This window comes from Molothrus ater, chromosome 4 (genome assembly GCF_012460135.2).
Source record: "Molothrus ater isolate BHLD 08-10-18 breed brown headed cowbird chromosome 4, BPBGC_Mater_1.1, whole genome shotgun sequence".
Taxonomy (NCBI): Eukaryota; Metazoa; Chordata; class Aves; order Passeriformes; family Icteridae; genus Molothrus; species Molothrus ater.
The window spans coordinates 5,973,025-6,261,382 of record NC_050481.2 but is presented as its reverse complement, the minus strand read 5'-3'; the positions used below and the strand labels follow the sequence as shown (position 1 = coordinate 6,261,382).

The 288,358-nt window shown below is 41.8% G+C and overlaps 4 protein-coding genes across 7 annotated transcripts; all 4 read right to left on the bottom strand.

The window, feature by feature from the left end:
• Nucleotides 1-72,532: 72,532 nt before the first annotated feature.
• Nucleotides 72,533-130,822, bottom strand: PRDM5 (PR/SET domain 5). The gene is given in 16 exon segments (XM_036382607.1): nucleotides 72,533-72,698; nucleotides 77,292-77,396; nucleotides 86,569-86,654; nucleotides 98,235-98,328; nucleotides 99,777-99,937; nucleotides 100,970-101,063; nucleotides 105,933-106,090; nucleotides 107,326-107,410; nucleotides 110,714-110,793; nucleotides 112,527-112,648; nucleotides 113,744-113,918; nucleotides 114,649-114,769; nucleotides 114,771-114,833; nucleotides 119,500-119,622; nucleotides 126,477-126,560; nucleotides 130,730-130,822. Coding segments are annotated over 16 exon segments (1,809 nt in total). The 3' UTR covers nucleotide 72,533.
• An 18,097-nt stretch (nucleotides 130,823-148,919) lies between these two features.
• Nucleotides 148,920-171,370, bottom strand: NDNF (neuron derived neurotrophic factor). Of its 2 annotated transcripts, none has more exons than XM_036383097.2 (4): nucleotides 171,156-171,370; nucleotides 152,923-153,126; nucleotides 151,847-151,971; nucleotides 148,920-150,973 (listed from the first exon to the last, which is right to left on the bottom strand). In XM_036383097.2, exons 1-4 carry the CDS (start codon nucleotides 171,170-171,172, stop codon nucleotides 149,583-149,585), a joined length of 1,737 nt encoding a protein of 578 aa, XP_036238990.1. In that variant the 5' UTR covers nucleotides 171,173-171,370; the 3' UTR covers nucleotides 148,920-149,582. The 2 variants fall into 2 exon arrangements, with proteins under 2 accessions (XP_036238990.1, XP_036238991.1); XM_036383098.2 differs by lacking the exon at nucleotides 171,156-171,370 and adding an exon at nucleotides 169,526-169,669.
• A 14,541-nt stretch (nucleotides 171,371-185,911) lies between these two features.
• On the bottom strand, nucleotides 185,912-226,722 carry TNIP3 (TNFAIP3 interacting protein 3). Its single transcript, XM_054514597.1, has 13 exons — nucleotides 226,660-226,722; nucleotides 218,019-218,104; nucleotides 211,118-211,250; nucleotides 205,273-205,359; nucleotides 203,737-203,826; nucleotides 203,099-203,164; nucleotides 202,086-202,214; nucleotides 199,863-199,991; nucleotides 197,561-197,677; nucleotides 195,060-195,185; nucleotides 193,497-193,655; nucleotides 190,888-190,948; nucleotides 185,912-186,014 (listed from the first exon to the last, which is right to left on the bottom strand). Exons 1-13 carry the CDS (start codon nucleotides 226,720-226,722, stop codon nucleotides 185,983-185,985), a joined length of 1,278 nt encoding a protein of 425 aa, XP_054370572.1. The 3' UTR covers nucleotides 185,912-185,982.
• Nucleotides 226,723-240,656: 13,934 nt separating this feature from the next.
• On the bottom strand, nucleotides 240,657-254,414 carry QRFPR (pyroglutamylated RFamide peptide receptor). Of its 3 annotated transcripts, XR_004980223.2 has the most exons (7): nucleotides 253,909-254,414; nucleotides 245,874-246,032; nucleotides 245,232-245,293; nucleotides 244,247-244,482; nucleotides 243,813-243,910; nucleotides 241,957-242,894; nucleotides 240,657-241,860 (listed from the first exon to the last, which is right to left on the bottom strand). XR_004980223.2 is itself a non-coding variant. In XM_036383089.2 (6 exons), the coding sequence occupies exons 1-6, from the start codon at nucleotides 254,246-254,248 to the stop codon at nucleotides 242,494-242,496; spliced, it is 1,296 nt and encodes a 431-aa protein (XP_036238982.1). In that variant the 5' UTR covers nucleotides 254,249-254,414; the 3' UTR covers nucleotides 240,657-242,493. The 3 variants fall into 3 exon arrangements, 2 of the variants coding, with proteins under 2 accessions (XP_036238982.1, XP_036238983.1); XM_036383089.2 differs by having other exon boundaries at nucleotides 240,657-242,894; XM_036383090.2 differs by lacking the exon at nucleotides 240,657-241,860 and having other exon boundaries at nucleotides 242,782-242,894; nucleotides 243,813-243,857.
• Between the last annotated feature and the right edge of the window lie 33,944 nt (nucleotides 254,415-288,358).

Genomic DNA, 288,358 nt, shown 5'->3' with positions numbered 1-288,358 from the left:
AAGAGATTCCAATACTGCCCAAGAGAGGCTGATGATCAATAGCTATTCTGCTGCTCTCCCTGCATGACAGCCAAGAGCATAAACAATAATGAGTCTGAAAAGCTCCCCGGTGTCTCTGCATGGGCAGGAGCTGCTCTGAGTGCAACAGGAACTTCTCGTGTGTGGCACATCTTAACCACAAAATTGATACCTACGGACAGAGTCTGGTGTCATCAACATCCAGCTCACAGCTGAAACTATTTTGGAGTTTTGTTAAGAATGACAAGATTTGATGAATGGAGATTAATGATTAAAATGGTTCAGCCTTTCTAAGTCCTCACACAATGTGATGGCAAATAAGTCTTCAAAGAGATTTATTTTTGTTCCTAGCAGCTGGATATCTAGAGCCTGCCATTCCTGAGGGAGTCCCAGAGACCCACTTGATGATGGGAGTGTTTCACAGCTGTAAGAGACTTGGATTGTTAAACAATGACTCGAGCTGGAACATATTTTAGTGACTAGACTCTGCAAACCCTGAGGTCCCTAATTGCCTGCAGGCAGCCTGCTTATCACTGCAAACCTGGAGCTCCCATCTTGTAACATGAGGCACTGAAAGCCTGTCTTGAACGTGGAATTCAATTACAAGGAAATTATTCCAGGGAAAAAGCCCAACAAGAACACAACTTCCCACCTCATTTTTCTGCTGTCAGAGGGGCGGGTGGGCTGGGGGCTCGCTGAATCAGGGAGATGGATCCTTATTTACACTTCCACAGGAAAGCTGCTGTGAAAATTAATTGTTTTCCTTACCTACAGACAACACTTATTTACTTAATTACACTTAATTACTCCATTACAAACACTTCCATTTGGAGTTTGAATGGAAATTAAACTTGGACAATGCCAGAGGAATATTTGGGAAGTCACAATGACAGAAGCAAAGCTTTTGTAAAGCACATTATAAGCCACATTTAAAAATCACTTTGAAACACTCATCAAAGATTTAATTACGGGCTCTGTAGTGATCTGTGTTACCAGGCCTTGATTATTTCTGCAAAATATGCTACATTAACTTACACATGATGGAAATGTAGATTTAAATAACTTTAAAGTATGATAATTAAAATTAAATCACCATAAACAAAATTAATGAATAACATTTTCTGGTTCACAGCCCTAGTTTTTAGTGAATTTGCTCACTAGCTGATTAGAATGCCAAAAGTGGTCATTTTCTATCATGTAATCAAAATCTAACTATGCAAAATCCCAGTACAGCCTTGAAATAAAAAAAAAATAAATCTTACAATCTATTTTACTTGGATAGAAGATAAATACATCAACATCGATTTTTAGGAGGCAACAAAAATCCTCATTAAATCTGGCATCTTTCTAAAATTTCTAAAAATTACCTAAGACAGTTTCCTAGATTTCTTGTTTAATTTGGTTGTAATTCTGTAGCAAGATATTCTGGGGGATATTGTTCATCTTAAATGCATTTGCCTTAAAAAACTTAATTTTATTCCTGTTTCAGACAGTGACAAAAGTACGATGAATCTACAAAAGAAACAGCTACAATTCCCCTTGAAAATTCATCTTTTTTATAACATCACATCTAATTGCCACATGATAAAACCTGGTGTGACACTTTGGGTCAAGGTGAAACAGCATTTTGTATGATAATAATGAATTATTATTCCCCTGTTTTGACACGTTTTAGTGATATGCATGTTTTCTGTTAGTTATTTCTGTCTTGCCTCAGTCCCATGGAGCAATTTGACACAAAACAATTTAAGTTCTACTTTGACTCTTTTGCTTCCTCAGAAATACAGATTTGGGATGTCTGACTGACTGTACAAAGAACAATTCGCTTGCACAGTGCCAGTAATTTCCAAGCACCCATAACATTTTAAAGGAATAATAAATATAAAGAAATATTCAATGGTTTTGGATTTAAAAAATGGCAATAGTGAAAATGTTGAAGCCATTAGGTCTGTATCACCTAGACAGAAATCAGACTGCTGTATCTGATTCAGTGTGCTTGTTCACAGGGGAAGAGCGACTGAGGGAATATGGAGAAACTTCAGCTCTGACGGCAGGTGAGATCAATGTGTTAAGAATTACCTGAGCAAATAGCAGAGAATAAAAAAGTTTTTCCTATGAAAGGGTTTCAAATGAAACCCACTAATTAAAAATGCTACTGCTATTTCCATGGAATAAGTGGAATCCCTCATAGCACTCCGTGCACTTTAAACATATTTACAATGAAGGGATATGCCAGGAGAGAAAATGACTGGTCCCATTTCTCCAGGGACGATGCTGAATCAAGGTTTCTCCCTAAAAATATCTTAAATTCCTCAGGAAAAATATCACACTCACGTCTTTTCTGCAGTAATCTGACACAGTTCTTTCCTGTCAATTTCTTGATAGAGCAGTCAGGGAACCTCTCTTCCTAGCTGGGAGTGAAGCTGTCACCTTCTCAAGAGACTGACACATAAGGCTGCTCAAAATGATCCTCTCTCCTCTGCAAGGCCTTGACTTCCATAAGAATGAAAACCAAGAAAAACCTCACCCATATGAGGATGGAGAAACGGGGGAGCTTTTTTCCCCGCGGTGGGTGACTCATTACTGCAAGCTCCAGTGACTGCTGGCCTTCAGGTGGCTTTTCCCCTCAAGTGTTTAAGTAGAAATAGATGTAGATAATGATGGATTTAATTACCACCTGAAGCTCTTACCGGATCAGGTCTAGAGGGAAGTAGATTCCAGTGTGTCCTCAGCTGTGGAATGAGAGACAGGTGCAGGCTAAAAACAAAAAAAGGCCTGTTCTAATCACTCCTCTTCAATGCAGCTGGTTTAACAAGAGCACAGAGGTTTTTTGGGACCATGCTTGGAAAATGGGAATTTTCATCTCTTTGCTCTTAACGTACTGTGCAGAAAGGTCACTTGTTCTGGCAGTGGCTAATGTGTGACATCTGAGCAGCTCCTTAGCAGGGTAAATTGCTGCAGTTCAGAGGTATAAATAGCCCCAGCAGCACTCACCAGCCAAGGAGCCGCTCAAAAACGCTCCTGATTAATTTCCTGTTAGCGGGATGGTCTTCCAAAGCCTCTAGAGAACTTCCTGGCAGCGCGGTGAAACCCCATTTGCAGAGTGGCATTTCCACAGTCTTGCCTTTGACTGCCAAGCCAACACTTGATGCCTCCTATTGATCCCATTCCCCCACCTCTGCCGGCGGCCTTGGCAGGGAGCCGCCTCAGGAACCTTCCTGGTGCAATCTGGACCGGCCCCATGCACATGAGCTGTGGTTTTCAGGCCTCCTGTCCACTGTCTGCTCATTTCTCCCCCTGTGTCCGTCCATCCGTGGAGTCCTCTTCACGTGTGGAAGGATTTTGTGCCCTTCCTCCTCTGGCACCTAGGGCTGCAGGATATCAACATCCTTCCCTTCCGAGTGTACACGTGTGGCTCTTAACTCTCAAAGAATTTCTTGTTCAGCATCATCTGAGTGACCAACAAGCACTGATTAAAATCCCCTGCTCAAGTGGAGCGCTTTTTTGGTAATTTGGCTTTAATACTGTTGTAGCACACGTGGCATTTACTGTCACAAGATTCATTCACTAAAAGCAGTTGCAGAAAGAGGTATTTGAGCAGCAGAACCCACAATTCACACAGCAAACCTTGGAGTAGGGTATTTTTTCTACAAGGTTGTAATATCAAAGTTACGAACTCCATTTTTCTGACACCCACATGAGTTCTGATGAAGTTTCTAAACTCACTGAAGCTCCTGATGGAGAGTTCCTGCTGTCCTCAGGACAGGCCAGTTCCAGCAAGTGATGTATCCATGTGTACAGCTGAGACTTACTTCAAGCTATGGAAAGCTATGGAAAATGGAAGCAGCTGGAAGGCAGAGGGACAGAAGATTCTTTCAGGGCTCCTCTCCTGAGCCCCAGTGACCAGCCCCAGGCTGGCCAATGGAGGTGGGCCAGGAGCAAGACCCTCAGTCAGTGGTTTAGGCACAGTCCTTGCCACCCCTCTGCTTCCTGGCTGTTTGTTCAGCATCAGTGCACAGAAAAGCAAATGGCAGAGACATGGGTAAGAGGCCAAAAAGGAGAAGACAGCATTTTATGTCCAATTTTGGGCCACAAAGTGATAGTGTGGAGATGGAAAAGCGTTCACGTCCCAACCTGCCTGTACTCCATCTGTTTGCAACAAGATACTCAGTCCCTGTGTAAAGCAGAGGGAAAAGGGATGGGTTTGTTTTTTTCTTACAAACTCATGTAGATTTTGAAAGGAGGAAACCAAGCAAGCCAAAATTAAATATAATTTTCTCCTTTTCCCCATAGACTCAGTCTGGATGGATGCCAAACCACATTTTGGAGGGGTGAGAAAGGCCCAACATCTGCTTCTGGTGTAACTGTTTGTATCTTCACTCTAAGAAAATTAGGTTTGAAATAATCTCAAATTGTCTGACACCTGTATCCTATTAGAAGTGACACATGGAAACACCTTCAGCGTACTGAATTTAGCACCATGTCAACAGTTTAAAGTGAACAGGAAAAAAAAAATGGTAAAAGTCATTGCTTCCCAGTTTCTGCTGGAGCAGACCTTGTGTCATTGCACAGGATCCTACTGCAAGCTGGATCCATAAGTGTAATGGGGTTTGAAGCAGCAATTATAATCTGGTTTGTATCCCTGGCTGTAGCTGGAATTAAATTCAGCAAGGCACCTCAAGGTGACTGGGAAGGATTTGGAGCTCAGTGCAGGCACACCTGTAGGCTGGGTGCCAGCCAGCACGTAGGACATGGACACACAGCAATTCCAGGGACATTTTTTCCTGCAGCTCACAAGATTAGCAAGTAGAGACGGATTTTTAACTCTCTTCCCAAGCCTATGTAACCTCCCACTTGCCAATTCCTCGCTTTTCGGAACAGATCTCGTGACCTTTTCCCAGATAACACACTGACAGTAAGATCCAAGTTATTCTGAGAAGGACATTTGTTAAAATTCATACAACTTTATGACTGCTATAAAATTTATACTACCTAAAAATACACTATCCATTACAAAGACAAATGTCTTGTCATTTATTTTTAAACACGTTCCTTGGAGAACTTTGAATCGATTTGTTTTGAGAGACTGTTTTTCATGTTAGTCTGGGAGAAAAGGAAACTGTTTACTTTTTAAATAGTACTGTTTCTCAGCAAATCTGCATCCTCAAGGAGCAATATCTAGAGTCAAGAACACTGGACATACTGCATTTCAACATGACTTATGGCATGCTAATAAAAAACATGTTAAAAGTAGAAAAATGGCAATAATGGAAAGACAGACAAATAACATTGAACCATTTCCTAAGAGCAAAGTGTGCGTACAAGACCCTGTAACAGGAAAAGTGTGAAGTACAATTTAGGCTCATTTTTTTGCCCCAGGACAAGCCAAATGCACTTTCTGGATGGTGTGGAACTGCTGACACTAAACAAAGGATAATATGCAATATTTTACATGCACCCATAGCTGAAAAAGGAGAGGTTAAATTTATTCTAAGGGCACTTCACAGAAATTTCAAGCCTACTTAGATTTGTTAATAATAGGAGCTGAGTCACTTCTAATTTATTGGTTTAACATGACATACACTGTTAAGGTCAAAGTCTCCTAAAATGCTTTAAGATCTGTTATTGACCATTTTCTTACCTCATACATGAAAGCTGCCTTATAGCTTCCTTCATAGATGGTCCCAACACATGGAAACACAACCATCAACACTTTCTGATTTATGTAAATGTTATTCAGTTCATCTTCCTAAAAATTCATTGGCCTGGAAAAATAAAAGGGTTGTTCACTTAATATTTTCAGTGGAAAATGTTTATGACAATATGATTACGGAGAAAAATGCAAGCAGACCAAACTATAATAATATATAAATGGACATTTTCAATGCTATTGATATGGGGGTTTTTTATCTGATTTGCTTTCAGGAAGGCTCAAATGAAAGCAACCAATCCTATTCACTAACTCAGTAAACTTGGGTCGCTCAGAGGAATGCAAGCTTGAATTCCAATTGAGCTGGAATTTCAAGAGTGGTTCCTGGAGTTCCTTTGGAGAATAATCATGTCTGAGTAGGGCTGTGCTCTGCCAGCCAAGCTTATGCTTGGTTTCCACAGAATAAATTCAGTGTACATTTATCTGGCAGAAGTTACTCAGCCATTTTGAGCAACTCGACCGCAATGTGTTATCACCAACAGAGATTTTTCTCCACTGAACATGCAAATGCAACTTTTTTTCTGAGAAAATGTGGTTTTGTTGCTCTCAGACACAATTTGAGGAAGGATCACTCATATGCTGACAATATGGCTAAACACTGACGTTGGAGTTATTTGGATAGCAGTCCCATAACATACTGCATCTATCAAACAATTACCTTGTCACTAGCTCTTTAAAGTCCAGAAATATGGAAGTGCACAAGCATTTGTTGATCCATGTCATTCCCCACACCAATAACTTGCAGCTGGAAACCAACAGCTTAATTTCTACCTTGTTGGGCCACAAGACCTTCTGAGAATTCACTGTGCACAGGAAATCTAGACTCCTGAAAGTGTTTCTTGGCTGATTCTCTGGGCTTCCGGGAGATTTTTATTGCACTCTAACCCAGGGATTGCATCCCTTAACCTGTAATGCTGGAGTTACTCTGAATTTGGTTATTGATTTCTGCTGAAATGGGACTGAACTTCAGCATTTATTTTTCCTCACAGAGAATGGCTGGTTTTATACTATGGTTACATACAAAGTCTTCATCATTCTCACCGCAATAAATTAATTAAAGAGATGAGAAAGAGAAATCCATTGATGACATGGAACTCATTTCTTCACTTCTATTCTTTCCTTTTTAAAATGGCAACTGTTTGGAACTAGGATCCTGTTCCTCAGTAACCTAAAAGCAGCCAGTGTTAACTTGTCATTCTAGCAGGAACAGTTACAGCCAACATATCAGAAACCACATAAAGTCATTTGCTCTATTATGACGTGTTTGGATAGGAACTGTGAAGTTGCCATTTTTCACAGCTTTTCAGGATTTATGAAGAAAACCCCCACAATTTTACTGTTTTCATTACCACACCATTTTTCAAGTGACTTGCCCAGATTTGCTAACAGAAATAACAAGACCCCCTGAAGTCTGCCATCTTATTTTTCCAAGAGTGCAAAGGAACACGGACAGGGGGCTGTGTCAGCCCTAACAACACCAGCAGTCTCAAGCACTGCAGACATCTCACTAAATTGAATTTAGACACGCTCTCAAACGCCACCAGTGACAAACTGCTCCAGGGCCATCCCTGCCTGCAGCAGCCTGTTGGATCATACCTGGAGATAAGGGATGGACATTGTCAGTGGCTTGGCCAGGTGCTGCTGGCGCAGTGCTCAAGGTCACTGCCAAGCCCACCTCTGCACGTGCTGGGTGATGAACGGCTGCGCTCAGCCGTGCTGATGGGCCCATCCTTCTCGCAGGCAGTGACCAACGCTGAGCAGCTGGCAGCAAGGCTGCTTCATCTTCCCTCTGCTCAGGGGGGAAAAGAAAAGAAAAGAAAAAGCCCACTATTAGAAAAAGATTTATCAGCAAACGTAGCAGAGCCATGCTTGACCTCCATATCTTCTCTTGTTTCCCAAAAGCAGCACATGTAAGATATTTCCTGTCTTTCATGTTCCTGGCTGGAATGCATCACGAAGTCCAAATTTGCAACCTGCTGTCTGTTTTAGTCATTAGGCATGACTTTCTTTGTCTCTTGATATGAACTGCAGCCAACTGTTCACTGTTGTAATAATGCATAATTTCTTCAGTATTCCCCCTTCTCCTTGACAAATAAACAAAAAACCCAGCCAGGCTAAAAGCTGCAGTTCAGTCATCGGCCGAGGCTGCTGTGCCTTACAGTACCTTATTCCCACATCAGTACACTAGACTCTGCTCTAGCTCACCAAAACATTAGTCACAGCAGCCTCCACCTGTTATTCAGGGGCCAAAATTCACAAGTTAACGAACAACAATTAAAAGAAGCTATTAAACTTCAAACAAGCTTATCTGACATCATGAAAGATGGAGTTTACGGGCTGCAGGTTGGTTCTACATTCACTCATCTGTCCATAACATCCAAGCATTGTGAACTATCTATTATTTTTTAAAATTATATCCACTCTGCAGAGACATACCCCAGGTTATTAAACTACTGTATTATCTTTGCCAGCTGTGTATCTTGGAATAATGTTTTCAAAACAGTTACTCAGTATTTCAACCTCTGAACACCTTCAAAATCAACTGAAGAAATTTTTAAGGACATTAAAATATACATTGCCTGTAAAAGGCAGGTCTGGTTATGCTTTGATGGCCACAAGTGATACACAAGTACTGGTTATGTCTTTGCTCCACTAATTTTATATATACATATATTTAGTAAATGTGTTCAAAATGAAAGGAACTCCTGACTGTATCTATAACAAGCCTTCTACAGGACAGAAAAGAAGACCTAAAATAGGTGCACATGACAAACTAATACCTGATCTGAAAACCAGATGTGAGGGATCTCACCCTCACAAAAAGTGACCTGTGGGGCTGCTCTGCCACTCCAACAATAAAAGTTTACTCCATGAGGAGTAAAATCAGTAGAACTTGATTTCCTGCTGATTTGTGTCCCCCTAAGTCTCCTTCCAGTGCCCTAAGCCATCTGCTCTCCATGGGAATGAGTGGATGCCTGCAGCGGTCAGTGTGAAGCTGGAGCCATGGGCTGGCCCAGCAGCTGCTGTCACACCCATAAGGTAACTGATGGGTTCTGCTGGTGTGTCAGCATGGGCACCAACAGAATCCTTTCCTTCCATCCAGCTCCCAGCGCTCCTAGCCATCACAGGCAATTAAGGTGATTAAATCCCATCTCAGTTGAAATTGCTGAGCCCTTTCCAGGGTTATGAAGGGGACACTGCCCAGCAGAGTGAGGTCAGACCACAGCAGGCTGCCCTGGTAGGTTATGAGTGCCCATTCCTCTCATTCAGCACAAATACTAAACCTCACAATGAGAAATAAGTAAAACAGCCTTTGCCTGCGTTTCACAAACAGTTCTGCAGCTGCTTTTTAAATTGTAAGACAATTCAATGGGTTTTTTGTATAATAATTTCATATCACTGCAAGCAAGTTGAAAAGACCTGAAGGCCAACTCATACGTTCATCTCCAAATGCAATCGAGCTATTTATCCATGTCCCTCCTCTGAGTGAAAACTCAGGAGCCGGCTTTCTTGTTCTCAATCATTTGGAATTTCAAGACAGAAAACTGATAGACTCTCTGCCATTTTTCTCCTTGTTCAGTTAAAAATGTTGGTCTGAAGGGAGGGAAAACACTAAATTCAGTTCTTCTACAACGGCAGCTTCACTCTTTCCCTTTTAGGAAAAGCTGCAGGATCCCAGACGTGAGTCACCTCTTTGGAAGAAAAGGATGGAATATTACAAATATGTTTGCTAAGGGGCTTCACCAAGAGGTAGGAGACTCTAATGAAAAGTGTCTGGCCATGCCATGCATCTCCCAGCTCACTATTTCCAGTCTTTGCCTGACCATACCCATTTACTTTGGAAGCTGTGACTTCTGGAGGAGTAGGCACGCTCAGGCAATTTGTACCTTTGTGTTCCCAGATGCAAACCACACTGTGCAGTTCAGACCCTCAGCTCTAGATCACAGGCTGATAGCCTAAATAATTAAGTCAGGAGTTACTTTCCTTATAGCTTGAAGTAATTAGATGACTCTCATTACCTGTTTTAGTTCTGGATGTTCCCATTAAACAGATCCTAAAAAGATCACTTTGGGGAAGCTTTCATAGTGAGAATTACAAATAGCTTTCAAGCAGGAAGATCTTTGCTAGGAGGCATTTTCCTTTAGTTCAGTCCATTAAATATGTCTGAATGCAGCCAGCAGAAGAATAAGATCTGCCTGACTGACACACAAGCTAGGCCATCTCATTACCAAAAATTATTTACCTACGTCATGGCTCATGGAAACCTGTGCTCCTACCAGTCACAGGAGTTAGTTTTACAGCTTTATGTGTGGTTAATAAAACCCAAAGAACGCCCAGATCTTCAGACCACGTGACAAACCATTGTCAAAGACAGAGATGCAACTACACACTTATGTATTTTGGAGCCAAAGTAATGCCTATCTTCCATCAATTGCATAACTCATACCAATTACTCAGTGCCCACAGATCACAGCCAATTTGATAAAGGAAAAAGTACTTTCTGTTTTCATCACTGAGAGAAATACAGTTGGGCTGAGGGGCAAACCAGACTGGCGCATGAAAAATCCCTGTTAGGAAAAGCACTGCTGGACTGACTGCACCTCCCATGGGATTCAGTCAACTGCCTGTAACCATGAGATTGGCACTGCTTAAATTCACAGCTTTCCAGAAGGATGAAGCTCGCTCCCTATTCATCTTTGCCACCATCTAAAGAATTAAGAGAGTGGCTGGTGATGAAGAGCACATCAATCATGTTTATTGTGACAACCATGACTGTTATAAAACAGACACTTCTACAGCACATGCTAACCTCCCCCATGCTTTTTTTCTTTCTTTATTAAAAACTTGTTGAACACTCAGTTCAGGTCTCCTGGGACAGATGCCTAGAAAAGTGCTGACTGCAGGAACAAACCCATTTCAGGAGCTGCCCACAACACACTATTTGCAGGTATGGATCTAGGTGTAGTGCTGTTCTCACTGCTGCACTCAGGCAGTTATTTCTTAAAGACTGGCTTTGAACAGTCTTCAGGAAACACCAGCTGTTAGAAAAACAGCTAACAGAGAGATATATCTTTGATTTAACTCAATATTTGGTTCATCTGAATCTTCATCCTTTATGATGGGATGGCTAAGCAGAGGGAGCAATGGGAAATTTCTGAACCAAGGTCAACTCAAGCACAGTCAATAAGAAATTACTGTCAAAGCTTATATTCAAAGTTTTCAAATGGGCTAAGCAAAGAACCCAGAAGAAATGCCTGTGGGATGAAAAAAATGAGAAGGCTTCAAACAAGGTAGCTTGAACTGACACACAAACTCTTTTCCTGAAAACACCTCTTCCTGGACACTGTGAGGTGTTAACAAACTTTGTTCAAGCAGACAACAGTGGAAGAATGGCTGTGGATGCTCCTTACCTTTCCTGGCTAAAAATGTACCCTGGCTTGATTTGTTTTCTATGCTCAAAAGCTGCACTGGGAAAGAACAGGACAATCTTGCTAAAAAGTTCAAATAAAAATATAGTTTTCATGAAGTCTTCATGAAAAAAAAATTCTTCATGAAACAAGGACTCACCAGTAAACATTTTAGATGCACCTTGCCACTGAGGAAACTGGAGAGGACTCTGTTTGACAGATCATGAGAAGAAATGAAGAAACGAAGAAAAATGAGTCTCTAGACATTACACCCATGTTATTCTCCCTTGTGTAGAGGCAGAGAATCAGAGGTCTAAAGTAAATATTTGAGTCATCTGATCCACATGCTATAGCCACAACTCATTAGATATCTGCTAATTACAGCTTTGAAAGATGCCATGGAGTGACACAAGGCAGCCCTAGATGTATTTAGTTAGTTTTACAACTGAGGAGTGTAACAAACCCTTGGGTTCTTTCCTACAGTCAACAGCTCCAACAATGAGCTCTCCATTAATTGCAACCACATCTTGTCTATTTTTATGTATGAGAAACACTACAGTCCTTATAAAAACCATAAAACAGCCATTGTCATTTAGGGATGCTATTACTCAAGGCCTTCTCAAGTGCTTCCCCTTCTCAGCTCCCTTGCCTAGCTCTCAGCCCCTGGTTTTTAACTAAAAGCAGCCTGGCCATGTGCAGCCCTTGCAGAAAGCTCAGGATTTTGATTTCAGTGCAGGAAACACTCAGCTGTGATCCCTCCTGCAAAGGGGAGGCTCTGAAGTGTTTGCAGGCATTCCCAGCAATGTTAATGACAAAAAGAATCAATCTGGCAAAAAGAATTGAAAAATTCTTTGTACCTACTGTGTTCTGAAAGTACCTTTTATACCTTACTTCCACTTCTGGAAAATCAGTGCAGCAAGCAGAAGAGAAGCTGAATTCTTTTGGCACTGTCCCAAACAGGTTATTTCTGGGATCCTGGAATACTTAGACTCCAGATTAAGAAAAGCTTTCCAAGGGTTAAGGTTAAGGGTGCCTAATGAAGCTGAAGGGCTGTCACTATGTAATGACAATTTAGATAAGCCTCTGTTAGGAATATTAGTGTAAAGATTCTTCTTTGGGGCAGAAGCACAGATTAAACGATACCCTAAGATGTTCTGGCTGTTTCTGGATGCTCTACAACTCAGAAGCACCCCCCTTCCAAGCTGCCACCCTGTATTTTAACAGCCTTCTGTACAATTTTTAAACTCCTTTACAATTCTCCCAGGAGCTCTGCACAGGCATACTTGCAAGCCCTGAAGAAGTCTGAAAACTCAGTTACTTAGTTATAACAAAAGCAAGAAGAAAATAAAAAACCCAAACGGGATTGTTATCTCATCAAGAAGTAAAAATTGAGGCAGAAGACACAATGATAAAAGAAGATACCAGAGCCCCAGCAGTAAAAATTACGAGTTATGAGAGCGATATAAATCCTGTTAGCAGGTTGGCAGAAACCTGACATTTCCAATTCTCCATAAAGCTGTTATACACACTACTGAACTACAAAATTAAGACTAGTTCTGCCAGTTTGAGTCATGGCCAATTCAGGCAAGTTGCAAAGCTGACCTCTCTTTGAGTCCATGTTAGACACCTTCACTCTACAGCAGCTTATTTAGTGCTGCAATAGATAAGCTTTGAAGAATTACTCTGAAGCATTTCTCAAGGTGTCTAGAAAACAGTTAAGTGTTGCAGGATAACTTTGGAGCGCCTTAACTTCTTTTCTTCCCCCTCTTGACAAATAAAATAGGAACTTCTTAGATTCACTGCTTCAGGCTTGTAGTTTGAGATGTGCTTCTGAGAATTATCATTGCAGCCTGTAGCCAGGTCACCAGTTATCAGAAACACAGAGCAGAGAGCCACAAGGGACCCTGGATAGTCCTTTCCCCTGCCCAAAAGATCCAGCACACAGGAAGAGGATGGCTGAGTAGGGCAAGCCAGCAATAGCATGGTTCATCCATGTGGTTTTATGGGGCAGTTAACTTTTATTACCTGGTAATTACTGAGGAAGGCTTCAGACAAGCTGACTCTACAGCCCACATGGCAGCAGACTTGTGTGGGCAGCCAGCTCACAAAAATCATGCTGCAAGACTAATGTTTCAGAGGGAAAAGTCAGTCCATTAGGAAAGCCAAGTTCAAGAAGACAAGTTTAGCCATATTTCAATAGTACTAGAAAAGAATTCTAAATACCAGCTCTTAAAACAGAAAAGGAAGAAAGAAATTGGAAAAGGTAGCTGAAGAAAAGGAAGAAGTTACAAGGTACAACAACAAAAGGTATGAAATATCTTAAAAATAAAAAAGGCTGGCAGGTAGGGATCAGATGACAAAAAAGTGTTTGTGAACAGAGAGGCAAAGTGTTTTAAAGTTGAAGGGGGCAGGCTAAGCTCCATGCTGCAGAGCAGACACTTGTTTATGGCATCACCCCTCAAGTGGGTTACAAGGAGGAGTGAAGAAGAGGGAAGAGAAGGCTTTAGGAGAGGTAAAATAATAAATACTGAACATGCTCATTTTTCAAAGAAGAAGCACCCCAATCCAGGGGTACAATGGCTGTACCATTTCCTCCTCCTTGACTGTTCCCTGCTGTGGTACTTTTCTTCACACAGTTAGCATGGGTGAGCAGAGCACATCAATACTTGTAAAATCAGTGCATTCTTCTCTGTAGAAGAGAAGAATGAAGAAGAGTGCCTCTGTAGAGGCACTGAATGTTTGTGAAATGAGCATTCTGGTGAACCTCAGGCTGCTTTTTCTGAGCTAATACCAGTTAACAGGTTTTGATCCTCTGTACCTGTTTTAAACTTTATTTAAATCTTAAACCCAAAAAGATATCAAACAATCCTGAACCACGTGATAAACATATGCCAAAGTCATATAATTTCCAATCTCTTCTGTTCATTCTTTGCAATAAAAAGCAAAAATTACAGTTGATTTACTGTGCAGTCAAACATTGGGAGAATACAGGAACATGTGGGATCAGTTTAGGTCAGGATCAAAACCCCATAATTTAGTTGAGAGCAACTTCCAAACTAAGCTCATATTTTTTCAGACTATATTTATAGTGCAGTTACTATGTGCCAGTACATCATTAAATGTCCTAAGAACTAAACCCACCCTATTCTTTATGGGGAGAGTTTTTCCCCTTAAGTCAGAAATACCCATTTCAGTGGAATTCTGAAGGAACCAGCAGCACTCACAGCATTCTGCCCCCATCCATTTCCAGTCCTGATGGCTGCTAAGCTGTCTGCAGCCTTTTCTTGTTGCTGGTAAAAGCTCACAGTCTCCTGTTCTCACTTCCTAACATGCACCTTGGCCTGGTTAGAATCACTGCTCCCCTGGCCAGTTTGAATTGGGAAGTAGAGCTGGCAAAAAAGCAAAAGAGATTTGGATGAATATGAGTGTCTGGTCCTACCAGCAGCACATCAGCCTCGAGGATGCTGTAGAGAAGAGGGAGGGATAAGTTACAAAGGCAGAAAAAAATACAAAAGAAACCTAAAAATAGAAAACCAAAAAACCCAGAAGCTGAACAATGCAGCTCTGAACATTCATGCTGTTGTCCAGTCCACTGCTCAGAATTCTGGATGGGGAGAGAGAGGACTGACTCCCATTTCCACCACTCCATTTGTGATACAGAGCTCTCTGGTGGGCTGCTCTGCCTGCATGGCACAGATAATGATGCAATTGTCAAACCTTCTGCTTCCTGCTCTGTGTGCCCAGCCACACAGTCCAGGTTCAAAGCCTGATTATTTCAATCCTGCTGCATTAAAGCTGCAAACTGAGAGGAACATTGTGCAGGAGTCAAATTGGCCATGCATCAGAGATCTCAGTTTAATGCTCTTACTAGAGGAATGGTGGGTTTTGATGAATGTTCAGAGCTGAAAACTTTGCCTTATCACACAGGAGTTGCTGTCTGCAGGGAGAGGCAGCGGGAGAGTAATGCTGCCTGGAAAAGCAGCCAGCTGACTCTGTATCTCTCCCAAACAACACTGGGACATGCTGAGCTCAGGAAGCAGTGTGAGAAGAGGAAAATCATGTCTCAGACTAAACCAAGAGTCACTTCACTTTGCAGAGTCCACAGCTGTTGCAACATCCACAAACACAAAACACCAGCTGAAAATGAACTATTGCAAGACTTTCTTTTCTTTTTTTTTTCCCCTTTTTTCTTTCTTTTCTTTTCTCACTTGAATGTGTGCAGAAGATACAGTCTGAGTATTAAATGTTCTAAGAAGAAAATGACAGCCCTAGCAATAAATACTCTGGGATTTATGGAGCCAGTGCCCACACAGTGACAGGAAATTTTGACAGGTTGCTGTAAGCATTCATGAAATGGTGTCAAATGTCTGACTGGAAAGCATTGCAATATTCAGAGGGATGGACTGAAAGGCAGCCACCATGGCAAACATCCTGGGTGTTTCTATGCCAATAGAAACCTTTTATCAAACTTTAACCAGTGATGTCAAAATATTTTTGGCTTGTAGTCATGGAGTGGCCATAAACAGACAAGTTTGCTACTTCACACTAACACGTTTGATCTTAAGAGGTTAAGCACTCATCTGTTTTCAAATCATGTTTAAAATTAAAAAAAATATAACCCCAAACCAAGACAACACAACAACAAACACCCCCCAAAAAACCCTCATAACCTTTTCATATCTGTCCATGCTGTTGAAACATGTCAGCTTGCACATAAATTATGGTTTTTCAGGACTTCTTATCTCTGATATTTCTCGTGACATAATGCCTCCAGCGTAGACCTGCAAGGTAAAACACAGTTTTAAGCATGAATAACGAAACTAAACCTTCCATCAACATGGATTTGTTGACAGGAGGAAGAAGGCTTGGACACAGATAATATTTGGGCTGAAAACAAGTTCAGATTGGTGTTGACACAGATAGCAAGGGGACAGCAATATTTTGGCTTTACAGAAACGAAAGAGAAATAAGGACTAGATTTTTAGCTTCACTTTCAAACTCTGACTTCTGAACCAATTAAAAAATGATTTAAATTATTTTGTGAAGACAACCAAACCTAAAGTCAAGCACAATCCTCTCAGCTAACACTGATTAAAAGGGGCTGTACAGCTCTTCTGATAGCCCAGTCTTAGTGACATTCATGATGTCAGCAGGTACTTTTGTGATGTGGCTTTTCAACTTTTGCATTGAGAACACCAATAAATTAAATAAACTAAGTCTGCCAGTGATCCTATAGAACCTTCTTTTTCTTTTTATTAAAGCAGTCACAAAGGCCAAAAAAAAAAAAATCAAACCCACAAATCTTCTACCATTTCACTACTGAACTATAATATATTAAATCACAGATATGAGTCAACAACATCATGCTGCTGGGAAAAATGGAAAACCATTGTGGGAAGAAGAACCAAGTGTCATCTGTAGAACACATGGAGCAACACTCGCTCTCGGCTCGCTGGGGGGAAGCGCAGGGCTCAGCTGTGGGCACCACCATCCCAGGAGGATGTGGGCAGAACACAAAAATCCTGGAGAACAGGGACAAGGACAATGAGGGGCCTATTAGAGAGGACTTAGGGCTGCTTGTGTTGAGGAGCAGAAGCCTAACCTCAATCCCCTTTGTGGCAGTCCTGGGACACGTGAGGAGCAGCTGGGAGGAAGGAAGGGTTTTCCTTCACACTCCCAGCCCCTGGACAGCATTAAGCCCTCTGAAGAGCAGGAGTGTCAGAGACAAGGACCCCTGCTGTGACTTTCAGTGTAGCAGGGATTATAAATTTGAGCAATACAATTTGGCCAATTTCTGAGAAGTTCATCATGATCTTGCTGTGTGTGCTTGCTCTAAGTTTTCTTACCCCACTGCCAGCTCTTCCTCCTGTGTCCACCTGGGCCTTCCTTCCAAGCTGCTCCACTTGGCTCTTCCTCCTTTCTGTTTACTCTTACTGGCTCATCAGTGGTTTGCCTGTCTTTCTCCTGAGCCTTTCCTCCTGGAAGCTGGAAAATGTGCTGGGTTCCCTTTGCTGACTCAGAAACACTTCCCTTAAAGCAGATAAAGAAACAGTAACAGCAGATAAAATAACCCGGCAGTTTCCACAGACTGACCAGATTGCACAGAAGATGTGCTACAAATTAAACAAACAATTCAGTTAAAATAAGTGGTAGTAACTGAAAAGGGCTTGAAAGGACAGCAGTGCTATTTTAAAATAATTGTTTCTTTAATTTTTTAAGTAACAGCTTTGTACAGTAACAGTGAAATGCAAAGTTAAAATGCTTCCAAGCACCACTATTCATTTGAGGCAGCAGCATTCCCATTATAAATTTTAAGCAGAGGGAGTGGGTATGGAGAGAAGAGAAAAGTCTTTTTCAGAATTATGTGTTGATAAATCCAAAAATAGAAACATTTTCCAAACAAATTTTCTACGTGCAAGTATCCCAGTTTCCCAGCAACTCTGTCAGTGACTTAACGGTAACTTTGTGGGAAAGCAGCTCTGGACAAGAAGCTAAGAGCTTTTTGGAGTCTATTCATAACCCTGCATTTGCATTTGATAAATTGCTTCATTGTTATAACAACTCCCCTTCAACATGATGATTAATTCTTCTTGTTTTACACAAAAAAACATTTGATTTAAAATGCTAATCTTTCAGCATTTTCTCTACCGTTACATCAGAAGTTCTGTCAAAATGTTTCAAAACTTCCAGAAAGTTGTTTAAGGTATTTTCCTCAACTAAAACTTGCATGGGCTAAGTTTCCCTACATTTTATATAAAACTGTCTCTAATTTTCATAGCATGGTCTCAATAGGTTTAAAACAAGATGCATAATTATCTAGATAATTATTTAAAGCTAAAAGAGAGAGAATTGTAACACTGTGGTAGCCATAACAAGAAATACAAAATTTTGTCTGCTGTTTTCAATTAATATTCGAGATATTTGTCAATTCCCCAACTGCATTCACAATTTCTTGAAAGAATGGCACAGGATCCAAGTTTCTTCTAATTTATGCAGTCGTAATTTTTTTAATATAATTGAGTTATTCATACCAACATGAACAGGACCACACTCTGAGCAAGCTGGATCTTAAAAGTATTTCAACCCAGCTAATGCCAAGGTGAGGGTTTCTTTAGAACTTTTCCACAGAAATTCATCCAGGCAATTCCTCTTCCACAGTTTCAGCAGCAGCAAAGAGTTCCCCCAGCACACTCTGAGCTACCCAGGCAAGCAAAGTGAGCAATCAAGGGCAGATCTGGTTTCTGTCAGCATCCAACAAGAGTTTTTACCATGGCACTCCTGGCGACGGGCACAACAGAGCCCAGCCCCAGGGTATCTAACAAAGAGTGGCCTCCTGTCCCCTCCTGGGCAAACCCACCCCAGCAGCACCTTGGGAACTGGGTACACAGCAAGGACCCCCACCTGCAGCTTGACAAACACCCAGCCCACACGTGCTTCAGATCCTCTACTTTCATTTCTACTTAAAATTCAGCTTTTCCCCAAGTAGTCTGTAAAATTTTTCTCCACTTAACCTCAAAATGCCTTTCTCCCCGGCTCATAACTTGAGCTGAAATGAATAAAAAAAACCCAAACTTGGCTTGTCCTGGAGTGTCAAGAAGTAAAACCAGCTTCGAAACAACTGCAAAACGGCAGAAGTGGGTTTCAGTGGGACCTCTAATGTGCTGTGAATTACACTGGTGCTTAATTAAATTACCTTGCTGAGCCTGGGCCTAAATTAATGTGAGACACACTCCTCAGTGTTTATTTGGCTTGGGTAATTAAAGGAAGTAACAAAATGAGGGTTTAGGCTAATGTAAATGAAAGTTTCAGTAATTAAGTCTTTCTTCACTCAGGCACCTGGCACAGCCTGCCTGGTGTATACAGTGAACAGAGAAATAGGTGAACAAAATTGTTCTGCTGCAATCCTCTGCTACACAAACCAAATGGGGCAATTCTTAAGAACCAATCCTACCTCACCCTCATTCATTTTGTAAACTATTTCCTTTCAAGCCATTAAATGATTTTCTGTGTCTCTTTTGTACCCCCTGGTTCTGGGTTCCATTGGAAGCCATCAAGTGGGAGCAGGAGCTATTTACTTATTTACTTTAAGCCTGGAAAAATGAGGGAGACTTTGAAAAGGCTGGTGTCTTCTAGAGAAGTGGATGAAATTTCACCCTGGTTCTTACTGAAACCAATTCACATATTCCAGGCCTTTCCTCTCCCTACCCCATCTCTCCCCTACCAACATAATTTGCCCATTTATGCTTTAGATCTGGTATAATAACTCCCAACTCCCTAAAGACCCTGAACCCATTTCCACTCTGTAACACGAGGGCAACTCCCCCTGGGGCTGTGAAATGGCATTAGGGTAGTGGAGAATATGCTTTGCAGTATTAACATGAATTAAACTGGAATTGAACATAAAGACCCCTGAACAGAGTTTCTTTTTGGAGCACTAATAAAATCTGCATTCTTGGCAGCAGCACCCAAAATCTGGCTGGTGCACTGAAAACAGAAACCCTTCCTCTGGCTGGTGTCGCCCCTTTCCTTCCCAGGGCTGCCAAGAACCACAGGTCGCTGCTGGAGGGGAACACCCATCAAGGTCTCTCTTAGTTTGGGGTCCCACCAGAATGAATATTAGCTCAGGGATACCAATTCATCTGCCAATGTCCTCAGCTGATGGAAGAAATGGATTTGAACAGGAATGAGGGAATGGGGGGGAAAAAATCCTCATAAAGTTTTGAAGTTGTCAAAGGTTTTGTTTCGATGTGGAGTTCAAGGTTCCAATAAACCTTTCTGCAAGTTTAAATGAAACTGAAAATGTGATAAGCTAGACTCTGTGCTTTGCTGGAATAACCAAAATCTATGGACCACACTCATTTTTACTGAAGGAGACAGTCAGTGCAGTAGCTTTCTTACACCAAGTTCTTTTGAGGTTTCTTTGTTGTCACCTGCATTTATCATCCACTGTATACATGTAATTCTGAAATCCATCTTTTTTCAATGGCATCTCTTATGTTATTCTAGTGAGACACCTGTGAGGAATCCTGTAATGACCAGCTACATCCAGCAGCTCTTGTCTCCCACAGGACACAAATAAGCCATTCAAAGGGAGTCTTGAAACTCTGCAGCAGCAAGTCCTGAGAGGGCAAAAAGTACCTGATGATTTGAAGGGCTTCTCTTAAGTTTCCTGCAACATAGCATCAGCCTTCAGATAATCTGCTGGGAGCTCATCAGGCCCCCATGTGCATCATTACTCACAGTACTACACTGTTATGGTCTTCCTACAGCCAGCACAGGCAATGCCAGTAAATAAACTATGGAAGCCAAATCAGTATTCCTTCAAGATCTAGGAAAAAATATTACCACAGAGGGATCATTGTCTACTGCACCTCACCATTACAAAAGTTTCACTGGAAAAAAACATAGATATTGAAGAGAAAGTTAAAAACAAAAAAAGGGGACTCCAGGGCTGTTTCATCTGGATTGCTGTTTCTGGTATTCTGCTGTCAAGTCTCCTGTCACTATCTGGAAACTTTTTTGAATCGTTAGAGTGATCTAACACCTTCTGCTAAACTTGAACTCTCTTCAGCCTGCAAACAAACTCTGTACAGCCAGACCTGCCTTATTCCTTCCTGTCCCAAGGAACACTTACTGAATACTCGGCCTTTCAATCGCATGGATATCCCCAGTGTGCATGCATTATCCCTTAGTCTCCCAGCCTAGCAAGTGGATACACTCAGGAGTAAACCCACCCAGCTGAGTGGTCCCTTTTTAACTCCTTTGTTCAGGTGACATAACCAGGTTAGCAATCAGTCACTAAATGACAAATATCTGTGCAAATATCATTTTCTAAAATAAATAAACAAATATCATCAAATATCAAATAAAATAAATAAACAAATATCATCATTTGTTTATCAAAAATAAAGAAATATCATTTTCTAAATGACAAATATCCTGTGCTACAGTCAGGGAAAGTGCATCATCTCTTACATCAGTGGATTTTAAGCCCAGCCCTTTCAATCTCCCTTTTCAAGACATCAGCCCATTAACTGACACAGAACACTTCAGAACAACCAGACCAGCCTCCAGTCAGAAGAATGCTTTTGTTGCAAATAATGTCAGAGATTTCTGTAAACAAAACATTGCAAAGGACCACCCATGGGTGTGATCAACTACTTCATTCTACCAAGTACTTTATCAGTGGCTGTCCAGATCCCTCCCAAGGGATCTCCAGCTATTGCCATTCTCAGCTGCACACTGAGAAATGAGTGCAGGAAATGGACTTAGCTGAGGCCACAAAACATTTATCTTAATACTAGTCTGCTAGATTACCATGTTTATTTAAAGTGGCATAATAGCCTACAGTTGGGGAAAAAAAACCCCAAGTGTAGGGATTTCCCAGTGCTTTTCAGTTCTCAGTGCTTTCCCTTAGTGATCTAGATTTCTCATCAGCAAATAAAAAGATGAAACACTGTTCCCTGTGGTACTCTCTTCAGTGCCAAAATGTGTGCAGTGTACTGGAGGGTTAACTCACACCACCTACTTCCCTTGGAAAATTAGTAGGCTGACCAATAATCCTTACTCTTTGGAGGTTTTAGGAATGTATAAATGGCATTATTTGCAAATGTCTGTTTAGCTCATGCAGCTTTTGAGATATTTTTATATTTGCTACCCACTTCAGACATGTGAGTTATTCTCATACTTCAATCAGGAAGCAGCTGGTCTGATCAATATACAAGCTTTTGTCCCACAGCTACTGGAGAAAACATGTTCCTGTCCAAGAAATTAAGGTCAGGATCACAGAATTGTGTCCAGCAATCATTACCTGAACCCAAGAACACTAAACTTGACTACTTGCTGCTATGAGATGCTGAGTTTTACAAATTAATGTGGGTCATGATCTGCCAAAGCCTTAATAAACTCCATTTATATACATTATAAATTTCTTTCAGAGTCTTGTGGAAAAAATTACTTTTCCTGTAGAAAAAAAAAAATCTCTAAAATACAAACTTGTAGTGAATCATACTTGCCAGCTGTATGAAAGCCCACCAAGGATATTACTCTAACCACAGAAATCACACTTTTGAAGATCAATACCCTAACAAATCTCACATGAGAAAAATAAACCAATCCACCTAAAACTCATGGATTTTGCTTTGAAATCCATTCCCCTGATCTGCCATGTGCATTTCTCTGAATGAGCTTCAGTGTGAATGCAGCTTTTTTGCAAGTCAGAGAAAAATGGCACAGCCATACAGAAAAATGTTCCCCAAAGGCTCCCTTGTTGTGTGTAGGACATTAACACTGAGTTATCTCTACTGGTGGCATTTCAACATGGGGATTTTTGCTTTGTTTTTATAGCCAGATCACCTCTCTGTATCACCACAATATTGGTCAATCACATGCAGAAAAAAAAGAAAAATCATCTTTTTCTCCACTGTTACAGCATGCAGCATAGTGGAGGGATAATTAACTCACAACTCTCCCTATTTCCCTTGGAAAATTATTATGCTGGCTAATAAACCTTACAGTTATGAGGCTTTTATGAACTTACAAACCCTGCAGTAATTTCAAGTGCATATGTGGTTTGTTCAGCTGTTTGAACACTTCTCACCTCAGTCACCCTTTCTCCCTGTGAACTCACACCCCAGAAATGCTTTGCATCAATGAAAAAGAACTGTGTGATTGAAAGTGTATGAGATGCCTGCACATTCACTCCTTCCATTACTAATTAGAGGGTTTGGGGATTTTTTTTTTTTCCTTTTCTAAGTGGAGCTATGCTGCCAGAGGCTGAGAACTGGGAAGTTTGGTGCTTAACACACTCTGGATTTATTATCTGATCTTCAGGTGAACCACTTAAACCTCTAGTGGTCTAATTTTACCAACTGTAAAACACAAGTAACAGTCATCACCTACCTTAAGGTGCCTTTGGACATTCCAGGGAAAACACCATCTCAAGCCCATGGGGATGTGCCAAACTTGTACTGTGGGATCAACTTCTTCCTCCAGCTCTCCACAGAAGTTCTTGCCATTAAGAAAGCAGAGAATGCAGAACATGCAGAAAATCCTACCTTCTTTCTTCCCATTAAAAAGGCCCAAAAGATAAATACACTACATATAGTATTTTCCAGAACACGGCATGAATTTCACTAAAGATCACTTAGAACAGTAAAAAATGAGTAAGTTGGAATAAATATTTCTGAATAAAGAAAGAAGTGTTCCATACAACAGCTTGTGCCAGTTTATCTCTCCAACTGAAAATACCTGAGAAAACGGATGGAGATCACGGGTATCCTCAGAACAGGTGAGAGCTGCAAGGCATCATCCTGTGATTTTTCTGAACAGCATTTCCCTCTTGGGCTGCTGATGGGATGGGATCCTCTTGGACACACAGTCAATAAATGTCCTAGAAAATATGTTTTCACTTAATGAATGATTTCTTTAACCAGTGTGAATGTGATACTTGGCTCTTTCAGTACTGCGAGTAGCTGAGAAAAACGCATCTTCAACAAAGCAGGAATGACATGAAATTCATTTTCGCTGACACATGGGTATTCCTGAATGTCAGAACACACACCAGTCACCAGTACATTTGGGGACTTGAAAACTTCTGTAATGTCAGCTGAACAAGTCCAGCTGCATCACTTACCTGGTATTTAATGCACAGAAACACACTGTGCCATGTCTCTTCCCTGGTAGTTACTCCAGGCAAGACATTTTTGTTCTTTATTTTTCATATCAGAATTAAAAAAAAAAAAAGAGCCAAAAAAGAAGAACCTTAAAACAGTACCTCTCCAGTAGACAGTCACCACGATGGTTCCTTTTTGAATAAGGAGATGTGACTTCACTTTGGCAAAACATTTTAAGAGATTCTAAGTCATTGCAAGCACCAATCACAGGAAGGAAACGAAGCTCTGTTCAGCTTTGCACATCTATAGTCTAGTGCATACAAAAATCACAGAGCACACCTCAATATATTTTCAGAAAACTTGGCAGCAATGCATTAAATATAATCATGGCTGCATGTTGGCTCTTTGTTCCTATACTCAGAGGTGGAAGATTATGAAGTGGTGTCTTTCATCTCCTGGAGTTTGTAGACTTTCTTTACTTTAAGTAGACACATTACAAGGCTTGCAGAGGGTAAAGTCAACAAACTATGCCCAGCAGCTGGAACCCAGAGCAGAGGAACCAGTTTCTGTTGGGGCTGAGCCTCCAGCTCCAGATTAGTCACCAGAACGCTGAGCCCTCAGACAGAGGTGCTTTGTTCTCATCCCAGAAAATCCCAGTGCACCCAGGGAACCTCAGCTCACAGAGGCCTCATTGCTGAGTTTTGCAGTTGTGTTCAGGGCTCAGTTTAAAGCTGGGAAATTCACAATGACCTCAAGTGCTATGTGCCAGCATTCTGCTCTCAGTGCTCAGCTGGGCTGTCTCTCAATGCTCAGAGCAGTCCAGGCTGCTGAGATTTAGAGGCCTGGGACACAACTTTATTTACAGCGCACATCAGACAAGAGCTTGTGTTGATCATCATCCCTATAAAAGCTTTTTATATGCATATAAAATAGATTAACTCCCCACACTATGGGTTGCCTTGAACATTTCCTGATCTATATTTACATTTCTTTGGCCTGCTGAGGGGAAAGTCAGCACAACATAGAAAGGTCCTTATTTATACCCCACAAAACATGTACCTTTGGGAGAAGGGATACTAAAGTTCACATACCTACTTAAGGAGAAAAGTTTTGGTGACAAGCTGGTATTGCTGCTCCCAGGTCTGCTTTTTAACTGGTTTTCATTTAGAGCAAGACTATCATGTCAGCTTAAAACATTACAGTCAATGAAAATCATCCCCTTGACTAGAAGAAAAAGAAGACATCCAAATTAATTAAGGAGACAAAAGAAAAATTTTATATCAGACTATTTAGAAATTCACACCATGAGAAACAGTTTAATTTACTGCTCTCAAATGTGTAAAATTGAAAGATCTGACTTGAAAAAAAAAGTTTATGCATTCTTCACACTGCACAAGCATGGCTGAATTTGCTTTATCTGACACGTTACAGAAAGGATGATAACATTCTCTGCTCCAGACAGAAAGATGTCACCTTCATAGCAGACTAACACACTTGAAGATCTCCAGTCCATCACTGGGACTCAGTCCTGATCAAGCAGTTAACTTAAGCAAACTTGTCACCCTGGAAGGCAGGGCCATAGCACAGTCCAGTCCCTTACACACCAACTGTCTTTTCTTCAGCTCCCTGCCTCATTTGAGGTCCAACCTGAACAGTGCATGAAGGCTGAGCTTTCAGAGCCAGGAGGAAGCAATTAAAAGATGTATCCAGCACATGAATGCTTCCAGGGAAAAAATGAATGCTCTGTAGCAATCCCTCACCTCTTTAAGAAAAAGAATTAGGGTTTGCCCAACAATTCAAGTTTAATGGCAGTTATTTTACACAGTGTCAGAGTGAGCCCCACACTGATCATCTGCTGGACTGAAATTCAAGACATTTAGATGCTCACCACTGACCTGCAAGACACAGGCCAAAGCCATACCTGGAACAACACCTTGCTACGAGGGTTTTATGAGGGCTATGCAGCAGAGCAATGCACAGCATGAATGCTTTTCAGGGAGGCTGGGAAGCTTTGCAACCCAAAAGCTCCTAGTGACCCTAAATGGGATCAACTTACAACACTACAGACCTCACAGTCAGCAGGAGCTGTGCAAGCCCTACAAGAGAGCTCAAGGCAGATTTCAGTGCTTGCTACAGACCATCCTCTCTGTACCAGCACAACACAAACACACCAAAGCAGAGCTGGGTGGCCCCAGAACAGCACCTGGGCAAGATCAGAGGATGCCAGTGGATGTGCTGCTCCTGCAGTCCCAGCAGAAGGCTGTGCCAGGGGCAGTCAGTGTGTGGGAAGCAATGCCTGCAGCAAAGGGGCTTCCAGCCACAGCACCTTGGCTGTGCTGCAACAGAGTCATTTGGTACTTTCCCACATGGTCAGCCAGCTCTCCTGGCTAGCAAGACAGAGATGCAGCAGAAATATCTTCCTTTCAAAGGATTACTCCTGGCTCTGGAGAGGTTTGTAATTTTTGGCAGTCTCAGGATGGGCTGTGCAAGGGGAAAGGAACTTCTCTGCTCTCTCTCCCACACTGCAGCCACACAAGGCCCAGCCATAATGTAGCTCTTAATAAAAAAGCACAGATGTGCCCTGTAGGCACTTAAAAGACTAAAAGAAAAAAAAAAGAAACAAAATGTTCCTGTGTGTTTCATAAATCGGTATATAAGCATAATGCAACCTACTATCCTAGATAGAAAATGAAATATCTTCAAAAGTATTGAATCCTTGGTGAATTTCCTCAGTGGATCGGCATGAAGCTATTTAGCCCAGATGTTTCCATAATTCTGATGCATTAGGAGCTGCACAGCATCGTGGCCAAGTGTTAACACAGTGAACTGTAATGTAAAACATGTAAAGATCCTGGCTTCCAGAGTTATTGGAAGTTTTCACTCTAACCACTCTGCTTCCTTAAGCAGCTCTATTTTCTTTACAATATGCACTTATATTTTAATGCACATGGAAGAAGAACTAAAGCATTCCCCTCTCCCTGATCAAAACCTAATTCTGTGTGTTCTCTGGAAGAACACAGAGAAGCCAACGAGAGATTGACACGGAGTCTTTCAGAAATGGCCATCTCACCTCTGAACAGCAAATCTCACACTCCAGGCAAAAGCAGGGCCAGCAAGGCACAGCTGGGTACCACATGAGCAGGTGAAGAAGTGATGGTGAGATTTCTGATTACAACCTGGTGTCCAAAAGACAGACTGTCTCACTGCGAGGCTCTCGTTTGCATCTGTAATGGATTTAGGGATTTGTAGAGGTAGTTTCAAAGATATTCAAGCAGGTGCAATGTGTATGTTGGAATGGCCTGACTGAGTGTAGGAGCAATACTGGGAATATGAAGCAGCACAAAGAAAGGTAACAGCATGTGCTTAGCAGAACGTGAGATAAAGAGTGCAAGAAATAAACTGGCAGTCTCTACAGAAGAACAATGCAATGAATACCTGCATTGACAGTTCATTTGGAAAAATCTTTGTCACTATACTTAATTATTCAGAAGAGTTTAAAACAGTTCAGGGATTATTTTTTCATGATCTACCTGCCAGGATGGGAGTTGAGAGTTTTGCAATTCTTCAAGACCTTGTTATCTTAAAAGCACAAAACACAGTGCCAAATTAATGAAAATTAGCTCCTGCTACAGCCCTGAACCTGTAGTCAAAATTCTGATTTCTTGTGAGTACTTGCTGGAATAGACCTCACACTCGGACAGAAAACCAGGTGTGAGAGGTGGAGTAACTTCCATTTCTTGGAACAAAAATGCCAAAATTTCATTTAGGCCGGGTGTTTCTCATGCCTTTTTAAGACAAACAAATGTTACTGGGTTTTAGGCTCTACAGAGCACACTGGAGCAATCCACCATGGACTATCGCCCTGACTATTAACACGCTGATTACCCTCCAGAACAAAGTAGGCCATAGAGGCCTTGTTTCACTTCCACACAGTTTTAAAAGTTTAGTAACCAAATTTTCTGTATGCTACTATCAACTGTTCTGCCTTTTCTTCCCCACCCCATGGCTGCACAGCAACTTGTCCTTCAACTGTATTTCCCAGCATAACCACTTCAATTCACATTACTGGCTGCTACTTTGATTTAAAAATATTACAGGACTTGCAGTTAGTGAGAAGAGAAACCTGTAATTCAAAAATGGAGTTCTTAAAGCTGTGGCAGGTGGCAGAATTTTTGTTCTTCTCTGTAACAGAGCTTAATCCCAAACCTTCTCTTATTCCTGTCTGATTTAAACCATTGTTCTTTTCAGTTGGATACAGTCCTTGATAGCTGTTGGACAAAAGCTGATGACATCCATAACTGCCAGATAGCTCTCCTCTCTTTAATAGCCACAGAATTATCATCTAGGCATGGAAAAAGTCAAACCTCAGCTTGTATGAGATTGTTCTACATTGTTTCTAAATTAGTGCTCTGCAATTTAAAAGCTAATTCTCCCATCATCCATTTCATCTTTATCTGTTTGCCAGCTCAGAGGTTAAGTGAAGCAAATATCATGTTACATTCCTTTAAATTTGGAAAAGGAAAACATATGGGGTAGTGAAAAAAAGAGTTGTAGTCTTCAGATATCTTAAACTATGAAAATATTGTAAAATAACCACTATTGTCATGTTAAAATAAATATTCTAACACAAAAATCCCAGATAACTAATGACCAGAATATTGTAACAATTACTTCTGTTCTAAAACATTTTTTGAAAACTGTGACGAAAAATTCAGACTAAAGAAAGCACTAATAATCATTTGCACATTTGCCTTGGGTCTAACTCACTTCCTTCTCTATCACTCTTACTGTCTGAGCTTTAAGAAAGAAAAGCATTTTTTTCTCCATTCCAATACAATCCTGAATAGCAAATTAACAGCTTAAATATTGCAATTTTTACTTACTGAGATTGTGCAAATGCTGGTGTCTCCATTCTCTTTTTCCATGGGATCACTAACAAGCCTATTACCTGTCTCTCTCCAAATAACAGACAGTAAGGACCCCATAAAAAATGATCAATTGGATTATCCAGTTTTAACACTTCATTTTGTAGAATTACTCCCTTCCTGTATAATTTTCAGTGATGTTTAACCGGCTCCCAAATGGCTCACAGTGTCCACTTCGCTTAACTAGCTTCAATTTTTTCCCAAAATCTAATTGTTCCAGCAAAATTTTCCTAACATATAACTCAAACCTCTCTTTTTCTGGGTGTTTCTATATGAAATGGGAGGCCAGCAGTTCATTTCTGAGTAAACACAGTGACAAAAACACCTGCAGAGGAGAGACAAGAGCTCCAACAGCTGAGCTGAGAGAAGCTACTTCACTAATTGCTAATAGAATGTGTCACCCAAAAGCACTGGGAAAGAAATAATTCATCACAACTCCTATACTCAGGCCATAATCAGGACCAAAATCTTCAATACTTTCTCATAAAAATACTGTGACTCAAACATATCTACATTATCTGTAGGCTTTAAAGCTCCTGTTTTGTTGATCAGCAAGCCCATGGATTGGCTAGTCCCTAAATTCTTATATTTATTTTCACTCTTTAAACACAGCATATACCTGGGTTTGGTGCTTTCTGAAAGAAATTTTCCCTTTACTTGGTTGTAAGAGCAGAAATATTCAAGTGAGTTGTCCATTTTTGTTTATGGTATTTCTTGCTTTGCTCACGAAAAACAAAGTAAGGAGTAATTTTGTTACGAAGGAAAGACTCCCCAGAGCACAGGCATGGCAATGTCATTTATTACTGTAAAAACACAGGGAACAATTCCATGTCCCCAGTTTCAGTGCCTGTGCAGAGGTTTAGGTACAGTTGGTCCTGTCTCAAGTGGGATCACTCTTGTTCTATTTTTAATGATTCCATTGTACTTCTTTAACTACATTTACCTATTTTTGACATGGGCACTGCAGCACTGATATCCAGAGATGAAGACTGGAGTCCATAGATGTTGCTGGGGGTATCTTTTCACAAACTATCCATCTGTTTTTGCCACTGTGAGGACTTAGAGTATCACTTCCTATTTGGCAAGACAACACTAGCATTCATTATATCCATTTACACCAGCAACTGCCATTTTTGAGAGACTTCAGGATCAGTTTCTGATGGATTAGCTGTAATATTAGATCAGATGCAGAATGTTTCAAGTTTAAAAGCATTATTCCAATTTGCTCTTGCAATACATTGTCAAGAATACATTGTTGCAATAATTCCTCCCAAGTTCCATTAGGGCTGTGGGTTATAAAATATTTGTAATTAGAAGTGGGGCTATATGTCAGAGGTGCTCTCTTTCTCTCAGACAGAGCAGCAGAGAAGGCTGATTTCATACACCAGGCTCCACTCCTGACAAATCCGTGCCTGTCACGGAGGTTTTGTGCAGTGATGGACGGACTCACACAACGATGCAGCCAAACACCAAGTTATGACTCTACATATTTGACATGCCTTCATTTCCTCCTCCTTAGCCCTGCACCCTCAGGGATTCTGCAGATTTCTATTCCAGGAGATTTCTCACCTGGAATAGAAAACCCAGGGCCTCCACCTACAAACTCTGTTTATTGGCTGCACTTCTGTAAAACTTCTGGGGGTGGCTGCTTGCATTCCACCCTCACCCCTAATCTCTTCTTCACACCCTTACTCAGTCCTAGCTATGTGTCACAGCTTTTCCCAGCTTCCAAAATGCCTTTCTTGCAGTGCCACAAAAACATGTGAGATGTAACAAGAACAACCTGCTTTCCTTGCTCAGCATTTGATTGTGTCCCTTCCCCACTCAAATCCACCTGCCAGATGCTCATCTGCTACCACATAAAATTTGTCCTTTGTCAAAACTTCTTTTCCCTACCATTCATCCCAACTGTCAAGCTCTGCACTGGCCTATCCCTCCCAATCCATCACCCTGTCCATCTGTTTGTCACACTGCTCTACAGCCAGCCCATGTGTCTTTCCCCACACAAAGCTCATGCCAGACACACACACAAGTGTTTTTTAAAGACACTTTCAAAGCCCTGTGACAAACAATGACTAAAATGGGCTCGTACCCATCCTAGAAAGCTCTTTTTATTAATTAAGGGACAGAACACACTTCAAGATGTGCAACTGCTCTCCATGTGGAAGCCATTCCTTTAGATACCACTCTCCTGGCAGGAAAGCACTGAAGCCCAGACTCTTTGCAGCTTTTCCAGGCAGCAAAGAGGCACCTAGGTCACCAAAAGGATGCACAAGGCAAAGGTCCAGAACAGATACAAACCAGGTTATTTCCCATTCAATAAATGTCAATATTGTACTTCTTAGAGCAGCCTCTCATACCTTCTGAAGAAAAAAATCTAAACCAAACAAAACCCCAAACACTGCATTAACTGATATGAAAATATCTGCTATAAGACACTCCTTTGTTCTTGATTAGGGTTTTCTGAGCTACAAACTGGGCTGCCCCTCCCAAGCCCCTCATCATGCTGTGCATGGTGTGCCTGCTGCAGCAGGCTGTCATTCTGCTAGAAAGAAATTCATTCCCGCTGGTCATGCACACAATCAACGTTCTAAAAGGTGACACACTTAGTTCCTCACGCAAAATAAAGCAACAAGACAATTATGACCTCACTTGGCCCAGGGTATAAAATGTGAAGACTGGAGAATAGGCTTTCTAGCTCTAGCCTCCAAGACTAGAAAGATTTTGCTCTGTGACCTCTCCAGGTTTTTACCCATTTAAAGCATGTCCTTGAATTTCCTGGAACACAGCAGATCTGAAACAACAATAAAACACGTTTTCTCCTTATCACAAACACGCCTGAAGTAATAACCAGTGGAAGTAAACTATCCCTACTGAACCATTTTTGAATGCACATAGCTCAAATGTAGCCTTTAGCACACTGAGAATTACACAACTGAAAATTCTAGAGTCAGTTTTTAAAGGAATAAATGATGTGGAGTTAACAACAGTCAGCAAACAAAACAGAAAATGCAGAACAAGCTACTGTACTGAAGCTGTTGCTTTCATAGTACATAAAAGACTCTTTTTTTCTAATGTAAACACCACTGGCACAAAACATCTATGTTGTAGTGCCAGAGAAATACAAAATTCAGTGGCCTGTCTACAAAACCAACCTTGTCATTAAAGTTGTCCTTGACAGTGGGGTCAAACAAAAATGTAGTTCTTCAGCTCATTGTGAGGACTGAGGCAACAAAGGTGGAAAAAAAAAAAACCAAAGCTGTTTTTTTTTTTACAGAGTTCCTTTGTATTGTGCAGCAAGTGCTGCCTGTGATGAAGAAGGTGACACTGAGCCAGATGAACAGCTGCTACAGGCTGTGACCAAGACTGCAAATCCCAGAAATCAGTAGAGGTTACAGGTGTGCAGCATCCTGACAAAAACTACGGTTTTCAAGCCATCAAGCACAAGGAAGTTCCCAAAGCATCCCAGTAGCTCCAAGCACATGAAAGCAAACTGTGTCATACATGTTTTACTCTGCAGGAAAGCTTGTATTTGAAACAATGGACTCCTGGGGATCCCCTGTAAGAGCTTCCTAAGGGGAGATCCACAGTCTGCTACATGACTAAAAGCAACACAATCAGCTATCCCCAAGGCTGATATAACACTGGTCATCTCTTTTGACTCAAGTGCTCATATCTTTCAAATATATGCAGATTATACTCATATACAACTGTATGGGAAATAGTTGCTAGAAACAAACTGTTTTCATAAATCAGTTTGCTCAGTCTCTACATAATTTTTGGTGTTGTCCCCAAAATTGCAGAACTGCAGAGAATTTCAAAGCAGTTCTGAAAAATGTCAAATGCTTAAGAAACAGACATTACCTTTCACCTAGGGGGAGCCCAAATACACGGAGTAGCTATCCTTTTGTGGCATAAAGCCTGACTTGCAGCTCCTCTACAGCAATTACACCTGAAAAGCGCAACACAGGATGTGGCACAGCTATAAACAAAAGGGTTAATTCCATCTGCAAGTCATTAGGTACTCTGGTTTTCAAACAAAATGAATTTTATCAAGAAACCAGCCATTCCACTGCAAGAGCCGCCAAACACCCATTATTAATTGCACAGAATTGTATCATCAAGGCCTTGTTTAAAGCTGACCCCAGTCCAGCCAGTGCAATGTTCTGCTTTGCCCCCACCATGTCTGCAAATCTGCTCTAAGCCTCGTCTCACAAGCTCCATGAGTCCGTGCCCAAAGCAAACAATAAACTTTGTATCTGTTTATAAAGCATAATAATCCAGAAAACAATTTGCTACTCACTCCTTAACAAACAATAACCCTTTCTGTCCTAACTATGCTGACACCACTTTATAAACACCCCTTTCTTTTTGAGGGCAACCAAAATCAATGCCCTGAAGGCCCAGAGATAATGCCAGGGAAAAGAGGTGGATAATGGGAAGACTTTCTCCTGTACCATTTCTACCACATCCTTTGTGAGGCTTTTTTGAATTAATCAGATATGTTTGACTAGAGTAACAAGATATCAACTCAACTAATGTTAAGTCCCTGGTTGAACTCATTTCATGTGTTTCCTTCTTGCCATAAAAGATTTTAATGTGACACCATTCAGTTTAATTTCTAAGATGTCTTCATTCAGTATCTTTTGCCAATCAAACCCTAGGGGCTCCCAACACTAAATTTTTACAACATTTCAGGACAGCTGTGGTTGTAAAAATAGAAATTTCTGATCATATCATAGTAGGTGTAAGTTCATTTGGCATAACTTTTCACCTGAAAACATGAAAATAGGTCACATCAACAAGAAAGTGAGATCCTTGCCATGTGCTCTGTAAAGCCCTATAAGCACAACATGAGCACAGCCAGCCAGAGCAGCATGGGCAGTGTGAGTGTAGCTATCAATTATTTAAGGGAAATCCGCCTGGAGACAGCCATGCCAAGCACCTGAATCCACTTTAATGGTGGAAGTGAACACATATGCTTGGGGACTTAATATCCTTTCTGACTCACTTATGATAGAGGAACAGAGAACAAACTCTGAGCAAGACCACAGTAAGTTCTGGGATTTGGGGGAGCTCAGCCTGCTGCGGGTTAGCATTGCACAAGCTCTATATTCACTCATATTCTGTATTTACTGATGCACAGATGAAAAGGCAGGAAGTTCAAGTGATCTGGCACAAATGAAGGTTTCCATATCACAGCTGCTTGCTTTGGTAGTACTTACATGAAAAGGCCTAATGAAAAGTTAAGTGAATAATGTTGCACACTGGAAAAAGGACTCCTTTTGACAAAGTGATTAACTAGAGAGCCTCCACCAGTGCTCCTTGGATGCATTCCCAGGAAAGCCTCTCTTGTTCCTGCTATTCCTCATCCTAGATAAATAAATGAATACAAAACATTACTCAAACATGGACAAAGTTGTTTTCAGCAATTGATAGGATGTGTTTTGATAATAGTGTACTCGATTTCAAAAATACACATATCAGCATTTAGAGAGAGCGTTATTTCTCATGCTGCATTTACTCTCAGCTTAACAGAGCATTTCAAAGTCATTCAGTTGTGAAAAGCAGATGAATATATGATACTGCAGAAAACCTTACTTCTAAAGTACTTCTTTTTTCCTCTATCAATATTCCGTTGTAATAACTTGTGACATTTAGGAAAAATAATTTAATTATAAGGAACCATAATTTGAAAATACTCAAATCAACTCACTCTTTGGTGCTTTTATAGGATATAACCCCTCTTTTCTATGAGATATTATATGTGTTACCTGGAAGCACAAGCTGTGTCAACATTTGATCCAAAAGGCAATTGACATCAGTCAGAAGAAAAGGAAACCACACAGCCTCCCCAACAAATTGCAATTACAAAAACTTGTAAATTATTAAGGCTGTAAAAGCTGCACAAGATGAAAATGGGGGAGTGAGTGAGACACAGAAAAAGGATTTAATGGGAAATGAAAGAGGAAAGACTACAGAAAAGAAGAAAGGAGTAAACACTTAGAAGAAAAGAGAGCTCTGGCAGTTTACAAGCAGAATAACTTCCAGGAGAAATGTAGAAAATTTGGCATCAGAACTTGAAACAAAAGCCCCAGTGGGACTGAGACTGGGAGAAAAGGCAACGAGAGAAGGAGAGATGAGCTGTAGTGTTGGCTGGCCACAAAACAAAGACCTTCCCAGCCACATGTGTTGTCATGGCTAGCAGGCAATGCAGATAAATACACCTCCCAGCGTGTGGCATGAAAGCATCTGCAGTTCTTACAGAACCTAAATTAAGTTAGGAGGTCTTAATTCTGTTCCTATCTCTAATTTTAGAGCTGGGACAATGGTCTAGGTCTTTTTGATGCTCCTCTTCTGGTGCAATTGTAGTTGTGCTGTCTCACCACTTCTTGCCCTCGTGTGTATCACTGGCAGGGCCAGGCAGATACAGAGTTTCCACTTGTTCCACTACCACATTTGGCACTGGAACTGAAGATGCCTCCCTACACTGACTGAACTAGTGGGTACTTTGGCATGCCAAAATGCTCCAAAAATTAGTATGTAATGGGTTCTCAGAAATGGCAAGGGAAAAGGTGGTCAGAGCTGGGATTTGGGTTCCTTTACCAGAAAATTCAAACATTCCAACTCCAAGAGCTCGTAAGGTACCTAAGAGTGATGAAGCTGAATGGCCAGGGATGAATCTGTGGGATTGTGGTACTAGCTAGCTTCATATGGCCCTGCACAGGTATGCTGAGCTATCTAAGGTGTGCAGAGCTGCAGGCAGCCAGTCCTCCCCAAACACAGATGCCAGGTTTGTTCCTGTCACCCCTCCTTCCTCTCGCTGGCATTTCTGTTCTGCTGCTGACACGGTGCTCAAAACAACATCGCTTTAAAATGAGCTTTTCCTGCACATTTTATGGGCTGTGCTGAGGGTGTTTCTGATGTGCATTTTGCTCTGTGGCGCAAACAAGGACACCATGTGTTGTGTGAATGCCTGGGAGGATCTGACTCCCGTGTAGTTCAGTAGCCTTTCCTTCCATGATCTCAGGACATGCTGTTTCTCCCTGCCACAGCAAAATGGTGGCAATTACATCTCCCTCTTGTGTTTAGGTTGCTGAAGCTCATAAAAACAAGGCTGTGTTATGAACAGAACATTCCTGTAACTTCACCAGAAAGAATTGTTTTCTTCCTGGCTCCTCTTCAGAGCTCAGTGGTTAACAGAGCCAGGCTGCTTCTTCTGAGCACAGGAGATATTACCAGAGCTCTTGGCCAGGCAGAACAAGAACTTCTGCCCAATCTGAATCAAGAAACATACTGTCTTTTGCAAAGGACAGGGAAAGAAACCTGATTGTAAAGTCTTACTTGGCTCTTTTCAGTCGAGCTGACAAGCTGTTGTAGGCTGAGTGACTGTAGGCTGAACAAGTTGGCAGGAAAAGAACAGTGTTTTCCAAGCTGGACTCTGTAGCCAGGGCTGATGGGTAGCATAACAGACTGTAGAGCCTCCAGGCAGAATAAAATTCATAAAATGAAGAAAACCACAACAAACCACAGCATGTAGTCATCAAATCTATTCATATGTTCAGGACTGGCTGCATAATCAAAGGAAAATTACTTCATTGGGCTCACAGCCCAATAACAAGCTGGAAAGGGTGAGACTTTATTTCTTGGATTTAATTGAAGGCAATCAGGCTGACATCTCTAACGCCATAAAGCTGATATTTCTTGAACAGTTCATAATGACTTTTTTGTTTACTGCAATCCTGAAAATGTCACAACACAAAGGAAATCCAGAAAACACATGATGCTGCTGTCATATAGAACCTACACATTTAAACAGGAAGAATTTCCCTAACTTCAAACATAGCCAACACTTTTTATTGCTAAAATTATTTTCCAGTCCACGATGTTTGTCCTGGTTCAACAGGCATCTGTGTTTTAAGCTACATACCCCTTTCATCTCATGACTGTTATTTAAGTTTTAATGAATTTGGGTGTTTAGACCACCCTTTGACTCCTTGGCTGAGGCAATACCATTAAGCAAGTGTACTCCTTATGAATGCCTACTGCCTTTCTCCATACTTGGCTCAGCCTTGGAAGAACAAAGGCACAAAGGCAGAGAGAAGGTGCCAAGTCATTTCTCCAGTCAGGGGAAGCATATCCCACCACTTCTGGGAGATGTCTGTCTGCCTTGCTCTTGAGAAAACCAATCTTGAAAAGGGAGACACACCACCACTTGGAACAGCTGGCTGTTTTGGGAGATCAGCTCTTTCTGACAGCCAAATGTCTTTTTCCCACAAGCTATTTCTTGCCCTATCCCTAGGGGACATGGAGAATCAATCTCCACCATCCTTCTTACATCCAGCTTTATCAAAAGAGAAATATCAGAGTAGCCTTTATGGAACAACTCAAAATCCTCCAGTTTTTCTAAACCCCTTACTGCCCTGACACACTTCTCTAAGAACTTCTCCTTATTTGTTTGCCTCAAATCTTCCAAAATTGTATCAGGCCTGACTCAGTTGTTGGCTACAATCATTAGCTGACTGCTTCAGCTCCTCTTTCAAGCATTACACATGTCATCAAACTCTGATGTATGCCTAGATTAGCTACCTATTCTTAAAGCTTTTTTTCAGTATTTAGCTAGAAGTCTAAATTATTGGTTGTCAAATGAAGTTTAAGGATTTAATTATTTGCATGGTGCCAGATCAAATGTATTAAAATTAATGTTCACAACATGTAAAAGTTCTTAACATTTGATGCTGGGACCAAAACCAAACTGCTAAACAGCACAAAAAATCTTGTTATTATCTCTTAATGAGAACCACTGATTAGTTTTTACATTTCATTTGACAGTCTTCATCCTAATTAATTCTACATGGCAAAGTGAAATTACTCTGGTTAATGAGGATCATTCTGGCTCTGAAATACACTTATTAAATGAAATGAAGCATGGTGCTAATCAGGAGAACGAGCATGTGTTGCCAACCAAACACACAAACCCCGACAATGAGATAATGACAGGTACGGTGACAGACACAAAGCACTGCTATTTAAAGAGAGGCTTTGAGCTTCCCTAAGAGAAAGAGAATACTAGATGTCAATCCCTGCAATCTTCAGGAAGAACATCTTTTGCTTTTTAAATTGTGTTTGGTTTGTATCTCAAAAAGAAAGCAAGACCTGTATTGCAAAGGGACTAAAGCTTGGTAAAGTAGTGGAGTGGACTGCCAAGCTGTACCAGAGCACAGGCCTCTGTTGAGACACAGCGAGAGCAGTTTTCCAGTAATGCCCACTAATGTTTCCCAAGTTTTGGCACATTCATCCAGCAAGTTATTTCAAAACAAGTAAAGAATCCAGATTCAACACCACCTTCCAAGAGACTTTCACTAAACTGGGATATATTTGTTAGATCTTGAGTCAAGGCAGCGCTGTGTATGTGTAGCATGGGGATAACCTGGCACAGGTAAGTGGAGCCAGCAAAGCTTGCATGTTGATGTGATGATAATTTCTGAATTAGCTTCAAAAGCTTTGTTTTGCTCAATGACAAGTGAGATGATTAACAGCAGAACTATTTGCTTTCATTTGCATAGAACACATGGTTCCCTGGCTGAAAGGATCATTTTTCCTGGCAAACCTCTGACACAAGAAAGGGCTGAAGACAAGACCTGGCAGTGTGAATGTGTATAAGGATGCAGGCTGACAGAGGAACTTTGCTCTGAGCAACAGAGACTTCTGGCCATGGCACAGATCTCTTCTGTGGGTCTGGGGAGAGGGGAAGATTTATTCCTGTGTTTGCCTGTCCTGGGTGGCTTGGAGCTGGGCCATTGCTGGGGTGATTAAGCAGCCTGTCTGCAGTCACTGTCCTCTGTCATTTTAGAAAACACATTCTTAGAGAGATACAGGGATGTTCAAGAACTCTAATGGCTTCAACTCATTTCTCACACAGCTTTTCAAAGATGAGACAGGAGCACAAGTAAAGTGCCATGAAATGCTGTGGATTAAACTCCCGAATATATTATTTACTACTTCTGCATAGCAATTACTCACAGGTTTTCCAGGGAGAGGAAGAAAAGTCTGCTTATGTTTCAGAGAAATTAAGTCCTATGCTTCTCCAAATATACAAGAGGAAGTTCACCCAAATGTTTTGCTCCCTCAAGTATCCCCCCTTCCTGACATTTCTTCTTTTGCTGGGCTGTCCCAGGGCATAATTAAACCCAGATCTTATCTTCCAGGGACAATCACAGGCTATATGTTAGAAAATAAAGTAGCTGAGGAACTAGAACAGTTGTTTGCAACATATTATTGTCTTGATCCTTGAAGCTTTAATATTGGTCTTTTGAGGAATGCACTAAAGTACAGAATAATAAAGTGTATTAATTTATAATAATCTCTTCCCACTCTGAAGAGATGGGAGTCTAAAATAAGCATAAAAGAAGAAAAAAGATGGAGGCAGACTCTTCTATTATTTAAATTTGCATTCAGCTCAGCAGACTCTTTTGGAGAACAATTTGCACCTGTATTTGGCACCAGTGTGAGCCAGCACTCTTGGGTCTACAGCTTAAATTCAGAGAGGAGGTGTAAATATAGATGCTTTAACTACTTGTTTAGGTAGTTCAGATACTTGGCTAACTGTGCTGATATCTACACTAGCAGCTCTGCACAGGAATAAATGATGTCCTGTTACTCTATTTATATGAGCCACTTGGCTGTAAAAGTATAAATTTAATTACCTTTTTTTCTTTTTGTACCATGGCACATAACATGAAAAGGACATATTACAACATAGGTATAACTTTCAATTAGTTTTTCCAGCCTACCCTAACTCTTAACAATTAACACTGAATTGCATTTGCCATTTTCCAGAATGCAATCACTTTATACAGATAAGCACAAAAAACCTTGGTATTTTAAATAGATCACTTTTGGTGTAGGACTGATTTGACTCAAAGTATAATGGCATTTTTATTACTATTGCCACATTTATCTTCAAAACTAGAATTTTAGCCTCTAGTTTTTAGAAAGCTTATCTGTTTTCATCTAACAGTGGTGCGGGGCCATTTTGTCACACTGGGGTGAACATTTCAGGAGCTCACACCCATCCTGCTGTCATTCAATGATGAGCATGGCTCACTCTGCCATTTCTGAATACAATTAAGTGCATTTTAAACCAAGGGAGTACCAACACACCTTAAGAGCAGTCTTCTCTGACTTCTAATCTGTACATACATTGATTTTTATGGCTGTCTTAACCTCCCCTCCCCTCCAGTTTCTAAATTCAACAACTAAGAGAGATGATTGTAACATTCAAGATAAAAAGAGGGTGTAGAGATGCAACGTATCATCTTGGTATTTAGTGTAACATGTACTTTACAAGAGCTGCAATTATACCCAACACTGATTTACTTTGCCACTCTGCTAAGCTGTTCAATAAACACAGTGTTCCACACAACCAGTACTCCTTGGAGATGTATTATTGGGGCAGATTCTTTTGCCTCAGCAGTGCCTTAGAAAACTAAATATAGATGCCTAAAATGAAACCTAGTCATGAATTGCAAGTGTAACACAAACCAGCATTACAGCCAGCGAGAGTTCTGGGCACTCAGGAATGAAGGATACTTATGAAAACCATTGCAGACAAGAGTCACATGACTAATTGCCAACTGGCCAAAATAAACAGGGCTCAAGGATATTGTGGAGCTAAAATAAAAATCCTTACTCAAAATGCATGCCTAACTTTTTCCTGAATTCTTCAAGTCCAGCTGATCAATAATTTCTATGCTCATTCTGATTCCCTCTTTCTTGCAGGACTAGTAAATGTGAGGTATTTTCCAAGCTTCTAGGTAAATGGTCCATTTCAGAGAAAGAGAGAGAGAACAGCTGTAAATCAGCTGGATGAAGCTCTGCAGTGACTTTGCATGGTGGCCTGTCCCAAAACTCCCCTAAGCTGTCCTCCTCTGCCAGCTCTACTTGCAGGTGAAAGAGGCAGCTAGACAACCTGCCAGAAGGACTTCTGTTCAACAGCAGCATTAACTTCATTTCACAAGCTCCCAACAGTAATTTTTTGATTGCTTTTTTTATTTTCAATGCCACCTCTTCTATATTCACCTCTGCCTTGTAGTCTTAAGTGCAGACAACCCTTGCCTGTCAATAAGGGGATTAGGTCTTGCATCCTCCCACACCCTGTGGGCACAGCAGGCCCTTCATGGCCTGGAAGGCTGAGAATCCTGTTCTCCAACCAATGCCTGCTCTCAGATAACATTAGAGCAGAATAACTACTTTAATGCAAAGTTAAACCTCTCCTTTCCAATCTTTCATTCTGGGGAAAAAAGGGAGGTTGAAATTGCAAATTCTTAATTCACTGCCATGTTAAACCTAAGCCCTCTCCAACAGTTTACTTCCACCTTTTCACAACACTTTTAACACCCTTCCTCTCCACACAAGCCCACGCTTCTCTTGACTTCATTTACCCTTGGGAATCTCTCAGGAGATGGAATGGGTGCCAAAACATTGTAGCCCACATCCCTTTCTCTCAGGAGCAGAGAAACAATGATGCTCTGGAGTTAGGGCTAAACATGCAAGGACACAAAGACCTCCTGCGCTGCTGTCACTGGCAGGGCAACTCTGGCAGCACAGTTTGGATGAGCTGCTATGCCAAGAAGCTTCTTTCATACCTTTTAAAGGCCATTATGAAACTGCCTAAGGTGCAGGAGACCAGCAAAAGACCCAGAGTACCTTTCACATGCAAATGTAAGAATAGGAAAAGCTACAGCTGGAGGCAAAGAGTCAGACAGAAATTTAAGTGCCAAACCCTGGCAAACAGAGCCAAAAGCAGTGTGTGCCTGGCTCAAAGCACCCAAACTGAAGCTTTCTTGGCCCAAGAGATAATCAGTCCTGGGAAGACAACATAGAACTGTTTTAATGTCAGAAAAAGAATCCTTTTCCAACACACTGCTACCTTGTCAAGAAAGCTGCTGTGGTATGGAAGATGGATCATATGAAGGATGGGCAACAGCCCACAGCTAGTGTATGGACTTCCAAGATTTTACCATAACACATTGGTGTTTGCCAAATGGAGGAGGAAACATGCCAGCAAAAATAGTTCTTCCTCCCAAGATGAGACCAATCACACTCACTTTGCTCCCGGCCAACTTCTTGGTTTCTGCTTCTGGTTTCCCCCAAGTTCTGACTCAGGGTTGTGGAGGTCACTGCCTCTTGCAGACACTTTTCCTCACAGTCTGGTCATCCAAGTTGCTGGCCAGAAGAGCACTGTGGCAGATAATTCCAAGTCTGACCCTGAGTAGGTTTTGGCATGCAATCCATCCATCAGTCAACCTATCAATCAATCCATCCAGTGTGATGCTTTGTCCTGGTGGGCAAACCCTATAAAGCTTTGAGCCTCACTTCTGGCAGTTTGCATCTTCTTTTTGCACCAGTGCCACGGTCAGATTCCATGTCACAGCCTCGGTTTAAACACCACTTGTTTATACTCATCCTGTGGTTTCTCCAGGCAAGATTAGACACATATAATCCTTCCTCAAAACAGGAGCTGCACTAAATATTACTGTATTTAGAACATAAACATGAGGAAGTATGCCTTAGGATTACTGTGGTACAGCACACAGCCCAATTAGACACACTATATTCTTTTCGACTCTTAATTTTTTCTTTAATGTATTTTCAGGATATTTCAGTTACCTAAACAAGCTAGCTAAAGAACTGACTTGAAAACATTTGGATCCGGACATTCACTACACTACATTGTACTCTCTTCTAGTTAAGAATATGCAACAGCTGATATAAATCAACAAAGCTTCCTTGATTTCAGAGCAGTGGTGCCAATTCATAATGTACAAGGATTTAGCTGTACTCTTCCAGCTAAAAACCAAAATTTTATTCAAGCTGTCCAAATACACTTTTGACTCACATTTAACAAAGAAGAAAAGAGACAGACATGTTTTGATGAGACTAATCAAAAAGAGGTGCCTCCTCCTTTCCCACAAATGCACATTTGTACAGCACTGACAACACTCCAAGTCCCACCTTTCCATCAAAGGAGTAACATGGAATAACCTCATCCTACTTGCAGAGCATTCCTATCTCTCTTCAGATCACTCCCTCACCTCAAATATTTCCTTTTGATGCCTCAGGACACACAAGAACACCAGTCTGTCACCTCTGACCTTTAAAACGAACTTACTCAGAAAGGTGGAAAAAAACACCCAGCAGCAGCAAAAACCTTGTAGGGAATTTGGTGTAAGAAACAAAGCAGGTACTTACCAGTGCTCAGTGTCCTTGTTTCACAGGCAGAGCTGGGTGCAGGTGCACATGAATTCTGCTTCCAAGTCATATGGGAGGTCTCATTCTTCCAGCCTGGGATCCTGTAACAAAAACTTCTGTCACCCTGAAACACATTTCTGACTTCTCGTACGAGACAGTGAGAAGAGCTGGACTGCTGAGGATGGAGAACACAATTCCTTCTCTGCCATGCCCAAAACAGAGTATTCATGCATTTGACACATACATAGACATTTTCTTCAGAATAAGGTGCTAGTTCTGTCATTTTGTCGACATAAAAAGCAAAAAAGGTGATTAAGAATAAGTCTGTCATCAGTTGTAATCTCAACACAGGAGTCTTAGTGCCGGGTAGAGCACCTGGTAATGTTTTCTCTGTGCTACCAAGCAGAGAAATCACAGATCACATACCCAAGAGATATTTACTGGTTTCTTTCTTTAAAAAAAGAAGCATATAAGAAAACGAACTTGCAGAACAACACTTTTTTTCTCTTGCTTCTCTTTATTAGATTACCCTATTTGGGTTTAAAATACTTAGGTAAATTATAATAATCTGTATCTTCCAGCTACAGATTTTTTGCTATAGAATGTAAATGGCGCATTTAAATGCTATTAGCATACAAACTAAATTACTTTTAGAAAGAACTGGCTCTACAGATGCTGTGTTTTCATTTTTATATATAGATACCAATACACACAGTTTTAATTCCTCTGCTGTCTTGTAGCTAGTGAACAAACAAAAACTTTCTGATGTTTCTTCTCCTTCATCTTGTTGGGGGAAAAACAAAAAAGCACAACAACAACAAAAACCATCAAAGTCTCCAAATTGTTATATTACTTCCACACTTCAAGCTCAGGCTATTAAATGAACAATATTTATTATCTCATTACCACTGCCATTAATGAGAATCCCACCACTGGTATCAATGAACTATGAATCAGGCAATGAAGCCAGTTTCCACATTTGTTACAAAGTCTGAATTAATAAAAAGTTGATTAATGCTGCATAGAAAAATGCTCAAACCACATCCAAATACTTACAATGAACACAAACAATGGGAAATGGGAGATACGCAATAGTTCCACTTTTAATTTGCCAACTCAATCCTGTGTTAAGAAAAAATATGATTATTCAACATCTAAAACAACTGGAAGTGAGATCAGAGTCAAATCCAGAATTTACTGGAGAAATGCAGAAGACCTGAAGGAAAAACCCAGAGTCCTTAGACTTGTTTTTCCCTTGAAAACACTGCCAGATAAGAGAGTCTCATCAATACTGCAACACAGCCTGACATGTTAATTAACAGTTATGAGGATAAGAAGTATTAATTTACTGTCCCTGCACTTTCAGTGGCAAACAGAAAAATTTTATCCGTAATTTCCCCTAAAAACTGAGAGCCTGCTTTCCCTGTTGTGCTCTTGGAAAAAGTGCAAAGTAAATTATCAAAAAATATAACTCACTAAATACAAAAAATATACTCCATTCAAGTGACTTGAGCAATTTCACTGTCTACAGTCATTTGAGGACTGAATCCTGAACTGCACTTAAAGGGAGGAAAAAGAAACATCTTGAAGAATAACTTGGCCTTACCAAACTCTACCTCAAGATCTGCAAGCACACAGCTGTCCCTGACCTCAAGTCAATGCTGTACATAAACCTGCCACTGTTCTCTGCCCCTAAGCCATAGAAATAGGAATTCCTCCAAAGACAAAGACGACTTATTTCTCAAAAAAGTTACTTCAACTGCAAGCATACACTTAACTTACCTGATGAATCATGCCAATCCTTAGTCTGAAGTAAAGAAACATGATCTGATTTCTGCTCTCATTCAGAGGCAAGATTTACAAAACATCACATTGATGGCTTATCAGGGTGCTTTTCCCTGACTACACTTCTTTTTAGCTAACTTCAAACCACTGTGAGCAAAAGAGAAAACAATGGCTGACAACCAAAGCACAGAAAGACTTTTTTCAGTTCTAAGAATAAACTTATATTTGGAGTTTTGGGCAGATCATTTTGACACGGATTCTGTTTTCCATGATATTTTCAGTCAACTTCTCCAGCTTCCCACCACATATACATAAATCAGACACACACTTTCTTAATTATTGCAGGGAGTGGCATTATAAATCTCTGCTTTTCCCAAGATGTACAACCTCATAAAATTAGAATAATGTGCATCATCTCTCTTGCATAGCTTCTGGCATATCATTTTCACCCTCCTTCCAGCATAATTGAATACTCCATGGGATATTTGTAGTAATAGTCATCAGTCTCTCTAATGAAAGAAGTCTGGAAAAAATATGGCAGTTTAACTATCAGATGCCATTTCATAAAAATAAATGTTAATGTTTTCCAAGTACATATGATGTTCTTAATATTATTAAACATGGGATCTGTTGGAAAAAGCATTTGTATATGGAGCCATCAGGACTGGAGCTAAAACTACTTGGGGAAAATAGGAGTAATTTACAGTGAATTCTGTGACACAGCCCTATCACCAATGTACCCACACATAAGGAACAGCATGGACAAGGGCTGCTCTCAGGTGAGTTACCGTGCCCCTTTTTATTGCCTAATAAACCCACACTGTAACCCTATAAGCATAACCTCTGAATACCAGGTGGTATTTAATTACACAAGTAACCCCACTGATTCTAGTCATATTTAACAGGGGTAAGAGTCTATTCCTCACAGACATAATTTAGAAATCTGGAAGCTAACTTGCTTTCCTCTTTTAGTTCCTCGTTACCAAACATTTTATTGATTTGTTAATTGCCTTCCCACAACAAATGCAGATGCATTCTGTTCAAATTTCTATCTCAAAGCTGCTATCAGCTGAGTTTAAGTTTCTATTTTAGTACAAGCTATTATTTCTATAGAGTTGCTTCTATTACAGAAACCATAGGAAAAAGACTGCTTACCAAATGTGGTAATAAGCACTGAAGATAAATCTTGGGCGTTAAGATAAACACAGTGTAACATAAGTTTGATTTGATTGAAATTGAATGGAGATGCCACCACTCAGACTTACTCTAAATCCAGCAGAGTAATTCAATCATGACCAAATGAACAAAGAAACAAAAGAAACTTTCTGCATAGTAGTTACTGACTTCTGTGGGGTCAGTTCTAATGAATGTGCTTCCTGGGAGAGTAAAGCACCACAACACACACAGCTCTGAAATTTCCAAAAGCCAGATCCAAGCCATCCTTTAGTAATACACTGCCAGCAAAACTGCTCCTTTGAAGAACTCAGCTTTGATTTTCACCAAAACTCTTGTTAGTCTAGAAGCCTCTCTTCTTACCTCCCTACACTGCGTGTAGCTTACCACCATGTTCACTACCCAGTGTATTTGATCAGCAAATTGCCAAGCTCAGCAGAGATGCAGTAGAAATTAAGGTAACAGGACACTGATTATTCCAAGAGCTTCTCCATGACTAACCTGGAACTTTATGCTCCCTCTGAGCATGACATATCTTGCACCTATGAAGTCAATCAAATGCCAATGTTATTTTTGCTTTTATTACCCAGGGCCAGTAGAGCAGTTTCAGTAAAAATAATTTATACCAACTGTTTCCAGTTAATGGAAATTCAAAGTCTTCAGACAGTGTTTTTTATTTCTAGTGCTTGAATTCTCAAAGAAATAGTGAAGTATAATTGATACCATGTGCTTTTTATTGTTTCCCACATGAAAGAATCACGATTTCCAGTGGATCATCGAATTCTGCTGTGGCACTGTGCCAAATCATCAAACACCAAGGTCACATGTGATGAAGGTACAGTGTTCAAAGCAGCAATAGCATGTATCATATCTTGGAATTGAAGGTTTATTTTAGTTTGTCTGAGTATACGCAGACAAGAAATTTTCTGGGGTTTTCTGCAGTCTACAAAGCATCTCCTTGCAAATTATGGGCACAAGCCCAAGAAAATGTGCAAATATTCATCAGCAAACAACAGGATTACAAAACACTATCAATTTAAAAAGTACATGACAGTAGAGCCAAGCCAGCGTTTCAGACACTTGAGAAATGTTAATAACCATCAAATCTGAAATTAACTGCACCAACCATATTTCAGGAATATCACTGACACAGAAAAATAGTCTCTTTGTCTCAGAGTTGTGCCCGCAGAAGCGTCATGTTTGCTGATTGTTTTGAGCATTAATTTAATCTGCTTTACTTGTCTGCTTCAAAAAATCACAGCTAAAAGGCTATTTTTAGAAAATCCTGCAAATCTTTCTGCTTTGGGATAAAAACCTCACTTTTTACTTTGCCTGAAAGTTCTGCAGCAGGCTGAGTAACTGGATCTTTTTATCATTTTCAACAGATTTTGTGATGCTACTTCTTACCTTTACTTCTACTGTATCATTTCAAGCTGAGAACTTCTGGAAGGAGAACATCACTTTCATGATATGTGTCTTACACAATGGAGAAATTAGATACACATCCAGGAACTACAATTCCAGCAGCACTGGACAATCAAAAACCAAGGTGTGAGACTGCCCACAAAGTCATAGTAGTGGCTTTTAGCTTGGACAAGGCTTCAAAAAACAGGGGACAGCTTCCTTTCTCTCCAAGTTCGTTCCTCACATCGTAAAAGGAACAATGTAACACAGGCAATGACCAAACATCAGGAATAAATCTTGAATTATAAAGTCTGAACTGCTTACAGGGGTATCGCGCAGGCATTTGTCATCAGCAGAGCAACTTCTCTCTTTTGTGTCATACACAAAATCATTTCTAAAATAATGGAGATATCACCAAAAGAATTCACCAAAGGCGGCAGAACCAAAAGTTCCATGTAACAATTCATGATGCCAATAATACCAAAAGAAGTTAAATTTGCATATTTTATCCAATGGTAGAGCTTTCGTAGAGAAACAGGAACCCAGGCAGATTTTATCTCTCTACTGCTCAGACAGGAAATTTCATTTTTCACCTTCTGGAAAGGTTTCAGTTGCAAAGACTTTTGAAGGAACATAATGACAGTACAACCTAGATTGCTGGTTTTAAAGAGAGGAAATACTAAATTTATGGCAGAGACTATGCTATAATCCAATATCTTGGCCTTTGTTAGAGGCAGAACAAACATCACACCCAAGGGCTTGAATGGCTGGGGACAATCTGAGAATCTGTCACCATGGCTCCTCCAGGTCACTGATGAATTGATGGAAAAAGTAACCCTCCCTAAAAACATGAGCAGGCAAAGAACTCTGAGAAAGAGTCGCCTTAGTTCTTTCTGCAAAAAAAATAGAAAATGGGAATCTTGCTGTTTTAAATTTTTCCCTATTTTTTGCCTTTCTGCACACTCTCTTGTTCATATATAACTTAGCCATGAAGTTAATTTCTGAAAACATTGCAGGGAGTGTCTAGAATCTGCTGGCAGAATAGAGGTAGCTCAGGATAGAACAAGACCCCCAACACTTGCCACAACAAAATGAAAACTTAAAACACCCTAGAAACATTACTTTTTCGTTTCCCATGATCGTCCAGGCAGGAACGAAAATGCTTCATTTTTTCTTGAGGAAGGAGATAAACTTACAGACACTTTCATTCTGTTGAAAGAATCAGAGATTTATCCACCTGTCATCTTTACAGAGCAGTATCCGTGGTAAGATGAGATGCAAAAATAGCAGTAGTATGCATATGAGATGCAAATTAAGTTTTTACCTATCAAAGATGTACGAATATAAATCAAGTGCTAATACCTACCTGCTAAGGTTTTACACTCAAGAGGATATTTTATATTTGTCTATTTTTTTTAAATTGGTTATGAGTGCAGTATTACCCTTGCAGCAATCATATTTTTCTTCTCATTTCTTTCCTTTTTTTGTTGTTGTTTTTAAATTACACATTCCTGAGTGTCTGCCTAAGGGAATTTGGACATTCTCAAAGAATGGGGGATGCTTAGGTCTGTCTCAGCAAGGGGAAATAAGATGAGGTTTTGCTGGAAATTGCTTTAGAGAAAATAAAAGGATTGCGGAGGAATCTGAAGTATTAAAACCCATGTAAGTCCAGCTCCCTGTTGTGAATTCAGCAGCAGTTTAAAGGCAGTTTTAGTCTGTGTCTTGCCCTCATTTTCTAAAATAATTTGTATTTATGTTAAAAACATACCAACTTCACCCTGCAAAAAGGTTTAAACCTCTCCCAAATGAGCTTCTGTGTAAATACTGTCAGATAAACAATACTCAAAGAAGTCGAGACACTGTAACAAATAATTTGAGCTGATGGCTACAGCCATGAAATGCTTTTGCCAGAGGCAAATAAATTAATAACCTTGCTGTTTTACTGTACCATCTCTAATGCAAAATGCTTGTCTTTACTATTTATTTAGACATGTGCAATGAGACACGAAGCCATGGTTTCTGTAAAATCCCCTGGAGGAAGCTTATAGAGCCAACACTTTGGGGTGTGGGATAGGTTTCTGATGCTGTGTTCTTGTATGTGTTTCCAGCTCTACATATATAAGGATAAGAAGCAAAACAGATCAATTCACCAGCAGAGATTTTGCTACTTGGCTTGAGAGATAGCAAGGCATTCATTACTGTCACTCCTGTTGCCTCCTTGAAAATTTCATTTGAGGAAGGCACTAGCAGCCATATGTGCTGATGATAAGTGCATTCTACTCCTTCAGGTGTGGATTCACTTCAGATTTACTATTCTCAATGTACTTTCAAGCCTTAGGTGTATAGCCTTTTTTTCCATATATTATGCATGTCCCACAGATTGTATTCCCTCTTGTAGCACAGAACCCATCTGGAAATGCTTTCAGTTATACACAGTTCCTATTTCCTTGTCGAATATATTCAACAGAATGGCCAAGAAAAATGGGAGGAAGCACTAACTTTTAAAAATAAACAAATGGAGTGTAAGACAGTTCTCAGTTTTGCACCACTTGTTCAACCCGGGCTACACAACTGAATTACCAACATTTTTGCCAGACATCTGAGGAACCTCTGCCTGTTCATTTACTCCTGTTTACAGTGGAATATTTAACAGGCTATCAGTCCTGTGGAAAGGGCAATGCAATTTCACCTTGTTACTGCTGCACATCCATCGTGGTCAACTCTTTTCTTTGTGCTCCTTCACAGCCTGTAACAGCTCTGGACTTTAGGGCCAACAGCACGAATACAATTATCCCATCCCTCCAGTTACTTCACACTCTCCTGTGAGAATATTCTGAGCCATCTGCTGTCAGCACTAGTAGGCTTGCAGTCCCTGGAAGCATGTCAATTAGCTCAGGGTCAAAAACCACAAAGATCTCTTTTCCCAAATGTTGGTCACAATGTGGCCTTTTGAGTCACAGCTCTCACAGGCCCATCCCAAACACAGCCCATGCCTACACCTCATCATGAGAGCCAGGAGCTGCATGGTTCTAAGATATTAGGTTTTTTACTTTAACTTCTTTTCACCATGGATCAGTGCAGATAATGAGTGAATGTGCTGCCCATTTTTAAAAGGTGTGGTTTTTCCCTGCTGAACTCTGCTTTAGTACTTGAACACAATTAAGCACAGGGAAGAGACAGCCCATGTGAGCATGAAGGAATGATTCCCTAAGACTGTCACCACTGTTAACAGACAGAGCAGAACTGTCACCAAAGCAAGTGAGACTTAAATCCCAGCTGGGAGCCCAGGAATTCCCCAAACTCCCTTATCCAGGAGACAAATGATGAACCAGTTTGCCAGCTTAGCCACACTGTGGGGAAGATAATCCTGACAGTTTTTGCATCAAACAGCTCCAAGCTTCAGACACGTACAACTGGCTTAGTCTGTCTCATCAAGGACCTGTAAGCGGGACTAGAGGTAGTCAGAGGTGGATTTTGGATTTATTTCATTTCTTCTTCCTGAAAAAGGTAGTATTTCACTGCCAGAGAGGCCAATATAAAAAGACCCAGGTGCCAGAGCATGCCTTGCTCACTTTAGCAAGCAGAGCACCAGTTTGGGACTTTGGAACACTGCACTGTGACAAGGGTCTTGCATTCTTCTCCAGAAACCCTCTGCTTAGCTTAGGGCAATGCAGATTGTAGAGGAAAAATAAATCAAAATGCCACAGTTCTCTCTGGAATAAGAGAGGATTAGAAAATTACACTAGAATACCAACAGAGAAGATCAAATTCAATTTTGGCATCCAGAGCCAAACTCTGCAACACTAGCAGAGTTTTTGGCTCTCTTTCAGCTTATTTAGACAGTAGCACTGACTCTACAATTACATTTTTCAGTATGGCAAAGTGCTTATTATCTCTCCCTCTTCTATTCACATTTGTCACAGCAACTTCCAATCAAGCACAGAAACGCTATACAAGATAGATGTGACTGAGCAAATCTCAAACTCAGTAATCACTTTTTCTTCCCTTTCAAGACAGCAGATAAAGACAAAAAATGTTCCTGGAAGATTAACTTGATTAATAAAAACATCTGCAGGCTCAATGCTGAAAAAAAGCGAAACTCCTCCTTTGATCCTTTTACTAGGAACTGTATCACTGTAGACCGATAAATGTCCCATTTTTCTAACAAAGTAACATGAAGGAAACAGCTGAGATACGCATTGTTATGTACGTAGAGAACCTAGTAGATAATCTAGAAATGTAATATTGTGTTAATGAGGAACTGTGACTGATACTCATGATACTGGAAAGCTGTAGGAGAAATATTTCAACATTGACACTGTCCAAGGCAATTAGAAAACTCATGTGATTACACTAATCCCCAAAATAGGAAGCCATATCAGGGACTTGCAGCTAATAGCTTTCCTAGCTGAAAGTGAAAAGGTAGCAAAAGCTCAGGGCTGTCAAACTGCGGATTTGCATCCATGTACAGGAAGGTCAAACGGGTTTTATCAGTCAGGTGCTAAAAGCATTGTTCAAGGAATAATGCAGTTAATGTCTGAGCTCCGATCATCTGAATACTCTTCAGAATCCTCTCACAGGTTTGCAGAAAACCACTGAACAGTCCTTACAACATCTTGTAGTAGTTCTCCAAGCAATGCTGCCTGGGACTGACAGCATCCATAAGGCTTGAAATACAGTGCCCTGGTAGAAGAGGCGGACATAAATCCTGTCCCTTTCAGCACAACCATGAGTGCCTCAAGGATGTCTGCTTCCTCTCCTTTTAACTTCTCCATGGAGACAGGCACTACTTACGCATATTACGTCCATATTCTGTTTTATGCTAGAGATAAAATACTGCTAATGTGATCTTCAGGTAAGCAGAACAGCTACAACCAATGTCATGGCTAACATAAAATGATTGAGAGGAATCATAAATATGCTTTCAGGGCTTTTCTGTACTTTATCTGTTCTAGTTCACTTTGGTGGACATTCTTCATTCATGTACTGTATAAACTACACCAATATTTTTCAATCATGCACGATGCTGATTAAGCATATGGTGGACTAAATCATTGCAAAAGATGTGGGGTTATAATAGGATAATGACAACAGAGTACTGAAATCAAGAATACCCATAGACAGGTAACAAAACAGAGTAATCATTTGTTTTTTGGACATCAGCATCTATGTTCTCACCATATAGTTTATATTTTACCCTTGTTTTCCCTTTTCTCTCTATTCTTGCAACACCAATTGTCAAGCAATGCTTTTAGTCAGCACACACCAATAACTACATTGCTCCATGTGGAATTCCTGCACACACATTTTCTTAGCAGCTCCTGACAGGCTGCCTGTGCCCCAAGTATTTAATTTCAACTGTTCCACCTGTTGTCTACAAAATTACCAACAACAACAATTTTTAAAAGACCTGATTATTATTATTATTATTATTGCCCAACCTCAACCTCCATTACACCCAGGAGAGTCTTCCTGATGTCTTTCATAGGAACAGGCTCTGGCCAACAGAGCACTTGTGAAAATCCCCTCCTCAGCAACAGGAGGGAAGCACAAGTCACCGTAATCATATTAAGAAAGATCAGAAACATATAAGCAGCCTGTTAGCCAGGTCTTTTCCAAATGAAGACCCCCACCCAGCAAAAATGATAGAGAGACCGACCGCTGCCCCATGTGGAGATGATCACAGGAGTAAGGGCAGCATCTCTAAATAAATCCTTATGCACCCACCACAAAGACTGCACAAGGCAGTGCACAGAACAAAAAGGAGCCAGAACAGCACTTCAATCCATATTCTTGTAGGAATATATTTTCTTGGGTTTGAAAACATTCAAGTCTTCTTTACCTTCTCATTACTTGCTCTCAGATCACCAAGGAAGACACAATTATTAAATCTGCAAATGAACTCACAAGAATTTAGCATTATGACAGAAACACAAACATTCCTGCTATTGCCTGTTTTTCTGCTAATTGGTCCTATTTTCTTTTTTTTTTCTGGCAAAAAAAGTAGGATTCACACAAACAGTGGAAACCATCCTCCAAACAGCACAATATTCCATTAAAAAAGCAAGGCTTCCTAAGTGGTGATAATGTACAACAGAGCATGGGAGTCACTGGTGTAAGCTGCTGCTGCTGCTGTGGAATTACTTGGAAAAGGTTTCTTTCCCTCTGGCAGGCTGTGTTCGTGCTGTGAGCTGAACAACCAAGTTTGAATTGGGAATTCTGCCCGCAGCAAAGGCACGTATCACACAAAGGAATAAATAAAACCTCAATTTTCTGTCCAAAAACAAACCTCATCAGGAAATTTTCTCTCAACCTTTGCACAGAGTGCAAGGGCTCACTGTGGGCAGCACTCAGTTGTGTAAACAGGGGGGTGCGGTGGCATTTCAGCCGCCCCGGGCCATTTCTCCTTGTCTCCATGAGGCTGACAAATGAGCCAGGACCCTGTGCCCTTCTGGGCAAATGCTGGCCCAAGTGAGTTGTCCTGGGGCTTCTTCCAGAGCACAGCAGGGATAAACACTCAGGAAACCAAATCCCACCCACAGAGCACGACTTGCCAGTATCAGGGCCTGCAGCGTCGGGTCTGTTACAAGCAATTCCTCTTCTCTGCTGGCTGGTTTTTGTTATGGGAACAATCTAACCAGAGCAGGTACAAAGAGATGAAGGAGAAAAACAGAGAATATGGACTGAAGTGCAGAGTCCTGAAATATCCAGACAGGGATCTGAGGCAAAAGCAATCCTGCCAGCAAGGCTCTCCTTCCCAGGCATCTGCTCCTGCTATTGTCATTCACATTTGCATTTACTGTGTACCTCGCCTTGCAGCGTGGAGCAGCATCTGAGTGCAGCACAGTGGTAACAGGCAGTGATAATCCCACAGATTTCCTTCAAGATATTATGGGAAATGAAGTTTTTACTGCCTGGCCCATGCTACTCATAGAACAATGTGCAAGAGTAAGGAGGACAGCTGGGTGGAGAAGATCTGCTTCTGATTAGAGGGGAGGAATATTGTGCACTTTGCATGAAGGCTCCAAGACCAGAAATCATCCTAAGCCAAATACTGGCATCTGTCTCTGAATTTTAATCTTACTGACTCCACAGCCATCTAATTCCAGCTGATATACTTAGGGGCAAGCTGATGCTCTGCTCTCCTAACACATGTTCTGTGTACAGCAATGCTCAGCCATTTTGGAGGCACTGGGCTTGGAAAAAAGTCATTCCAGTGAACACAGAGAATATCTCTCTTTGCTACTTCTAAGGACAGAGAACAACACTAACATCTTGAAGGTATCAAAAGACTTATGTCCTGAGTTAGTTCAGAATGATTTTCTAAGAGCTCACCGTGGCTGATAGTCAAAATAAATCAAATTGCAAACAATGTTGCACAAAGGTCCTCAGTTAAATTGCCAGTTGCATCTAAGAAAACAGGCACTACATATGCCATAAATTCCCAAAAGTTTTCCATTGCTGCCTTGCAGTGGAAGCTCCACTAAACTCAGGAACCTAGACAGAGCCATAAATCCAGCAGTGGGGTGCAATTAAAAACCTCCCAGTGTAAGCCATGAGTTTTACACTCAGTTTGCAGCAGTATAAAAGAGCTACATCCAGCACAGGCGAGCAATGAATCAGTCGCTCCGTGCTGCACTGGCACTCAGACAACAGGAGCTATCCGACAGTCAATGGAATCTCATTTCATTGCAGGGAGAGGATAATGTTTTGTCACCCCTCCAAGGAAATCCCAGAGGGATTTATGTTCCAGATTGGACTCCAAAGCAAACACCCCAAGTGTTGCACTGATGATGCACTGAATTACCTTCAAACCTGAAAACCACAGCCGTTTAAACTGCACAGCCCTTTCCAAGTGTAAGGTCTGAGCAGTGGGATTGCTAACTCAGGCCAAGAGCTGGGCTCTCATGCTCCAGGGATCACTGCTAGTTTATCTACACAGCACTGAGTTGCACATCATGGCAGCTCCAGGCCAGAGCAAACTTAGAGATCTTTGCACTCCTTTTCCAGTTAATTTTGTCCTAACTTTTGAGTGCAGGCCTATAAAGAAACCTAAGCAGTAAATGTAGAGGGGTAAATGTCATGAAGCAGCAAGGCTCAATGGGTAGGCAGTCTGCTTTCTTCAAAAGAAGAGATGACAAACTCAGAGCATGCTGATCTCTAGTAGTTTTAACTAATGTAGAATGACTTGGTGCATTTTAATATAACTGTAAATGGCATCAGAATTCTTGCATGCACCCTCTGATACCATTCAGGAGGAAAACAATAGAAAAATTGTGAATGGTATTCCAAACATGATTCCATTAAATGCCTACCACCACGTGCACAAATGTAATAAATCTGATAAAGAAAGTAAACTACATCCACTGATTTGCAACAGTGCCATTAATGCTAAATCTCCTCAAGTCTGGACCCACTTTCAGAGGCTCAAGATGAGAATGTTGATTCCAAGAGGCTGCTGTTTGAGGCTACAGCCAGAAAAAGAGAGACATTACCAGCTCCACGTCCTTGTCTGGGCGGAAGGCACGAGAGAGCTTTGATGTGGATGCAGACTACACGCTGCTCAATCTCATGTCAGGGTTCCAGTTCTCTTGGCTTCTGGCTTTACATGCAACACATGTTCAATTGTTAGAGGTTTGCTGTGTATTACCTCACTGTAACAAGTGACCTCATGAACTTGCACCGCTAATTCAAAAGGATTAGCGACATTTGCTCGACATTTCTTTGAACTTACTTCTACTAAAGGATGGGCTGTGGAACAGAAGTACATCCTCCTGCAAAAATAATAGAAAATAGGCTTTGGTATCTGTTAAAAACATGTGTAGCAGCAGGAAGCCTCCTGTTACAAGAGGGAATTACTTCTGATAACGCACAGAACTTTGATCAAATCCTTTTTCTCTGCTGAAATACACTGACCCCTATTGTCTTATGCAGTTCCAGTGGCTGAGCAGCTTCAGCTTCAATTACTGCAGTGTGGCTTTGAGAGATCACAGAATCAAGTAGCCACAGTAAATTAGTCAGAGTTCTAGATCATAGCTGTTTCCAAAGTATTCTCACTAAAGTTCAGGATTTAGGGTATTTAGCAGTCTACAAACAAGATATTTTTTGTATTTTAAAGAAAAATATACCTTTAATTAGAGGATAAACAAACCATGCTGCCTTTTTTTTGCTTTAGATTTCTCGTGTGCTACTTCCCACTGTAGCAATCATTTAATATTTCGTTTTATTGTTCAGATTTGGAAACAGAAAACTCTAAGAGAATGGATTGAGGAGCAGACAAAAACCAAACAAAACAGCAAGTGCAGCACAAAACCAATGTCTCTTTTTAACCTGAAAATTGTCCTATCTGATTGTTAAGACAGTCTTTGCTGTAATGTCAGAAACAGAGGTTCATAGAGAAACCCAGGGGTCCTTCCTTTGCCACTTTGGGATTCAGAGCCTTGGGTTATAAAATTAACTTTTCCAGGGATAGGCAACCACAAAACACACTCTAAAGGAAGTGATGCACCTGCCTCTCTTTTTCTCTCTCCTCAGAGTGGCACATCCCAAACTATAACCAACTTTTTTATTCCAGGCCATTGCTCTACGAAATAGGACAACCAGAGGGCAAAGCTCAGTCCATATAATGTGTATGCTACAAAAGTAAAAAAAAACCACCAGAAAAAGTACCTTCACCAAGCACATGATGTACTTTATACAATTGTTCTTGGTTTCCAGCTCTTGTTTCTCTCTTCTTGAACTGCAGAGAAGACCACTTGTCTTATTATGTGTGTACAGCCCTTAGCTCAGCTGTCAAGGACCTCGAGGCTTTACTGAATTGTAGAAGACAAATAAGATACTGGAACACACACACACTCAGGGTCAATCTCAGCAAATCTCTAGATCAAGTATCTTCCCTGAAATAATCAACCCTTTAAAAGAAACATGCAGCTTTCACCTATTTGCTGAGTTTTGTAACATTTGTTTTATATACAGAAAGATGGGTGGTGGTGGTGGTGTGAAAATTAACTAAGTGTCATGTCCCACCAAGAATTTGACACAAAACAATACAATATACTGTCATCCTATAAATCTAACCCAGGCTGGAACCAGGCCAGTGCTGCACCATTTGAAATACAGTTTGCATATTGTCACATATTTTAAATCTAAGGGTAACAATATATATCAAAAGCAGATTATTCTCATATGGGAAAAACAAAATAAAGGAAAAAATAATTACAAAAGCATCGCCAGATCCCAAGTTAAACCAAATCCAAATAATAATCTCCAGGCAACCATTAATTTTGTGGTGTCCTCAGTCAATTGAAAAGCCACTGCTGCATCTGTGGCTTGGGGGACAGGGATGGGAGAGACGGGAAAGCTCTACTGATCAAATAAGCCACAATACTTAGTGCAAATTTAATACTCCATAGTTTATTTGAGCAGATATTATAGGCTGAGAGTGCTGCTTTAGCCCTGTGGTATACAGCAGTTATATATCCATTGTCAAGTGCTTTCTCACCATCTACCCTGAGGTCCTGCTGGCACAAAATAACCCAGGCCAAGCCATGTCTGAAAGGATTCAGATCCTCTGCGGCTCTCACTCACCCACTGAAGGGTCACCAAACTAAAGAACATCTCCACTGAAGATGATAGGGGCATTAATTTTAATGATAACACAAGAAACTGTAATGAGTGTGTGCCCTGCAATTCTGTTCAGTTCATAAGAAATTTAAAGTTTCCATCTGCACAGTATTTACTGAAATAAGCCAGCACAGCACCCTCCCTTCCTCTTCAGCTAATACCACGAAATAGAAATCATAGTGTGGCTGTTCCATCCATCAATAATTCACATGTAGGGCAATATCAATCTGCTGAGTGATGCTGAGCAATCTTTTTTGGGTCAGCAATGTCTGTCCCTTCTGCAGGGTCACAGAAACACATCTCCTGCTAATAAAAAGTAAACATAAGTCTCTTGAACTCCATGCTTATGTTAGTTTGCACACTATCTATAGCAAGAGCTGAGAGTTTCATTTTGTGGTTCAGTTTTCTAAATTCAATTTTTACCTGGATGCAATTTCCTTCAAAACCTTTCTAACAAGATAAACTGTTGCACTGTGTTGCCATTTAATAATAAACTTCCTCAAGAAATCTCAGTTTAAAAAGAGCAGAGGACTTTTAAAACAGTTAATAAACATTTCAGATTTTGATCAAATCACTCACAATCCTCAGGGGAATTAAATACTTGAAAATGGCAGAACTTACAAGAAATAGCTGCAGAGTTTCCTGACTGGTTGTGTGCTCCTGAAATCTTGCTGAGTTTTGCAACTTTTGCCTTTCTACAGTGAGATAAAACTGAAGAACACCATTGAAGGGAAAGGAGTTTGTCTTGAATGTACTGGCATTGAAACTGTAGTTAGATAAAAAATAGCAAGCAAGCTCTGTAAATGATTATGTTCCCATTTGTTTACTGGAATGAGTTTGGCTATCACAAGATGTGACTTACTGCTTTCATCTTTCCAGATACCAACTGGTAAGCAAATTTCCAACTTACATGCCTGACTGCACAAGGAAGATGGATTTTGAATGACCCACAAGCCCCAGAGCAGAGCACTCATCCCTTCTCCACTCAGAAATACAAATGGTGCCACATGACTCATGTGGAACTCCGTCTTTGGATACCTAACATCAGATTAACACACTGAAAATGGCAACCACAAATTGCAGCCCTGAACAGAACACATTCAGCCTCCCAGATATTCCTTCAGAGGACACAGAAGTCAAATTACTCAAAAAAGCTACTCACTGTAGACTTTTCACTGGGATCTAGTTAAAATGTAAACAACCATTGGAAATTTAGTTTGTTTTTCCTCTTCCTGTGTTATGCAACGTACTCAAGTTACACAAGGCTGTTTTTTCAGCTGGATCACAACATGGTAGCACATTTGCAGACCAGTGCTGATGTTTCATTAATGATCTCCATAACAAGAAGATCATTGTTGTCTTTTATGTAAATGCTGGCCAAGTTACAATCACATTAAAATTTACTACATTCTTTTGGATGGCCCAGTATCAGAGAGCAGGTCATGCTTCCTACCACTAAGGACACTCCAACAATGTACAGGCTATTTTGGGTGAGTGCCTGGTAATTAAAAAAGCCACACAGTTAATGAAGTCTGCCAGCAAAAGAGGAAATCTCAGTTGTTCATGTCAAAACAAGATGAGAACTTGGTTTGTTAGGTGACATTCAAACTACTCCATATAAAAAACCCCATTTTGTGCAGCTGAAACTCTTCCCAGTCAAAGAGTCTGATCTAACAGCTGACTCAGAAGAGTTTCAAATTCTAACTTTGCTACAGACTTCAGAGCATGGCCAGGCCAATTCATTATTTCATTCATCATCTATCAATCACAAACTAGAAACAGTATTTGCCTTCATTTTTCTTAACTATTTATCTAAACTGTGAGCTCACTGGTTAGGAATAACTAACTAGTTACACTAGAAAGTGACTTAACATCCCAGGCTGTGACAAAGAACAAGCAGAAGACCACAGTGCACACATCAAATAAAACTGTAATCTCACAAGAAAATGCTGACAACACATGTAACACCCAAACACTAGTCCAAGCTGAAAACAGGGTTTTCAGACCAATTTTTTAATTACAGCTTATGTATTAACTTTACCAAAGAGAAAAACATGCACAAAAATCCACCCAATGCCCCCATTACATGCAGACTCTGACTCTCAGATAAGCACCATTAATGCAAACTGGAGATGCTTTAGGGAAAATCCAGCACAGGACAGAATCAATATTAAGTATCAGTAATAAGCAATTAAGATGTTTTGGTTTTTTTTAAGTAAACAGCTAGAAAGAAACCACAACCTTCAATAAATTTTCCACAGAGATTGCCACACAGGGGCAAACACCTGTGGAATAGAGGTGAAACATGAAAAAACACCTCAACTTAGATGAAAGTAGCTCATATAAGACATGCAGAATGACAGCTCATTCGGCATCTCATTTGCCATACATCTAGACTGAGATATTCTCTCCTCAGTTCACACATCCTACCCTGCAAAGCCCCACATTTTAACTATTTCTGCTAGAGAACAATAACATTCTTGCAGTCTGCTGCTAGCACACTCTCACCAACCACTTCAGCAACACCACTGCAAAAAGAACGCTGCAAGGAAATAATCCAGCCTCCCAAAAGAGGCAAATTTGTGTTCAGAAAACAAATATGGCTAAATGAAAGTATGAAAAAAATCTGTCATTTGTGGCCAGAGAGGAAAAGTGCACTTCTTGGCTAGGAAGATCTAAATTGCCAGAGCCACTGGCAAGGATTCTAGTGAAAGGAAACACATGGTCCATTAGTAGCTCTTGTCTGTTCCCCTCCTCTCTTCTACACTTAGTTATCTATTCTGTTCTGACACTGAATCTCTACAGAGGTTTGGGCAAATCAGATGTAACCAGCTTGGCTCCCAGAGACCCTAAGTTTCTGCAGCTCCTGTTTCACACAATGCAAGATGCCAATGTTTGGGTTACTGGCAAACAGGGCAGTTAACTGCCTCGTGCTTCAGTTCCCCAGTCCAGAAAGGGGGAGCAATCTAGCTCCTCCTTCTCTCAGATGGGGACACCTGTTCTTCTGCAGCAGTGGAGAGGTGAGAAGGCAAGACAAGGAAACAGAGGACTTCTTCAGGAGTAACAGGGATGTGAAACCATCTGAGCCAGCCCGATAATTACAAGGAAATGGCAGCAGATCTAAATCACAACCGGGTGGGAGGTGGCCCTACCCACAAATGTGACAGTCCTAGCAGGTTCTGCTCAGCAGCTCTTTTTGCTGTAACAATATTATTGCACCTAAGTGAAATATTTTGGCCTCACTCCAATAATAACTGAGGCAGGCAATTGTTCTGGAAGAAAAGTTTGCTCAATGTGATGGAAGCAGCCACTGCCTACTGGAGAGAAAATTCAGCAAAAAGCTCTCTTTGTTCTGGTATTCTGGACTGAGCCTGGACTTCCCGCCCTGCTGTCAAGAAAAGGAATACTCTGCAAGCAGGACCTCAGCAGCAGACAGTGGTTTGAATATATGTTGCCTTGGTCTGGCACACTGCCTGTTAAAATAGTTACACATTTTCTTACAGCCGTAAGACTTTCTGGCTTTCCTCTAAGTCAGATAAATTCACCTAAAACAAAGCACAGAGTGCAAATCAGATCTAGTCAGAGTGTACAGATTTTATTACTGGAATCTACTGGGCATCTTAGAAACCTTGACACTCCAGAGCCTAGGAGTGTAACATAAAAAATGAAAACATTTTGGCAGTGAGACTGTCAAGCAGAAAACCTAACGGAACCTCTAAGTACTCAAATGCACTTTAGGTGTATGTGCATAAGCCCGTTGGCAGCCAATAGAGTGAAAAGAAAACATCAATAGTTGCAGAAGCAGAATGCAGACAACACTTAGCCAGATAATGCTCCAACGAGACTCTGACTTCCTGGCTTGTCACTGACACTGCCACCCTATAAAGCAACACTGGGCAGCAATTAAGGAAGGGCAGTTATTCACCACTAAGTCAGGAAAGGAAAAGAAAGGAATGAGCTTTCCCAGGCTGCAGTAGTTCCAGATTGTCTCTCAAAGGGCTGCATCAATTACTGTCACTTATTTGTCAGCAGTGTGCAGTGATTAATTGGCGAGCTGCACATTTTTGCGTGCCTTACGTCAGACACGGCTCTGCTCCCCCATCTGTTCTTGCTGCTGCTAGAGACCAGAATGTTCCACACCACGGACCTTGTCAAGGCTGTATTAATGTCTCACAATGGACCCAAGCTAAAACAACTTAAAACCCTACAGATTACCTAAATGTGCTGAAAACAGAGATGTAAAGAGAAGTGACTGAAAGATTTAGTAGAAGTGAAAGCTGAGAGGCAAAAAACAGCAACAGGCTACGTTTCTTCAGCAAAACGAGAATGTCATGTTGGCAGAAGAAGGGAATTTGTTGTCAGTATTAAAATATGTGGAGAAGTTTTTATCACTAATTCAGAATAAATAGTGCTTTACAAAAACCCCCAAGATATTTACAAACTAAGTTGTTACTTAGCAAGGACATCAAAAACAGCCTTAAACTTCTCACATCCTTACTTGGCTATTTATCAAGGCATTTGAATGCCTCTGCCTTATTTTCTAAAAATCATGTGCATTTTATGGACTTCCACAGAAGTCTAACATGCATTTAAATGTTTCCTTGGAGTCTTAGCAAACACATACACACATGTATGTGCTAGGTAGGGAATAAATAATTCCAAACACATACTAGAGCACAGAACAGCAGGACAGTATTGGGTAACACACACACCTATGGTTGTAACTATAACAATGAATTAATTATCAAAATACCATTTATCATTTATGTGAGCATTTTCATGTGTAGAGATGGATGTGCTTTGAAATTTTATTTCAATACGTGTCACAGCATGACAACAGCATCTTCCTGGGTCCAGGAGCTGTGGTCTGTGTGATCTCTGCCAAAGAAATTGCATAAATTTATTTCAATGCCTTTATCTCTCTCAGTTTCTATCTGTTGTTGTACCATTTGTAACAGCACCACCTTCACCAAAGTGACCTCTAAAGCCTCTAGTGCAATTCTGCAACACCAAAGTCAACACAGAGAAAACAAAATCAGAGATTACAAACCAGGTCTACGTGAGGTAGCATATGGCACATTAAAGCTCAGTAATCATCCAGAAATGAATTTTCACACACTTTGAATATTTTTACTACTTTCTCAAAATTAAATGGAAAAAAAAATTCTGGAACATCACACAAAGTATTCCATGTAAGCACAGAGGAATAATGTTAATATAGGTTAACATTCATGCCAAAATACAGCTGGCCATGCTTCTGTGATGGCTCTAACCACGACTCCATGGTGCCTATCAGAATATCAGCACTATCAGTAGGACAGGCTCTGACAGCTCCTCATCCCATGCATTGTCCAGAACAGAAGAAAATCTGCCTGTGAGATCTGCCCTTGATCTGGGATTTACTGGTCTCAGAAGGCAGGTCCCCACTTTCGTGGTGCAAAGCTTGTCTCTGTCTCTCAGGTGCCATCAGCACCTTGGACAGTGAGAAACCAGCAACTATTTCCAATTTCTGCTCAAGAGCTCACTTCTCACACTTATTTTTCAATTCCTGACTTTGGCCCCAGAGTGTACATTTCACCTTTCTTGTCCTTTGGCTGTTATCCTTTATAAGATATAATCTAAGAGGCTCTCTAAAATATTTTGTGTTGACACAATGATACTGCCTGATGGGTCATTCATTTTACATTAGCTGAATTTCTCTGTTGCACACCATGAACATCAAACACCACCTCCTTCTATTTCTGTAGCAAAATTCAAAGCTGCATTAGCTTAAAAACATTAACAACATTCTGCATTATTTATTATATTCTACCTTGCAGGCTCGCCTACACTAATCCTCTCGGATGCATTCAGAACAGGAGTGATCCTTGGCCTCCAACTTTAAAGCAATTTACTACTACTGCAAACACAGCAATATTCTAGATAGAAATTAGAGGTGGGATTGGAAAAGTGTTACGTTGTAGAAGGCTCTTGCTTGTCTCCTTTATGACATTAGAAGTTCCCAAAGCTGTGACAGTATCAGTGGTATTTCATATGCCTTGTCATTATCTTTCCATTCATAGTTCCCCAAGACAGATTTGAAGAGCAATTGTGTGACAGTATGGGGTGAGAAATGACAACAAATGGTTGACAAATATGGTTCAAAAACCGAACAAAAGAACTTCCCAAACCAGAGTAGGCAGAACAATTCTTTTAGTCAAATAATGCATCCAGAAGAAATGCAGAAGAATCCTAGAACACATACATCCCTTTCTATTCTAGATAATGCAAATTGGTCACCAGATCATCACAAAGACCTGTTGTCTTAAAACTTGGGCAATTTATATCTACAGTATTTAATGCATTTGAGATCCACAAGAGGGCAGACACAGAGGTAAACTGAAGACACACAAAGACGGCAGATCAAAAGAAGCCTCAAAACCCTGCCCAGTGTTCTGAAATATGTGTGGTTGGGTTTGTCTTGGTTCTGTGGTTTAAGAAGAATTTGACCATATGATAGGGGCAATTTTATTAATAATGCATTTAGACTCCTGATTGCCTTTACTCAAAAACATAACCTTGCCATATGCTGAAAATATGAATCCTATTAACCAGGTTCAAGCAATTCTTCATTTGTTCTGAAGCCAGCTTTGGCTCCACAGATAATTATAATGACCACATAATTTGCCTTGTGCAGTCATTATTAAAAATTAATTCACATTCACAGCAACTCTTCCCTTCAGTGTACATGGTTTGATCTGGGTATGTGCATACATGCTACACATGTATAATACACAAATATTAATATACTGCTTGTGCCTACTGTAAACAGTGAACTCCATAACCACACTCTGGCACGTGTTTTTACTGTAATAATTTCTTCTTCCTACATGAGCATAAATCAACTGCCCAAAGCAAAGTTAAGCAAGTACAAGATGAGAACAAGAAAACATTCTTCATTTTCTCAGAGGATGTATTGCCAAAATCTACAGCAGCTGTGGATTCACCTAAGGTAAGTCTGAAATGAAACACAGACCCAAGGATTCATCTGTGACCTATTTTGCTTGGTTTCTAGAAAATATTGTTCTATATGTCTGGGGCTTCTCAAAACATGGCATGAGGAACACCAAGCAGAAAAAGAGATGGTGAAAGCAGTTCATCCAGCCAGAATCTGCTTTCAGAAAAAGCAAATGCAAATGCCACGGCTACTTTGAGTGCACAGCAAATATGCAGCTCCAGATTCTTTCAGAGTAAGCACATTCAGAAGTTGTTTTTATATTTCTGAAAATACTTTCTGAAGCAAAACATTCACATGTTTATCCTCTACTGACAGCGGGGTGAACTGTGGCTATCATGGACAACAGGACAGTAGCCCATATCCTGAGCAGACCTTGCTGGACTCTAATTTAGGAAACAGCACAGCTAATCACAGGAAATTTGTAATTACAGGATTAGCTACTGACTGGGTTTTTATATTCACAAGGGAAGTTACCAGCAATTATGAAATAAGTCTGCTAGGGAACACACATGTGGTTGGGCTTTCTTCGGTTTAATAAATTTATTCACCTGACTAAAAACTTGACACTTGATCAGTACTATGCTCAAGAGCAGCAATTTACAATCACAACTAAGGGCTCCAAAACTCACTACTAATTTTCCGTTTCTGGAAAAATCTTGCCTTGTAACATTTCATACAACTCAGAAAATATAACTATGTCCACCATCCACACTGAGCAACCACATGGCTGTTAGCCTGAAACCTAAGTAGGATGATTCTTGGTATGACTTGTCAATTCAAAAAAAGATCAATTAGACAATTGCAGCTGAAGGGATAAATAATTCCTAGTGCCACTGAAATATACAGCAGGAAAGTACCCTTCTGGTACCAAGCAAATGCACTAATTTACACCAAGAAAAACCATTTCTTTTTTTTTCTTTTACTTCTAATAGGCTATTAACTGTTTAAGTTTAAAAAGAAATCATTAAACTCGCATACCAATCAGCAATTTGTCTCTCTGACTGAGAACAGCTGAATTTTAACCCCTTTGCCACCCCTACAGTGATTGGCTGAGTCATGTCCAGTTTTGTGGTGGCTTTCTACAAACTGATATTTAGAACAAGAAAAATAAACAAACAAGCAAACAAAGTTCAAATCATTGATTTCACAGCTTTTTCTACTCCAATTCTCATCTAAATTCTATGGTCACATTCAACCCTATAATTGCTAGGCTAATGTAAAGTACCAAAGCAAGGAGAAGAATCACTGCTTCCAGCCACCTTTGCTGCACTGGAAAGGTGTGGGCAGAAGAATTTATAGAAGGTTTGGTTTAGTACACCTGGCCCCATTTGTAGCTCCAACAGAACTGATCTCAGAGTCTTTTTCTATATTGGAGAACTAAGCCCAGCCCTGTCATCCCACACAAGCATTCAGGACATAGCTGAGGAAATGGTTTAGAAAGGGATAACCTCACCTGCTTGGCTTATCAACAACTGCCCTTAATGCAGAGAAAACTTTCCACTGCACTCATTTGAGGAAAACTTTTGGGTCAGGTTGCTCAAAACTACAGGATTTTCCCTCAGACATACAGAGTGAGTTTAGCAAACAAAAATATAGCAAGAGATTGATGAGATTTTAAGAAGGTGTCTTTACATGGCTCAAGGCTGTTCAAATCACAAGGAAGAATAGCAAAGTTCAGGCCTTGGCACCCTCTGCCCAGAATAACCCAGTAATACAACAACCGCCTTCTCTGCAAAAGCCAAACAGCAGAAAATGTCCTCTGCATAAGCTGTCAGTGTCACCTGGCAAGATTGAGTTACAAGGTAAACTCTGTGCTCAGTCCCAGAAGGGAAGGCAGCAACCTGCCTTGGTTGAAACAGCAAATTCCCATAAACACAGAAAAAAATGCGCATCTTGTAAAGATTAGTGTACTCTTAATTTAATAATTCATCCTCCTCTTGCATTTTCTAGGCACAATCTGATTAAATAGCTATTTTCATCCACAGTTTTATTATTCTAAGTTATTAATAATTTTGTTCTAAGTGATAAAGGAAGAAAACAAAGTGAGATCTGTAATTGCAATTTTTTTCTTCCATGCCCAAAAGGGCTTTTATTATTTCATCTCAGCATATCTAATCCCCCTTTACCTACTATGAAACTGAACAAATTGCATACAGATGCACAAGGTAATGTAGTGACCAACCCTCCAAGTTTTATCACAGTATAACTGACCTATATTAAGAAGTCAGAACATGCCAGACAAAAGGACTTGAATGCTTTAAAACCTTTAGAACAAGATGTCATTTTGTGAAACTACTTCGGTGCTTCTTGTCCTGCTAAGTGGATTTATGATCTACCTTGTATTTGGCAGATCAAGTTGGTTAAAGAATATTTCTCTGAGGCATGACACAGAGAATGATCACAACATGAGTAGCAAATGACCACAACAATTAGTACCAAACCTGGATAATGCAGCAGTGGAGGTTTCTCCTCCAGCAGCAACCTTACCTGTTGTAGCAATTCCTCCCAGTTTTGTTTGAACAGCTGGTAACTGGAAATGAACTTGTGGATTTAAGGGCTTACAGTCTTTTCCTTGTAGAAGGATAACCAAAAAACCCCCTGAATACACAAACCCAAACCAACTTGTATTATTGGTTCCTTTTTGCTGAATGCCCTTCTCAGAGAAAAACAGAAATGAAAACAACCTCTCTTCAATTATTGTTCAGCCAAGAACATGCTGCTTCACCATGCAACAAATGGACTTAGAAAATTGAAACCCAGTTATTCCCAGTTCATTATGTGCTACATCTACCTGATGCTGCTGCTGTACAAACATGCTGAGACACTTCCATTTTTTCTGAGATTTGAAAGATAAAGGCTTTGAACACATGACCAATGATATTTGAAGTACAGCTGATCATATCTGTCTGTGATGCAGATGGGAACTTCATTTATAGATAAATTAAGATTAAGATGCCTTATGGTAAATTTATACATAACAAACATAACTCAATAATAAAAAGTTGCAGTTTTGTCTCACTGGTGCTCTAAATTTTTTTGAGCAAAGTATCAAATTTAAACTGGGACATTTTCTGCTGTATTTATACAGAACCAAGTTCCTGCTTATCAGGACATCCTGCTAGGGAAAACCTAGACAATGGAATCAAAATGCCAAAATTTAGTTAGACTCTACTAATTTCCAGGAGCACACACACAATCAGACTTCCAGAGCCCTATGAAACTGTGATCTCACCTTCCCATTCTAGCCTTTTATATATCTGACCTATATAACACTTTTGGTGAAAGCCATGTGGGATCACACCATTTCAAAAACCTAGGTGGCAACTCTTACTATTTTTCTCTTTCTTAAATTGAACAATAATTCTTAAATCCAAGTTTCCTTGGGATAATTGTTGGAAAGACCTTGTGGCTTTACACAGTAACACCAGGAGTCAAACACTTAGTGGCTTTGTTTTTTCTTTCTCCATCTCGCTACCTAGATTTATTTTTCTGATGCACCAGGCCCAGCTGCAGTGCAGTGATGGAGATCCAGGAATATTTTCCTGCCTACCTCAGCTGGAGCCCATGGAGACAAATGGACCATCAAGTCTCTCTTGCACTTGTGACACAGGCAGGTGTTTCCCCCATCATTTCCCTCATCACTGGAGGGTGATGACAGCTTGGATATCATGGCCAGCTCTGATCCCCCTGCTGCTGTAAGGTGAGAGGCAGCTGATGTTAACAAACTCCATGACACTGCTGCTACTTGAGCGTAACAAACAGGGCTCAGGGAAAGTAAAGTGAGCAGCAAACACTGAGCTCTGCCAGGCCACTGTCTGCCCCTGCCCACAGCGTTGCACAGAGTCAGGAAGAGCTTACAAAGAGAAGGGGACAGGAGACAAAAAGGGACTAAATAGGCAATAACCATTAAATAAAAGACTGGCCATTCCAGGCTGAAATGTTCAATTAATAATTTTCCAGGTCAAGAAAACTTGATCTGTGACAACTCTTCAGCCGTGACTTAAGTTACTTAAATTTCTCCCATCTTCTTGATGTACCACAGAACATACAGCTGCAAGAATTCATGATGAAGAACACAACTTCTGAGCTCACATTTGCCTAAAAAACCCAATTAAGTAGATTTCAAATCTCACTGTGAAGAAAATCCCAACACTTCAGTGCAGTAAGTATGTAACTGAACTGAAAACATTTTACTGTACCCTAACCACACCCTGACAGCAGCACACTGAGCTGCTCTGCTCAAAGTGGTGCTTTAGAGGGTCTGTTATGGTACCTTTCAAACTGCAAATTAAAATAAACACAGAGTCAGGAGTCTTGGAAGAATAAAAGCACTGGTACTTATTGACACAAATGCAAAGCACTAAAGGCTGCAACCTAAAGCAACACAGAATGCCCAGCAGAGGTTAACTTACACTATTCCCTCTTTTATCTGATTTCTACTTCAGACTTGATAGTTTAAATTAAAGAATGCATGAAATCCTTCAGAGTCATACAGACAGAGCAAAAATCTAACATTAGAAAAAGAAAAGATAGTTATAATCTTAATCATTTATATCACCTTTAGGCCACACAGCTGATCAGAATGAAAGCAAAAGGAACTAGTGAGAGTGCTGCTGTTCCCAACATCCGAAATGGAGCTCTCACCAAGAGGAGCCAAAGGTAATTGAAAAATTACGAGAACAAATGGAACAGTATCTGCACAAAATTACAGAACATGGGGGAAAAAAGTCACAACCTTCTAAAATTGCAGTGACTACACACGTAAAAGAATATCTCTAGATTTTCATATTATTCTGCAAGGCACCACTCACTAAGGAAAAGTCATCATTTTAACAAATTATGATTAACAAACAAACATCCAAACGCAACACTGAAAATTTAAAATTAGCTTTACAGCAACAGGTTTCATTTTATCACTTCTCAAAATCAAGTGAAGGAAACAGTTTTTATTTTTTCCAGGTAATACCAAGTGGGACACTGCCAATGGAAATTTTTACTCAAAGAAGAAGGGCTTGCTTTTTTTTTTTTCCTTTCTCTTTGTTTTGATTTGCTCCTTTTTTTTCTTCTTTAAGAAAGCTACAGATCAAATAAAAATATGTAGCATACTCGTAAAGTCTGCCTTGCATATAAAATCAATTACACAGTACACGAATCCAGTAATGGGAAACATATTACCTCTGACTGGGAGAAATTCAGACCCCCATGGAAAGAAGAGGGCAGCTCTTGCTGTGCCAAGACCTGGAGCTGCCAAGCCAGGTGCTGGCTCTGCAGCAGCTCAGGTCTGCAGCCATTTTAGCCCAAAAGGAAAGTTCCTGGAGGACAAGATAGAAAATATGCTCACCTGGAGCTGGGCTTCAACCTCCTGCACCTGCTTCTTGTGTTTGCAGGAAGGTCTGAATTCCCTCACTGATCCTCTCAATCCCTTGTTCTGTTGACACCATTAACAAGATCAAAGCTTCAGCTGCTTAACTGCTGTTGCTGCTTACATACACCAAGATTAATCCTTATGTATTGTAGCTCACCTAGAAATAATTTAAAAAACAGGATGTTCTCCTCTCTACTTGCTGACTTTCACAACTAGATAATTCTTGTCAAAAGTAGATATTAACCCTAAACACATAGCAACTTTGCAGTACAGATCTCTGGCAAAAATCCTATGCAAAACATGTAAATATGTTAAATTATCCTCTTTTATTCCAAAAAAGAATTTTCTTCTTTGTATTTTAACAGACTTGTTCCTCAAGAATTCCTTAAAATACCTTCACTTCTGGTTTTTTGTTTTGTTTGGGTTTTTTTTATTGAGTATTTTAATTTCCTTCTTTTGTTCTTATTGCCTGAGTTTGTACTGACCAAATAGAAGGAAAAATATAAAAGGCTGGAAAACAAACAATTGGAATCTTGGTTTTCCTATGACTCAATTCTTTTCACTGATGTCAAAAAGGCCAACAAAAAAGTAACACACTCCAGACATGTCAAAAAAGTGACCAATCTAATTCTCTTTGGAGACACTTAAGGAACATATAGCTAAAAACCTATCACACAACTCAGTATATGATACTGGTTGCTTTTGCTATCTAACACTTAAAATTATATTCTTTTTTGTAGCAGCTACCAGTAAGTTAAAAGTTTTCTGGACCTAGAAATAAAGTGCTTTGATAAATCGTAACAAAATCTCTACAAATGAGGAAATATTCTTTACTCAATTTTGTAATGCTTATTTCAACTACATTTGTCTTGGACACTTAGAACATATTTAATTTATATGGAACAAATGATTTGTGGAATGGAACTGGCAAAGTCTCCAAGTTTCTCTTACCTTCAGGAAGCAAATAGTGCATGAAGGCTTGGGATGCTTTTACACATAGGAGGTTGCCACAAACGAGAGAATTATTCATAATTACACTTCTCCAAAATCTGCAGGAACTCTATACAGATATCCCAGTTCATTTTGCAAAACACTGACAAGTCCAAAATGCATCTGAACAGTTTGCTAATGCCAGAGCCTTAATATTAACTGCTGATAACTCAGGAATTCCACATGCAATCACTCTGAATTTACAGTTTTACTGTCCTTGTAGATAAGAATTTATTGGTTATCTGGCTGTACAAGAAGGCCTGTGGGAACTCTTTTGAAAAGTCTTCTGCAGCAAACAACTCACTCTGATAACATGAAGAATTTGATTGTTCCTTGGTTTTAAAGCAGTATTTTTCCCAGTGCTCATGAACAGTACTAAGGAAAAAAAAGAAAAGTATTTAAGTGGTATGAAGAGATGCAGGGCATCTGATTCAGCAGGAAGAAGCACTGTGGGAACCAGCTATTCACCAGGAAATCAAACATATGTAAACTCAACAATTCTAGCTGCTCAAGCCACCCTGTTCAGACGTCTTTCCACTTGCCTTGCCAGCCACATTGATGAGTATGAACACAGCACTTAAAACTAAATTGCTCAACATTTTCACTTCAGTCTCGTTTCGTGTAACCAGATGAAAGAAATCCTCCTCAATCTCATGCAGGAATACTGAATGCTGACACATTTCCACAGTTCTCTACCCACACATTCTGGCATCTCAAGAATCAATTCAAGTTAATGAGTTTCATACAGTAATGAGAAAGCTGCAAATAAAATGAGACAAAATTGTGTTACAACAAAACGCGGAATTATGATATGAATAAAGCAGTCAATTCGAATGACAAATTCTGTGTGGTTTCAAATTAAATAATTTTAATGGAGTGCTGTAGGTTAGATACAGAAATACAGTTGCAGGCAGTCAAGAGCTTAGTTGCAAGTGTCCAGGATTTCCAGGCACTGCTACTAATATCTAAGTTTCTAAGAATGTCATTAACAAAGAAAATTTTGTTTAAAGCTTCTTGCTTAAATGAGGATAAAATTTTTCCAAAGTTCTTGTATCTTCATTTTTTTAAAATTTTCAAGCTGTTTTACATCAGAACGTCTTTCAGGGTTTTTTTCCTACTAACATACTTAGAACAAAACTGGGAAGAATAACATGTGATGGCAATACAGTTGTTCCTCCTGACTGTGCTTACTGGCCAGGTGGGAAGTCTGAAATTTGTGCACATACAAATGCAGCACTTGGGATCCACCCTTCTCACTGAGGCTGTATTTAGCTGTCGGTTTCTCCATGGACATTTTCCATGTGCACTTTGAGGTAGTCATTCCTTGTAAACTTCTTGTGGCAGAGCTGGCACTCGGCCATGGGGCGATTGGGGTTGTGAGTCAGCTTGTGGCGGATCAGCATCTTCTTCAGGCTGAAGGACAGGTCACAAACCTGAGGCAGTGAACACAAGACAAAGACATAGCAAGTATTAAAATCTCAAGCATGTATAACACTCCTAAGGTTACATCACTGAGGCCACAGCCACACATACTTGTAGTACTTAATAAATGAGCTGGTCTTTGGAAGAAAAATTCCTTCAGAGAGCACCTGAAAGATTTTTATTCTGCCTGGAATCTTTTTATGCTGGATATTAGGGGTGGTACCACAGGCACAAGGCTGCTGTCTGTCTAAAAAAGACTCAATCTTCAAAATACCAACACATCGAGGTGTCCTGGTAATATTGTGGTGCTTCATTCAGGTTTTTTTTAAAGCTATTGTTCTGTCTGGGATGCAGCAAAAACTGTGACAAAACATCACGAGCAAACATCAGTTCAAATGAAATATTTCCTTCCTGACCTCCAGAATGACACCTGTAGCTTCCAAAAGAATCAGTTCCAATTGCTCAGTTGCAAGGAGGGAGGAGTGAGAATGAACAGGTTCTGAAAACAGCAAGAAAGATTAACTACTAATGTAAAGGAAACCTCATTGTTCCAGCCTTTCTCTGCCTAGCCAAGAAAATAGCAGACATCTGGTAAATGAAGGTGCAATTCCTTTGCATTATTATCTGGTGTGCTGCTCTCCTTCCTCCACTGTACTCCAAGCAGTCCAGTTCATTCTGCCATTGGAAGAGATGGACAGAGGCACAAGAGACTCTGCCCATACTAAAGCCATTCCTTTATAGAAACCCCTGTACTGAAGTTAAAATGAAGAACACAAAAGGTTAAAAGAACAAGTTCAGCAAAGACAAGTTAGAATTAAAAGTTAGGGCAAGACATCAACTCAACCAAAACTGTGCAGTTATACTGTCACACTCACCCTACTGTGCAAGGAAATATTCTAGCATAAATTTGACAGGGAAATGAAGAAAAAAAGAAAAGAAAGCAGCTCCTGATTTGACAAATGAAATAGACAAGAGTCATATAATTAAACAAGAATGAACATCCATAGGCTTGCACTCTTAAAATTCCATTTCATCTCTTTGATGCAGAAAAAAACTCAAGGAACCCAGGACAATCCCTCTGGAGAAAAACAAAGCTTTAAATTTATACTGGCACCCAACTACTGCAAATGCTGAATGATGACTGATTCCTTTTGAAACCACAAGAGCTGGCAATCCAAGTAGATCATCTTGGCCTCCAGCATATGGATTTTAGGCCAATTAAGGCTAAACCATTAAATGACCATAAAATGGCAATGGCCAGAGTCAAGTTTTGTACCCAAAGTAATTTCTCCCCACATTGTGTGTGCTGCTGCACTAGAACATTTTTGACTTTATGACATGACATAATGCTGAGGACCCTCAGACAGCAGCTCTCCAGCTTTTCCCCAGCGAATAATCTCTGAATAAACCTCTTGGAGACCCAAGCAAGAGCCACCCCTTGGTTACTGACAGTGAACCTCAATTGCAGCACCCACTGGTCAGCTCTGAGCACCGCTTTTGCCAAAGCCAGGTTTGTTTCCCCTTCACAGAGCACACAAGGGGAACCCATAACATTTATCTAATCACAGCCACAAATCCCAGTGTGTTGGAAGCGTCACACATTCTAAACACTCCATGTTTCCTGAGAGCCAGGAGGCCAATCAGGGACATACACACAACAAGATGTGTGTGTGTTCTGTGCATCTTATACACACCTCTTCATTTCTAAAATAAACAGCTTATAACACAGCCTCTAAGTACATTTCTTGCATTTATTCTGCTCATGTGACCAATGTAATGTGTCCTTCTGTTCCTCCAAGGCTCTAACATGTTGTGCTACCTTCCTTCTTCAAAAAAACACATGGAATGCACAGGATTATTAAAGGTATGGCACATCATGCGCTGTTCTTATGCAGAAAAGTTTTGAGGATTTTTTTAAAGAGTTTGATTTGTATATCAATTTTGTAAGCATGACTGATATTTTACAGATTTACAATCACTCTTCCTCATGTGCACTTGAGCTCTAATCAGTCTCTTCAAAGTGATCAAAGTTTTGGTCAGGTAGGGAGGATGGAAAGACTAACATCTGAAATAAAGTGTAAAGAGGCAGAGTAGAAGGAAATACTGTATTGGAAAGAAACCAGGACAGGCAGTACTTGACCTTTCTGCCCCCCACAAATAATCTATTGTCTCTGAGAAACTGAAGTTCAATTGGCCTTCCAAGAAAAAACAGGCTGGTCTGGAGAGGACAGACATCTAATTTTCTATGAAAAAGTGCATTTCTATTTCCATATTTCAGTCATTTTCACTTTTCTAGGTGACACGTATTAGAATTACCATCTTGAAACGGGAATATTCAATTTCCACTAGGATCCGTGGGATGTGAGAGCTCTGAGACATTAAGGTCTGAAAATGCTTTTGCTGACTGATAAGACACAGCAACAGACACATAAATAAACTGTAGCACCTTCCTCAAACAGAGTACAAAGATTAATTTCACATGTAACTCAGTCCTGCACTGTAACGACTGTTCCATGTGCCTGAGAGAGAGTGAGACAGGAAGAGAAGACATGATTTTTATTTCTGACCCTGGAAAAGAAAAGCTATTTAAAGCAAAAATATAGACGATAAGAATTGGTATGTGGTATTCCAGAGATAACAACTTGTGGAAGTTGCCGTCATAAATTACCACTCAAGTCATTACTTGAAAAAATAATGAGAGCATCTAAAGCTATCTTGAGCAGAATAAAAAATTGTAGGTGAAAAATCGGGTAGTCCACAATAAATGTCCCCCATAGGGACGTTTTTCTGTAATTGTCCACTACTGCTTTTCCTGTAACTGCTACATAAACATCTGGAATCATGCAATGTGCAAGACAGCTCTGGAGGAATGGGCTGCTCTGGGGGACATTGACTGTGTCCCCAGCATGTGCAGAACGGGAGCCCAGGTGAAATAAGGAGAAATGACTGAAAGCATCAATTTGAACCCTCTACAAGTGTGCATTAAACAGCAGACCATGGTGGGCACCTGGGTGACTGGAGCATGCAGGAATGAACAGTGGAGGCAACTGCTGTTATGTCCAAATCCCAAAAGATCAATAGCCTCTGGCAGTGTGCAGCCAGCAAAAGGCTCCTTCTGAGGACTGATTTAGGTGAAATAAGGTAGGAAACTTGAAGTACAAAAAATACCACCAGTAACTGAAGGTACACTCTGAAGAACTCTCAAGTGAAGGACCAGGACTAGACAAAGATTACAGCTGCTTCTAGAAATGCTATGGTTTGGGAAGCTCTACTTGATTCATGAGGAAAACTGAAGGAAAAGCTGAAACAGGGAAGTATGCTTTCATATAGCTCCTATTGCTAATTAAAGCAAGGAAAACGAATAAAATATAACCACCATACCAAGTCAGTCTGCAAAAGCACACTGAATCCAACTGCAGTGAATCTTGGATCCACAGTGTGGGAAAAACTGCATTTACACTGCAAGCTGGCCAAGAGCTGCTAAACAGTATAACAATCTGTAAGCTGAAAAAGTTATTGACAATGATTTAGAGTTAGAGAAATCCTCAAGGTACTATCCAGAGCCAGGCTGAGATTATCCCAAAAGAATACAGCAAATCTCCTAACTTGTAGACATCAGCAAAATATCTTAGTTGAACTTTTTCATGAAATTAATATATTTTATTCTCAATGAAATGACATCAGATCATTCATTAAAAACCAGAACACTTATCAGACCCTTGAAACTTTCCTGCCAAGCTGTTATTCTAATTTTGCATCTAATTATATAAATTTCTGAGCAAATGTACAGCTGCTCAGACTGAGCCATCTAGGATATAATTGAGAGCGGGCACTCCCCTGTGACTGCCTCATGAAGACTCAGTATCACAAAACAAAACACCTACACTAATTCTACACCCGTTCTGATGCCTTCCTCTAAATCCTTGAGCAACAATTTTGGCATTTGATAGCTCTGGAAGACATTATTCCCCACAAGTTTCTGCACATTCAGCCTTCCCACCTACCTCCCAAAAGCTGAGAGATGTTGCATACAAGGGGGGCAGGCTGCATGAAGGGTACCTGACAGTGATCTCTCAACTGTCACAGGATATGCTGCATTTCAGCCCTGCAAGCGTGCACAGCATCCCAGATTCCCTCACTGAGCAACAAGAGGCTGTGAGCAGATGTTCAAAGTATCAGACCAGATTTCACCAGAACCAGGCAATTCTGAATTCATATTTGTGTCATTCAACACCAGAAGCATTGAGATTCCATGTAATAAATTAAATCCCTTTTCCTACACAAGCTAATCTCCAACTATTAACCTGTCATACAATTCATACAGGAACCCAAGCAACATGAACTTGTAAATAGTAACATCCAAATTGCATTACTAATGGTGAAAATAACTCTTAGGAGATCCAAAACCATAAAATGAACGGGTGTGCATGGCTCTTGGCAAGCAAAGAGGGTACATGAAATTCCCTGAACGGCCTTGAATTCCTTGGGCAATCCAAGCCACATGAAGCGTAACCATGCCACAAGCTCTAAGTGCAAGGCCACAATACCCTTGCAATTAAATCCTGAGGCTGAGAAGACAAAGGGAAAGGAGGAGAGGAACTCACATCACACTGGAAGGGCTTCTCCCCGGTGTGGGTCCTCATGTGCTCGTCCAGGCCTCGCTTCTGACTGAAAGCCTTGTTACACTCCGAGCACTGGTACGGCTTTTCCTGCGCGCAATGACAACAGCGAGTGAAAGTGAGTCAACACAGAGCCCAGGTCATTAAAGGAGTGGAATTCCATGCTGGATGGTGCAAGTTTTATTTTCTCTCCAAGGTATTACAGTCAGTGAAAACAAAAGAAAACGACTTTCAAATGATTAAGTGAAAGCTGGGAAAGCTGTGGCCTGACAGTTTCCACTTCAGCACCCACTTATGAATTAATTATCCGTTCCAGTCTTTCAGACTCAGCCATTTGGGGAGCCTGCTTTTTGTCACGTGAAAGGTACAGAAACATACAATTCCAATGTTCTTTCCTTTATCCCCCAAAAATGCTTAAAGCACACAGACAAGTAAGATTATCTACAGAAACTTTGAGTTTGTCTGGAGGTTTCCAAGCAGGGGAAGAGGATGTACAAGGAAAGCTTGTGGTAGCAGAAAAACTTACTTTGAAAAGTGGTGACAGAAGGTTAATCACATACTCATTGCAGAATCTCAAAAGAAGTGCAGATGGCAACCAAACCATCTGTATTTTTATTAGAACTATTGGTTAGCAGCTACTGTAAAACATGATGTTAGAACAGTTGCAATCTCACTGACCTGCTACAAGTAATTAGAGATAAATAAGGAAACCCACTTATGTCAAGATTTTTTCTTTGCTGTTCTTCCTTCATATAGAAATTTTTAGAGGTGTAATTCCTCCTTGATTCCACTAAAGTTACAGAAAAACTGTATAGAAACGAACAATAAATCAAGTAAATGCAAGAATTAACATGATGGCAGTGCACATGGCCTCATGAAAATTTCCATGTTCTAGAGGCACCCTTATTTTTGCACCAACTAGACTTCCTTCACTCTTGTCCTACCTCTTTCTGTGGTCTCTAATTCAGTGCTGCTTAAGTTCTGAAGAAAGGTATTTTAAGAAAAGTAAATGCTTTTTACTAAATTAAATTTAAAGCAATGACTATAAATCAATAGGCCAAAAAAAGCAGCTAGATCTATGAATTAACAAATAATAGGCAGTAATCAAGTTCTTTGGGGAGATGATGTGGGATCCAAGGATGAATGAGATGGAACAACTCAGGCATTAAAGCAACCAAGAGAATAAGCTGTCTGGTTATTGAATTCCTACTCTCAGTCCCTGGGAACCATCAGGTCTCCATTTGCCATACACCTAACACAGTGCACAATCAATTAGTGTTGGCTTTGTCCCAGTCTCTCTCTTTAGGGCAGGTCCAGAGACCTCAGTGGGACAAAGATGTGGTTCTTTCATTTCGCAGTCTCCTCCCACCAAGTTTCCTAGAAAAGGCAGCGTTATTGCCGTGATTCTTCAGTAGACAGCAAAACATAACAAATTACCTAAAAAAGATCTGAATTGATCTGTGAAAAGAAAAAAACCATCTAGACCAAAAAGTTCAGGTCACAGGGAGCTTTGCTGACTTGACGGAGCAGGGTCTGGGTTTTTAAGGGAAATGTACGAACAAGCCATGTGAAAAGCAGGTTTCTGCAACAACCCCTTAATTGGTTTTGCATTGTGGTTAACACAAACCACATTTCTGTGAGTTCTCCAAAAGCAGCCTTTCTGTGTGGAGGCTGTTCCCCAGAAAGTGCAAAGTGAAGTATACGATGTGCACATCTTAAACACCTACAAAAGCATTCACTACTGCAAGCTGCCCCAGGTGGACTGGCTCCCTTTTTATTATCTTGGTCTTCAGCTATCTGAAGAATTGACTTGATAATGACCAGGTCAGTCATTCCAGTGCTAAATGCATTTCAGGATTCCAATTTGGACAAAGAGCCATTTTAAACTCTGGGAAGCTGGAGTCACAAACCTGGGCTGTATTATCTTCCCCCAGGTTATGTTTGGCTATTCTATATTTTATATTTGTGTTATTCTCTGTGGCTAAAATGGTGTATCTAACACCCCCTTGACATTTGTATTGAAATTCACATCTATAGTGCATGAAATACATCCAAAGTTGTCTTTGATCTAATTTTAGATCCCTTCCATCTGTATATTCCAGTGACTTCAGCAGACATGACTGATTCACACCAGCTCCTCTCTCCTGAGTGAAGCTGCCCTCCATTCACATCTGTGTCTGTTTCAGGAAAACCAGTAGTGCTGTACAGAGTAAAACTTGGCCCTCAGTTTATCTCCAGAGAAAAAGACTTTTTTTTGTTCTTGATTTTGAAGAAAACATCATCCTCACAGATCAATTTCTTCAAAACAAAACATTCGGTGCTTCTCCTTTTCTCTCTGCTCCTTCTCTCCCCCTCATGTCAAATTTCCATTGCACAATGGCTGGAGAAAGCAACACTTGTAACATGGAAAAAGTGATATTTGCTTGGCATAATCATCACTGCTTTAAACATGAGCAGACAAAAAAAAATAAAAACCATGGCAACAGGTCTGAAAAAGCCAATGCCACCACCAAAGGACAAAAGGGGCCAACAGTGAGATAAGAAAAAAGCTGGACAAATTTAAAACATGAAGAAATGGGAAAAGCCTGCTAACTATCAACAAAACAGGAGCTCATTGGGAAGATGATCCAAAACTGACTTCAGAAGAGTTAGCAAGTGCTGGTACTATAAATCTGCCCTCTGCTGAAGAAACATCTGCCAGGCCACGGCTGTGGTGGCAGCCAAGCTGAAGGGTTACATGTGTTTTCTTTTATTGACCACCTAAACGAGGAAGGGAGCAGGGAGAGTGAGAGAGACAGGACATGGCTGATACTGCAGTGATTTAATAGCTCAGTTTTAAGCATGCCAGGTATGAACAGAAACATGTAGATCAGGATTTACAGTCTTCCTGCCTCTGAACAAGGAAAGGCCAAGCAGAGCCCAGTGGTCCTCTGGAAGGTGCTTTGCTGGAAGTCTGACACATGCTGACCTAAAAGCTCCCATCTCTGGTGGGTTTCACCATTAAAACTGAGAGAAATTAAACATTTCAAAACCACATCAAATAAAACAGGGCCTGCAGTACACACTCCTGTGTCTGTGGATGGCTCAATCACAAATCACATCTTGAATGCTAAGCAAGTTGTGCTTTGCACTAGAAAGACCTCACTCAGAACATGACAAATCTCAAGGACATTTGGTGCACCTTCAACAGCTTGACACAAAGTGTGCACAGAGTGGCTGCAAGCACAGCAGATGGAATTACTCAAATGCAGAATATCTGAACTGTTAGCTGCTGCTGCAGTGGCCTCTATGTCTCTTAAGAAATATAAGGACATTATGCACTAAGGTAGCACTCATGCTCTGTAAACCTGGTAATAATGGTTACACAGGTGAAACATGAATGACTTTGGTAGGAGTCTCTCCAACTTGCTTTCTAAATCTGAATTTAGAACTATTTCATCAGCTCAACAATTACAGCAAGACAAACATAATCTAAATATTATTATTACCAAATAAACATATCTCAAGATTAAACTAAGAGTTAAGAACACAACTACCAACTTGATGGGTCTGTATTTTCAACATGCTGAAAACTGAAGCTTGAGAGAAGTTCGGAGAAAAAAGGAAAAGCTTATCAGGTCTTGTATTACATGTAAATATTTACACTTGTGACATGAATGTGAAAACTGACAGACAGGAAAAATGGTGATGCTACAGGACACACACACAAAAAAAATCCTTTTCTTTCCATTATTCTAAAACAAAGTCTTCCTTTGCTCACAGAAAAATCTTAAAATCATGAGGTACTGATACAGTAACAGTATCTGCTTTCAAAAGGCATTTTATGTGAATATTTTGAAAATATCAGTATTACTGTTACTAAATATCATTTATATGCTTGCATTATCACCTGAACAGAGGATTAATAAAAAAAACTGTTTTGAAAAAACATCAGGCAAATGGAAAAACATGGCCTAGAATGAACAAACATGACCAGCCAGATAACATTAAAATACACCAGTCATGTCTGCAGCTACCAGGAGCTCATTACTCTCAGAGAGACATCTGAAAATGCAAGAAATCTGCTTACACTTAAAATCACAGATAGCCCAAGTTAATGGACTCCAGTTTTGTATCTAAGTGTGAAAAAAATTCAAGGACTAACAAGATGCTCTCTTAGAACTAGAAAGTTTCTGCAGGTTACAGCAAATGGCTGACCCAGAGACAGAAGCCTACTTAAATTACTGACATAACATTGACACTGGAAGACAAAGGGTGATGAGAATTTACAGCTCTACAGAAATAGTAGGGATTTGAAACTTATAATATTAAGCCTCAATTAAAAATCACTTCACAAAAACATGTTGAAAAGCAAAATCCTTTAAAAAAATATTTCCGACAATTAGAGCAGGCCAAAAAATTTTCCTGTTAAAACAACTGTGAAATAATTCTGGCAGATTTAAACAAAATGTGACTTTTATTTGAAATTACTAATTTTTTTTTTAGAACAGGTCTCAATTAATTCAGTTTTAGGTGTATTTAAAAAATAATCTTTTTTGCAGTAAAATTTATAATTAAAACAAAAGCATGAATCTTCTCTGAAATGCCTGGCAGAAAAAAAACCTGCATTTCTTAAAAAGATCCAGTATGTGCAATTCATTGTGCTTTACCATATCATTAACTTCCAATTTTCCATGACAGTCCTGCCTATTTGCTGCCCATAAACTGAAAAGTTCTCATTTCTTTGCAGTTTTTTGAATTGCTGAGGTAACTTCTGACCCTAAAATTTAGTGAAGGAGGGTTTATTTAATCAGCCTTAATGAAAGCTCTATAGATGTTCACCTGCACCCAGAAAATAACAATATCAATATAGAAAAGGTACATTTTCACTCTATGAGGAAGGCATGATCATCAGTCAACATTACATAAAAAAGTGTAAAAACACAGGTGCAGTGGGATTCAAACCTTCCACATTCTATGTGCAAACACAGATTGCAGAAGCAAGGAAACCACAGCCCTGGCCAAGTCATCATCCTTGGGCAGATGGATGGGAACTCACCCCTATCTCACCAACAGGGAAATATAGATAAAATCCAAGATGGAAAAACCCCTCCAAATTAAGTCAACACATCATATTATTTCATTACTCACTGTCATGTGCCCAAAATTCTGTACTTAGTACACAAAGGAATCTTTTTTTGACAGTAGCATTCTATGGTGCTTCTAAAACACACAACAGTTTCTCAAACTTCAGGTTCAAATATTACCTGAGAAACACAGGAGAAGTGAAATTATGTCAATACTGCCCCTGCATTATTTCTCATTTACTACTATTTTAATACTCCTTAGGTTAAAAAAGAAGGGGCAGTGTAAAGTCCCAGATGAGTGCCTTGGAAAGGCTGTTTAACTCAGGACCTCTTCTTCTTCAGGGAACAAAACACTGTCTGCAAGAGTCCTCTACAGGAGACAGCCTCACTTTCACAGTCACCATGATTTATCCCTATTCCCATGAAATCCATAAATAAAACTCAAAATTATTTCAAGGCTGGTTAATTCCCACACATATTGTGGTTTAAACCTGTTTAAATATTAATGTGTTTTAAAATAGTAGGCACTTATGCATGAAACAAAAATTATACACTGAAATGTCTGTAATTTTTAAATTACCTCAGAAATGTACCTCATTTAAGCACAGGCTGGCAGCTTCCACCCACTGGAACTTAGATTTTTAAAGCAGTTATAAAAATTAAATCTATCTGTTATATGTAAATATGAAATATTCAAATCAAGTAATGAAAAGCCATTTTCAAACAGCTTCAACTCTTTCTGTTTTCCATCACTGAATCCAACTGTAATAAAATCACCATTCACAGAAGTAATGAAAACATCAATTCAATATGACAACAACTCTGGGCACCTATCAATGGCCATATTTCCAAGCATTAGCAATTCTATTGCTACAACATAGAATAATTTTTCCACATGTTTAAACTCAAACACTGCCACATTAAGTCAGGCCCTGAATAAAGCCTTAGGAAAGAGCTGAAGTTTCCTGCAGTGTGAGGGTTGGAAATGTGCATGTAACTCCCTCAAAGCTGATATGGTCTGTAAACTCATTTCATCAACCACTTCAATAAGTTCCTCATTTATGTTTTCCTAGGCTGTTCTATTTCTCCTTAAGGGAAAAAAACCCCAAACCCATCAAACCATAAAGCAAACCCATTCACTTTCACAGAAACAAATCAGTACTCAGGTGCCATTTTAATATCAGGTGGGTGGTGTTTTCTCCCCTGCCCTGGCCAGCAGGGGTTTGGCCTTACCTTCTCTGTTTACTCCAGAGCTGGAGCTGACACCTGTGGCCACCCAGGCTGTGCTCACTTTAGCAGCTGCCAGACCTTAATCAACTTTCTTCAATGATTTTTCCAGCAGCCTTCCCTGATCCCCAGCATCAGCTCTGGCATTTAAGCCCACTGGTAAAATACACTGAGATTTAATCTCTACTGTCTTCGGTGAATGCCACAATATTACTTTTAAGCTACTTTTCACAAACTTTCTGGACAAAAGACCGGATTTCTTTTTTTCAAGACATTTATAAATAAAAAAATTATCATTGCAGAAGGGTGCTATGATTGTGTTTATTTCCACATTGCTAGGCTCAGCTGATAGAAAAGTACTTTCAGTATTCATACATCTCGCTATTTAATTTCAACAATGATTTTGCATGCAAGAATCAATTTCAAATAAAATACATGTGTAGGAAAGGGTAAAAAAAGAAAGAGCAAACAACCTTACACCATTTTTAAAAGTCAAAACATGGGATGATTGAAATGAAAAATTTTAAGGGTGACTTGCTGGTTTTTCTAGTTCTTAGAAGTGACAGAAGGACCCAAACCTTTGGCAAACACAGTGCATTTTTTATTTCCTAATCTTTAGTTCATCTTTGTTTAAACAGCCTAGGACCACAGAACAAGTCCTGGTGCATTAGCATTGTGCTCAGGGGTCTCCAACTCTTTCTGCACAGGTTTCTCTCTTCCCTGGAGAAGTCTTGACACTGTGCAGTCAGAACACATCTCCTTCAGAGTCAGGATTCAGATCACAAGCCCTCACTTCAGGAAAGACACACCTGAACAGCTCAGCAGCTCTTTCCTCTGCTCAAGGGGGGTTGGTTTGGTTCTTGCACTCTGAATTCCTGACAAGCACCAATCTACTACTAAGATTAAATAAATCTTCACATTCTTGCCAAGACACAAATGCTGTCCTTCCCCATTTACCTCTCAGTATTGTTGCTCTCACATTTCCTTTCCTTCCCTTTCCAATTCCCTTCACCACTCTGTTCTTCCACATCAGCTGAAATACATATTTATTCCCTTGTACCTCCTCTAATATTAGTACAAGCTATTTACAAATACCTTGTACCAATATTTACTCACAGAACAATAAAAAAATAGCTTATTATCCTGTGGTACTCCAAGGATAATGTTCTGCAGAACAGACTCTGGCATAACTCCTTTTCCTGGCTTGAAAATCCATGGAAGTCAGTAATAAACATAGTTTTTATTAATAATTTCAACCCATTTTTTTCCTCCTCCTTTGATGTTTTATCTGTCCAGTTCTACTTAAATATTAAATAAGGTGAACTGGGAGAAAGAGGGGAAGTTGGGACATGCAAGATTATAGCAACAGACTTCAATTTAGAAATTAGTATTAATGTAAAAGTTGTCAGTACTGATTGTTGTTACTTCAAAGTAAAAAAAAAAAAAATTTCCATGGAGATAAATGAACATGTAATGGCAATCCAATATGAATGAGCCTCACTGTCAAGTTTTGGGATAGGAGCAGCATCACCACAAAAAGAACCAAAATCTAATCAAGTCTAAAAAACCATGTTTGGCCTGCACATTTTAATCCTACAGCATAGCTGTGGGGATGACCAGCAGTCTTCTTAGCACCTTCACACGCAAAAATAAAAAACCTGAAATGTGACCTTTGAGATGTAGGTGATCAATACATCTCAAGTATATGGAAACACTTAGATTACATTTGGTGTGCAATGAGTTCTCTGTACCTCTAAGGATTGTGTTTGGCCTCCATGGTACAGTAGAGCATTTCCTGAGACATTTTAAAACACATTTTATTATGTCTAAAGCCTGTTTAATTACAGTGCCTACATATATTAAAAAGAAATATCCACTCCCTAAAATTTATTTTCCTAACTCCTCCCTTTCCTATCAGCTAAAAAATGCTTAGAAGAAAACATCACTTGGTGTAAATCACTGTAGACTCTAAAAGCTTAATAATATTATTTTTCCTCTATTTTTCTTCTACAGAGGCTGGGGAGTGTTTGTTGTTTTTGCTCAAACTGTATGAAAAATCAGGAAAAAAAGTTGGATTTGGCACCGTTTCAGAGCTTGTTTAGCCCTCAGTCATGCAGAACTTAGATGGGTCATGAAATTTCTCCTGGTGCAAACACAGTTAAGAGGGGACAGTAACAACAGAAAATAATTTATAGCACTTCTTAAAGTGATTTAACAGCTGGAAAAAAAGGAGAAACAACTAACAACATGAAACTAGCCTGTTCCCAATGAACTACCAAGAGTATTGAACAAACTACTCACTACTTGTATAGTTTGGGGTACAAAAGCAACAACTTGATCAGGAGCTCAGAGTTAATATGCTCAAGACACACACATAACAGTAGAAATTTAAACAGTTTTTAATTTTACTTATTTAGAAAGCAATTCTGTGTGCCCACTTGCATATGGAGACTACTAAGTTAAATGTCACCCTTCCTATTTCCCAGTAGATGCAGAATTTTCTTGGTCTGGACTCAAAGCTTCACTGATCTCTATGAGCTCTAACAGCTCCCAGTTAAATAAAGCTATATAAAAATTGTCATCAGTTAATAAAGTACAGCCTCTAGAAAAGCTCACAATGACTGGACTGGATATTGAAATTTCAGTCACAGTGAAGCCTTTACAGAGCTGTTTACTCAATAAACAACATTAATTTATATCTATAAATAACCATGGGTTAAAGGAAGAGGTTAGTACAGCTATTATTTCAACGTAAAAGAAATTAAACACAGAAAAAAGAGAAGGTAATGGAGTTCTAATTAGAATTTGCAAGTTAATGACTTGAATCTTTGCCTCTTATTTTGATAGGCACAAAATACCTTGGTTGGCAGAGCCTAATCTCTACACAAACAGCAATTAATGACTTTTCAGCACAGGAGTCCCAGACAATCCTCAAGCAAGCATAAAACCTCCCCTTGCGTGGGACTTACCCTGGTGTGGGTGCGAATGTGCATCTTCAAGCCATCGTTCTTGCTGAAAGCTTTGTCACAGTAGGGACACTGGTAAGGACGCTCACCTGAGGGCAAGAGAAGCATCAGGACCCAGAAATGTGCCCTCAGAGGATGAAGGCCTTGCAGCACAGCTCTTTGTCAAACTGAACTGCTCTTCTCTTCAAAGAGCAGATTTAAACTTTAGAAAAATTAAAAATAATCCTGCCTGAGTGGGATGGAGTGCTGGATCAAAATATTCCTCTTGGCTGACTGATTTTGCACTACAATATATGAATACACACAGACAGCCTTGGGGGAAGTAAAACCAAAAAGAAAACACCTAATGCCCTTGCTCAAACCACATTCTACAGTGATTTACACGTGGTCACTTTTATGGTTAGGCAGTAACTGCTCCCAAATATTTTTTCTATTTCACATCTGGTCGTCATTAGAGGCCTCTGGGTGTCAGAATCCCAATGGAATATAAAATCCACTCTTCTATAATGCTGGATCTGTGTTAGAAGCTGGTTAATCAAAAGTTTCTGCAATATCTGTGTCCCAATTTATGACTGAAGGAGAAGCAGAACAATGTTAGCATCTCCCTTGCAGCACCCCATATCTGAAAGGTATTTGTTTAATGCTCCATTACACCGGTGTCATTTGGCATCCATTTTCCCAAACTCACATTAGTGTAATGTGGATACTGAGCTGTTCAGAGACAAACAGCAAAGAGTTTCTGAGCACCATCATTTGGAAGAAATGTACTTGAATTTTTAACTCTTCAGGCAATGCTCCAGTATCTGAGTGTACTGCCTCCTGTTCCTGTACACAACACTTTAAAAGCAAAGATCGGGCTGTTTCCATTACAAAAAAATGATAGAAAATTTTCTGTTAACAAAATGGATTTTCTTCTACACAACCATAATGCTGAAGGTGTCTTTTCAAATAAAGGTTTGTCACAAGTTAAGCAAAGCCTGTTTTATAAAAGTCGACGCACAGCTTTCTGCTCACAAAGATATTTCTGCATGCATAGATTTAACACAGACCAAATATCAAGCACTTATTAACACTCACACTCAATCTTCTAAAATAGGCAAGCAAGATTAACTCCATTTCACAGTTTAAAAAAACCCAAACCAGACTATTTCTCTGATAGACCAAAAATATTGACAAAGAGGCACTGCTGGACATGAAATCCCCATTTTCACACACTGTGTGGAAATTCAAGGGCACCTGAGGTGAGCTGATTATTTAGAGAAGAGGATGGCCACCCTCCCCTTATTTTGTAGAAAAATTATTTTGTTCTTTTGTCTTTTACTTCTGTATAGGGAACTGTGAATGTCAGAAGCACAAGAGTGGCCAGCGAGGCACTCGTAAACACAAATATTCTTCTCTCTTGAGTTCTGTTATCTCTCAGAAAGCTCAACTGTGTGAATTGGGGTTTTGGGGCTCTTTTTAGGACGATGACAACCTCTGTGTTAGAGCTGTATTTTCACTGAGCAGTTTGATATATGATCCTCTCTTCTCCTGACCCTCGATGCCTTTAATTCATGCCCCCGAAATTCAAATACTCCAACAGTTGTCAGTACTCAAATATTGAATTAATTCAGCTGACATTTTTATGTCTGGGGGCTTTTGAATGGAGAATTTAAAGCTTTCAGCAGTTTGTAAGCAGATGAGCGATGACAGGTAGGAGTTGTACCCTCCTCCCTCTCTCCCCCACCCTCACGTCTCTTTAGAGAGAAAGACTTTTGCCTTCAAAGGATGGGCTTGAGTTTGTCTGAAACAGATGAACAGTGTCCCTCTGAAATCAACCACGGGCACCATGGTGCTTGGTGAGCAAAGTCTCAGGAGCTTTCAGCAGATGCCAGCAGAGGGCAACAATGACTCCACATCACCTGACAAAGTCACACCTGAAAAAGTCGGGTTTTGGAGCTGCTGTTAAAAACTGTCCACTGTCAAAAATCTCCACTGCTCCAAAAATCGAGTTTACTGCCTAACACAGACTGCCAGCTCTGACTTGACATTCCAACTAGGAACCGTCTTGTTTTTCTAAATTATGCACTTGTGTCAAAAATTTCCAGTAAAACTACTTAAAAAATGTTCCTAAGTAATTTTACTGTTGCTCTTACTTTTTGTTATTTTCTTTCACCTTTGGAGCTTGCATGCTTAGAATTTATTCAAGTTCCCTGGTGCTGACACAAGCATCTACCCTGAGCATAAACATCTTTTAAACTTGTAACTTATCTGCTACCTCAATTTTGTAGGATTTTACAAAATTAACAATGGACCATTAAAATACATCTGTGCTAGCAACAACCAAGTTTCTTAGTATAAATTTCTTACTAACTGCTCTCTGCAAAGGGCCTCTGTTGTCTGTCTGACAAGTGAAGAAACTGCCCTCTGAAAATCCATCTTTTTTGCTATTTACTGTCTCAGGAGCCCTGGTAACTAACTTAGATTAAATATCTGGTCTTGTGGACAGCAGATCTGGCAAGATTATTGCAACTCTACATATTACCTTCTCTATCTCTGGTAAAAAATAACTTCCTTCCTTGTTTCTGAGCCAGCCTAGACAAATGTTACTCATGCTACCAGTCAGTTTCTCATCAGAATGATTCCACATTCAAGGAGATTATTGGGAAGCAGGTGTTCCCCAAGAGAAGTCTTACACACACTGTCCCACTCTAAGTCCTGTAAGACAAACAGGAACAGTTTAACTTCCTCTTATCCTGTTCTAAGCACATGGAATAAGATGGCAACAAAAGAAAAGACAGATTTGAGAAAATGAATGCTAGAAATATTCCTCCCACATGTGAGGGCTTGCTCAAGTGCAACATTTCATAGGAAACTACTGCCAGTGTCCACAAAGGAGAGGGGTTTGTGCTTGCACAAAGTTTAGAATTGTCACTGAGACAAACTGGAGAGCAAGGGCCATGTGATACAAGCTGCTGGGAAAATGACATTGTCCATCAGGGCTCTCACATCCATCTACAGCCAGACAAGGACTACCAAAACCCCATTATAAACACCGCAGTTATAAATTTCAGGTTGTGCACTAAAATTGTAGAGATTTCCAGATGCAAAACTCCTCTGATCAGAAAATGAATGGATCTCTACCAAAGAGTTACTAAGAACAGCAAATGAAATACCTGGCAAGCCATGAACCTCTATTTCTCTTGTTAACAAGGAGTTACTAAGAATTGAGGTGAAAGAAAGACTTCCCCTAGATAAACTACAATTTCTTCTTGGATTTGCTGCTAGAAGAACATTTATGAGATTTGTGGTAACACCAGATTAAGAGGGGGTGCACTTTAGGTGAAGTCAATGCCAATTAACAACTATGCCATTTGCACTCTGCATTTTTCTATAAACACATTTTTATATATAGTTATATGCATAAAACACAGAGTATTTTTATGTTTGGGTGTTTCTAAAATCTGTTTCCTAAACAAAGCTATTGCTTTTATTAAAATAACAGAACAGTGAAGCAAGTCAAATGTAACAAATGTTAAGTCCACCCCTGAGTTACAGCTGACTGTCAATGTCCCTGCTGTTCCAGAACAAACTGCCCAACACATTAATGGCACTTCTGTACAAATAACCCCAAATAAATAATCCTGGGATAAATTGCAGTGGATTTAGCATAATTCAAAGTCTAGACGTTCTACTTCCAGATTTTGTATGAACAAAAAAATCAGAGCTTTTAACATAATAAAAATAAATTTAACCTTAATACAAGGATTATGAAAAACAATTCCATGATTGAAAAACATATGGGATTTTGATCTGAAACCACGTCATGACAGAATGGACATATTTTTTTCTCCTCTCCATCTCTAGCTTGAGATCACAATACCTAGTGGACCTTAATGTAGCTTAAGAAGTTAAATACCAGATTCTGCCATTCTGGTTGGACTCAGGACAGCTTCCCATGAGACATCTGCAATCTGAGGTGCTCTAAGGCAGCATTTACACTGAGTTTAGCACACAGATCTCCCAAACTCAGACACAAAACAATTAAGAAGCAAATCTATGTATACATTAGTTTTTGAAGATTTCAAGATTTCAGTGGCTAGAACTAGACATTTAATAAGGACTTTGAGACACTTAATCAAACTGGTCACATGCACTGCTATCTTCATACTGTATTTTGCATTCCCTGGAGTCAGCTGAGCCACAAAAATAAAGCTGGTTCTCAAGTTAGGTGGAAACCTGATTAGAACTACCAATGTTACTGATTACTTCAGAATAATGACCTCAAATAAGATTAAGCAAATATGTACTTTACAGGTGAGAAATGCATTCCCATCCAATGAAAAAAATGAAAAAGGAAACATCCAACTGAGAAATAGCCCTAATGTGAAGAGCCCAGCAAACCAAAGAAACAGTCTCACTGTTCTTTCAAACCATACCCAGGCACTGATTTTATTTCATCTGTGAAATTTGCAATCCTGTTTACTGTCCCTGTTCCCCTGCAGCTTGCTTAGACACCCAAATATACGCAAATACAATTCTCAGGTATTCATGTTAGCCTTCAAGCAGGATTCCCTGGCTTGCTGTCTTTACTGGAACTCCATTGCTCAGTTAAGGAATGAAGAATTTGAATTATGCAGTGAAATTATCAAGGTGGGGTTTTTTTATAAACTTTTTAATACATCTCTGCTCCATTGGGGTATTCAGCATCAATGATTTTGATCAGCACTCATGAACATCAGAAGAGCTACAAAAAACTGCACTGAACATCAGATCATGTGCAGCATATGCAGCCTCAAGGAACTCCTCTGTTCAGTTTTCTTTATAAAAATGAATAAATATAATTACAGCCATGTGGTCCCTCAGACTGTTCCACAGACCATTTCCTACATTCTAGATATAGCTCCCTTTCAGATGGTGAACTACTAATTTTTTGGGATTAGACGATTGTTTCTTAAATAAAAATTGTTTTGTTTTTCTGTATAAATATATATATATGTGCATTATTTCAAAATATCAGCTTTCAGAACAGTTATAGCAAATTACAATCCTCTTTAAAGTCCTAACTCAAGCCTGGGGTAGGGGAGAGGGTTAGAAGGGAGCCTCTGCCATTGCCCAACTGCAGTGGAATGAGCAGAGTTCACCTGGGGAGGAATTTGGAGGCCATCTGGATCACACATTTAACACTCCTTACCAGATGATCCACAGGGCAGCCCAGAATGGGAATTTCAAGGGGGCTTTTTTAGTCAGAGATAATCTGGGGCGATGACAGCATTCAACAGCAAGTAAGGATGGGCAAAAGGTTAACGGATGTAACAAAATTATAATCTGTGACATCTGCTTCAGAACACTGCTCAGAGAGGGCACCTGACAGCTTCACACATTCATCCTCAGCTGCTCTTGCCCTTAAACAGTGTTCCCATTCAATTAACAACTTTGTGTCCTTAACTGAACATGACTCAGTTAATGCACTATGCAAATATGCACACACAAACACAAATAAACCTAAAACACACAGACCTGAGTTTCTCCCACGTGGAAGGGGACTTCATTAGGAATCAAAATTAAATTAAACAGGAATTCAGTGAACCCAGTGATTCCATCAGAACTTCAATGAGAAAATGTCAGGAAACCATTAATGGAGGAAATGGAGGAAAGGAAAGGAGGAGAGATTCAAAATTCACAAGTCCAGAAAATGTTCAGTACATTTCCCCACTTTGGTGTTGCAGTCCTGTGAGAAAACCAACACCTCTTTGAAATAATGAAGTTCCTCTCGTGTAGAGGTGGCAATTTTCTACATCCTGAGTAGCATCTTCAAAAGCATTTAATACCCTGCATCTCTCAGGCATTTCTGTCATTTTGACCAGGGATTCCAGGGAGGGAAAAGAACGGAAGAGTAATCAAGAAGCCTGGCCAACTGCAACAGTGAGCTGATTTCCTTATGACATCTGGACTAGTCTTGATCCGGCCTAGACAATAAAAAGTGATTTGGCCTGTGCAAAATCCTGGCCTGCCTCTTTTTTAGCCACTAAACACTCAAAATTTAGCACTTGAGAAGGTACAGAAGTCCCCACACAGGAACAGCTCTCTCATGCCAAGAGCTAAGTAACTTTGTGATCTGCAAGATAAAATCTTGAGGACCTCAGCTGAGACAAGACCCAGAAACACCAAAAGCACAGGTAATTTTATACTCATCATGGGCCAGATAAGGAAAGGGATAGGTCTGACTGCTCTGAGAACAGTCCTGTGCTCTGAGAAACACTCCTCAGGTATGGGGCAATTAGAGACATTTCTTACTTTATTTTAACCAACATTCAAATCTGGCAGACTCTGAAGACAAGAGATTAAATGCTTCTGTTTTTTCAGGTGGTTTGTTTCCTCACTGATGATGAATAACTCTGCGTATTTGTGAATGCTTTCTAACCAAACTCCAACACTCATTTTCCAGGCACCAGGGAGAACTAGAATTGGTTTCATGTAAATCAACAGTGTGCATTTCCCATCCACTAAAACAGTCACATATTTAATAAGAAAAAACCTCAAATCCTATTCTATCAAAGTAAGGATATTCTAAATACATTCTTATTTATCTAAGAAATATTTTTTCCTATTAGTTATCTCTTTCCAAGTATTTATTCATGCTTTAATTTTTGAGGTATAGAAGTAGTATTTTCACAGCTGAGGTGGTTTGTTTTCTGCAAAGTTTAGGGTTTATTCAAAGAATTCAGATTATTTCTAGTTAAGATCAGTAAAATGTTTGCCCTAGGTGGTCCACCAAAATTATCACGATATAATTGAGATTTTGGCTATTTGCCAATGAATAGGCTAAACGAATCATAAAGACTACTAAAAATCCTTACAAAATAAGAAGACTATCTGAAATCATGCAGTAAAGCATGAACTACCATTATTACTTACGTACAGCCTCTCATCAGTTCTACAGTGGTATCAAGCTTTTAAGTAATCTTAAGTAAGAAATAAAAACCAGACACAGCTTTAAAGAACAAACCAGTTCCATTCTTCGCAGCTATCGGTGGAATTAAACAATCTGATTTCTCCATGAATGGAAAATGTAACATCTATTACTCCAGTGAACCCAATGGTCAACTAAGTCATTTAAAGAACAGCATTAATCCATCACTAACTCATTTGATCTAAAAAGGTCTCATTCAAATCATCTACCCCTCCAAGGAACATTTCCTCTTTCATGGGTACAGACAACAAGAAGCTGACAGCTGCATGAAACTTTACAGGTATTTTTAAAGATTTAGCTGTTGTCTGGAGATGAAGAAGACAATGATGTATAAACTGAAAGGTTTAGAAATGCAGAACCTTACCTCTGAGGCCTTCTGCAAGCTCCTTTTTAAACTGGGTAGATAAAAGAGGGATCATTTATAAGTTATTAACAGAAAGAACCTATCTGTAGACATTTGCAAGCTGTCCACTGACTAGATACAGATACATTCTTTCACATACTTCATTGGCATATGAGAGGAAGTTCCTTCAAGCTTGACTTTTATCTTTTTTCCCATGTTAGAAAATATAAATTAACTGTAAGGTAATTTAGCAGAATATCTGCAGGAATGAGGATCCTGGCTGCACATTATTATGTACATGAACAAACAGTTGCTTGTTTAGCTATTAAACCTTTGGTGATATATTTTACACCATAATAAATAAAATTTATCCTGTACTTGAACTCACTACTTCCTTCAACTACTTTGAAGTCTTCTGCGTTCAGAGATGACTGAACTACTGTTAAAAACCAAAGATCTTTATTATTACGACTCCACTACTAATATTTTACTTGCCCAGGAATTTTGTCTTAGAAGTGCAAAATTTGAACTTAGACATTTATGTAGTTGGGACTAAGTAGGATTGTAAATACGCTCAAAAGCTTAGTTAAGTTGTAGAAATGGGACTACAAGGGCAAAATTAGGTGCATAACATCAGGCTCTCAGTGCAGGAGGCATTTCAAGAAGGCAATCAGCATCTCAAGTTATATATCTTTGAAAGCTTATAAAACAATCTCTTACATAAATTGAAAAATATTGTGTTAGCACAAAGGATAAAGAAGTCTGTGGTCCAAATGCTTTTTGCTGTTTTAATGTAATCTCCCAGTATTATCTTTTACTCATGCACATGGAAGTCAATTTTCAAAGAACCTTCTCAAGCCATGCTTAAAAAACCCACCTGCTTTTTGCACCTAGCAGAGCATGTAACATGTAAGAAAGACACACTACGTCACGGCTTTCAAATGACATAGAATTGAAAAACTCATCTTTTCAGAGAACATTTAGGACAGAATAAGGTATCTTACTGGCTTATTATCAGGACTTGGACTAACTGTGATGGTAAAACCAAAATAAGGTTAAAATATAACCTATATTTACACATCATTTTCTGGAAGACATTTATGGCCATTAGTTGTTCCTCATCAGTCTTTAAGTATCAGTAGGGAAAGAAAGGACAGAATTACATTTAAGTCCCTTAATTGTCCTAGCTCTAAAAGAAATTTACCTGCAAATATAAACCACTTCAGAACAACTTTCACTGCTGCACAGCTTGATGTGCTACATGCCGAGGATAGAAGGGATTAGGACACAACTAATTAGGAAGGCAACAGTATAAACAGCAGACAGATAAAATGTGTGTGTTTTTATACCCAAATCACACGGGCACACACAAATCCACACACACACCCCACAGCAATTAACACCTTTAAACAGATATGCATAAGGCAACTGAGAAGCTGCACAAACTGCAGCCAGAAACTGCTAACACTGGAAGTTGCTTAAAACTTCAGGGAAGCAATTAACCTCCCAGCCCTCGGGTTTCCAGCCCACGGAGCAGACCATAGGATTTCTTTTACAATTTATGAACAAGCCAAGGAATTTATATCACAGTCAAAGGATTCTTTTGCTGAATTAACCCCAGCTCCCTGTGACCCTAAGAAGTCATAAACCAACAGGATACAGGAGAGGGAGAATGTGCTCTAGTGTTTCAGCTGACCTGCAGAGCGCTGTCTGTGTCATGCCAAGGCTGAAACTCAGATGATGAATTACAGAGCAACACTCCAGGTTCAGAGGCAAAGATCACCCCCTTCCCTCTGTACACGCACATGCAGACATGTTCACTCACCCCAAACCAGCTCAGTTGCTGCTAAAGGCCAAGTGCTGTTTGGGCTCATTTACAGAGTCTTACTCTAACACAGAAGAGGGAAGAAAATTGCTTATCCAGGAAGCGTGCATGTCTGTGTGGAACAACATTTAAGAGCACATGCTGCATATTAAATAAAAGACAAAACCCCACTGAGCTTCTCTTTCTGTATATGGATTATTAAGCATAAAAAAAATACAACTCCAAAGCAGAACCAGAGAGGTACCCTAGAACCTCAGCTTCTGTAAAGAATAACTTCACAGACATAAGGAGGAGAAAAAGTGATGTACAACGCTCTTTAAAATAACCTCTACCTGAATTTGTTTTGTAAACACAGAACAAAACCTCTCACACAAAGTAGACAATTAAACAAAGTCTAGCTGAGCACAGAAAGATAATGGGATAATACAAATGTCTGGACACAGGCCTCAAACCTCATCACCTGTAACCACTAAGACAAAAGGTCTTTGCAATGTTTACATTTATGGTGGACTGCTTAGTTGCACCAAAAGCTCAAGGCTTATTCAGAAGGCTGAATCATCTCCTGAAAACAGACAGTGGCTGCTTAGAATGAAAAATGATACTTTCAAGTTTGACCAAAGAGAAAAAGGATGACACGGTTTTGAAATTATCAATTCAAATCCAAAGAATTTAACAGACACCAATACCAATCCACCGCAACATTTAGAAACCAAATATTCATCTCTGAATAAATTAAGTTCGTGGCTCCTCTATCCGATGAACTGAAGATTTCTTACTGCTCAGAATTTCCCTGAAAAGTTATCAAGAACTTTCACAGTGTAGGGAACTTAAGAGTGCAACTTTTTTTTTGCCCTGCTTGCAGATGACCTGGATTTTCTTCAGCAGCTCCCCTTACGTTCTTTGGGAGTGATGCAAGGTATTCCTCAGAAAGCCTCAGAGAAATCCCTCAGGCTCACTGAGCACTGGACAACAATTTCCTCTCGCGATCAGTGTGCTTGTGTTATGACCAAGAACAACATGGCTGAAGCCTTCAGGTACAGCACCTAACAAAATCATCTCTCCAGATTTGCAACAAGAATCCAACGACGGCGTTTTCTCACTCAACCCTACATGAGGAATTTTGCAATGTAATAAAAATATTCTTTTTAAACCTACAGTCATAACTTAGGAGCAACCTCCCCCCAGCCCGTTATTCATCAGGATAGTCAAAAATTGGCCAGGAATCGTAACAGTGTGACAAAAATAACCATAAACATCCATTTTGGCTAATTCTCACAGTAAAGGATGCAAACCACCAAAAATGTAACTGACACTGGACTAGCAACAAGACTGGAAGAGGAACAAATCAGAGTTTGTCTCTCACGTCATTATAAATGAATTTAGCACAGCATTTTTCCTGTAGTAGTAACTGTACAATGACTGCTTCTAGCTTCTCAGGTAAAAAAAAAAAAAGAGGCCTTGAAAGTTTCCCACCTGCACCATTATTCATTCATAAATTGTTTCCACATTCCATATTGCTCTAATTCCAACCTGTATCATCTCCTGGCAAGGCAGTTCTCCCCCTGCACTTAATTTACAAAGGTACTAGAAATCTTCCGTGCCTTTCTGCTTGAACTAAGTTCAAAATATCACAGCCTCCTATAACAGAGGTTACAGATTTTGCAGGGCTCTATACTCAGGGTTAGAGGTCCCTGGTGTGTGGTTTCACAAAACTCACTGTTGTCATTACATTGCAAGGGCTCCATATTGCTAGAGTTTGGTACCTCCTTGATGTTTCTCACAGGCAGCTCCTCTAAGCACTGACTCTTCCTTCTTCTCACAGCAGCCAAGTGACTCCAGTTCCCCTCAACCAACCAATCCACTCTTTTATAACACTCTTCTTATTACTGGCTACAGCTGTGGCCTGTTAAAGTCAGGCCTGCTCCTAATCTTTAGTAATTGGCTCAGCTGCAACTTCTTAAGTGGTAAAATTACCTTCTATACTACCTTTATTTTCTTATATTGTATCCCTCTACACTCACATTAGTCCAACTCCTAAATTTTGGAAAATCTGCCTGAGAGAGCTGAAATCTAACTGGTAGCAGCACACATGTGAAAAGCATTTTTACTTGGACACCTGCAGAGCATTCTCCCAAGAGCCATCTACACGATGAGCTTGAAAAACTGGGGCTTTCTGCTCCATTCAAACTGATGGGTAACATCAGCAAGCAGCACACAAAAATTACTGCCATCTCCCTGCAAACCAAACTTGGTTATGCAGAGGTAAGGAAATGTCATGCCAAAGGCAAATCTACACCATTTTATGTTGTAAACAAATTATCACAAAGAAACCTCTTTCAGCCACCTGATGCCACTTATCTGAATGAAAGTGTAAACTTGCAAAATGAAACCTGACAACAGTTTTTACACATTAAGCAGGTAAAATGTTTGACAAAGATGCTGTGTTAAGCCTACATGTAAATTTGCCTGTTTGTAGATAGAAAAATTGTGGACATAGAGATATCTTGTTACAGATTTAGAAAATCTTGTCTGTTCATCATAATAAATACCTGTATGGCTTCGAATGTGAACTCTCAGTGTTCCATTGCTTGCAAACTTCTGTCCACAATACGGGCAAATCTTTTCTTTTTCTCCTGTGTGAGTCTACATGGGGAGGAAAAAGACAAGAATGACTGTTCAGCATTAAATAAAACAGTGAAATATGGAATATTTAATTGTATTGACACTGACTGCTGTTACCTCTATTATATATTTTACCATCACACCAGGCAAAGATTCTAATTAGCTCTAGGTTTTAAAGAATTGATCACAAAAAGAACATTGTAACTATCACCAGCATTAAATCACTGAGTTTGTCTTTTGAAATCAAGCTTTTAAGGCTGGAGGGCCTCACTGATACAAGAAGAATTATTTCAGAATAGAAAAAAAAGCATTACAAACTCTCCCACTGAACCTGTGTGGTCAATGGCAAGATCACCTTGAAATCAATTACACACAAGGTCACCATCATTTTTCACACTGTACTTTCAACACACAACTCTGAACTGAAGATTTATCAGTCTATTGAAATTAATTTTCCTTATAACTGTGCCTGTTCTTTTAGTAGAGAATTTCTGATGACTTGATTTAGAAGTGTTAATTTAAATGAGATAGCAAAGATAACACATTCAATTATATGAGCAGCTAACTATTTTGGTCTCCAGCTAGCACATGACCCTCTTCAGATCGGGAAATTAATCCTTATGTTGATGAAAAGACGCCATAATGACACAAAATTCTTCATTACATCATAAAAAACCTTTCTCACATAGTACATTTTATGCTGCAGCTGAAGCAAGAGTAAATGAGAGCTCATTTCAATACTGGATGGACTCGCACTGTTTTCATTCCCTGACATTAAAGATATGAATGCTCAACTCCTCTTGGTTAGGATACAGTTATTTGGAGATCATTTGTATCTCTTCCAGCAACATTGGGACACACCAGACAGACAGCTACTAATTCGTTCCAAACACCTAAATACCAAAAGGATTTCTGGGAGCAATACAGTACAACTACAAGGCTCACAAACACAGCCAGTCCTGGTCTGACAGGAACACAAAGCAAAAGCAATTCTGATTTTAGACAAATGTAAAAGAGCACATCCTATATGGCAAGCAATACATGCATGACCTTTTTAAACAAATTCTCACAATCTGAATTAGGTGGCAACACCTTAACTAACTTTTCTCAGCTGATTTTTCTTGATTCAATTATTTTCTTTGCATTTCTTCCCCATAACATCAATCTTACCTCAGGCCAAACTAGTGAGCAAGCCTCCTCCTGAAGCTTACCCCAATTCCATGGCAAATTTTGGTGGAAATGAGCAGTGCAGCCAAGCCCATCCTGCCACACACGATGCTGGAGCACCTACACTGAATTTAGACACAAGCACCAGCTGTAGATTCAGCTGGGCACCAATAACCTGCAATCAGCATTTTAGGGTAAAGACAATCTACTGAAAAGCCAGAAAGGCAGAAGCAGCTCTAGGGGTTCTACACTGAATAACAACCTTAAGAACACACAAGAAATGATCAGTTGATTCTACTCACTTTCTTATGGCTCTTCAGGACTGAGGGTGTCACAAAAGCTTTGTCACACAGGTCACACTTGTATTTCTTATGTCCATCATGTACAACTTGAATATGAACATTTAATGTGTCCTTTCTTTTGAAAGTGGCATCACAATGATCACACTTGAAGGTCCTCTCACCTAAAAAAGAGAAAAACAGATCTTCCTCAGCTACCATCCTCTCAAAAAGAAAGTCACAGCACATGTTTTTAGAGAAGCCTTCAGCAAAGACTACAATTCTGCACACCGTGAATATTTTGGATATTCTGGAAATGCTTGTTCATTAGAATGCACATTACTGAACAGGTTTTTACTATTTTCCTTCTCCATTTTTAACATTTAACATTGGGAAAAACATTTATGACATTCAACACTTTAAAAAATTGCACAAGCTTTGAAAGATAATCGTAAAAGAACAAACTGAACATGCCAATCCAATAATTCATCTAACAGAAACACTGTTATGCAGGATTAAAAAAGGAAAGATGTGAGGTTTTCTCAGTTATGCCAGTGTGAATATTCCCCCAAACAAAGTACTGTCTTCGAAGCTACAAGGATTTTAGATCATGAACACTCTCTAAAATCTAAACTGTTGATTTTCAAAGGTTTGAATGATAGTCTGTAAGTATTAAAGATGGAGAAAATTCCACCAAAAATAAATCATAACACAGTCAACTAAAAAAAAAAGGACAGAATGCCAAGAAAAGCTACTCATGAGCGAAAATGGCCACAGTATTTCTCTGAGCTGCTCCAGTTCTGTGCCAGAGGCAGCAAACATGAGCCTGGGCTGGCACAGGAGAGACAATCTCAGCGTCAAGCTCTAAACTGGATTTCCTACAAAAGCTGACCAAGTCACCAACTTATCTCTGTTTCCATTTGTCCTTTCTTAAAATGTAGGTAACACTATCACACTTAATGCAGAAATAAATTTCTTGCCATCAGACCTCAAAACATTGCTGGATTTTCTACAGCATATTTGGATTTGCATTTAAGTGCATCTGAAGGCAAGATTTGAATTTGGCTCTGAATTTTTTAAGTCCCTGGATACAGAGTTGAGTCCTAGCACCAATTTAACACAGCAAGTTGTATATTGCAGCAAGGTGCCACATGTTTGCTTTTGTCAGTCACATATGAGAATGGAGAAAGCTGTTTTTCCTCTGACTTTGCCCTTACTGTTATGGATTAACAGATGTCTTTGTAGAGAGAAGGGGGTTCGGAACAAGGCTTTGCATTCCTCACACTGGAACGGTCTCTCTTCAGAATGGGTCTGTGGATGAAAGACAACATGTCAGAGGAAAGGCTCATGGTAATCCATCATTGCAGTAACTGCAGTTCATTTTCTAGATGGGACTCAGGAGGGGATATCACAATTGGAAGCACCAGGGGATGAAGAAGTAAAATAATCATTCTGCCTTTATTCAGGATCCTGAAAGCCAGCACAGCAGTTACTCAGTAACTGCGCCATTCGGGTCCTCACAAGTGTCACATGAGGTGTGCACATAAACAGAAACAAAAACACAGAATAACCAGAGGAAAAAACTACAAGCTCAGCTGCATTGCTTCAGCTGCACTAACACTGGCCTGGAATACTTATTAATATGAGTAAATCCTTTGAAGTTGTCCGCACACAAACCTCTTTCTTTTCATTACAGTTTTAAGGGAAAACCAATCCGATTTTCAAGAGGACACCTAAAATTTGGCAAAGAAAATTCCTCAAATCGTGACACTACTCTTATATATAGATACAGCTTCTTTTATTTAAAAAAATAGCAAACAACAAAAAACACCAGAAAAAAAACCAAAGCCATGGAAGCAACAGTACCGAGATTTTTGTTGGCTGTAGAAAAAGTCATTGTAGCTGAAAAACAGCCTCAAAGCTATGAATAAAATAAAAGGCTAAGCTTGGATGAATCTCCTAGACTGCAGAATTGATGAAGGAAACTTCTTTTCTGAAGACAAGAAAATCTTGGGAAACATCCAGCTTTATTTTACTTTTATAAATTCCAAAGCACTTTCCCTGTTTCCTAGTGTTTTTAACAGCTGTCCCACTGTAGATAGTAAGTTGTACTGATTAATTTACTATCTACCCAATTTCCTACTATTTTTTGCAAAGGAAAGCAGGTTTTTAAAGCATCAGCGTCCAAATACTTTATTAGCTCACAAGAACCTTATTACAAGCTGGAGTGCCCAGAGGAAAAGAGGATGGACAGTAAGTGTTTTATAATATGCAGGAAATTAGGTAAATGAGTTAATCTGGTAGACTAAGGGCAAATATTAGCATAGTACATATTTATATAATCCATTTCTGCTATCCAGAATCCATGCAACTGTTATTCTACCCCTTCACCTGGGGGAAAAAAGGGGGGCTCTGAGGAGACAGCAAAATTCTCGAGAGGCTGGCTGATGGCCTTGAACCCAGTTTGATTTTAACACCAATGTCCTCTCACACACAGCACCAAAACCTGAACGTCCTGCAATGGTACAGAGAGGCCTTGGGCTCAAAATCAATTCCTTGAGCTCAGCCTAAGTCATTGAAAGCAAAAAGGCTGCTGGAAGACCATCACAGGTGTGGAATATATCTCATGTTCCAGCCCAGACACTCCAGCAGGTTGGCATTAGCTGGCACCCTGCTCAGCCCCCCTGGCAGTGAGGCCAAGGATTGACAGGACATGAAGAGACTGAACTGCCTTCTCACCTCAACAGGGGGTTCCTCCAGAACAGGCTTGGGACACATGGACGAGACACTGTGGGGAAGCTCGCAGTGCTGCTGCCTGTGCTGTACCTGTTCTGTGGATAAATAGAAGGGTTCAGTCTCCAGAGCTGTCAATCTGGCACCTTTCACGAGCGCAAACGTCATGCTGCTTTTTAAAAAATGCCCTGCTCTGGAACACTGACCACCTGAGTGACAGTTCTGTACAAATCACTGGGCTCCTCAGAACTCCTCCTTAGCATCTCCTTTATACTCTCCTCACCTTTTGATCAAAATACACAGATTGATCTGCACGTCTTAACTTCCCTACAAAGGAAAATCACCTAACTAGGCATACCCACATGCAAGGGTACACAGATCATCCCAGTAACTGAGGATGGGCTCTCACGCAGCATTTCATGGCAGCCTTTCCTACCACAGCATCTGTGGAGGCTTAAGCCCAGCCCAAGGCTACTTATTCCCAACAGATCAACTGATGGAATACAGTTGTTTCAAATCATTATGCTCCCCAGGACCAAACAACCCTGGATTAGCCATAAACCCTTTAAAATCCTGCGTCTGATGACCTATTTCTGCCGACTGTCATGTCCTCATATTTTGTTCTCTGAACTCATCCTCTGTACACGGCAACAAAGGAACAGATGGAGCAAAACCACCTCCTGTATGGAGGTAATCTGCATTACATGGCTCAGAACATGCACCCTCATCCAGTCTAACCTGCATCAAAGGTGACCACTTTCATCTGCAGCACAATCCCTTTTTGCCTCCTCATTTCAGATACTGCTCTCTTGCCTTGTCACAGAAATGGAACTGTATTTAAGTCACATCATTTAAGATCATTCAAGTCACAGCCTGAGCTTTCACAGAGGACATCTGAGCTGGTTCCATACCCCAGGACACTTCCCAGCCTGGACACCTCCAAGGAAGTGGCAAAGCCAGCTTGCACGTGCACCTATGCAGAGCAGTGCAGCACCTGCTTGCAGGAGCAGCAGATCACAGAGGTACCACAGTTCCTGCCTCACATGTGCAGCTCTAAGAGCATAACAAGTGCTAAGTTCAGGCTCCCATGCCAGTGCTCCACTGAACAGAGCAGACAGGCTTCTGGCAACTCCACTGCATCTCCCAGTGAAATCCTCTGAAATGAGAGGAACTAATCTCCTCCTGCACTTTTGAAATGACCCAACAGACATCCACATCTGAAAGACGTTTAAAAACACATGTTGTGGGAGCCATTTTTATTCTGAGACTTCCAACATGAAATCAAGTTAACCTCCCCCCCCCCACACACCCCAGGAATTACAGAAACAAAAGCAACAAGTTTCCATCTAAAACACAAATCAAGAATTCCAAGGCACAAAATGTATCTGGACTCTCTTATATATAAAAAGGATGCAAGCCAGCTGCAAAATCCAAAGGTTTTTTAAGCATGTTGCTATCAAATTTAAAGGTATGTTTTCTATTAAATGCTGTTGATTTAAGTGGTTTTAACTCCTATACCCATCATTCCTACTACAGGTATCTATGCTCCCTGCTACTAGCCCAGTAACTTAATCCTGAAACTCAGAAAAGGACCCTGAAATTATTTAGAATTCAATTCTCTTCCTCCAAAAGAAAACAAAGCTAGGAACCTTCATCTTACAGGAAACACACATCTAAAAATCATTATAAACATAAGCTGAATACATAGAAGTATAATACACAAGAAAGTTTTACATTTACACTGTTCCTGGATCAGCATTCCTGTGAACAAGCAAGAGAACCACTGTCTCTTTCCCTAGGCACAGCCTTCCCAAAATCATGGCACTCTAAACTATTTCAGCCTTCCAAACCACCACATCTTGGAGTTGTATGGTACAACTGGCTTTTGTACACATACACCCAGACTCTCCTCTGCTGCCTGCTCCCTCTCCTCCTGCTGTTTCCTCAACGGAGAGAGGTGTGCCTAAAAAAGCAACTCAGGCCATCCATGTAAGTCTCCTGCCTCTCCTGTTCACCTCCTCACTCAGCAAGTGGATTTAGAGACCTACACGTGGATGGGTGAACAGTCACAGCTGTTTGGGTAATCTTTATGCAAACACAGGAACAAGTTTCTCTCAATATAGAGCAGAGTTGATTTACAGCCAGTATTAGGTGCAAACAGGTCCAGGAAACAAGCATTCCAAAATGCTTTAAGGAATTCCATCAAAATTTCGTACCCACTAAAGCTGTCTAAATTTTAATATTTTTCCTATTAAGTGGAACCTCTAATCCTTGTTTATGCTGGTGGTACTGCTGCTTTAAACACAGAATTGGGTCAAAGTGTTTACTCCTTCATACTTAATCCTGAAGTCCATTTTCAACCCAAACTCCCTGCCAGTCATCAATGGCTAGCTAACATCAGGAAGCATGTAAAAAGTATTCATTTAAAATATAGACCTATCTGTCTAGGTAATATTTTATGCATTTTTCTTAGAGTATATCCAATCTGCAAGGTTCTGTTGAATTTCCTTAAAGTCTAGACCATAAAATATAATGAATGGGAGATAATCTTGTCCTTCAGCAGCCTGCTGCATGCTTTCTTGTTTTAGACAGTCATCACCATTTCATCCTGTGACAGGCATTATTATTATTGCTCTTACATGATTTATGGCTGCAAGTGCAAGAGATGGTGCAAAGATCCTGTGCCAAATTCCCAGATGGAATATAACATGAGCCACACTGCGAAAGGCTTGGAGGTATGGCTATATCAGGGTTTTTCTTTTTTCTTTTTACAGTCTTGTAATTCTGAAACAGCAGTCCTGGATAGAGCCTTGCCATGAGAAATGGCAAACCCAGGTTAAAACTAATGACAGGCATTACAGAAATTAAGCCAAGCAGATTTGAGCTTCAACACAGGCAGAACATCCCTTTGTGAGTCTATTTTTCAGGTAACATTTCTTCTGATGTTGTTTAAATATGTGAACACTGCACCAAGTTCAAATTTAGTGTAGTTTGAAAGCATCTGCTGCTAAGTCCAACAATGACTGCAAGAGGACTACACATAGTTTTATTCAATTACACTACTAAAAAAAAAGTATTTGAAGACATCTTTAAATCAGTGACATTAACTTGGTAATCTAGTACTTAAAAAAAAAAAGAACAAAAAACCACAACCAAAGCAAAGCAAAAAATTAAAAACAAAACAAAAAAAGTCAAAATGGGATTTATTTGATGCTTTTAACCAAGCAACTATGCTTTACTTCTCCTTATTTAACTTTTTTGTTTACTAAAATTGGTTCAGCCTTTTGAAATTTTGGATATAACAAAGAACACTAAAACTACATTCTCCAATACTTTAATCCCATGTTTATAAGCATGGCAGAGCTTAACGATGAACCACTTAAAAGAAAAAAAATCTGCAAATCTGAGGCTGGCAGACCTGTAAACAACAACAGCAGAGTGCTTTACCTTCTTGTGATTCTTGTAAACATTTCTGTGGGCAAATCCCTTTCCACAAAGCTTGCATTTATAAGGTTTATCTTCACTGTGTATTATTTTGTGTGCAGTCACTTGATCAAGTCGTTTGAAGGACTTATTGCAAACCTCGCAGGTGTAGGGGCGTTTTTCTGCAGAAAATGAGTGGGGGACATTTAATCTCCTGTTTATACAGGGGGAGAAGATGAAAGGCAGAGACAGTCATCTCCTCAGAGAGATTTCTGCAATTAAGTCAACCCAATTAAGATTAAACCAATTAGAAAGACACCTAATGCCCTTTATGTTAGACAGTTAAGTCACTTCACAAAAGATGAGCCATGGTGTATCTCAAGAAATTGGCACATTCTTTGCAATACTCATTGCTAAAACTAAACTCTGATTAATTAGCTTAAATCAAAAGAGAATGACTTCAAAGAGGAAAACTGTGTTTCCAGATTACAAATGTGAAAGAGGCCATGACAGTTTAAATGTTTTAAAACTTAATTAACAATATACATATTAGCTTCCAAACCCAAAAGTTCCTACGCAAAAAGCCTTTATGCTTCAACTGGTGACTGCAACTTAACTGCACTAATGCTCATCCAAAAGTGTCAATAGAAAGCCAGGAGCCTCTGAGATACAGATTATGTTACAAGAAATGAGATTTTGCTGTGGACTGATACCAAGAAAACAGTTCAACTCTAAGCCTGTGCAGCTGTAAAAATCTGCATTTGTTTAAATGCTAATGCATTTGACAGAACAATGTTTGGGTTTCCATTGTGTTGCTTGATGTTTCTAATCACTGGTGAGGGACACAGAAAACGCTGGATTTGCAGTGGGCAGATATCCTGGCAGAGCCACCTTGTGCCACACTGCCAAACCCAAAGATAGGACACTCCCTGCGGGCACAAGGGAACCTTTGTGGGTGGTCTGTGGATGAGCTGCTCTCCTCTGACCAGAAGCTACGAGCCCACTAACACATACACAGATAAACAGGAAAACACAGTGAGTAGCACAGATCACTGACAGCACACTCAGCTCCCAGCCTCTTCTCCTCAGCAGAAAACCTCAGGCACTGGTTTTTCACCTCCTCTCTCTGCCATGTAGCAACCTTTTGCCCCACTCCAGCTCACTGACCTCATCTAGTCCAGCTAGCAAGACAAAACAGCTTGAGACAAAGCAGCAGTAGGAAGAGGACTACACCACATCACTTGGAATTTTGGAAGGCTTGGGAAGGCTGCCTTAGACAGTTTCCTTGGAACCTGAGATTGACTTAGATAGCAGAGATTTCATGAAGCCTTCCATAAGAAACTAATCCAGGTAAAACTGCACATAGATGAAATAGATATTCATGTATTTCAGAGCTCTGTGCATTTCTGTACATTACCTGAATGAGTTATCATGTGGCGCTTCAGCTGGTTCGCCGAAATGAATTTCTTGTCACATTCTTGACACTCAAAGATCTCATGGACCTGCAAAATGTTTTATGATAATTAAATGTGTGTCTAAAACAAGACCATACCTCTTACACAGATATAAATACTCTAACAGAATGGAGCTACTTCTTAGCCAGTGGATATACTAATACTCCAGAATATTCTGTGATTTCACCCTTGCTTGTCTCTTGCTGAAAAACATCATCTCCCAAAAAGTAAAAATTCCTAACTGCCAACAAAAAAATCATCATTACAACTATACTGCAAGTTTGTATAACCTGTGTTTCTATCTACCAGATCCATTCAAAATTTATTAGGAAAGCATTAAAGAACCAAGCAGACTAACTTGTCAGGACATCTTCTTCTAGTCAAGATACATGTAAAAATAACACAGAAACCACTTCATAGCTTCTGTCAGAATTTTAAAAAACAAGTACTATCACACTCTTGCAGGACTGTTTCTCTCAAAGGCTTTTAGAGGCCAGACAGTGGAGGGGCAGCATTGTCTCAAACTACAAATGCAGTATTTTCAACATCACAGACCATTACAGCATTTAGGACTAAATGCTGGAGAAACAGGAGGCAGCTGACTGGTAAATAAGAAATAACAATTGGCCAGTAGAATAAAACACTGTTCAGTGTTAAACAAAAAGGTCAGAAATTAACCCAAAAGAGATGCTTGGAAGTGGCAGATAAAAAAAAGGGGGGTCAGGGGTTGGAAAGCAAAGAAGATTATTAAGTGTGACTCTACTCACGCCAATTTTGCAGCAAGTCCAGCTCTACAAAGTTTAACAAGTTGAGAGACTCAAGGGCTCTTCATACACACTCTCAAACTCTGACCAAAGTAGGATCTTGATGGTGGAGTTACAACTGACACCGAAGGAGGTCTCAAGCATCAGCACTTCACTGATTTTCCAGCCCAGCCTTTTATCCCCTCCTGTTGATGCCCTGCACCTGTGTGCCCTCTGCTCCCTTTGGTGCTTGGTCAGTGCCCCTGGGCACTCCTTACCTTCAATGCTGCTCACACCTGCATCCCACTGGGAATGAGGCTCAGCTGCAGCCCCATTCCCAATCACCACAAACTGTGCACGTACAGGATCTACCCTGGTTTGGTCCCTTGGCAGACAGCACTACAGCTGAATGGAACTGTACAGGTCCATGTAAGCAATCTGCTGAGAAATCCAGAAAGGCACCAGCACCAGTCTTAAGCATAACACACAAAACCTGCAATTCCAAACCCAAAAAAGCCTGATTGCCCTATGCTCCAAGGTGTCCATAATCTTCTTTCTTAAAAGAAGCATGAGCTGCTTTACCATGAACACATTAAGAGTGTGTTCATTTCCCATTACATTAAGAGTAAGAAGCTCAGTCCACAGCTGTACAGCCAGGAAGAGAGAGACTCCCCCAGCCCACCTCCAAACACTGCAAGTGCAGCACTATCAACTCTGACTGGGAAAAGAAACCAGCAACTCTGAGATGTGCTTGAATGTTTCTCCCCTTTCCATTACAGTGGAGAGGCCTGGCAGCCTGTGCGACTCACATGTACCTGCTCACTTGAAAATATGACTTCCTGTGAATAATTCAAATCCAAAACATGAGATCCTTATATTGAAAGGAATCTTTTAGCAGGAATCTGCATCAGTGAAGATTAACAGTCCCCTCACTTTTCTCCTCATTATTATCACTGTTGAGGGATTGCACTTCGCATTTTACTCAGACATCAGAACTCAGTATCAGAATACAGTTAGACAAGTAAGGCACAGGCAGTGCACAAGACACACGAAGCTAAAAATGAGTTTAAATTTGACATGAAAGCTACAGATGTAAATGACCATGTCTTGAGAAAGTAAACATCAATCCCCTACAGCCACCCACTTCACCTCCCTTCTCTGTCTTTGTCAGACTTTTTCTGTTGTTTGGGCTTATTTTCTGTTATGTTTTACCTTGTTATTCTCCACTTTTATTTCTTTACATTGAAATGGGTGGGAAGAAAAAAAAATCTGTCTTTTTCTCCTGGTTTTACCTATTATTTTCATACTGGTCTTACTGCCTGTACAAATGTTTTTGCCAATGCTGACGATCCTGCCCCTCTTCCTACAAAAGGAAATTAATTCAAGCAAACAAACCGAGCACTACTACGTGCAATCTCCTTCACTCTCTGATATAAGTGTGTAAATCTGGAATAGCCATTTTCTGGATGTTTTAAAAGAAAAGCCAATCAAGAAGAGCAAAGAAAGTTTCATGCACAAAATCTTCATGCTGATTCTTTAGGTAAGTGCTGAACGGATAACATCAATCGTATTTGAGAAACTTGTGTGTCACAATGTCTGCCATTGTTGTTCTCTAAAGAGAACAAACATTTAATAAAATGGACACTCTAACCAGAACATTTTGCATTTTAAAGGCCTGTTGTGCAAGACCTGTGCCAATGTGTAAAACTTGTAATACACGTGGCAGGGAACACCACTATAACAAAATATGGCCCTATTAGGCAAGAAGTGCAGGGCATACTAACACAAGCAAGGAGAAAAACAAATTAAAAAGGAGGGGCCCCACCATTTCCTTTGCAACAACATATTTTAATTGATATCATTTATATCCTCAATGGATTCAGGTTATAACCAGGGTATTATTAAAGACTTACAGTTAATCTGATAAACAGTACAATGCAGCTTTTTGCAAAAACAGATTCTCCTGGGTTTTAGCGATTTATCAAATTAATCTTGCAGGGACTTCCTCTGGGTATAATGGATTCAGAATCTCATATTCACGGTCCAACTGTATTTCTACATGAACACCCTTATTTCCAATAGATGCTTTTCTAACTGTTAACCCCTCCTGTTCTGGTTATAAAAGATTATGTGCATAAAACAAAAAAAAAAAAAGACATTCAAATTTGGGTTTGAGGAAGAAGTTTTTTTACTACTGCATAACTACAATAGAAGTAACTCCCCTAAGGGGTATTTCAAAAATCAATAAGAAAATTACTGTATTTTGTAGAAAAACTGAAGGCTCATGAACCTATTTTATGGTCTGTATGTATGCCATGGTTACATAACACACTTTAAGAACGCTGAAGAACAGCAGGCAACTGTGACTTAATGCTAGAGTAACATATTAGCATTTGGGAAGGGACACATGAAAACTGTAGGGGGATATTTGGCTTGAGCAAGTGTGACTACAAAAGCAAATACCCACACTAAACCAGGTTGGCTTTGTAAGCATGAAAGAGATGACCCAAAGGCTTGCATTACAGCAGCTTTCAAGTGACATGAGCAGCACAGCCTCACATCTCAGGGAAGTCAGTGCCTGCTGTGAGCCAGCCTTCATCTCACTGACCTTTCGATGCTCCTGGAGATTTGCTGCTGAGGAACATTTCTTATTGCACACTGAACACATCAGCTTCTTCCTAGAATTTCCTGAAACAGAAACAAAATACCACCAACATCTTCAAGAGGAAGTGCTAAGAAAGAACCTAAATATTTCCACTGAGCCTATGACATTTCACAGGTCATTTGACTGACATAAGATTTTTACATTTGTAGCCCATCTTCAAAGTACTCTGCATCAGGAGTTCTCTGTGGGTGTCCAACAAACCAGTCACTGGTGGAATGTAAATTAAGAAAACCAGAAGAATAAAGAAAAAAACCTTTCAAATAGATGTTATCATACACCACCAATCCCACATGACAGAGCACAGTTTGCAACTGAGAACAGCTCACTTGGCAACTGAACAGTTCATTTCATCCAGAAATCAATACAGGACTTAGTGCAGCAGTGACAAAAAAACCCTCAAAATCAAGTCAAAACCATTTCCTATTTTTGTTTATTTAGAAAGCATTAAGCATCCTACTACATAAAATATCATTAAGAGTCTTTAGCTGAATGAAGCAGGGCAATCATATTAGCACCAGATCATGAATTCAAGTATTTTCTAAAATGCAAATTACAAAACAAGCTATAGGTCAGCTACCAGACATTTTCCTTCCCTTTTCACAGCTGCTTTAAAAAGTCACAGACCACTTAATTGAGTTTATCTATTACTTACCTTTAGAGATTCTTTCTAGTACCCCACAAATAAACCTAATTCTTTGTTTATAATTTAAGATACTCATGCAAGACAGTTCCTAGCTTAGGTAAAACACATCCATACTACACTGAACAGCAGAAACATTATAAAAGTAAAAACTTATAAAACTTATGACAAGTATTTATATACACAAATAGACACATACCACTGGAATACACTTAGTCCTTCAATGTGGAATTCATATACCACTACATAACTGACAAAAACTAAGCCTAAATATAACAGTGTTCATAGATGAAAAAATTTACTACTGATACCAAAAAAAAGGGGATCATTTTTGTAAAAATATTACAGAAAGGTTTCTCTATACTGCAAGAGTTTGTCAGCAGAAAGAGACTGAAAACCTTCAAAAGCATCTCAGTGCTGTCACCATCAGCTGAAGACAGTTTTCTGTGCACTCTGGAATTCTGTTGTCCCCACACATAAAGGTATTCCTTTGACAAGGAGAGGAGGCACACAGAGTGCAGAATGCCAGAACTGGGATCTGTGCTGTGGACCTGAGAGCAGTGTTTTGCCCTTCCATGAGAAGAGGGTGACATTTCAGTGAAAACCACTCAAACAGATATGAAAACACCAGGGCCTAAGAGGACCAGTGGATGGTCTGGTCTGGCTTCCTGCAAAACAGATGCTACAGACTTTTATGGAACCCTCATCAAGCTTAATCGTTTGATTAGGCAAAGAAAAGACAACCTATTGTGTCCTGAAAAGGCCAAAAAAAAAAATCAAGAACTCACCATTTCCTGTGCCAGTGGTTGATTTTGCTCACTCCTGAAACATTTTGCTTCATCTACTCTTTGCCTAGTTTAAACTTCTCAAGATCCCTGTTACATTTTCTGCAGGAGACTAATGATTCATGTGGCCTACAGTAATTTCTCCTGTGGCCGGAGGAGGAATGCTTACTCTTGCAATTAAGTTACTTCTTTTACTTCATAATTTTCTATTTGATACAAATGAATCCATTAAAAAAGAAATCAAAGACAATGTTTACTCCGATTTGCAAATTTAAGGCTAGGAACACGTCAGTGGGCATTTTTTCTGAAGGAACACTAAACTCTTTCTTACCACTGTGAACATTTTCTTTGTGTTTTTTCAGGGCATCCTTGCTCTTGAACCTCTTCCCACAGCTATCTGCCTTGCATATGAACCTGGCATCCCCTCTGCACGCCTCCTTGTGCTGCTCATAACTACATGGCATAACAAAGAGAGGAAAAAAAAAAAAAAAACCCAGATCAGGCAGTCTCTCCAGAAACCAGAGCTGTAGCAAGTACTCAGAGCTGAACACATGCTGCACTGCAGAATTCCAAGGCCACCTCATGCATTACTTACAGCAGAGAGGAATGAAAGCATTTGAGTCCTTGCCCTGTTAGGATTCCCAAACACTACCAAGCTTTTGGAAAGCTAACATGCAAAGGGAGGCCAGCAAGGACATGACAGCAGTCCTGTAACTCGGACACAAAACCTCGATTCCGAGCTGAAGGCAGTATTGCAAACAGAGCACTGGAAACTTCTTGAGGAGTCTCCTGGGCTGATATTCTCTGTGCACTGAAGGACACTAAGAGACAAAAAAAGGGAAAAAACAAAGTAAGGGCAACATTCTACAACTTACACAGGCTTGCAGTAACTACCAACTGCATATACCTTTAGAAAAAGTAGGTTTACAATCTCTAATTAAATGTATAATAAAAAGTAATATATCTATCTAATCGTAAGAAAATCCATATATAAACAACAAAAGAAACCCAGTTATGTTTCTGTGCAGAGGCATAATTCTAAGATATATGACTCTAGTGACAAACCTGCATATTTATACTCTCAAGGACAACAAAGACGTGTTCTTAAATCTCACATCTTTCACGTTTCCATTCTTGTTTTTCCATCATGCAAATATTTAATTAAGTGAACATAAAGCACTGGTTTTCCTTTTATTTTCCTTAAATCTTACTTTAATTCCTTACCAGCATCCACAGCTTGAAAATGACACCTCCTAAACTACTAAATATTCCACTGATGGAGACCAGTAATGCTGCACCAAACTGTTGCTCTGATCTGGTCTCCAGTGTATGACTTAACACAACAAAATTGTCATTATTTTTCCAATTCCCATTGAACTCTACAACAAATATGAGAAATCAAGACATTAAAAGATTAAAGCAGAGGGTAAGGTTATAAATACAGATGCATAAAAATTAAAGCCTAGCTTGTGATTAGGTCAAGAGAAGCAAAAGCTTGAATGAAATTGATTTAAATGATCCCTGAAAAACACTGCTGATTGTACTCACTGTCTTTGTAGAGCTTGCTTAACAGGGAATTTCTTTCCACAATTTCGGCACTTAAATTCCTTTTCCTCACTGGGTTTTTGGTGCAAAGTCTGCAGATGCTCAGCTAGGATCTCCTGGCTGGCAAAACTGGATTCACAGTTTGGGCATGCATGGTCCTGTTTACAGGTGAGGGGATCTGCATGAAGGGAAGCAACACCAATGTAAAGCAGTAGGTCCCAGGTTTTTTGGTTACATTGAGAGAGACTCTCTGCCAGAAATAGATTATGCAAAAGGGTGGCATGAAACTCACAAAAAACAGTGTCTCTGAAAGGATTACAGACAGCCTATCTCAAGTGGAGATAGCATTACTGAAAATAAATGGCAAGTGTTTAGCTGGGTGTGACTTAGACTGTTGGCCCAAATTAGTCATTCAACTCAATCAAAACCTCAATGCAGTTAGTCATTTATCAATTTATCTTCATCTTTGACAAAGATGCTGAGAATTCCCCAGACAGCTCAGCTCACCTTCCTTTTCCTACACACCTTAGGATTGGCTGAATAGCTCTATTGGAAGGTTTATTTCTCTCCCACCTAAGTAAGAAAGAAATTACCCCTCTTAGAGCAAAAGCTCTGCATTCATAAGCCCATGTGTCAGGTGAAACAAACTCTGTCTTCAGTTCAAAAATTAATGGTTACTATTTAAGAAATCCAGGCTCACTCATTCACTCAGTAATTCATAAGACTCGCTGCTCCTTATAAGGCAAAGAGGTTCAACCCAAACCCCAAAAAAAGAGATAAACAAAATGCAAGAACTCAGATTCAACCCCTGGGACTTTTCAGTTCCCCAGTCCTGTACAGTTAGTGCTCTCTTTCTTCATCACCACCTTCAAGCTCTCAAGTTACACTATATTTTACATATTGCTCACCTGCAATTTTTTCACCAGCTGGCTGAACTTCTTTATTGCTGCCACTGTCCTCATCTTCCTGGATAACAGTCACTTCTTCCTCCTCCTCCTCCTCTTCTTCCATGTCACTGTCCAGGTAGCCCAATCAGAAGTTCTGTGTCTGTTTCAATATCTTCCACAGCCAGATAGAAAATATTTTCCCCCTCCTGTTGCAAACAGGAAGTAGAGGCAATAAACAATTATGTCAGAAAAACAAAAATCTGGACAAGTAAGAAGCCCTAAACTAATATTACCCCTCAACCAGGGAAGGGTTGGCTCCGCTCCTCAGGAAGCACAATCCTACAACAGCCTTGGTAAAGACTTCATTGCCAGAGTGGCTGCATGGATAGGGTGCATTTGTATTCTGCTGTTTTGGGAATATTCCCCTGCCTCACCTGTGAGGCTTTTCCACTATTCCCTGTAGCTTAGACCAAGGTGGAGATGGCATTAAAGTACTTTCCTGCCACACTCCACTTGACAAGAACTTCAGGGTTGAAAATGAAATATTTGAGGATTAGAAAAACAGCAAAATTGAGATAACCAACAGAGCTTTATCTCTCTCCCCGCTGACTGCAGGAATTCTATCACAGCTTTCAGCAGCATGTTTACATAGTGTTATTTTCTCTTTCTCCCTCTCCTCAAGATTCCCAGCCTTCTCCAACGCGCTTTCACCCTGGTCAGTTATCTTCACTACCAAATTAGCAGGCACATCTGGAAAATGTACTTTAAACCCTGTGCTGGTTTAAATCAGTGTGGATCCACAAAAGGCCAAAGGATCCAGCCCCATTCTGCACAACAGCACAAACTACGAAACAAAAAGCTCCAAAAGCTTCTTGATAGTGCCTGGACAAGCTTCCAAGTAGCTACATAAGCTAACAACTTTGGGCTTTGACACTACTTAATTAGTTACCAAGGCTAGCACTGTGGGGTGTGGGGAGGAATCTGTACATCTGTCCCCTAAACTGATAGTCTGTGGGACAGAGATGCCTTTTCTTCTTTCTATATGTGAACCAACTGCTTTAGGTACTGCCCAAAGCACTGAAGGAGACTCATTTCTATGCAATGAAGACTCCCAGTTCTATCATAAATCTTATCTGAGTAACACCCAGAAAAGTTAACTGAAGCTTCTCTGCCCTGCACCTAGCCATACATTTTGTAACAAGCTTCCTTGGGCAAGGACAAGATAATGATTTTTAACTTTTGTAATACACTAAGATTAATTTAAACTGTCAACAGGGATGTAGCATTCCCTGAGCTGCAGGAGGTCTGTTATATTTTACACAAGATACTGTCACACAGGAGTGAAGCCTACTTAATTCAGTAGGCTGGATAGAGCTGCTATTTTCAAGGATGCACCACTTTTCTGTCCTTATCACAACAGCAGCATTGGAAAACAAAAAATTATCTTTTTTTTTTTCTCAAGATCTATTCTGCAGTCCAGATATCTATCAGCACACCAACCTAACCTCTGTACATATCTACAAGTTGCTGGGTTTCATATGTCTCTGTCAAGTTGCAGAAACCTTTAATTTAGTACAGTCTAAAGTCAAAACAAATCCTCTTGACATGAGGAAAAGTAGGAGGTCTTTCTACACTCAGTCTCCACAGAGACAGGACAAAACCATTGGGGTAAATCTCAAATACATCACTCTTTAGGACAACCTTACTCGAAAAGCAAGACCACCTCATGAAGGGAAGCACATCTCTATTATTGGATTACCAAAAATAATAACAGAAAGAATTAAAAAATTAAAGATTCTGAAAATTTGGAAATCAAAAGAAAAAAAGAAAAAGTCATGTATCCCAGGCAAAAATAAAGCCCCAAGTACTAGGAGCTGTCAATGTTTGAATGCTCTGGGTTACATTTGCATTAGAAAGAAATTAGCTTTGGTGCCAGCCCAATCTATACTCATTTCTCCTCCAAGGTTAATTTGTTTGGCTTTTCCATCCAAACAAATGCTAACAGCCAGGTATTCAGAGAGGTAATTAATCAAGATATACCCACTGGCTGTAGTAGCTCCTCAAGGCAGCATTTTGAGTGAAAGCAATGGAAGCTCTCCAGAAACCACAAAAGAATTCACATCTCTCTCTCCCCACCAGCAGCACCTGTATGCATCACATTAATCTACATGCATGCACACACAGTAAACAGTCTTTTACATTATTTGAATCACCCCCCTGTTTCTAAGAACACATCTGCAGCCATTCCACCTGCCCATGTGCTGGCTGTTTTCCTAACACTCATCTGCAGCAAACCACAACTGTCCTTGGGAGAAAACTCCAAGCGCTTGCTCATCGCAGTGGCATCACAACCTCCCTTCCTGTTATTCCTGGTTTATTTTTCAATTATGTTTTTCTCACCTTGGACTTCACTGTCCTCTTTGACACTATAAGCCACCAGACCTGCTCAGCAAATACAGTTTTCCAGTCCCAACAGCCCTTGCTATCTCCTTTCTGGTCCACTCCAGAAGTCTTCCATGCAGACTCTTGGCTTTTCCATACCGTTAAACACCTTCATATCTGCTTTGTAAGAGGGAACACAGGACCACCGACAGCCCATCACACTTTAATCAAAAGCATAAAACACTTAACTCATCACTCCTGAAAGTCTACAACACAGGAGGAGGAAGCAGCACAGTCTTGTGTTACCTGAGGGAGTGTAGGGCTTTTCCACCCTTCAGAACCTCAACAGCTGGCTCCAACCCAGCCTTCCTAATCCTTACCCACTTTGCCTCTGTGCCCTCAGAGTGTTACCTGATTTCCCTCTGTATCTGATTCCCTGGCAGCAAAGCAGCTCTTCAGCCTACCTGTTGTGCCAGTTCTCCCTGGCTACCTCTCCCAACAAGCACACTGCCTTTGCCAGCCCTTCCCTGCAGCTCCAGGATGCCAGCTCTGGCAGAGGTAAAACCAACACTGGCAATGTCTGAGGGCAGAAACTGCAATGCAGGAAATGCATGGAGATGATTTCACACACTCCCACACACAGCCCAGATTTCAGATTATACCTCATCTAAAATACAGCACCTGAACCACACACACACAAGATCCAGAAGCCTCAGCTCTCTCTCCTGATCTATTCCTACGGTGTTAGATTGCATGGCAAGGCAGAAAACCTCTGAGACACAAATGTGACACTGAACAGAACACAAGGCTAAACTACTTCAGCAATTCTGGCATTTCTCCAAGCTCCAGTTTTCAGTAATAGCTCCCAATGAAGGCTAGAATATTTTTCCATCTGAATACTCTGTACTAGGATACGCTTTAAAGTCCTAAAAAACCCTGTGAGATAATTTAGCAAATTTTTATTCGTTTCTATCATTTTCCTTATAAAGAAACCCACTGGCATGCACTGGATATTCCATTAAAACTTCTATTCAGAAGTTCAGGTCATTTACTGGAAAGATAATCATGAACATCATGAATTCTTCTCACTGCTCTCTCCTGTGAGCCTTACTTTGCCTTTGCTGACAATGACTGTGCACTGATGAGGTGCTAATCACACCTCCTGTATGAGAGCCCTTCATGTCTGCTGACATAAGGAGGACAACAAATTTCATCAGAAACAAACTTCTGCTTTCTTGGCATAGAAAAACCAAAATTTTTTGTCTGGCCTCAAAATAAACTATAATTATTTTGTCAGGGACACACGGGCTAATCCTGGAGGAAGACAGTCATCTCATTATGAAAAAGCAGAACAGTCATTTTAAGAAATGCTGATAAATAATTGTTCTTTTCCTGATTGTTTTCCAGTTTGGATTACATCAGCAAATACCTTAAGTTGGCCTGAAACAACATTTTGTAAAGCATACATTTTGAGAAAAAAAAAATGCACAGAGTCATGTAATTCTTATTTATGTGGGAGTGGAAATTAATTTACTGCGGAACTGAGCTGTTAAAAAAAAAAGCAGAGAGCTAATTTCTTTAATAATGTCCAAAAGAACAACAGCTGGCACTGGAAAGGTATCCCTGTCTCTGTTGTATCCTGTAAAGTCACAGAACGCTGCCAAAAATGAGCAATTAAACAGAATAAGACTCTCCAGCTTGAGAGAAGAGCTGTCAAATAAGAGTGAAAGGATATAATAGAATTCCATAAAATCAAAGATGGCACAGAAAAATAAAGTAACTATTCACTGTCATACCAGAACTAGGAAATCAAGTGAAATTAAGGAGTGTCTAGAAGAAAAACAGAAGTATATTTCAACATAATTAAAGCAGTGGAACTCATTACCAGAGAGTGCTGCAAATGACAACTATAAAAATGAAAAAATAAGCTGGATAAATTCAGATCAACAGCAAAGACAAGAAAATTAACTTTTTTTATTAATTTATCCTCAGGCACTATATGATCATCCTATCAGACAATTAAGATTGTTCGATTTTCTGTTTTCTACTTAAATATTTTCAGCACCATGACTCCTTTCAATCCTGTCACACTTTCATAATTAATTATATAATATGTTATCTATATTATATGATATTACTAATTTTATTGAACAATAATGAAAAATGCATGATTCTGCTTTACACACAAGTAAGCCCATACCCAAGTTTGGCATGAAACACACACAGGTCTCTAAATAATGATAATACTTAAACCTTTCAAATAGCATCAGATTCCAAGGACTTTTCTGGTCTTTCATCCTACCACCCTTATTTGTGGTATTACCTTAAGCAGAAGAGTTCTCTTCTAAAAACAAAGGCAGAAAGAGAAAAGCAGTTCACTACTTTGCTCAGATCTTGCAATTTTATTACAAGACATGAAGGCCAAAGAGGAGGAAATCAAATTAGCAAATGAGTAACAGGAAGCAAATGGTAGAAATCCACCAAATCTACCTGGATGGCTGCCAGGTTCTTCTGTTCCTGGGACGGAGCCTCGTGGACAAAGCGCAGCCAGTTCGAATGGCGTGGGTTGCTGGCATCCAGGATATAAAGGACCTCGCCTTTGCTCCCACGAACCTGAAACATTCAAAACAAATCCCCAAGCAAAATTAAAACTCAAAAACCAAATATGTCCAGGTTTTGTCCACTCAGTGAAAAAAACACTTTAAAGAAAGATTTGGGCACACAAGATACATCCATCTCCATATCGAGACCTTTTGGATACCATTACAGATCCATATCATTCATATGATTTCTACAATTTTGACAGAATTCCAGCTTACATTGAAAAAAAGGAAGATAATAGAAACAAAAACGTAATATTAACTAAGTCATTCTTCCCCCTAAACACAAAGACATACTGCTGTAAAAATATATCTATCACTGCCAAAAAACTCCTTTTGTTTCATTTTAAATAATAAATAACTTGAATCTCCACCGATCCAGACAACATAGAGCCATGCAAAAAGGTCATAGAGCCACACTATTATTCCATGTGATTTATTTATATAATGAATGGATTTTATTTTCCATCTGTCAGCAAGAAGTATCCAGGGCAGGTATTTCCTAAGAGCTAGGGAATTTGGCTATGTAAGATCAAAATTAGATTGTCTTCGTGGCTTTGTATATGAATTGCTCACATTCTTGCTCTATTTGTTTCTAATAGAATGCAATATCATATTTCTTCAGTATGACTGCTTCAATTACCTAAACATTTAGGGTATCATTAAAAAGACAAAAACTGTATTCCATTACAATAATAGCTGCTGACAGCACGTTGTTCTCAGATTAAGCAAAAAAAGAATTACTGTAGTTCTGCAAACAAATAAGGATCTTCAAAAGTCATTACTGCTCTTCTGAAGGAAAAAGGACACATCATGAAAAGGTGCCAACATTCAAACTTTAAAAGCTCTTACTTTCCAACACATGGATTAACCACAGTGAAAAGGATCAAACCTACACATTGAAATGCATCTGGAAACAATATTATCTGACACTAAGCACTAATGGTTTCCCAGAGAGGCACTGCATGTCCCAACCCTGGGAGTGTTCAAGGCCAGATGGGATGGGGCCCTGAGCAACCTGATCTAACCAGTGGCATCCCTGTCCCTGGCAGGGGGGCTGGACTGGATGGTCTTTAGGGTGCTTTCCAACCCAAACTATTCTGGGATATTGTAATAATCACCCACCTCCACAGAGGCTTTGTGCTTCAGCTACCAAAGCACAAGTTACAGGAGCCCACCATGGAGATCCTAGAAAGGCTTCCATCAGATTTTCAGTTGGGATGAGAAGCAATCCAGGTCCTATTATAAAAACTATACATTACACTATCTAACTTTCCATCAGTTTTTCTTTATTGGCTTGATCCTTAAATGATATAACTTATATTTGCTTCAGTGATACACAGTCATCTCAGTTATGCTTCCAGAGTCTCTGGCAATCCAGAGAGAGATGCCAAACACGAAGCAGAGCTTTAACACATAAGGAAACTATCGATAAAGGAATATGATAAATCCCTTAAAAACATTCTGTATTTTCCACTGCTTCTTTCACCTCATAAAGAACTAATGCTGCATTGAATATACAGATGTGAGCATGAGAAGTCAAGAAAAAGTGCAAAAACACTGCACTTTGTGTGGACTAGACTGGTGACATGAACCAGTGCTTTTCTGGTAGCATCAACAGCAGGCTCCTAAATGAACTGATGGCAGTGGATCCCAAACCTAGCACTTAAAACCAGCACCTCAAAATGGATACACAGATCCACACTATGTACCTCAAACTGAGGTGCCCAAGAACTATCTTCTTGAGAATCAACACAAAAGGTGTCACTGAACTAATTCAGCCAAATGCCTGCAATGTAAGAGGAAACACACGACATTCACTGTCACCACACAGGGTGAGGTTCCACCTCAAAGGCAATCAGGACAACTGCAATGATGCCACATTAACAAGCATCAGAAGAATTCAGGAACAGAAGAGTTCTGGAGAAGATGTGTCCCTGGTCAATGTATGAGCTCCCCATATGAAACCCTACACAGGCCTAAACAACACCTAAGCTGCTTTCTGGAAACCATTTCCTAAGCATTTCTAAATCAAAAAATCCACGTTCATCAAACAATCATGTAGAGAAAAGCACTGGTTTCTGCACTGCTTCTTTTTGGATTAGCTGAAAATATGATCTTCATTGCTGCAGCATAAAACAGCTAGATGCAATACTTCTGCATCCTGAGTTCAGACCATCAGAGAGCTCACTGCAGAGTGGAAATTCACATTTTAACATTGCTGGAGATATTTTAAATAACTCCAGCAAAAGAAACCTGAGGCAGCAAGTGCTGATTTGCTTGCTCGGTAAGAAGTCTGGGACAGAGACAGCATGTGACATTTTCCATCAGCCAAAACACACAGCAAGTTTTCCATGGTAATGAAGCTCCTTGTGGTGCCTGACATTCCCTGACCCTGCCAGGGACAGAAGGGTAGAGGAGGCTCACTCCTAGACTCCTGCAAATTGTGGAGCTTTCAGGAGCAGGGTTGAACTTCCCTTTCCCTGGAATGATTCCCAAATCTCCCTCTCTCCCTGTGTGTGATCTTCTACAGCAAGTTCAGACTGCAATACAAACACCTCAGCCGAGCAGCATCCTAAACACGTCCCATAGCTGAAGATGGGAGGTTAACATTCTCAGCTACTCTCAGGAGTAGATCCTTCTCATCACACAAACCAAGAGATCAGTAATGGGCCTGCTCCAAAAGTCACTGAAATTAACACAAAATCATACATTTAACATGGAAAAAGATGACTAAAGCAAGTTTTAACAGAGTTGATTATAGCATCAGTAGCTACTCTGGAGATCTATCTATCCCATTTGAGAATAATTTACTAAAAGTGAAATTCTGGGATGTAGACTTGCAGCTGAGATACTGCACCAATTTCTGATTTGTGTAAAAGCCCAGACCATCTAAGAAATGAGAAAAACAAAAGCATTGCTGAAAAGTAAACAAAGATTCAGCCAAAAACATTTAAAAGCAAACAGCTTTCAATGTAAACAGTATTTGAGGAACAATCACTGGGAAGGTAGCCTACACACAGAAAAATTAAAGACTGTATTGTTCAGAATTAGATTTATAGTACTATATTCACCTTGACAGCAAACACAGAATTCATCTAATTAAGATTTATTTCATCACGAATCAATGGACATCAGTTGACTTAATTTCTTGTATGTAAGAGCCCTCCTCCTATGCCAGACGCACTTTTTATAGGCAAGATATCAAAGAAAGAAGAAAAAAAAAAAAAAACAAAGCCACCAAAACACACCAAGCTTCATGTGCTTGACTTCTTATACCTCAATCCTAAACACCACAGCTCTGATCTGAAGCTGGCTGCAGCGAGTAGCAGATTTTCTGTTGCCTTCACCACTTTTCAGGCAGGCTTATTTAACTGAAAACAACTGTCACAGCAGAAGCGATGCAAATGAAGCAGTAGAAATGTAAGTTCATTTCATTTTCTTATATAAATAAACACAAACATTGGCTTCCATTGAAAGACCGTTTTCAGATCTCTTTGGTTTTAATGCAACAATGAAGAAAACATGATCCTGGCAGATAGACAGAAACCCAACCTGAAATATGTAACATTCAGCATTACATGGTGTATTATGTTCCATCCAACCCTGACCAACATTTCTTCATGGAATGTCAGAGTATTTGAAGGAGGACCAAATCTTTCCAGCGCTCCCTGTTTCAACATTTGCCAAAGTCATCACCAGAAGTATATGCCTGCCACAATCCAGTAGGAGTGAAATGAATTCCCCTTTCTTGGTTAAGGATAATGAAGAAAAGGAACTGAACATGCATAAATGAACTGATATCTTCCCTCCACAAAGGCACATCTGAGCCTCCAGAGCAAAAACGTCTGTGAACTTCTAACCTGAAGATTATTTCCTGCTTGCCTTTAAGCACTTGCTTCTCCAGCAAATACAGTTCAAAGCTGCTGTGCCAAGTTTACTAATACACACAAACAAGTATTTAATCAAGCTGTAAGAACACAACTCTCAATTGATGACCAGCAACAAGCTGGTGATGAAATAATAAACATCCTTTACCAGCACGTTCAGAGAGCTAGGGGATAACACTGAGGTGTTTTCTTAACAAAAAGAAAGAGAAAGCACAAAGCCATTTGGACATTTTCTTGGCTTTTTATTATCACTCTTAACTAAATGGCTACCACAGGCTTGTTTGAGGGGCTTTTTTTTCCTTTCACACCACTCATAAATAAAACATTTCAGCCTGTAGCTCCTTACAAAGATAACAGCAAGATCAAGGATGCTTCCCACCCATTGGAATCTTCCACTTCCCGGAATCTGTTGAATGAGCAAGTAAAAACCTTTGATTTCTTCACAACTATGCATGCTACAGACAGAGTAATGGCATTTTGCTATATTTAATTTAAGTAAAAACTCTACCATCTTCAGTATTTTACTGAAGAAAATCACTGGGCTCAGTAAATGTTCTAGGTGCCACATTTTCCCTGAGACCAAACGAAAACAAGGCGTGCAATCCCATCTCAACGCGATGCCCCAGAGATGCCCACTCGCAGTGCTGGTCTCGGAGAAAAAGGAAAGGCTGGATCAAAACAGACCACATCACAGAGCACTGCTCTGCACAACTAGAAATGCATGTGGCAGGCTTCCTCACAGCAAAATATTTCATAAAAGTGAAGCCTGGATCCCAGGCATCACATGCCAAGGAGAGAAATGTTGCAATAATGCCCATTTTTTTCCTTGACTTACAAAAAGCCTCTACTGCTTGAGACTTCTTTCTGAAGGTGTTCTCTCTGAAAACATTTTTTTTTTGACTGCCATCGGACTGTGAAGGCAGGCTTTAGTGTGCCTCCCGCCAATAGCCTTCAAATTAATTATTTTTAATATCTTTGGTACAGCTGACTACACACAAACTTGGCCAGTTTCTGTGCGTGCTTCCCACAGGCTCTGGAATAACCATCTACTTGGGCTGTTCAAGTCTTACTTTCTGCATTCCTGGTCTCAATTTTCAACTTCAGACTACTCCCAGCATGATTTAAATTATATTATAAAGCTCACGTTCAGATCAACTTCAGTAAACATGAACAACTTGGTTTAAAACATTCAGGAAGTCATAAAATTTGGTATGCAGGAATCTTTTCAAGGTTCTCAAAACTAGGTTACAGTAAGATCTTATGAAATGATTTTAAAACAGCTCATAAAAACCTCATTTTCTGATTTGCTGTCAACGGGGTCACATTAGTGTCACCAATAAATAAATGTATTTGCCTTTTCTTTCCTGTCGTGCAGAAACAGATAAATCTAGTTAAGTACGAGCAATGAGGAATCTGGAAAATCATAAAGCTTTCCAATAAACCTAAAGGCCTTCTCACTGCTGTAATCCACCCACTGTCTTTTCTGAAAACCTTGCTCTAGCACAAGCATTTCACTGATTTAAAACAACCTGCAGAAACATCAGGAAGGGCCAAGTGAGCCAGGGCACACTAACACGGACTGTGCTCAGCAAACACCTGCAATAAAAGCACACTGTACTGCTCTGGGTCCAGCTGGGAACAAAGAGGGTGAGAAGTGGCTCCTCTGAGTACATAACCCAAAAGGGAAAGGGGAACGAATGATCCACACCTCCTCTCTGGGAAAGGGCATTTGGGGCACACCCCTAGATTGAAATCGACAGAAGAAAGGGAGAAGAAAGAGCTTCGCAGGCTGGAGCTAGCAATCACCTAGGGACGTTTCACCACTCACAATATTTACACTGAGCTTGGGTTAAAAGAGATGGGCTTTTAACATGCTCACATCTTTCTGGGGCATGGAATCTATCTGTAGCTCTGCTAGGGCTGCATCAATACTCTGCTCTCTTCATAAGCTGCTCAGGGATGTTAATGCCAGAGATTTTTCAAATAAACATGTATTTTGTGCTAAAAGCACTGAGAGTGCTTTAAGCCAGATGTCAAACATAAGGTTTTTTTGTACCATGCAGTAAACAGTCCTTCCACCTCTAAGCACAGAAAGGTACAAAAGTAAGAAATGAGTCTTCTCCTCGGTGTAAAAGAGGAATAAATGTGCATTCAATAGAAACTGCTTGGCTGAGGAGAAAAAAAAAAGGAAAAAAAGAAAAAAAAATTAAATTCTGCTCAAAGAACTGCAGCAGTAAATAAAGATTACAAAGACAGAACAGAGGCACTGGAAAGAAGGCATTTGTATCAGGTTGGAAATGTTGTTATTGCCAGTATTATTCAGTCAGTGTAATCTCCTCAACTGGCGAACTCATATTTTACCTCAGGCACACAGAGGAACAACAGGAGCTAGGATGGGTTATGTACCTAAATACAAGAACTAGTGCCTCAACTGCTGTTCCTGCCTAATGCATATAAAAAATAAAAAGTTGCCCACAGCACCAGGCTTCTATTTTACTAAAGACCTCACACCTATTCATTGCATTAAAAACTGGTAAAATTTTAAAACTTTGCTCATGCAGTTTGATCCAAATCCCAACACAAGTGTCACACCTGGAAATGTTTCATATTACAGCAGAAGGAAGCCATAAGCTGGTACCTGTTGATTAGTATAAATCAGTATCTCTGTAACTTACAATCTGCTTCCCAATTCAAGTTCATTTTTCTAATTATTTTCACATGTTTTAATGATTTTTCACAGTGTTATTATATTTGTATTGCTTGATGTTTTTTCACACTTCATCGATTAGAAAGCATCATTTGTTTTTTCTTTAGCTTTAAAGCAGTCAATCCTCCTCCACCCAGGCAGCGTAATTTAAAAATACTAAATCTCACTACAGGATCTTTAAGCTACGACACAAAACAGAAAGGATTTGTCACAGTAAAACCTGATTGTGAGAACACTTGGTGCAAGGTGCAGTGAAGTCACTGTACTCACTTCCCACATGAGCCTGCAGTCTGTGCTCTCATCCAGTTCCTGCGGCATTCGCTTCTCCCCTGCAAAGGGGCCAAACTTTTCACCCTAAGGAAAAATTATATCAGAAGAAGAATCAGTAGGAGGAAAAAAGAAAAAGCCAAGCCAATCACCAAAATCCAGCAGAGGAGTAATTTTTAGCCTCAAACAGGAAAGGAGAGTTTTCCTTTATTGTCCTACTTTATTGCCAAGAAGGTGCACATGCTTGGGGTTCAACTTGAAGCTCATTCCCATTCTTCTCACACTTTGAAGAACCTCATAAAACCATATCTACCTTCTGCAGGCTTATTTCTCCTCTGGGAAGCAGGATTTTTCTTTATTTTAAATAAGGCTGAAATTTACAAGTCAAATTTCTTATATTTCTTACAAAATTTTCAGGAAGCACCTTGCAACAGGCATCCAACTAAAACAAAGAACTTGGCACGCACCAAGTTTACATTAGATTTATTTGTGAGATTATTTGCAACGCTACTTTTTGAAGTGCCACAAATCAAAAGACTGCATAACTGAGGGCTTGATCATACAGAGAGGTTTGTTGAAAATTGTAAGGGAGTATGCACGTGCTTGTGAATTAATTTGAGCCTTCATAAACAAAATTAAAATGTTCTACCACCTGCTAGTCATAACACCCGCTGTGAAAGCATCCATTGATATGTTCCTCAAAAGTATTTGGCATCAGGGGTTTTTTCCTGCACAGACGTCACAGGAGCAGCAGGGCAAAATAATTAAATAGGACTTTCACCTCCCATAGGCCCAAGTTCCCCCCACACACAGGGACAGGCCCTAAAACCTGCCATGCAGGAGGATGCTGTGCTCCTCCTGGCAGCATCCACATCCAAAAGCACTTATCCTTCCAAGCATTAGAGATTTTAAGCATATATATAGAAAAGCAACTTTGGTGTTTCTTTTAAAAGCAAAAGTATTTTGGTTTAAAAAAAAAGTATTGATCTTGTCCACTTATCCCTTCCTCCAGACACATTCCATATTCCCAGCAATAGCCTGCTACATGCTTTCCTTCTTGCTTAGTTTTTACAGATTGCCTACAGGTAAAGAGAAAAAAGTGGAATGGAAAACATGCAGGACTGTTCCTATTGGAAACAGGAAATCAATTTTTTTTAGAAAAACAAACAACTTGTATTTAAAATTAAACCTGAAGTGGTAATCAACAAAGGAAAAGGAAACTGACATTGCAGAACGAGGCAACAGAACTGAGGGACAAATTTTTAAATATGCACAAAGAACTCTTCACTACAAGGAACAGCAAAGCAGAAGGTAAAATCACAAGTACAGCAGAAGTCAGCAACTGGAGCCCAGAGCAAGAAAGGAGCCAGACAGGGGCAGTGGCAGTAACTCTGGGCCTTCATAGCCTTCGCTCTCATCCATTTCCATACCACCCTTCATCATTCTGCTGATAAATAGTGTCAGAGTTCCTCCCCTGCCAGTTTTTCAAATCCTGGGATTCAATACTCAGGCTGAAAGTTGCTCCTTCTCTTACCTCATGGGCAAGGAAGGTGGAAATAGGCAAATAGAGCTGTATGTGGACAGCACCCACAGTGCTAATGTCACACGCCATTCCCACCTCAGCACTCCAAACCTGGAAATCCCTACTGCAATATTCAAATACTGAAGACCTTCTGGAAGCTCAGAACAAGGGCAAAAGCAACATGTCCACCTCTGAACACAGAGTAAACACAACATAAGCTGCAGGTGATGCGGATTGCTGAGCGCTTTTTATGGCTTCTCAAATTTGGGGGGGTAACCAAAACCTGATGCCTTGGTCCATGGGGATAAGTGCAATTATTTGTTCAGCTTTTCAGACCATTTTCTTCATATATATGTACACATATACATACATTATTTCTGGTTAATAGGCATGTTGTTATATGCCAACATACATTAATCAAAAACACACTCAAGACTTCAACTTCCCCTCTGCTCAATGAAAGCCAGCACCCAACACAGTCTGAAGGCAGAGAAATGATTCAGCATAGAAAAGCACATTTTTCCAGTGCTGAAAAAAGCTATTTTCAACAGTTGCTTTCAAAAAAGCAGCAGTGACTAATCTTCCAGTTGCAGCAAAACACTGAGAAATGCAATGGCTCTCTGACGATTACACCGAGAGCTTCATGAGGTGGGTGCCCTGCAGCCTGAGGCCAGCTCATGGAAAACAGAAGGTACACGGGAATCACAGCTTTGGTAAGGCAACAAAACAAAAAGTTTGCACCTTTTATGATTACAAACAAAATGTTGAAAGCCCCCCAGGCCTGAAGGTGCACAAGCAGATGGCAGGCAGCAGCAGTTCAGAACGTATTATTACCAAAACTTTGCTATTAGCAGAATTTTCAGAGGCCTCCAGAATACTTAGAGAGCTTGTACTGCAATTTCTGATTATGAATTCATCCAATTTGTTTTTTTTTTTACTTTCAGTTCAGACAACTGCAATTGTGTAGCAGCAACAGAGAGAAAACAGTGCAGTATTTAATACTTAGCAACTTAGGTTTCACTTCACAATAAAGTGTCACATTCAACACCTCCTCCCAATCCCAAAACTCCACGGAATTAATTTAACACCTATAAGCTGCTGTTAATCACAGCCACAAAGTGTGGTACTTCTGCTTCATTACTAGACAGGGGAACAAGTTAAGAGCAATTCAGGTGTGAATTTTCTTTCCATGGAAAAGAGCAACGTGGAGTCTGGCTCCATGTACCGGTGTCCAGTGCACCACCTGTGTTATTTACACATCCACCCTTCTCTCAACAAAGAACACGGGACTTAGGCCCCCAAAAAACTTTAGGAGTGTGTTTTAACAAACCACAGAGCAACTCAAGACTTGGTTCCTCTGCCTGTTCCTCAGAGCAGGGCTTTGCACACCACAGCTCTCCGTGCTACCAGCACAGAGGACTCAGTGCCAAAGGACAGGTCTGTGACAGACACCGGCACCAGACAGTCCTAACACAACAAGATCCTACTGCAGCTGCCTTTGCCTTCTGCAGTCCACATGAAGTACACACCGCATTAGCAACACTTTTTCTAGGGGCTTGCACAGCTCTGACCCCACACACTTTGCCTGTATGAAGTTCCTAAGTAAGGTGGAATAATTCAAGCAGGAAAACGCTTTATATGCCCCAGCAAGCAGCTCTAATGGTTCAGCTGTCAACAGTGTAAAGGACAGAACCTCAGACCCCCAGCTCTGAATTGTGGATACTAATTCCCATGAGTTTCATTCTAATTCATTCTATTTCAGAGTCCAGAAATTAGCAAATAGTGTACAACCTTCCCTGCTGTGTGAACCCAAAAAGTTTTGAAATGAAACTTCAGAATCTCAGTAGAAAAGTTTTAAAGAATTAAACCAAACGAAATAAAATTGTTCCCTCACGGTCCCCTTAACACTCAGGGACACCTTAAAAATGTGAGACCTCCACCCCATCGAGTCTAAGTCCTGTTGATGAAACCAGTGAAAAATTAGGAAAAAAAATCAGAGCCAAAACGCGGACAAAGATGGAAGGCGAAACAGACAAAACACAGAAAAGTGTATACTAAAGAAGGGTTCATAGCTTTGTTATGCCTTTATGTGTCCTAACAAGCCGCCCGGACAGTCTCAGCTGGAATTTCACATCATCAAGATACTTTCAATTATGAAGTGTGAAGAGGCATCACCTGGTTGGAGTACGAGACTGGGTTCAGCTGAATTACATCGTTCAGGGGCCCGGCTTTATTACGCCGAGAAAAGGAATTAAAGCACGGTCCGGCCGAGCGAGCCCGGAGAGCCGTGAGGGAGGAGGTGACGGGAGCCCGAGAACCCCGGGAGGCCTCCCTGCCCTCAGAGCCGGACCCTCAGGGAGGCGGTCCCGCCCGGGAGAGCTCTGCCCTCAAAACTGTGCCAGACGCACAAACCAAGTTTAAAAAAAAAAAAAAATTAAATAAATAAATCACAAAATGGGGAAAATAAAATTCCTCAGAGCTAAAACCCTCCGCCGGCCCCCGCGCCCCGTCCCGCCCGAGGCGGCAGCGCCCCGGGAGGCTCCTGGTACCGGGAGGGGGGAGCGGGCGGGCGGCGCCTCCCGTGAGCACAGGGAGCCCGGGCGGGCACAGCGCGGCTCAGGCGAACTTGGAGCGGGGCAGAGGGGCGGGAGAGCCGCCCAACTCCCCGGTGATACGTGGCAGCCGCTCCCCGCCGGGCCGGGCCGGGCCAGGCCGTTCCCCCGCCATCACCCACCTTCTTCACTCTGCGGGCCGTGTAGAGCCCCATCCCGTCCTGCACCCGGGACGACTTCAGGGCGAACCTATCCGGCACGTACATGCCCAGCATTTTTGCACCGAACACGGGGCCCGCCGCCTGCTACCGGGGAGAAGGAAGAGGCTTTTACGGGGGCACTTCCATCCCACCGGGAGCGGCGAGCGGGAGTCCGGGAGAGGGGGGCAGGAAGAGGGGCTGGATGCGGGGGCTCCCCCGGCTCCTGAGGGGAGGGGCCAGCGCGCGCCGCGGGGCGGGGCGGCTGCAGGGGGCGCGCGCGCCCGGCGGGGCAGCGGCGGCGCCGTGAGGGGACGGCGGGGTCCCGTGAGGGGACGGCGGGGTCCCGTGAGGGTTTGTCCCCAGCCCGGGTTTGTCCCACCTCTTTTTCCCTCTTCCACCAGTGCGTGAAGGCAGCTTCCCTTCTAAACCAAGTCATCCTTCCCTTTCGGCGGTTGGTTTTGGGGGAGCGCGGATCTAAAGGCAGAAATCGGGCATCCTTGCGAACGCGACGCTTTTTGTCTAAAAAAATAAACAGACATTCTGTATATTCTTACGACGTACCCAGCAAAGGCATGGTTTTTTGACTAAAAGTACACACAGTGTAGTCGAACAGGGAGGAAAACTTCGACTTCCACGGGTTGTTAGCATCACACCAGTTCTCTTTCACAAAACCGCAATATACATTATAAATACACATTATATATACGCACAATATACATTATAAGTACACATGATATATATGCACCATACACATTGACCTTCTAGAAACTGAACAGCTTTCTTGGGGATTTTCAGTCACACCATACTCATTGTTGCTCTCTAAACTGAAGTGGTGTAGCTAGAATAGGAGTTTGTAGCTAGAAAATGGATTTGCGATCATATCTGATTAAGGAATTAAAAATAAGTACGAAGGCATGTGAGGCAAGCAGAAGGAAAAAGAGGGAAAGGAGGAAAAAACTATTTATAGACGTATTTTAAAATTGTGCTGCTAATGATAATAATTAAACCACTGGAGCGTAACAAGCTCTTTTCTCTCTACCTCTTTTTACGTTAACAGATGTATAAATAGTAGAAGTTAAATATTAAAAGCTCATACTTTTCCAGTAAAGTGTTAGAAAAGTTCTGTGTCAGCGTCGTTTGGAAGGAATGAAACAAATATCCTGAATTTTAGTTACCAAATGCCAGGGAACAAATCATCATCAAAGTGCTTTGGATCAGTTGGATTCCTGCCCATCCACAGGTGGACATTAAGGTAAAAATTTAATTTAAAAAAAATCAGGTCTAGCTGAACATGAAACTCCCTTTGACTATTTTTGTTCCCTTATCTATTTGCACACAATGGCTTTCTGTGCTTAGCATCTGCAGTGTCGTAGTTTAGCTATCATAAAGCCTTATAAGAAAAAAAAACCTTTACAAAGGTGATGTATATTTCCACCAACACACATGTATATACAGAGAAATTTATATAATACTGCATTATATTCAATATATGAGCAAATGCTCTGGTAAATTTCATGAGGCCCTTAATTTGACAAGAAAAAAGGAGGAAAGGCTCCAACAACATGGTTTAAAGGATAATTTTAGGCATGAAAATGCAGCAGACCCACAGATTTCACACCTTCACTGATAGCCTGGACGCTGGCTACTAATTTAGTAATAGAAATGCAGCATCTAAATCTGTATAAGTAAAAATTCTACCATCTCAAAAACAAATAAATTGAACTGAGAGGAAATAAGTTGCCTGTGGCAATTGCTTCAGTTTTACGACTAAGAGCAAAATTTAACTATTCTTTTAATTAACATCTACCTCTAAAGTTTCCCCATGCATAATCGAACACACTTAATATTTTTGGAGATCAGAACACTTCCTTGATTGGATGCCAGTCTTTCTTAATACATATCAAATTAAAATGCTGGCATCATTTTCCCTGTCTCTGACCTTTTCCAAAGGTCATGAATATTCTAAAATCATTTTACACTTTACAAAGACCTCAGTATTTTTCTCTTCAGAAGAGAAAAAAAAATCTACTGGGGGGACCTTCATTTTGAGCCTTAAAAGATTTCTTCTATGGGAAGTTAAAGGTAATATTATAGTTTGGATGCATTTGTGTCTCGGTTTTAAGCTCTTTCAGTACACAAGAACAACTGTTTTACTTTGCAAATTTCAGCCATTATTACTCCAATATGGAATACCATTACCTGTGTCGTATTCTGTTTAAGCAAATTAGGAAAAACATGCTGTAGCACTGGACAAAATGGTCACCAGTCTTTCCCTTCACGATGTATTGGTGGTGTGACATCGATCACAAATTCACAACTGCCTGTCCACCTGCAGCAAAATACCCTTTTTTCCCATTTAATCAGCCATCACCCTTACAGCTGTGACTCACTTGCAGGGCAGCACAAAGAAACTGAATATGTTGACTCTCTGTTTCTGTGTTACTCTATACAGAAAGTCAAGGAGAAACCCAAGGGAATCCAGCAGCCTTTAGACTTGAAGTCTTACACTGTCAAAATTCATGTTCATAACTTCCTTGGAAAAGGAACGAGGTGTTTTCAGATGGAGGCCCTTATGGAGTCATGAAAGCTGCTGTGCCCCACATGAAATTCCATGGCAGGAGTCCACCTGTGGTGACAAACAAAATAATTGCAAGAGCTTTTGTCTGGAGTTATACTACTTGGTGTTGCAACACCATAGCAGAGGCACGGTATGTTAGGCCTCCACTCGAGGAACAGCTAATTAAGTGTCATACTTAATATGTCACCTTCTAACAAACAAAAGGATCTTAGACCAAAATACTCCTCAAGATGCCAGAAGTAAACATGCCAGCTCCTGAAGTGTCCAGCAGCTTAGAAGGAAAATGTGTTCTCCAACGCATTTTCCTTTTCACTGTTAATCCCTTGTTTAGATGGTGTAGCATCATCTCTAAGGCTTTTCAGGGACTTGACATTTCTGTCATCCCTCCCCTTGCTCTGCAGGCAGTTGGACTGAAATCTGAGGCTAATGGATTTCAGCCCTTTCAAGAGTTGCTAGCATGGAGCAGTATTAAAATATTAACTTTTGCAGCATCCCTAGCAATGCCAGAACTAGATTCTGGCAGCTGACACCCCTGAAGACAGGGCGTTATTCATGATAATGGCTCCTCCTTCCCAGTTTGAACTGGTCCACAAAACATTTCTGCAACTTCCTTCCTGAATCTATCGATCTCCTCTCCAACCCCATGCACTCCCTCTTAACCTGGTATGATCAGGAGCAGCTCTTTTAAAGCAAATCTTTATCTTATCTGGATTGTGCCTCACGTGCAGGACATGTACAGCATTGTCAGACTGTTCCTTCTTAGCTCATGCGTACCTGCACGTTTCAGGTGTGCAGATAACACCTAGCTTTGACCAGGAATGCAAAGGTTTCAGGCAGGTATTGCCCTGGAATTTGCCAAGCCCCTTTCTCTGCCTAGGTACAAAGTCCTGACCTTCATTTGAGACTGTTGTTCTTTTTTCACAGTGACTTCTCAGACCTTCCACCCTGCAGTGCCTGGACCAGCACGGAAACAGGATTTGCCTGACTCATTTTGCACTGAAAGTTTTCAGGAGGGAAAGGTTCCAGCTCGCCTCATGGCAGACTCTGAGTGAAAGATGGGAAGAGAAATAGCATAAAGAACTCTCAGGGTTGGGGTTTTTTTTCCCTTTCCTCAAGTTGTACAGAGTTCCACTTAAAAAAAAAAAAAACAAAACAAAACTACCTGAGCTTGGTAAGAGCTGTGTACACCCTCAGAGCCTGCCCTGCTTTGGGGACAGTGGCACTCTTGCCAGCAGTAACCACCAGGCACAGGGACTTTGAAGTACCTGGAACAAATTGTGTTGACATGGAGTCAACTTAAACCGTATGTCCAACTACCCACTCACAACTCAATCTCTTTCATGTGAAACAATCTACTTTCTGGAACAATTAAATGTGCCTGTTTAAAATATGACAAGTCCCACCTACTCAGTGTCTTGGGGTCTTTTCCAGCTCTAAGTGTTTGTTTTATCTGTGTTTTTTGGTGCTCTGAAAAGCTTAAGTTGTTCTTTCCCTAATGCACTTTGATTTGCTGACCAAAATTCCTTTCAGAGCTATTTTTAAGGATTGCCTTTTTTTTTTTTTTTTGTGGTGGATTGTGGTTTTTTTCCTACAGTGATTCTTTTGAAGCTTGTTAAATTCAACGAACAAATTATTTCCCTACCAAAATCTCTCTTCTAATCAATGCACTGTTGGCTTTTTGGGTTTTCTGTAAACTATTACAGAATCCTTGTGTTGTGATATTCAAGGTCATGAAAGCTGTACATTATAAGATTAGTTTTAAACTTGTCTCATTCTTCGCTTACATGCACAGAGTAGTTGCTGTCAAAATATCTCAGATATTTGAAGTCCGAGAAGTTGCTGCCAAAATTTCGGAATTAAAATTTTTCTCCTTCCCCTTTGAATATACTAAAATTCAGACATGCATTTGTACTTACACTCCCCAGCTGATGGCATCCACTTCAGTTGTTTGAGAGGTTTTGAAAGTAGGGTTAAAAAAAAGAGAAAAAACAGACAAAATTTTGAGTAGGTAGGAGCTTAAGATAGTAATTAAGGTTTCATAGTGATGGACCTAAAAGGAGCACAATATAATGGGACTGTGGTAGATTTTTTTTTTTTTTTGCTATTTCCCATGAAAACTTCACATGAGTGATATAGGAAAGAAGTCTAAAAAGCAAGTAGAGAATGGTTAAAAATACTTACTTTAAAACATGTAGTATAATCCATCTCCATTAATTTCTTCAGAGACAGCAAGTGACAGAAACACTATATGCAGTAGCACATGAACTGGGCCACATCCTTACACATCCCACAAGTGGCTTCCTCAGCTCAGGAATATCTTATTTCAGCTTGAGAGGGACTTCCCTAATTGATGTCACCCCCCCCCCCCCCCCCCGCTATTTTTCCTGTCAGCCCCTTCAGGATCGACTCAGCCTTTCCTTCATTAATGGAAAGTGACTTCCCAGATGCAGCCTCTCCCTGGTGAGCTAGTTCCTTCAGCCCTAACCATTCCCATGCATGCCCTGGTGCATAAAGGTTCTACCTTCCCAATTCCCATTACAGCCTGCTCTGGAGCTGATCCTGTGCTCCTTCTGGGAGCAATCAGCCTTAAACTTGCCTGCTTCCTCTTCTGCTTGCTACCTCATCACGAGAGGGATCTTCATGGAACACGAGGTTCATCACCAAGCTAATTCCCACGCTGTGCTCTCCATTTTTATTTGCTGAAAAAACATGGAAATTAGGCTCCCTTTCAGTACCCGCTCTGTGCCAGTCATTTAACTCATCCTGTTTGGCAGTCCAACCATACAACAAGTTCTTCTAAAACCTTGAAAGAGCTTGAATGCTGTGAAGTATTTTTCCACCATTCCTCAACAGGACATGAAGCTGGAACACCACACTGGGTTTTCCTATAGCAGGAAGACAGCTGACTACTATGAACTCACAGTGGTTTGCTGCTATTATTTTAGCAGATGGATGACAACTCTCATGACTGACCTCTGCCTTTCATGTCTGCCAGGTGCTGTTGGATATTCCTATTTTCACTTCTCCATGAATCTCCACTACATGGAGTATCATTAAGCTGCTTGACAGAATGTTTTTAAATCCTTGGAGAATGGCTACATACACACAGGAGGTATTTCTCCGAACTGCCAGCTATGGAAAACTCATTTTGCCATTCTGAGCACACATTTTCACAATCTGTGCTGTCCTTTGCCCAGAGACTTGTCTCAGGTCATCTTCCACATAATTTTTATGCACTTTAGCCTCACTGTCTTCTTCCCATTCTCAGAAGAGCAGCATTTGAGTCACTCTCTTTTCAACAGGGTGACTGTCCACTACCTTCTTATCTTTCAGTATTCAGCTATGCCTGACCCAGCTCGGGAAGATCTTACTTCAGCTTGAGAGGGACTTCCCTAAGGCTTAAATCCCCCAGCTCTCCACACTACAGATGTGCTCATTTCTTCCTGCAAGGTGAGCTGGAGCAACTTAATTCCCCTGCTCAGGAAACCTGGTCCCAGAAGAGAACAGTTTGCTTTAAGGCCTACAAAAGCCCAAACCATTAGGGCTGGAGACAGTAGATTTGAAATGCAAGGGGAATTCCCACTGACACCAGGGATCTGGGATATTGTTTGTAATGCTTTTGGATTTAGAATTCTTTGCTGGTTTTAGTTATTTCTAGAACAGCTGAAATCAACACACCATGTAATTTGACATCCATGTCCTAAGAGGGAAGAGCACACACCAAAGTGAGAGCTACTGACTTAAGAATGGACAACAGCTATGCTGAACACACCTTAGTGCTTCCCTTGGTTCTCACTCTCCTGAAGTCACTTTCTCAGTTAACAACATTTTCCCCCAGAAAATACTTCCTTCCCAGTGCTGTAAGAAATTCCTCTGGAAGAATGGGAAATTCTTACTGCTTTAACACAGGCATAGAAGACAGACACTTAAATTCCTCTGTGGGTCTTTGCTCCACTCTATACAAATACATGTTCTGTTCTGAGAAAGAGAAATATTAATACAAATACATATTCTGTTCTGAATAGGAAAATTTTAAACAAATCCGGGAGTTTTCCACCTAGAGGCCTCAGCAGAACCAGTTTCAATAATACTTTTGGGGCATGAGCTGCTTTATAAAGCTTAAGGGCTTGCATAATCAGGGGCACCACATGCATGTTTAGAATGAACTGAGCCTAACAAAATCCAACCAAAAAAAAAAAAATTAAACCCACCAACAGTTGTCAGGAATTAAGTTCTCATCAAACTGTGCAGGATGAGTGTTTGAAAAAGACTTTTCTGTTGAATGCTTCCATTTAAAAACTCTCATCCTCATTACATTGCATCTGACAACAGGGGTACTCAGCAGCTCTGTACCAAACATCAATATGTCAGACTAGACTCTAAAAAAAATATAAGAATCATCAAGCAGGATGACTCTGGCTCAAATGATTTTTGGATATTATTGCCAAGGTCTGCAAGGATCAACTTGTAAATTTATTTATGCAGTACTTAGAAAAACAAACAAGAAAGAAAAATGAAGAAAACCGATAGCTTTCAAAGGTTGTGTTCTTACAAGTACTTCATAGTGAAATTGCTCAGTTTTGAAAGCAATAGGAGGATTAAAGGCAGGAATATGATTTTTCTTTACTCCTCATTATTACATTTTCAAAAGAAGACAAAAATTAGAAATGTGTCTTTGCTTACGAGCAGCAATAGCACAATTCAAATAAGTTCCCTCTTTCAGACAGAGCCTTCTATTTAAACTTTACGGGTCTACTCACAGAGATGTCTGGAGACTCAAGTAATTGAGGAGAGGATCTCACATGTCCCCCTGTCAGTAGCTACCTAAGAGCAGCAGCTGATTCAAACCCTTGATACACCTGCACTTTGGGGCAGAAGTTGATTTTGAGAGCAGATTCAAGTCACAGGGAGTTCTCTAAGTATCTGAAACTAGAGTAGGACCAAAGGAAGAATGTTTGTGTCTATATGCACAGAGCAATCATTAGATTAATAAGAGTGTCAGTGTACTCTGAAAATCAGGCTTTTTGAAGAACAGCAGCAGCTATAAAAGACATCTGTAAGACGCCTGCCACTTCCTTTCTGAAGTATTCACCCTTGGTTAACAAAACCCGCAGCTCCCCGGACCGAAGCTGCAGCTGGTTCTGCTTTTCCCCGTGCCGAGCCTGCCCGTCCCAATGCTTCCCCCTGAGCTGCAGTGAGTGCTGCTGCTCTCAGGCATTTCAGAGAGCACAATGGCACCCCCGGGCCGGGCTGCAGCCACTTGGGGTCGGAGATTGTTTGTGGGACGCCGTTCTTTTGTCACACAATGGGGTTTCTGTTCCTCCCTCGACTCCATTGTGTCCAATCACACGGGATTGTTTTCAAGTTACCTTCTAAGTTATAGCCTGTCAGGCACCCTGAGGCATCTGGACACTGGGTGCACCATAAATTCCAAGTTCTTACTGCTCAGGATTGCCGTAAATGAGTTAGTCATCTTTTCTCAAAAGGCAGGAAGGGAACGGGCTGAAAGTACAGGGCAGCTGCATCTTATTTACAAGTGTGTCTTTCAAGAGGTACAAGACATTAACATGCCCTTTTGGAAATTAGGTGAAAGCCTACCCAAACTGTAATAAGTCATGACAGAAAGTCTGGAACAAGCCGTGTGTGCACTCCAGGAGCTGCCCCAGTTGGTCCCTGCACAACGGGTCTGTGCCCAGCCTGCAGCCCAGCACACTGCCCCGGTCTGTCACTGGGGTGAAAGGCATCAGCCTGCACGGAGTCACAGGATACATCATGCACCTGATGCACGCCTGAGCCAGGTTATCCTTACAGCACCAGGGGAGCCCTGGCAGAGCTGGCACGGGAGGAAGCAGTGGCTGCAGAGCACTCAATGTGCAGTTCTTGGTAGGATCCTGCCTGTCTAACCAGTGAATTTTTGAACCCACCACCAACCTGGTCCTCTACACACACAAATCTATGCACACAAAGCCCCCAGCAGAAAACAGAAGCAGAGTCTGTATTTCCCTTCTCATTTTATATAGAGAGAAACGATTTTTTGGCACTTTGGAGTTGCTGAATTCCATTATTTGTGCAATAGTTCTTGACACTGCATTACTTTCATTTAGTTTACAAACTGCAATACAAGTTATTGGGTTATATACAATACATTTTAATTCTGGTAAAACACCATAAAATAAGATTGGCAGTAGTTCAATTTTATTTTGTTTCACCTCTCTACAGACTTGGAGGCTATGAGCATTACCATTACTCCTAATGAAATTCTGAAGGTTGGAGAATATTTATAATAACCTAACACTGAATTGTGATAAAAGACATAGGAAAAAGATAAACAATCTAAAAGTATTAACTAGAAATGGGTGAACGTTCGTCCATCACATGTATTTTAACTCTGTTCAGTTGAACACAATTAATCTCTAATGCTCTTGAGTTGGTTTTCCAAAATTTATTAACGGATACTGTTATGAGAGATTAGTCACATAATGACCCCTGATTTAAGAGCGAGATGGTTATTGGATCTGATAGGTCCCACTACTGAAAGCTGTTAGAAAGAAGTGAAAACTTAAAAGGCTTCAATACACAAAAAAAAAAAAAAAAAAAAATCTGAATACTTTCTTCATAAGAAATCTACTGTTTTGAGAGGTCTAGGAAGGAACAGCTACTGATTTTGGTATCATCCCATATGGTATTTTGTCCATCCCTTCAGCTTGTAGTATTTGCTTAACAGGACAATTCATTCAAAACCCCATTATCATATAAATGGGGACATTTATCCATTTCAAATGCACTGTGACACTGCTGAGAGCTGCAGCAGTCCAGCATCGGTGCTAACTAAAATTCTACACAAGTTATTTTTAGCATAGACACTAAGCATACCTTTTATGACAAAACATTTACTAAAAATCTCCTTCTCTCTCTCCCCTCACTTCCCTCCCACAGAAACCACGAAAAAGATGAAGAAAACATCAAATGTTAAAAATTCACATTGAAATGGAGAGAGACACAGTCAGGAGCACGGGTTTTTCTGCAGGTTTGACGAACCTGCAAGCTTTCACTTGTTCCTTCAGGCATCAAAGAGCATTGACCCCCAGGCCTTGTCCAAGGAACAGACATTTGGATTGCATTAAGCTTCCAGGGGGTATGTGTGCAAAACTCCAGTATGGAACAGTTATTAAAAAGGCTGCATGTTTGCTATTTCTGTGGTTTGTCAGAAAGGTCATTGTTTAAGATGTTTTCATTTAATGACAATGTGTCTCTATTCTTGTTATTATTGTTTGTTTCTTTCATGTCCGTTCCTCCTCCTCAGTATCATTGTTTTTCCTTGTCCTGTGAAGTGTCTTGCTGTTCTGGTGCCATGGGACTGGGAAGATGTTATGGATTTGTGGAACTTCTCACTACACTGGTGGCTCATTTACAGAGGGGTGTTTCCACCATAGCCACTTCTCTGAACTTGTTGGGAAGATTTAGTCTGGAGCAGGGAAAAAGGAACCATATTCATTCATGCAGAGCTCCATTGCTTCAGCTTATTACAGTTCCCAGAAACTCCTCATGGGATCACCACCTATCAGAACTTTCCTCTTAATCAAAGCCCCTACACTTGCATTCACACAGGCCTACAACAGCAGAAAATGGGAGCAGAATTATTCATCCCTTGCAGAAAATACAACAAATACTAAACCAAACTCTTAATTGTAAGCACATCTCCTGAACTGGCAGAAATAAGCAGCCCAGGCCACCAAAAATAACCAGCTAAGGACCTGAAAGCACAAATTCCAGCTGAAATACAGGACAGTCAAATAGATCACTCAATTATTAACCTTGCACAAACTGGAGGTGTGGCCAACTGCTTTTTTTCTCCATTATATGAGAACTCAAAAGGATGGGGTTTGATTTTGAGATGGGAAAGAACAGTATTGTATGATGTTTCCATCATACAAAGAAGTACACAAACAACTTTGAAAAGACAGCAGGAACCATTAACAGATGAGTTAACAGTAGCTAAATATTTATACTGCACATTTCACATTTATCACAACAAACCCTTCTTTTTCCAGAAAAATATCTGGGTTAGGGGCTAGGACAGAGTATCCAATTTAATTGTTTCTCTTGGTATATCATGTTCTTTTAAAGGGGACAACACAGCCAAGTGGGCCCCTCTGCAGGGGAAAAGATGAGCTATCTTCATGTGTGAGCTCCTTGGTGTGCTTAAGAGGGGGGAAGCAAGCATCAAGGAGACACAGGCAGCTCAGGCTCAGGAGATAGCTGAGAGCAGCAGGACAAGCCAGAAACCAGCCCTAGTGACAACAGGAACAGTTCCCTAGGGACCACAGAGAGCTTGCAGTCTGCTTCAGCCTAGAAAGCCACAGAGCTGACTGAAAGCAAGACTGGAAGCAGGGACAAAGTGAGCAGCAGGGGATTTGTTTATAAACCCTTCCCCATGTCTAGTCTGTCTTTTCTCCCTCATCTCTGTTGCAAGAGGTTTGTCTGATGTAGGCTTTGTTCAAAGAAAACCTGAGGTTTGAGTTTAAAAGCTCTTTGAGGGAAGAGCTGTGGACAGACCTACCTCAGTGTTCTTGTCAAAGATTTGTATTCTTTAATGACAGAGGTATTTTGGTGGTTCATTTAATTATGCTGACAAAGGCTTGGCTGCTATGTCCAGCACAGAAGTAGTGGCTTTGTCAAGATTTACCTCTTGGAGAAGGGTGAGTTGGTGCCAGCATCACAAGCACCAGGGCACAGCCTGGGCTCAGGAACAGCCAGGATCTCAGAAGCAATTCCTGCACACTTGGAAATAAAGGCAGCACAAGGTTCTGGTAAAAAAAAAAAAAAAAATTCTAACTTCCCAGTCTTCCTCCACTTCTGTGCTCCATGTGAACTAGGAGCTGCTGATCAAAAGCTCTGGGCAGAGCCTCCTACAAAGGCTGTCCTGAACGCTAGACTGAGTTATTGTACAATCAGCTGTGATGCCTCTCGGGCATGGCCAGAGGACAGTGATCAAACAGCTCCAAAACACAATGAGAAAAGGGCCTTTGTCAGTACCAACAGGGACCCTATGCCTACCCAGGATCCAGAAACTGTTGTGTCTTGCTTTAACCCACTGCTCCCACCAAAGCAGCCTTTTCTCCATGTCCTTTAGCCTGTTCCACCCACTCTGGAGAGGGCATGAGCCCAATTACCCAGCACTCAGCAGCCACCAAATACAGCGGGAGCAGAGCCCCTGCATTGTCCATGCCCTGTCAGGCAGCATCTGCCTGCCAAGCGTGCTGCAGCAGCCTTTGTCACCGTGCTGTCCCCCCGGCAGCCAGCTGCACAGCTTGAACGAGAGCAGCAGAGAACATAAGGAAGCCATTAGAGCTTGGGAGCAGTTGCCCAACGTGGCTCAAAGAGGGATCTGAGGAAACATAATGGAGTCACTCATGAGCAACTGTCTGTCCAGCCCACATCTGCAGGAGGTCTGCAGCTGCTCTGCTCTCAGCACAGGCCAGACCAGCCCTCCAGAGCAGCACAATCTCTGCATTAGCTCAGTGTACCTGCCCATTAGTCTTACATGTGTCAAACATTAACAAAAAAACCCACCAAACAAAAAAAAACCAAACTTGTGGTCCGGTCTGTGAGAGAGTGGCCATGAAGAGACAATACTTGGGAAAACTAAAGCCAGGAGGAGGACCAGTGCCTCCCTGTTGAACAAATGGAGAGAGTTAATTACAACACCATGCCAAGCAACTCCAAGTAAATGTATTTGTGTTTATTTCACATTCAGCTCCCCAGTTGTGCCATGGGAAATGGAGGAGAATGAGCACAGTTATAACGACGGGGCAGGACTGCAGCTGGCACAGGCATGGGTGCGTGGGAGGAAAACATCAAGAGTGCCCAAAGCCTTGCGTGAGCCCTGCCTGTGCTCAGCAGGGCTCCTCATCCCTCATCCCATGCTTTGTGTCCTCAAAGAATTAACTCATTTCCCAGGACACAGGAGGTAAGTCCTGATTCCACAAAGGAGCAAAATAAGAACCGTAGTGAACTGCCTGAGACACCCTCCCACCATCATCCCTCCCTCATGCTAGCTGCCTCTGAGATGTAACAGCCTTTTTAACAGCCATGCCACCTGATGTCCATAAACAGCAAATATTCCATAACAACTCTTCCACCTGCTCCTTTCCAGTTTTCTTTGCTGTAGATAGGATCAGTAAGGCAAGTCTTCAGAGGAAAAGAGGATCTCTTTCTAAAGTGAACAACAAACATTTATCTCACAGTTCAAAGGGTATCTCAACTCTACAGTTTTCAGTGGGCAGAAATCAAATTGTCAATCAGTTGACTTTCCAAAAAACACAATGACTGCAAGATCAGATGCCAGCTGTACATTCACTATTCACTTGTGCCTATTTTAAGATAGACAAGTCCCTTTTTTTTGTTAGGCAAATTGTGCTGGGAAGTAATAACTAGCTGCATTCACAAAACATATCATGTTACTGGGTCACTTAAAAGGGAACTGTTTATAAATGAAAGTTTAGGGAAATGACCTAAAAAAGAGGGGAGGGAGGGTGTTCCCCACAGCCTGGTATCAGCAGTGGCTGTCTGGGCAGGCTGAGGGTTATGATTATTATAGCCAGTGATGTGGACTCCAGAGGAGTGATAAAAGCCTTCTTCCAAAGCCGGCTTTGCAACCATCAAACACATGAAATGAAGTAAGAATTTGTCTCCCTGACAGGATTAATACCACAAGTTTATAAACCAGTCTAAACACTTATTTAGAAAACTAAACCGTCCCTGAATTGTGTCAGTTGCTGCCGCAGCCTTTCATGGATTCACTGAAACTCTGAAGGGACTCTGAAATCCATGGAGCACCACAAGACAACCAAAGAAAGGCTCTCCTCACCATCACAGAGCTACTGGGGAAAGGATTTAATATGGAAATGATGTGAAAAGCTCACCTTCTCTTCTACACATAGGATTAAATTACACAGCCAGAAACAGCTGCTGGAGCTCAACAGGAAAATCCAACATTTGAAAACCAGGGACTCAAAAAGGCAGGGAGTGGGGAAGTCATTGTTTACAACACACTCATTCCTACTTAACAGTTAAAGAAATCAACAGGCAAAATGGGGGGGGGGGGAATAAATCATTTACTTCACAGAAATATCTCACTTTTAGTTCTCTATCCCTCTTTCACCTGAAATAATGTGCAATTCCGAGTGTGGAACAGCACAGGTAAAATCAGTACTAATTAGGAATTACATTAAACCCCTGAGTACCACAATCATATAATTTTATAATCCAGACTCTCTGATCTTTCTTCCCCCAGCCAAAAAATCCATACCTTGATAACTTCTTGCCTTCCATTCTAGAGCAAAGCAAGCTACAACACTGTGTCCCCTTTGTAGTGCTACTCCCACCTTACAACCAGATTTCACACAGTCAGACAAACTCTTCACTACCACACTTGCTAGACTTAGAAAAAGGATTTCAACACAATTAAAACAAGAATTCAGGTCTCTTTGCAAGGTATGCATTATAAGATTAATACTTAATAATCCTGTCAGCATTTATTTAAGTTAAGGCATTGGAGCAGAAATGTACAGTCATTTTAGCTGCCTGTTGCTACAAAAACACATTTCTCTAAATCAAGGAAACAATTAAGCATGTGACTGCTTACCTCTAGCAGGTGTTACCCTACATGAATATCCAAACCCAGAATTAAGACACAGCCACAGTGTGTGTCAATACTGCAATAAAACCCTCAAAAACAGCAATTAATAATTTCTTCTCTATCAGCCTTTCAGCAGCTTTGCCATTATATTATCCACACACATTTGGGATATATTTTATTCCCTGTTTGCTCAGTGAACAGAAAAAATAATTCTTTACTTTGTTCTCTGAAGTAGCTTAAGTTAAACTTCTTATGCACACAGTTAGCAGGCTCAGGAGACCTCATACAAGGAAACTGGATTTTTTCACACTTTTCAGACAAAAAGAGAGAAAAAGAGGGGAAAATGTATTTTAATAGTGCCACACTTCCTAACCCCTCACAAACAACTGGCTGAAACACCAGTATCACAACACAAAACCAAGAAACTCTCTCTGGCAGAATTAAAACATAAATACAAAGCCTCTGAAAGTCTGAGCATTCTCCTTTTACTTAAAAACAGACTTTAAAAAAAAAGCAAAGACAGACTTACCCACTTACCTCTAAGAGCACACCGCTCTCCTCCTCCAGCAGGAGAAGGCAAGGAATCTTCAGAGTGGCTGCAAAGGCTCTTTAAAGGAAGCAGGATCACCTGGCCTTAGGGGTGGGGCTGCTAATGAAGCCCAGCTGTATCCTCCAGGGCTCTGGGTGATGATTCCCTGGGGAATTGGCTTGCACTTCGAGTCACTGCTCAAATCAGTGGAAGTGGGGTACAAGCAGATGGAAAAAGCCACCTTCTTGGGAGCAGTTTTATTTTGCACCCATACTGCCATTTTAAAAGTCCAGGTAAGAGGGAAAACCAGCAAAAAAAAAGGCATTTTTGCAAGGTTTTCCTCAGATTTCTATGGCCTCAGTTGCCTTTGCTGATGTGCCACAGCCCCATGGTTTTTAACACAATCACTTTGACTTGCCTCCCAGAAGAGGAAAGGAAGAGAAATTGCTCTGAGTTTGTTTATTGGGCAAAACTGTGCATCTTATTCTCCTGCACCTTCTACACAGAAGCGTTTGAAAGAAAACCAGGAGCAAGAAGTAAGAGACAAAAAAAAAGATGTGTAATAGTCAAGAATAAAAAAAATCATATTCCTCTAGCCTCCTAACATCACTGGAATGTCAGGACACCTGTTAAGTAATAGCAAACATTGTCAAATGGAAGAGGACATGAAGGAAGATGGGAATTTCACTGAATAGCTGCAGAACTGAGAACATGAGTTACCAGCTGTGCTGTGCACTGGAACAATCTCAGTCAGACCAGATTCTTGTATTGCCACGAAACTGAGGGCTGATCTCTGCTAGCACAAAGGTTTCTGAATAGGTTTCTAGGCAAAGAGAGGAAGAAGAGTTCAGGGTTCCTGGTACAGAGTTCCTCAGCATGGCTTATGTGCTGAATTAAATAAAATGCATTTTCACATCCCATTTACCTGAGTGTATCCAAACATGATAACCCTTACCCTAACTAGTCAAAGGACTTTGAGAAACCACAACTATTGCATTTTTTTGCCAAGTGCCAAGGTAAATGTTTACTGTTCAAAATAAGGATTTGCTTTCCCCCTGTTATATTACCAGTCTTAAAATAGCTACTTAAAACCCAAAGAACTATGGCTCTGAGACCCAGCTGCTGTTGCTACAAGTGGAGTTCTTGAAATGTTTGTGTGTATCACTGATGGATTTATTCTGCAGCTTTGCCACCCTCATAACCTTTTGTTCTGTAACTCATGGACCATTTTGGCGCTCCCTGAAGCTTCCATGGTAAGGCAGCTGCCACATTTGCCAGTGAGTAAAGCAGTAAAACTAAGTAAGCCCCCTTTGACTGATGAGGGTGTTGAAGATTATCTTGCTGTGGTTTGCAGTGGCTCAGTGACTCTTTAGCAGCTTTGAAACAAACATCATCTGTAGAGAATTTCTCTGTTACAGTCCTGCAATGGATGAGCCTTAAGGAGGTGCTGCCATCCCTGTGAGCCGCCTCTGCTGCTTTCCTAAAGCCCTGTGTGTTCCTCAGCTGCAAATTCCAGCATGGCATTCTGTCCCAAAGGGACACAAACCATCACTATGAATACTGAACTCCATTTAACCTTCTATTTCCCAGCTTGCGTTTCTATTTTAATTAACTTGCCAGCTTTGTGCTTTAAAAAGCCCCTATGTATATTTGTATTTGTATTTCTATATATATTTGATATACTGGCTTTTTTTGACATTTTACACCAGGTATCCATCTATTACATTCTTTATAAATTCTTTTCATATATGTTTTGATGTTGCCCATGCTATGACTTTTCACATGGGCTCTCTGCTTTCACAAAAACTCACTCTGGAGCTTTCCCAGCAGATGAGACCTATTCTACTTTAACACCTGCTTCAGTCACCTCTCAGTTAAAGGCTGACTTATATTTGCCCTGTATAAAACAGTGCCCTTATTTTAACTCTATCCTTCAAAGAACAGCTTCTCTCAGACTATTAAGATCTGTATAATAACATGATGATTAATAGATGCAGTACTAGTACGGTCTCAGTTTCATCCAGAAGAATAAATAGAGCTAGCTGTTCAGGAAAAGAAGCATTCCAGTGGGAAATAAAGACAACTGTTGTGATATTTTTTCTTCGAAAACGGCATATTCAGAAATAGAAGCTGCACGCATCTTGGGGAGTTTTTAAATTTCGTGACATGCTGCAAACATAAGGAGTTAGCAGGCAGAAAAGCCAAGTGAGTTGGGTGAATATCCAAGCAGAGAGATCTGGCCAAGGAGAACAAGCAGAGCTGGAATTGTGGTAAAACATTTGTGTTGAAGTGAACACCATACTAGGCCAGTGGAAGGGGTACTGATCCCCATACAAGTGGCAGCAGTACGGAGAGAAATGCTTTTAAAAACTGTCTTTAGCTTAAGGATTCAGTAGCTTTCCAGACTGTGAAATATAGGGAATGTATCCCCCTGGCAACTGGTGATCTAACCTTGCTACCACTGTCCTGCCCTTGAGGATTCTCAGCTGGAGTGACCTACTGCTCCTGTATACCCTGGCATGGTAATCCAGCAAGTGTGTATTTTTGAGTTCCTTTCAGGAATCAGAGCTCTCCAGAGAAATCTGAATTCCCATTACTCCGTTTATTATATAACCACGTTTAACACAGCAGGTGTCTTCTGATCAGTCTTCATATGGTACCTGCTTTTTTTGGGAGGGGGAGAACCACAACGAACTCGGCGTGTGGAATGGCACAGGAGCTTGTGCAGCCACAAAACCCTCCTGTCACCCACCAGTGCTGGGGCCAGCAGAAAGGAAAACGTCAGGAGCCCAACACTGCAGGGCCAAGGAAAACTGGAGCTCACCTCTGCAGGGATGGACAGGTCTGGTTTTCCCTGTCAGCAGCCTAAGAGGAACCTGTTTCAGCCTTCATATGGATTTTGGTCTCTTTCCCTCCTACCTTCACTGCTTGAAATAGGGCTGGCCCAGCTGCTTCTCTGAGGAGTGCTTTGTATTAACCAGCTCTCTGCAGGCTTTTGAGTCAATGGAGATGCCATGGAAAAACAATGAAGACAATTTAGAAAATATGATATCTAGAAATGTAATACCTTAAAGAAATCTACACCATGGAAATAACTGCAAATTAAATGAAAGTATCTGGGGTTTTGGTAGCACTACCATTCTTGTCAATGGAAAAAATAGCATCTTTTCAGCTTACTGTGGTCAAACCCAGCAGCATCCAGAGAGCAAGTGCTTCCAATGACAATCTAGCAAAAAAATAACAAATGACTATAGAAAAAATCTGCATGGCCTCAAACTCAGACTGCAAGCCATGATGAAACAGGAAAACTGAATTCAGTCCAAATTTCAGCATGTCTCGTCTGTCCCCACACCTCTCTGTGCACATAGAATGTCAAAAAAAAAAAGCCACTTTCTTTGGAGCAGTCAACAAAAAGCCAATAATATATAATCTAATATTTTTTAATTTTATGTACAGGAATATAACGTTATGGCAACTTTGTACATGAAATACATACAGTATTTAAACATGAAAATCAGCTAGGTAAGAATTTACATTAGCAATGAAACTGCTTCATATGCAGCCCAGTTAATACTTAGTTTAAATCTGTATTTTATTGGGGGACATTTTAATAGTTTACAATCATAGAAACATTTAAAACAAGACTCTATAAAATAATTTACAGAAACCCTACCATCTACACTGAGAGAAAGGGCCTATGTCTGAGAGTTGTGTGTGTGAGTAACAAGGTGAACAAATGATGTATCTCAGCCTCTTAAAGTATAAAATAATTTAGAAGCAGTTCATGCAATATGGAAGCAAAGGCGTGCCAGTTCCTCCGAGGTTTTCTCCTACCTTGGACATCTACTGAGCATCACATGTGGGTCACTGGACACATAATAACACTGCTGCCAGGCGCTACCAGACAGCACCAGCCTCAGTTCCTCCAGACAATGACTTATGTAAACATAAATATACAAGCTGATATCTTTTCTACACAGTACAAATACAGGTCACAACTTCTCAGCTGTGCAAGTAGTCAATCCGTACACTCGGAAGCAGGATAACACTCAGCCCGGAGTTCCCCGTGTTCCTCTGTCCAGGGGCACTAACAGAACTTCCTGGTTTTCACCAGTTTGCTCTGGTATTTCACCGAGTGCCCGCCGTGCCCTATGACATAAACATCCAGCAGGTAGGACTTGCCAGGCTGCAGGCCTCTGATTGTCTCTGTGGTCACTGCCTTCTGGATGTTCTGGCTGTGGAAGTATTTACACAGAACCTTTTCCGACTTCTTCCTCGTGTCTGGGCCCAAGCACTGGTTCTGCTCTCTCTTCTTCTGCTCTTCGTTGTAATTGTCATCCACTTCCCTCTTGTAGATGCAGAATTTGTTCCTCTCCTGCGTGCCCAGCCACGCCACGGTGACCGAGGAGCACGTGCGGAGCTTGTCGAAGGCTTTGATCCGCGTGTCCTCGGGCAGGGAAGGGAAGGACTGCTTGTTAGGCCTGCTTGTAGCCAGGATTTTCAGCATGGAAGCGCCTTTCTTGCTGCCCTTCAGCCTAATCAGGTACTTGGCTTTTGCTTTCCCCCGGAGCTGGAACTGCCGCACGCCCTCCACGCTTTGAGACAAGAGGAGTTTTCCATCCCTCCTAACTTGGATCTGAACAGCATCCAGGCAGGAATGAACGGAAAAGGTGACTTTTTGGTGAGATGAAACAGGGGCAAAACGTAGAAATTTGGCTCCCTTTCTTTTGATGAACACGTCTGTAACTTTGCCGTCCTTCAGCTCGACTGTTTTCTGCTTCGCCTCCTCCTTGGTCCTGGCAAAGGTGCCGACATAGGCGGTGCTCATGTTGGTGTTGGTGTTCACTGCAAACATGTCGAAGTAGTACTGCGTGTCTGGCTTCAGGTCAGACACGGTGAAAATGTTCTTGTTCCCAATACAAACTCTGTGCAGGTCAACTCTCGGCTTTGGGGGTGTTTGCCGCCCAAACTTGGACGATTTTAGGAAACCACGTTCTTTGCCAGAGTTGTTGTCGGCAGGGAAGCCAAAATGGGCAAAGTCAAAGGGACTGAAATCCAGACCTGGCTTTGGAGCCATCATGAAGGCGTCGTCAGAGCTGAGCTTGGCTTCGACAGCACAGAGGCTTTTGAAGTTGTGCTCTTTGTTGATGACGATGCAGTACTGGATGGGCTGTCTCAGTAAGGAGGCCGTGGGGCTCGGTTTCCATGCCAGTGTCACTGTTGTACGTCCCAGGGAGGTGACATCGATTCTGGGATCGTAAGGTAACTCAGGATAAGGCTGGTCTGACTCTGGAGTCGTGGTTGCATACACTTTAAAATGGGTGTCTTTCTCTGTGGACAGCAGATCCAGCTGGTACAGCCCAGAGGGGGAACTGGAGGACACAAAGTACTCCACATCATTCCCTTTGTAGGAGAAGAGCTCTGTGCCTTCCTCGCTGGTAATCTGCTGTTTCTGTTGCTCAAGGGGCTCTGGGTCACCTGGAACACAAGCAAAAGACAACATTTGTACAGACACTCTCTGCAAATGTGAAAAAACAGAACTCTAAAAGGCACATTTTACTACATAAAGTACAGAAGTGAGATGGAAAAGGAAGGGTTTGTCTTCTGAGGAAGATGTAATTGATCAACACTTCTGTCAAAACAGAGAGGAAAATTGGTTTGGCACTCAGGTTAAACCCAAACACAAAAGAAACTCCACCTGACCAGTGTTAATGGAATCTCATGAACAGCAGCTAACACCTTCCACTGGAGTGTCAGGCATCCCACCTGGAGTTGCCTGGCATATTTCCCCAGGGGAAACTCACTCACCTGTCTGTTCCTGGATGTGGACCCTTGGCTTTGGCCATCTGAGTCACACTGAGATTTTGTTGCTAAACACAGTGGGGACCAGAGGTGTGTCTGCCATACCACGTGGTGTGTGGGACAGGTCAGCACATGTGTCAGAGGCTCTGGCAGCCCTCTTCTCTCCTGAGCAGCAGCTACACAGCTCCATGTCTGGAGATGAGTCCTTCCAAAGGGTGGGCTCAGTCCTGCTGCAATGCCAGCCCTGTCTCTCCAATTTTAGCTTGTGTAAACACCTCACAGCAAAGCCCCCATCAAAATGAGTCACTCTGGGCAAACACAGTTTGCTCTGGCAGCAACCAGACCCCTGTGACTGTAACCTCAGCTTTTACTTCTTTGTAGTCCTTTTCCTTTCTTTGTTGCTGCCTGTTGTCAAATCTCCTGCACTGGAAGACCAAAACAGCAGGAGATCATAAAGACAGGCCTGCTGTGAGACTCAGTGTTTGAAGAACCTTAAATCCAGGAGAAAAGCAGGGAAGGGGACAGGGGAAGTTGCTGATGGTTTGTTACCTGATCCTTCCCCACTGGCTTCCTCTGGGAGCTCCTGCACACTCAGTTTCCACTCCAGAGGGGCATCACATGGTGTCACTGTCACTGCTAAGGGAGTGTTGTCCTCTTCAACCACAAAGAAATACCTAGAGGGAGGTTGACAGACCCACATGTAAGGAACTCCTGATGGCAGCCAGCTGGCAGGGATTGACTGGACATCATCAAGGATGGTCTAGGTGGGGCCACAGAGCCCAAAGTGTTAGCAGCAGGCAGAGGGAGTTTGGAAAGGCTGGTGGGCCAGAGCTAAGGAGCAGGGCTCACGCTTCTGTGTCAAGGCAGAGCAGAGGGCTGTCGGGCCTCCTGCCCTCCCCTCCAGCAGCTTTACTTTCTACCCCTATACTACCTAGACACAAACAATGACAGAGAGATAAATGAGGGGAACAGGGTCTCTCCTGGAACTTAGGGAGATGCTCTTCCAAGCAGGACACACATTGTATCCAGGTAAGCACACAGAGGTGCACACACACCCAGCTGCCCTCCCACATCCCTCCAGGCACCACACATCACCTATTGTAAAACGTTCCTCGCCAATGAAGGCCGGAGGAGGTATGTGGCATGAGGCAATGCAGCTCTTCCCTAAACTCTCTGGAGCCTCAGGTTCTTCCCCAGTCTAACCCTCAGTATTTTCTGACGCACAGGGTGAAGTTTGGGAAGTGGAGATTTCAGACCAGGCTGCCTAATGCTGCTTCTTTAAAGCACAGTAGGGAACAATGGAGAGGGACAAGTGGGGTGGGTCAAGCCTGTACTTTCTTATTTCCTTCCCGCTCCTATTGCCTCCAGACATGGTCAGTGGTCCCACTTCAGGGAAATTCTGCAGTCTGGGGGAGCTCTGGGCTTATCTGAGGAATCAAATAAATTGGACAGACTCTCAGCTGGGGAGGCCAGATTGGGCTGGAGGCTCACGTGTTTACTTCACCAAACCGAACACTGGCATTTATATTTTTCTGGTTGAGACCCAATTTTGATCTCAAAGCACCCAGCAACCAGAGCTACTGCCTTCCAAGTTCAGCTTCCTCACTTGGGCCAGGCAGAAATACCTTTTGGGGGTGTCTCGGAAGAGGTAGCTGCTGATTTCAGCCCCGTCAGGGATGACTGAGGAGTCGTGGAAGAACGCCTTGTCCCGGATCTGCATCTGGAAGAGCTCCTCATCCCTGGTGGGCAGCTTCTGGGGCCTGGAGTCCAGTGGCAGCAGCAGCAGCAGGAGCAGGAGCGGCAGCAGCGGGCAGCGCAGCAGGAGCATCCTGCAGCAACGACAGGGAGGCACCTCAGGAGGGGCAGCACGTGCAGCTCGTCTGCACTGGGACCTGGGCACACCTACCACAACCTCACTGCACTTTGTGTTATGCAGGCACCTTCACTGCCACACAAACACCAGGAAAACTCGTTGTAAGGACTGAGCTCAGACTGTCACAGCACTTGGATAAAGGGTGTCACCAAGATTTGCCCATCCTGAGCAGAGACCGAAGCAAGCCCAGGCACTGGTTTCAAACTGGAATTGCTACCAAAGAGCAAAAGCCTTCCACGTGCTTTGGTGAGTTACACTGGGATGTTTTGCCACAGCAGAAACGGAGCTGGCTGGCCTTGGGAGCTACAGCAAGCACAGAGCAGACGGAGGGTACATCGGCTTTGCTTCCCCTAGGAGACTTTGGTTGGGCTTCCAACAATCCTCTGGAAAGTAAATATTTCCAGTGAAACTGTTCTTGACAGAAATAGCGAATTAGGAAAACATGTGATACAAACCCACACATATTCAAAGCACATTGGTATTAGCATGCAATTCAGCAGGGCTTAATCCTCAAGCCTGATGGGAATTGCAAAACACAAAAGCAGAGAATCCTTTACAAATTAGGCATAATAACTCAATCTTAGCCTTTCATTATTATGTCTATAACTAGGTCAGAAATTACTACCCTAACATATACAGTGGGACAGGCTGAAAATCTCCTTTCAGTACAGTAGATGATCTCATCTATAATGGCTCTGGGATGGGGGGGAGGAAGGGGAAACAGCCCATTTCTGGTACAAATGTATCAAGTTTAAATGATTAAATGATAACCAATTTTAATTAGGAGAAGAAAGAAAAAGAAATGTTTAGGCCATTACCTTAGCTGTGTTAGCACTGATTTTGGGGAGAAACATGCTAAAAGCAGGGCTGCCAGGAACAGCTTCTCTTGTCTGCTGGCAGAATGTGCAGTCATGCACTGCTCTGGGTACTGCACTGTGAAACAACTACTATTTTATAGCAAACTCTTCCTTTTACCTCAGAGATCAAATTTGTCACTGAGCTATTTCCCACCACGCCTAATATTTTATGTAAAAGTAGCAAGCATAAAGCTCCTTGAGAAGTGGCACACTGTAGTCCAAGCCATACTAAAACTGCTCTTGCTAAATCCCTCTCCCTGCTGCCTCCAGCTCCCCTTCTGCCTGTCCTGCTCTCAGCACAGCTGAACACAGCCACCCACAAGCTGCACAGCAGGGCTTCTGACACCAGCACGGCCGTGGAGGGCTATTTGCACACTCATTTTGCTGCCTCTGACATGGTTATTTACTCACTCCTTCACCAACATGCAGGTTCCCCCCCACTCACCCCTCCTCTCTGCTCTCCCGTGATATCAGCTCATTCCCTCCCCGCTTTCTACTGTTTTCTCCAACTCCTGCTGTCCAGCTCAGTTCCTTCATCTTTCTATTTTCCCATTGAAATCAGTGATGGGACAGGGAAAACACATGGCAAACTCAGCAGGATCCATGAGCCAGGAGTGACCTGCACCCTTACAGGTTGCAATTTTAGGTCTCAAATGGTGTGCTCTGTTATCATTCGGGATGGTTTAATGACAGGTTACTGCAGTGCTCTGCCCTACACAAGGGAAAAGAGTCCAGGGCTTTACCCGACACATGCAATTGCTACCTACAGGTAAATCCTGATTTAGCTTTCCCAGCCTTTGTCAAAATTCATCCCAAACAGGTCCTGAGTTAGCTTTGGATCACAGTGGATAGAGTTCCTCAAATCCAGACTGGAGTGTTGATACTTACCAGCAAAGTTAAAGACATTTGACCTTTTGGAGCAAAGATCACAAGTCAAAATACTTGCTGGCTTGAGTCACCAAAGCCAGCAGAAAGCTCCTCTCACACAAAGCACGATGAGTTTCGTGTGCTCTAACATGCTGTTTATTGATTTTTCGAGTATTATTGTTGGCCAACAGGGATGAAATTCCTTCCAACTTAATCACAACAGTTACAGCAGATTATGTGGTTAGGTAAGAAACTCTGACGCTTTCTGCAGACAGCGTCCTCCACATGAACCCCCTGAAACTGCAATCCTGTGTATTCCCATAGTTCCAGTGCAATGGAACCTCTACTAAAATAAACCATTTTGATTATAGGCTAAGCTTCACTTCTTAAATAATTTCACTAGCTAATGCACTTTAAAAACTCCCATAAACAGTGTTTCTGCCCCCCTCAACAGTTACAGAGCAGTGACAAGGTACAGATTTGTCTGCAAATTCTTTATCTAATTATAAAAGCATTTCGGCTTAAAAATAACTCCAAAAAGACACATGAAATTTAGTTCTATATCCCTGCCCGTCCCACACATGAAATAGCTTGCAAAGTTGTCAACTGTTCCTGAAAAAGGAAACTTTTATAATCTCTGTTCTTTGACAAATTAATAGAATTTTGAGTGCTTTCATTTTTAGGTAGCTAACCTCATAGGCTTAAAATGGGCCCAATTTTCATGCACGACACTTCCAAAAGCAGGACAACAGCAAAGAGGCATCCAAACCTGGCTCACAGTTTTTGGAAGCTGTGCTGTCAGTGTTACACCACCCTTTCACACCAGTTAATAAACAGATTTTAGTTTTTGCAGAGCACTCATTATAATTTGGCAGGGTTTCAAACTAAACCCTCTGTAGTTTACTCATGCAAAACATCAAGAGCAAAGCAAAAAGCCCATTTATTCATCCTATGTTTGTTTCTGGGCAAGCTCACCAGTGACTTTGACAGAGTCCCTCAGAAAATGCACTTGCTAGATGTGAGCCTGTGAATTCATGCTCTGCCACCCAGTCCTCAGAAAATGCCAAAACCATTTTCTTGCCTTGGATTCGTTTTTAGAATCCAGGTACAAGCTGAGGCCTAAGCACTGCACTGCTAAGCCACACAAATTACATTAAATACGTTGTGTGATTTTTTTTGTTCTCTAGGCTGTGCCGCGCCTCCTTAAACGTCTTTTATTCAGTTTTCTACAAGTTTGTCTTGTTTTCTTTTCTTTTAAACTCATGAGTCAATATTTTATTGATATATTCCTGCTGACTGGAGGGATTTTCCTGCTGTTTATCACCTGAATTTAAGAGAGTGCCAAAACAAACAGTCCTAAGTGAAATAATAAGCACCGTTTTGCTTCTCCAGGATTGCAAAAGTGCCCTCTAATGGCCCGTCTTTACCTTTCACTTCTTCCCCAAACTCTGTCTCAACTGAGCCTCAGACCCAGAGGGAAAAGTCCTGCTGGCTGACTGAGCTGGGGAGCCAGAGTGAGCATGGAGCATCCAGAGGGTGCCACCTGCTCCCAGGCAGGGCTGCTCCCAGGGGACAAGGCCACTCGGTTTTGCCTGCCAGGCACCAGGACACTGAACCTGAGCAGGCTGAGGGATGCCAGGGCAGCTGGCCAGGGGTTCCTTGGGTTTGCACCTGGAATGTGGCAGTGCCGTCCCCAGGTGAGCAGCTCCCAGGCTACACAAACACTGCAGGAGCAAGAGCCACACCTCAGGAGATGTTTGCTTAAAGAGCCCAGCTGTATTTACCTAAAAAGATCAACAGATGAAAAATACATGCTGTACATTGGAGAGGGAGATACACGATTTTAAACACTTCAAAATTCACCACCTTGCCAGAGGCTTGGGGCTTTTTCCTTCTTTCACGAAGAAGAAATAACCATTTTATAAATGGCATTTTCTCAACTTGAGTTAAAAGCACATACACGAAAATCATCATTAAGTCAGGTCATGGGTTTTATGACAATTACAATTAATTCCTCTCTTTTAAATAATCTCCTTACCCAACTTTTCCAAAACCCCACCTATAAAAGCCCTACACAGCCCTCTCTCCTGCCTTTGAGACCTCTGGGTAACAAACTCCATCTGCAAATCTCCAGGTAAACTGCAATTAGGATCAGAAGTGGAGAGGATAATGGGATTTACAGCTGGCTCAGGTCCTGAGTTGAGGGACAAATGAACTGGAGCTGTGGCAGCCCCTCATGGGGTTTTCCCACAGGCTCAGCAGGGCACACCCTCAACCCAAGCCAGAAGCAGGTGGCCTTGGGGACAAATGAAATGATCCCATTTTTGATCTCCCTGGTTAAGGCTATGGTATTTTCTGGCTGACCTTTTTTTCCAGCACTGAAACGCAGCTGTGTGGGGAACACTCTGTAAGGGATCAGAGGCTCCCTGCCTACATGCCACCACAGAAACCCCACCCAGCAAGCCAAGAATCCATTTTGTTTGGCTCTTGGGGATCCAAGCAGTTGTCTCCTCCTGTTTGTGCTTCACTGTGCATTTAACACAGGCACTCACCTAACACACCTATGCTGTGGAAAAAGGGAGCAAAGTACTGGATTCACCACATGCAACACTGGTACCTGTTCACAGTCATCTTCCTTGATCTATGGAAATCATTTGCTTTACTCCTTAACTGTCACCCAGACCTGTGAAGGACTTAGAATACCAAAACAAAACCATCTGGGTTTACCTGGCGCAAATGTGTCTGGAATAACCAAACCCTCACGTAAATTACAGAGAGTGGGAAGAGCACAACTGTAATTTAGTGAGGATAATTTCAAGGCACTGCCTGACACAGTGCTCTTGTGTTGCATTCTTCTCTTTTTATTGTATGGATGGTTAACTTTTTTTCTTCCTTACATCCTATTTTTAAACTCTGGTGTGCTGGGGGTGGGGTTTTTTTCTGTTTACATTACCCATGCTGCATCTCATAATAAGTCTGCAGATTTATTGACGTGATTTAAGTCCAGCTTTGGAAATAAAAGGGCACTGTGTGACTTCTTTGACTTATTCTAGGAATGCTGCAAGTAAAGAGCCCGTGAGCTTTTCCATTATACACTCCATTTCCAGAGATATATGCCACAAATACATGCACCTCAGCACACACAGTTATCACCTGAGCACCAGAGGAGTTTAAAAGCGCTTATAAATTTGGATTGTAATGCAATTAGTTACTCTTAATGTGCAAACAAAGAAAAATAATGCCTTTGCAATTTAAGCATTTACTGGGAGCAGCTCAGTTTGTTTGTTTAAGGGGAGACCAGAGGGGAAAAGTGAAGGCCTGCTGTTTAATGCTGACTATTCCCTAAAGGATGTGGAAAACGCTTGGTATGTTTTTCATTTGGGCTTTTTTGTGGTTCCTTTTTTTTTTTTTTAAAGCATCGCTTTTGAAAACTTGTTGTCTGGTCCTGCCTGGTGCCTGGGGAAAAGCATGGGCCAGGCAGGGCTGTGGGACCTCTCCAGGGGCTTGGGACAAGAATTGCAGCCCCAATAGGGATGCAAGGGTGCATCACTGTCTCTGTGGGTTTTAAAGACCAATTCTTTGTGTAGTGCCACAGCCAGCTTGACATGGCAGCTCCCATAGGCAGGACCAGCTGTAACTGGGAGGGCAGGAGCTCTCAGGGACCTGTAATCCATGGATTAAAGCTCCCTAAGTACACAGGGACACGATGGACTATAATGCCTTTGAAGCATGGAGGCTCCACCGTGTCAATAACCTGTGGATTAACCAAGCGCCTCTCGCAATTCCAATTCAACCCACAATTTTCCTTTGCTGGGAAAATTGTTGTTTTAGCCAAGCAAATCGCTGTGGCATTACAGGGAAAAAATACAACCATTTAAAAATAGGAAGGTTGGAAGAAATAAGGGTACATTTCTACCAAATCTTAATGGACAACAGTGGCAGTGAGCTACAGCCTGGGGGAGAGGTTAACTCCAAAGGGGCATCATTAGAAAATGCAGAGCTGTCTCAAATTAGACATGTCGAAAAGCAAACATACTCGGGGAGATAGGGTATCAAAAAAATCAAATTTTACATGGACTATTTTGTTTCTAAGCTGAGACTTATTTATTTTTCCACTTTTAGTGGAAACAGATTCAACCCTGATCACATCAAAATCGTCACCCTGGAGCTGGTGGCAGCTGGCCGCCTCAAAAACCAGCTGAGCCAGGAGATGCCATTGGGGACGCTCGAGGAAATGCCTCATAGTTCTCCTTGTTTCAATCAGAGACCACATACCAGCGCTTCTCTCTTTCACAGCCACCTCTGCCCACGGGACTCAGCGCCGAGTGTCAAACCCAAACAAACAGCGCATCCCCGGCGGCCCCTGCTACAATGCTCAGTTTGTTCCGCGCCTCTCCTTGCGAGGGGGTGGCAGCGGCACGGGAAGCAGGGATGTGCTGGAGCACGGGGAGGCAGCCAGCTGGCAGCCCTCCCCCCAGGACAGATGTTACCTCCCCTGGCCGCTCCAGCACCGGCTGGATCCCTGCTGCTGGCCCTGCTCATCCTCCCAAGCCCGTACAAAAGCTCCAGGTGGCTGGATGTCGCTCCTGGAAAGGGCAGGCGTCATGGGATAGGTGACTGGTACCAGCTCCTGCAGAGGAAAATATGTCACACTCGGAGAGTCTGACCCAACTCGGAGTAGAGGAATTTTTTCCATAGTCTCAGCAGGGGTTGAGCCCCAGTAGGAGAAATAAGGCAGAGAAATCTCGGTTTGCACAACTCCAGGCCATTTCAGATAACCAGCCCCGAATGCCACGCAGCTCTACCACAAATCTTTCAGCGCAAGCGCTGGGGGTGTTTTATAATGGAAAGTAATTATTATCCCCTTGTTACGAGCAATAAAAGTAGGGCAGAGACTTTCCTTGTTCAAGGAAATCCCAATATAATCCTTTCCTTTAATCATAAAACAATAGCTACTTTCCTTGGCCAAGTCATTCCGCCTTCAGCACAGCTCTCCGGGTGTAGGTTGCTCTCTCTCTGTAATGAATTTCAGCAAGGGGATTAGCAGGGAGGAACACACGAACAATTACAAATTACAACCAACACCAGCCTGTTGGTATTTGCTACAGAGTTTCCCACTGTTCCTCTGGAATACTTCAGTCTGACATTATGAGTGAGCGCCCTCGCCAAAATCCTCCAGGGACGGGGATGAAACGTCAGGGCATGATACAGAGCAGGAACAGAACCAGGATCTGCATCCTCAAACTGCTGGGGCAGGAAGGCTTGGGAAGGTGCTACAACACAAACCCAGAGTCATGAACTACCAAAGGAATGAAGGTTGCTTGAGCCATTCCTAGGGAATACACTGGCATGGCAGCTGCTCCTGGCCAACAAGGTGTTTGCTGAAGGGAAGAACACAAGGGGCTGGCACAGGGCAGGGAGCTGTGGGAGAGGCAGGGACAGGCAGGTCACCAGAGTGACTCCCAGAGCAAGAGCAGAGGAAGCTGAGCTCCAGCACCTCCAGCAACAACCTGAGCACTCACATTCTGGAGTGGAAAGCTGTGCCACGAGCGCACTGGAATTCCTTATGCACTTCTCCCCTTGTAGTTTTTGGTTGGTGATTTATAAAGGGAATATTTCTTGGAAAACCTGTCGAGTGCAGAGGGGCTGATTCCCACAGCTTCCATCAGACATGCAGTTTCCCTGGGTGTCAGGAGTACCACTGCACACATACACAGGATTACAAACCACAGCCAGCCCACGGGCATTGCTACTCCCACTCACTTCCCTACCTCTACACACACAGTACTCCCACAACAGTGACTCAGGAAGTCTCCTTTGCCATGTCACCTCACCACCCTTATTGCCACCAAGGGTTTCTCACCTGCCGTGGCACAGAGGAATAGCAGCAGCTTTCCAGACAGGCTGGAAGAGCAGAGCAAAACAGCAGCAATAACAATGCATGGTGCTTGTCTGCAATACCTGGGGAAGAGACTGCATCCCTGTGCTGCCATCAGAACGGTATCCTGCAGTGGTGCTGACCCCACAGGAAAGATGAGTTTGCCTACTGAATTCAGAGTTTGGCCCATTTGAGAATTGCTTAGGCTGGAAAAGCCCTCTGAGACCATTGAGTTCAGTTGCTAACCAGCACTGCCTAGGCCAGGGTAACCCATGTCCCCAAGTGCCACAAGTACACGTATTTTAGATACTTCCAGGGATGGTGACTCCACCACTGCCCTGGAAAGCCTGTTCCAATGTTTGACAAGCCTTTCCATGAAGAAGTTTTTTGTAATATCCAATCCAAACCTCCTCTGGCACAGCTTGAGGCCATTTCCACTTCTCCTATTTGGGAGTAGAGACCACTACATATTACTGGTAACCACAGTAATATATGCTATATTTATAGCTGATCCCTCAAAATTTCAAATCCCTGAATTATCATCAGAACACAAATCTTTCTGATTGCACTTACTATCCAAAACTGGATTCAGTTTTGTTATTTTCTACCTTCAGCTTTAAAAGTATGCAAAGGAAACCTTAGGCCCTGCAAGTCCTTAATGAACCCTCAAGGCGCTCTCTCATAATGATTTGTTGCATATCAGAGTAACTTCACAGACGCTGCGTCTCATTTTCCCTGGCTGAAAAAGGGCTGCTGAAAATATGTAAACATTTGTCAAATGTTTGAAAATGCAAAGTATCAAATGTAGTGCTGAAACTGTTGATATTTACCCATTTCTACCAGCAGCTCTTAGTGTTAGACCTGGCAGATCTCAGCCACAGCAACAAAGACTCCCAGATCCAGCATGGATCTTGTCTCCCACATGGATCCCCACCATCCCCAGGAAGCAGCACACACCATTTCTTAGCACTGGTTCCTGAGGGGCTGCAGTGGCTGAGAGACAGGATGGCTCATCCTGGATGAAGCACATCCAGCCTCAGCACTGCTCCTGGGGGTCACTCAGCAAATTCCCTCCTTTGCATGCTCCCTTTTAGACAGGACTATGAGAACGAGCAGGAATGCTCACACTTCCTAAAGCTTGTATTTACTCCCCCAGCATCCTGCTTAAAAGAAGACACAGATTCCCACAGATAAATTAGTGAAATTAGCTCAATAAATTAGTCAAAGTTGTTACCTGGAGGCATGAGCTGCTCCTAATTTCTCGACGTAGCTACCTGCTGTCCCCACCATGGTGCCTGACATTTCCCACTGCTTCCAGACAAAATCCCAACTTCCCCCAGCTGCTCACCCAGCATCACTCAACCCCCTCCAGTGCTAAGGAGCCATGTGACAGAGCAAGGATTTGACTCCAAAGGACAAAATGATGGGGAGACAGTGAGACAGAGCCATGGAGGTGGCCTTGGTCAGAGCTGACACACGCTCACCTCTCTGGAGAGGCTGGAAGAGCCCACGAGTCCAGCCACAGCTCACCAGCCTCCAGCCCATCACACCAAAGCAGGACAGGAGCACATTTGGGAGCTGCCAGTCTTCAGTCTTCCTTCTAGCACTTTTCTGTTTTTTAATCAGCCAACTTGTGCATTTCCAAGCTGGCAAGTCCTTCCCAAGTGCAGAAGGGATGGGTGCTCCAAAGGGATGTGGCGCCAGAGGTTCAAACCTGCCAGGGTCACCTGCAGAGCTGTGGTAGGGGGTCTGAAAAATCAGATGATTGCAAGGGTTGGTTTCAGCTCCACTTTGCTGCTGGGCCAGTGTTTATTTGTGCAGGCTGGCAGGGGAAAGGTTATCCCTTTATGTGCTGGCTGCCAACAAAAGCGGAGGGAGCCCATGCGGGCGGGGAGGCCGGGCTGTCATGGGTGAGCGAACATCCAAACAGCCCCAAAACCTCCGGCCCTCTTATGGCAACCATACATCCCAGGCTGACAGAGCAGCAAAGGAGGGACAAGAAGGGAGGAGCTCCTGCATTCAGAAAGGGGGAAGAAGTGGGGAGAGCTCTGGTGTGGGATCCAGCGCTGCTTTCTGGGGGTGTCCCTCCACCAGCGACTGGAAATGGCTACCAACATTCTTGGATGAAAGTTACTGCTAAAGGATAAAACGTCATTCCAGCATCACTGCTGATCATTGCTAGCCCCCAAAAGCTGTAAATTCATACAACAGTATCTGCTCCTTGGTGCTTTGGCCCCTCAAAGCATCTCAGCAGAGGCTTGGCCATGTGGGAGCTCTGCCCACGGGGACAACGCCCCCGGGTCCCACTTTGCTCCCACACCTTTCACCAAGGGCCACGAGCTGGGGTCTGCCCAGTCCCAGGGTGAACAGACCCTCAGTGAGCCCACAGTGCCCAGAGGGGATGCTCATGCACCCTGTGAGCAACAGGCTGAGCCAGAGCATGCTTTGGGCTACTGAAAACACACTGTGCTGAGGTCTATGAATTTTGCATTTTCTAGTGTAAGTCCTAATTGCCTGGATTTTCTCATAAACACCTTGCAACTGCTTTTTCTTACATGAGAGGGAATTAGCATGTGCTCCATAAATTAACAGCACATTTCTTTCCCTGAGCCTGCCACCCTGCTATCACACACTTGCAAGAGATGTCTTAGACTCTTGCTTTAAAATACCTGCTTAATTCAAACATTAAATTTAGACTTGTTCACATGATGTGAGAGGGTCTTAAAACCTACTTATTTTCTCTCTTTTTTTTTTCTGACTATTGTACTCTAACAGGATTATAAAAGTTTTAATCGACTGATATTAAATCTTCCCTGCAAAATTGTAACTTTAATACCCCCTAGGACTATTAGACTTTTATTCATTATTTCTCATTACTGAAAAATCAGTGTGAAATAGCCCCTAGGGTCTTCCCCAAATAAGGATAAGATCCTATTAGTCGTACAAATCATACTCAAGGAAGTAATTCTTACCCAGGAGAGAAAACCCCCAGGGAATTAAACACAGATTTAGTAGCCAAAGGAAGGGAAGGAACAGGGACTAGAAACTGTTAATGCTGCACATTGATGTTTTCCTTCACATCCAGAGACCAGCTGGCAGCTCCAAGACACTTGGCTTTCCCACACCATCACAATCCCAATCTGTGAACTGCTAAATTTCCATCAGGTTTCTGGATTTCAGAATGCTGAGGCACACTTAGACTGTTTGACTAAAAACAAATTAGCAGTAAATCTGCTGCACCTAAACAAAGCAGAGAGAGATAAAGAGAAGGAGACTCGCTTCTTGACAATATTCTGGCTGCTTTGTACCAACATCTTCCCTGTCCAACCATCCCTGCAAATGTGTGTGAGGAATCCCCGATCCCACCGTGCCTCCGCTGGTCTGGGGCTGCTCTGTCTTGGTACTGAGCGAGTTAAAGGTGAGAAAGATGAAAAGCATCATTTTTCTCACCCCCTAATAAAGTTTCAACAAAGTTGTGTTTCCTCAAATAATACAGGGGGGAAAAAAAATAGACTCAATTAGGCAAACAATGCTTTTCCCCTGTAAATCACAGGGGAGGTGTTGGCCTCGGTGCTGTGTCACCTTGGGAGCGTGCGAGGGTCACACTGGAGGGGCACTCATATCCGGACCCGTGGAGCAGGGAATGAGGTAGGAGAGATAAATTATTGCCTCTTGCTTTTCAGTTTTCCAGGTGCTAGCAGCAAGTACCCACTGCTTCCTATCTCAGCTGTCACACAAGCAACAAACATGTCTCTAAGCCCTGAGTTTAATTACCCTGAAGCCAGAGCAGTCCCACTTCAGGCCAAAGCTGAACAGTCCTGAGAGAAATGGTGAGAAATGCTGACAGTACCTGCCTGGGTGCGAGGGCAGAGCCCAGGGCGAGATGCTCTGTGCAGGATCTGCTGCTCCCCTCTGGTAACTCGGGCACGTTTGTGCTCAGTGAAGCTGTCCTGCAGTGGGGCTGGCTTCTCAGGCCACTCCTGCCGCTGATTACTCCAGTGACATTCCAAACCCATCCTGTAAAATGCCCCCCATCAGGTTCTTGGTGAAGCTGGACTATCAGCTAGCTCACACATGAGGTGACATGACACACTGCCTGTTCCTGACGTGTCCCACATGACTGACGTGCTCCCTGTGGAGCAATCAGAGCCATCCACGCAGTCATGAGATTTTCAGCTGGTTCCTGTTACAGCTCTGTGTTAACATTGATCCTTCTCCTGTTCAGTGGGTGTCCTTGCATGCAGCAAATGAGAAAACTGAATTCTGAGAGAACAAACTTCTTTCTAATACTTGCTCTCTTTCTCTCCCATCTGAATGTATTTCCAGCTTGAAGCACACTCTCCTGGAGTGTGAGATAATAAATGCTATGATTTATTATCCTGACCTGTTTCCCAATCTAAGGGCAAATACTTCCTCTCTAATGACATCTTGTTCAAGTTTTCAAACAACATCTCCTCAGCCTTCAAAGCTCCCTCCATCCATCCACAAGCTTATTTGAGTTGTCTTCTCAGGCAGAAACTATCCCTGTTTGATCTAATGAGGATTTTTGCCACAGAAGTACATCTTGTGATGTGAAACAGAACAGTTTCTGCACTCTGCCTTTTCCCCAAAGCAACGCTCGCTCACTCACTGCTCTACTCATGAGTTAGCAGAGCTCAAGCAGTTCTTAAGTCCCTTCTCACTGGTCTTACCTAGGATATTCTCCTTCCTTGGGTGTAATACTGATTTCACCTGGTTTACTGCCCACACAGTCAGTGACACCAAAACGCAGAGCTCACCAGCGCTCAGTGTCACACCAGGTGCCCCATGATCAAGTAACCATCGGTCTCATAGCCCGTCTATACTCTCTCACATGGAACTTATATTCCAAACATGCATTCCTTGATCCTATAAACTAGCTGGGGTTATCCTCCCTGATGCTGGGGCATTCCCAGCAGCATGTGTACCGATCTGTAAGGGTTTGCAAACTTGTTTTCTTGTATAAAAGAGGAGGCCCTTCCCTCCTTCAGTCCAGTCTGCTCTTCTCTGCATGTTATAACCAAACAGAAAAGAAAACAAACCAAAAGAAAGCAAGCCCTCGCCCTCTACTTTACCTCTCACAAGTGGCCGAGCTGGTAGCCCCGAGCAGCCCTATCGCCCTCGGGTTACCAGCCTCACCCGTTCGAGTGCCGGGAAGCGAAGGAGAAGCGCGAAGGAGAAACGCGGAGCTTTCTGAGGCTGCCCCTAATGCAGAAAACGTGCGCGTTCGGCGGGGGCGAATGGAAACTCGCCCGCCCTCCCCGGAGTGGCCATCGCTACAAATTAGCAAAGCTGCCTCCAGCCAAAGCCAGCCAGGCACTGAGAAGATAAATACCCACTTAGCACAGCAAAACAAAACCAGCCCCAGAAAGATGCGAGACCCCGAAGGGGGACTGAAACAGCCCCTTGCAAACAGTGAAGTAATGGGCTTACAGTTTTATTATTCGTATAAACTTTAGTGACTTCAAAATGAACGCGAAGCCAAGCAGGACTTGTTATCCCACTAAAATCTGTGCTGTAACTGAAGCCAGTGCCCAGATGTTCCGTGGTAAAATCCACCGCCTCGCTGCTTAAAAGCACCACATACCCTGACGTACAGCCCTGGCTTGCCTTTATCCAAACCTACTCAGATTCTGGATTGTTTTTCTAGCAATCCTTTCAACTGCCATGGGAAGCATAAAAGGTGGTCTCCTACAAAACCATTTGGTACCAGCTTGAAATGTAACCATTTGCAGAAATAAATCAGGATTTCTTTTTAATAAACTGTTTATCGCCAGCCTCTCGAGACATAAATCGTAGAAGAAAAAGCAGGGTCTGAGTTTAATAAACATCTCATCTTTTTATATATATTAAGGCAGAAGACCCTGGCACACTTCAGACTGAAACATCCAGCAAACAGCCTCCATCCAACCCTGCTGAGGGCATGGCATGGAGCAGAAGGCCACTGCACGGATGGAGCTTTCAGGAAAGGGTTTATCCCTTCATTTTTAGGGGACATCAAAGGCAGTCAAACCTCCTAAGAAGGACAAAGGGGACTTGAAGACGCCCTTACTGCCCCGCACGCAGTTCTGGTCTGTGAGCCGGGTTGCTTTGGGGCAGCCTGGGCTCTCGGAGCACTGAAGGATGCTCAGGTTCCAATGAGCTGCACACGGAGCCACAGCACCGAGCCTGCCCCCAGCGCCGCATGCCAGCCTGGCTCACAGGAGGAGGACAGGGACGCTGGGAAAGCCCTGCAGACGGGCCGGAGCTGCGTGCTGGGAGCGCCGAACGACACACGAGCACCGGCTCTGCGGCGAAGGCATTTAAGCCGAGCAGGGAAGGCAGCGCAGGCGTGACGTGATTTTGAACAGCTTGCTTGACAGTTTGCACCAGATTGTATTTATAAACATTAGGGAAACCTCAGAGCTTTTCCTCCGCGTTTCCGAAGTGCTCACCCACAACAACACAGGCGCGCGGGGCGATCCTACGCAGCTCTGCCTCGCCTCGCTGACAAACTTCTCACAACTAAGTAAAGGGGCCCAGAGTCATCTCGGTGGGATTTGCGTCCCACACAGTGCTCAAATTCCCTCTCGTCTCACCACCAAATCCTGACCTTCTCCTGGGTGGCTGGAACATGAGGTGACCTGCTGGCCCGTGACGCCAGCAGCACGTCACGCCCGTGTGCCGCCGCCTGCCAGGTGTGGTGGTACCAGGGAGCTGCTGGCAGAGCCCAGCGTGTCCCCACTCACGAGTGGGACATGCACATTTTGTCACTTCACTGGCAGGGCTGCAATGATATGCTGCGGTGCACAGAAAATCAACAGGATTTCTGTCCAGGGCCGCGCGGAGACAAGGAGAGTGGGATGCACCCACAGTCCTCATCATGGAAACATGACAAGGAATTTGCAGACATATTATAAAGCTCTCAGAAAATTAAGAAGGGCTCATTATCTGCTGACACAGAAAGCTCTCGAGGAACAAACATCACTGTGCTCACAACAGGGTCAAACACAGCCACAGGACCCTGGATACACCCAGACGTGATGCACTACTGCCTATCTCACCACGTTCTTAATGGTCAAACTAGAAGGTAAAAACCTCCCAGTGTTTTAAAAAGTCCTCTTCTGCTTCAAATATCAGCAAGTTTTAAATTCTAGACATTGCTCTGAGCACTTGAGAGAGTTGCAGTGGCACTAGAAGCTGACCTGGGCAGCTGTCCTGCAGGTACGTGTTTCGTTATGAGGCAGGAAAGCGTGGCTGGGAGGATGAGGCATTCCTGACAAGAAGCAATCCGAAGTACCATTCCTAAAATAGTTCAGAATCAGCAATTTTCAAAGTAGGCTGAGCAGAAACACAAAGTTCTTCCCCCTTCTCCCTCACGGCACAGCCAAGGGTGCTGATGGTGTCCAGCATGCAAAGGCTGTTTTTATGGAAACCAGGCTATGGCCAAGCCTGCAGTGCCTGGCCAGGGTCACCGATGCCATAAATCACTCGCTGCCAACCGCCCAGGGAGGAATTCAGCCTCACATCGCTCTCGCCCCTTCCACTTCTACAGGCACAACTCCACTGTCTCAACCAAGCGTGAAAAGGGTGGGAGCCCAGCCTCAGTGCTGGGTGGGCTGCCAGAGCAGCCTGACTAGGGGATGCTCCAGTGGAGACAGTGCCACAGTTGTGCCACTGAACATCTCCTGCCATCTACGGCTGCTCACAAACAGCCAGCTAGGACACGGAGGGCCGGGAATTTACGGCAGGGATCTTGCCTCCCATCTGAGCTCGCCTCCTGCAGCTCAGTCTAGCCACAAGAACAGCGATACTGTTTAATTGTGCTAATTAACATTGTAACTAGATGCTAACCAGCTCCTTTGGTGGCGAGGGGAAATCCAAGGGAAGCTACAAGCCTCAGGACCCGCTGTCTGAAACCAGCCTTCCAGAGGCTGCCTAGTCCACGTCGGTGTCGACCGGGATGATTTCCAGAGCAGCCCCGGGCGGCATGGCACAGACAGGATCACGGTCATCCCTGGCACCACGCTAACCCGTCCGGGGAACCAGGGCATTGCTACCGCTCAAGTGTTAAATTCACCCAGAACAAACACGCTCAGACAATCACAGCTTTTCAAAAACCAGCGCTAGCCTTTAACTGCGAAGGTTTAAATACATAAAAGTTCTATCTGCAAGTGATTAAACAGCGCTTTGTAGCCATTGTCTCTGCGCTGTCGAAATAAAAACAGAACCAAGGCTGCACGTAGCAAACCTCGGCACTTACATCCCACCGTAGAGTTTTCTGTCTGCTTCTTTTTTGGTAGCCACTTTTCTTTTCCCCGAAAAGCACGAATGATGCTGGCGGAGCCGGAGCCGCTGCCTGCCTGGCACACAGCGGCTCCGCGGCAGCGCCGGAGGACGAGCCGGGCTTCCCGGCAGCCGCACGGGCTGTGGGGCACACGGCCGCCGCGGGCTGCGAGAGGGCAAAACCGGGGAGGAAAAAACAAACCTCGAAGGCGAGGGAGGGATCCGAGAGAACGCCGGGGTTTCTCCCGGCAGCATCCCGCAAAAGCCGCGGCGGAGGAGAGGTGCCGGGACGCGGGCTCAGCGCCGCAGCCGCGGCTGCAGGGACGGCGCCGGGGTGGCCCCGGCCCCGGCCCCGCTCTGGCCGAGGGTCCCGCAGCCGCCTCGGGGCACCGCGCCCCCCGCCCGCCCCGGGGCAAGCGGAGCGGGCTGCGCGGGCGGCCCCGCTCCCCGCCCCGCTGCCGGCGCCTTACCTTGCGGCGTCCGGTCCCGTCCCGTCCCTCCCGCGGCGGGGGAGCCTTGGGTTGATTTTTAGGGGGGCGGCTGTTGACCTAGCCCCCCGCTCCGGTGCAGACGGGCTGCAGCGGGGACTGTGTCACGCACGTTCCTTCGCGCTTTATAGCCCCTTCCCTTCCCCACCCCTCCCCGCGGGGAAGGGAAAAAAAAAAAAAAAGGAGGAAAAACAATAAAAAGCTGGGGAAAGAAGCCGGGAGCCCCTCGGGCACCCGCCGCTGCCCGGGGCGAGGGCACGGCTCCGGCTTCGCCTCCCGGGAGGAGCCGCGGGGCGGCCGAGCGCCGGCAAAAGTTTGGCGGAGGGGGCGCGGAGCGGCGGCGCCCGGCGCGTCTCGCTGCTGCTGCCGCCGGGGCGGGCAGGGGGTGCCCCGCGGGCGCGGCCGCCCCGCCCCGCCACCGCTCCGCCACCGCAGGGGCGGGCCCGGGGGGAGCCCGCGGCACCGCGGGGAGCCCGGCCCGGCCCGCCGGCCCCGGCAGAGCCGCGCAGGGGCAGCGCCGCCCGGCTTTGTGCCGCGCTCGGCTGCGCTGGCAGAGCCTACTCAACATCCATCTTGGAGGGTTGGATCCTGCCCGAAAGCAAAGCCGGGACGGGGGAATGCGGGGGCCCGGAGGACGCGGCGCTCCCGGCTCCTCTTTCACGCGGCCGTTGCTTGAATCGGTCGGGGGCTGCGGGAACGCTGCGGAACATCCCAGCAGCGATGGAGGCGGGAGAGACCGTCAAGGATGCGTGAGATATGGGATTTACTAAACCTTCCTGCAACTGAGCAAACGGGTCTCGAAGCTACACGTTCAACCTCTCACCTTGTCCCTCATCACGTTTTGGTCAGAGGCAGCTTTCAGGTTTGGGGGCCGAGCGACAATTTTCTTACTATTACCTGAGAGCTGCAATGAAAAGACAAAAACGATCCTTTGCCATTTAGAAACAAACCCATCTCTTTTTGTTTCCTTTCTGGCACATCAGACATAAAAACGTCAAGTGCTACATAAGCATTAACCAAGTTATTACTGATAGCAGCTGATGGGTAATTGCCAGCAGCTAATCATTCCTGCCCTATTATTTCAGCAGATTTGGGGAGCAAAAATTAAGTAAACCCTCTTTTTATTTTTTTTTCCCCTTGCAAGACAGCTGAGCAAATCTGACAGCAAAGCCTCAGTGGAAGGATGCAAATTGTCATATTCTGTAGGGTGACGTGTAGGGTGACAAACAGCTCCACTCGGTGAAGACACAACCCCCAGAAGAGCTCATGCCTTCAGGGACACACAGCTGTCCAAACCTCTGCTAATTGCCATTAGTTAGTGCCACTTACCTCCCACTCTGTCAACTCACAGAACAGCAGGGTCCAGCCAGCCAGCATTCTGCCCAAGGGTCTGCTCAGAAATATAAGTTCACTGAACAAAACCCAGGATTAGGAAAAAGAGCCCTGTGGGAGCCCCTATCCCGTTATCCTTCTGTTTTCCCTTCCCTATTTTTACATATTTAATAGCTCTATTCATTGTTTTCCAATAGGCTTTAAGGGTAGGAGTTTAGGGAAGGGAGAAAGACAAAGTTTAGGATAAATTTATGCATGTTTAAGGAGAACTAAAAAATACCTGGTAGTACACAGCATCCCGACTTCTTCCCTTCCTTGAGGATCGTCTGCTTCCAACTGCAGCACCTCGATAAGAAAATCTCAGCAACTACATGTGCTCCTCTTCTGATGCAGAAGGTGCAGAGATTCGATCATCCAAAAATGGGAGAAGCTGACTAAATGAGAAAGCTGAAATTAGTGAGGAAAACCTGGTACATTGTGAGGAGCCTCCCCCCAAGCCTTCAGAGCGCGCGGGAGCCAGCAGAGAGCGATGTGCTCAGGTGAAGGCAGCAGCTACCGCCGGGTGCAATTCATGGCACAACAGGGTTTTGTAGAGCCTGCAAAGATGGCTGGCTCGGGTTTGAGGTCATTAGAGGTAAAATATTGCTACCCAGCCAAAGAGCTCTGGAGACCGTGCGCCTCACACACAGGCAAACCGATTATTTTGAAGCCAAGGACAGTTTTAGTGCTATTGTTCTTAGGGGGTATCACTGTCTGTGATTCCAGGGGAAGCAATGTGACATCCCTGGGATGTTATTTGCAGGGGTATGTGCACACCAGCTCCTCTGCACAGATAACTCTTGGTTTGGATGCCTGCAGTTCCACCTCTATCGCTGCTGTAAATCTCTGTGGTGATTTAAAGCCCAGCACAGAGCGAGGCTCCCAGCCAGAGGCACAGGCAAAGCACTTCCACAACAAGATTCAGCTCTCCCAAAATTTATAAGGTACAAAAACATTCAATGCAGATACAGGAAGCAGATTTGGAATTTAGATGCTGGAAACTACGGGAAGTCTGGAAGGTGCTGGAGCAGCCTCCTAAACGGAAACCAAGCCATGAAAGCCAAACACAGAAAATTCTCTCGTGTAGGTGATTGCTTTGAAATCCATTAAATAGTAGCTGGGATAGTCCCAGCTGCTATCCCAGCTCCCAGAAAACTGGCATTGAAATACTCCCCCCTGGAACCAGAGATGATTCACAATCACTTACAGGAATAGGCATGGTCGTGTACAACACCCAAGAAGTCCTCAAGTGTGAAATGCTCCTCCTTATGTCTTTAGGGCAAAACTGACAAACTAAAGAGGCAGACAGAGCAGCAAATCTCTAAATGATTTCTCTCTGGGCACACACCTTCTCCTCCCACCCTCTCATAGGCTTCCAGGGAAGTGAGTAACCAAATTATTCATCCACACGCAGTCCCAACCTCTGTCTGCAGCCGTGCATTGCTTCCTCGGGGGCTGAAACAGCTTTGATTCCAGGGAGCAAATAAATATCCCAAATTTTGAACATCTCTAATTGGATTCCAAGGAGGGCTGTAAACTGTCTGGGTAAGAACTGCGCTCCTCACAGTTTCCCCATGCTGGGAGGCCCCGTTAGAGTGGATGGATAGGTACTACCAGGAAACAAGATGCGTGTTATGTATGATGAGAAAAAGAGCAGGAAATGTTTAATAAGCTATCCAGTGAAAAAAATCCTGAATAATAAATCTCTCCCAAACAAAAATGGAAACGGGCAATTGGATATTCTAGGAGGAGAGAAAGAAGGATAATTCATCATATAAATAATTCATTGCAAGTTTTAGCAGCCGGCGCTGCCGTGCATTTGGTATGGAAGACAGATGACACTGGGATTGCTTGCGTGTGTGCTTAATTTTGTGTATACACAATTTTTTTGCTGAATTATATGGTTCTCATAGTGGTGCAGATCTGAAGATCTGTTATCAGTAGCCCATTGATTAGCATTTATTACTTGGAAGAGGGTACTGTTATTTTTTAACATCATAAACTGAGGTGCTAACCCAGCCTTACCGATCGATGCTGCCTGATAACCAGACTGTGATGCGTTTTAGTTATGCAGCATCACACAGAGCTCACTCTCCCAGAAGAGGGATGGGCGGGACAGCAGGGGCCTCCAGAGGCATCTTGGAAGCCTCTGGCTTGGGAGCTGCCACTGCCTTCCCCAGAGGAGCCACACACGAGCGGCTGGGTGGAACCTGAGCAGCGACAGTGCCCAGGAAGGGCTAAAACCGAATGCTGTGAGCATGGAGATCATGCTCCTACTTCCAGTAGGAATACTGATGTTGCCTACAGGTTTCATCTGAGGAAGAGGGGTTTTTTTCTGCCCTTAAGGGAGCAGGTGGGTGCTGCCTGAAGCCATGACCTGTGACAGAGGTGACAGCCTTGTGATGCTGGGCAGAGCAGGAACCGGAGCCAACACCTTCCCCTGAGCGCTGCTGCTCCATGAGCACAGCCAGGCACAGAACCCAGCACTCATGGCTGGCTCCCTGCTAGCCCCAGCCCTGGTTTCTTTTCCTAATAAGAGGCATTTTCCTCCCTCTCTCCTGAGGGAAATCAAAAGCATGTGCAAAAAGCGGTTGGCGTGCCACTCGCGACTGAACCCAGCGTTTGTGCTGCGGGATGGAACGAGGCACCCAACAGCACAGCCCTGTTATACAGCACCACAACACCTCCAGGCTTCACCCAGCTGCAGGGCAAGCTAAAGCATTGCCACTGACCCAAAGAAATTGCACATTTGGGCTGCCTTCAACTCATTACTTGCCCATTTCATCCAATTATGTTTTATTTATTAAGCTACTCTGCAAATTCTCCTGGCGTTGACTGTTTTACACCTTCAGTGCATCTTTTAAAATCCTACTGTTTTATGAACTGATTAACAAGACTTACTGCTCCAAAAGCACAAGAATACAATACAAATCCAAAATATGGTCCAATTGAATCAAGAATACAGCATTGGATTTTCCATATCATCATTGGAAAACACCTGCTGTTAAACACTACTGCAGTACTTGTTTTATTTTGCCAAATCCAAGATATTATTATAAATCAGTTTGAAGATGAACAACTTCACTCTAAAATCCCAAATATGAATGTGAAAAATAGTGACAAGCAGAGCTTTCATGCTCCGAGCATTATTTCTTAATCATACTTCATTCTACTGAGAAAGAAAAACGATGCTACTTTGCATAATTTAAATAATCTCATCTCCTTTCCAGATAAAATTATTAACAAACCATTGATTTAATCTCAAGTGCCCAACAGACCCCGTAAACTCTGATGCCAAATATCTATTCTTTTAATTAAAACAAATGAATTTAATAAAGATGACTGGTATGGTAATTAGAGCTATTATGAAGTATAGGCTACTTTGATCTAGAACACGCAGCCTTTAATTCTTGTGTGGAGGTGTTCCCACAGACACAGCCCAGACCCGAGCTCTTGTTATATTCCTGTCTTCAAAGAAGAATTGTTTCAGACATGTCACTTCAAAGTGTTGGTTTAAATCACTATTTTCCCACCCTAATTTACACACTCACAGAATGGAGCAAAAAGAATCAACTGCTCAAAATATGGCACTTGAAACTAAATGCTAAATTTTTAAATTTTTCTTTGTATTTAATGCTTCACACTCTTACCTTCAGCTCTGCACATGTGTAGGCAAATAGGATATTCTGCTGCTCATAAATCCTTGGTGCAAGAGCAGTAATTGCAGTTTTTAGGGCCAATTTGAAGACTCCATAAGTGGTTGCCTGTGAAATGCAAAAGACAGCAAAACCTAGAAGACTGGAATGGGTTTGAAGAGCTGATTTTGGGTTTGTGTGGTGGCAACTGATCGAGAAGGATTTACCTTTACTCAGGACAGACAGGAAAGTCTGTGATGTCCTAATTCCTTCCAGGCCACTGAGAAATCCTCAGCATCAACCTCCTCTACTTCTCCTTCCTCCCTCCAAGTGAAGACCAGCCTTTGACATCCTCAGCTTCTCCCCTTCTGGTTAACCAGTGGCACCCAGGATTCCCAGGAAATTGGAATATGCAATTTACTGAATAGACAGAAAACACCAAGAAATACAGAAAGAGAAAGGGGAAATTATCACTCATTGACCAGTGATACCATTACTGGGAGAAGCTGAAACACAGCAGAGCTAAGATTTGATTCTCTGTCATTTCTGACAGGGAGCAATGAGAGAACAAACCTTTCTCCTCTGGGAAGCCCCAGGTTCCAACTTTGTCCATTTTCAAGGTCTGCACCACAGGCTGTAACAACACAAAGAGAGGTTAAATTAAGCATGGTGCCACATCTGGCTACCGCAGAACTCCAGCCAGCACTCCGAGCACACATCCAGCTCTGTTAAAGCACACATGCTGCGTTTTTCCTACCCAAGTGCATGCAGCAGCACTCAGCAATTAGCAGGGATGTTTTGTGTGCTGGCACTCACAGGCACACGGCAGAGAAGAGCTCCAGGCAGTGACAGAGTGGGATGGCCAGCTACAGAATGGTTCTTCTAAAGACATTACTGAAGGCAAGCTCATCCTATATGATTTAGAATAAAAGCTCATCTGACTGGTTTTTGTCTCACAAAGCGAGAAATGCCATGGCATGAGGCAGGAGGCCCTACTTGGTGCTGGCTGAAATTAAAGCCTGTTCAGTATGAACACATTTTTTGGTTGGTGGCAGAGCTTAAAATAAATCTGATAGCAAGCGAGTCTAACCCAGCTTCACCTTAACCCCCAGGATGTCCCAGCAGGATGGGTGGCAGGGAACACAAGTGTGCTGCAAGGGCTTGTGTGTCTCATCAGGAGGTGAGATCAGTGGCAGCCATTCCCTGTGGTTTCCATGCAGAACGTGACTCGAGGTCGGGCTGTGCGCGGGGCAGGGGCCGGAGCCCCAGCGCCTGCACCACCCATGCTGAAGATGAGCACCACGTCCTCATGGCCACGGTGCTTACACCGCTCCCTGATCTATTGCTGGAGCACTTGGATTACACAAATAACAAAGAGGCTTCTAAAAAGGTGGTTTTAAAAGCTTTTGAAGCACAAGGCTGAGAGGTGACACGCACACCAAAATTAGCAGAGCAATGATGTGTAGCTGGACCTCTGAATTGGTGGGTTACACCTTTGCAGACTAAGACACGCTTCATTCTGCTTTCTTTGCCACACTCCAAAGTTTTATTAGCTGTCTTTTAGGTAACTAAGTTTAAGGCTGAATACTTTTCCTTTCCACTCCTCAATGTTTGGGCTTTTTTCCTTTTAGACCACTAAGGAAGTTTTCCACTGCTTTGATTTCACATGGGGTGTAGTTATTATAATTAAATATGAGAAGCACACTAAGGGACAGATATTTTTGAGGGAATGAGTGCTAAAACAGTTCTGCAAAATAAGACAGTAACAAGAAAATTAAAACATCAATGAAAGCTCCAAGCACTTCTAGCTGCAAAAACATTTCCTTTTTCCACATCGTTAGCACTGAACATTTCCTGTTACAAGCAAGAGCTTAGGAAGCCAGGCTTGCTCAACTCACCCCTGTTACTGAAACAATCCAATAAAAAATAGGTCTATGTCCTATTTTTCCAAGCTCCTCGCTGGAGCTTGATTCCCTCAAACACGAGCTCCATCTGGTGGGCTTTCCCAAAAAGTCGGAGCATCCATCCAGCCCTCCCCGGGGCCAAATACACGTGCCCCATGATGGGAATTCCAGCCATTATTTGCTTCAGGGGATTGATTTTGTCCTGGAGGTCAAACCCAGAGGTGCAAACAGTTCCAAGGAACTCAGAAGACCGACCATCCAGCATCAGCCCTTTGCCACAGAGCTGGTCTTGCTTTGGAAATTAAATTAAAGCTGCTTCAGCCTCCTGAAAAAAGCACCCAACACCCTTTGAGACTTCTCTGGGGGTCCTGCTCAGCCACAGCTCCCTGTACTGAAGGGCAAAGCCTCCCGTTGCCAAAAACATGTCTGCAGATGTTTTGGCTTCCCAGTGGCATCTCAGATGGCACTGGGTGACTGTTTTTAGATGGCAAAGTGAGCCAGGTGTGACACAAGGCAAGCAGGGACAGCAGCCCCAGCCCCTCAGCACCTGGCCCAGCTACTGCACGGAGCTTCATCAATGGGAGACAGCACAGCTCAGGAAGGACAAAGTTCCCAAGTCTGCACTCCAGGATGTTATCACAGTTTTAAATCCTGTCTTATAAAACATGGTGTCCTGTGAAAGACATTTTGCTGTGCCTAAGTAGGACATCTCCTCCAGAGATCTATAATTGCTTCCCGTCTCAAGTGAGGAGATGATAAAGCCCAATGCAGCAGATTACAAGTTTATTGTAATAAATTGCATTGGCCAGGAAAGCAAAATTTAAAAACACACGAGATTGAAATGATAGAGAACACAATTATGCAAAGCTTCAAGCCCAACATCTTATGTAACTGCAGGGATTTGTGTCTGCCTCAAGAACACGGCGTGTGGGAACGCACGTAACCGGTTTGCCTTCGGAAGCGCTCGCTCCTGTCTGAGCCTTCCCAGACTGGGCAGGGGAGCAGGATCCATATGGATACAACCTCAGACGTGCATGGGGAGGCCACCAGCCCCACTGGTGTGTCTGTTTTTCCACAGCATTCACATGTTGTGAGGAGCAAAAGGCACAACAGAGACACTTCTATTGATTTGCCATTCCCTGGTAGCCGAGCACATCCGAGCTATTCAAAGGAAGTTGTTTGTCACTCTGGAGAAGCTGCTTGTTAGAAGGTGGGCAATTAGCAGGAAAAAATGCCAGAAGAAGCTGAGTGTCTGTGTGTGGTCCCCAAGAAAGCCCATGGGACAGCTTGCCTCAAGACATCAAGAAATCTGTACAGAAGAGCAGACTACCAAAGGGCCAAGGAGGAATTGATGGGATACATTTCATTAATCTTTCCTGTCATTTTTACAACTCCAGCTGGAGGAACACAGGGAATCAACTGACTCAGACAGCATGGAAAAAGCACCCTCAAACTAAGGCTGGAAATGCTTTTGGGGTGTTACTATTCCAAATGGAATTGTTTGCTTGAAGATAATTATTTTTCTCAGTACCAGCCTTAAGGTTTTTTGTACAAGCCAATGAAATATTTTCCAGCCCCAGTTTCTTCTCCCACTTCTCCACACAGAGCTGGCATTTATTGCCTGTAAACACCCCAACAAGCTGTTACACCTACCCCAAGGACAAGTCCCAGAAAATAAGGCCATCCCCTACCTGGCAACATCCCCGGTGTTACTGAGAGAAAACTTGTCTTCCAGGGCTCCTTTCTAAGATTTGCCAGGGCTGGCTCAGTGAGGAGAAAAGGAAAGGAAATAGCATTTTAAAACCAGGCAAAAGCCAAACAGGAAACACACCTCTTAGAAGCCAGTAATTTTCCCCATCACAATGTTTGAAAGCAGGGTTAGATGCAGCATATTTGTTTTGAAATGGAAGTTCACCTCTCTTAAAGAAGAAAGATGGAGCACTAAAGAGAGAGATGGTTTTAGCACCAGGTGCTTCCTTAATACATCCCACTTTTCCAGAGAAGCTAGAGTGCTTCCTCTGTCCATCAAGATGATGATGGCCATGTCCACCAAAACCCCATTGCCAAATCAAGGGAAGACCAGCATGAAAGCACTTCAGCCTGGCACCAGCAATGACATTTCAATGTATTGATGGGATCAGCTGGCAGCCCATCAGCTCATTTATCATGCACTAATTCCTAATGTTCTCCTGCTTTATTGACAGCTTGGCAGGTTTCCTCTGGATTGGTCTGGATCTGGATTACAAATGTCCCACAATTTAGGTGCTTGCTCCCTCTAGAGCCAGAGAAGATCCTGCCCAGTGCAAAGTCACACATGCAGTTGTTTGAAGAACTTGAAGGTCCCTAAGGGAGAGGTGAGTCTGTACAGCAGTGACTCTGTTCTGACACCCTTATTCAGACAAAGTTCCCACTGATGAAAATGGCCAGGTTGGACTCCATCTTCTGAACACACCCAGATTTTTACTGATGCACACACAAAGGTGCACGTGGTATCACTGACACTGTCAGCGTGTAACGCACATCCCACGTTTAGGTGTTATGACCTGCTCTCCCCCTCAGGAAAACCTCCCCAGCCTGCACCCTGCAGAGGCAGGGATGGAGATCAAACAGGTTCACTGGCTCACTGAAGCTGGGACTCTTGGGTACAGGTCCCACCTGGCTCAAGTCCTGTCTGCATTCTCTGATGTCCACCAAGCCCAGAGAACACGCTGAGATGGCCTTGAGCTAAAAGGTTCCCCTGTCTTCCACCTGCCCACCTTTAGGAAGCCAACACCCTTGGAACCTGCTGGCTTTGGATCACATTTGACATTTCACAGATGATGCAAAGTCACTGGGCAGACCTGTGGCCAGCAGAGAGCCAGCCCAGCTCCAGAAATACTGCTCTGTAGGAAACCAGGCAAAAAGCACAGACCTGCCCTGCCTGGGTCCCTTCCCCAGAGCTCCTGCAAGTTTTCTGTTCCCTATCATGAAGAATTTGTGCCCTGCAGAAGGAAACCAGCTCAGCGAGGTGAGGAAATGGCCTGGGGAACCTTTGGGGAAGGCAGTTTTTGTGCTGTACTTTCTCTCTGCAAAAGAGAAGGGTTTAAATTGCCAGGAATGGGTGTTCAGAGTGGTCTAAAATCATGTCATTTTGGACAAATGCTTACTCTCAGCTGTGAGCACTGACCTTCCCCATCCTGGTGAAACCCCACACAGTGCTAGGTGGAGGAGGCTGAGGAGAGCAAAGGTGTCCATGCCCATTCCAGAGATGCACCAGGAGCCTTTCCACAGCCTGGAGGCAGGGAGGAGACAGTGGTTTAGCTCCAGAAGCCTCTCATCACCAAAGGAAAACCAAGAGCAGAGCAACAGCACAGTTTTGTGAGCAGGAGAGACTGCTTTAGAGCCCAGTTAAATGCTAGCAGTAAACTGGGTGTAGTCTTATAAAAGAGTAAATAAACCCCAGTGGAAACACAATTTCTCCCTTAGCAGAGGATAAACATAAAAAAGGAGAGAAAGCAAGCAGGGTGGCAGGGAGTGGGCTCTGCCAGCCCTGAGTGCAGCACATCCAACAACTTCCACAGGCAAAGCTGCTCAGCCTGGGAAGACTTGAAAAATCAGACCCTGGTGAAGTCTCAACTCCAGGCTGAAGAGAAACCCTCATTTTCTCTCACTACAACACTCTGCCCTGGGGACACTGGCTCTTGTTATGTGGCCAGGTTAAAAGTTTTAGCAACCTTGCTAAACCTCTAGGACATTCCTCTCCTGGAGGGAAGAGCACACGTAGGGATATATTTAACTCTTCCACTCAAACCTTCAGAAGTCAACACTTAGTTTTCTATAATAAAAATAGAAATATGCAAGTGCACACAGGAGCACAGGCTGTGCACAAACATCAGGCCCTGGACCACCTGGAAGAGCCTGAGTTTTCCACACAGGTTTTTCCTACAGAGCAAGGAAAATCCATGCAGTTCAGCAAAGCCAGACTTGCTCTGGGCTCTGCAGAGCCCTCCCTCTGGGGACTTCAGAGGCAGAATGTCTGCACAATTTCAGGGGCTAATATGTCAAAGCTTGAAGTAGCCTGAAGAATTTAATGAGGATTTAGATGCCTGCAACTGCAATGTAGTATTTTTGAGAGCAGCTGAGTGAGATGAATGGCATCTGCTCAGGAGCCATGAAGCACCCTGCCAGTGTCACACCCTGCCCGCACACACAAATCAAGGGGCAATGCCTGCATCCTTTTCTTCTCAGAAGAAGGAAGGCTGACACTTGTCATAAGCTGAAGCTGCTCCAAACCAAAATGAAACACTGCTCATAAACAGTAGTGGTGTTTACATACAGAAACTAAACAAATTTGGGCAGAACAGGCTGAGTGAATAGGAACAAACCAAACTAGGAACTCATAGGGGATATTCCTTATTAATATCCTCCCCCTTCTGGTACTACTCAGGTTTTTTTGTTTGCATTTCCCACATCTCTTATCTGTGCTTTCAGATACAGAAAGCCACACAGCATGCCATAGCTTGACTGTTTGCATTCATCAAGGTGAAAATGCCTATTAATAAGAATTGAATTATTTAGAAAAAAGTTCCTGGCAGCACAGCAGCACCTTTCTAAGTTCTTTTCCAATGGGAACTTTACTTTCTGCAAATCGCATTTGACTCAAAAAAAACCCCAAACCAAATTAGAAATAGATGGTCTGCTGTGACTCCAGAGTGAAGGGCTGCAAAGAAATGAGCATGAAAAGCAGAACCTGTCACAAGCATCTGTGGAACAGCAGGAAGTTATGGCCAGCTTGTGACAGTAGCACTAAGACTCCACATGGGAATACTATTAAATTAACAGCACATTGAGATTAATTGCCTTTTTTCTTTTCTGAGGATTTTAATTTTTTTTTTTTTTCAGTTGCCCAACAGGTATCTTGTAATGCAGTGGGTTTGATTTGGTGGGGAGGTTTTCTGGTTTTGCAGCTCTTTCTGAGCTGTGTTTCCAAGTCCTGTGTTATTAATTTATCACCCAGGAATAGAAAAGCAGCTCCAGTGCTCTGACCCAACCACACCCAAATCCTCAGGGAAGTCAGATGTCTCTTCAGAAGCCATGGGCAGTGAGATAACAACATCACACACACTCTTTGAATTTTAATTATCACTATTAAGGATTAGGAACCCTGTGAGCAACCAATTTAGCTGGCATTACTAAGCCAGAGTCAAGCCTGCTTTTAGTTAACTGTAATGCAATATTCATGCCTCAAACCTGATTTTAGCGAGTTCCCTTCTCTTCTGGAGCAAGTACATCACTGGAGGCTCCAAGTCCCCTCTTTGGCATCCCCACCCTCACTTAATTCTTGACCACAGGGGAATTTTAACAGGGAATTAACTAATCCCTCTCTTGCTACTGCCAGCATAAGAGAGAACTGTTATTCCAGTTCAGGAGAGATCAGCTTTTCTCCTGTTAAGCTATTCTTTCCTAAAAGAAAGCTGGAAATATGGGGAGATTGACTGCCCCTCCAACGCTGTGTTAGTGTCTGAACAGGTCACTTACACAGAAAGAATTTTCTTTGAAATATCCTGGTGTTGATGACTGTGTTTTTCTGCTATCGTTGCTAATCCCCTCCATTCCATAATTAGGATTGTTTCTCCTGACATTATTTCTACAGATTCCATGCTGGGGCATGACTATAAAGGACAGGCTGCAAATCTGGCACTGAGGAGAAAGAGGAAAAAAGAATAGGAATTGCAAAAAGACCAGCTCTCATTTTAACCTTCAGAAAAGCGCAGTTTTCCCTAACTTTTAGTATAGGGAAATATTCTGGCTGGTGTTTTGTGCCTCACCTTAAGTGAGAGTTTTAAGTGACTGCTATAAATAATCAAAGCTAGAGCTGGTTTGGTGAATGACTTGCAAAGAGTCTCTGCATGTGCCAGCCCTGCAGGGTAATGTCCTTGTTTAAATGGATTAACGTGGGATTAACATGACCAACAGCTGACACACAGGATGCCTGAACACAGCAAGGCACAACAGGAAAGCTTCCTCCAAGAAAATTAAAACATCTCCCTCTCTTCTCCCAGCTAAACCAAGCAACAAAATGAAAGGAACTACCCAGGTGACAAAAAGGCCAACGAAGGAGGTTTGCCATTTGCCAGAGCTGTCACTTCTCACTCAGCCAGGTCATGTGCTACAAACACTAGCACTACACATCCTGCTTTGCTCCACAGGACTTCCCTTCTCCAAATTCTTTCCCTTGGCCCTGGGAAGAGCCTCAGACCCTTCCTTGGGCTGATATCTCCCATTAGACCAAAACTGCAATCTCCAGCCTCACTGTTGTGAGCTCTTAACTCCTGCACTAATCAAAGACCACGAGGAAGCCACCAGGTCCCTTCCCTGGCTGCCCCAGCCCTGCTCTCAGCGCTGCCAGCCCATGGCCAGCCTGGGCCTTGGGCTCTCAGCAAAGCAGCCCTTGGACAGGAAGCACCTGGGTGCTGCCCTTTTATAGGGCAGGTGGAAGCAGGGCTGTTGCTGCTCTAAGTGAAAACACAGCATTACCCAGCATCCTGGCTCCTGGGGGGAAACAAAGTGTTTTATTAATCAGAAAAATGCTTTCCACCCTGTGGTGTCTTGCAGACCTTTAAACTTGCATCTGCACAAATCAGAGAAATTCTTCTGTCATTCTCACAACAGTTAAATACAGAAACCATTTTTAGACTTCAGGATTACTTTTTTTAAAAAAAGAGAGATAACTTGATTCTCATTAGAATTACCCTCTCAGCTCAGCACAGGGTGCTATGGGCTAGGTAGAATTCCCAGGGTATATTCCCCATCCATGATAGTGGGAAGCTTAGACTGCTTGACCAAATTGCATGGTCATACACCACCTGCTTTTTCTCATTCCATTCTAGACTACTGAAAGAGAGAGAGGGGATGAAGACCAGAAATGTTGGGCACCCCATAATCCTGATTACCCAGGAACTGCCGTCATGACCAAGCAATGACTGGCAGGAAGATGATGTTAAGATAATGAAGTGGAAGTCTTTGGGTGTGTGGGGACTCAGAGCCAAAGGCTAAAAGATCATTATTTCACCCAAAATGTTCACCATGCATTTCTAGTTCTGCTCTTGAAACAACTCATTTCAACTGAGAAGAAAATATTTTCATGGATGGTGTGTTCTTGCTATAATTCATGAGACTATGTATAAAACCAAAACATTTTTCTCCACAGGAAAAAGAAAAGGGACTAAAATTCCCCAAAGACCACAGGTTTTTAAGGGAGAACTGGGAGTGTTGATATCCAGTTTTGGCACAGCTGAAGAAAGGAAAAATCCCTGTTAAGAACACTCTAGTTGATTTTAACTAAAATAACTCACCCCCTCAGAGTTGTCTGGGTCACTGCAGAAAGCATTTCCTCTGGGGGTGTTTGAGCCTGGCAATGCTAATTCAGACAGATGACAGCACCTGCATTGGGGGAACATACATCATTCCAAGAAAATCCAGCGGAAAAGCGACTTCCAGGCATTTTATGCGCATTTTAAAAGACACAAACAGGAACATTTAAAAGATACAACACCAGGAATATTAGCACTTGCGTGAGCCAAAGTTTACAGTCCTGTGCCCAAGCCTGACAAACATTAAAGGCCCACGACTATAAAGGTAGCCCTGCAAGCAGCGTTTTTTCCCTGTGAATAGCTCGCGTTCAATGGTCCTTTCGGGCCAGCTAACGCTGTCAGATAATGAGCGAAGCCCACCAATGGCCGGCGCAAAGCTGGGGAGCAGAGCGGGTGAATGGAGCGGGGTGGCCGCCCCCGCACCGAGCACACAGAGCGCGTCTGTTCCCGCATTCCCGGCGCCTCGGAGCGCGGGGTGCTCTGCCCGCAGCGCTGGGCACCTGCTGGGAGCTCCCATTGAAGGAGGTTACATTCTAATTGGATTTTCCGAAGGCAGTGCATTAGCATTTTCCATGATCTCACCCTTATTAGCCAAATCGCTGATCAGGAGGAGCGGGTTATATTGTGCTCTGTTACATTATCTGCTGCTGCAGTGTCTGCGAGCCAGCCCCAAATTCATGCAGAGATAAAAACTCCCCTCTCTCTAGCAGAGACTCGGGAGTCCATTGCGGAGCTAAGGGTGCAGTCAAACTCTAATTTTCAATAGTTCACCAAAAACAACCTCTCTCCAGAGGCTGCCTTGCTCAGTTCTTTGCTTCTGGCTCTTCCTGAGTCTGTCCTGTAAGTCAGGAATGTCACTTCTTTCATCCCTGTTGGCAGAAGCAGCATTGCTCTACAATGTAAAAGCAGAAGAATCCTTTCCCATGGGCTGTTGCCCATTGAGCCCAGAATCAAATGCTGGACATGTTTAATGCTGTCAAGTTATTATTTCTATGCACAGGCCTTTGAATATTGAAAGGAATGGAAATACCTGTTCCAGAAGCAGAAATGACACATGCAGGCTGTCCTGTAGCTGATGCCTCTGTCTTTGCACAGCTCAAAAAAACTGTTTGTGTCAGAATTTAAATCCACATGAAACACTCCTGAGCTACCGTGACATCTCCTGCCCTGCAAAAATTTGTTTCTTCCTTCAGGTGGGGTCCTGGCAGGTTTGGATACCTGTTCCTCAACAGTGATCTTTGTAAAACCCTGAAGAGAAGAGACAATCTTGCATGCAGATTATCAAGTAATGTTTGCTGGACACTCATCCATCAAAATTTTATGAAAAAAATTATTGTCTAAATACAATTTCACTTAAAAAAACAGGTTTTATTCTTGGTTAGAGGTTACATGACAAGGTTCAGATTTGTTACAAGAATAATTTGGAAATACAAAGTCATATTCACTGAGAAGTTGAAGCCATTCAAGATTTCTACTCAAATTCTTGCAATACCAATAAGTACACACAGAAAAAAACCCATGTGATTATGTTTTACATGTAATTTGAGAGCCAAAACAAAAGGAGATCTACCTGGACTCAAAAGGGGAAATGGGCACCTTCTAGCTGGCCTGGCATGGGTGGCACCCTGATCATAAATACACAAAGGGGTTTCAACAGTGAAGCAGATTTCCCAGATTTTCCCAGAAGTAAAATTTCCCTTTTACCAACCAAGAAGGGGAGGACAGAATTCAAGGTGATCAATCAACAAACCATTCCCTGGAATCAAGTAAAAACCCTCATCATTCCCAAACAACAACAACCACCAAAAAATCACACCACTATTGGGCTTGTAAGCTCTTGAATTCAAACCAGATGTGACAGTCTGAATCCCCAGTAAGAACTGCATCTCTTCTCATCAGGCTCTTAAAGAGATTCTCACAAGGCAGCACAAACAGCATCTTCAGAACAAAGGGCAGTAACACTTCCCAGCAGAGTTTAACTGGATCCTGAGGATCACCAGCCTGTATGAGCTGCTTTGCTATTGTCCTCACAGGGATTTTACCAGACATAAATCACATGCACTGAAGAGATAAGGAGCTAGGAGCAAAAAAAAAAAAAAACCCAGAAGAAAACAGAATAATGAAGTTGCAAGAGTCCCTTGCAGCCTTTGGTTTAGATTTCTCCAGGCCGGGGGCTGTCAGCGATGGGCTCCCTTCTCCAGGGGGGAATCTGCAAAAGCAAAATCAGTGGGAATTACTGTGACATTGAGAAATACAACTCACTCAGGAGTCATTTTCCTCCATTTTGTAACACTTTCACACACACACCCCCAAAGCCAACCCTGTACTTCACTACAAGGCTGTAATCAAACCAATACAAGTGGCCGTAGGAGTGAAAAAGCCAAAGAGAGTGGTGATAGCAGAGTGCTCCAGGAGTCTCCTTCTCAACCTTCCTCTAATCCTGGTGGTTGACACAGAGCAAACAGTAGGGTCTCATGGTTTAAAGCCTCCATGTAAAAATCTTTGCAGACTTTTTAAAAGATCAGCTGACATTCAGCAGTGCCCAGAGGTATACACTGGAATTAGGTGCACCCAAGAGAGCAGCTAAATCTGACAGAGGGAATAATTAGTATCCATGGCAAAGCAGGTGTCTGCGGTCCAAAAATGTGTTTGATAGTAAGTCACTCAAGCTAGGAAAATAAAACGAAATTGAAGAAAGGAAAGATGCTATTGCTGGTGCAACACATGCTTCCTGAAGCTTCAAAAGGTTTTGGAAAAATGCTCTGATACATCTCTAGTAGCACAAGCACAAATGCAGTCACTATTTCACTTAAAGAGAAAACATCAGGAATGATGAATCCTGATCTGTTGGCTCATAGAAATAAAATGATCAAATCCTGCAGCTGTTTAAATCACATATCCTGTTCCTCTTCCCAAGAGACTTTTCTGCCTGGTACTCTGAAGAACTACAACACATTCTGTGATCTTCAGCTCAAGCTGACTTTTAAAAGCACTTTAACTTCACATGCTCTGGAGTTAGGAATCAGAACTGTGCTAATGGCCTTTTTGCAGTAGCAGAAATCAAGCTGGATCAGTAAAAATACTGGAAATAATCACATTTTCATTCCCAATGGGGATGGCAAGCTGCTAATTAAATCTGTCTTGACTACTTGGAAGCACTGATAATTTCTCATGTAATGCATGCACTGAGGAGATGCTAATACCAAAAATGTTAGGGGTCTGGGATTTTCTTCAGGAAAATTAAGATGTCAATTAATTGACTTTTTTTTCCTGTCTGGTTTTTACTGAAGACCTCCACAAATCCATTTTTTTCAGTTTTTCATATTTCCCCCCCCCCTCCCTACAGATGTCATTATTTTCAGTGGCAAACCCCACACTTCTCCCTCCTCTTCTTCCAATTAGCTGTAATTATAACAACATTAGCAACAAATTAGGTGCCTCCAGGGCAAAAATCTGGGAAGCAGCAGACTGTGGAAAGGAAGAGGAGATGAGATTCTAATGGAAGTAAGCAGGCACATCCATGTGCTCATCTGGGCACCCTGAGGGCTGTGCAGGTTGAGCTCTGCTTTCCCTGAGCCTGCCAAGATGAGGAGGTGACCAGCTGCTGCCACAAGCCTCCAGAGCTACCCCTGGAGAGGGAAGCAAAAGGCTCCATTTGGGCTTCTCCCTGTGCCTGGCATCACTGGATCCAAGATAAAAACATCCAGCTCAGACTGGAGAAACCCTTGGGTTGTATCTGATGCTCTGAAGGGCTAACTGGGGTCCTTAAATGCATCCACTGGGAATATTTTTGCCAAGGGAAAAAATGCAGTATGATTAATTGTGCAAATGAAAAAGCCAAGACATGCCAGCAGTTGCAGCATGCAAAAGGGTTCTTGCCCCGAGTAGGCTTTTGAGCAATAAACCTTTTTTCCAGAGAATTTTGCATTAAATGTCTGGGTCCAGGGAAAATCTCCAAGATCAAGCTCTTTTTTACAACTGTCTTTTCAATTTTGCACAGTTGAATAAGGAAGGAAGTCAATACTGCTTGCCAAGTAAAATGACATTAAGTACATTTGCTGGAAATCTTTTTGCCTTGCTCCTTAAAAATTAAAGAAAAAAAAAAACAAACCTTCAAATCAACAACAAAAAACAAACAGAACAATATAACCAAGAACAAAAAGGTCAGAATCTGACATCAGGAGTGTAACAGAGCACAGAGAGACCTAGGAGCTAAATTTCCTCCTAAGGCAGCACTGCTGGTCCAACAAGACAAGGCTGGGAAAACTTAAACATATTTTAGGACTAAGATTTCCTGCACAGCAAGGTACCTGGGGAGGGATCAGTCCAGAGGTGGGAAAGAAGAGTTATTCTTGGAAATACATTGGGACCTTAAAGAAAACACCTTTGCTTTTTTGGAGGACAAGCTGAACTTGGCTATGAGTTATCTGGGGTTCTAAGCAGCTTTTTGAGGGTTGGGGGTTTTTATTTCCTCTCATTTTGCCCAGCCTGTTTCCCTCATCTTTTCCTGATTTCTGATGAATTTATTCCCAGTTTATTAGAAAAAGCTCAAATCTAAAAGTGCCAGATCCAAACCATCACACAACCACAAGAGCTCAGTGCTGGACACACCATTGCATAAGTGATGCTCTGCCAACTACCAGAACACATCTCTGGGGAAAATAACAGTCTGGAGAGCAAACTTTAGACAATAGCATCAAATAGTGTTCATCAAATTGCTGTAGCAAAGGGCTGGGGTTTTTCTTTAATTTAAAAAATTCTCTAGAGATAATCCTATAGCTATAGATGATGGCAAAAAATGTTTTTTAGACAAAAGAGAAAGACAAACTGGGCTTAACAAGGGCAGCAGTCCTTTGAGACAGCCTATTCTTACCATGGGAGCAGCTAAAGAGAGTGGAGCCAGTCAAAAATACAGATATGGTTAGAGGAGAAGCAGAAAACATGAGATTGCAGCTGGTTACAGAGGGACCCCTGCAGAACCCAAGCCAAATGCCAAAGTACCTGAGTGCAAACACCTTTCTCCCTCACAGGAGAGGGAGGAAAACACAATGAAGGTGCCTCTATACAAAACTACAGAAAAAATTACTAAGTCCTGCTTAGTGACATACCATTAAAGTCCCAATTACATTATGAGACTCTCACAGATGTCAGATCTCTCTAAAGCAGGCTTTTTAAACGAAATATTATCACAAGTATCGGTTTCCCAACTCATTTCACTGTGCTCAGCTCTGAAGTTACAACCTGTGACCTGTGCTTCATAATTGTTACTTAAGAAAAAATGCCCAGCATCAAAGGAAAATTTGTTAAGGGAAATTTAAAGGTTTTCCCTAGAAATATCAATCTACTGAAGTAGCATTCCTAAAGGAAACTGTTTCATGCCTAAAAGTTGCTTCACTGCTGATTTGTTTCCTATAATGAAGACCTAGCTCAGCAGAGAGGAGATTCATCTGTCCATTTATAATCTACTGAGAAAATGAAGGATGAGAACTGAGAACCAGGAATGCTGCTGCACATGCTGGCTCATTAGACCCACCAGTGTAATTAGCACTTGTACAAAATGGAGCAAAGAAATGGGCACATCAAGAACTCTTGCTCATCACATATTCTTGGAGCTTCTATCCTGGAAACCTTTCCCAAAATACTTACAGGCAGATTTAATATAGACGACTATATATAATACATAAAGCCAGGCTAGTGACTCAAGAGTGGAAGTTTGACCTCTGTGTGATCAATGGATAAATGATCAAAATCATCTGTTTCAGCAGACAGGATAAAGAGAATATGAGCCCAGAAGGTGTTAAAGCAGACATCCTACACTGCACTAGTAAGAAATCCTCTTTAAAGGGGCTGGAGCAAAAAGGGAAGGGAAAAGTCTCCAAGTATCCTAATCCCTGTCCTGTTGAGAAGGAGTTGTTTGGATGTTCTGGGCAAGGAACAGAAATAGAAAGACAGAGCACAGCTCTTCAAGAAGTTTTTCTCAGGGAGTCAAGTCATGTAGTCCAGCAGGGTGGAAGAAGAGCTCTCCTTCTCCAGATCCCCCAGGTGCAGTGCCCTGGACCGCAGCTGCAGTTGGTGGCAGGACTGGTTTCATTCCCTGTTAAAAACATCCTCCCTGTATCCTCTGGTGCAATAAATCACTTGGAGTTTGAGTGGGAGGAATGGCAAAACTCATCTCCTGTTCTGTTGTGCAGGCACAGCACTACTTTCCCTGTGACCACATCTGAACTCTCCAAAGAGCTGCTGTGTAATTATGGGATGCCCATCAGCCATTTTGGTGAGCCACGTTCCCACTCTACCCTCTCTTCTGGGCAAACATGGATGACAGCAAATAATGGAACAGTTCCTCTGTAGCCATCTTCTTCTTCCAGATGTAACACAACAGCTTCTGGACTCAGTTGTGGTACCCACTGGCATCAGATTCCCACCCAGAAGAGATTCCTTGTGGTGTCCATCTTTTGAGTGGTCTGAAACAAGTACTTCAAAACACCCAGGAATGATTTCAAATCCAGCTACAAATATTAATTACTCCTCCCTGTTTCCAAAAAATACTTTGTACTGACCCTTTGGCAAGTATTTTACTCTGCCCACTTCCAAGGCTCAAGTTTCACACCTGGCACCTGAACCACCAGAACAGACCAGGAACAGCAATGGGCATTTTGTCTTTAAGGTGAAACAACATCCTAAAGCCTGCACTTTGTTACCAAGGACTCCTCAACGTGCCCCTGCTGGCCCCATTTTGGCACTTGATTAAATTTGGTCTTTGCTGGAGCAACAGAAGCTCTAAGGAGAATTTTGAGGGTATCTTTTCTTTAGGACTATTACTAGGTGTTTAATGAGGCAAATGTGTGATCCTATAATGTGTAATAGAGACATTTTATGAATTGCAACAAAGCTATAACATAGAGGGTGTTACATCAGAAACCTCACCTGTGGTGCACACACACCAACCTTGACTCTCCAAGGCAAAGCTGTCACATAAGCACTCAACACATAGACAGGAAAGTTTACTCTACATCCCTCAAAGGCCTCCATTTGAAAAAAAAAGTCCATTTAATACATGCTCTGTACAGCTGTTGTCTTACCATTTGCCTTGTGCTGCACATCTGGCGGAAGCTGGTCTGGAACATACCACTGATAGTCTGGCTGCACAGAACAATAAAACATTATTGCAGCAATATGGACTTCCCAGGCACTTCAAACACAAGAGCAGTGACATGATAAAAACATAATTGTGCTGTGAAGCCTCTCATTAGCCATACAAAAGCAGTTTAAAACAAAATCTCATATTTAGGTTTGTTTCCACCGATCCCAGTCTTCCAGCTTGCTTCCTTCCCTGTGGCATCAGAAAAATTGGTGTAAACCTTTCTAGATCCCACAAATCACAAGGACACATGAAGAGAACCAAACAAGCCTTTAAAAGGGCTAAGGAATAAAGTGCAGCAGAAGATACCAGCAAGCATCTCCCTCTACCAAAGAACTCCAGAGGAACCTGGCCCACTTAACAGGTGAAGCTGCTCCAGTTTGAATGCAACTAAAACAGCTGTAAAATGCTCCAGTGTGACAGGAATGAACCATGGAATCAAGTTCTCTCCCCTCCTCCCTTTGCTCACAGGTGAGCACTGCTGTTTCTATAGCATTAGCTATTATCAAATAACTTCCTGCCAACACCGTGGGACAGGGAACATTCCCATCTCTCTCCTAAGAGGAAGTACTGGGAAGGTTATGTCCATGCAGACACAGCTTTGTCCAGGGAAATCTTGGAAGAAATAGTGCATTATAGTTTATACCACCCACTGTGGCAAATGAGGAGCAAATTACCACTAGAGAAAACAACTTTGGGACCAGCCATTTCAGCTGAAGCTATGTTAGGCTGTCTGTCTGGAATAAGTAGTCCATGGAAGCTTGTCAAAGTCTAGGTAATTGCTGCTTCAAATTAGTTACACTGGAAAAATGATTCTTGTTTTGCAGAAATTACTCTGACAAAATCACTGAATAGCCCCAAGGGGAATCTTGCAGATTTCAATTTGCAGGGAACAAATTTCATATACTCCTACAGAAGTTTTGCCTGAATTAAGATGGCAGGATGAAGCTGTAGATAGAGAAAACAGATTTAACTTTTATATTTTGCTGTCACTCATGCTTATACAGCAGTAATCACTCTCATACACTGTCAGGAAAAAAAAGGAGCTATTGTATTTCAACTTAAATTGTACCAGTCACAGGAATTATTAACTAATTCTGTGCTTGTGTGCAAACAAAGTAGACCTTGATATAAAGCTTTAAGCACAGGTAGTTTTTCAGCAATGGCTCAAATTACACTCATTTGCACTGCTTTTTTGAGTTTCTGGTGAATTTTATGTTCTCTGATCAATTCTCTTTTTCTGTACCTGTACCCTGCAAACTTGAACTAATTTCAAGAACAAGATGTGTATTTCACATCAGACTAACCAAAATGTTTTCACTAGAGTGTAAAAAGTGAAAGAAAAAGTGAAAGAACAGAAAAGAAGGAAAAAGCAAAAGCACAGCCTAAACATGCAGGATTATGTATCAGGACACCCATTAAATTCTAACACCTTTCTTCATTGCTAACAAATTGCTCAGGGAGGTACCCAAAGCTCAGAGCAGCAACTCACACAGGCAAAGAATTGAAAAAAAAGGGTCAGAATGAAACTGGGAGTTACAAAGCAACCAGTCAGACTGACACCGGCGCTCCAGCAGGAATGACAAAGTTGTAAACCCAGTGATCCCTCACAGAATTAGAAACCCAGATGATGAAAGTTCAGGGAGAAGAGCCAAAATAATCTGGGCCAGTATCCAAATTGCAGGGAAGAACATTCTGCAATACTTCCAACTTTGATAAATGGGCAGATAAGCACACTCCTGAAACACAGAAATTACTTGTCTGACCACAGCTTTTCCATTGGATTTCTACAGCCTGAAAGCCTTACATGCATTTTGCAAAAATTCAGCTATAATTTCTCAAATAATGAGCATCTTTCCATATGTGACAGCTTTACAGCCAGAATCAGACATTGTGTACTTAAAATGACATTCACCATGTTTAAATGTATTCTCAGTAGATTGGAACAAGCCAGCCCACTTAGATAACCCAAAGCAGGTCAAAAATATTCTTTGAAGCAGTATTTTCCTTGGAATAAATAACTCCCACCCACAGAACCTGCTCCAGTGGTTCTATTCTTCTATTCTTCTATTCTTTTGCATGCTGAGGAAGACAGGACCCTGTTGTGTTGTTCCAGGAAAAAAAGTTCATTTCCTATTATGTTAGCCACGCTCAGACAGAACTTGCACTTCTGCTGATTTGGTTTTTATTGTCTTATGTTGAAGGCTCAGAGCAGATCCCCACTTCTGAAGTGGGGTAATTATACAGCTAGAAAGAGCTCTGAATGTCTGTCGTGGGAATAAATTAATCTAAGAAATCAGCAAGACTCCAATCAAACAACCTTATTTTTTATATTAACAAACAAATGTAAAGGAACCCTGTTTTTCTTCCTAGTGCTGTTACAGATAAAGAGTATTTTCAAAGGGAATTCAATCTTGATCTGGACTAAACAACACCCTAGGAAAGCACAGATTGACTTGCTGCTGAGGATGGCAGGGTGATGGCACCTGTGGTCCCCATGCTGTGAGGAAATCAGTGTCCCTGTCACACAGGGGATGGTGGGAGCCTTACCAAGCACTGCTGCTGCTGCTGCGCCCTGCGAGGCACTGGATGTGCCCGAGGATCCGGACAGTGGAGAACCATTCCACAGCCCCCATATCTGACACACGGGGAGAGGAAGAGTGGAGCTGGGCAACGGGGCCTCTCAGGCTGTGCTGGGAGGTCTTTTGTCTGTCAAGAAAAGAACAAGAATAAATGCATTAGCAGTGGAATCCAACCAATACAATCAGATCATTCATGTACAAGTGGGTTGCAACACTGCTTGTTTAGACCCTTCATACTACTTATCATTCAAGAAATTATTTAAGACAGCTGACTTGTGCCACATCAGAGTCTTGACACCTTTTATGTGAGGAAAATAGTGACCCCAAGATATGACAAGCACATTACTGTGTCTTTTATATTCAAAAAGAATTCTGTATTTTCATTACACACAGTTGCTTTCAATAGTTTGAAGCAGAACTACATGGACAGTCACTTGCATGATAAGATAAGTAAATAATTTTGGTTTAGGTCCAAAGTTGCGTGCCTCAGATTTGGGTCTGCCTTTTCTTAGGCCCTCTGCATTCCAGTAGAGTCAACAGCAATTTGCCTAAGGACGCAGTAAGGAGGTGTAAAAGATGATTATATTCTGCGACTCTGTGAGTCACAACTAAATAATTTGACTTAAGAAAACAAACTAAGAAATATTTTATATGCTTGCTCTCATCCTTAAAACCCTCCACAAGCTCTCTTTAATCAAATCCCGAGGCAGGAAGAGACAAACAGGAAGATCTCCAGTATGAACTCTTGGTGCAGTGGGCAGCACCTGGCCTCTGACTTTTCAGCAAGACCCTACCACCTCTGATGCATGGCTTGGTTGAGAATAAGGCAATCCTGAAGTTTCTCTGTCACAACAATGTTGGGGAGGACAATAAATCACCACAGAGCATTTTGGTAATCAGCCCTTCTTTTAAAGCATTGCACAATTTTGTCAAGACAGGAAACCTCGGAATTTCGTCATTCTTAAATGGGGATTGAGAAAGCTCAGAGTTTTGCATGCCATGATTTTACTATGGCTTCCTACTGACACTACTTTGAAGAGATAAAAAGGATGTTGCAAGAAAAAAATTATTGCAGAGGCTGCTCAGCTAGTTTGCATGGAGAGCATTTTTTTCCTCAGTGATATTAACATCACTCTGTAATTCAATTGCAGAGGTCAGGATTAACTACAGAAGCTCTTTATTTCAAAAGTTGGTTTGATCTCACAGCTCTTATATCAAGTGCCAGTGAAACAATCCAAGTCCTCTGGACTTGTTTTTGGTTGTGTCTACCCTCCCCCTCCTCCATTTTCAGATATGTTTGAAAAGTTTTTGCAATAAGTACTCCCTTCGTCTACTTATTTTGGAAGTCTTCTCTAATCGTTTCTCATCTTCTTACTGCATTACTTCAGAATGATTTCATCCCAGGTGGTGACCTCATATAAAATCCAATGTCAATTAATGGAAGCCAGAAAGCCTTGAGTTGTGTGGAAAGTGAGAAAAAAAAAATAAAATACACATGTGCTGGCAATGGGAGCTTTCTTTTGACTCATACCTGAGAGCTGAGTTTACTCAGTTGAGATTGCAATCTCTCATTAATTTTCTGCAATGCTTCTTTCTCCTCATTAAGCCTCTCTCGGTCAGATCTCTCCTTCCTGAAGTCCTCCTCGTATATTTGGACCTGCAATCATCATGAACAGTGTGTGAGCTTCAGCAGGGGCACTTGGTGGTTTGGTCGCTTTCTAAACACTGCCCAAGCAGAAGGGTGAATTCCAAGGGGATCCCTGCTCCCTAAAATCCTCCAAACAAAAGTTTCCCTGGTCTTTTTTTGTGACTGATGCAAAGTGACAAGCAATGGTCATGCTCTAGTGGCACTCATCAATAGAAATCAAAATTGAAACAGTCCCCAGTGCCAGGTTTGTACAACCTTGCACATCAAAAAGCTGACTGGCAAATATCAGTTTCAAATATTATAAATGAGATAGCAAATACTAGTATCCATCTTTTTAAGGGATTGGCAGTAGGAGGACAAACATTTTACCCAACATTTTTCCAGTTTTCTCTTCAGTTATGGGCACTTTTAACTCCCTCCCGTATACCTCAGGTGCAAGGAGTTAGAGAAGAACCTCCCCAGCCCAATGTAGAGGCAGAGGGGAGCATAATGTACACAATTCCAAATGGAATGGAATGTACACATTTCCCAGTGGAAATACAGATGTTTGACCCTGTTCCTAGAAAATAAGCTGCCTTGCAAATGCTGAGGGATGCAGTGGCTTAGCTCTTTTTTATGTGGTCAGGGAATCACAGAGCTTCATCCCATTAAAAAAATATCTGACCACCCCAGGCACAGGCAGTGAGCACACAGATTTGGAAACAAAACACAAATCCATAAATTATTTGGTGTTAAGATGACCGACTTAATTCTTCAGCTAACGGGCAGGCATCCACCTGGTGAGAAGCTGGAGGCTGGTGGCACTTCTACTGACAAACAACAGCAAAGGCATGTTTGGGTGGGAACCACCACCAGAACTTTCAGAAGCTCTTTCATGTCCTCTTGGTTACTCACTAAAGCCTGCTGACAGTCTCTTCCCAAAAAACATGCTTGCTGTGGCTCATGCCCTGCCCATTGGACAGATCCAGTTTTCTTTTTGCTGGAAGCAGTGCTATGACTTCACAGAAGGACTAGAAAAATGTTCATACCTCAGGGGAGGAAAAAGGTCAGCACAGGGCTTTATGTGAAGAAAAAAATCTTTTCCTGACCCTCTGAAGCAGAGACAAAACTGTCACTTGCAGAAATCCTTGCATCCCTTGTCCATCTACACACTTCTCAGTGTTTCCTCATTTTTTCTCCCTCAATTCCTTCCCTGCTGTCCCACCTCCCTCCCACTCCCCAGCTGCACAATCTGCTAGAGCTGCAAGGGAACCTGTTTGGCACAGTTTTGTCATTTATGCTGAGATAAATGTCCTGTCCCTGAGAAAGAGGGGACACCTCCCAAGGAATGAATGCCTTCATCTCCACTGCTGTGACCAGGGATGGGCTGATGACAGCCAAGCTCCTGTGGGACCCTGTCATGTCACTCTTTGTCCCAGGAGTCCCTCCTCCATCCAGTTGGAGCTTTCTGTTCCACTTCATGTAGAAGGAAGTCTGGACTCTCTGTACTGATTTATACAACTAGGAAAACACATTCATAAAATAGATACCTCATGAGAAATTTGGAAAAAAAACCTGGTTTGCTCTATTTTATTGTGTAGAATGAAATAACTCATTACTGTACAATCAAGTGCAGGATTTTGCTCTCCAGCATGTGGCAAGCATTACATTAGAGAGCAAAATCTGGCTCTGCTGTCAAACGTGACAGAAACAAGTATTTTATTCCCATTGAATAAAATTCCCATTCTGATCACATCCATTTGTGTGTCAATAATGTTAACCCTGACACTATCCAGGACAACAGACCTGAAGTGTTAAAATTCTCTGAAAACTACACTGTTGATTCTTTCATATGGAAAGAAAAACAGTGCACAAAGTATTTGAGTTGCTCAGAACAAAGATTAAAAAATAAATAGATACAAATCTATAGTCCTTGGGATGCAGGTTATGAATGCAAATGCTTTGCCTCACACTTAGAAAAACTGCAGTGCCAATGCTCTAGTTTTCCAAGACTAGGATCTTTGGATAATTCTCTACAGTGGCAACTTCTAAGATAAAAGGATCAGAAAACACAAGCAGTAATCAATGAAATTCAGCATTCCCCCTAGATGACATTCAGCCCCTAACAGAGAGCTGGCAGGACACCTCCAGGAGTCAGGAGAGCCATTCTGCTGCTTGGGGTCCTCCACAAGCCCTTGCTCAGGTCCTCTGCCAGGACTCAGTTCCACTTTGTGGACTCTGCTGTGATGACAGCACCTGGGGAAACATCATCCCAAAGGGCTGTGGCTAAACTGGCTCTTCCTTTCAGGAGCTCCACACAGCACGTCTACCAAGCACAGTCCCTGGGAGAGAAGGCAAAATTATGCTGTGTGAAATCCATCCAGGCTCACTTGAGCTGTTCTTACCTGCTGTTTAAGAACTTCCAGTTGGGTTCTCATCTCCTCAATGCTGTTCCTGTCACCCTTCCCTAGAGGAGTCCCAACAACGGGTGGGTGCTGCTTTTTAAACGTGTCCAGAAGGGCCTGCAACATCAAACAGTAAAAATACTAAACAGAGATTCACTACATGAAAAAGAAAAAAATATCCTTTAAAATTATTAGGAAGAGGTCTCCCTTTCACTTTCGATTATACACACTGGATATAAACCCACTTTACTACAGTAAAGTCTGACTGAAACGTTTTTTTTTTTCACTAAAACTAGGGATTCCTTCACGTGGAACAAAGTAAAACCTCCAGTTTGAGAGGAAGTTGCGTCGTCTCCATAGTTTGTCACTAGAGGGAGTTACGAATACACACAACACTGGTACCACTCTTACCTGTTCTACACTGAAATTCTGCCACGGTTCTTCTCAGACTTTATTTTTACAGTACTACACAGCTCTCCCTTGAACTGGAATAATTAAATCACTCCTACATCTCTCTATCTATAACCACACATTATAATTATATATTTTTTTCTTTACTCTAGCACAAATACTATTCAGTTCTTTTCATTCTCTCATATAAAATACAAATCCCTGACTTTATCCCTTTTACAAGTTGAATTCATGCTGATGATCCTCAGCCCCCTCTTGCTGCCCAACCTCAAGCAGGAAGGATGGAAGACATTTGGAGGGGGAAGAGGCAAACAGGGAAGAACTGGCCAAGCAGGAGAAACACTATCCAAAGTAATCCAAGATTGGTATCAATTATCCAAGGCCCAACAAAAACCAAGCACTTTCCATGGAAGCATAGAAAAGGAAAGCTTTCTATCTGATGAGGTGCTGTCCCTAAGAATTGTGCAGAAGTGAAGCTGGTTATAATAGTGACAAAGCTGGTGTTCCATGCCAATACATTCAGAAGGTTGAACCCAAAACTGGGAGGTTGAAAATACAGACACCCTTCTTCTGCCCCTTTGAATCCCCCTTTAATATCTTTTTGAAGAGGTTCTACAACTCAGAATTATGGAGGGGGAAAAAAGAAAATCAATCTTCAAAAAGTTAATGGTAAGGTGAAGATTATTCCTAAACTGCATTTGGAACACGATACTGTGAGACCCTGCTTTATCCATTAACACAACAAGAAGAAAAAGTTGATTTCAGAGAATTTGTAACAATTTCAAGTGGCTGAACCTGAGATAGCAGGTAAATAAAGTTAAAAGGGCACAGAGGGTCCCTTCCTGTCTCATGTGCATTCATGACATGAGATTTTAAGGATGCAAATGCACTGAAAATCAGTAAATTACTGTTGGGAAAGTGTATATGAAATTGATGCTTCATTTAAAACAATGGTGTATATACCCCATCTGTCTTATTATAGCCACATCATAAGACAGCAAAATAAAACATTTATATAAGCTGTTTAACAAACAAGGCATTGAATTAAAGTTAGACTGGAGCTTTGAGCAAGTCCTGTCAATGCATTTCAAAAAGAGCTAGAGATCATGGGTTCTGTCAGATTTTTTCTTATGGCAGCATTATGTTTTTGGCTTGACTCTTGCACATCATGGCCCTTTAGCTTATTAAAACACTTATTCAAGTCACACAGCAATGGTTACTGCAATGCATTTCCTCAGGAAGTGTTTGTGGTTCACCATTAAATACAAAATTGTTAGAAAACACCCACTGCTTTATGTGATCTTTTGATTAAACAAAATTACATTTATTACTTTACCTCAGTTAAAAAAAAAATTCCATGTAGCTATTTAAAGACAATTTCCTCAGTGAGACATATATACACATAAAATTATAGGTATGAATATGTGTATATATGGATTTAAGCACTAGGACAGGACTATGTCTTCTGAGGAGAAGCCATCATTCTCCAACACAGAATAGATGTAAAATCAGTTTTTAAGCTGTGTGACCTTTCTTTTCAACCAGTCTTTCACTAGGTGCATACAGAAGCATCTTTGTGCCATTTCCTCTTTGCTCTGAGGAGGGAGCATGTAGGAAGGGCTTAGACATGACATGTAGAGAGGTTTCATAGGAGAAGCCAATTACTCTCTGAATTTTTCTCCTTGCAATGCAACCCTGCTAGTAGCCAAAGAATGAGACCCTGCATGCACATGTCTGAGCTGAAGTGAGTTCTTGCTCATTTGCCCAGCTCCCAAATGGTGATCATGTGTTTGCCACCAGGTTGTTCAGAACTGAAAAGCTGCTATCTGGTAGGTGAGGGACAACAGAGATGCCAGAATTAGAGGAATCAGTGGCTCACTCCTGCTCCTACCTTGTTGAGACGACTTATTTCACTCTCATAGTATTCCTTCCTCCTGGTCATTGAGGCATTCTTCTGCTTCAGGAGCCTGTTCTCTTCCTTCACTTCATGCAGAGCTTCACTAAGGACCTCTGTATCTTTCTGGGATGCAAAAATACAGAGAGATGATGCAGAAATGCAGATGGAAGCATTTTTCAAGAACAATTTTCCAAATAATCTTCTGTCTGACAGATGTGCTGCATTTTTGTTGTCCCAAACACAGTTGGGAAGGGAGGCAGCTGGAAGGCAGATCATTAGTACACCCTGATATGATAAAGTCTGTAGAAATTGTTTTGACCACTTACCATATGATGAGACAGAGACAACATACCAGACTAAATCCCTGCTCCCTGCAGTTGCACGAAGGCATGGGAAGGCTGGCAGGCCAAGCAAATCAAAATCACATCCACAGTTACCCCAGACCTGGATTTCTCTTATGTGCTCAAAGAATAAGACCAGGGCTAAATGCTAGTGGGGGCCCAGCCATTCCCAGTGCCATACGAATTTGAAGATGAAAACAGAAAAAAAAAAAGTATTTCAAATATTTTCCACAGCTGCTTTATGTGAATAAAAAAGTGAGATCCAACAATCACAGGCACAGCACACCACAGGAATGGGGTTTTTTTCTGTGCAAAAGGCTCATCTCTGTGCAGCCAGTCACAGTTTGGGCTCATCAGAAGTTCATCACTGTGTGCTAATTGAGCCAGTGAAAAACACCCCTGAGTAACTTGCTTACACATGAGGAAGCTTGACTCTACTGTGTTCTAAGTTAGCTGGGACATTTCATTTTCTCCAAAAACCAGGCAAGATTGGCAGGGTATCTCTGCAATAAGTACAGGAACTCATCCAGCAGCTAGCTCAAGCTGACAAGCACTTACTGGCTGCATGTGAAACTTTCAAGAAATTGCTGATTTAAGACCAAAGGTCAATACTGGTTAACCTGTCCCCCCCCAAAAAAATTGGACTATATTGTCATTTAGTTCATTATTCATGTATGCAGTAAAAAAAATCTCAGAGAGTGTACTACTGATCCTTATTTTTATGAAATGGTAGTTCTTTTTCATTAAAAGTCAGGCAGTAACATGAAAAAAAAAATGGACTATCTTACTCTGAATCAACACTCAGAGCAAATACAGGCAGTGATTCAGCAAGTACATAACATAGTTTGTCTTAAAACATGTAAATTGCTCAGTGGATTTGGCATCAATTATGTGCTTAGCTGGGACTCATTGATAAGCAAGTAAGATGGATGTTCTGCTTTTGCAGATAGAAGCTAAGGAGGCTGCATTTCTTTTCCTGCAGCAGCTAACTCACATCTCAGCTGAGCCGGGAAGTGATGCAACTGCCACTTGTTTCAGGTTACCATGTGAATAGAGAAGGCCAACCTCAGCCATCATCACCATCCAGCACCTCTCACCAGAGGTCATGAAGTACATGACACCATGAAGCAGAATGAGAACAGGAAGCACCACTCTGTGGGGTTTCTAAAATGGAGCACAAAGTTTTATGTAGGTGCTCATCGTTCAGGCTGGTGGTTTTACTGAGGTGGGAATCCAGCTCAGGGATCTAAACTGAGATGCAAAAGCCCACAAGGAGTCCTGAGAGAGCAGCCCAAGCACTCTGAGGGTGAGGTGACCACCACTCTGGAGCAGCTGATCAGCCCAGACACCTCCAGCCCTGATAACTGCACTGACAGTGTCAGAGATATTTGCAGGGAGCTCAAATAGCTGCACGTGTACCAGAGGCTGTACTGTCAATACCAAAACCTGGGGGGCTGGAGCTGTATTCACACCTTGGGTATTTCTTCCAAGTGCTTGGGTATTTCTTCCAAGTGCTTTGTGTAACATCTGCACTGCTGTTCCTCTTCCACTTGAACTAACTGCAGCATTTTCGTTCACACAGAAATTCACCCTGAACTGAACTGTGAGGAGGGAAATCTGTGCACTAGAAATCAACCTGCTCTTTACTCCCCCCCCCACACACACACTAATGTTGTGCTGTCTGCCACTCATATGGAAATTACTCTTTCTCTACACACAGTTCTGTGATGAGGCAGCTCAGCAGCCTGGGGTAGGATAATGAGGAGCCACAGTCTCACCTCTGGGCTGTGCACAACCCACGCAAGGGGAGAAAGATGAAAGGCAAGAGAGAGCTCAGCACAGAGCACACAAGGGGTGCCACAGGGCACCCTCCTACCTTTTCCTGCAGCAGCCTCTCTCTGCCCAGCACTTGCCACCTCTCCTCTGGATTCTGCCAGTGCCTCTCCTGCTCCAGCTCACTCACTCTCCTCTCCGACACGTCCAGCCTTGCCTTCATCTCTGCCAGCTGGAAAGCAAGTGACACACCATGCTGGGCGCACTGGGCACTCTGGAAGGCACAGCACCTTCGGGGTGTTGAGCCAGAGGCATAAAACAGTTATTTATTCCAAAATAAATGATGAACAGCCATTTGGATTGCTCTTACTCTTTGGGGGAAAAAGGAAAGGAATGATTCAGATGTCAGCAAAACTTTCTGGAAAATATTAGAGAGAATTTTTTCCTGATAAGCACGTGAATTCATTCTATAAACTGCCTGTTCATAGCAGGAAACAGCAGATGAGAGGTGTCAGTCAATGAACCAACTTGGGTTCTGGAATACCAGATAAAATTGTAAGCACTGAACTTCACAGGGCAGCTGATGATAATGTCTGCAGCAATGACACCACACGGCCAAAACCAAGGAATAACAGCTATGTCAATTGGATCTCGGATGGAAAAAAACAGAAATGAAAATATTTAATTACTATTCCTTTTGAGAGTCTCTGCTTACAGAGGGCAACTTTCATGGAGAATTTATCCAGATTTCACAAGAGATGGGACGAGAACCAGCTTAAGTGTGATGATGTGGATCAGGGGCTGGGCACACCAGGCTGATTTTCAGTTCATTGTGCTCTCAGTTATGTGCAATTTTCACTACAGTGTGGAGGGCATGAAGATCTCTGCTGTCACGGGCACACTGACCCTACAATTTTAGGGACATTTTGCTTCTCTGGTTAGTTTGTTCTACTGAAGACTGAGACACATTGGCTTCACTTTTATATGAGGAAGCTTTTTCAATTTATGAGCTCAAGCAAGATATTTACCATGGCTATGCCTGGCTGGTATTTAAACACAGACTTAACTGTCAGCAGGTGGCACACATATTGCAACAGAAGTTGTCAGCATTGTTACCTGCTTTTCATAAAGTTGTTTCATACTTCTAAACTGATGATCCCATTGCTTGTTCACCTCCAAAAGCTGTAATTACCAGGAAGGCACAGTAAATAACACTTATTTCAACATTTCCAGTAAATCAAAAACAGACTGGCATTCTAATCCTCTGTCAGTGAGCGTTCCCAACCTCCTCATCATCTGGCCAGTTCATTTATTTCAGAAGAAGCAAGTTGAAGGTTTGGCAAGCCTTGCAGCCCATCTGCCAGTGCTTTGGCATTTCGGTTAAAGCACATGAACATTCAGGAAGCAGCACTCAGGAAACATGCAAATACACAACAAGCTACAGGTGGATCATTTGCAACACTGCACAAATCCCAGGCTTCAAATCCTAAATGGCCAAGGGCTTTCCTGCTAGTTTTCTCCAAGTTCCATGAACATATTTCCAATTAAAAGGTCTTTGACTTCAAACAAATGAATGAAAGACTCCCACTGACTGGGATACTACTGAGTGCAAACCCTGCTTGTTGTTCCTTGGCCTTTAGCAATAGTGGTCATTAATAAAATTTGCCCTTTCTACTAAATAAACCACTGCTCTTCCAGATCCATAGGCATGGTACAATCAGTCACCATGTGCTTAGGGGAATATTTAGGATTACCTCTCGTCTCTGTCTTTCCAGTGTGAGGATCTGTTGCTCCAGAGAATTGGATGATAAAGGCTTCTTTTTGCTCAGTAATGTGTGCCTTGACTGGAGAAAAGCAATGTTCAAAAATTAATGCTTTTGGCCTGTTCTCTTCAAGATTCTCAAGTAAAGTTCCCATCCACCCCTGACAGGTGCACATAAAGAAACTGATACAAACATTTTCTTACACCAAATTTGTATCTAAATACCTTCACACCTGCTGGCAGCTGATTCTAGAGCATACATCTGCTTTAAACCCACTCAGGCTGTGTTTTAATTGAAGCATTATGCAAATAGCCACCGAAATAACTGAAATTCTATCTGTTTGTACCATCTGAGACACAGAACACAGAAGAGGATTTTAATTATCTTGCAGATGGCAATACAAACAAGTAGTACAAGCCACAGAAGTTGAGCATGACTTGGAGAGGGTGTAAGTAATTCCCCTCATTTACAAGAACTTGGAGCAATTAGTAGGATTGCCCTGGTAAGTGCTTGCAAGCAACACAGAAAACAAATGGGCCATTTGGAGAAACTTAGAACATCAGTCTGCAATTGTTCCATTTTTTCAAGTGTGGAGTTTCACCCATGCAGGACAGCAGCAGCTAGACCCTCATTTTTATAATAGCAGTGTTCTATATCATAATTTCCAAGAAGTTTCTGTGGATTATCATGACAACAAACATGTGATCTATTAGCAAGAGACAGAGAGCTGTACTGGAAAAAAAGAGACAACCTCATAAAAACAGAACATGCTTTGGTCAGATACATGCTCAGGGATTTTTGTTTCCCTCCCTAAATTCTCAACCACTGTATGAAAAACAAGAATAATGGTGTGAGCACTTCTGAGGTCTGGAATAAATTTTCTGTAGATACAGAATTTAATGCTGAATACCAATGAAGATCAAAGGACAGTTTTGCTGTGTCTTTTCAAAGGCAAAAATGCCAACCACATATTTGCCCCATGGCCAGTCCTGCTGAACTCTGATGTGGAGCCCTGACTTGCAAGCCAGAAAACACTTAATCCCTCTTCTTGTAGCTCACTGACACGTTTAATTTAGACTATCTGAAGAAATACCTGGCAGCTAATGGAGTTATTCCCATGCTGAATTGCTTTCAGCATCTGGGCCTTAGGCATATATTGACAACCATGCTTAAGAATAGTAATCAAGTGAATAGGACAACTCACAAATCTAACAACTACACATGCACTAGGCACTAACTAGCCCAAATACTGCTCACAGAAGTTATGGGGTCACTCAAATGAACCACTTTGCACCCTTTGTGCAACTTTTGGAGGGCAAAAAACCCCATTAGGAAAGGGCTTATTTTGAAGAATGCTATCTGCAAAAATAATTCTAACATTTCCATCCACTCTTACACAGTTTAAATAACTCAGAAAAACCTAGTAGAGCACGAATATCAGCCCATAATCGTCAATGTACAAAGTGACCTGCACCAGCTCCTGTTAATCAGAAAACACTTCAGAGAACAGCCAACACAGCCACTTACCTGCAATGGTTCTGCTGGAGCTTCCATGTCACTCCCACCTGCCCAGGTGCATCCAAGCTGGCCTGGAGTGCTTCCTTCACTGTGGCTCTTTGGAGGAAGAAGAGCAATGAAACAGATTTTATGTTGGCTAAAAGAGCAAGACAATTTCTTTCAGACCCAGAAGATCCAAGAGTGCTGCCCGTGGGAGCAGCCACGGTCCAGAAAGTAATGGTGGAATTCTGATTTTAACCTTTTCCTCCTTCCTGGCTGGGGCTTCCCAGAATGGATGAAGCACAATGCCTATGACTAATGTGCCAGGCAAGGCAGCTCTCAGCTTTGTGTGCATGGAAATCACAACTGCCTGGCCAGTTCCCCCCAGAGAGGAAGTTGCATCTAAGGGAAGGAAGGGTATTTGCTTTTTCAGTAAATAAGAGGACAGGCTTTTCTATCCCTGCTTCCAGTTATAAAAAAGGACTTGAGTAATTACAACAATTATTGACACTAAGAGTGAACTATCAGAACAGAAAAATGAGTGAGTCACGCTTGTAAAGGAGCACTAGCAAAATCTGTTAACAGCTACAGGGAAAAGCATCCCCGTACAAAAACCCCAAGATGTTTAGGGGAAAACCAACACTGGAAAATTGACTTGTTTCCCCAAAGAAAAGCTGCACACAGATGAAGAATGACAGATGTTTTATTTGCACTTCTGCCACTTGCCTTACCTGAGCACAGATCCAGCTCCAAGACACTCAGGACTTGGGTACTCAAAGGTACCCAATACCCCAAACCTGTGCCTCAGATTCCCATTTGGAGCAATATGTTAGCCTTAACAAGTTAAACTCACAGAAAAGATTAACAAAGAAAAGGCTTCCACAGACTTCCTATACAAAGTCAGAATGAAACAGAAAAGAGCACAATGCTCTCATCTTCAGTCTTGGAATTCTGAATAATAATGGATTTCAGAGGGAAGCAGAAACCAAAATTCTGCTCCCTATTATGGAAAGATGTCTGGGTCTATGGCTTCTGCAGTGGCAGCAGAGGTTGATTATTTCCTTTTGAAGGAGTGAAATGAAAGTTAGCCTGTGAAATTTGACATAAAATAGTAGAAACCCCTCTTTCAATTTCCAAAAACAAATTTAGAGAACGTAAAGCAATCCTGTGAAATGCTAAAATTTTGCAGCCACATTCCAGATCTCTGGTTCACAATGTGTGACTAAGCAACTCCTCTTTTGCAAGATACAAACCCCAGTTTGGAATATTTGCATATGAAATATGTCCTGCTACCCTGAGGTTCTTTCGATTTTCCCCCTGGTTTATGGAGCAGCTGGAACACTTGTGGTGTATCAAGAGAGAAATTCAAAAACAAAGGTTATTTTAATGAAAAAATTGGAAGAATTTCATCTGTACCTATATCAAAACTAGACCTAGAGCATATCAGGTACAGCACTGAAGACCACTTAGCTGGTGCAGAACAGCACCAACACTGGGCACCTGCTTCATAAAAATACAATCACAAACCTTCCGCATTGCACATCTGCTCTTGAGGGTAATGATGCTGCCCCTTGCCCAAGCTCCCACTCTCACCAGTCTCATCCCCACTCCAGCAGCAAGTTCACTTTTGGAGAAAGCTCAGGTTGAACAGCTGCATTTTATGGTCTGGCCTGCAAGGTGAAGCAGCCCCAGTTTCTGGTTTCCTCACGAGAGCACGCTGGGATGTGGTGAGTGAGGCGCTGAGCATCCCCACAGTGGGGACAGAGGAGCAAACCCCAGGCTCAGCCCCACTCATGAATCACAGTTCCCACTTGAAAGATATTAATGCTCAAATTACTTTGAAGAGAGGATGAGGCTGAGACCTTGGTTGATTCTGTAATTTAGGTCACAACAGTTTCCTGGAGAGCTGAGTAGTTTCCTGGAAAGCTACCTGGACATTAGAACACCAAGTTCTCTGTTAGTGATTTCCTCATGACTGCAATAATGATCACTTAAAGTGAATGATTTTACATTAAATTGGACAGAATAGAACTAAGACTGAAGTACTTTTCGGTGCCTGTCTCATCCAGCTTAGCATTCACAGGGATAACTGGTTGCCATGTAAAAACAGATTGGAGAGAGAAGAGTATGTCTGAGATCTGAATGAAGAAAAGATATGAATAGAAGAGATGTGAGATATGAATAGAAGAAAGGCCAATGAGTAGGGAACAAAAACTCAAGCTCTTCAGAGGTGGTGGTATTATTCCAGCAAAAACTGGGAGGCTGAAGCAAAATCATTGCCTGTCTCTGTGAAAACAGTTAATAACACCAAAAAGAAAGAAGAGATGACAAAATTCATTTTCATTGATATTGCAGGGATAAAGACACAAAATTTCTTTATGCTTACTGCTATCGAGAAAAACTTAGTTGTACAACAGCTCTGCAGAAACCTGAGATATGCAGAAATCCTTGAAAGAAGGACATGTTGAGACCCATCAGGTTTCAGAATTCAAAAAGCCCCACAAATCTTTTAAATCACTTACACTTGGTTTAAAGCTATTGAACAAAATAGTCAGTTTTAAATTGCTTGGAAAATTCCAGTTGACAATCAGACTGTAAATGCAGTCACAAATCTAAAAATCTGTCAGGTATGGAAAAAGCTGCTCAGGAAGTAAATGGGAGAATTTGCTGCCCCTCACACTTCCTAAGTTAACTGCCAAGTGGCATCTTACAACAACTTAGAAGCCTCTTATTAATTTCTATTTTATTTCCATGATAATCTGTAATTTCTATTACTAGCAGCTTTGAGATGGTTGTTTTGTTTTCTTTTCACATCCTGTTGAAAAATTAAAAATATTTTAGTTTGTATTCTAGGATGACCTGAGCTTCCTGAGCATAAAGGCCTTTTAGGCATCTTTGGGAAGTTTGCAGTGGGAGAAAGATCAGAGCCTTGGAGCTGTGGCAGCACCGAACCCTCTCACAAGCCTCAGCACCACAAGATGATAAAAGTTCTCATTTTCAGAGTGCTGGATCTTAATTCTGGGAACAACTTGTGTCACAGTATTACAAAATATCACTCAAATTGACATAATGAAAGCCATTTCTCACTTCTGAAAATTCTGTCTGATCAGTAACTGCAGTGAAATCAAGACTCACTAAAAGGCCTGATGCAATCAAATGTGAGGCTTTCCTTGATGATGATAAAATCATACAAAGTGACAAAGTATTTTTTTTTCCCTAGCTGGTCATGCATCTGCTGTGAGGTTTGTTGGGGATTTTCTTTTATTGTAATTTTTTTTAAATGTATTGTTCAGTTGCAGACTTGCAGAAGCTAGATTAACTCTGAGATGACTTGGGTTAAAATTTGGGGCTTTTGGGGAGCCTTCACTTTGCTTATGTTTCAGCTGAGCTTTGTTTATGGCTTTATTGCAGAAGGTGTTATGCCAGCAGTGTTTGCCACAATATCCATTTTCCCATTCTGAGGCATGTGGCAAAACAGTAAAAAATGAGAGATTTTAGCTGAAGAATAAAATTGGCTCTTGAACCAGGAGAAGAATCTGCCTCTTCCTGCCCCAACCTGGCCCCTGTGTCTCACCAGAGAGGTGTGCTAAAAAGGGATTTTCCCTTCAGTAAGCGTGTCAGCCTCAGCCTTTTGTGCTGCTCAGTTACATGTTCCCTCTGACAGAAAAATAGGTGCAGATGCAAATTTGTGTCTTAATATGTGGGAACCAGATAAAATTAGAGCAAGACATTTTTTCAGAGTAAATCAAAATATTTGAGCACACGCTCCTGCTTCAGGATTTCCTTTATCCACTAACCATTAAGGGCAAGGCCTCCCAAGTACCTAAGCATTTGCAAACTCAGGCCTGCTGATGAAAATCCAAGTTCCATGTGAAAAGAATTGGATGACAATTTGTAAATCCAAAAATGCAAATCTATTCCCTTTCCTGGAATGGAGAATGCAGCATCAGGACAAGCTGTAACTGAAGGAATCAGACTGAAGAATGTGCTGAGAAGTTCATAAATTCTTATGGAAAAAAAAATCCTGGCAAAAAGGGGAATTTGTTTACAGACACTTATGGATTTGTCTTGAAAGTGATTTAAGGTTGGATGGAAATGCCATTCTGCAGAGTGCAATTTGTACTCTTCACTCCAGAAAAAAGTTACAGAATGAAAATGACCTGCTGTCTCTGACAAAACTTCCTGATGAATGACTGACACTTATGGAAGGGTACACTTTTGTTTCATTATTAACTTTTTCTTAACTCTTGAACATTTCAATTGCCACTCATTTTAAGTCCTGATCAGCCTAATTTCCCAAACCGCTATTTTCTGGTGTGGGGTTTTTTTAATATTATTCCATAACCTTCACAAATTCTACTAGGTGCTAAAACTTTGCCCTCCTTTCCCAAACCACAACCCAAGACAGGTACTCCTAGCACCTTACACTGAGGTTGTTGAAGCTCAACAGGACTGTCAAGCTGTCACTCACTTGAAGCCCAGCTCAATAACCAGCCAAGTGAAAAGCTGCTTGACTTAGAAATATAAATAAAAACCAGCCAGCATGTATGTAGTGCAGAAATATCATGAAGAATCCCTCTTTAAGCTCTGAAAACCACACACACACATTTTAAAGGTAAGAAGTGCCATAAATGCAAAGAGTATAAAAGCACCACAGATTAAATACTGCCTCAGTCTTCTGTATGAAGCACTGCAGCACCCCTCAGATAGGGTCCAGGTGAGCACATGCCTTCTCTTTGCTCCTCACACTGCCCATATCCCCCAAACCCTCTCCTCCCATGTCTCCTTCTGCTGGAGAGAGGCAAACCTGCCGATTTCCATGGATCATTTGTGGCTTGTAATTTCACAGCTTAGTTCTGCACTGACTTGTGCTTCACCACGCTCGTTTCTCCCCCGCCTCCGGGAATCCCCATCCCTCCCTGTGGCTTCCCTCTCCCCCACTGGTTTCTAATCCCACCGGTCTGACCCTGCGGCGTCTCCTTAGGCTCGGCTCAGCTCCGTGCCCCGAGGTCATGAGTCATTCTGGAGATGGCGGTTTGCATGTGAAAGGAGCTGTGTGTAATTTCGGATTTCGTAGAAGAGAGTCATCTCCCTTTTACCTCCTCACCAATTTCCTGCACCGTGCCCCGGCGTGCAGCCTTCAGAGTTTTCCTTTCCGCATCCCGTGCTGGAGTGGCACAGGTAAGAGCGCCACCCCTTGCAGGTGGATCATTCACGCTTTAATCACTCCTCTCCTCTGCACGCCTCCCTCCTCCTGTTCCTAGCTTGTGGAAAACGGGGAAATTCCTTCTATTCTCGCTATTTCAGGGGAGAGCAGTGAAACTGAGAGGGAAACCCAGAACAAGTTTCTGTCAGGCTTGTTAACCACGGCTTCAATGCAGGCGAAGACAATTGCCTTAGCAGGTGGCTTACAATTTTCTGTTTGCAATACCACAGAAGTGTGGGTTTGAATCATCATCATTTTCCTTCTCCTCTCTTCCTATTCATCTGAAAGCCTTTCTGACACTTGCACAGGTTTTTGTGTCCCACACCTCTGCTCATTCCCAGCTAAATCAGAACTTGCAAATGCATCAAAAATGACAGTGTTTTGGGGGTTACACAGTTCCAAGGATCTGTGTTATTCAAAAGGCACATCTGGTTACAGGGTTTGACACTTAGGATAATAACCAGTGGGTTTAGCTGACCTTTTAAAGCACCTTCTCAGTCACTCTTCCTCATACTAGAAAGGAGCTATATCAGGGAAAAAAAATGCGTAGCAAGTTCATTGCATCATTTCAGAAATCCTAAAGTTTCATGCATAGTCAAGTCCCACAGAGAACACCCCCTGAACGTTCTTTCCTGGCAGATAAACATTGCAAAAGCACACTGTGATTACCTTAAGGGAACATGAAGTTCTCTGAGGGCTCAGCCTCTCTTGGGCAAGAGGTTTGGGGTCCTCAGATGACTCCAAAGTGTTGCTCTTCCCTATCAGGTTCCTTATTTCAACATCCAGCTCTTGACTTTCACACCTGCTTAGGAAGAAAAAACAACGTTAAAATTTACACAAGAATTTGAGACTTTCTTCTGAATGCGAGAACGGAGCTGGTCCTGCACCAGGCTCCAGCTTCCTTCCTTCCTGGTAACACAAGCAGAGAGCACCAGGGCAGTGACACACAATCTTCGTGTGCCTTGTGGCAGAAATTGATTTAAAGTACTTACACAAGAAGCCTTTATGAATTTTACCACTTTTCACCTGCAAAATCCAAATGGACCCTTTTGGGGATTATATTAAGACTGCCACGTGCCCTAAACCTCAGTCAGAGTTTCAAGAATTTTGAATTCAGCTTCAGCAAAAATGCTATCAGAATAGCTGCATAGGTTTACAACTGCAAAACTAGGTGCTCAAAGTCTTTTGAGTTCAAAAATCTCAAAGTTCACCAAGTCTTTTAATGGCACACTTTGTTTTCTCTAACACTTTGTAGCAGACACCTGACATGCATTTTCAATTTTTTTTCCCTTAAAAATTCCTTTTAAAAACATTCACATCTTGTAAAAAAATTGGTCTGTTGAGAACACTTAATTTTTTTTTTTGTGGGAAAATTCTTTTCTTTCAGTCTCACTGCTAAGGACATACAGGACTTAGGTGCACAAAAGGGCTTTTTCCAAATTCACAGAACAAACTTGCAACCAGGGCTGATTCACTTGATACACTGTCATGGTAGAATGTGACTTCTAGATAATTAACTGAGATACAATTAGCACAAGCCCCTAAATCTCCTAGATCAACCCAAGTTATCAAGCAAGATTCATCTCTTTTGCAAGCTTAGACTTCATTGCCTAATCAACTTAAACCAATTTTAAATATAATTAATGCATGACCAGAAAGCAAACTGCAAGGCTCAAAAAAAAAAAAAAATCACCAACCTGTTATAGCAAGATTACTTCTTGATTTCAACAGAAAATACACCATTTTTTATTTGAATCACCAGAAAAAACTGAAAGCTGTAGGAGTTTGTCAATTATACTTCCTGAAGTTTAGACAGGCAATCCTCAGGGAATGAACCGCAAGTTCTGAGGAAACTCTTCAAGCGAAATTGATAAAATTGCCAAATTGCCCAATAAACAAACCCATTTATCTTAATCAACGAGTAAATAAGTGTGATGAATTTCATGCTGATTGATAGCATAGAATGATTCATTTAATGCTTCATATTTAAAACACAGGGACTGTAGCAGAAATGTACTTTCACTAAGCATGGATACAAAATCATTTCCAAGAGGAAATAAAATACCAAGAGCAGCAAATAAGGGCTAGTAAAACTCTAGAGCTGGGTTGTTTGGGTTTTGGTTTTTTTTGACTTGCTGCTGGTACTTAGATAAGCTGTACTTTCATAGCCATGAGAACTAAAAGCAAGACCTTCCCAAGGCACATTTTCATGAGCTCCACGGTGGTGCAGGAGGCTGCAGCTGCTCTGAGGGCTGCTGGAGGGTTCCAAAGGCTCAGAGCTGTGCGTGGGTGGCAGGTGAGCCCCAGCAGCAGCATGGAGAAAACTGCGCGAGGAAACAACGAACCTCAAGGCAGACATCCAACCCTCCTCTGACTGGCTAAATGTTGCAAAATCCTGGATAAGCCAGGGCAAGGGGCACTTTTTTTAAGCCAGTCTGAGGTTCCCACACCTCAGGCAGCAGGCAGAGCAGGCACTCTGCTCTCTCAAGTGCACTTCTCTGGAGAACAGCACCTTCAGCCCAGTGGGATTCCAGCTCCTGATGCTGTCTGAGGCAGCTTTGTGCAGCAGAGGTGCACATGCCCTGGGCAGAGCCCTCGCTGCTTCCGAGGCTGCTCACAAGAGCTGAAAAGCCACAGCACGGAAGCAGCCGCTCGCTGCTGCAATTCACCACCCCCGGCTGCCAGCACAGCCTACTCCCCCAGCTCGGGCAGAGTAGCCAGGGCTTCCAAACTCTTTTAAGCCAAATGAAGCAGCAAAGCATAAGGAAAAAAGATACTCAAAATAAAGGAGCAACGCCTGGGTGCAAGCCTGGGGACAGCAAAAGATGAGCAGCGATCTGGCAGGAGTGCAGCAGCAAATGCTTAAGCAGGCTGCACTCAGCTCTGCTGCTGGTTCAGCCACTGCAAGGGGAGATGTGTGACCACAACCTCCTGAGGTCAGAGCATGAACCAAGCTGAGAATAACCCATAAACATGGGGGGTTGGCTTTTGATATATTTTCTTCAGTCAGGAAGTGTTCATTCCTCTGCACACCACAGTTTGATGTTGTAGCTGTAAATGATGATCACCTCTGGCTGCTCCTACCCTTGTCTGTCCCTACACTCCTTTTTCTGGACTTACCTGGGCAAAAGCAGGATCCAGCTGTGCCTGGGTAAAAGAAACAACTACAAAAGCCTCAGATCTCTACAAACCAATTTCTGCTCTGTGTTTGAAGACTATCACAAAAGCCAGAAAATTACTTGATTTTTAGACAGAGAAACTATAACTGCATTTATCTGCATTCTATTATCAGCCAGGATAATTTGATAATCAGAAGGATCCCTTTATGGTGAGCTAGAACATTATTCAGACCTGCTGTGTACATCTTTCAGAGCACAGAGATGCTCTGAGTGCTTGAATACATCAGGGGACTCATGATTAAGAGTTACCCCAGACCTGACTACCAGAGCTTCCCCCAGAGAGCTCTAGAGGGCACACAGCATTCAGATTCTGCACAGAACAGCTTTCAAAACTGCTTTTGGTTTCCTGGAGTTCACAGGTACACCTCTGCACCATTAAAACTTTTCAGAAAATATTAAAAGCATTTTTCTGTGGTCATACAAGACCAAGTATAACCCTTCTATGTGCTCAAGCTTTCTCAAGTACACAAAGATATAAAAACTACACATAGCAAGCTGTGATTACTGCAGGAGGCAATAAAAGATTAGAATGTTAACTCTTCTTAGTAGACTTTGAGTTAGTTGCAAAATTTCCTTTTTTGAAAAATTAAGATTTTTTTACGTGGAAGCAGAAGGTACAGATGTAATGAAGGAAGCTGGCCTCCCAGCTCTCTTCTTCCCAGAAGAGAGCCCAACCTTCCTCACAATTTCCATGTCAGATCTGACAAGTCGTCCAAGAACAAAAAATGAGGCATGATCCCTTTGGTTTTCAGGTTGTCATATCCATGCAGAACTTCACTGTGCACTCCACTAAAGCTATTTTCATTTCTCCCACGTGTTCTCCCACGTGTTTGCTGCCTTTCAAATGGTTTCCACTTCTTGCCCCATGGTACATCTTTGCACCACTTCAGTTTTTAGGCTCCACTGGCCTATCTATTTATCATTATTGGTATTATTTATAATAGTGTAATGCTCTAAGAAATAATGACTGTTTGTTTATAAATAGTTGCATACTTTTTACAGCAATTCCAGTTTTCAGCGGAGAGCCAGAACATCATCAGCCCCATGCTTTGGGCCTGAGCAGCATAGATTGAAGGCTGAAAAAACACAAGTTGCTCAAATAAGAAGGTAGGAGTTCCATAAGAGTCCCAGTTTTGCATCTCTTGACTTTCCCTGTTTTTTACTGGAAACTGGCATTATTCCTTACTCATAGCAGTTACATGGCAACAATGGACATACCTACAAAATGTCCCAAGGCATTTATTGCACAGTACTAATACCAAAGCCATATAATTCTACTTTAAATATTCATTTCAAGGCTGGTGTGCTGGGGTCATTCTCTTGTGGTGGTGAAAGCACAAATACACACCATAAACAATTGTGAAAAAAGGCTTTAAGCCAGGATTTACAGCCAGATGCCAACACCATGGAGCCATATTTTGATGGGAAATGAATTCCAGATCATAATGGTAAAACATGTGCTTCATCCCCTTGGGTGGGCATTTGGAATATAGGATTCTTGTTTGGCTAAGCCTAGAAAGTAAATTCATGGAAAAAAAGAAATTTCTGCATTTGAATTATGGAGAAAGAACTAGTCAGATAAATTTAAAATGTGCCGAATCGTTTCAGCTAATATTTCCTTTATTTATGATAATAGACTTCATGTCAGAAAAAGGCCTGTAGAATAAGGGGGAGAATCAGATTGAATTACAGAATATTTAATCTAACTTGCTCTAGAAATAGACTTAAATAGGAATAAAAATAGGGATATAATTTTTTAAAACGAGAGTTTATCTCTAGAACAAGGCTATTCTCTTATGTTCCATGTAATTTTGCAGAACTTCTGCTCTCTTTTAATTCAGTTTTGTAGAACTCTTCAATTTTTTTTTATGCAAATACATTGGGATTTTTATATTGAAATCTTCTCCAGTTAAGACTGAAAAATAGCAAAGAATTTCCAGTCCAATAAGCAATAGGAGGAAGAAAATTTTGCCGAGAAAACAAAAATGCTTTTGTTACTGAAAAAAATGCTGCAGCCCTGTAAGCTCTTAGAAGTTTAGCAGGCTCAGAGCTGATAGGGAATAGTTAAAAAGTGGTGCAGCTCCCTAAGGACCAGTGATGCTATTCCAGTACTCAACACTCCACTCAAAGTTTAGGCTTGGGAATTTGAGCCAGAACTTTTGAAATTGAGCTCCACTCATTCCATGTTCCACCTCACATGTACCACCATAAAAAATAGTTTATTGGGCATAAAACATACTGTGCTGGGACAAACACAAATAGAACACCTGCCTTTGATGATTATGAGTAGATACTTAAAAAGAGAGTTTAGGGGGGGAAAAAATGAAGCAACACATTATTTCAAATTGTTTTTAGCTTAATATTTTAGCCTGAGTTTCACTCCCAAAAATTTATCCAGTGTTTCAAGAGCATAGCTGGAAAGCCAGCCAAGCATCAACTGAGATGTACCTGGCAGAACTGCATTGTCTTCAGAGTGAGATGTCCCACAGGTCAGTGTGGCATTAGGAATAATCTCACCCCAGTGCCAAGAAGAGAGCTCCATAAGGTGTATGATAGGGGTTAAAACAAGCACTGTGACCATAGCAGAGAAACCACTTAAAACTTTCCCTCAAAGCTGATGCAGCCAAAACATCTGCCTCTCACCCCATAAACGTCCCTACACTTCTGTTCCCTTTATGACAAAGGAATGGGCCTTTTAAGGCACTTTTAATAGCCAGCAGCTGTTGGGCTGTCAAATGCCACATCTGGAGAAGCTGTGTGCTGTTAATGTGAGCAGAAACAATTATTCCTTAATACTTTTGCTTAATTTTAAGAATTACACAAATGACAACAAAAGGGGGGCATGTTCTTAATGAAAACACATCTGGTTTCCTCTGAAAACAAGTCAAAAAAAAAAAAAAAAAAAAAAAAGAAAACCAAAAGGGGGGGGGCCCAGTGATTAAGTGAAGCAGCACCTATAATCCATCCCTGCTCAGTGAGGAGAAGGAAAGCTACTGATATACAGGCTCTCAGTGTTTGACTACTCCCCTCAGGAAATTTGCAACATGCAAGAAGACCATGGCTGTAGGTTTGCATTAAATGATGTTACCTATCACATGGTGCTGTTCCCTCTGTATGTGGATATTCCTGTCCCTTGGGAAGTTCCCATGCTGCTGCCTCACTCCTGTACTCTATACAGCTTGTACATCAGGAAAAGAGCATCATGGCCCTTTCACTTGGATCTTCCACTTCATTATACTACCAAGACATTGACTGTCTTCCTAATGGACAGCATTTGGGCTGTCTTCAAACCTCAGGAAAGCCAATTCAATTATTTCCACCAACTTTCTCAGGCTTCAAATGAGCTCTGAGTGAGTTGCAGACAACTGTCTCCCTGGAGAGGCAGCAAGTGGGGCACTGTCACCCAGACTCATCCCCAAGGCCTCACGTAGCAGCGTGTGGCTCACCAGTGGAAAGGGAATTGATTTTTGCCATGAAAATCAATCAACTGGCAAGCTTGGCCAAGCAGAGCCACCAAGCAGCACGTGCTGCCTGAGCAGATCAACTCCCCCACTGAAAGGCACACACGCAGAAAGCTGTGGAGAGGTGGCAGGAACGTGTTGAAAGAACTGAAAGCTAAATGGACACAAAGGGAGGCAAATAGAGATGTTTTTCTATTTCTATTTACTCTTTTTCTGTGGAGATCAATGCCTAGAACGGTTTGTGCCCTGTCAGGGCACTTTGCTGGCCTCAGAATGTGCCTTTTTGGAATGGTGTCCCCTCCCATGGCCCCTTCTGCACTGGCTGTTTGCCCTGCACATTCAGCTGGAGCCCCACAAGTCTGTTCACGTCTTCCACGTGCTCGTTCCTCTGGAAAGCTGTGACTCTGATGCAGTGCAACTGCACAGAGCTGACATTTTTAACTGGTACTTGACACCACTGCTCTCTTTTCAAATCAGGCACCACCACAAGCAGCCCATTGTGCCTCCTACTTCAGCCTGGGCCAGGATGGGGATGCTTCACCAACGCCCTGCTGAGCTGGGCTCACAGCTGGGCTGAGCCTTTGGAGGACAACAAGCCCATGATTCATTGGCATCTGTGTCCACCACACAGAGCTGAGGGATTTGCAGTGATCTACTAACAGCATGAGCAGGACAGACAGATGAAAACCATTTGGAAATGCAGCCAGGAAATGTAACATACAGTAGCAGACAGGGGACAACCAGCTCTTGAAGTCAGGTCAGCTCCTTGCCTGTGGTGGCTGCCAGGCAGCCCCAGCTGAAAGGCAGAGGACTCACTGCATCATACTTAATACTCTCAGTGTCATCAGTAGGACTAATACCACCTTGTGAAACACTGCAAGTGACCAAAAAATTTTTAACAAAGTTTTCCATGTAACATGAATACAGTACCTTTCCATCTCCACACACTGATGAGGGCACAGCTCCATGCAATCCTCTGCATTTTTCTTCTTCATTTTGAGGTCCTCACAATGAATCTATTATGAGCAGGGAAGAAAAAAACAAGAGTTTTGAAGGGGAAGTAGAAAAAAAATCAACAAGCTAAGAAGAAAAAGTTAAGTAACCAATTATAGTGAGAACAGATAACAGTGTCATGTATTTCTATTTTGTTCTTCATAAACTACAAATGGTTGACAAGCAAGCCACGAATCTACTTCCTCCTTCCCAGCACCATCCTCTATTAAGTCCGCCACTGTGTCAGGGACAGTTCTGCAAGGGCAGGAGCAACAACAATCTCTGGCTGCTGTGACAAAAAATCTACCCAAGGAACAAAGCAGCCAGCAGTTGCAGGAACATTGGAAGGATTGCAAAAAAGGCTTTTATTAATCATCCTAAAAGAATCAATTAGTTTTCATACTCTTGAATTAAGAGAATTTGAGTAATGACTCTGATCTAAACCACTTGGAGAGAAAAGGAGCCACATGTAAGTTATTGAGCAGGAGTGTGTTGTTCAAACACTCTACAAGCTCCTAACAAGCTTCCCTCTGGTCAGGCAAGTTACTCTCCAGCACTGCATTTCCAAAGAGAAGGGAGACAAATAAAAAATCCCAGACCAAGCTCCCAGAGAAAAGGGCTGCTACAGTAAGCAGTCAACATTAAGATAATCTCTTGAAACTGGAGATTTTTGAATTAGAACTCCAAACATGAAGAAAGCAAGCACCACCTCTCCATCTCAAGTGGAAGAAGACATTGGACAAAGAGTGAGCCAACATCCCCTCATCCAGAGCAATCATTCTGGTCCTGTGCTGCAGAGGCTGGTGACAGCCCTGGGCATGTTTCCTCAGACACCTCTTGTTGATCAGAAAGGAGCCCAGAAGCCTTATTCTTCTCTTTAGATCAAACAACATCATTATGGTAATTGCTGGAGCTGAAAATTGACAGGTTTCATAAGACCTATCTTAAGGACAGCAAGGTGACCACTGAAATGAAGAGGGGAGCCATCCAGAGCTAAATCTGCTATTTATAAGAAAATCAGTTTTCAATTACAAGTCACTCTCCTTATTGGTAACATCAGCTTAATGTGAAACCACCGCTGAACACTTTATAGAAACCATGCTGCTTCATCTATGTGCAGGGCAGAAATTTAAAATGAAAGGTTGCCAGCAGAAGATCTGAGGTGTTTGGCATCCCCCCCCTTTCTAAATTCCAATTCCTGCAGGCATTTCACACGTTCTAAATGCATCTGGTAATCACTAATTACAAGGATCCTATTAAGGAAAAAAATGTCAATTCAGTTTCATGTGAAACTTGATTCCAGCTTGTCTGAATTTTATGAGTGTCTGTTTAATCATAACACCATCACGTTGAAGTATGGAAAGCTGCATTTGATTGATTTCAATGGGAGCAGCAGGCACGGGGGACTAGTGAGGATTAAGTCTTATTTTGGAGTGCCTGAACTTGGCCTGCATGTGTCTAACTAAAAAAATATAAAACTTTAAAAACATTGACCTGGAATGAACACTCCACTGAAACAACAACAACAAGAAAAAAAAAAAAAAAAGGCAGCAAAATGAGGAAAAGGAAGCAGAATGAAAAAAGCCCCAAAGCTGACCCAGAACACCACAGAATTCAGACTGCTACTCCAGCCCTAATTTGTCCCACCTGAGCTTTGACATTTCACCAGTTTCAGATGTATTTGCCAAGCTGGGCACAGTATTGCAGCCCACGTTAAAAGGATGCAGGTGAAATGTTACTGAAATATGACATCCATGTTGGTAAGAGTCATGTAAGAAGCAAGCAACACACTGAAAAACTGGAAAGGAGAAAAGCAGTGGTGAGTGAACAGAAATATATTGATTCAGTTATCTTGTTCTTTCCTGGTTGTGCAGTGTGAGCCAGATTTGGGGGCCCTGCTGGGGAGCTCTCTGGGGCTGCAGTGAGGGCACTCTGGGTTTCCTGTGTCCCTGCTCCACTGAGCCAGGGAAACACAGAAAAAGCCGCTGAGAGCTGACAAGTCCCACATCCCTGCGTGGCCCAGCTGCACACCCAGGCAACATCAACATGCATTTCTGCAGAAGCCCTGCTGCTCACACTGCTGGGGTGGGGGAGGTTGTGCAGGTCTCCTGACTCTTAGTCATATGCAGATTTTGCAGCTTAAATCCGAATCTCCACTTGAGAACCTGAACCAAAGAGATGCGACCCAGCCCCTGTGCCCCGTGCAAGTGTTTGTTATTAGGACAACCAGAAGTTTTTACAACCATAATATGCAGTGTAATGCTGTAGGTTTTTATTAGATCTGGCAGACTGAAGCCTAGATGGATAAAATTCAGCTACTTCAAAGAATTAAGGCCCTGTAAAAGAGAGGTTTGTAATGGTCATGTAAAGGATTGCCCAGAATTACATAAATTTTCTGCTTTCTGTCAAGGCTTTTAAGAACAGGAACACCCTGAAGTAAAACAGAATCAGTCCTGCTCACAGATTTATGGGGTTTTGCAATAATTGGAAATGTTTGTTAAAAAGTGTGCAGAATTTCCTTGGTGCTCATCCACCACATTTATCACGGCTCCAAGCCCTAAGTATTTTGTAGATACACCCAGAATAGGTCAAAAAGGCACTTGTTTGGCTGGAGTATTAATTTGCATTAAAAACAAGTTTCCCACATAGAAAAAACACATTTGGGGCTGAAAAAAAATACATTGTTCAGGAAAGACAATGAGACTCACTAATTCTAATGAAATCTTAAGTGATTGATTACAACCAGAGAGGCACTCATCACACTGCTGTTTCAAAATATTTTCCAAAGTGCTTTTCACAAACATCCGTATTGTAAATGTTAAATCCTGCACTGCTCTTGCTCCATTCTCTTTTTCTTTCCCCAAGTCTAGTTCTAGCTTAAGAGCATCTGATGTTTCCAAACCCTTGCTCATTTAACCAAACTTGCTCAGTAATTCATTTTTATTTAATTTGTATCAAAGCAATATTTTGTAGGAATGCAATGTAAAATGAATGCCAGAGATGAGCCAGACTAAAAGCACAGAAAAGGGGAAAGGAGATGTTTGGTTTGGTTTTCCTGCCTAGATCAACTCCACGGTTCAATTTTACAGATCAGCATCGTCAGACATTGTCCTAGTAGAGAGAGCAGAAAAGAAACAATATGCCAAATAAATTAAAGTACATGCTGACAAAATTCACAAAAGGAATAAACCCACTCATAAGTTACCTTTCCAGTAATACACATTTTTCTGTTATGAAAGCTGCAGGGTCTGTCACAGCCAGGCTCAGTAAATGTACCTCATTTAAGCATTACCCAGATTGCAAAATAGCTCCAAAACAAAGTGGAACAAACACCATCACCAGTGCTATTGATAAACAAGCCAGCAGGTTCCACATTATTTGTATGTGGCTGTCATGTAGGAGGAGTGGGAGGCAGAAATGCATTATTACAGTAAATATGATCAAAATGGAAGAACAACCAGAGAAATAAAAGAGCATTTCATGAAAGAGAGCCTAAGCAACACTCACTGAAACTAATCTAAAACAGGAATAAAGCCTTCAAGACTTTTTTGATGAAGAAATCAAACACAGAACATGTCTGCCACCTCCCCCTACCTAGATATTCTCAGGTTTTGTTCGCAGAGTAGCACCCGATCCAGCCATTACCCTGCATGTCTGTCTGCCCTTTGCTGAAAATGCAGCTTCACACACACAAATGCTGCCTTGAAAAAGCCACAAACACAGCAAGATCTGCCAATTGTCTCCTCCCCCTGTTATTTCCTGATAAAGTGCTGAAACTTGAGTGTAAGACAGTTTCTAACCAAAATTTTAAATCCAAAGCTTGATTTTAGCCAAAAATAAAGAGTAGATAATTTCCTAGAGTAGATAGATAGTAGATAGTTTTGTCTTGCCTAATTTAATTGGACAAAATGAAAGTGGTAACTGCCCCTGTGGTGTGATGCAGGAAGATTTAAGGCTGAATACCTGAAGCTGATCTCCCTATGAAGTACAATTCTCCTTTATTAAGTTAACAGCAGATTTTGAGCAGCAATCCCTGCAAAGAACTTAACTCCCAGATGCCTTCCCATGGAGCTGAGATATCCACACCTTCCATAAACACTGTAGGCTTTGCTCCCCCATACTGGCTTTGTGAAAATGCTCATCTTGACAAACAAATTCACGTCAGTGGTGAGTGCAAAACGCTGCTTTAAACAACAGGACCTAATTCAAAATCAATACAACACTTGTTTCTTGAACTGGAACTGAGACAAAACCAATTTGCAGGCATGATTTTTCCTTTGCCAAAATTTCTAAACATCTTTGGACTGAAGATCTTGAGAATATCTAAAAGTCGGAAGATTATTCCCCAATGAGTATAAACCCCTTCTTCAAGTTAAATCAGTTGCACAAACGCCACCGAAAAGCCACCACAGTTGTGCTCATCCTCGGGTGACACACATTTTACATTTTACACATTTGCATTCAGCTTACCATGTCAGCCACTCCACACAGGTACCTGCTCGAGTTTAAAGCACAGACTCATTTGAAAGGCCACAAAACATGAGCTCAGTGCCAAAAATATCATGACCACACTCCCAACATGCAAAAGAGTCACATAAGAAGTGACCAGAGGAAGTTGCAAATATCTCACCAAGCCATCAAAGTCACACACAACCTACCTCAAAACACCCTCAGTCCTTCTCTTGTTAAAAATGAGACTCCTCATTTTTAATACATTTATAAGAAATTTTGACTTCATGGCACATGTTCAGTTCAGCTAAAGCCAAGTAGTGTACAGAGGTCTGGGTACAAAGTCTATGATACTCTGAGCACACTTCCTGTACACAATTTCTGTGGAAGCAAATTGTTAATGGAATAAAAATTAATTCTTAAAAACTATATAACATGTTGAAAAAATAAAACCCTCAACAATTACTATCTTTTCAATGCTGTTCTCTCATTCTCTGTGTCCAACTTTAATTTGCTCAACAAATTATTTGGAGGTGGGCAAGATGGGAAGGAAGTATTTACTTATTTGTTAAATGTCAACTGTAAATAACGCAGTAAAAAATGGCTTTATTGTTATTCACAACCAAAGCATGGATAGGAAGCTTTGAGAAAGATAAAATACAGAAGTGAAAAGGAAAAATGCTGCAGGATAAAGGTAAGATTAATAACTATGATACTCATTGATAGCACCCAAAATGTAGGGCTTTTGCTGAAGAATTTTTAATGGAGACGTCACTGCAGTGAAACTGATGTCCTGACAGGAAAGGACAAAACTTTCTTGTACAATACAAAGGAAGAGATAAAAGTTAGGAAGTATCAAATCCATGACTTTGGAATCAAATCTCTGCAGTATAAGGAGGTAGAATATAAAAAAGTAACAGAAAGGAGATCGCTCCAAGTACAGGAGCCACGTGTCCATAAAAAAGGCAGACGCAGCCCTAGCTACAAAAAGCAATGCACCAAAATGAAGGGAAGTTTAACAGCAAGAAGACAAGAAGAGTTGATTTAGAAGAGGAATGCAGCTCTGCCAAAACAAACAAACAAACAAAAACAACAACAACAAAAAAAAAAAAAAAGGAGAAAGAAAAGAGCTCACAGAAAGGTAGGAACAATCCAAGCAGCCAGTAGCAAAAATCATTAAATCATTGGCATTTCTTGGCCAGTCCTAAACAACTCGGAATCATATGTGGCTTTCCACACATTCCAGCACTCCCACACTTCTGGAGATGTGGTACTGCTGCTGCCAGAATTTTGGGCTGTGCCAGCAGCATATCACCATGTCCTGAGGATCCAGAATCGAGCCAAGGGAAGATGAGAACTTTTGGTTCATTTTGGGAGGGAGGTAGAACAGTCTAGATGTCCTACAGTTGCCACAGCACAAACAGCAATGTGCCCTCTGGCAGCAAACAGCACGGGCCTGGAAAAAGGAGGTTTCAATACTGCATCTCCAAGTACTCTTTACTCAAGGTTAGGATGCATTCAAACTTCTGAGGTGCAGATTCAATACCAATTTACAGCCACAAGGCAAGCAAAATATCACCTAGCCCATTCCCCAAAGCTATGTGGATTATAGAAAATAATTTGTAGTAGATGTCCTAACGATAAAGCTGCCTAAGGGAATCCTGTGCCTGCTCCAAGAAGTCAGGAGCTCAGGGAACATCCCAAACTCCACAAAACAGATGAAACTTGCCAAGTTCTCAGCAGAAACCTTATCCAAAAAGAGGGATTTTGGTCAAACCCAGTATAAGTGCACTGAAACTTTGTACTACTAAATTCACCCCAAAATAATTGGGGTAAATAATAACTGTTAAATATAGTCAGTAATATATATGGCAATACAGCCTTTACTATTGCTGTACTCTTCATTGTCCAACTTTATTCAGAAAAGTAAATAAAAGAACATTTCTGTAGTCATTCTATATAAAGAGTAGGAAGAAATTACAAAGCCACTTAGGAACAAAATAAACCTTTAAAATACCAGGTTTTGGATTTGAGGTCTTTTTGGTAGATGAGAAGGGAAAAGAGGCACATGACTTCAATCTGAGGCTAGGAAGAGACCTAACCAAGTACAGATTTCCAATGAATGCAGATGTTACTCACCATATTTAGGGAAGGTGTCTGCCTCTGCACTGCCAGGTTAGGACATCCCAGTAGCAAATAAAGGCTCCCTGAATCAAATGAGAACCAAGTGGTTTGGAGGCAAAAGTCTATCTGTGTATATATATATATCTCAAGGTTTAACCTACACCCCAGGCTTAAGGGAAACCCCTTTCCTAAAGTCATTCTAGCATTGAGTGCACATTCATCTCTCTCAAACACAGCCCACACAGATCTACTTGAAAGCACTGCTAGTAAGAGACCACAGAGGATTCCCTCTCATTCTCCAGATAAGCACGGAACGGTGACACAACGCTGCACCCACACAGCCAGCGAGAGCTGCTCTGTGGGAACAGGGGTGGTCTGCCATGGTGGAAAAGCTGCATCAACTCCAAGTGAACAGAACACAAATATCAATCTAGAAGCAGAATAATTTACTGTAAGGGGAAAATAGGTCAAGGAGCCATTTCTAGGAATGTATTTTTATTTAGAGTTTATTCTAAAGGTTTTTCTTACACAATCACTGCTCAGTGTGACCAGCTACAGTCTCCTCATCAGCAGTGACATTCAGCTCTGCCCCGACCAGAAACACCTCCCTATCGTATCTGGTTTTCATTCTGAGGAAGAGTGCTTGTAGAGGTCAAGGCTGCAGAAATGTCTCCCCTTCACCAGAAAAGAAGTGATGCAGCATTTTCAAGAATCTACTATTCATTCCAGGCTATAGCCCACTGCACACAGGAGCTGATTAATCAAGTTTCACAGACGATAAAAATTATCGTGCTGTCACTTACAAGTGAGAGATTCACGATAGGTAAGCTCAGAAAAATACTCATCTCTAAGTCTGATTGGTGTATCAGTTTCGGTTTTGATGACAACAAAACCTGTGCAGTTCTACGCTGAAGACTCAAAACCCTGTGAGATTTTTAGGAGATTCCTGCTCTAATACTTGTGATCCAACTGCCTTGAGAGCATTCCTGTCCTCCCAGCAGAAATATCTCAGCTGCTCAGGAGAGCAGGGTGGAGCTTTTCTGTCAAAGCACTTACTCAGCTCCTCACATGCACACAGAGAGCAGTCATTTGAAAATTCATGTTCAATTCACTGCAGGTTTGTTCAAACAAAACTATTCTGCAGGCATTTGTAACTATAACAGCGGAAACAACAGGCCAGGGTCAGGATCAGGATGTGGGAAACCAACGTCCAATTCTTTCCCCTGCCTTTTCCTGAAGGGAGTTTAACTGTGTTTATACCTCCTGTTTAAGTAGTGGAGATGCAGGGTGATTTCCCAAGTCTTTTGGAATAATCGTGTTCCACTCCATATGAAGCATTTACTGTCACTTTCTCAGACAAAATACTCATGAATTCAGTTTGATGGTTCACATATTTACCAAAAAGAGCTCAGATTTACTGGCTGCCTGCTTAAAATAAATTTTTTAAAAATGCAACAGCATCAACATCTTCCATGTCTCAGAACAGCATCCTGTACACTCAGCTCCACATCAGTCACTTGTTCTTACCCTGACCTCACTTGTTCTTACCCTGACCTCTTGTTTAATTTTACACAAGTACAATTATAAAAAGCTGAACAGCCTCAACAGGGGACGTTTGAAACCCAGCAAAGGCTCAGTAGCAAAGTGCTGGGAGGCGAGTGACACATACTCAAATCCAAGCAGCAAAAGAAATCAAAGGCCAAGAAGTAATCCTCTGAAGAAAAATGCTTTTCCCACTGGATGACTGAAAAAGAAGGGAAAAGCATTAAATATTACTCAGCAATGCATTCACACAGAACACAGTGAATTTAGCCTTCTGTGGTTTTGGCTTTCACTGCACTCCAACACAGCTTTCACCTCTGCACTGACCAACATGCTTAATTGCAATGGGACTGGAAATAGTTCAGGGCATGGCTGTCATTTTGTCAGCACCTGTCAGCTCAGCAATGATGGTGCTAAACTAAAACTTGGCCTGTGTGCAGCTCCTGGGTTTATTATCCATCACCTGTTCAACAGAACCACTGTGGTTTCTGCCAGGGACGCCAGGAACAGCCACTTTCTTCCTCATGCATGACAAGGCAAAGCCAAGACTCTTAAGGCTTTAAGGTCAGGTGCCTTCTTATGGCATCCCATGAACTAAGAGAAGTGACCAAAGATGAGAACTGATTCTGGGAAACATTCCCTGAATAAAATGCAAACCACCAATATTTGAACTGGAGTCCTTCTGAGCCTCGACATTTCCTGTTCTGCGGGAAGCAAACCAGCCACGCCCAAAGCAGGCACAGGCAGGGATGTGAATGCTCCATCTCTGCAGCAGAGGGGAACAGGGCACAGCATCCTTCCTGCTTCCAGAGAAGAGGAGATGAACATGTGGGCCCTTCCTTTCCTCTCAACAGCAGCTTCACAGCCCTCCTGACTCAAACAATTAGAGGGTTTACTTTTTTACCTCCAGTAAACATTGGTGATATGAAAGTATTGACATTTTCAGCACAGCAAGGCAGGCACAACAAAGTGTTTGCTGGAGGCAGAGAAAAACAGTCAATGGAAAATTTGAAGGGGGAACCCTTTCTTTTAACCTCCAGTGGAAAACTGTGGGGGTACAGCAGAAATCACCCTTTTACCTGACTTTCCCACTGCCCCCATTCAGAAGAAGAAAACCCCTTTGGCTATACCACACAAAACTGAACAAGAAAAATTTCATTGGTTCTTGGCATACCCCAACCACTTATCTAGAAAAAGGCCAGGCTGGATGGCTGCCATTCAAATTATTTTATTGTCCACTGAAGAACTGCTTGTTTAGGGGCTTCCCATAGGGGAAAAATAAGGAAATGAGTTAGAGAAAATTTAATATAATGCAAAGACAACAGCTTAAAACACCAGATCCTTGGTGACTTGTAAAAGGCTTAATTGACATGCAAGTATTATTCAGGAGAGAAAAGAGCACTACAAAGAAGAAAGAAGACTGGGGGGGGGGGGAAGCAATTTCAATAGTGCTCAAAACACTTTGGGACTCCAGTATTCTGGAGAGGCAACTTAAGACAGATTTGCTGCCCAGAAATGTTCTGAGATTCAGCACCAAGCTGACACTTTGATACCATGCTCAGGGCATTAGCAGATTGTTCTGCTGATTGTTCTGCCGTCCTCCACAGAATCCTTCCTTACTCCCAGGCTGGCTGCAGCTGTCCTCCTCTCTCTGGTGCACGAATCAGAACTGCTCCCACGCACTCAGGGCTCTCTCAAGCCAAAATTCTCTCTTCTGCTGCACTCACAAGTAGGTTGGCTGCTCTTTTTCAGTTACTTATGTCTTGAACAGGTTCACATGCCCCGGATCAAGAAGTAGCAGTGAGACAGCCAGTCCCAGCTGTCAGGTTTGCGAGGTGAACTAAACACTTAAAGGTGAGGTTATCTCTTATCCACTCTTCAAACACTATTAAAATATATTTTTGTGCTCACAGAAGTTGCTTTCTGAGGGAAGGAGATGTTGCTGCCCAGCTCTACCCTAAATTTTAGTGAACTGCTTTGATTTTAGTTTGGAATAAAACAGCTTTTGCCTGAGATGTATTAAAAGTCAAGGCGCTTCCCACCCATTTTGTTCCTGCTCACTGTGTGTTTTTACTGCTTAGCTGTGAACAGAAGACCACCCACAACAAAATCTCACTTCCTTATGGAAAAATTGGAAATGCCACAGCTCCTTCATGAGGTCTTAGATGGTGATTCTATGAATTTCTTGGTTTTACTCAAATATATTAAGCTATTTCACTGGATTTTCCTGAAGATGCTCATGAAGTTGATACAACATCAAGCACGAAAACAGGCTTTACATCAGGCCAGCAGCAGGCTCCAGCAGGAACAAAGTTTGTGGGATCATGGGAATATCCCATTTTGTGTTTGTGGGAACATCCCTTCCATCACATTTGTCAATCCCACAAACTTAAAGCATGCAGCTTGGTGTCACAGGAAGGTTTGACTACAAAACTTTTTTCTTGGCAATAAGGCCACCTTGAGTTGGTTTCCCACCCACTGGTCTCCACTACTGCATTTTTTACTGAAGTACTGCAGAGTTTAAATTCTGGTCCAAACTAGAATTAAACCTCATTTTAAGCAGTGTCTAAATCCTCCAAGAAAGAATTTTCTCTTTCTGCACCAACTCCTGAGAGATTTCTTCCCTATCCATACACACTTTCACCTGCTTGCCAATTACCAAGAGAGAAAAGTCAGCCCTGGAGCTATTCTAAATTTACTACTCTCTACGTCAATGACATCTTCAAGCAACTTTTAGTGGTTTGACAGAAAAGTGACCTTTACTACACGGAGACATGGTATTTTTGCAGGAAGCAAAGCATTTTCACCCAGATTCAGGGACTGCAAAAACCTGCAAGTTGCAGACACTTCCCTGCCTTTTGCTATTTCTTGGCTGAGCTGCAAAAATAAAATCAGACACAGATCCCAGAGGACTCAATTTTCTCAACAACTTGATGTACCACAAAACTAAGTTTTTCTGGTCTCTGATTTTTATCTCAGCAGCAAGAAGTGCAATGAGATACTAAGTTCACCCAGATACCTCCACAGACAGGGCTGAGAATGAAATAAGGTGATAGACAACAACATGAGTCTGGGCTAAAAATAAAAGGGAAAAAATAAGCAAAGGAAGAAAGGAAGAAAGGAAGAAAGAAAAACTCTGATGTAACCAGTGAGAGATGGTGTTGTTTGCCCTCAGTACAGGTGGCTGAATAGAGAAAGATGCCTCCACCTGGGTTTGCAGCTGACCAAGGGCAAAGAGAAGTGAGGCTATCTCAGAGGGGGTATCCTGGCTGTTGGTGGACAGGAGCAAAGGCACTTGGGAGGAGAGGAAGGTGGGGAGATGTGACACATCTACATTTCAGATGAGAATTGTACTCTTTCCTAGCCTCTCTGGAGGATCTGGTGACCTTTCTACAAGCACCAGCAGTCCCCAGAGCACTGAAGCAGAAGTTGTCTGCCCCACCTTCCCCATGAAGCATATGAATCTAATTTTCCCTTTTTGTGAAATCAAGAGTAATATCTGCTTACAACTCTGCAATATTGTTCTCCAAGTGTGTGGTAAAGTTAATAACCACACAAGAGAGAGCTCTCTGGCTGTTAGAAGCCAGATCCAAATATTCCTAAGGCAGCTCTCCATCACATAAGCCTGTAGACACACACACACACACAAAAATCTATAAAGGCAAACACTCCTATATATCCTACAAGCAAAAACTGCCTTAGAGCTGTTTCCTGTTAGCAACCAAAAGGACTATAAAAATGAAGGAACTCCTGATCTTAGGCTGCTATTTCCACCTCATATGACCTTAATTTTATGGAAACTGTACCCTTGTGTTATTTAGATTTTACTCATAAAACATAGACAGAGGCAGTGTATAGGCATTGGGGAACAATCAAGAAAAACGTAAAACTTCTTTGAACAGCAAAGAAAAAAGTTGTTAAAATGATTAATTTTTATAAATGATGTAAGGAAAAGCCATTTGCTGGAGTGGAGATAAGGTGGGGTTCTTTTTCTTTTCTATTTTCCTTTAAGAAGAAAAAAAAAAAGAAGAAAGTTCTTGGAGCACTGAAATGTTATAGCAAACAAAGTTCTACTTCCCTTATGTACTTCCCCAGCAATTATAACCTAGGAAAAACATGAAACACTGAGGATTGTTTTAGAATGTAGGGATATTTATCCACCTATTAATCATGACCTTACTCTAAGCTTCTGCAGTTCTCTGTGCATCCTATTTTGAAGGAAGCCTTAAGCCACAGCAGAGTGCCTGTGAGTCTGATAGATTAGTACTTGTAAGTCTTCTAAATGTTGGCAAGCATTCAAGGTTAGTTCAACCTCAACTCCTAAAAAAGCATATTCAGCCTTTGGTCCTGTTACCTGAGAGGACTGCAGCCAAGCAAATCAGACATCATAGAGCATTGCTATGGGATTCTGAGTCTTCAGCATGAAAGACCTTTGAAGAGATGCTAACCCAAAAGCATTTTGGGGGCTGAGGGATGGAGCTGTCCTCCCATTCAGCACAGGCACTCCTGTCAGGAAGTCAGGAACTGTCTCCCTCCCAGTCTGGTTCAGAGCAAGGCCCTTTCCAAGTATTCTTCCCAAGGAAATCCCCCAACCTTCAGCTCAGAGTGTTTTTTTAACTGCTCTCTGTCTTACAGCATTAGTCAAAGGCTATGGGAAATTGTACATCTTTGTGGCTTTTATTAACTTATTTCCTTTCCAGCAATATGCTGTAAAACCAGTAGTGAGACTCCCTTCAAACTCAAGTGTTACTGTGGTGCTATCAGCAGCCTCATGGTCCTTTTCAATGCTCACTAACTACAGCCTTCAAAATCTTAATATTGAACACATTGACACAAAATGCCTTCAAATGGTGCCTTTTGTAATTTGGGGGGGTGTTTTGCTGTATCTTGCAGAAGCTCTCAGGTGAACTCTGAAAATAAGGAAGGAAATCCAGAGCTGAACGAGGGTGCAAAGTCAGCATTCAGAGGATAGACCTGGATTACCTGCATCCCTGACAGGACCAAAGCCTACCTCAAATTACAATCTCCATCTCCTGTATGCACACACAGGGATTTGGAAATTGGTCAAAACTCCAGCATGACAGAGTTCTGCAGCAGTTACTTCAGATGAAAGAAAGTGATAGACTATGGTTTCAGAACACTGCAGCTTCAAGCAGCAGGCCTACACCACCAGTAACACAGAGATGAGGATAGCCAGATTTCTAATGAAGGAACAAAATTGAAAGCAATCTTCCACGTCCAAAAGAACCATTCTTAAAGCAATTCAATTTTGAATCCCTAATGAACATACACAGACACACAAAAAAAGCCCAAACCAAACTATGCTTCTTACTGAATGGATCTTAATATCCTTTGCTAGAAACTCACAAACTATTATGGTTTGGGGGCTGGTTTTTTGCTTCTTTATGCTCAGCTTGAGAGATACAGAACTACTTTTCAGCTAGAGATGGGTTTTGCTCTACTAGACTCCTAGGCTGCTTACTTGTTACTGGAATTGCCATTAGACCCCTAGTAAACAAATTAGCAGCAACACTGCTTGCTCACCCTACAACTCCCCCAGGCCTTTCTCTGCTTTCAACTGCAACCTACGCAATGGAACAGGATTCTATTTTAGCAATAATACAATTTCAGAGTTGGAACCCCCTTCAGTTTGAAGCAAACAGCAGCAGTGACTCATCACAAGGCATTATTTTTTTTAAAAAGGGGATTTCCTGCTGAAGTAAAGCACCAATGAACATCACAGGAGGCAAAAATCATCAAAGATCACAGTAAAGAGGGAGACCAAGGATTACTCAGGGAGGCAATACAGCTACAGAAAAAATGGCTTTTATTTCAGCTGGAGGCTCACAATCCAAACTGGATTTGTTCTTCCAAAACTGAAGTGAGACACACACCAGAGTATGAGGCTTCACTCTGAAACCCAGCCGAGCCAGCACAGAGCTGTTTTGAGCAGCCAGCAGTGGTTTTGGAGCTTTTGATTCATTCTGGATTCTGGCAGGTACAGAGCCATCACACACATCACCTTCAATATGGAACCTGACACAGAACTAGGCTTGCTTTGACTGCTGGACCAGGCAGTAGAGGGAAATGCTGACATTCCCCAATACCTGGGCTCCTTCCATGAGTCACAGGCAAGCTCTGCTGCTTTCAGTAAGTATGAAGGTCACTTGCAAGTTACTGTTTCTAGTAAGGATAAACTCCCCTGTGCAGTGAAGGCAGGAGAGTGGCTGCAAACTACGTGGGCTGTTTCCTACGTAGGCTGTTCATAGGAAGGAGCTGCCTCCTGCCTTGAATACTGATGCCAGCAATCAGGATTTTTAGTAACAGTGCTCACCCAGTGGGTGAGGCTTTCAGGGCACTGGCACACCAGGAAGTTTGCAGTGGCATCAGGTTTTTGGGGAAAGATGAGCAGGCAGAGCCTGAACCCAGGGCTGTTCTCCCACTGGACCACAGTGCTTCCTCCCCAAGTCACAACTTCTGTCTGCCTCAGTCCAGGAGAGAATGAAACCTGCCCAGCTTCATGGTCCTCCTGCACTCAGCCCCCAACAAGAACTGCTTTAGGTATCAGCTTTGTACTAAATTTGGCTACAAAAGTTCTAATTCTTCACTACAGAGAGATGGAAAGTGGAGGTAACACCAACAGGCCAATCTGTCTTCTGCCTCTGCCCTCTACCTGTTACCTGCTATCTGCATGCAAAACAAAACACCACACAACTGAGCAACAACTCAAATATCTCATTTTCAAATGCCAGGCATGGAAAGCAAGAAGCAAGCAGGAAGTATCAATATACATGAATTAAAAGGAAAGCAATATAAGGTGTGTAAAACAGCTTCATCTCTCCACAGGAGCTGCAGAAGAAGACCTGGCCAAAGCCTCCCCCACCTTGTTTGTGTATTATAAATAACTATATAAACTAGAGATCAAACTCACCCCTTGGTAAAGCTGTTATTCTTTCACAGCAGAGTTTTGTGGATGGTCTCTGAATAGGAGAGGGCCTCTGAACTGACTCATGGATTCAGGTGTTAGAGACTCCCTTTTTGCCTTTCTCAGGCTCAGCTGGCCCAGTGCTTCCATCTGGGGAAAAGACATGGAAACAAAGAACATTCCCAATGGAATCAAGGGCATCAATTAAAGGACTAATCACACAACTCCACAGAAGCCTGCAATGGCTAAGGGAGGGGGAGAAAGCCAGAGGGACCAGGCATGCAAGGGAAGGAAAGGCTGAGTGTTTAGACAAAACAAACAAACAAACAAACCCCAGTCCAGGCTGGGCTGTGCTGGAAGACAACCCACAGCATTTTCTAGAAGTATCCAATTCCTCCTTCTCAGTCAGTAAAGGATCAAGCTAAATTTCCATTCATTATACTTATGAACAGGCAGAAAAAATTCTTCTGAGCAAGTAAGAAACAGTAAATCTTTTTCAAATCTCTTTTCAGCCCTCTTACCCAAATTCTCCTCATGTAGCAATTATCTTGCTACATCTCCGTCTCCCCTGCTATAATCTCCACACCCACAGCACTATCAATAACAATTCAAATTTTTATTTGGTTCCAATTATATCAACTTGGTTCAAATTTTTCTAAAGAAATGGTCTGTGTCAAAAAAAACCAACCCTGCTCTGTTCCCCCATGGTTAGCTGGGATTCATCTTCTGACCAGCACAGAACTTTAAGAACATAAAAGAGATCCAGGTTTTTTTACATTCTCTACAGGAGATTTTGGTCACCTCCAGACTTGGCCATCTCCACAAAACAAGAGCAAGTAACAGGCAACAAAGCTTTCAGCACATCTAGCCAAAACAGTTACCCAATGTCACTCAATAGGAAAAGAAGATCTTACCAGTAGATGAAAACCACCACCACTTTTATCAATTAAAGTTCTCTAAATATTCATTTTTGAACAGAATTTTAATTGTTTGGGATATTTTTCCTGGCCAGTTTTTCCTCAGAACATCAAACCTTTACCAGGCAGGACAACAAGCTGTGTACTGAGTACACCTAAATCATGCCAGCTGCAGCTCATCTGCAACATTCCCATTCTCATTGGCTCACTCTAAAGAGAATCTGAATATGTTTATTTCCACAAGTTCAAATTTATTTCTAGATAATATTATCTAGATATAGATTATATATATACAGATCTATCTCCAAATATATCCATAATGGTTTAACACCTCAATGGACTAAGGAAGGACAACTTCAACATGAGAAAGTTTATCTGCATAGTTTATTTTTAATTATAGGTGAATGCAGAGGTTTAAGTGTATGCCACTATTTGGGCACCTTTTTGCTCAACGAACCTTGCAGTTTCTTCCTTGCCCAAAAAAGCCGTAGGCGATTCTGTGAAACATCCCACGAGGTGTCACCAGAGATGCATCAGCCAAAATACTCCTCGAGCGCCCTCACGCATCCTTGCTCCCCCTGCCTTGGAAACACGTTAGGCAGCTTTGGAACGGGATCAGAAGGAGTTAATGCCTGAGCAGGAGGGTCCTGGTGCAGCGGGGCCTTACAGCTGAAAGCAGCAAGACCATGATTTGAACATGAAATGAACCGAGTGCACACAGATCAATGGGAAATGCAAACAACTTCAGGCATCAGCTTTTAATGAACTACCTCAAAAAACACACCCTAATACAGAAAAAAAAAAAATCAATTGTCAGCTGTGCCTCAGTTCCATGCTAATGCTAGAAAAGATGGTTTGCCTCATTTTGTTTTGATCATTCACAGTTCCATGCCTGTCTTTCACACCTAGCAAAGAAAACTGCACAGATGCCTTGCAAAAATTTGCTATCAGATATAATTATGTGCTTGCTCCTCATTTACAGTTATCATTAAGGCCCTTTCTATTGAACATTGTGTGAACACAGCACGAATTCAAAACTACTGTGCTGGATTTCAAAAGAATATACCCATTGTATTCCCCCTTCTACCACCCCCCCGTATTTCTCTTTCTTGAAAAAAACTCCTCAGATCTCACTTGAGAAAAGGGTTGCTTAACATTTGAAAACTATCTCCGATGCAGCTCTCAGGCAGAAATTATAATTTAGTATCTAATTTTTCATAATCTCTAAAAAATCAGTAGGATTTGGGGCCTTAGAAGATGAGATAATTACTCACAGGTGAACAGAGGCTGCTCCAAGTACACCAGGTCTAAGGACTTACCTTGCCTATTGCCTGGCAGACACACAGCTGCAGCACATCTTCCAGGAACAAAGTTGCAGGAGCACTTGGGATCTCCAAAAGATATTTTTAAAAAACAGGAAGGAATAACATGGCTACTCTGCAAGTTTACATTGGAGAGGAAAATATCACATGCTAAGAAAACTAAAATTAATAGGTTTCCAAAAAAAAAAAAAAAGGCAAGCCAGTGTTTGCCTTGTTTTTCAGAAGGTTATCAAATATTTCCATTCCAAAGAGCTGATTACTCTAAATTTAGAAAGTCCCTTTGCCTGTTCAGGTTACTTTGCAAACAAATCACTTTTGTGCCTATGTCCTTCTCTGCTCCTCCCCTCCATCAGTAAAGAGGGTTTACTCTACTTCAGACTTTATGAACACACATCAATACCTCACTGAAAAACATTATCATTCCATGAGCAAATTATGAAAAGACTTTTTTTCATGGCTTGTGTTACCTTGGATAGCCAGAAGTCCTATTCTCCATTTATATTCTTATGTGCAAATAATGATATCTTAATTTGTCCTAGTATTTGTGGAGCTTTAAATCAATATGGCAAGACTTGTATTTTACAGCTGATCTTGACAGGCTGCTAAATTTGTTTCCCTGCACAAGGGTATTTTTTGCATTTTTTCAACTTTAACAGCAAAGTTCTTCCACTCCCTTTGAGAATTTAGAGGTTTTTTTCAGTGTGCAGGTTTAAACATTTTAAAATGTTTAAACAAGTATCTGTGAAGGCTGTAACAAAAACAAATCACTTCTTGAGACCCTTTATATTTTTAAGTTCACCATTTGGGAACTGAGATTTCTCCTGATTGCTAATAAATAACACTTCTCTCTCTCTCCCCTTTCCATTTCCTCTTTGGCTTCCCTCCACTATATCCCCAGATTTGGGAAGGGGGATGCCTACTGCTACAGGCTTTGAGTACACTCAGGGGAACCTGGAAAGGACTTGTCTGAAGGATTTCAGAGAGCCTTGATCTCTATCACTCACCAATTTGTATTTCAAATGCTCAGCTTCAAAAACAATAGAGACCTAAGAGTGGTATTTGTTTGTTTTGGCAAACAAGTTTGCCAAAGGGATCACTTCTGGATGAAAATTTAAACATCTGAGATACAATAAAAGCAATTTTGACTGGTTTTATATCATAGGTCCTCATTCATTCATGAGCTCCAACTGCTTTTCAAAGCACTATTTCACAAAGGAAAAAAAAAAATCCAACACCTCCCTCCATGTTTCTCTCTAATCCTCGGGAAAGCAGAACTCTACCAAACCCTTACCAAGTCCTACCATGGAATACATGCTTCCAAACGCTTCTGGGATAACAATTTCCTAGGGAGGGGCTGGAAGAGCTCAGCTTTTCCTGTGCAGCGCCAGTGCCATCTACAGCCCGAGCGAGGCCACAGCCGCCCCACCGAGCTGCAGACGGGTTTTTGCCACACATCTGCTCCTCCACAGCTCAGCTCTGCCTGAGATGAAACTTAAATATCATCTTTAGTAGGATATGTTTTATACCTTACCCGTGGAGACATTAAATATTTCCTAGCTATTTATTCTCAGGCTGGATGGTTTTTAAGGTTCTTCTGTTATGGACTGAACACACTAATAGCTAAATTATTGGGTATTTCAGCTGATGTTTCTATGGAAACCCTGTGTTAGAGGCAAGAAGCAGAAGAACATGATATTTCTGTTGTCAAACATACACAAAAGGCACTGCACAGAGTTGTCAGACTACCAGAAGAAAGTTACTGGACCTTTTTATAAGCCATAGTTTAGCTGTCATTTGTACAATAAAGACTGACATCTATGCTTGTTATTTAAAGCAAAAAAAACCCCAACTCTCCCAGTGCAGCTGGAACATTACTGAGAGCTCCACTTGCTAGGAATCAGAAACTTGGAAAGTCAAAGAAAGAAGTATTAAGATGGAAATATGCCAATAAACAGCCTGAGAAATAACATGTCAACGTATAAAGTCAACTCAGAAAAATATAAAAAATATACACATGCAAGCCTAATGTAACCAGTAGAGTGGGCAAGGTCTTTCTAAGGGTGCCTGAAATAAGGACTGGAAATGCAGTTTGTAATCTGATAATCTGGCTTGATGGAATAAAAGTTCTGAACCTCAGGGCTGCTTCACTTTGCTCTCAAAATTCATTACCTGGTTATTCTAAACTGTATAAAAGAGATAAGGTCACAAGGAGCTGCTTCAGGGAAAGCAAAAGGGGGAAAAAAAAAGTCAAGAGTGAAAAAGTAAAACAAATCACTGAGATGTAAAAAAGGAGCAAGGCAAATGGCAGAAATCAAAGCTCAGCTTTCCACTAAACCAAGTTAAGTTGTTGGGAAAAGAGGGACCTTAAGCAGAGACAGCTGCAGAGTTCAGTGACACGGTGAAAGCAGAAGGTTGCCAGGGACGCCAACAAGCAGAGCAGAGCAGCCCAGATACAATTTGAGAACCATAATTCAGCCTCTTCCCACACACTCCAGTCAGCAGCTTTTTCATCCTACACAGCAGAGTCTGGGCAATAGGGAAAGACACCTTAAAGAGTAATCAGGAAGGATTTGCAAAAATCCCAATCATGCTGACCTTTTTATTTCACAAGTAGAAAGATTATTTAGGATTTTTTTTTCTAGAAGATTTGAAATCTTTTTCCCCTCCAGTGTGATGGATCTGTAAGTAAGTGCACTTGTGCTTTATTAAGTCAGTGAAGAATTTATTTGTCAACACTGGAAAATACAGTTCAACCCTGACTAATTTTTGCTTGAGCAAACTGTTGAGGCAGAAAATGAAATTAAGATTGCACCTGCTCCTGTGCACAGGAGAACTAGCCCTGATCCTGCAGCAGTTCCATGTCCATACATTAGAATATTTATAAAGGTGGCATAAATGCAAATAGCAAAGATGCCTATTTCAGATGGGAAAATGAAATGGATTTACAAATCATATCCCAGAGCACTGAAAAAGCTCTGGAATCTGAAAGCTTTATTATGAATTTCCAAGATGTAACAAGAGATTTATGGAGACTGTGCCATAAATTTTAAATAAATTAATTAAGGCTTTGCTCAGGAGCATGGGGAAAGATGGTGTAAGACCATACAATTTAATAAAGCATGGAAAAGATTAGAGATAGAGAAAAAAAGGGCCATGCTGAAGGGAACAGTAAATTCACCTGAGGAGAGTGAGTCCTGAGAAACCCTGGTCAAATTAACTTAGAAAAAATTAGTGATGGCATTGGAAAGAGCAAATAAAAGCTAGAATGCTGTCAAGAGATTTCAACAGAAGGTTTAAAAAATAAAGACATTTTCATCTAAGAAGTGCTAATGGAAAAAAGCTTTTCAATACAAGCACATGTCTTTTTAGGACAGTCCCTATCATAAACTGAATATATTCCACAATATGTTTGGGGAAAACGTTTTATGATTTTTTCACCAAAGAATGAGAAATAAGCAGAGGTTTCTGCTTTGTGGGGAAACAAAAAGAAAATGCAAGGAAATAAGAACTTTTCATAGAAAGCTTTGTATTACTCCACAGGAGGCTGAGAAACAAAATTCAACCTTTTTCAGGCAGCAAGACATCTTTTCAAGTCTTGGTTGGTGTTTTAAGCACCCTACAGGGCAGAGATGCAATTTGTAGAAGTTTGTTTGTATCTCTCCTAGATTTCTTCTTTTATGAATGCATAAAGTACATACAAACACCCTTTAACCTTCTGAAAAACAACCCTGGCTTGTAGGCCTGCACTTTTGTAGCAAAACAAACATTGTGTGAGCCTAACTTGTAAGGCTGTGAGTCTGTGTTTTTTGGAATGAAAGGAACCAGGTGCTGCTGCTTTTGACTGAGCAGGTTTTGTTGCACTGATGTGGATGAGGAGTTGGGCAGAGATTTAACCCTGATAATAAACCAGCATGTGAGCCTTCATCTCAAACCACACCAGAGCATTTAAAATAACTTCATAATCCATCAGCTTCACTGGAGCTTCAACAGAGGACGCTCATGATAGCTTGAACATGCAGCAGTACTCCTGGGAGCCAGTTTTGAGAGGCAAAGCAGGACTTGGAGTAGAGACACAAATACAGAGGTTGTTATGTCAGTGTTTCTGAAGGGATATACACAATCTAACCTCTTCAGTGTCCATTAAATCCACATTTACCTGTCTCCTCCTCAGGCTGGCGAAGCTCCTGGTCCCTTCCACTGCTCCCACCTGGAGAGGCACCAAGAGGGCCAGCTTCCACTCTTCCCAGCCTTTTGCCCTGTGCAATGAGATGCTCTTCTGTTCACAGAACTGCTCTTTGAACACAGTGCCTAAACTCTCCCAACTTTTCAAACACTCAGATCAACTCTAACTGATATAAAAATATAGCTTGCCATGATTATCTTCCTCTCCCATCTCTCCAAGTGAACAGATCTCCTAAATCCTTTCTTCTACTTATTCCTTCTTTTTTTTTTTCCCTTAGCAATAATAATCTAGGTCTCCTCTGCAATGTATTTCTCTGATTTCTCAGGTGTCCTTTTCACTCTGCTGGATCACTTGTTTCAATGGCTTCTGCCAGCAGCACATGCAACCACTGCACGTGAGCCAATCCTGTCATCAGCACACAGACAGGGCTAACACATCTCCAGGCTGAGAATTTCTGTACTTACTCCCTGGGTGCAGGCACATCACACACCTCTGCTGCTTTGGCAGCCATTGGCAATTGGTTATTCCTTGGAACAGGCTGATATTGGGAGTTTTTTTTAATTGCTACTCTGAAATTACTGAGAGGGTTGAGTCCCTTCTACTTGCTATTTTCCTTGTTAATAATCTGGTATCAGTTGAACAAGCTGACACATCTGACACTTTTTCCTCATCCATTCCATTTCCACAGTCCCTGTTCAGTTGAATGTGTCCTTTGAGGCTCCTGTCTTCATCAGCCTGTCAGTCCCTGGCATCTTCTCACTGCAACCTAAAGACTTAGCCCCTTGCAGCTGAGAATAAAAGAATTTTCTCTTTAATTTTATCAAAGAAAGAAATTATAAGTTTATATTTAATCTAACCATAGCTCCATACATCTATGCTGAAATATTTATCAGTTCTACCAAGACATTGGACGATTCTTCTTCTTTCTCACCTTATTTTGTCAAGTCCTTTAAATCACAGCTCTCAGGATCACAGGAGCAGCTGGCACCTGTAATAGGACTGCAATTTCATCACTAAAGAGGCACAGATAAGCTCAAATCCATCTTCAAACAAAGAGAGACTCCAAGTGAAGTTTACAGCAGATATCCCCTAGTGCAAAACAGCACCAACAAAGCCATAAAGGAACTTTAATGAACATAAACTTAATACTACAGCAGTTATTCATTGACACAACAGTTTTATCAGACAACAGAAGCAGGGAAGACAAAACAAAAACATAAGATACTTGAAGTTCTGGTTAAATGCTTGTTAAAACCTGCCACTGAAATTAGCAGTGCAAATAAATAAATAGCTTAAAATAAATTAGTTTTCAGTCACACATTCTATCCAAACACATAGCTCTCACCATCAGACAGTTAAACTTTACATCTGCTGAGGAAAACTATGATAATAACCCATTAAGCTCTTAATTCCTGGCCCTCAGGACAAGTCAGGAGCTTTCTGACATTGCACAAGAGTCTGTATCATATAGAATATAAAAAATACACATGTAAACAAAGAGTGTCACAAACCCATTGCAATCTGCAGACACTACAGAAGGATGAGATTACATCCAAATTATACAAGGATATTTTACCCTAAGTTTTCATTTACAATGAAGTGTAAAGTAGCAATGTAAAAGAATCTTAAATTGACTGCCAAGGCAGCATTCAAGGTCCCATAGGTGAGGCAAGGGGTGACAGAAGAGAGCACTGATATTTTACAGCCTGGTAAAGGATACAACCTAACCTCAGCTGGAGTGGCCAGTTCTGAATTTCAAGGCCTCATTTATGGAATCTCAGTGTACCAGATCCCAGTGTACCAGTTCAGATCACACTTCTCCCCCCCCAGTCCCACATTTGCAAACATACCTTTGCAATTTTGCGGTTTGGCCCACTGAGAGCAAAAACATTTAGAATTTATATGGATATCAACCCCAGAATTTACTGTGAAGCCTAAAATAACAAAGCACTGGCCGAGTTGTCAGACAGCAATTAATCCCCTTTGGAGATGATGGACAGACAAAAATATAAGCATGTCCTCAGAGAAGTGTCTGGCCAACAGACCATGATATTCCATTGAAAGTCTTCTGTGAAGTCCCAACATGCTCTGGATCATGCCCCTATAACCCTCCAGAAAATGGCAACACCATCCTTTCAACCTGAGAGTCACATGCCCAAGCATGACTGGAAGTTCAATTCAGTGTTTACTCTACAGACCACACCTCCTGCATCTGCACTCTCCTGTACAGCACTTTTCCAGCTTCTCCATTTTCCAGCAGAACAATGCAGTTTGCAGGGCAGCACAATGGCATTTAAATTTGTACCCAAGAATGAACCTGTAAACAACAGCACAGTAATTATGCATGCATTGTTAATTACTAATATGCTTCCTCTTAACAAATCTGAACATGCATGTGATGTTTAAATCTTACATTTCTTCAGAGTCATGTTCTGGATAACTTTTATATTTCCTTTCTTTTTTCTAAAACGCAATTGCACCTCAGTCTCCATCTTTCCTGAACTCAGATCTGAAGCTGCTCTGTACTCAAAGCTGCAGAAAGCAGATCCTACAATGTCATCCCCATGTCAGTTGTCCCAAAAAGATGCACGTTCTGTCCATAGTTCCTGTCTTCTGGTATCAGCTGTGCACAGTCCAGACACAGAATAAATGGAGCAAGCAGCAGTTGTTTGGTTTATCTAAAGCAGAGGGCAGACATGCCCTAAATTAGGTCAGGAGGAAATTTTTTTCTCCTGGAAATCACACAGTAATGTTCTTTTCCAAAGTCTTACTCCTCATCATTATAAAATAAATATTACACTTTCTCAGTCACTATCCCAACACTCTAAGAGTCCAGACATCATTTTCCCTCCCTCATTTCAGCATACAAAGCAGCAAACTCTTTTAAATGGCTTATTGTAATGATGATAAAGAGAAGGACTTCTGCATTCCCAAACCCCTTGTGATGCTACTATCCATTTCCTACTGCAGAGTGCACAGTAAGCTCAGAGCTGAACAGGACCAGGTGCCTTTTCAAATTCCTTTTGGAAGCTGGCTGATCACAGAACTTGACCTCGATGTTGCCGTCACTGAATGCCTCCCTCCTGCCTTCGTCCGAATCCATGGGATCTGTCTGAGATGCACTTGGCTTTTTCCTCCTCATGGTAATTCCTGAGTTCCCAAGCTGCTTGCCTGGGGATGTGTTGTCTTTCATAATGCAGAAGCAGAGGGCAGACAGAAAATTTTTCTTAAAGTTCTCGTTCATGAAAGCATACACAATAGGGTTGCAAATAGAATTGAAGAATCCTATGATCTGGACAATCGCAAAAATCATTTTGATTGTCACATCATCATACTCCTTCTCAAAATTACCTGGAGAGGAGAAGAGAAATATGTTCTAAGTACACAATGTCATAAATGCTTACTACTTAGCCTGTTTATATCCAGTTTGGCATTAGATGTTTTTTGTTTAAAATCAACAAAAACCCATGCTGGAAGCTCTTAACATTAGCAATTGAGTTCCCTCAACAAGATAAAATCAAGATCTATCACACAGTCCTGCTTTGTATGTAGGCAGTAACAGAATCAAAACAAAGTAAATCTATGAGCCAAAAAAAGCTGCCTGGCCGAACTATTGATTTATCTGCTACAATCTTTTTTGTGATAGGAGACAAAGGAACTCTACTTGCCTTTAGCAAGTAGAGTACAACTACTGAAAATTTCCTCTTGTTCCTGCTCCAGCATCCATGGAGGAGGTGGGAGGTGAACAGTGCAAGACCCCAGAGAATAAGGCAAATAGCAAAAAAGCCAACACAAAAGCATTGAGGGCATTTCCAGCAAAGAGCACTGAAGAACTCCAGCTGGATTCATTGGATATCATCACTGTGATGTCCAGTATTTATATTTCCAATATGCCTACCACAATAAAAGGGATAAATATTTCATTGCAAGTGTAACTCAAAACAGTTAAGTTAAATTAAATATAATTAAAAACTTCAAGATGCTTTATGCTCAGAAATAACTTATACCTTCCAGCCAAGGCCTTTTGACCTTTCACCAAATGAGGGCAGCATAACAGACATGACAAGAAAAAGAAACTACACAGAGATGCTCACCCCTCTAATACTCCTGTTTTTCCTTAAAGCAGAACATCAGCCTTTGCTATCTGAAGGTATTTTAGAGCTGAATGCTTCAGCATCATTAGCTTTTCACAATTGCAAGTCCCATTACTAAAAAAAAACAAAAAACCCAAAACCTCAGACTATTCCATGACATATGGCAGGTACTCACTGTACTCCATCATCATGTGAATCACATGGAAAGGGGCCCAACAGACTGCAAAGAGAAACACCACTGTCACCATCATAACAATTGCTCGCTTCTTCTTCCTGAAATTGCACCAAGAATTCCACACTGAGTCACTGGGAACTGGCTGGCAGTTACATATCTCTCTTCCAGTTACATCTCTGACTGTGTTCTGATGGCTGCAGATTCAAATAAAACCCTCAAGGAAAGCTCAGAAGTACACAATCCCCTTGGAAAGAAAAAAATGTATCATCATATAAACCTAGCACTTTATTTCTCTTTTTTGGGACAGCAGAGCACTTTGCAGCATGACAGTAGCATGTCTTGCAAGGCATTTTCAACTCTATTCAGGAGGAATAAAAAAGTCAGGAAAAAAGCTTTCTAGAAGTCAAAGTTCCAAGTGTATTTTGCTTACAAACCTTGATATTTTAGACATTTCACTGCCATGAATGGTTTGAAGAACTGAAGCATCTCCCACTCGTTTCTTAATCCAGAGTTCATAGCCAATTTTAGTGTACAAAAAGAGCATCAGCATCAGTGGAAGAAGGAAGAGTATAACAAGAATAAAGGTCGTATAGATCTTCTGATAAATGGGACTGGCCCATTCTTCCAAGCAGCAAACATGCACTTTCTCATATAGAAAGTCATATTTAACCTGTAACAAATGCAAAAAAGATGAGTCACCCAGGTGTTTATCCCAAGTGTACAACCCAAGCACATTCAGATATTCCTTGCTCTTAAGGGAACAACCAAAATTCAACAGGTTTTTCAGAGTGACAAAAGGCTTTCAAGCACTTTTCCAATCAAATATTGGGTTCAATCCAAATTGACAAAAAGGCAGGGAGATGCTCTGATTTGCACTTCAAAGGAGACCTTGCCTACACATTTTGCAAGTCAAGATGGATGTATAGAAACCTCACGTTAAAAAACAAGAAGATTATCAACATTCAGATTCACAAGCAGCAGATTCTGCCAAGTCTTCTGCCTAACCTCCAAACATGTGTGGTAACTCATCAACTATAATGAGCAGCTAATTAATCCTAAACTAAGCACCTTCCAGATGTTGGGGAGCATTGTGTCATCCTGAAACAACAATCTAGGTCCTCTATTCCTGTGTGCCAGTGCAAAAGAAATCCACAGTGGAAGTCACAGATGTAATTAACTCTTCTTGGATGTAATTAGGGACAGTAGGCATGACTAGTCCCTGCTTGTATTCCCTCTTCCACAGTGCATGCAAGCTCTAATCCTTATCCTTTTCCCAGGCTGGCATGCAGAACCAAAGCTCCACCTCCCTCCCTTATCCCCCTCTGGTTTCACAGGAGTTGATTCAATTTCACCTAAAGGTACAGGAAGATGCAGCAAGAACTGAGTTGAATAAGCAAACCCCCATTTGACCTAACCTACCTCAAGCCGCTGCACGTACCACATGGGCGACCCAACAATGAGAGCCAGCACCCAGACTATGCCTGTAAACAAAGACATTTTTTTCATACTTGGTCCAACGAGCAGGATTTGCTAGGCACAGTTCAACAGCTTTGAAAAGTCAGGCAAGGTAGAAAACTGCAGCAAATAATAAAGTTTTCTATGAGGCACTCATCAGTCAAGACTCAGATCAGAAACAGCATGCTCTTTTGACATCAGCTTCCTGTGTCTCAAACTACCTCTATTTATTGCTATTCCACAGGGAAAAGCACTTAATCTGCATAAGGAGCATTACATAAACCTCTTTGTGTAACAATGGAAGGGTCATTTCCCTGTGACGCTTCTTAAGCAGTGCTTGCACATTTTGAGCTTTTCCTGAAAAAAAAAAAAAAAGAAATGGCTGCTAAAGGTTCATCTTTGTTAAGTACATTTTTGACTTCAGATGCTAAGTGCCTTGTGAGAGTTTTGGCTAGTGAATAACTTACTTGTAGGCACTATCCTTGAGCTATTTTATAAAGGTCAATTAACTCTGCCTCTGAATCACTGGTCACATCACTGCCTTCTGTGGACCCACACTGAAGATCACTTCGCACACACAATTACTGGAGATGCTTAAAATCTTACCAAGCATGGTGAAAGCTCTTTTGTTGGTGTACTGCCACTTCATTTTTAGTGGATGCACAATTCCCTGGTGTCTTTCCACAGCAATGCAGGTCATGGTAAGAATCTCAGTTACAATAGCAGTGGACTGAACAAATGGAACCATCTTGCAAGCGAAGGCACCTGCAATAATCAGAAAGTAAGGCATGTAACAGCTATTAACACTAGACTCCAGTACTAAAAACAACAGAGCAAGATTGTTAGATTTATTGTAACATCTAAACCGCTGAGTCACCTATTTAAGCCATTTGTCAAATGCAGCTCTCCATAGCCATTCTTTATTGTACATCTGCAAAGCCAAGATTTCTAAGGACATATTCACTTGCTCTGTTACCAGTCTGACACTTACTCCTGTTTCACTTTTGACCAAGTCTTCCATCATCTGTTTTCAAACACGTCAAGTTACAGAGCCATTTATTATTTTTTCATTTTGGCAGATTACTCTCCAGTTTATGAAGGTCTGACTGTAACCTGTTTAAAAGTTTACCTTTTCTGCTGTTGCAAAAACATTCCTTAAGCTTGTTTACGTATTATTCTATCTGTATACTTCAGCATTTCATGCATCATCCTGTCAAGTGAGATATATAGAGGAGGCGGCATAAGAGGAAAAATTTAACCTCTTCATCATCCTTCTGTTCTCCAAGTCTCCCTCTCTGCTGATTACCAATTTATGTTAGTGCCACTTTCCAAACCAAATGCAACTTCCTGCCTGCATTTTCCAAGTTGTACAGGTTCCTGTTGTGTTTATGCAACTTCAACGTTTATTGCTGACACAGCTTTCCAAAGTCCATATTCGATTTTTAACATATTAGTCATTCTCCATTACCCATTCTTAAGTCCTAGCCATCTTAGAAAGCCACATAAATAATTCTGTAAAAAAATCTTACCTTAATGTCCTTCCCAAACTTCTTCTCTTTAACCCATTTTTTTGCCCCTGAGATCATTTTCTCTGTCTTCATTTCCAGAGTTCCCTTACACTCTTACAGTTCAGTATTAGCTATTCATTTCAGCAACAGTCAGGGTTATTGTCCTTACCAGACCATTATTTATACCTTACTCAGATATAAGCCATAAACCCAAAACAGCCTAAGAACTATCTGATCCAATTTTCTGTCAAGCTTTAAGATGCTACAGACAGCTGAAGCAGTAACAGCACAAACAACAGAAAACAAACAGAAAACTCTGAAAACTTAATCCTACCTTCACGAAGGGAACAAGGAACAAGCCAACTTCTACTTGATGGGCCAGGCTAAAAGCCACTCCAGCTTACAAGAAGGAACTGGTTTGCTACTGGTCTTGCCAATTCTACTTGCCCAAAAATCCCTTTTTCTGTGGCTCCACAAAGGGAAGGAGAGGACAAACAGTAATGGGTGGAAATCCAGCACCCTTCAAGCACATATTCAACACCAGCAACACGATGGATGTGCACCACAGATCTGGCTTGTATCAGAATAAAAACACATGCAGCCCATTTTCAAGTTCCTTGAATGCAATCTCAGCATGGCCAGTAGGAACTGCATGGCTGAGGATGCATTGGGCTGCATATCTGGTTTTCACCCAATATGTATTTTCCCAGGGCATCAGGAAGAGCAAGACAAGACATCCTCACATCTTGTACCAACTGCGATTTATAAAACACAATAAAATTCCCCCTTCTCCTCCTTGGCATCAGTAATGCCTAAGGAAATGCCTCATGAAACAAAGCCAATATTTCACTAACTCAGCATCTCATCAGTTTCTCACTACACCCGGTACAGAACGTGCTGCACATACAGCCCCAGACCCACTCTGTGAAATTCACGTCCTTCACCCACTGGGCTTCACCTTCTGTTGTGAAATAAAACCAAAAGCAAGCTCAAATCCTACGTACTCCACACATGGCCAACAGTGAATGTGACCAAAGAGTTGGTTTTACATTTTTGCGTCACTAAGTTAGAAGGGACTTCTGCTGCAAATAACAAACAGAAGAGCCAAACTTGTGAACGAAATGTTTAAGTTCCTGTTTCACTAAGGAAATAAGTTCAGGTCTGAGTGCTGAAGCTGGAGGGAAACTGAAAAAAAGCAAACACAAAACAAAGCTAAAAAAACAACTCACTTGCACCATAGGCTACTTCTTACAGTTGGAAAAAGGCCAGACTCAAATCCACTTGAACTATACCTGCCTTACAGGGATTTCCCTGTAATGCACCACTCCTCCACGGAAGTCCCAGCATCCCAGGGTATTCTTAGGAACCCAAGCAGTATCACTATTACTCAAGTAACAAAGTGAGACTAACTTTCACCATCAGTCTGGCAGAATTTCCAGCTGGTGCCCAGCTATTGGCAGAGAACTCTCAAATTCCCAGATGCTCATTGGTTTTTTTTGCAGATGTCCTCTCATTTTATTCCCAGCAACCACACTGTCAAAGAGCACAGACTACCACTCACTATGCCTTGAGCTGAACTCCCAGGAGAAAAGGCTGCAAAAACCCCTAACTCATCTTTTTGAAGACAAACACACAAAAAAGTAAGCACTTCAACTATACAAAAGTAGCTAAAAGCCAAAGTCTACATAATGCCTGCAGGTAGAGCCTACTGAGCTGGACAAATGACATCAGCACTTGCAGAAATGGGAAGCAAAAGGATATTTTCCATTAGACACAGCTGGCTGGAATAGAAACACCTGCTCTGAGGCACACAGCACACACTTTGGGGACTTGGAGGCCACAACAAAAGAGCCACGAAGTTTTTTTTATAAATGAGAAACACCATGATATTTTCAAATGAATAATAGGTAAAAGCTAGTCAAAAACCATCTATATATGAAAAGTAAAAATAGAACACAACTTCAGCTTCCCTGAAGCTTCTGATGCCACCATGCACAGGGTCTCTGGGTGTCACTGTTATTAACAATAAAATATCTCCTCAGGGCTCTGGTGCTTGCCCTGAACTGTAACCCACTACACAAACGCTTCCCATTTTCTGAAATCATGAGACCTTCAAGTGCCTTGAAATCAAACCTCCATCAAGGTTAAAAGACTGTTGAGCAAGGAAGTCGTCCCTCCTTCACACAAGTATTTAACGCGGATTTGCTTAGGGGAAAAAGAGAAAGAAATGAACTGTTTAGGATGTCAGGGCCACCTGTCAGAATTCAATGGAATTCTGACATCAACACACCTGAGATCCATCCACCATCCTTACTGTGTTTGAATGGGCTTTAATCCTGAGTCCTTGTACTTGGCAAAATAGTGACTATTCTTCACATCAAGCCTCTTCTTAGTGTTCAAAGCCACAGTTTTATTTATAAATCTATAGCAGCCATTCCCAACTGCTTAGATAATTACTAGAGACTTTCTCCAGATCTTTCAATAGTCTGTGTAACTTATGTTTTCAAATTACAAACCTTAACAGGCCTTTACAGATGGAAAATGAAATTTACTGTGAAATAACTGTGTAATTATTTCAGAACAATGCATGCACATTTCACCTAATATTTAATCCATTTGTGTAGAACAGGCTTCACCTGCAGCAAGAAGAAATTGACACAGTTCCATTCTCAAGTGTCTGTTAGTTCAAAGCCTACTACGGAAAAAGACCTGAGAAAAAAGTGCAAAATTTTATTATAAGGAAGACATGGTTAAGTTTTGAGAAAAAAAATTAATTATGCTACTACATCATAGTAAACACAGTGAAATTAAAATAAGACTGAGATAGGAAAAAGCCCAGCTGTGTCAAACACATACATTAAAACCATTTCAAGCAAATTTTGACGTTTGTGTTCAGACTTAACACAGAGTAAGAGAAAATTTTACTAGCTTAAATCTTGGTTAAAATCCAGCTGGTAAAAATGTGGCTGTTTGGAACATGGTTTGGAGATTATGTGACTAACAGACAAACACAAAGAATGCAAGTCCACTTCAGTGAGGTTCAGTCAAGGTTACTGAAATCTCACTCCATAAGTTTTCCCAGGGCTGGGTTAAAGGCTAAAGTGCTGGGATCACCTCCAAATCACTGGAACTGCGTTAATTTCTGCACTGGTGGCAGTACAGAAAAGTGTTGACTCTTCTGAATAATTGAAATAATGATAACACTTTAATTAATACCTTAAGTAGGTATCAAAATCTTTAGATTTCCACACTGTTAGGCTTTCAGAGCACACTTCCAAGGGACTGCTAGTCAAGACCAGCACTGCAGCATCTAATACTGACCACCTTCAACTGGGAAAGAAAATCATTTGCAGCAGAACTTTGGGAATGAAAATAACTAATTGATTCTCTTTTTCAAGAGGCTAAAAGTACTCCTTATGCAGTGCTTGCTAAAAACTGCATTGATTACTCAAGCAGTGAATAGTTTTCGCAACAATAACACATTCAGAGACTGCAAATACAAATTACTCTCCCCTAAGTATTTTATGCCTCCATTATCGGACACTGTGCCTGGAACTGTGATTCAGTCATTTCAAACATCACTTCTTTTATCAGGGTTACAAAAGTAAAAGCCTGAAAGCCTTCTCTGATAAATGCTAAATTGCTTCTTCCTCTGGTAAAATGCTGCTGATCTTGCCCTTGCACCAGAATTTCTGTCACAGCTTGTAATGAGCTCTCTCCACCTCACTTGAAGCAAGCAAGTTGATTTTTCCCACATTTTGTAACTTGGGGCAGGCACCATCACACAGATGACACCCCTAAGGGTTGCATACCTGGGCAATGCATTGTTTTACATCAGTTCTTGGTGCAGATGCAAGATTTAGTTCTCATCCCTCAGCACGGAATGTTGATGTGCTCTCACACATAAGGGAAGTCCTAAGGTAACACACTGCTGGAGACATGACAACTGGCAAGTAAGAGAAAGCACCTTGAAGACTCAGCTGAGTAGAAGGTGTCAGTTTTTCACCAAGCCTTTAGAGAAGAGGAAGCTGTCACATGCAGAGGCACCCACCCCTCTCCTGAGGGGCAGCTGGAGGACAGATGAGGTACACGAGGGTACCTCAGTACTCAGGAGTGTCTCAGATGACTCACTACTCTCAAAGTGACAGGCAAAGTCACCCTCTGACCCCTGTCCTGAGAATACACATCCCAACTGATAAAATGCGAAATTCACAAGAATGTAGGATGGTGCTGGCTGTATTGTAAGCTCAAGTTGGGCCCTTATCTTCAGCCAGGACTGTTATGTTAGACAACATTAAATTAATTCTCCCGTTGGCCCAGGCAGCTCTGTAAAGACAACACTCAGCCAATCAAGCAGTGTCAGCAAATGAAGCAACTCTTGTAATATTTGACCCAGAGATAAAAGGCCAAATTTATCTTTAATAGTGCTCTCATCAGTATGACAGGACCACTACTGCTGCCTCCCACCTATGACAATATGAGAGCAAGTCCTCAATTGCCTCAGCTTGCACCAAGACACACTACTGCTGCATGCATCCATTTACTCCCACTTGAGCTCCCACTTCATCCTTCTTATCAATAAATACAATCCCAGAGATCGTTTATGACAAAGCCACAATCTTCCTTTTCTTCTGAATTACAGAGAGATGAGCACGTTGGATTTTCACTCAAAGCTCCCCGTGAAATTACAGCTACTTCAGCTGCAAAGTTTAAATTGGAAATGAAATCATATACTGTCACTGTTACATTCACACAACTACACAGATTTGTAGAGACATTAGAGAATCAAAAGCAGGACCAGTTCAAATCTATTTTTAGTCAATATGGTGCTGCTTCCACTTGTTACCCATAAAGAGTTAAAAGGGTCTGTGCTAATGCAGCCTTGATCATCAGGCAAAGTGAGGCACACAGATTTTTAACTGCAGGTGAAGTTAAGAGTGTGTAAGTGAAAACACTATGGAATAAGTCACAGCTTCAGCTACTCTGAAACTGTGGCTGATCTTTTGTTTGCATTACAGTGTTTGCAGTCCTCTGCTCCCCTCTCCCATTCTTCTGTGGGTTTCAGAACGGGAAGAAACACAAACACACGCATGGAAATAAAGAGCCAGTTCTAAACTGAACACAAGTACAAAACACACGCATCTCGGTTCACATCACCTAGTACAGACACTTGTTTTAGTGATGCAAGTAAATCAAGATAGAAAGTGACTAAAGGTTCAGAATCCTGGATCAATCTCCAGCATCCTGGTCTCAGGACGCACTGTTTTGTCCACCAAGGATACATCACAAGTCAAATCACCTTTTTTATAACAGACCTGGATCTTGCACTACTCAGCGATGGTGCATTACAGTGGATGAGAACGAGATGTTTTCAGACTCCAAAATGAAAGGCAAAAGGAATATTAAACCAGTTAAGCCAGCAAGGAAAACACTCCTCCAGGACTGGCAAGCTCTGATTTGCAGTACAAGTGTAATAATCATCACTCATGCCTCACCATGTAAGCATCAGGAACCAGATACCCTTGGGATACCATCAGTTCATGTATTTGTTTTCCTCAATTTTACTTCACACCACCATCCCCCAGAGTAAAGGGTTAACACCCATCCATGCTATCACTTATTATGTCTGTGTCAGTTCAAGGTAATGATTTCACTGAATCAAAAGACCTATGGATTCACTTGCTGGCTCTAGCACAGCAAAGAGGACAGGCAAAAAATACAGTAATCCCCAGAGAACAGTGTACTTTAGCTGCCCAAATACTGAATATCTGAAGAGATTTGTTGTAACTATGCTAGAGCTTTTATATTCACTACTTGTAGATCTTTGTCAGGCACCCTCAGTAACGGAGTGTAAATAAAGACATAGATATTCTCCCCATACTGTTCCACCTGCCCATGCCCTATCTCCTGTAATTCAGCCCACACAGAGGCTTCAGTTGATTCTGATCAGATATTTGGTGAAGCTGACAGATCAGAGCCTTCCTTAAGAGAGAGAGAAGAATCACAAAGCTTATCTTCCCCAAAACAGTCCCTAAGAAAATAGCACTATCCTAGTAGTCCCAGGAGCCTTGGATTCATCACTTCTCATTGAAGTTTCTGTAATAACGCCCATTTCTCACATGTGCCCCAAGTCTTCTCTGACCTGTCAATTCCCACCCAGCATTCTAGTCTGTGGGAAGTTCTGGAATTAAATCTCCAGGTTCTGACAACCTTCACTGTTGTATCCAAACAAGAGAAACACAGTAAGCCTCAGAAATTGAAACATCCATGTGTCACTTTATCAACATCTTGAGTGATCATTCTGAAATATTGTGGAAAATATTTCAATTTGTGGTTGTACAAGATGCTGTCTGCTACTTGCTGCAAAACCACCCCTTCTCTATTTTTTCACTTATAATTGTCAAACACTGTTTAAAGAAAACCAGGAAAATAAGTATCATATACAATTCTACTGCACCTTTCTCTGCTTGCTCTGTACTGCTTTGGAACAAGGATGCAGAGAAAAGGAAAAAAAAATTCCTTCTTTCCAGGCAACAGGGAAGCTTTGCCAAAAGCTTCTTCACATCAACAGGAATACAACATAGCTCTCAAGAATAAAAATAATTTAAAAATTTTTAAACGATGCATTATTTCTGCATAAATTCTACACGTTCTCCCAGTCACTTGTTCCTTCAAGGACATTCCTTTTCCTCATAAAATGTTAAGGAGGACTGTCTCCGAGCTGACAGCTGTCAGAGGAACTTAAGCCGTATAAAGATTGATACCTCACTTGCCAGACAGATTTCATTACTTAGCGAGAAAAGGGGAAAAAAAAAAAAAAGAGAGAGAAAGTAGTACGGCAAGGCTCCACACAACGAACCGCTTCCCACACGCACACCGCAACTTTGAAGGAATACAAGGCGGAAAGCGCACTGGGTTATTTGAACATAACCTGAGGGAGGGATGGAGAGGGCACCCCTCACAGGGAGCGGGAAGGGGAAGGGTCCCTCACTCCTCACTGAGGGCAGGAAGGGTCCCTCACGGAGGTACAGCCCGGGCCCCCCTCAGAGACGGGGCAACGCCGGTCTCGGCGGCGGCGCTGCCCCCGCCCCGCAGCCCGGCCCAGGACGGCCCGGCCCGGCCCCGGCACCCACCGCCGAGCCAGTTGGAGGAGATGTTCTGCAGCATGGTGAAGGGCACGCAGAAGAAGGCGATGAAAAGGTCGCTGAGCGCCAGGGAGCAGATGAAGATGTTGGTGACGGTCCTCATGGCTTTGCTGCGGGTCACCACGTAGAGCACCAGGCAGTTGCCGAAGAGCGCCAGGGCGAAGATGAGAACGCAGATGAGGACGAAGGCTACCTTGGTGCGCCCCGGCAGCTCCGGGATGTAAACCAGCGGCTGCAGCCCGTAGAGAGCAATGAACTGCTCCCGCGTCACGTTGTTGTCCCGCAGGAGCTGCGCGAACTGCTCCGGGGTGATGTTCAGGGACCGCATGGCGCCCGCTCTGGGACCGACAACCCACCCTCCGCCGCCTCAGCGCCGCCGCCCGCGCTCCGCCATGGCCAGACCACTGCCCCTCGGGCGCTCAGCGGGGCCGGACCCCGCGGTGCGGTGGCGGCGAAGAGAGCGCGCACGGCCGGGAGCGAACCGGGAGCAGCGCCGGCTCCGCCCGGACACAAACTTGGAGCGGCGGCGCCGCCCGCGGCCGCGGCGGGCGGGGCGGCAGCCAATCAGCGCGGGGTGCGCGCCCGCCCCGGCCCCAGCGCTGTGAGGGGGGAGCGCGCGGGGAGGCCCGTCAGATCGCCCCCCTCACAGCAGCGCCGCTCGCCCACAACCCCTCACAGCGCTGGGACCCTCCCCTCACAGCTGCGCCGCTCGCTCACAACCCCTCACAGCGCTGGGACCCCCCCCTCACAGCAGCGCCGCTCGCCCACAACCCCTCACGGCGCTGGGACCCCCCCTCACAGCAGCGCCGCTCGCCCACAACCCCTCACAGCGCTGGGACCCCCCCCCTCACAGCAGCGCCGCTCGCTCACAACTCCTCACGGCGCTGGGACCTCCCCTCACCGCAGCGCCGCTCGCTCACAACCCCTCACAGCGCTGGGACCCCCACTCACAGCTGCGCCGCTCGCTCACAACCCCTCACGGCGCTGGGACCCCCCCTCACAGCAGCGCCGCTCGCTCACAACCCCTCACGGCGCTGGGAGCCGCTCCTCAAAGCGCTGGGACTCCTTCACAACCTCCCCTCACAGCGCTGGGACCCCTCTCAGAGCTGCCGCCCTCACAGACCCTCACACTCCTGCCCCTCACCGCGCTGGGCCCCCCAACTCCCACTGCACTGGGATCCCCTCAGAGCTGCCCCTCACATCGCTGCCCGCCTCACGGCGCTGGGACCCCGTCACCGCATTGCATCCCACTCACTGGTGTCTCCCCAGCCCAGGCTCACAATGCTCAAGGTGAGTGCTGAAACTCCCAAATCAGCCTCTCCTCACTTTCGGATCAGACTGAGGGGGAAACGAAAGAGATGATGCTGTGGGGAACATGGCCTCCTGCGTGAGGGGAGGCTCATGGCACCCACAGCAGGTCAGGCTGGTGCTGATTCATGCCCATCCCAAACAAAACAGCACAGGGATTTTACCTGCCCTGCCAGCCTCCTTTGTGCCAACGCCACTCCCAAAAAACTCAAACAGCTCCCCAAAGCTCAAACAGAAGAGTCGTTTTCTACACTGCACTGAGAGGACAGGAGGCTCCTGAAGACCCCTTTCCCAGCACAACAACCACTCTCGGCAGGGAAGATGTGACCAGATTCCATCCCACACAACTTGGCTGGCAAGGATATGTAGGTAAGGTCATAAAGGCTAGTAAGGTGCACTCAGGTAAGTGACTGCAAAAAAAAAAAAATAAAAGCCTCTGCAGTTTAAATATGAATAATGATAATAGTTATGAATAATAATAATAGTTCACATCTAACAGAGGGACCAAGTTGAAAATATGCATTGATTTCTCTTCCAGCTTAATTTAAATTGTCTAGTACAGCTTTCTCACTATCACAGGTAATATCTCCTTTGTAAGATAGTACATTGAATAGCAACAATTTGCTTTAATCAGTCACATAAAAAATTATCAAGAAGTACCCAGAGAAGACAATAACAATACGAGAGCCTGTCTGCAACACTTTCCACCCTCACAGAAATAGATGTTTCATAGGGAAACCACATCACCAAGAAGAATGCTGCAAAATTACATTTTGTATAAAAAGGGTGCTTCATGGACTGGGTACATAATTTTACCTGTACAAGTGAACCTTGAAGAATGAAGAATGCAAAGAATGAAGAAAAGCCTAGCAAAAGCTGTTTTTTTATAGCTTCTGGGTTGCCAAGGAAAATTGGAGAAGGAAGATTTCACCACCAATTCATTTTCAGCAAAATAAATATGCTCAACAATACCAAAGGTATTTTGTGTCATCTTTGAAAAAAAAAAAAAAATTCTGTTAAGTGGAACTCAATGGAGAGAAGTTCCAATGCCTGCAACTAACCTGTGCTGCTTCAGTCCTCCACGTGCTGACAACCTTCTACTCTCTGAAGGTGTAGGTCCATGGCAAAGACTGTCATTGTTATCCCATGGTGAGAGGAGATGTCACTTGGCTTGGGTGCAGCATTGCTGTGTGTTTTCCTCTGGAGACCAGTGCCAACAGGGTCCCTCTCTGACAGGCTTTCTAAGCCTTGTTCTGGAAAGAAATGCTCATTAGACTGACTTCGATACTGACAGCCTCTTTCACATTTCCTTAGGCTTGCCTTCTTGGCTGGAAAACTTGGTCTTTTATTCCCATCATGATCCTGCTGAGCTTATGCTCTGTATCACACAGAGAGTCTTGCCTTGAAATCAATTTTCCCAGCACCTTCCCTTGAACTATCCATTAACTACACCAGGTAAAGCCTGAAGCCACTTTCATGTCCTCTGTTCACACATCCTTCCCTGTACCTCTCTTTCCTTTCCTTCTTCCTTTCCCCCTCCACTTTGTGCTGGTAACAGAACCCTCATTTAGGAGCTTTTCTATTAGCACAAGCCAGATTTCATTCCTGTCAGAGAACAGGGCCAAACCTGGAGGCCAGTCTGTCATCCTGGACTGCAGTGTTGTGCTGTTCATTGTAAAAAGCAGCCAAGTGTGTCAGGAACAAATAAATGGGAATAAGCTCTCACATAAATACTGCAGACAGCCTGAGTTTATGCTTAGTGTGGACATTAGTTTTTTTCATATAGCCTTGTTTTATTACTATGATTGCTCATTACAAGTAATCAAACAGCATTAAAAATGAACAAGATCTGAATGGTTATGCCACAGAACATAAACAAATTTTGAAGCTGTAGGCAAAGGAAGGGTGCCATGGCATCTAGTGCAGGTTTAGGATTTTCTGCAGGTAAAGAAAGGCACAACACAGATCATTTTACAGATAACTTTTCTTGTTAGTACTTACCTACATGGAGAAGATAAAAGTAGGATTTACAGAAACCTTCATTTTCTTTCAGCATTATCCATCCTCTCAGCTGAAACAATAAGAGCAGAGACATCACACAGGTTGTAGGGCAAATCACTGGTAACTGTATTTCCCCGCTTCTTGACTTGAATTAAATTGTATTTGGAGTTAAAAGGGTTGAGTTACAAGAGGTGACCTCATCTCAAACCTGTTGAAATTACTGAAATGACTTCTCTGCTTCCCTGGGCTACAAGTAATTGGCAGGTGGTGGCTGCAACAAACAGCCACAGAGCTGTGTGGGGCTGCCCTGACTCTCCCCACACGCTGAAATCACCAGCCATGTAAAAATGTTTTGTCCAGAACTGGAAAGAGAGGCTGTGTAAGTCTGCTTCACCAAAAAGGGATAAAACTGCTTTGTCAAACAAAAGGGGTTCTTTTTCCCTAACTGAAGCTCCTAAATCAAAGATCTGAGCAACTTCCCTGCTTCCTTGCTCACCAAAATACGTATATACACACACACCTTGATTTGTCCTGTATGACTGCTTTCAGATTTTAATGATGAAATTTCCAAATTCTTATCAGCAACCTCCAAATGCACTTCTGGTACCACTGAAGTCCGTGGAGTGCTGGTATTTGTAACAACGGGACACGGGTCATACCCTTACATAATCTGCAATAACAAATTAATCTCTGCTCTAAATTTTCATTAGCCTGTACATGATAATAATAAATTACAAGCACTGTTCTGTTCCTTTGACAATTATTTATTAAACTGATGCATTTATAAATATAAAACAGGGTTGGAAAAAGCCCAAAATCTTCTAGTAAATAATTGATTATATGGAAACAATGCATTTCTCATTATTCTTAACTACAAAAAAAAAATAAGCCTCCTACTAATTAACTGACTAGAAATATTTTACTTCTGTGTCTAGAATCCCAGTGGAAACAACTTGCAATTTTAACAGAGCTCAAATCCTGGATAATTCTCCTTTGGCTTCAGAAGGATTGTATATTCTTTGGTCACAAACTGACAGGCTGGTAAACACAGAGGGTGTGAAATGTGTGTTGTACCAGGTTGCACTTCTGTCAGAACCACCCTGTGACGGTGTTCACAGGGGTTTTCAGGTGAGGGAAGAGACGAGAAGGTTGACTCTAGGTTCAGAAGGCTTGATTTACTATTTTATGATATATATTACATTAAAACTATAGCAAAAAGAGTAGAAGAAAAGTTCCATCTCAGAAGGCTAGCTAAGCTAAGAAGAGAAAGGAATGAAAACAAAGGTCTGTGGCTCAGACAGAGAGAGCGAGCCAGCTCTGCCATGACTGGTCACTGATTCCAAACATCCACACAAGACCAATCCCAGATCCACCTGTTGCATTCCACAGCAGCAGATAACCACTGTTTACATTTTGTTTCTGAGGCCTCTCAGCTTCTCAGAAGGAAAAATCCTGAGAAAAAGATTTTCATTAAAAAAGTCTGTGACACCACTCATTGCTTCGTGCCACCATGTGCTAATTTGTTTTTTTGCCTATGTAATTTATCTGCGTGACACTTCCTTCTCATTCAGAAGACACTGGATTTTCTGCAGACTGAGAAATCCTGTCAGTCAGTGAGGCACCTTGTCTCTTACAGAGAGGAAAGAAGCTGTACTTGCACTCCATTTCCCTTCCAACAGCACGCACAGAGATCCATGTCTGGCAGCTGTGAAAAAAGGGTGACAACAACAAATGTGCCTTCACAGTTTTGCATCAGTTTTGACAACTGAGCATGAAGTTCGTACAAACTGTGAACAGCAGACATTTGGAACTCTGACAAAGCACATACTTACTGCATAATCCTAAACCAGAAACTTTAAAACATATTTTCTCCCCTTCCAAATCTCTACTCATGCTCTCTAGTTCAGGCAAAACAGATAGAACTAAAAAAGAACCCCTTTTCTCCTCCTCTTTCCTTCTCTTGACACATCAAAATACTTTGGAAGAGACAATTCAGATCCATGGTACCAACTTCTAATCAGCCACTGCAACTAATGATTAGTAACCCTTCCTGGCCTTGGATCCTTTGGTAGATACCTCGGGGATGAACTCCCCTCTAACCCAGATCAGTACCACAGCTTCTAGGATGACTCTCTAAAGGAAAGGAACAGCTTACCATCATCATTAGGTAATTGTGGATTAAGTCAGAAATACAGTGGCTCTTAAAACTGTCAAAGCAGCTTCTCAAACACCAATTTAGATAAAGCATTTACTGGTGTTGAGCACGCATGTTTGGAGAGAGCACTGAGGCCAAAACTTCAACTTGAGATTTATATGCTTTTATACACTTACCCAAGCTGTAAATTAACTTGGAAAAGAGAAAACTCAACACTAATTGGGCTAGAATCTTACTTGCTATCTAAGGATTCAGCTCAAATTTGCTCTTACCAGCGTATACTTAATTTTGGCTATTATCTCATCTTCATGCATAGTTTACTTTCCATCACTTGTGGAGACAGACAGCTTCCACAAAGCAGTATTTATGAAGAGAAGCACCAAACCCTAAAGCAGAGTAGCACACAGTTGCAAAGTATGTTGGAGCGGCTGAACAGAAAATAAATTCTGTTGACTTTAGCACATCGGCATAACTCCTAATGTTTTGTCTCCCACTGTGTGGCTGTGCTGATAAACACTGCTGGCTGCTCATCTTTCTCCTTGTGAAGCCTCGTGTCTCTGCACCTCCAGATTTAGGGATCCCCACCGAGCTTTATCACCCAGCTCCTTCCATCAGTGATATTAATGCACAGTCCGTGCATGGCAGGGTGGAGGACACAAACCTTCCAGCCCCATAGAGCTTGCTGGTCATACTTGATACAGCAATTAAACACCAAAGAACTGCATGCATCAGCTGGTCCTTGTTTAAGCCTGGGAAGCCCAGCCTCAGCAGGCTGCAGGTACTCCAACAATTCCCTGTGGGAGCCTGCCACTGTGACACCTGTGAACAACTAGCACAGACTCACTTGATGTCTTAGAGACAAAGTAGCCACTCAGTCCAGTGCAGACTCTTACTCACCCGAGACTTGGCTGCTCAGGCTGTTCTGACATTATTTGATTTACAGTTTCTATCCCAAATTGTATAGTTGGCATGGACATTGGTTCATTGAGCAAGAGACTTTTTAAATCACCTTGAGAAACTGTTCCCTTCCCTCAAAAGGAGCACCTTTCTCATAGCTCCTGGTGCATGTGACACTTACCTCCACCACACCTTCTGACAGCCTTCTCCAGGGCTTGTTCCTTGGGTTTTCTTCAAACTGCAAAGAATACTTTTTTAAACAGTCTGTGCTAAACTAGGATTTATTCTTTTAGACACTTTGATTCCTGCTATTTGTCATCTCAACAATGTTTAGTGAACTTGTGGAATCAAAAATAAGCTGCAGCAAGCACAATGATCAAAGCAAGTAATTTCATGTACTAGCTTTTTGGATTTTCCTTTTCTCCCCTATTCCCTTTCCTCATGCAAATGAAGCAAAAGAAGAAAAAAATGACATATGTTATATAAAATATTTAACTTGTGAGGATTTGGGGTTTTTTTGAAGAGTGAGTTTAATTTAAAAAAATTAGCTAGTCATGATGTGCAAGTAGCATTTGATATACATGGCAAAATACTAAGTTGTAAATTGATTGGATTTTTAAGTTCCTTCCTTGTGCTGAGCAGCAGTTCCTCCATCCTCAATTCACTCCTTTTTTTCATTTCCATAGACAATTCCAATAGGTATTCTCTTTTATCCACACACACAGAAAACCAGCTATTTTTTGCCACCAGTTACCAACTGCCACAGTTTGCCTAGGTATGAAATTAAATTTCCTCATCTTCTGATTTAATACCAAGTCTACATCTGGCCCAGTCCCTTTTGTTAGGCATAATCACAAGTCCCACAGGAAGCAGTGTTCTCCCTGGCCAGCCACAAATCTATTTCTGTTGTTCTCAGAGCATCAGGAGACAATGGCAACAGCACCATGTTGCAAATATCCTCACTCCTTGCAGCCCTTGTGCCACTTTCCTTTCTTTCAATGATTTCCAGATGACTTGAACCCAAAAATCAGCTCTAAACCTCCTATAAATCTCATTTGCACTTACAGCAAAAGGTTTGCAAGAGCAACTCCTTTCATCTAAAATCTTTCAGCTCCAAATATATTAGCAAGTGTGAATACTTCTTGCTTGTTCTGTCACTTTAGGTAACCATTTTTGTAGCAAATTTAAGACTTGGGTTGACTGTCACACAAAGCCTTACCTAATTGTAAAAAGCCAATTACCTGGCACAGCTTTGAGCTGTTGCCATTCTATTTATCTTGCACTGGAATTAATTCTCCATCTAAGAGCAGGCTCAGTCATCGCCAAATTTTCATTCAAGAAATAAAATATAACAGTAATTTCATTTTCTGCTAGTCCAATTCCCATTTTCTTCCTTTCTATTTGATGCTAATACCAAGCTTTGTCATTTGCAAAATATGGTGCTAAGTATCTGTACTGCAGTGACCTGGATCTTTTGCATCTCAAGCAGAGACCTACTTAGCATAAACAAACTGATTCAGTTCTAGATGTCAACTTAAAATTGAGGGAGTCTTTGGCTCTAAGCCTCCTCAGGGACATGCAAAATATGGTGTTAGAGGGATTGAAAAAGAGAAGCTGCACTTACAAGAACTGTTATTAGCATTTTAAATTTAAGTTACCATTGTGATTTGGAGTATTATGATTAAAATACTGTGATATGAACATTATCATAGTGCAATGCTCTCAATTTTAAATGTTTCTATTTCTAATCATGAATTTCATGCTGTCAAGTAGAGAGTTCAGCTATTTTCACCTCTAATGACTGTGTGCTGGAATTTCAGTCTCTCATTTTCACATATCAAATACACCTTGGGGTAGGGTTCTTTTCTAAATAATATAATGCTGCAGTTCTATATGTCAGGTATTCAGAGATATAAATGACCCTAAATTATTTCTGAAAGAGACATCCCTGTTAGCAAATATACTTTAAAAGGTGAAATGAGCTCATTAAACTTCCGTAAGCAAGACGACAGAATCTTACCTTCTGGCCAAGCGAAAACATTGATCCACCAATAATCTTTTGAAAAGTTCACCAGAAGAGCCTGAGATCTGCAGGAGCGTTCAGGAAAGTTCACTGCTGGCAATTTTGTGTGGTATTCACATTCTCTGAACAGAGAGAGACTTAATTCTCTCTCCCAAGATCTTTCCTGGGAAACAATTCTTATCTTGACTTGCTGCTCCTGTAGTTTGGCACATGTGGAATGTTTTATGGAGATTGTTTACCAAGAGTGATTTGTTAATTGGATTCTGGTGATGGTTGTTTGGATTGATTGGCCAATTAGGCCAAAGCTGTGTTGTGACTGTCTCCAGACAGTCACACGTTTTTCTTTAGTACCTCTTTAGTGTAGTTTTAATATAGTATTAGTGTAATATAACATAGCTTATAAAGCAATTGTTCAGCCTTCTGAATCATAGAGTCAGAGCACATGATGCCCTGGCTAGGGGCTCCTTGCATCGATAATTTCATGGCAATAATCCATATTTTGCTTTGGGATAGTGGATTTCGTGCTTTATAGCTGCTCCATCTCCAAGAATGGCTTTTGCTTTCTGAACAGATACTGGTAAGTAGTTAATGTATGTTTTACAAGCTTTAAAGGCTGCACATTCCATGCTCTGGAGCAAAGCAATTGACTGACTCCCTGTTTGCCCTTGTCTTACATAAACACTTGAAAATCACAACTCCTGTTGGGCCAAATGCCATTAGTGGCAGGTAAACAAGATGCCAGATTCACTTCCATGTAATGATTTCTCTTCCATGTTAGATTAGTATTTACAATCTTTTCCAAATCCTTTTACAAGTTACAATGCATTTATAAAGGAAAAATAACTATTCCAAGTGCAAGAGAGCACTGCTGGGAAATTACTTGGGGAAAAAGCTGATGAATAGAATAAGAAACCTTGGAAATACAGACCACAACAGAAATAACTAGCAAAGATAAACATAAAATAATTAGCAAAATTTGGTAATATTGTTTGGCCTCATACTTCCCTTCCACAAAAGGGCTTTCAGAGTAAATAGAAAGTGGCCCACAGGGAGATAAAATATCTCTTATCCTTTCTGATGAAATCAGAATTACACTCTCAGACTTGTTTTCATGTAAGAGTCTTCCTACTGTGAGTCATCTGCACTTTCTCTGAGAAGGTAATTAAAACAATCTCACTTCTATACAAGATTTTCAAAAACCATCTGATGGCTTAACAAGTACTAGTCTCAGTGAAAGGCACCACCACTTAGGAAGCTCTCAGGAAATTGCTACTCCTACCTTTTCTGATGTGGTGGTTGGCTGCTTGGCCATGACTTGAGCAGCAGCTGAATTTGTCCCTCTAAACTCCAGGGGATTTTATAAAATCCACGAACATTCTATCACCCACACATTTGGTCAGATTGGCAGCACATTCCTAATGAAAAGATAAACCACAATATTTCAGAAAGGATTAAAACAAAACCAGTTCATGAAATACCCTGTGCACCGCTCTATTTCAAACAATTCAAATGGCATAAATCCCAGAGCCAGCAATGTGGGCCTCATGTGAGAGCTAACGAGGCTCTTTGGCTGTGAGCTGGGGATCATTTAAGCATTCTTTAATACTGGTGTGACTGGTGACCCTGCTACAATGCTATTGCACCGTGATTTAGTTAGATGTGATTAATTTCGTATAACCCTTATTATTCTAAATTAGATCATCTTGCTCTGAATAAGCAATTTCTTTCTTTCAATTAGAATATGAAATCATTCTTCTTCCTTTCTAGTGTTTTGCATAACGTTAGCTAGACAGGGTGCTGTCATGTGCCACACAGCAAGAGGCTTGTGCTAGCACATTCCTGCTGCTTGTACTGCTGTTACCACCTGCTGTCCCCAAAAATAAAATTTAAAGAAGAGGATGTATGTGCAAACACACAGATTTCAAAGCACAGGCAGATTCCAGGGTGTAATTATAAATAAATTGTTTTAGGACATTTAACTGAAAGCATATTAAAAATGCCAGTATTAACAGCATACAGAAGCAATTGACTTTTGGGCTTGTAAGGGTTTGGGGGTTATTTTTCAGTTGGCTAAAGATGATGGTGATGACTTTGGGGACAGGCTGGGTAATTTATTTTCAGTTAACACATCTCCATGAATCAAATTGTCACGTAACACAACAAAAGGTTAACAGTAGGAAAAGGTACCATTTGTCACACAGTCACAGCAGATTAATGAGGTAGCCACTGGGGCTGGCAAAGGCACTGGCAAGCAGGAGACTGAGGGGAAAGAACAGGAGTGGGAAGAGATGGGATCTCACTGCCACAGTCCCTGTGGGCAAAGCAAGGGTTTATTTCCCCCTTCAAGCAGCACTGCAGCACTGGGTTGCACCTTGCTTTCAAATAACAGGTTAGAAGTGAATCTAGTTACAAAAGAATTAAAAACATTCAAGTATTGAATAAGCAGATGTCATAATCACTACAAAAAGACATGTAAGGATTTCCATTGTTTGCCACAGAATTTCAGTCTAAGTCTGAAACAACCAAAAGCTCTCTGAGGTAAATGCAACCACCAAGGATCAGAATTTTGGACAATTTTATGCACTGGGGTGGTATTAACCAACAGGGAGCTTTTATAGGTACCTAAACTGCCCATAAGAGTTATTTGCAAAGGAAGCAACCTGTTCAGAGTATTCCAAGGATAAAAAAAGTCAAGGAAGTAAGAAAAAGCATTAAGGATTAAATTGTGTAAAAAATCCAGAGAATCTTTAATTAACTGCAGTGCAATGGAACAATCTTTAAATGGTGTCAGTACCAATAAGAATTTTTGGCACAGATTACTTTTCACAGTACAGAAATGTATTCAGGGACACTGTGGTCTCTGTTTTGTACAAATGTGAGTGGTTTACTAAGTGAACACCAGGAAATAAATCTGAGGAGTTTTCTCCTGAATGTAACAGAGACAAGAAAAATAGAGCTGTGAATCAAATCTTTGCCATTTAATATTTCATAGCTATTGTTATCTTGTACACTGCTCAGCATCAACTTCTCGATAATTTTATATGTAAAAAAGTTCAGAAAATATCCTGCGTATTAAGGAATCAATGGCAGAGAACTCTGCATTTTTTCAAGCAATATTTTGACCATGGCTTCACAAATGGTTCCAGTCATCTACTGGGTAAATTAATTACTTAGTTGAAATAGGCAAAGACATTTAGCAAAAAAATCCAGTAAATCAGAAAGTCTTACACCAGCACACAAGTAAGAGGTTTCCCAAATCCTCAAAAGTGGATACATTTCTTAATAGATTTCTTAATACATTTGTGTATTAAGAACCTCATCTATGTTTCCCTAGTAGTGCAGGGACTTTTCCAAAACAGCAGATTTGTTTGGACAAATAAGCCTTGGACAAGCTTTTGTGTTTGTGAGGGCCACAGATGAGGTAAGTGCAAAACTCCCCTTCAGTCAGCTCCTAGAAAAGTTTTCCTAAGCTGTGAGCTTTCCTTTTTCATATCCAGAACAAACTCTCAGTTGCAGTCCCAGGTGTAACACTGGTGAACAAAGACAGGTTTTATCAAGGAACTCTTCCTTACAATTAGAAAGGACAGAATGATGACAAGAGTTCCTGGCAAATGCTTGCGATGCCTCTGGAATGCAACCTGGCAGGCCCACAAACTCTGTCATCGATTGGCATTCAAATGCTTGACACTCGAGAGCAGTAACTGCTCTTAAGGGGGAAGCTGAGGTACTGAGAGAGATCATTTCCTAAGGGTTATTCCATAAACAAAACCAGGCTTGGCACCTGGGCATTAGACCAATGCTTTTCTCACTAGTCAACAACTCCCCCATCATGAGAAATTCATTGCATAGGTTTGCTCTTCTTTCTGTCAACTCTTGCCTAAGGTAAAGCGTGTGCCACTAGACTGTCCACCTTGGCATGGGGGAAGAGGCTTCTCATCTAAAGAGCTCCTTTTCCTAACATCATGCTCCATATCCCATCCTAGGAAGCTGGAAAACTTGTCTGGGAGAAGCATGTGTGCAATCATTTTTATTTAGGAGTCAGGAAAAGTCAACATTTTTGCAAATTTTTTTGCAAAACCTTAGCAATGCATCAGCCTTTGAAATACCAATATGTTGAATGTGAAATGCAGTTCTGATTTCTCTCAGTTTAAAGACCATCAAGCCAAGCTGGAAAAAGTGTGGAGAATGATGGTTAATGGGACCAAGTTTTCCTGTGTCCAGAACTCTTCAGCTTGGAAATGCACGACTAAAGGGGGGAAGGAATAGGAGTCTAAGCATAACACTGAGTGGCAGAAGCTGGTGATGGAGGATGTCTTAATTTTTATTAATTTCTTAATACAAACAAACAAAAAAACCCAAAACCAAATTAATTTCCCTGGTTGTTTTCTCTTCTCAAGCAGACTACAAGCTACTACTAAAATATTAAACCTACAATTCTGAGAAGCCAAATAGTGTTTAGTTTTCCAGCTCCTTGTTAAGTCCGTTATGTTGAAATATTAAATGCCGTGAAAGAAAAAAATAATTATTTGACCCAGACCAAAATCTAGAGATGGTCATTAATAAATATCATACCTTGTCATTGCCAGCTCCAGCAGGTGCCAAATCTCCATGACTTGGGTTTTTATCCATTGCTGACTTCAGGTTCTAGGTTGATGACACTTGACAAGCTTTGGAAATTTCCCTTCCTTGACATTTATCCAGAGAAAAGTAAAAATCTTCCCAAACCTACAAGAGTCATTAAATGTGAAAAAGAAAAACTTTTAAGACACGGTTAAGTCCAGCTGTGAAGTGTCCCTTCTGTGTCACTGCCCAGCCTACCTGACATCAGCTGCTGCTTCAGCCTGAGCCCTGGCATGAGAAATGGAGCCAGAGCTGTGTGATGGGTGACAGCTGAGCTGGGGCCAGTGCAGTGAAACGGCTTCTGATCTGCTCAGGAAAAACAGATCAGGAAGACACAGTAACCAGATGGACTGAGGCTTGAGGAAGACTGCAGGAAAAGCAGGATGCTGCAGGCATCTTTTCCCTAGTGCAGGCTCCAGCTGACTTGTTGTCTGGAAATCCAAGTCCTCTGCCCAAGGGCCAGTTAATGAGTTACATTCACAAGTGTCAGGAACCTCCTTGACCTTGTGCTGGTGGGACACAAATGAAGAAACATGGCAGAGAGGGACCAGGAAGTGGTTCCTGGACATGGAAATGGCATTTTCACTTCCTATTGATTTTAAATGACACAGCTGACCTCTACCCGTGTTCAGGAAAAAACTTTTTCTAATTTCTCTGTCTTCCACATCCTCAAGTTTATGACAGTCAAGCAGTGCACCAAAGACTTTTGAAGTTATTTCTTTTGAATAAGAAGTCTGCAGCTTAAAGGGTTTTGCCTAAGTACATTTTCTACCTAAAATAATTTGAAATAATTACATTCTTTAAACATGACCTAGAATTTTTAGATTTGGTTATTAAGCACCAACATTATAAACAATGAAAACCACTGGATGAGGAAAATCCCTGCCTGAGGAATTGGAAATGGAGTTTTTTGATGGCTGTCCAAGTGAACTGTAATGAATTGGTACTGTAGACTTGGCTTCCCTGCAAATCAGCTCACCACAAAAGTTATCATTCAGTGCAGCTCAGCTGCTTTTTCCAAACCAATTATGTAAGAACTCTAAAGGAAAGGAGATTTGGGTATGAAAACACGATTGCCTCCTGTTGCTTTAAATCACATTGCTTTATATCAGTCCTCATTATTTATTCTTATTATTTGCCTTTGCAGAAAAGTATCACTGAGGTTCTTTTCTTATCATTTCCATGTGAAAACCAAGAGGTGTTTTACCAAAGGTGTTATTATGGATTTTTTTAAATTCAGAGGCAAACTAAGTACCATGGCAATCAGGCACTTGGCATTTAATATTTAATAAAAATAGAGACCTTCAGAGAACCATCTGCTAGATATCAAGATTTCATTTGAGAAAGGCATATCCCTATTTTCCTAGCTTTATAAAACTCTGCTAACTCCAGAGATTACCCTGCCTCATCACTTGAAGCTTCTACAGAAGAGCACTGCAGAAAATTTATAACACGTTTTTTCTTGCCATCTCTCAAGGTCTCACAGAGCCCTAGACTGGAATTCTTTTCCATTTTATTATGTTTCACTGAAAATATTCTTACAGACACAAGCTGAAAGCCTGAAACACCACAGGCAAACAGATACCTAAGAAATGTTTCAGGAGAAAGTGGTCCCTCTTTCACCTGCTCCTGAGCCACCTTAGTTTTTCCCAGCTTCAAGTAGCTGCTCATCCTCTCAAGTGTTCTTAGTGTGCTCAGAAAGAGCTGTCAGCTTCTCCCTCAGACACTGTTTTGTTGGCTATTTACTGGAAAAAAGAACTCTGGAGGGAACCTCACATGTGTCATTTGTCAGTTCTGTTTTGTTGTTATTTAAAGGCATGACTCATTGAGCTGAGGTATACAGCATAAATAAACAGCATGTCAGACAACAAGTGCTAGGTTGGCCTGGTATCCCTTTTTGTCCTCTGTTCCTGTCACTTAAATCCCCAAAGTTTTGCTTTCTTCTGACCACAGTGCAGCTCTTAATCTTCTGGGAATGAGAAAGCCCCAACCATTTTCCAGAACCACAGTCCTCTGGGATCTGGCACAAATAAGTAGCTGTTAGTGTTATTCCATTGTCCTCAGACCTCTCACAGGTAGCCCACAGTAGCCAGGCTGAGCCTTCTCTGCCACAGGGGCTGCCCCAAGTGATGGTTGGCACAGTGGCACACAAGAACGGATACCTGAAAGGTGAATGAGCTCCTGAAAAACACTGTAGGCTAATTAAAACTATAATATTGTGATGATAGACAAGGCAAACACCTCTGAACAAAGGTTCCCTCATGCTGTCAAAGGCTGAGTGTACAAGTGTCAAAAACGTGGCATGTGGGAATTCCTTTATGCTTTCCCTTTAGGTAGATCCATTTCACACATACCTTTTCCAAGTGTTGAGCTTATTAAAGCCTTAAAAAAAAATTACATTTAAAACATTCAATGCATTCAACGCAAAAAGCATTCAATGAATGCTTCTTTTGTCTGAGCCTAAATTCAAAGTTGTACTCAGAGCCACTGGGTCCTTCTCTCTGTTGTGAAACAAGGTAGTATATCTTTGAAAATAGGCCCATGTTGTATAGCTAGGTAAAGGAAATTCCTTCCCATCATTCTTCTGCTAGCCCTTATTAAACTACTTAGATTGGGACATCAGGACTACAGTAAATATCTTTATGTTTCAAAATCCATCATGTGGTAAACACAAATGCCACCATTTACTAAGGAAACTGAGTTCTGGGGCAATAGAATTTTCATTATACCAATCAAATGAATATTTACTAATTTTGACTCAAGTTTATGCATTACTCTGATTTAAAAAAAGAAAATAGGAGGAGAAGCAAATCAGCTTTTTTGTGTTTGCATGTTAACCTTATACGCAACGCCTGCCCTTGGAAAATAATTCTCTAGTTGCCTTTTAGCAAACCCATGTAACTGTGGACCAAAATGGGATTTCATTTGGCCAACCTCGACTACATAACTGGGTCTTTTCACTGATTTCTAGGTGTCAAAAACTGCAGCTCAAAAATATGGTTTGTTTCAAGGATGTGTGGTAGCAGTTCTGCACTAAATTAGTGAAGTATTTCAGTCATTGTGTTTGTTATACCAGAATAATGATTAGGATCTGGTACCATTGCCTACTGTACACAATTTGTACTTATGGCTGGTATATTTTAAGTAAATAGTTTGACAGCTGCAGCTAACAAGAAATATCCTTCCCAAGACTGAAAACTTCAGTACATGCTCTCTTCCTCTTACAGTTCATTACTAATTTCTAATACAGGACTGATTGCATTCTCTCTTCAGGTTTTTACACACAGTTCTAGGTAACACATAGTGATAGGACTAATTAATTTCAACAGTACTTCCCAACCAGAGCTGGAAATGTCATCCAATTTCTTTTAGAGGTTTATGGTGAGTTTTTTTAATTAAAAAAAAAAGAAAAACCACTACTTTAATGGAATGGAATTTGCAGTGCAAATGTAAGATATAACTCAAGTGAGTGCGCTCCAAGCACTCTACTTTCAAGTGCTATGTAACTATTGTCTTTTCTTTCAAGACATTTTCCAGCAAAAAACACCAGGAACAAATGGATACACAAGTTTCCAATGCTTCTAAAAACTCTAAGCTACTATCCTTTAATTGGACGTTTGGAGAGATGAGGCTTCACAGGCACTCAAGTTTAAAAACAACTCAGAGCATTTTCATTTTGTCTCAGAAAGATTTGGCAACAATTGTTTTGACATGCAATTCAAAGCAACTTTCTTTTCAAATTTCAGATGCAATTCAAGAATCATTTGCTTTGGTGGCAAACCTGGCCCAAAAAGCTCTTGATTTTGTCTCCCGTGCCCTACTGCACAGTTGTCTTGTGGATTCATGGATTTCAACCCTACCACTGAGACAGCAAGCCAAAGCACAGAGAATTAAATTAGGATTTAAATTATTACAGGAATATACCTTCGTGGCTGATGCCATTACCTTGTCAAATTATGAAATAATTTTTTTAAGTTTAGGACCAGGATCCTAAACTGACCTCGGAAGCTGGCCAGGACATCCTGCAGGACTATCAACATAGCAGTGATATATTCTTGGAAAACGAGTTTTGAACGAGTCAGACCATTCTATTTGGTTCCTATGGACCACAGGTGCCATTTTCCTGAAGACATCCAATAACATAACTGGAGGCAACCAGTATATGGATGACCACTGCTAGATCCAAACAATGAGGACTTGGACAAATCAGAAGGATCAGGCTTTTAGATCACCTGTGGCTAGCAATGAATTCAAGAGGAATTCCAGGATTCTTCCAATTACAATCATCATTGCTTCAGCACACTTGGAAATGAGAAAAAAGGCCAAGAATTTGACAACTTCTTCTCACCTCCATATTTGTATACATACAAATGCCACTTCTGCCAGGAATTTGGGAAAACTTGGTTTTGGTCCTGAAATGTTTTTATTCCTATGATTACTTTCCTTCCAAACTTCAAATTATTATTTTTTCTAAGAAATGGCAGCTCAGAATAAATTACAGAGAAGATATCTACAGAGGATTCATTTCAAGAGATAATCACTCTCACTTTGCCAGCAGCTGCAACTTAATGAAAAAAGCAGGTGTTTGGCAATGCCTTAAAGGCTTGACATAGGCGTGGCCCAGGAGATGTCACCAGTCCCAAGAGCCACAGTAAGAATCAACTCCTTGAGGCAATATTCCTTCCTTCTCTAACTTTTCAAACTTTCAAAACTGGCTAACAACAACAAAATCAATAACAGCCATTTCTGCAGGCATTCCTAGGTCTGTTTTCAGCTGAAATTATTACCCCAGAAAAGAGCACTTGTATGGTTTGAATGGCAACTGGCTGCTGGAAGCACTTCTAATTACTACCCTGCTCTTCACTGGAAGATTTCTTTTCCACAGTGCCCTTACATTTTTACAGGTGTACCTTATCTAAACTTGTTCCCCTTAAAATTGGATATATTTGGCAACGGAAAAGATGCAGGAGGAAATGACTGACCATGATTAAATCTTTCATCCCTCAGCCCAGTGAAGGGCTGGTTTTGGGCTGCTTAACTCACTCTGCCTCATTCCCTCTGAGAGCAGTGTCCTCCCATGCTAAGTGGCACCTGAGAAGTCTGCACAAAAAAAACTAGTATAAACACAGATTGTCAGGCACACAGAAAAGAACATGAGAAATAAGATATCCTCAATGTTTTTGAGAAAGTGAGAGAAGTTAGCATCAGCAGGAGAGATGAAGTCTGAGAACACAGTAAGGAAAGAGAACAGTACCATGCTTACCATTACCATCCATTTTGAAAGCATTAACTCCACACGTTTTTACCTGCCAACACAATCAGTCGTAGAGGAGCAAGAATAACCCTTACAGCATTATGTTTGCTTAACTGTAATCAGAGTTGCCAGTTTTCTCCTAGTTTAATGAATAAAACAAGTTCTGAACTATTAGGCTGGACTTAAGCAGTTTATCTTTCATACTTACCCCCCAGAGAAACACCTCTCTTGCAATGCACTAACACTTGAATTGACAAACAGAGTTTTTCCTAGACCTAAAATGTCACAGGACTTTAAAGCCAGGCCCACTTCTCAGAAGTGTTTCTCTTGAATGGCTACAAAGTGATTCCCTTTCCCCTTCATTTCCTCCTTAAGGTCTGCGCAGTGGCAGGTTACAAAGCCCTCTTGAAGCTGTTGGTGAGATCACAGCGATCTAAGTCACCCGAGGCTGTGATGGTAGAGAAATGTTGCTGAGCTCAAACACCTGCCCTCCAGCACACCAGGGAGTGAGAACTGTTCCCAGATGGAAATGTGACCATCTACACTTGTGACAACGTTTATTTCTGATCCCAGTCCTGTCCATGAAGAGGGCGCTGCTCCTATTCAAATGCTCTGGCCCAGTAAACATGGGGTGAAGGATAGCAGAGCAAACACTGTTTGCTGTCACAGACCTGTGACAAACTGGGGAGCTGCTGACTCCTGCCGTGATGCTCACTTCCTTTCATAAGCTCACTGCTTTCAGCAAAGACTCCTTTTCCCTGAAAGATGCTTTTATTTTAACACTGGACTCCATTAATTTTAAACTAAGCGCCATCCTCCCCACTGCTGAGTTGAAGAATCGCTGCTTTTATTTCTGCCTGAGTTTTGTAGCTGCTGACAACCTCTTCATCAGATAGTTCTTGAAATTTCAGTCACAGGCATAATGCTTTCTGGTTTGTTAAAAGCATATATTCCCATCACAACCTAGCATCGCTTTTTCTTAAAATAAAAAAAAAAGCAACCAAAAAACCCCAGAAAAATCCCAAAAACCCAACCCAAACCAAAAAACCCAACAGTAATAAGGTCATTCTGCTTTACATTTATAGCCACCTCTGCATATTTGAAGTTAATCATCAATAAAGCATTAGGAAATACTTCAAATTGCTGGAAATACTAATTTGTTTTTTGCAAATTTTCTTGTTACCGAGCACATCTACAAAAGTCTGTACAGCAATAACCCTGTGCAGCAGCAGCTTTGATGATAACTTAGTGCTGTTAGCCACAACTCAAACCAACCTATAAAAAGGAATGATCCCTTCCCAACAGGCACACTAGGATATTATCTTGGCCTTCAACAACTTCATCTGCAATGGCAGGTGTTATTTTCTTCCAGGAAGGACTGAGAAAAGCTGAATGGCAATAACCTGTGAAAGCATTCTACTCTTTCAGGTTTTGGAAATGCATCAACACTTTTGCTGCACCCTGTTTGATACAACTGAGCACTTCCTTGGTTTAGGGACTTGACAGCAGCACCAGGGTACAGATAGGAATGCTGCCTGGGGAGAACACTCCCTTTCCAGCTCAGAGAACCTGCAATACCCACATTTTACCTTCTCTTGGATGTTTTTCATTAAGCACCACAGGGGTGTTTAACAGATTTGACTTAGAGACCATCTTGTCTCATTAGTAAGGCTGGGGTGCACCGATACTTTTAGTTCCAAATACAAGTTCCCAAAAAACACAGAAGGACACTGCTTCCACACATGCTGCAGATCATAACAATGCCCCTGCTTTGTCTCTTGACAGCAACCACAGAGAAAAAATACTGGAGACAGTTGGAGATTGCCTGCTGCTCAGATAGTGCTTTTCAGTTAGTTTCAAGGTCACGAATGGCATTTTCATTCCCAGAAAAGACCCTTAAAATTGAGTCCAACCACTAAGCCAGCACTGCCAGGGTCAGCACTAAACCTTGTCCCTGCATGCTGCATCTACACATCTTTTAAACACCTCCAGGGATGGTGACTTCGCCACTCCCCTGGACAGCCCTTTGGGTGAAGAAGTCTTTTCTAATATCCAACCTGAACTTCCCCTGACACAACCTGAGGCCACTTGCCCTTGTCCTGTGTCACTTGTTACCTGGAAGAAGGGACTGACCTCCACCTGGCAACAGGTTCCTTTTAGGCAGTTGTGGAGAGCAATAAGGTCCCCCCCAAGCCTCTTCTTCTCCAGGTTAAACACGCCCAGTTTCCTCAACTGCTCTTCAGAGTCATCACCATCTCCAGCTCTCCCTTGGATGTGGAGAAAAGAACCAAAAGAAAAGGAAAGGGGAAAGAAATAGTTACTCTGAGTCATTCATCTCTGTCACACAAAAAAATCAAAGTGCCCATTAAATTAAAGGAGGAAAAATCATTTGTTCCTTAAATTGAAAGATAAGGATTTAACTTAATTTAAAAGTTTTTTAAGAGGGAATGTTAGCTCTGCTCTTGGAGGCCATTACTCACAGCTAGGAATTACATTTTACTGATGGGTGCTCAATACAGCCCACATATTGCCTTGTTTGTTCTAAAAACTCAACTGCAGCTATTCAATATTACCATAAAGGAGAGGTACAGAATTATCAACCTGTACAAATGAATTATCATCTGCTAGAAATAATTAGATCCAACATCAAATGCAGCTTCAGAAAAATCTTACTGATTCTTCATTGCTTTCCTCCATGAATGGCTGCCTGCATTGTACAGCTCGCACTCATTAGCCAGTGGCATTTCTATCACCTCATGGGGTGCCACTGAGTGAGCAGAGCACCAAAGCTGAGGCAGCTCCAGCTGAGGTAGCTCCAGCTGAGGTGTGGATTACTCCCTTCACAGGGCTTATTAGGCAAGGCAATTGGCATTCAGTGCTCAGCCACCACACTGGGGTGGCGACAGCTCCCAGGCAGTTCAGCAGCACCAACCACCCTCTGCAGAGACCACAGGGGGATGGAGGCTCCTTAGGTGGGCTCCAGACTATGAAAAAGTGTCCCTGGAGAAAGGTATATGGCATAGGTTGCCTTTCTTCAGAATGAGGGCACAAGTCACCTTTGGAAAATGATGGTGCGTCCATTTCACTGTATCCTCTCAGAAAAACCAATGGAAGAAAATCACATCCCCTCTAGTTTCCCTCCAACTTGCCTACACAAAGCCCAGAGAACTTCACCTAAACTGCTGCAGCTATCAGGAGGCTCCTGTTTCCCAGACAGAGACAAGACAATTATTCCTCAGGTGGCAGTAGTAGTAGAGAAGTGATTGAGTGACATAAGCCCTAATGCTTCCAGTCAAAGATCCGCTCCCCAGGCTTCAGAGAATGGTGGAAATCTGACAGATCCCTGTGGGGCAAATTGATTTCCAGCTCATCTCAAACAAGATGCTCAAAGCTGAGCATACACGTGGAAGCACAAATGTCGGGGAAAGACCAGAGAAAGAATCCTTTGTGACACTTCAAAGAATCCTTTGTGTCTCTGTCCCATTGGAGTCTTGTGCCTCATCTCCAGCTAAGTTCAGCCCCAGTGTGCCAGAGGAAAGCAGGAAAGCAGATTGTGTACTACTCACAGCTGAGTGTTCCTGGCCATGACAGGAGAGCCACCATAAGGATTTGTCTTAATACAGTCCCACAGAGACTAAAGGGAAAGCAGGGGAAGCAACTCCAATTACCTCATGTAATTGCAATTTTAAATTGCTGAACATTAGAGCTTGAGTCAAATAATGAATTCCAGTTTCAGTTTGCCTCTGCATTTTTTAGCAATTTGTTGTTTCCAATTTTCTCAGAAACCATTAGAATTTGCAAGTAAAACAGGAGCATAGACGCTCTATTGAAACCAGTGCTGCTGTTCTCAAAACAGAAGGGCCGCTTTCAATGTACACATGTTAAAATAGCGGCTGTGGAACTCAATACTCATTTACTGCCTGATCAGACGATACTTTGTTTCCAAAGTGTGGGTTACACGCCAATTCCTATTGAAATCATAGTAACATAGAATATGATATTTATAAATTTAACCAGCACTACGTTATGACTGCTGCAGAGTTCCTCAGGGGCATCACAAGCACACACAAGTCCCTCGGAGTATCATTTTCTATTTTCTTTGTCACACTCAGAACCACTGCCTTTTCCCGGGCCAGCACAGGCTCGCTCTGTACAGAGGCTGCTTACACGATTTCCTGGCAACCTCTTCTTTACATTTCCTTCCTTGCTCTTGCTTCTAAATGAGCACAGACTTAGTGTACACTCACTCCCAGCCTTCAGCTGCAACAAGGTCACCCAGATCATCGCCTCTTTCTCTACTGGGAGCTAATTTGGTTACCTCAGCTTTAGCCATGAACAAATGCCGTGAGTAACACACCCCCTCTGCTCCCTCAATTGACATCCTGAGTACAAGGCCTCTAGTTCTAAGAAAATATCTCAATCATGTCTTGCATTCTAAAACCTGGTTTATAAATTTTCAAGCTTCCCATACTTTAAAACAAACCTCCATCCATACTCCAGCTCATGCCAACAACCCATGCATATGCCACTTGCATATAAACTAGGGATTCCAGTGAATTCTCAGAGAAACTAACAGGAAAAAAAAAACCAGTACAAAATTACATTATATTTAACTTGAAAGTGAGTATTTCTGATTTTCGCTAGGATGAATTTCCTCATACCATTAATTTTAAGAACATAAATGATGTTTCTTTGCTGCTAAAAGTCTTTATAGCAAGAAAGCAAATACTCACATCTACGATTTCTGAAACTTCTTTGCCTTTGGAATCTACATGAAGAAACTCAGCCTCCACTCTGTGTAAAAGAACATCCTGTTGGTAGAGAACAATCAGCTCCCAGGCCTTGAAAGCAGCATCCCTTTCCACAGGTTGATGGATAAGGACCATAACAACCCATGACGCCCATGGGCTGCTTGGCTTCAGCAAAGGGGACAGCTATGCACATCACGCCATCCTCTGGCCAGAGTCCTCCAGAAAGGCTCAATGCCTGTTTCTGGGCAGCTGGGGAAATTAAAGGCTTGGGTGAAATTCTCCTATTTTCATCTGCCGGGCTAAATGAGTGTTTTCACTGGTGCTGGCTGGCAGAACTTGTATATTAGTACATTTGTCTTGGCGCTGCTGGGCAGCAATTGCAAATCTAATTGTGGCCAAAGTGGCTCCAGGGGCTTCTGCACAGGTGTTTTGCTTAATACTAAATCTAAATAAAAAACTCACTAGCAGGGACCTGTTCATAACAACTTGTGACATGCATGCTTTCAAGGAGACAAGGCACAGCCTTCAGCCCCCTCTTCCCTCCAGCCCCTTGCTATTTAGTTCTTCAGGCAGTAGCACTGTGCAAATCAGCAATCATCATCACATCATTTCCAGGTAACAGCTCTCAGAGTTGCCAAGTGCTCAAATGGGGCTTTCCCTCTCCAGCACTGCTGACAAGGAAAACCTAATTGATTTGTCAAGCTTTATCTCAACAGGACAGCTTCATTCATTTTCCTCAGCCACGTTCTCAGTAACATCTATAGAGTCCCAGAGATACAACTGTCAAGAATAATAAATAATACCATTCAAAAAGCCTGACAAGGAACTGAAAGGAAGCCAAAATGCTTTAAAAAGCAATTTAAAATGGGTTTGCTACTCTACAAGGCACACCTTTTTCTTCCAGTAAACACATGAATACACACAACAGGAATTGCCCTTCTAAACATGGGGTAGTGTTTCTCAGTAACCCCACCAGTAGTCTTGAAACAAACAAAACAAGTGCTGGAGTTTTCAGAGCTTGACTCAAACTGTGATGCAAAGCACAGCTGTGACCACTAAAAAAAATACTATGAAGGTGTTAACACTCACTGTTATTCATCCTGTGCTTCACCTCCTCTGTGTAGGTTGAAGGAATCTTAAATGGACCATTAGCTCATTTATTAACAGCTGTGCATCTCCAGCTTTGCCAATCATATTACCTGATCACAAAGTTATGCTCAGGGAGTTATTTGGTTAGATTTCCAAGCTTTTACTAGTTCAGGGGAATATGAATGTAGAAGACAAGAGAAGAATAAAAACATGTAACAGTTCCTTTTGCTGACTTTAAAGACGCTTTTGCTTAAACTTGAGCTTCTTTAGAGTCCTGAATGGCTTTTATGTATTTTAAACCAGCCAGTGATACTCCCCTTCTAGCCCATCACTGATTGCTTTGCCAAGAGGAACAAGAAAAACCCTCCAGAGAGCCTCCTGCTGCTGCCTTCTCCAAGGTAATGTGAAGAAATGCCCATAACAGGTTTAGACACTTTTTCAGTCTAGCAGGGAAGAGAGGCAAATCTCAAACTATTTGCCCACTGACCACTCATCTTCCGCCGGGTTTTGACTGATTCAATCACACTCATTGAATCAAAACCTAAGGTTTACAAAAAAGTCGGGGTGGGGAACTTTATCCATACTACGTCACAACTTAGTTGTGATTCTCAACACACTCAGAATGAAAAAAAACCCCAAAAGATCCATTTTGCAAAGAGAGAAATGGAGAAACAAGACACTGAGTACATCCTGTAAATACCACTGGTGCTTCAGCAGTCTATTTTTTGGGATGGCTGCAATTGGTTTAGCTGTTTTTTTAAATAACGAATCAACAAAACAATGAGTAAGGAATAAGAGTACAGATTAAAATAACAATTAGAAGAGTCAGTGTGTTAACCATGATGATGGAAGCTACAGAAATGCCTTATTTTAGCTCTTGCTGATTATGAAATAGGACATTCCAATACAGTCAGAAAATTGCTATATTTATCCTAATTTGTTCAGCACTGTCAATACATTTGTTCTGCTATTGAGCCATAGGTAGTTCTATATTATTACTGTGGCTAGAAAAATGTGTGTGGGCTAAACCTATAGTTCAACTACAGAGAAAACTGTGTTTCAGCATAGAAAATCATCTTACTAGTACTTCTTTCATCCTCAGATTTGCTTGGATAATACTGAATTCCAACATCAAATGGAAAACTGTTGGAGAAGACACAGTGATCAGCCTGAAAGCATAAGTGGCAGTAAAAACCCACTGAGAAGATCAAAATATTTTCTAGAAAAAATGTGCAAAGCCAAGAAATTTGTAAATCCAACCAGGGCAAGAGGTAAAAGGTCATTTGAATTTTTTGAATGTTGAAAACTCTAACATTTTGAAAAAGATATTACAAAACCTGCTCCAAATCTTCTGGGGAAAATGAGAAATCAGTTCAATGTCCCATCTCAAAAAAAAAAAAAGTATGCAGAAAAATGACTGCTGACAAGCACAGGTGCTTATTTGAAATCCCTCACTTGCCTCAGTTTGTAATGTTTGATTAGAGGCTTCTTGACAGCTTCATATTCAGGATTTCAGAGCATTTCACTTCTGATCCAAGAGTATCTGGACAAAGAGTCTTTCATGATACTGCATTCCATACACTTTGTCCAGCTCTGATAACAGCAGATGGAGAGACAGAGAAAGCAATTTTCTGCAGGTTTTAGAACTTCAGAAGAAATTTCAACTGAATTTCGTTCTAAAAATGAGTAAAAAAATTTAAGTTGTGCCTGGAGGGAGAGACTAATTTTTAACGTCAGCTAGTTTGTTTCTCAAGCTAGAGTCTCACACTCTTCCTGAACAATTCCTGAAAAATAGCCTGAAACAATTTCCTTTGTAAAAGCAACATCTTTCTATGATGAAACAGATTTTAAATGAGTACAAAAAAGGGGATGTTAGTCATTCTCTATGTGGAACCACGAAAGAAAACATGAAGGCATTCTGCAGAGCACAGGGACAGAAGGACATCCTGTGCACTGCTTAGAGCCATGGCACTGCCAGGAGAATGAACTTCCCACAAATCTGAGGAAACGCAGCTAGACAAGGTAAGGCAAAGCATCAGAGTGAACGAGGAAGGTGTCCTCACACATGGAGATTCAACTCACCTTCTGCTGCCATTTCATCAGGTATTTAAAGATTAAGGCTTTATTTCAGGGCAATTGGGGGTGGTTTGGGCAAGTCAAGAACTTGGAGCAATTTTATCACTGACCTGCAGAGGAATGACAAAGTCAATCTTCATGTTCAGCTTACTCTTATCCCTGTGTAGCTGACCTCCTCACCTACTCCAAACCATTTTTATTTAACTATAGAGGATTCCTGCTCCAAACTAACATAGCATGAAAAAACAAATTAATGTGAAGTAGTGTACTCCGCACTAGCAATTACAGAACTACTCCTTATCTTTGGGCCAGCTGCAGCCTGAATTTCCCATATCCCTCCCACTGAGCCTTGAAGCCCACATTGCTGTGGCTCTGCTTTCAAAATCCTGTTTCTTTGTCCTTTTATGAATTTAGAATGCAGTTATTAAACTATGAAAAATATTGTCTTCTTTACCACATAAAATAGATCAAAAGAGTGAAACATTAGCAACTCACTCAAGTATTTCAGTGAATAGCTCATCCAACCATGATTTTATGCAGTTCTTAGGCACCTAATCATTTCATTATAAGTTTTCAGTATAAAATCTGATTGACAAGTCAATCTTACCTTAAAGAGACCTTAAAAAGCTCAGCCTTCACTGAAAAATTAGAAGTACCATTCAGTTCACATAAAAAGATAACAAAAGAAAATCTCTTAATACTAAAAGCCTGAGGAACTGGACACCTTATCCATTAAATGGAAAAAACAGCCTAACATTTATTTATTCCAGGAAATATTCCTGTTGAGTTTATCTTACTGCCTGAAAGAACCTTTCATAAGGTACTCACCCCACAAAAGAGCAAATCCTAAGAGCTTACCTAATAGGTAGGTAGGTATTAAGGAATTAGCATTTTTGGAAGGCATAAAAATTGAAAACCAGCAGTAGCCTCTACACTTGATTTAAGCTTCAGCTCTCTCGGAGCACACAGCCTTCATGCCTGAAGCAGACTTGCAATCTCACGCTAGCACAGAGCAGACAGGATGCAAAACCCATCACAGCCTGGTTAGATTTTACTTCACAAAAAAGTTTTCAATAACTCACTACCTCCATCTCCTTTCGGTCTATGAGATGAATGAGAAAGGCCATTTGAGTTGCGTGGTTGCTGACATCACAAGCAACTCAGCAATTGTAGATTCTGCATTTGTAAGGAAATAAAACTGCCAAATGCAAGGAGGTAGAGAAAGCAGCAGATTTTGGGGAGGGGGCCAAGGTTGTGTATAAGTGACTGTAGCCAAGTTATTGTCTCTCAAGAGCTGATAAATTCTACCACATGCATGCAGCATCAGCCAGTCTGCTGCTCATGTTCCTGTTCACCACTGTTGCCTAACACGTGGAAGCTGCATAGGCAGTAAGATCCCCAGAATTCATGGCCAAACTGTGAGCTTGGGAAGGATTCATTTTCTGTGCCCAGGGCTATGATCAGCTGTACATATTATTCCTGACATGTATTTCTGCACCCTGTTCTTAAATGCTTCAGACCCTGACGGATTTCAGTCTTTCTAATGTCCTTCAGTCTTTCAAATGTGATTTTCCTTGCTAACATTTCTGTATCCTTACCTTTGAAAAGTCTGAGGAAGCGCCCTCTAATTCCCCTCAATTTAAGCCTGTTCATCCTTGCTTCACCAAGAGCAGCTAGGCAGAACAAGCCAGTCCCTTCCGCACTGCAACAGTCTGCAATTAGATGCAAAGGATGGATCCTCTAAATCCTCTCTTCTTCAAGCTGAAGAACATCCATTTGATTCAGCTTTGTCACAGGTCATGTTTTCACACTGTCAACAACGCTCTTTTCCTCCATCTACACAGTCTTCAATTGTTGCACAGCTTGCTTGGATTTTGGTAGCCAAATGCTCTAGGATTTGGTACATGATCCCCTAGCACAAGCCCTAATTGAGCAGAACAACTCACTCATCTCCCACCCAGGCTAAAAACCTCATGCACATCCCTCAACAGCATTTTTCTTTTTACAGTACTCCCTGGAAACTGCCCTCCATTTCTGTACAAACACTACCCAGCCAGCTCTCCCCATGCCATTGCTATTCCTAAGAACTGTGCTGGGAATTTGTACCTGTTGATGAATTTTTCTTCTTTTCAGACTACACCACATGTTTGAAAAGACCATTCCAAACATACGCTGAGCTCTTTATTCTCCCACATGCTTGTGGCACCTACTCCACATAGTGTGCTCAGAGGATTTGAACAATTCAATCTCCAGTTCCTTGTCCCAATCCTTAATAAAAGTCAGATGTGTGATACCAGGAACATACAGATTCAACCCCCCCATGCATAATCAGAGAGGCAATTTGGCATGTACATTATTACTCAACAGTAGTGAGGTTTTACCTCCTCCAAAACTAAAACAACATTTCTCAAACATTTTATAGTTTCAGCTTTTGCACTTTTTTATTTCATTTACTGAGCTACTGCCTTATTGTGTAATTCCCTACTTTAAAAAATGCATCACTGATACAAGGCAGCTACAGTAATAATTGTTGAAAGATAAACACATTTATTTTGAGAAACTAGTTTCTCACTGACAGTGAAGGCCATTGTTTAAGAGTAAGAAAAACATCTCATGAAAATGCTTCTCATCTCCAAGCAAACTTACTTTTTTATTTCACCTAAGAACTGTTTGTCAAGAATCTTTATATTCCTCTAAGACTCCCTCAAGGTTATATCACAGATGTTCAGAAATTAATTGAAAGTAACAGGAACAAAGTAGAGAAACCTTTTGCTCCTTGAGGTGATTTTTAAGCAGCAGTTAGCGCTCATAATCTCTGTGCACAGCCAAAAGCAGGGGCAGGCATGGCCCAGAATAATTTAAGCACTCACAGTACTCCCAAGGACTGAGTTTTATCCAGCCTTGAGAATCCTGCAAAATAAGTGAAGGAACAGCAGGCTTCTCTCAGGAGCTTGAGACAGAGGAGAGCATTTCCTGGATGTGACAGCCTGGCTGCTCTCCTGCCAGTGGCCCCTGGGGAAAAGGGCTGTCACGGCTGTGTGAGCCCCACACCACCTGGGAAGCCCACCCACAGAAGGTGGCGTCTCAGAGCACCACTTCCAACCTTTTAGGGCATTGGTATCACCAAGGCAATGATAAAAGCCCTACCAGCAAGTTCCAAATCAGATCAGATACATCCACATTTTATCCCTCGCCCCTCTGCTTCTGTGGTGAGGAGCAGCAGCTGTCTAAAGCACCATTTGGCAGCACTGTCCAGCAGTGGACAGGCAGTACAATTTCCCATCTGACTGGGAACAAGAAGGCAGCTCTAGCACACACATCAACCAACCAGACAGAAGGCTGCTGCCAGCCCTTTGTGGCTCAACAGGGAACCACAAATCAGGCCAACGAGCTGCTGCTGGAGAGACACCCCAGGCAGCCCTAGGGCCAAGTGAAGCATGGGCCCAGCTGTCAGCTGTGCAAGAAGGGAGCCCACTGCACAAGCTTCTCAGAAGGAAAACCGAAGCAAGTAGTAAAGTAGTAAAGTGATTCCATTGAGAGAGAAAAAGTTGGGATGCATGGAAAAATCACAGTGGGAAAAATCACATTTCTATCACAGATGCCTGTGGTGGTGTTCACAGGAGTCCCAGAACGAAGGAAGAGATGAGAGTCTTGACTCCATGTTTCAGAAGACTGATTTATAATTTTATGATATATATTATACTACAAGAAAATGATATATTAAAACTATAGTAAAAGAATAGAAGAAAGGATTTCATCAGAAGGCTAGCAAGGAAAGGAATGATAATAAAATCTTTTGACTGACCAGAGAGTCTGAGACAGCTGGACTGTGATTGGCCATTAATTAAAAACAACCACATGACACCCATCAAAGATGCACTTGTTGCATTCCACAGCAGTAGATAATTATCATTTGCATTTCTTTTCTGAGGCCTCTCAGCCTCTCAGGAGAAAAATCCTAGCAAAAGGATTTTTCATAAAATATGTCCATGACAGATGCCCAACATACCTTAACAAGCTCTGACATTAATGAGAGAAAAGATCTGAAAGCCAAGTACCAAAGCTCTGATCTCACTGCAAGATGTCTGAGAAACTGTGAAGCCCAAATAAAGATGAGTCAGATTTAGAGTCTCAAGTCTGTTAGGTGCCCTGAGAACTGTATCCTAATGCTGGCTATACTCTGCGTTAAACAAAGCTCTCAACATCCAAGTGAACTTTGCAAAGGCTACTAAGGGGGCTGTCACCCAATGAAGGGGTTTGTAATGGTCATCTTAAACACAATAAAAGAGAGCTAACATTAAACACAGCAGCAATATCTTTTTTCTCAAAGGGGAGAGATATGGTCATTTAAAGTAAGAGAGATACAGTTAAATAGATATCTGTAAATATATGGAGAGTGGAAAAAAACCCTGGAGGTCAGAGGCCTCTTATTTACCTAGATCCCACTCAAACTTACAGAGTAGTGTAGTGTCAGTTACATGAGACACAAGGAGAAAGGTCCCTGAAAGTGCCCAGAAGAGGTGGAGGAAATGACTGTGAAGATATTGGACTGACTGGGACATGGCGTGATCAGGAAGAAGACCCCCCCCGACTGTAAAAATTTGTGTACTAACTTTATACCCAGAAAAACCCAGTAAAGATGAAGGAAAGGAATTAAAACCTCCAGCTCGCTACATACTGCTGGCTTTCCTTCCTTTTCTCTCATAGACTAACAACTTCAGCTCAGAAGACCTTTTGCCCCTAAAATTGAAGTGCAAACAGGTGAAGAAAAGCAACTAAATTAAACCAGCATGCCTTGGATATTTTTTTTCCTCTTAATACGATTTGGCTGCTGGTCTGTACAATTGAGTCAATGTCAGTGAATGCTGTAGAGGCTGAGTCACAGGGATCAGCCAGTCCCAGGCAGTTTCTGCTTGAAAGGAACATTTGGTAAAATCTCACCTTGTATTGGCACCTTGTCACAAACCAAATACAGTCTTACAAATAAAGCAAACTGTTATTCAAATGCCTTGACTTCATATCAAGACAAGTCTCCAAATATTCAGAAGCTGTTTCAAATCATTAAAATACACAAATAGGTTTTGGCTACTAAATACCTGTTATTCGTTTAACAAAGTTACACAATAAAACATATTTTTTTCTCTGCTGTCCACAAACCAACTTTCACAGCCACTGCAACAGGCAAACTTCCTTGGGATATAGCCAAAAGAGCAAAAACAAAGCAAACTGTTTGGAAAACCAGTTCTGTAATCCTGGCTTACTTTCATTTGAGCTGTGCAGTCATTGACAGACTGCTAATAACAACTAAAGGGTCTAAAACAGGATCCATTTTTTCATAGCTGCCAGCACATCTGCCTGCTGTGACTTCTCTCCTAATAACTTGTCCTGCTCCATATTTATCCCCCTAAACCATATGTCATGATAAGAAACAAGACTGCACAACTCCAGGGTAAAAAACTTTGAGTCAGTAGAGAAGCCAACGTTTTTGATGGCTGACAAGTCAGCAACCCCCAGAAGTTGCAGCTCAGCTTTATGGCTGCTTTTTATATTTTCCAGGCTGGATTAGATTGGAGGGATTTCTCTTGCTCCTTTGGGCATGCAGAGCACTGATCACGTAGAGTTTCATTCAGGCATCTCTCATTTGCATAGCCCACATTTATTAATCATACAGATTTTGGTTTCCCTCCATCTGGAGACACAGCAGACTTGGCAAGTCCCCAGCAAACTGGCATTTGCTTTCCTGGGGCTGGGACCAGAGCTGCAGAGGCTCCCTTAATTAGGGAAACAGTGACAAACCCAAGCACATGCTGGAAGCAGTAGCAAGTCTGACCCCATTGCCAGCCATGTGCCACCACTGAACTCATTCCTCCTGCTGTCTCAACACCAAAGGGTCCTTTGTACTGCTTTGAGTCTCCAACAGTTTGAAAGAAACTCAAGCAAAGCTCAATACAGATAATTGCTCCTCACAGTCAAACACCCTACAACGTCTTTTTTGGATCAGTTGACCCACTTATCATTAGAATGAATATTTTCAAGTGACATGCCACATCTCACACCACAAATGCAGTTTGATTCTCAAACAACTTGATCCAAGCACCTTCACTTTAGATGCTCTGGTTTAATGACATGATATTTTTTCCAAGAGACTGTAAAAGTGAAGCTAAAGAACGAGAACACTTGAATTTTTTCCTTCCTTCTGAACTTTCACACAGACTTACGAAACAACAAAGTGCAGAATTTGGCTGATGGCGTATCAGAGGAAATAGCTCCCAGGCCAACGTCACAGCTCTACTAACTATAATGGGTTCATAAAGAGTTCTTGGAAACCAACAGCAATATTGCAGTCTGTGTCCAGGTATAAAGGTCTCTGAGCTGCCTTCAGCCTGGTAACCAGAAGCAGATTGACTGCTGCGATAATATGGCCAAACAGATTTACCTGCACTGAGCTCTGTGCTGGCAGAGCCACACTGCCTGCCCATGTGAAGAGGCTTCAGCATCTGCTGAGGAGCCAGCAAGCTGCTACAGTAGTTTCTGGGTTTCTGGCTCATTTTGAAAGCAAGACCATCTATTTTAATTATAATTTCAAAAGGCATGCCCTTGTGCAGGACAGCACTCTGAAATTCTTATGCACACACTTGAACTTGGGATAGCTGCAGTTTTAATCTGTTTAGGGATTGATTCAGCTAACACTAATCATAACAGAAGTCAAAAGAACAACATAGGCATCCATCATCTGAAATGTTTCCTCTGGAGCAGTATTTAGCAATATTTAGCAGTATTTTTCCTCCTATCCTTCTTTCTCTCTCCATGTAATCATAGTCCTCAGTGTCATCTCTCAATAGACTTTGTTCTTACCACCTCAAGGTGCCTTACCTTTTAAGTGGTGAAGCTCCAGTCCTTTCACACTCAGTATGCTGCCCTTCTGGAGTCCCTTCTTTTTCCCACAAGCAGAAAACTGTTTGCAGTGAGAGGCTGATTACAGTATTTCCAAAGGAAAAAAAAAATAAAGTTATTACATTTGTCTGAAAATTTGTTTCCCTGAATGTTCCGGTCTGACTTTTCAGACCACAGATGTTTGAAACCTTCACAAACTCCACTGACATTGCTCACTCCTAATAGGATTTCGCTATTTCTAATGTGCCCTGTTGCTGTTTTCACACCTTGTCTTTGGGTTTTCAGCCAATTATTCTACCAACCTAAGATTCCATATTGGGTGATAACTCCAAGCCAAACAAGTCTTACCTGTCTTCACTTGGAAAACCTTCTGTCATTCCTATAGTCATATAGGAATTATTCCTTCCTCCATAATTCTGCTTGCTTCTCCTAGTTATGCTACCTTCCCACAGTCCTGCTTATCTGACTTGGTATCTATAAGGACAAATACCAATTTGCTTTGCAAAATAAGCCAGGAGCCCACATTTATCCTGTGCTTTTATTTGCTGCTCCTACCCCTCTCCCTCCCACCCCCACAGCACTCAGCAAAGCTGCTAATGCTGTGCCACATAAAAAGCTGTTTTTCTTTAGCTAAAGTATAAAATGAAGACATCTGCTGGGATCCAATTTGTCTCTTGCTGGGCAGAATGTGGACCTCCGGTGGAATCTGAACTGCGCCAGTTCAGATGGTGCATTTACCACCTCAGCATCCCCCACAAGAGAGTTGCCTTAACTGCACATCCCTTCAGGACAGCTGCAGAGTTTATCAGCTTCAGTTCTGCTGTTGCCCTGAGCCATTTCAGCTCCAGCAAGTGCTGGGCAGGCAGGTAAAGTGTAACATCCAGCAGTGCTCTGAGTTTAAGCGTGTTCAGTTGTCAAGGCAATTAAAGCTGAGCACTGAGATGCTAAACGTGACAACAGGATGTACAGGAAACAGTCTGTGCCTGCTGGCTGTGCTGGGAGGTACAACCCCCTGGGGCAGAAATAAGGGAATCAATGGGAAATAGCTGCATTTCACGGCCAGGTCCACATGGCACCACAGGAAACATTAAGACTGTACCAACTAAACTAACCCCAGGAAAGGGAGATACAAGTATACTTGCATCATGGCAGCTCTTACTCTCATTTGGCTGCTGCTTCAGCCATCAATGATTTATCTTTTTCTGACCATAGCAAACCAAGATCTAGCTTATTATCTAATCCATCTGAAAGAAAAGTTCAGGGCCTTACAACATTAAGTACTTTACAGTATTAGCAAGTCTCAGCACTATCTTTCATTGATTTTACTTCCTCAGATATTTTTCTTGATATAAATGCACATTTTATTGCAC

Coding starts and splice junctions, on each gene's coding strand:
- NDNF (XM_036383097.2), bottom strand. Junction 151,972..152,922: donor TTCCGAGACACCCCCAAAAG/GTATTTCTGCCT, acceptor ACCTCCCTCTAG/GTATTTCTTTGTGGTTGAAG. Junction 150,974..151,846: donor AGCCAGTGGGGAAGGATCAG/GTAACAAACCAT, acceptor CTTGTGTTCCAG/GTGACCCAGAGCCCCTTGAG.
- TNIP3 (XM_054514597.1), bottom strand. CDS start 226,722: ATGAGGAAGAAAGTGGCTGTTCCTGGCGTCCCTGGCAGAAACCACAGT. Junction 203,827..205,272: donor CTCCAGCAGAACCATTGCAG/GTAAGTGGCTGT, acceptor GCTTTTCTCCAG/TCAAGGCACACATTACTGAG. Junction 197,678..199,862: donor AAATAAGTCGTCTCAACAAG/GTAGGAGCAGGA, acceptor TTGATGTTGCAG/GCCCTTCTGGACACGTTTAA.
- QRFPR (XM_036383089.2), bottom strand. CDS start 254,248: ATGCGGTCCCTGAACATCACCCCGGAGCAGTTCGCGCAGCTCCTGCGG. Junction 244,483..245,231: donor GGTACGTGCAGCGGCTTGAG/GTAGGTTAGGTC, acceptor CATTTGTTACAG/GTTAAATATGACTTTCTATA. Junction 242,895..243,812: donor TCACATGATGATGGAGTACA/GTGAGTACCTGC, acceptor TCTCCTCTCCAG/GTAATTTTGAGAAGGAGTAT.